The sequence below is a fragment of the Rhamphochromis sp. 'chilingali' genome (genome assembly GCF_963969265.1).
Source record: "Rhamphochromis sp. 'chilingali' genome assembly, chromosome: 21".
Taxonomy (NCBI): Eukaryota; Metazoa; Chordata; class Actinopteri; order Cichliformes; family Cichlidae; genus Rhamphochromis; species Rhamphochromis sp. 'chilingali'.
In genome coordinates, this window is record NC_137949.1 from 14,244,027 (window position 1) to 14,532,384 (window position 288,358).

Genomic DNA, 288,358 nt, shown 5'->3' on the forward strand with positions numbered 1-288,358 from the left:
AGACCACATTCCACACCCCCACCTTACAGAAAGCAGAGAAACAACTGCCGAGGTCACTGTTTTCTTGACATGCTTAATTGTTGAATCATGAAGAGAAGGTTGTAAGCAGGAGACTCTGTGTCTAAAGACAGGGGAGATAGATAGACCACATTCCACACCCCCACCTTACAGAAAGCAGAGAAACAACTGCCGAGGTCATAACTTAGGCGCTGTAACAGAGAAAAAATGTGATGTTTTGGCTTTTACGACTAGCTGGGGGCCACTAGAGACTATAAAAAGCTGAGCAACCCGTCACCATTTTGAGACATGTGCCTGACCCTCTGGTAGCATCTCTCCCGTCCGGACGTTGTAATGCTCTTACTGTTGAATTGTATGGAAATAAATGATTGTTGATTGAGCATTTATACACCGAGTATTGTCCTTCCTTCAGCCCAAAGATTCAAAGAATTGGGAGAATTCAACAACGTTTAGCAAAAGCAGGCAGCATGTCACAGAACTTTCCATAAGTCATCTATTTCTGCCTAGAATTGTAAGCTTTTTTTTTTTTTTATCAGTTTTTATCATTTTTATCAGTATTTTACAGGTTAGTAATTACATTTATTTTGTTTGATCTGTCAGGCTGTTTATGCAAATGAGCCCAACAGGCAAATGGTTTTATTAGACGAAGCATTTGGCCTGGTAGCCTGTCTGCCCCTGGGTGGGTCCGGGATGGGAGTGAGGTTCTGGGGGAGCTCCGTCTCTGGGCTGGGGCCCTGGCCGGGCCTCGGGGCCTTGGGACCTGGTTTGTGTGTTGCCGGGGTTGTGGGCGGGTGGGTGCATGGGGGCCCATCCCTGGTGCAGGGTGCCGCCGGTGCATCGAGCCACCTGGGGGGCTCTTCAACTGGTGGGGGAGATTGTCACACCTTGCAGGAGCTTTCCTCTCCTCAGGAACTCTCTGCAGGAGGGAGAGATACAGGAGAGGTGGAGGAAGATCTCAGCCTGGGCGTCTATTGTCTCATGTAGTCTGGAAGATGAGTGGATGGTGGGGTGGGTGCAATTTTCTCTGTGGTGGGGTTGGGTGGACTGTCCCGGGCTCTGTGGGGCCGGGGGGCGCTGCTGCGCTGGGCCCCGGTCTGGATGGGCCTGGGCCCCCTTTCCCTGGCAGGTCGTGGAGTATGGGAGTGCCTACTGGGGTCAGCGGGGGAGCTGGCCCCAGGGAGGGGTCACCTGCCCCTCCCTTCCTTCCCTCCCCATCTCCAGCTGCCTCCCTCTTCCCGCTCCACCACAACCACCCACACATGCAGGGCCTTGGAGTAGGGGTATGTCACCAGGGTGCAGAGGAGGCTACCCCCCCCTCTGTCCCCTTCTGGCTGCCTCTGCCTCAATTTTATCCCACAACTTAGACATTCACATTACTCACACTCTCATTACACATACATATAGGATCTTGGGGGTGGGCACGATACACGGAGTCCAAATTACCATCAGGGTGTACACCTCACCCCTGGCGTCGTTGCCCACCTCTCAATTTTGAATACACGTAGACATTGAGGGCTAGCAGGAGGGACCATGCGCTTACCTGCTGCTCTCTGGCAGGTAGCTCCATGCCCTCCTGGGTTTTAATTGCACCTTAGAACACACATGCATCAACACTACAATGAGCGGGTGGAGGGAGGTTTGGAGTCTTCTCTCACCTCCGTTCTCTGCGGCCTGCTGGAGCGGGGGGGCTAGGAGGAGGAGTTGGCCGTCCGACTGCGGTCTGGAGTGTGGGGCCTCCCTGCTGCTGCGGGGTCGGGGCGGTCTGCCTCTCCCCACCGCAGGGAAAAGGGTAACACCACCTGGGTCTGGGTGCAGTTCCCCCCTCCAGGGGCAAGGGTACCTAGACCCGGTTCGTAGAGTACGCTTGGGGAGTGTGATCGTGTGTACAGCGTCTCTTTATGTCTGTCTCCATGTTGGTTGAGTGTGGAGTAAGTGCATATGAGAGCATGAGGGTGGGAATGGATGTTTGTGTCTGTGTGTGCCTGTATGTCTGTGTCTATATGTCAGGTTGGGTATCAGACGCCACCTCTCTGGGGACATCTCAGGCCCTCCAAGGTTTGGAGGCCTATCTCCACCCACCACCACTTCCCCTGCCAGTGGCGGACTCCCTCAGGCGTCAGTGCGTTGGTGGTTCTTTGTGTCTGGGGGTGGGCGTCCGGGTACACACCGGCTCACTCCTTGGCGGCCGCTTATCGGGGCCTGGAGCCTGGGGCTCGCTCGGGCCACTTCGGAGGTGGGGTGCCCCCGGCCTCTCGGCCTGGGGCTCGGTCACTCAGGCACAGCTGGCAGCCGGCGGAGCTCACGGGCGCGTCACTGCAACTCCCCCTGGCTTCTGCTCCGCGGCTGCTGAGTGAGCCCTCATCTGGGACTCTCCTCAGCTCTCACTGGAACAGTGGCGCGGCTGCCCCTCTGTTAGTCTTCCTTGGTCTCTTGTGTTCTGGGGGCCTCTGGATGTCTGGAGTTTTGATCTCCTCCATACCTGCTTCATACCCTGGAGGACGGGGCTGTGGCTCCCCACACCCTCTAGCAGATCGTTACATGGAGAAACCTTTGGAATGCAAGCATGCTGATCCACACAGGTATGCACACAGGTGTACACACGAGTATTCACAGACGCGGACTACAGCTTTCTTGGCTGCTGCCTCAAAGCACATTGTGCGCTGTCTATCTTGCGTGCTGCACAATATCGTTTATTATTTAGTATCTACTGATATCTACTGCTAGCTAGTTTATTGTGATGGTGCTGTTTTTTTTATTATGTTTCTCTTTGTTGTTTGCTTTCTCTTCTGTTTTTTTTCTCCATACAGGTGACCCAGGTGTTTGTTTGTTTTTTCTTTCTTCCCCCCCTTCTCACCATCTCTTCTCCCCTTTGGTTTTCTTTCTCTCCCTCTCTTTCTTTCATTCTTTCTCCCTGTCCTATCCCCCAGTCATGTCTGTCCCGTTTGTAGCAACTGAAAATACAGTGGGGCAAAAAAGTATTTAGTCAGCCACCGATTGTGCAAGTTCCCCCACTTAAAATGATGACAGAGGTCAGTAATTTGCACCAGAGGTACACTTCAACTGTGAGAGACAGAATGTGAAAAAAAAAATCCATGAATTCACATGGTAGGATTTATAAAGAATTTATTCGTAAATTAGGGTGGAAAATAAGTATTTGGTCACCTCAAACAAGGAAAATCTCTGACTCTCACAGACCTGTAACGTCTTCTGTAAGAAGCTTTTCTGTCCCCCACTCGTTACCTGTATGAATGGCACCTGTTTGAACTCATCATCTGTATAAAAGACACCTGTCCACAGCCTCAAACAGTCAGGCTCCAAACTCCGCCATGGCCAAGACCAAAGAGCTTTCGAAGGACACCAGGAAAAGTATTGTAGACCTGCACCAGACTGGGAAGAGTGAATCTACAATAGGCAAGCAGCTTGGTGTGAAAAAAACAACTGTGGGAGCAATCATCAGAAAATGGAAGACATACAAGACTACTGATAATCTCCTTCGATCTGGGGGCTCCACGCAAGATCTCATCCCGTGGGGTCAAAATGATCATGAGAACGGTGAGCAAAGATCCCAGAACCACACGGGGGGACCTGGTGAATGACCTGCAGAGAGCTGGGACCAAAGTAACAAAGGTCACCATCAGTAACACACTACAACGGCAGGGAATCAAATCCCGCAGTGCCAGACGTGTTCCGCTGCTGAAGCCAGTGCATGTCCAGGCCCGTCTGAAGTTTGCCAGAGAGCACATGGATGATACAGCAGAGGATTGGGAGAATGTCATGTGGTCAGATGAAACCAAAGTAGAACTTTTTGGTATAAACTCAACTGGTCGTGTTTGGAGGAAGAAGAATACTGAGTTGCATCCCAAGAACACCATACCTACTGTGAAGCATGGGGGTGGAAACATCATGCTATGGGGCTGTTTTTCTGCCAAGGGGACAGGACGACTGATCCGTGTTAAGGACAGAATGAATGGGGCCATGTATTGTGAGCCAAAACCTCCTTCCATCAGTGAGAACTTTGAAGATGAAACGAGGCTGGGTCTTCCAACATGACAATGATCCAAAACACACCGCCCGGGCAACAAAGGAGTGGCTCCGTAAGAAGCATTTGAAAGTCCTGGAGTGGCCTAGCCAGTCTCCAGACCTCAACCCCATAGAAAATCTGTGGCGGGAGTTGAAAGTCCGTGTTGCTCGGCGACAGCCCCAAAACATCACTGCTCTCGAGAAGATCTGCATGGAGGAATGGGCCAGAATACCAGCTACTGTGTGTGCAAACCTGGTAAAGACCTATAGTAAACGTTTGACCTCTGTTATTGCCAACAAAGGTTATGTTACAAAGTATTGAGTTGTATTTTTGTAATTGGCCAAATACTTATTTTCCACCCTGATTTACGAATAAATTCTTTACAAATCCTACCATGTGGATTCATGGATTTTTTTTTTCCACATTCTGTCTCTCACAGTTGAAGTGTACCTCTGGTGCAAATTACTGACCTCTGTCATCATTTTAGGTGGGGGAACTTGCACAATCGGTGGCTGACTAAATACTTTTTTGCCCCACTGTAAAATAAATTCATAATTATAATAAAGGTCAATCAAATGGACCAATATGGCAAGGCCATGATGATCCACTTGGTAAAATAAATCCGCTTGGCATCTTTCTTGGCCTTAAGACAACAATTCTGATGGCTAAAGATCCAAACGGGACACAAAAAAAGAAAAAAAAAAGACGAAGCATTTGGCAAATTGTGGAACATTCAGTCTGCCCTCTGACTGTGACTCGTTGAGTAAAAAAATATTTACCTACTTTCAGTACTTGGCAGTTATTCATTTAGATTCCACCATGTCCGTGATGTCTGCATAATTGTGTAACTCACAAATGAATAATTTCGGTAAGCAGCTGGAAGATCACAGCCTACAAGCCTTCAGCCTGACAAGATGGAGAGTTTGTCTTCAGGCCAGGAAGGTATTTGACAGATAAGAGTTCAGCTCATCAGCCAGCAAAACTCAACAAGACACTCTTTACATTCTGCTAGATGAAACAATAATTTCTCACTTATATACAAATATACAAACAGATATTTAATACTTGACAATACATCTATTAAAGCTGCTACTACTACCACTGTTACAGTTAATACAATAACTGCTAATGCACAGAAGTGGAAACATTTGAGCCCTGTACAAAACAAAGTACCAGATCAGCAGTAGTAGTTTTCCTGCTGCAGGAATTTTATGTGGAAAGCTTCATAGACATAGACAGGAATCCAGACCAGTATGAAGACGAATGTATTGCCTTCAGTATGTAAACTATAACTGTGTCATCGCTGGACTTTCTAAAAGGACGATAATCTCAAACATATATCAAAAATCAATATCTTGATTTTGAATCCAATTTGATTAAAAAGTAGTGACACCATGGAAACCAGAGAATATTAATAGGCTAAATGCTTTTTATTCATAAGAGATGGACAAGAATTTCAAATAAATTAAAGTTTGGGAGAAAATACCAAAAAGATTTATTTTAGGTCATAAAGACAGAACTATGCTCCACAAAACATTGATTTTCGGGTTGAATTCTTTTTACTGCCTTTCTTTTGGGAGAAAACTGGGTTTATTTTTATTGCTTTTAAAAAGCCCAATATTATGGTCTCAAAGTTCTCTCTATAGAGCTATACACAACCTTATCTTTTATCTCTTTAGCTGAAGTGATTTCTCACAATATTTTGCCTTTTGAGGGGTTTAAATATTTTTGAATGCAGTTCATTGTTGGTGTATAGTATAAGCTGTGTATTTATGAAATTACTCAAAGTTATTGAAGCAAATATAAAGAACTGCAGAATATCCACACGCAGTATATACCTTTGCACGTTTGCACTATGTTTTGTGCAAGTTTGTTATTGATTATGCTGCAGGATGGACATGAGACATTTTATTAAATGTTTCATTGTGATCTGTGAACCTTGGTGACCTTTGCAATGCAGCTGAATCTTTTTGTAACATATTGCAAAGCTTACAACCTGCATTATGATCTAATATAAAGTGCTTTAGAGTTTTCCCTCTGAAATACATCCAAAACATAAAAGATGTGCTACTATAATTATGTTTGTAATAACATTTTAACCTTAATCCACAGTAATGCATGTCTCAGCCTGTCTTTTATTTTCCCAAATGCTTTTTGTTTATGAGTCATTAAAATCTTAATAAAACTGAGTTTTACAGACAATAGATAAGAAGCCTAAAAGCTATAAAATACAAGTTTATATTAGAATTCAGACAGTAAGTAAAAGCATCATAAAAACTTGTGTTACAATTCTTAAAACAAGAACTGTCTTTTGTTTAGTTTAAGTTGCTAAATTTGGTGTATTTTTGATTTCCTTGTGGAGCTGATTACCAGAAGACTGCTGAAAGGCATTTCCACATGCCTGGTTTGATCTCTGGGCAACACTGACTGAGCAGTCTCTGCAGATCTGAGGTATCTAGCACGCTTGCACTATACAAAGAAATCGCTGGCATGTTTTGGACCCAGATCTTTGAGACAATAAGAAGGGCCTTAAATTCACTTCTTTATTTGACTGGAAGCTACTGCAAGGATCTAATAAATGGGCTGCTTGTTTGTTTCACACACACAGCTGTCAAACCATTTACATGGGAATAACTGATTACTGAAAGGAATGCTCAAACTGAGCCTTAAGCTCAGCATATAAAATGCTAATATCCACACAAGGCTCCCAAAAATTCCAGACCTGAAATATTACCCATACCCTTAGTTACCTGGATGAGCACTGTGGGTCTATAACTGCAGAATCTGTTAAAAGCACTACAGAGAGCAAAACAGAATCTCAGATGGTGAAGAAAGGAGCAAGTGGGAACAAAGGTGGGTAGGAAAAGATAATGGAGAAAGATGTATGGACTTGAAACAGAGGAAAAGCAAAGGTAGGAAGTGTGAAGGGCAACACGGGTTGCTTCAGGTAAATGTGAATATTGATTTAATTAACACTTAACTGTGTTGACTCTTGCTCACACACACATACACACCCTCTCCATCTCCCGAAACCCTCTCTCTGGTAGAAATTTATCATCAGTGTTCTTGTTTTGGGAAGGTGGTTATTTTGCTCGGAGGAGAAATTACAATGGATTCCCAAATCCATTTTCTCCTATCAATTATTCAGATGTGACCCAGGCTCATTATGCATGGAAATGTACTCAGTGCATTGAGGGGGAGACTGTGTAAGAGTTTAACACCACGTGATCACAGTCGACCGTGTGGGAGTGTATATGTGCACATGCAGATTTTATGTCAAAGATTGTATGTCTTCCAGCAACTGTGCACCTGTGAAGAGTATTAAGTCTCACGTGCATTCATTGAGGAACAGCTGTTGTTGCATGTTTATGTATTTGTATTCAGCTGCCTCTTACAATACCTTCTAGAGCAGTAGTTCCCAAACTACCGTACGCGTACCCTCGGGGGTACGCAAGTGGCTGTAGGGGGTACGCGTGGGTTGGGGTTGGAGTGGGGATCAAAAGTTTTAAAAGCCGAAATTTGCGCTAATGCAGTTTTTTTTGCCTGTCAAATACATGACTATATACCACCCTCTGGTGTTCAGCAAAAAAATAGCTCTGACAAAATACATGGGCGTGATTTGCCCAAATGACTGACACCTAACAGTTGAAGTTGCCTCCAAGCATTCAGTGCAGCGCGAAAATGGACAAGTGGTTAACAAGAAAAAAAGGCCCTACCACAGAGACACCGGCCACAACAACCAATAAGCTCATATCTGAAGATGCATTTTCCAGTGACCGCACAGGTGATTGTTCAACAACAATGTGTTCGTCAGATTTGGATGCTAGCAGTGCTAGCAGGGATGTATCTGTGGTTACTAGCCAAGTGGCTAGCATAGCTGGAGCCAGCCATGTGGAAAGTGATGAAGTGTCTGATGCAGAGCGTCAAAGTGGGAGAAAGCATGACAGCACGGACTGTAACACAACCTCATCAAAGAAGCGCAAATATGATGACAATTATATTTCGCTGGGGTTTACGTGTAGAGCTGGGCGATATATCGAGTTTTTAAAACATATCGATATATTTTTATACGAGATATAAGATGTGACAATAACCTTTATATCGATATAGTCTATGTTACGTTATAATTATAGTTGTGGAGCCGCAAGTTTGCCTCTCTTTCGTCCACTTTTGTCTCTACGCAACGTTACTCCGCCTCGCCTTCACTGAAGACAACTCCCCCTCCTACCCCATCGCTTCACGTGCAGGCAGCGACAAGACGGACACGGCAAATCTCCGTTAACGAGTTACTGCGCATCGCCCCATGCGTGGGGCTGGACGGCGTCAACGTGCTAACGAGCTAAACATGCTAACGAGCTAACCGCGCTAACAGCGCTAACCCTAAAATCCTTTCATTCTCTCAAAAGTTGATAGCGCGCCTTATGTATGAATTCTGGTTGTGCTTGATGGCCGCGAACCGATTTTATGTGGTACACGGCGCTCAGCAATCTGTCCAAAAATGTTTGAGTACGACTTTGGTAAGCTACGGAGCTGCACCGCTTGATAGATTGTCGGCGCATTACGGCTACCGAGGAGCTTCGCGGAGTGATACGTACTGTGCATCAACGTAATATTACCGTATTGTGTGTGTATAAGGACCATAAATGGCACCTGTAAGAGACGTGGTTATGAAGTGGATTTCAAACTCCAGGCTGTCAGTCACGCAGTAAAACTTGGGAACAGAGCAGCTGTGAAATCTGTCTGTCTTTGTTATTACGCTCAGCGTCTTTTAGTTTACATTTTGACTGCACAATTGTGAGCTCTTTGTTTAGCACAAAAACAACCTTGTTTTCTTTTATTTATGGAGCATTATTATTTAATGAATGCTCATAATTTAATTTTGAGTAATTTTTCATGTACATCTGTGCTGTATGTTAATAAAAGTGCCTGTGTGACATCTGGGACACAGCTTTGACTAAGAACTCTCTTTTTGTTCTTACTTTATGGCTTAAAAAAAAAAATCGAGATATATATCTTATATCGCCATCCAGCTAAAAAATATCGAGATATGAATTTTGGGTCATATCGCCCAGCCCTATTTACGTGTATAAATATTGGTGGATTTCCCCGGCCACAGTGTGTTATTTGTGCAAAAGTATTGTCTCAGAACTCAATGAAACCTTCACTTTTGCGCAGACATTTAGAGACAAATCATCCCCATTTGAAAAATAAACCAAGGGAATATTTTGAGCGACAGCTAAAATCACTTTCAACAAGTAAAACCTGCATTCAGGTGCCAGATCTTATGAATAAAAACAGACTACAAGCATCTTACATGGTCAGTTACAGAGTGGCTAAAAGCAACAAACCCCACACTATTGTGGAGGACCTCATTCTCCCTGCTGCTTTAGATATGGTAGGGACAATGTTGGGGGAAAAGGCAAAAAAGACGATACAGTCCATTCCATCATCAAACAATACTGTCTTACGGCGCATCAATGCAATGTCAGAAAATGTTTTACAGCAGCTACTTCTGCGCATACGCCACAGTGAATGTTATGCAATACAGCTAGATGAGTCCACGGATGTGGCTGGCCTGGCGCATCTTCTCGTATATGTGCGCTACATTCATGAAGGAACCATCAAGGAGGACATGCTGTTCTGTAAACCGCTGGAACAAAGGACAACTGCCGCAGATATTTTTCAAAAGCTGGACACATTCATGAACACACATGGACTCGTGTGGGACAGATGTGTTGGCATCTGTACTGATGGCGCACGGGCCATGACTGGGAGACACGGAGGTGTGGTTTCGCGTGTGCAAGCAGTCGCGCCAGATGCCTCCTGGGTACACTGCAGCATCCACCGAGAGGCTCTTGCTGCAAAGGGAATACCTGTCCGTTTGAAACATGTTTTGGACACGAGTGTAAAAATGGTTAACTTTGTGAAAGCCAGGCCGCTGAACTCCCGCTTATTTGCTGCGTTGTGCAATGAGATGGGCAGCGAGCATGAGACATTATTACTCCACACAGAGGTTCGCTGGCTATCTAGAGGGAAAGTGCTGACCCGTTTCTTTGAGTTGAGGGATGAACTTAAAGTTTTCTTCAGTAACCATCCCTTTGAGCTGTCTGAACATTTGCATGATGAAGAGTACCTTACCTGCCTGGCTTATCTGTGTGATATATTTTCTCGTCTGAACGAGCTCAATCTCGGATTACAAGGCGTTTCTGCAACTATATTCAATGTTCAAGATAAAGTTGAGGCCATGATAAAGAAGTTAAACCTTTGGAAGAACTGCTTGGATACAAACAACACTGAAGTCTTTCCTGTGCTGCATGATTTTCTGTGCTCTAATGATCTCACACTATCTAAAAGTGTAAAGCGCGAATGTAACGTGCACCTTGAGGAGCTGGCGGTGCAGTTACGCCGATACTTCCCAGAGACGGACGGCTCAAATGATTGGATACGTCACCCGTTCACCGCCGTGCCTACTTCGTTATCACCGTCTGACCAGGAGAGCCTAATTGAAATCGCCACAGATGGATCTCTAAAAGTTGAACACGCTCAAAAGAACCTGGCGGATTTCTGGATAGGGCTGCGCACTGAACAGCCCGCGCTGGCTAAGCGCGCTGTCAAGACTCTGATGCCTTTCGCCACCACATACTTATGCGAAAAGGGATTTTCTGCTTTAACAAACATGAAAACAAAATACAGAGCAAGACTTTGTGTGGAAAACGATTTAAGACTCAGCCTTTCCCAAATTGAGCCAAACATTGAAGAGCTGTGTGCCTCTGCTCAAGCACATCCATCACATTAAATAAAGTTCTGTTTAATGAAAGTTCATGGCCTTTATGCTCTCGACAAAAAAGTGAATTCTAATAAATCCTTTGATACACTGCTAGTATTAAGTAGTAAAGTTTGTTATTAAAACTCTGTCATTACTAAAAAATATTGATAAATTCATTTGGTGGTGAGAAATAATCGACTGTGCAGTATTTATCTTTATGCATGCGATATTGCAATGTATTTATAGACACTAATTAAGAGTCGTTCGTAGTAGGGGGTATGCGGCTGAGGGTGACATGTCTCAAGGGGTACGTGGCTGGAAAAAGTTTGGGAAGCACTGTTCTAGAGCAACATGTCCTGTTTAATAAGATGCCAGTGACTGATAACGGGAGCAGGTTAAATAATCGGTCAATTACTAATTAATGATTGCCACTTTTTCATAAATTATTACTCTTACAGTGTTCCTTATTGGCATCATATTTTATAACTTCAACGCTTAAAGATGCTAACACAAACCTTTTAAAGCAAATGTTTCTAAACTCAAACTGCTATTTAAAGCACACAAAAAAAAATCCTGTTGTTATGTCCCCTTCCACTTGGAATCCAGCATTCATCTAAAATGCATGCTGGATCCCACCCAGTGTCTCAAAACAGCAGTTAGTTTAATTGGGTTTTCATTTTTGGTAAGTGGACAAAAATCACAGGAGCCAGGTGGTGAGCAAAGATTATGCTGGTGTGGCCAAAACCTCACGGTAGACAATTTACTGCATTCTCGTGGTCTCACTGTGGATTCTTTGACAGAATACTGCTCAGCTGTAGAAATAAGGTTTCATTAACATGTTGATGTTCTAGGTCCAAACTGAAACTGCAAAGCACAGCACGCAAGTAAGACTTTATCAGTCTAAACTGCAAATTTAATAAATTCCCAAAATAAAATTTTAGGCTAGCATACAACAACTGATTTTCTTTTTCTTTTTCTATGAATTACTTACTTATATTTTAATCTATTTCCATCATTACTAAGTTAATAGTTTATCCTCAGTTGTAGCAAGTTTGTAAATTCATATATTTCTGTGAATAACACCACAAGGTTTACAAGACACCATACACCCTACAGTAGGCATGTGAGGCTATATTAAGCTGCCTTCCCCTAATAACCACAAGGTTTGTTGAAAAGCACCCAGAGCCAGATATTGTTTCCATTTGCAGTTCACTTCTTATAACTTTGAGTATGTAGCTAATAAACATATACTGTGTAGCTTGTAGAATGTTCCTCATCAAACGAGAAGCACAATGTTGTTAGTCTGTAAATTAGCACTGATTAGCCACTATGTGTGTCTGTAGTTTGTGTCTGTACTAGAGATGGACCGATCCGATATTACGTATCGGTATCGGTCCGATACTGACCTAAATTACTGGATCGGATATCGGAGAAAAATAAAAAATGTAATCCGATCCATTAAATATCATGAAAGCACCTCACAAAACTTGCAACACGCCGTAACTCACCTCAGAACGTTAGCATGTCGGAGCAGTATGCATCACGTCGGCTGTGGCATGCGGGACCTGCATGCGTCTGGAGAGCATTTGGAGCTTAGCTAACAACCCAGCATTTCATCTCCGACAAAGTTATCCCGAGAGAAGTAAAGCAAGTGTGTAAGTCCATCTCTGAATTTTTGTAAAGCATTCCTGCGTTAAGCTTAACAAGCGACTGCCTCTTCTTGCTGCTACTTCAATCATGAAACTGCTTAATGATCAGCTGATCGGCTATTCTGTCTCGAGTCCGTCTCTCTTCTTTGCTTTTGGCCCACTTTGCACCAGAAAGAGGAAACCAGCGGCTGAACAACAGCAGCACGTTTAAGCTTGATCAGCTGTTGTTAGAATTTATTTATTATTACTTTCTACTCGAGGATCTTTTTCTACGTAGCTGACGGCTGGTAACTGTGCAGGGGCGGATCTAGCAAAGTTTAGCCAGGGGGGCCGATAGGGCATTAACAGGGAAAAGGGGGCACAAAGACATACTTTTCTTTCTTATTCTCATTTAAAATGTCGAGCTTTTAATAAATAATTATCTGACACCCAAAGTTTTAATTTGATGTAAAATGAATAGAAGTCAATTACTGTATATAGTAACTATTAAGTCTAATATACCCTAGTAAGCTATAGTACTTTTTCCTTTGGGAAGGTACCATCTGTGCAGTCTGCAATTTTGTTGAAGAAAGATGTTGAATCTATTTAATATTTCTTGAAAAATAATTAATTTCTGTGCATTTTTTTTCACACTGCATCAAATTGAGGTTGATTACGTCGATTAAGCATCATGAGGTGGAGCGTGAGGGGTGGTTCCCTATTTTTTATTTATTTATTTTTGTTGTTGCTGGGAGTTGGAACCCTATTAGTTAGGTTGCTTAATATTTACGCTACTCTTTAAAATACCAGAATAGGGAGGATGGTGTAGGTTTAAGTTTATTAGATTGATCAGTATTGCTGAACTATGAAATATTTTTTTTGCATATAGGTATAACAGAATAGCTTTAGTGTAGTTGTTGTTTTAAACTTGAGTATGAACTTATACAAAATGCAGCAAGATATTTAACCCTTTAAGACCTACCATAGAACCAAGTCCGCCAGAGCTTATATTATATTTTTACATGCTGTGGAGCCATTTTTGGGAGCATTTCAAGTTGCTATACATCAATACAACCATTATAGCCCAAACTTTAATAATATGTCTGCATTAGGTGCATAGTAATTACATAAATTGCAAAAAAGTGCAATAAACTACAAAAAAATTGAAAATCGTTTTTGTTTTTTTAACATATATTTCTAGTTAGAGAAATTTAAGAGGCTCATTCCTCAAAACTGTAAATACAAAAAAGTTGCACAAACTAGTTTCCCACCACAGGAAATTTATTTTGAGTGTCTTCATAGTTTTATTTTTGAAATACACCAATTTTTATACACTGCAGGAAAAACGAAAATAAATATTATAGTGCAAATTTGCAAAATAACAGCATATGCATCAAAATAAACTATTTCCAGCAGTGCAATATGAGTCCTAAGCATCCCAGAAACGACACAGAAAGTCATAAACTCAAACATAACTTTTTAAAACGCAAGTATAGGCTCATAAGGCCCCGATCGTAAAAAAAACTACATTTCCGCAAAATGACGTCACTTCCGGTTTCGGGCAGGTCATGCGGTCATGTGATAGTTCGCGCTGATGGACGTAGGAAGTGTTACAAACAGCTGATCGGATCGGCACAGCGTGTTTCTGGAATATCATGTTTTTGTTGCTGCAAGTGATTTTTATGCAGTTTTTGCAAAGCTATATGTGGAAGGAAACTGTGACCTAGGACAAGCTGATGGCATAAGATGTAAGTACAACTCCTCTGGTTTCATATGCAAAAAAAATTATTGCGCTAGCTTACGTGGTTGCAGAGCTACCGGGATTTAAAAATAGTTACGCAAAACAGAGCGTGCCCGCTCCGATCGGCTGTAAAGGGTTAAAAGAAAAGTAATGTTTTTCCTTTCCTTTTTTCCAGGACAAAAAAAGCCAAAAACAAAGTCCAACAACTTGTTTGTGCATCTGTAAAGGGTTAAAAAACAGTTTTGTTGATTAAAAAATACACTATATCGGATTCATATCGGTATCGGCAGATATCCAAATTTATGATATCGGTATCGGTATCGGACATAAAAAAGTGGTATCGTGCCATCTCTAGTCTGTACAGTTTATGAATGCAACTTGCATTAACTAGCACTAGCTAATTACGTCACTCCAAACATCCAACTATAGAAACCATTAGGTGGCATCTAATTGGCCATATCCATCCTTAATATACATTGTTTACACATAATTCTACTTATGTTTGAATTTGTGCACTTACATTTTATGTGCTGCTTTTTTAGTAATGCAGTGAGCTCAAAGGAAAGACACCACACAAATCCATGGATTACAGTATGCATGGCGCTCACAGTTAATTTTGTCCTTGCTTTCTGTATATAATTTAGTTATGATAGATTTTGCAGAAAAGCTTTCAGAGCTGTTATTTCCTTCTTGCTGTGATTTGAAAAAAGAAAAAAAGAAAAACAAAATAATATTATGAGGGTCATCTCAAATGTTCTTCTTGTATTTCCATTTAAGACTTCCCAGATTAATTCAGCCCGTCAGGGGTTTTCATTAATATGCTTGAGCCTAGCTGATATGAAAGAAGAAATATTCTTTAGCAGAAAAGCTTGCCCAAAGACATTCAGTCAAAACCCCTAATGCTTTTGAACAGTATCCAAAAGAAGGTCTTAGGTAGCTTAACTTCACAAGTTCAGACATTTTCTCAACCATTACAAGTGTGGATGTAAGTTAAAAACATTTCTGAGGTCAAATGTGCAAAGCGAGACATTTATAAAAATGAATGAAAATGCTTGAAGCTTGATGTTTAAATCCACATGCTCACACAACCAAGGTGTCCATTTACATGATGGCATGTTGGAACATGAGAATCTTTCAATACTTAGTAAGAGGAACAAAGGTCAGTAAAAAGCATGGATTGCATAGTCAAGATGTAATTTGTTCTGCCACAAGAATTTCCCTGTTGTCTTTTCCTTACACTTGTTCAGTTATTCTGTATCTAAACCTTCTATATGCATGAGTACAGAACTTGTTCTTCTAATAGATGGAAACTGATTTAATTGCCATAAAATGGATATGCCTAGTGGAAATTAGAAAAGAAAATACTATAGGAAAAGTCTCATACTGTGATTTTTATTTGGTAGCTTGATGCAAACTTAGACATTTTCATAAATGCTTAATTAAATTTTTACATATTTGCATACATCAACAAAAGGAGTGTTGAGAGAACCTAGTGTTGCCGGTGCAGAATAATAAAGAGGCTGATGAAGTTTATTAAAGATAGAGCAAGTCACAAATACACTTGCCAGACCTGATAGGTTGCTCTGAGTGTGTGCCTGTCTCCATGCTCCAATTATTTCTGTGATGCTAATCAGGCAGCAGCAGCCTGATTAGTATGGTTGTCATGGTAGCACTCCTGGGATCTGACAAGAGTTTCTGGGATGGATTGACAGCATGGCCCTTACTCTGAATGACAATAGCACCAACAACCTCAATGGTGTATTTAAAAGGAGTATGTAGTATAAACATGCTCAAAGTGTAATAAATATGGATAATAAGTTACAGTCATAAAAAAATATAATATTGCATGTAAGTCCTGAAACTGATGTTTTTTGCAACATCATGATTTTTTTTTTTTTTTTTTTAAAAGCTCTTTCTTAGTAATTTTTGAATATCTATTTCTGAAAAAATGACCAAGACATGCATGAATCATATGCCCTTTTTGATTCTTTCCTTTTTTCATGGCAAATAACGTGCGTTTTATCAACATGGCATGCCTAACAGTCACAGCTGTAGGAGAGTTCACAGCTCAGACGCAGAATGAATATGTATAATATGCGTGAAGCTATGATAGGTTGCTGTTTAAGAAAAAAAGCTTCAGTAGAGGATAAAAAACCCCACTTATCTGCAATCAGATAAGTGCAGATACCCTATATTCATATTCATATAGTCACAAAATACAGTGAGATGAATCACCATTTACGTTGTCAGGCACGAGCTGTTTATTGACTAACAGTACTGAACACTAAAGTCAACCATTGCCAGCCTTCAGTTAAATTCTTATCAACTGTCAAAAGCTATAGTGAGTAAAATAAGAAGCTTTTCACCTAGAGAGGATGTATATGTTACTGCTTCCTTCCACTGATAGAAGTAGTCAAATTAAGTAGTCTGACATGTAGTGAGACTGCACGCTGTAGACATGTTGTGTCAGGCAACATATTATCTTACCTTGTGCATTTTCCCTCTGAAGACTGAATTGTTTGACTGCTTATGGGAAAAAGACTTTCCTAGAAAATTGCACGCATGCTTGTTGCCTAAAACAAGGTCAGGAGCATATAAAATAGTAAATGAAATCCATGTCACAAACGTGCAATAAAATACAATGAACCTAAAAATGTGACTTTGTTTCACGGGTACTGAGCCTAAAAATGGTCTTTGTAAGTATTTCAGTGCTCTTTGTAATCAAAGGATGTTAGGCCACAAACATGGTGATGGAAATATAACTGCTACATTTATTATCTTCAATGGCAACATTATGTTGAGTGAAGAAGAAAATGATGTGTGCTGAATGCATTTGTAATTCGGTGAAGATATTGGGGTGGATTTTAGGCTTTTCAGAATATTAAACCCACTGAGACTTTGGTCCTGAATTAGGTGGTGTTTAGGGGCCACGAGGATCCTGTTCTTCACATATCAATAAAAAGACGCAATTATGGTTTGGTTTTATGGCACAGTTGGATAACACAGATACTACTTTTTCATTTGAAAGATGATCTGTCAGGAAGCAGCTGTGTGTAGGCAGGCGAGGACCCAAACGTGCGACTCACAACACATAGGGATAAACTCAAAAGGCACGGCTTTATATAACAGGAACACACGGAGCGATACAAAACTACACTGGGAGACATTAAAGCTGAGGCACAGGGAAGACACGAGGAAATGCACACAAACATAAGGGACCACACAACACCGACACAGAGAAACACAGGGCTTAAATGCACTGGGGCATAACGAGGGGAATGAGACACAGGAGGAGAAGCTGGTTGTAGCTGGGAGTAATTAGACTGGACGAGACAAGGGAAGCAAAACTAGAAGCAATGACACGAGACACAGACCTTCAAAGTAAAACAGGAAATGCACTGACTGAACCCAAGACATGTAAACTTAACAGACTGGGAAGAAAGAACATAGGGACCTGAAACATGGGACAGAAAGGCACAGTAGACACAACACGGAAAATAGGGAAGCCATCACACAAAACATAGAACTAAACCCTTGACAACCATAACTGAAACCTAGAGAAATGACAATAATCAAAACAGTACAACCAAGGACTTAGAACATAAACCATAATATAAAATACAAGACCTCAAAATGCTGGGTCACAAAGACCCAGAACCGTGACATGATCTTTTATGATTTATGCTGATTTATATTTATATGCGGAGATAAAATGAGTCAACTTTCTATGAGGCGCTTTGGTTGGCTGTTGCATCTTACACTAAATAGGTCATTTAAATGTGGAGACATGCAGAAACATGTCTGATATTGTGTAGAAAAAGTCTGTGTGTATAATTTGGTTTAAAAATAACAGTAAGTTCCACTGTATGCATTCATTCACTCTTAGATTTCTTTTCTTTAGATTTTAATACATTGCACTACTGCATTAAATATAATGAAATTTAATTTCTGAGTCTCCCAGTGCTTGAAAATCACACCTTGCTGGGATCTTCTTTAATTGGTTCCAATGATTGAGTTTAATGTGTTATTTTGAAATTAACTACAAAACTAACTAACTTAGTTGGACTCAACTACCAGGTTGGTGTTCCAGCTCCCCACTTCATCAAAGTGCCAGTGTGTTTAAACTGATCTGTGTATTGTCACAGTCAATGAATCTGGTCAGCCGGTCTGCAGCTCTTCGGTTAGCTGATTAGTGTGGTTCAGGATAAATCACTGTCATTGTTGGGAGTCTGCTGGCATTGTAGATGACACATTAATAGAATTAAAGAGTCACACATGCAGAGGCAATAATTCACAGCTTCACTGGATCACTGTTGTATCGATACAGAAGGGTATGGTCCTGGTGTTTTCTAATTTGTGTCTGTGCTTATTAACTGAACATACTCTGGGTGGACATTTCAGTGTTGTTTTACTTAATCATGGGGAAAGAATGCACGCAGCATTGAGCTGTGGAAGAATTATACTTCAATAAGATTGATTTAGGTTTTGAAAATGTGTGCAACAATCTGGAAAAAGTGCAAATATTCCTACTGGCAAAACTACTGTTGATTTGGAGGCTCAGTTTTTCATGCCAGTTTTTGCAAAATTTAACAGAAAAATGGTGGAACAAGTAGGAGAACCAGAGAGGATGCCACAGTCCTTCTGTCCATTTACATTTAGGCTGCCTCAGTGTTAGTATTTAAGACTGACTCCATGATGTCATCATCAGGTCTGTGTGGGAGGACTGGTTAACGCCCAAGTAAAAAAGCAGTACATCAAAATATCAAGAGTACATTAGTATATAGATTTCTAGGTTGGTGCAACCAAAATCAAAAATACCTTTAAGTCCACTGTATGTGAGTATCTCACTACCATGCACACACATAAATATTCAAAATCAATCAGGATTTTGGTATTTCATATAATCCCAGATCGACATGGTAGACCGTATTATTACATCTACTTTCTATGAAAAAGTGAGCAGAATTGTGTTAATGTATTCATTTTAAAATCTATCCTGGAAGAAAGAAATGGGCTTATAGTAACTGGCTGGAAAGCCGGAACGTCTTCTTTCCTCATTTATCAAAGCTGATAAAACTTACAGCACTGCTGCTGGACGCTATGAACTGCCAGAAATCTTCAGTATATCTGTGATGGTGCTTATAAGTCCAAAGGATCATGAAAACATATTAAATCTAAAGTTAAGAAAGTGCTCTTGCATAATGAAATCATTTTTTTCTCACCAGAGTGCACTGCCTCCTACCAACTCTGATATCACATCCAATTTATCCCAAGATAATTGGTATAAAGTCAAAAAGCATCTTAGGATTAAGTATAAAGAGCTCTTCAGGCCAGTTTTGCTATTCATGCTAACCCATTTTGGCCATTTACAGCATTGAATGTGATGCAGATTGGTTAGGGTTAAGGTACAATATCATTCAAGAAATGACACTAAAACCAAATATGCGTAGTGATAAGATGCAACATGCCTGTTAATCATGTGCAATTTCGTAACGCGAGGCTTGAAGCAGTGAAGAAAAGGCCTTGCTTTTTCTAATTTTCTAACTATTACAGCCTTTTAGCTGTGTACTGAAGACATAGTTAGCAAATAGCTATTCAAACTTCCTGTTCTTGAGCAACAGAAGTGGCACCCTGTGTGGTCTTCTGCAGCTGTAGCCCATCTGCTGCCTTCCTAACAGCAGTCTGGCTATTCTTCTCTGGCCTATGGCTTCACACAGGCATTTTCACCAACATAACTGGTGCTCAGAAGATATTTTATCTTTTTCAGATCATTTTCTGCAAATCAAAGTGGTGATTTTGTTTCTGAAATGCCCAGACTAGTCATTGAAGTCATTTAAATCACCTTTACTCCCAATCCTGATTATATTTTTGAACTTTAACAGGTTGTTTTAACCATGTTCAGATCCTAATTGCACTGAGTTGCAACCATGTGATTGGCTGATTAGATATTTGAGACAAATAGCAGTTGTGACCAGTCAATATATACTAATGCTAGTTACCAGAATAATAATCAGTCAGAAGAATATAAATAAGGAAACCTCTCACTGCATAAATATTTAGGAGCAGGCTGCATATATTGTTTTCTAAGCTCATATTCATTACCTTAAATAAATGATAAGGTTTTTTTTTTATGGGTTTCCGTGTGTTATTATTTGTAATTTTTTAATAATATTAAGGGGTTTTGTTCTTACAGTTTAATTGTATGCTTTTATTATTATATTTTTGTTTGACTTGGAAGACACATCACACCTTATCACTATTTTATACACCCGTGAGAGTTCATGTCATGTAAGAACTCCGCCATTGACCAATCAGAGTTAATCTTGCTTGCACCTAAAGACCAATAAGAGGCCCTGGCGGGAAGGATGAGGGGGCAAGTCATGGGGTGGTGAAATGTGACATGGCTGCCAGAGCAACATGTAACAGACAAAAGGACTCTATGATGATGATGATGATGATGATCACCAAAGAGCACTATGGCTGGAAGAGATTACAGTGGTCCTATCTATTCGGACGGTGAGATGCAAACCACGGTTGTCAAGCAGAGAACAGCAATGAGCAGAGTTAATAGCTCTGCCCATCTGAGTTGGCGCAGGAGTGAAGGAGTGGAGAGGAGGACGTGTGAGGATGCTGCCCTGCCTGAGAATTTTAATGGACTTTTATTGGACATTTAGTGGTTTTAATTGATTGGCTGTCATTGCTGGAATTTTTTTATAGGTTTTTTTTTTTAAATTTAAATTCTTCTTGTCCCTGCCTTGGCTCTTCTTCTCTACTGCCTTGGCTCCCCCACTGCTCTTCCTATTTTAGAAAGCTTTTCCCTTCTGATCAAACCACGTTGCATAAAGACCCAAGAATTTCTTAAGGTAACGAAAAGGAAGACAAAATCGAAGGCAAGCATACTCACAAATATGTAACCCTACTGCAAAGCATCACGAGGGAGGAAGCTGCATTTGATAAAAATTGATGGGTTCTAGACTTCAGTCATTTATTGCAAAGGGTTCAAGTATTACAGTTCATTGTTACATTGTATAAGCCATTTAAAAAGTATCGAAAATGACTAATACTTTCATTTAAACTTTGAATAAGAGCTCAAAATCAGCATTTCAGTCAGACCTTTTATTCCTTGGATTAATTGTATATAGCAGTGTAGTCAAGAATATCTCCATCGTTCTATTCACACATATAAGACAGATTAAATATCAAAATAAAAGATCTAGCCACACTGTTACTGCATTGACATGTTGAGTACAAAAAAGCTAACTATTATAATTGGATTTCTGTTGAATTCAAAAAATAAAATAACCAATTGCCTCTTGTTTTAATGTGCACTTGTGAGAGAAAAATTTAATGACTACTTCGGTTTTGAGTCTTTTAAAAGAAATCTTTTTGGAATAAAATGCAGCGAACCCATCAATATGTCACATCGTCTACTATTGCTGGAACTGTCCAGCAGGTTTAAAGCAAAAGCTAAAAAACATTCATGAATTTAAGCTCATTTTAGGCACTTGAGACAGCAAGGGTAGACTTTTCTCTCGCTCACAGCTTCTTCAAATATGCTTTTTCATACATGAAGTAGAGCTGCATAATGTATTTCATGGGTTCAGTAGAAAAGGAAAAGAATGTCACATTGCTTTTAACTGTGATTCACACAGACTAAAAGTGAGTTTTCTGCTGGGGACAAAAAAGTTATACTTAACTTTATTAGATTGATGTTATTTGGTGCAGTCTAAATGTTAATACATTTCCTTGACTGGTGAGTCATATGTCTGCTTTGAAAAGGAATCTATTTATATGTAATGAATCATTTCTTACACTTAAAAAGAAATTCTCATACATGTAAAGTGAACAGTCAAGTAGATTGTTTTTCTAAACTTCAGTAGTTTACCACCTGTAAAGGTATCTGCATCTCAGAAAAGGAGCCCACCTCTCACATGAAATAAGTGCAGCATATATGTCAGTTTCATCCCGTTTTTCTTTGTCACATTCCATCTATGTCTGTGCTGCCATGTCTTGTCCTTGTTAAGATTCCTAACAGGCACCCGGGAGGCGTCAGGAAACAACGAGTCACTAAACGAACAGACAGATTGTTAATTTCCCTCCTCTAGGCACAGACTGCACAGGGTTGAAGTCCAATCCTGTTTGCAGACTGAGCAAAATACTGTCACTTTTATTAGCTTCCTGACCACATCAATCTGTCTCTGTGTTTGTGCCCTGTCTTTCCACCCTCGACTTCCTTCTTACCACTGACATATTTTTCACTCCCTCTATCCCTCTTCTCCTTCACTGATCTTCTGTCTCTGTCTCCCTACTGGGCAAAGTAAGCTAAAAATAAAAAGTGACACATTGTATATTAATAATATATTGAATATGAATTAGACAGGAGGGTTGAGTCACGCTGAGGGATTTTTGAGACTGAAGAAATAGCCAACTAAGAGTTCGTTAAAACACACCCAACCTTTGACCAGAAAACCCAGACCGTGTTGGTAATAGATCAATCATTCCAGCTCTTTGGGAGAACAAACCAATAAACAGTAGATGAAGGAATTGCCTTCATCCACCTTTATCATGATGCAAGACAGCAACTCTAAACAAACTGCTCAGAGACCTGAGGTCTTGCATTGATCTCAAATTCCAAATGGAAGCACAAAAACATGATTTTTTTCCCCTCGACTATTTACATACTTTTTGAGGGCAGTGTACATCTGCTGCAGTGAGGCTTGTATTAACAAGAGCCACTAGCTCCATCAGCAACAGATGGTATGGGGGCTTTGTGTTTAGCCTCTCTTGTTTACATTCTGAAACAGTGGAGAAAAAAAACCTGTGGTTTACTTGAAAAAAAGCTCACTGGACAATAGATGACTGTAGTTGTATATATGAGCAAAACTCAAGTAGTTCTTGCATTTTGAACATTTGAAGTGGAATATAAGTTGAGTACACATTCTACTACCTTTGTATCTTCTACATTATGTCTTTGAAGATGATGCAGACTTATAGCAGCAGTCAAAGGTGACTTGTTTTTGAAGTATGCAACTATTATTTCATAATGTTTTTAATTGCTCAGCAGACAGTAGGAATATTCTAACTTTATACATCAGAGGAGAGAGTCTTTTCCCCCCTCACACTGTCGGTTTTCGTTCCTGTTTGACAAACACTGGGCAGGCTGCCTTTTTATTTCTGGTGGATGGACACTCTACTTAAAGGTCAGACTGATGAAGTGCTGCTGAATTCCCATCTCTGCTGAGGACTTCTGAAAACCCCTTAGAGTACTGTTGGATTCTTGGTCAGATCCTCCACAGAGGCTTTTTGTTCTCAGTTACTCAGTGCAGCTAACTCTGGGAAGAGCGCTAGTGTTTCCAAACTTTTTCCACTTTACTGAGGCCACTATGTCCTTAGAAAATTCCTAAAATTTAGGCTACAGTTGTACTGCAGACTTCTACAAAGAATATTTTGCTATGAAAGTGAGACCTTAAACAAAGGTGTGTTTCCAACACATTAATTATTCACAACACTTAATTTAGGAGAATAACCCGAAAAGTTTAGCAGTCTGCTTATCTCATATCTGCATCTGTGGTCATTTTAGGTAAAGCAGATGCATTACAACTAAATATACAACAGGTCAGGTAAATGTTATTCATCTTCAATTCCTATAACAGACATATCTATGAAGGCTTTATGAATATTTAGAAAATGTCATGTACTGTGTGCAACAGGCAGGAATGGTGCACCAGAAGTGCAGACTCAAGGAGGGGAAAGTGCATTCAAAACAGCTTTATTGCTGTACAAAAAAATAAAATAACTAAACTGAAAATACAAAATAACTTGATAGGCAGGGCAGGCGAACAGAACACACAGCATGGGATGAGAGAGATCGCCACACAGACCAACAGAAATACAGGGCTTGAATACACAGAGGGAGCAATCAGGGAATGGGAGACAGAAGGGAAGCACAGCTGGGAAAAATCAGACCTAACTAGGCAAGGAAAGCAAAACTAGAAACACTGACATGAGACACTGACTTTCAAAGTAAAACAGGAAACAAAACAGAGACGCTGACTTGACAAGAGGATACAGCTGACAGGGGAGACAGAAAAAACATGCAACACACAGAGATAAACCAGAAGATTAAGAACTCTAACATAGAAACCAAAAGACTAGAATTTATAAATAATAACAACAAAGTTCAATAATATAGCAAAACTCCAAACACTAGGTCAATGACCCAGGTACTCTAACAGAAAACTTGTTTGGCCTGATGAACATCATTAAAACTTTCCAGTTGCTGTTCCTCTTTTATAGTTGTTCTTGCTGCTGCTCTGTAGCTTATCGACAGAAAAGGCAATATAAAGCACTCTTACTTCTGCATGTAGATGTCAGTTATTGTGATGTCGACCACCACATGGCAACGGTGATGCTACCTCATTTGGGTTGAGAAGAGACAGTGATTGATGGCCAGGTGTCACGCAGCAAATTGTCCATTTCCACTCACACAGAGATATGCATAAATGCTTGCATGCACCAGTACACACAGAGTAAATGCCCACCCGCATACTTACTCAGCCACGCAAACACTTATTTATCACACACACACACACACACCCTAAACTAAATGAAAAGTACTGTGGCAGTCGTTCTCTGTATATTGCTTCCCATCAGTCACAATGTTACAAGTGGTACAGCTACCTGTAAGACCACACTAGGATATACACATACATTACCTTGCATCAGGTAAACTATAATAAAATGAGCTTGGGAGAAGCAGTGAGAAGATGCTTCAATGTGAGTTTATTCTGATAAGGTATAATTGCTGGTTACATTCTGTAAATTGGGCCAGGAGATGAGCATGGTAATCAATATATATTTAGATCTTAAAGAGATAGCTCCACCACTGCCTTTTTAAGAAAGAATTTAAAACATGTAAGCAAAGCCTAGATTCTGAATTAAATAAAAACAAAACACACTGCTCAGGGGGCTGGACAACATAGGTGTTCCTTAACAGCTCAGTACTCGGACCACAAACTAAGCCCAAAATGACACTGATGCTCACCTCAGTACTAAGGCTGGCCCACTGAGAGAAAGAAGCGCTTCTCCCCAGTTTTTATACTGCAAGGGTGAGTGATTGCTGAGTGGAGCCAGCTGTGCACTGGTTCTACAGGAGAAAGTGGTTGGCACTGGAGTACAGAGAGAGGAAAACAGGACACACCCAGACAGCAGCAATGCTACTGTAGCTTCGTAACACTGTTGTTATAGAGATTTCCAACCTGGTTGGTCTTTATTCGCTTTAATATTTGTTAACTAGTTAGACTAGCAATATGAATTCTAGTGGTTCCTGTAGTCACATGTTTTTGTAACACTTAGTTCTCAGTTGCCAGTCACCCCTGCATGCCTCCCCTATCGCTCTTAACATTTGCCAAATGGTTTTATTCCTGTAGATGATTTTAGCATTTCATTGTGTTTTCTAGTTTTATCTTGCATGAAAATAATTAGCCCCATTTTTTCCAAAAAATTATTTTGGGTAAGTCTTTTTTTTCTGTGGCATTTTATCTATTTTTTCCTTAAATGTTTATTTTCATATTGTTCCTTTAGCTGATTTGACTCATTCATTTGCTCAAACTGTAACATGCAAAGCAGTGGTCTTGCACAAGAAGGTAAACCATGAAACAAAGCACAGAGTGATTTCAAAACATTCAATCTTGACATGTGTATATAGATAGGATGTAGATATAGGCATGGTCATCTGTTTTAGCTTGTGGTAGACAGTAGCAGGGTTATAGCAGGGTACTTTACTGAAAGGTGTGAAGAGCCCACAGCATTTTTGCCAGTTATGTGTGGTCATGTATCTGATTAATCACATCATCTATTCTAAATAAATTTCTCCAGTGCTCTTTGCTGTACGTAACCACATCATATTAAACAGAAATGGTCTACAGGAAGGATGTGACTTCTTTCAGTCTTCAAGGACTTTGAATAAAATGTATTATTTTTTAGATCTTACCTTTTATCAATCAGTAGTTAATAAGGGACTTTTTCATTTCTCTTGGATTGAAATCCCGCTTTACTGACAGTGTACTGTTCAGGTTTCTTTGAATATACGTCAGTTGTGATGTTTACCTTTGTAGATCAAAGCACCTTTGATTCAAATCTCTTTTGAAATCACACCAGTCAGCAAGAGTTAGAGGAACTGGCCTTTCTCATCTCCTTATCTCATCTGCTGTTTTGTGTTTGATTTGCCCATATGCCTTTCTAGCTCTGTTCTTTTTTCCTATCACCTTTAAATAATCCAGTGACCTGTTAATATCACCTGGCAGAGTGAAAATATCATGGCTAATGCGGAGAGCAATAGCAGCTTTAGATTGAGGAGTCCACTTCAGCGCTAATCCAGTCACAAGGGATGGAAAGGGAGAATAGAGAGGGAGACTTAATTTACACCTAGTATGGAAATGTGATTTCAGTCTAGATATGCACTTAGTCTACACTGTAGGTGCAACTCAGTTTTTTCAGACTTGCTTGACAGATTGCCTTTTCACTTTCAAAAATAACTTTTTCTTTTGTATATGAAGGGTACACTTGTGTATGCATACATACTTACAGCAGCTGTTAAGGCGCTGTCCCGTAATCAAGCATTAAAGCATCATGAGATTTTATTTAAATGTTTGTTATAAGTGTGATTTCATTGCAGTTCTTAGACAGTACAAATATGTGGGAAAGAACAAAACAGTTTTGGAAAGTCTTGTGTACCTAGGATCAGATATGCTTAAATTTGTTCCTTAAATTTGACTTAGATTCCTCTCAATTAGGACTCAGAGCTACAAAAATCTGTACTCTTCCGGATGTGAACATACCCATTTCAACATTATGCACTCCACACTGTATATAAATGCCACTTGTTTTGCACATATTCAACTCTGTATATTTTATATATTTTATTATTATTATTATTATTATTATTATTATTATTATTATTATTATTATTATTATTATTTTATTTTATTTTTTTACTATTTAATTTGTAAAAATGTGTATACACACACACACACACACACACACACACACACACACACACACACGTAGGAAAATATTTAGTATACACATCCAGAAATGCATACACTATTATATATTGTACATATATTTATTAGTTTCAGGTTGGCCATTCTTGTATTTTGCTCGTTTGTGTTGTTGTGTTTGCACATCTCTGTTGCTTGTGGGGCTCGCACACAAGAATTTCACTCGCATGTGCTGTGCCAGTGTGCCTGCACATGTGATGTGACAATAAAAAGTGATTTGATTTGATTTGATTTGATTTGACCCCCCAGTTGTCTCTAAATCTTAAGTTGCATTTTTGGCAAAGGCAGATGCAATTTTTCACTAGGAACTACTAAATTAAAAACATATTGTTGTTTATGATGCACACGATTTTCATTTTAAAGGGATATATGGTTTGTTGTTAATATAAAATATGCAGACTATTAAGTGTTTTTATAAAACTTGTTATTGATTAGTACCTTAAAATGGTTACTAAGGACCGCTTTACACACTCAGTCATCCACCCATTCACACACTGGCTACATTGTAGCCACAGCCACCCTGGGGCGCACTGACAGAGGCGAGGCTGCCGAACACTGGCGCCACCGGGCCCTCTGACCACCACCTGTAGGGAATGGGTGAAGTGTCTTGCCCAAGGACACAACGAGCGAGACTGTCCAAGCCGGGGCTCGAACCGGCAACCTTCTGATTACAAGGCGAACTCCCAACTCTTGAGCCACGATCGCCCCTTAAAATCAATGAATAGATTCAGATAGTAACAAAGATTAGTTAATGACAAGTAGATAGGTGAAAGCGTATAGGCTGGTAAGTATGAGAAGCTATGTGCCAACGACGAAAACTATACCAGCATTAATGCTGTTTTTAGACTATGTGGATTATATTTGTGCCTGCCATAAAATCGCTGCCTCTGATAGTATATCGCCTCAGGAGATGGCATTTTTCTAATGCAAACACATCATACTCGACTGACTCACTCAGCTTCAGGCTTCCAGCATTGCATCCGCAGACTGTGTATCTGAAACCTGTATTTTTTTTTTTTAATGGTGAGCATTGGGCAATGACTCTGGTTAAAAGATGTCTGAATTTAGATGTCTGGTACTCACTTGATCTCATGAACTCAGTAAGCATCTTGTGGTCAGATTATAATTTCATTTCTAACTGGACACGTATTATTTTGACTTCTTAGTAACAGTGTGGGTCTACTGTGACTGAGAAGTGGGTTTCGCTTTTCCAGTTAGTTCCACCCCTCGCTCGCCACAACACCAAGATGACGATGGAAGGAAATGCTCATTTTGAGAACATTGAGACATGACTCATATCATGGTGGTTACATCTGTCTTCTTTATGCAGTCGATCATCACCGATCATCTGATATCTAATATTTACCCATATGCAGGTAAGGAGAAGGAAAATGAAAACAACAGGTGTGGAAGAGAAGTGATTTCTCTTTAACATAAATGTTCTTTTATTATTATCTTTTTGCCTATTTCCATTCTTCACAGTCTTAAGATTTTTTTGGTTTTGTTTTCTCAAATTTCAGCACAGCACAGTGAGTGGGATCAGCACACTGCCAGACTGATAGAGGACCTTGTCAGTTGTGGTCAGTGGACTGGAATACTGGAACAGTCTTTTTTTCTTTTTATTTGTCCCTCTTGTATCTTACCTTGTGCTTGGAAGCATGATACTGTATATGCAATAACACTGCTTTCACAGAAAAACATTACTTTTCTTCTTTTTTTTCTCTGCTTCAAGGAACATCATGTGCTTTATTTATAAACTGAGAACACATTAGTCTCTCAAGTCTTTTGTTATCTCTTCTGTCCTGTTTTCATGATTCACAGCGTTGAATTCCAGTTTGTTAGTTTCACGTCTCTCAGTCCAGCTCTTTTGTTGGTGAAGCACACAGTGATCTCAACTGGTACTTTTCAGATTTACTTTCAGCTTTTTTCCTTTTCTGCATTTGTCAAAATGGATTTTTATTTCAGAGGTTTTTAAAAATTATTTCTGTTTTTTTCTCACTTCTCAAATTAATTTTACTAAGTACAGTTCTGAGGTACTCTTGTGCACATATTTCCATTTCTAACTGCTTTGTGACACATAAAGAACAAGGCTTCCTGTAAGGTAATCCTATCCCACAGATGGTCTGCAGACCAGGCAAGCTTTCCATAGCGGCACATAAACAGTTTTCTGCTTGCTGTAGGTTCTGATTAGAAGGTTTCTAGAGTAGCTCAAGAACTGTCTTTGCTAACAGCAGTCCAAGATGTTGTAGTGAGAATTATTTAACAGAGGTATGATAGACACACTGGACAGCAGCCAATTCATACCCAGAAGCACTACAACACAAACCTGACCAGCATGCTAGCTAGCTTGCTAGAAACCAAGAGCACTGAAAAGCTGAGGCTGGTAAACTAGCACACTGATTGAGTATGACGTCATTCTGTCATCGTGTGGTTGTGGATCCATTACTTTGGTGAAATTTCAGAGAGAGATAGCTTTACCTCAAATGTAATCTAATCTAATGTCTCAATGGGAAGGAATATTCATATAGTGCTTTTGCAGTGGCAAATGGAATAGAAGCCAGAAGCTAGAAGCAGAAAAGATTACCTTTGTAGGCAATTTTAAAACATTTACTTGAAAGAGACATTTGCTCTTGGCATGGTAAGTTCTTTTTAGTTTTGTTTTAGTTTACTGGGCTGAGATTTCAAAATCTCACACAGTCTGTTTTGCTAAATATAAAATCTGTTGTTTTGTGTGCAATCCTTTTTTCTGTTGGACTGAATGAGGTACTTGAATTTGCAGTAGTTTGCATCTATCAGACCTGGTCAAACAAAAATTTTATTCATGAAAAAAAATGTTCATTGCAGATTTAAAACTACAACAATGACAAATAACAAGGACATAATGAATTTGTACCTTTCATTCCAGGAAACTGAGATAGTAATTTTCTTCAGTTATAAATGTACCAGTATGTGAAAATATGTCTTCCATGTATCTTCCAGTTTCCACTAGTATAAAAATGTACAAATATTGATTTCAGACTAGTAATTGTATCTTAGAGGCACTTTTTCTAAACCAATTTAAGGGTAACTTATAATCAGTTTAAAGAAGCCATTTAAATAATATCAAGGTGTGAACTGTAGGAATTTAATGTATTTACTAGTCAAGGAAAAATGCTTTAGTGCTAAAAATCTAACCTAGAGATTAATTAATATTTGAACAGAAATGTAAAAATGAAGTAAATGCACAGTTACGTTAACAGATATTCTTTGGGGGAGAAAATGGCAGGTGATATTTTGTCTCTGTGTCACACACTTCATCATAATCTTTCCTAAAAATAGAAACTCTACAATGATGGTGCGGCTTTAAGTTCTGCAGTACACAGCTTCATCTGGTGTATTGATTTTTGTTTTGCTGAGTTTTCAAACTCAGTTTAGGGCTTTGGTGTAGAGCTAGTGAGTCATCACACAGCAGAAAGACACAGGAAAATTACCAATTACATACACTGTTATTGCTTCTTTGGTTTATAAGAGAAACACAATTGTCTTCAAAGGCAACGAGATCCAGTAAATATAGCCCAAACACTGGCAGTAAGGATTAGAAATCAACATGAGTTTAAGAGTTGATGAGTTGCAACACCAGCTTAATACAGTCTAGAGTCTGCAGGTTCTGCTGTGGCACAGCCATGAGTAACTTATCAAGTGTGCTTCAGTCTGCAGAGAGAAAACATTTGAGGTTCGGGCGGCTGCATCCTGTACCTCAAAGGACCAAGTGACAGGATGATGAAGGGTTTTATCCTGTGTGTGTTTACCCTACACAGCCCAGTTCACAGGAGCCTTCATTGGTACAAAGTCATGAACTGTGAGCATGAAAAGGCAGTAGCAAAGCATCACTTTTGAATGCCAGATATATAACCTCTTACCTACCACCAGGTGCCTGTTGACTCACTGGGGTTGAATTTTGCTTTGTCCACATGTTACATTTACAGAAGACACATTTTCAGAAAACTAGAAGATGTAATGTTTCAGATAAAGTCGAGGTGTTTCAAGCAGAGGTGGAAGATAACTCAACCCTAACCCTAAATATGTTTCCAGTAACTGTTAAATGGGGTGTAATGGGAGCTTAGGTTAAAATGTGAAATCAAACTAACAAATCAAGCATAAACAATGACTTGTGTGTGCTGTATGCATTGTATAAACAGAAAGGATGCTGCCACTTGCCTGCACCAAGTTACCTATTACATTATGCAACACATTAGGAGGAAATAAAGAAAAATACATGTCATTTTAACAAAACAGCACCATATTATCATGCCCTTTAATTATTTTAATAAAGTATTCCACTAACCTGGGCCTATTCACATAATTAAAATCACATTGATTTGAATGAGGTGACAAAATGTCTCATGCACCTCTTCATATATAAGTTATATTATATCTACATTTATGTCAGCTTTACAGTTTTCCAGTCTATGACTCTGCACTTTCAAAAGACTCTGCAAGGGAAAAAATGCTTAGCTTTTCTTGCAGATTACAACCTAACATGACATAATGATGCAGGCTGTTACACATTGCACTGCAATAATAATGGATTCATCTTGGTGTATTGTAGGACCAACAATAGCTCTAGTCATTTACCAGCGGGTTATTTTGGCCCAGTCCACGTCTTATTTCTAAATTACTTATGGTCTGGATACAAAAGGATCTCAGAAATATATTTTGTTGTTTGCTGAATGCTGATTTTGACATGACTGCATGATATTTCTTTCAGATTTGGCAGACTTGTCATCATATTTTTATTTACCATTCTGACCACTGAAAAAACAGACTTTTGGGAAACGGGGGGATTTCTTTAAAATCCTTGATCCAACCTTCTTTATTCCATGTAACAAAAGTAGTTACTGTACAAGCTGAGGAATAACTTTAATAACTGGGTTATTTAATGTCATGTTAGATAGTCATGTCTTTGTGTAGCTTTGGCTTGTAAGCAAAAAAATTAAACAGAATAACGGTGTTCATCGTTTGTGAAATCTTAATCAAGTAATCATGTCTGCCGTGAAAAAGACACTACACCGTGGATTCATTACACACTTAAATCTTATCAATGTCATAAACACTGACATTGATAAGATTGGAAGAAAAGAGAGAGATATTATCAAGGAAAACTGACATGAATAAGAGGTAAGACAGAAAGAAAGTAAAGGACACTCAAACATAAAAAAGCAGAAAAAAAAAGCATTTGCTATCTAATCAACGTTTCCTCCAATAAAAGCAGAACTACCACTTCCATCCTCAAATGCTTATTTATGCAGCACACTCTAATTGCTATGTTTTTGGATTCATTTCATAGATCTGGCATTTCAGGCTTCCACTTCAGATTACAGCTGTGAACAGTACCCTGTATTTATGTCAGACAAAATATGCAGAGAGAAAGTGAAAACTTTCAACTCTCAGCAGGTTAGTTGTTGTTAGCTTTAACAAGATTAAGTGTGGAGCTGATTTGATAAAACGAAAGAAAAATCACTAAAATAAGACAAACTGGGAATAAAAGGAGAGCTCTGACAAAACAGTAATTAGAGAAAGCTAGTCTAGACAGAAAGTTATAGCAGACAGAAAATTACACTATTATTGTTATTGAAGGATAGTCGCTGGTTTAAAAACCTCAGAAAGGTCATTCTATCAAATGACAGAAGGCCAGACTGTATTCAACTGTGTGTTCAAGTTTTGTTCACTTTAGGCTTAAAAGCATTGTTGGAAACGTCTTTGTATATATAGTAGTGGGCATTAAAATGACAACTTTTCGATGTCTTTAACCAGCCAGTATTGCAGTAAACACATGTTTTATATATTTGCAACATGGTAATGGGTCTGGCTGAATTTCTATAGAACTTAAGTAAATGTCAGACAGTTCAGATTCAGTGACAGTAAGTGATAGGCTATTCAGGTGTTTCTGCATTATCCTTTTTCATTTATAATATCCTGCACTTTTCCAAAAAGGACTGTTCTCTGTGACCATCTTCAACAAGTAGCATCAAATAGTTTTATCTGTACATGCTACAAAAATGTTGTATGTAATCCAAAATCATGCCCCTAGTTTTTCCTAGTGCAAATGTCACATGGTGCTCTGAATCTTTCCAGTCCTTTAGGCCCTACCATGGCTACACCAACCAATATCACTCATCTCAGAAAATAATCCTAGTCCTACACAGGAGGCACGACTTTAACATCTGCATAGCTGTTGATAATTTAGGCTTGAGTTTACATTGTGCTGACCCACTTATTAAGTAAAGTAAAATTTTATTTATATAGCACCTTTCAAGATAAAATCACAAAGTGCTTTACAGAGGCAGAAAACAGACATTAAAATCTAAAACAAAACAAAATCAACCAAAAGCGAGTTTAAACAGAGGTTTTTAACTGCTTTTTAAAAGACATGACTGAGTCCACAGATCTCAAACTCAAATGGAGCGAGTTCCAGAGTCTGGGAGCCACTGATACAAACGCTCTGTCACCTTTTGTTTTTAATCTTGTATGTGGGACAACCAGCAACCCCTGGTCACAAGACCTCAGGGACCTGCTGGGGTGATAAGAAAGAAGAAGATCACTTAAGTAAGTTGGAGCTACACCGTGCAGGGCCCTATAAGTCATGATTATGATCTTAAATTGGACCCTGAACTTGACAGGGAGCCAATGCAGTTGAATCAGCAGGGGAGTGGCATGGGAGTATTTGTGAGGCTTTGTCAGAAGCCTAGCAGCAGCATTCTGAACACCTTGCAGTCGTTCCAGGGAGGCATTACGTAAGCAAGTAAACAAGGAATTACAATAGTCTAAGCGAGATGAAACAAAAGCATGAATAATCATTGCCAATTCGGAATGTGACACAGTGGGACTCAGCTTAGCGATATTTCTTAAATGGTAAAAACAAGAGCGAACCAAAGATTTGACGTGTGTGTCCAGCGTCAGAGCTGGTTCAAATGTAACACCAAGGTTCCTAATGGAGGGTTTAATATAAGAAGCAAGAGGGCCTAGATTTTTAACCACAAGGGGAACAAATTTCTCAGGAGCAAAGACAATGACTTCCGTTTTATCAGCATTTAGTTGAAGGTAATTACCAGCCAGCCAATCTCTAACGGAATCTAAGCAGGACTGCAGGATTTGGAGCTTAGAAACATCAGGTGGCCTAAAAGAGATATATAGCTGAATATCATCTGCATAACAATGATATGAAATATCAGAGTAAGAGCTAAGAAGTTGCAGAAGAGGGAGTAAATACAACAAAACCAATACTGGTCCCAAGACAGAGCCCTGAGGCACCCCATAGGCAAGAGAGGATCTGAACTTAGAGGTAGCCACAGAGAAAGATTGATTTGACAAATAGGATTTAAACCATTCCAATGCGATACCCGATACACCCACCCAGTGGTTTAATCTATCTAACAAAATAAGATGATCAACAGTATTGTGCCTTTCTCCCATGCTGTGACTATAGGTTCTTCATTTTGGCCTCAACTACTAAGCTAATTTACAAAACATCAATACACAGGCGTAGACATTAAAGAAGTCTTAAGGGCCTGGTCATCTACTCACTTTGCCCATACAGTAATCCATCTATTGTGATACCACAGGCTACTGAGGAATAAACCTTGGTGGCCCTAAATAGTCAAATGTAGTTCTGTGGTTCTTGCATTATAATGGCTACTACAGCAGTCCAACAGTGCTATTTGCTCTGCAGGAACACAAAGATATCTCAACAATTCACTTTTGACAAGGCTTACTGGTGCTTTTTCTTATTTCTACAGTTCCTGCATGTGTTCTGGATAATCTGTTATTGTTGTATATTACACTTTCCTTGACAAACCATCAGTTTGCTTCTTTATCAGCTATCAAACACAAAGTTTACACTATGTTATGGATAGTCATTAAACCGCCAGTGTAAGTGTGCACCCGGATCAAACTATAAATGTACAGCTGAATCTGGACTCCACAGGCGGGTGACATTTGTAACATGCAGAAGTTTATCAGTCTTATGTTTATTTTTTCAAATGTTGCATAAAAATAAAGTAGGCCTTGAGGTATTTCGCTGTGATAGATTGTAAAATCTGCATCTTCTCTTTGATTCTGTAGAAGGGGAAAGATTGTGATCCCAATAATAGTTACCATAGAAAATCTTGGCAGGTGGTACAAAGGTGACAAGGACAAGTACAGGTGAAGAACAGCGAAAGGAAGCAAAGGAGGCCATCAAAAGTATGAAAAATTGTTCAGACAGCCTCGAGTCAAAGGTCCCTTCTTAACATAAGATGAAGATGTGAATTTTCTCATCTGGCAATAGGACATATATACGCACATACTTCTTCCTGGAAGCTGATTTGCTATTGCTGCCTCTCCAGGGTCACTGCTAGTGTCTGTTTCGGTGCTACACCATAATTTAAAGGAAGTGCAATGTTGCTATGCCAACACCAGTCAAGGCCAGAGATAGAGAGGAGGGAGAAGAGACTGATGTGTGATGAATATTGATTCTTTCAGTGTACCATTTGGCCAGTCACTGTTTTCTGATTAAGGGTGATGAAGCACTAAGAACTGAGCAACATGCAGAAACACATTCATCAGTCAGTGTGCACTAGCCTTTTTCATGAAAACCATTTAAATCATTCCAGAATTTTCCAGAAATTTTTAGTATTCTTTATTTAATTTAATCTTACCTAGCATTGCCTCATATCGCTACCTTGTTAAGTTACCATCATCAGTGGGATTTATCTGAGAGGTATACTATATGTAAGATTAATGTGTTAGCAGGTTATATTGAGCCTGTAGCAAGGTTTATGTAACTTATTCTGAACACATAACTTGATCTGGAGATCTGTTCGGTTCACTTGTTCTTTTCTCTCTGGACTGGTCCAGATATGCTGCCAAATCTGTTTTACACAGCTTTATTTATTTATGAATTCACAAGACTGACAGCTTTCTGTAGCACAGATCTCTTGTTTTAGCTGCAGTACCTGCCTTCTGTTTTGCAGTTTTGTTATGTTCTTCATAACTATCAATGACATTTTCCTCCTGACTGAAGTGTTCCACTCATGTGCGATAGACAAGTTAAACCATAAACTGAGCCTGAAACAGAAAGTCTGTGAGTACAAAGAAACTTGATTGTCACTGCCATGATATCCCCAGTCACTGACTGGGTTTTTAAGTTTTCTAGAGCCAGCTAATTCAAATAGAATCTAACTATATGGAATTTGCTTTGTGGTGCACTCCACAAGTTAAACAAAGTTTGAATACAGATTGCAACAAAACTAAATAAGGTTGTTTTAAGCTTTATATAACCTGCTACATGTTACTGCACATTGCAATAAAATGGGTTTTGCTACTGATGACTTACTGACTAATTCAGTGCCTACTGCTACTGCAACAATAAGCAGCAAGCACACAGGTAAGACACACAGGTAAGGCAGCAGCTAATCAGAAAGGTATCAGCAGCCGTAAAACCACTAAGTTCTTGATCCACACCCGTCAGAGCTATATTTTCTTTTTAAATTTTTATGCTGTAGATCACACTATTTAACAGACAAGTCTACATTTTTGGCTGTCTAATCTTGAGAGGTGTTTATCTGATATTCTTCACACTGAAAACTATATTGTAGGGGAATCTAGGAAGTACAGACACATTTGAGGGTTTCTGGAGGGTTGCTGGCCGTTTTTAGCATCTTTACAGCATTTTCCTTGATTTATTACCTCACAATTATGTCTTGGCCCTCTGGGACCTGATAATAATTTTCACAGTTCATATAACCTGGTTTATAATTAACCCTCTAAAAGCAAATATCGTCATCTTTTGTCCCAGATTTAAGAGATCAGAACTTAAAGATTGATTTGGTGACCACACGTAGGTGGCAGTCAGGCAATAGGGTACATTAGCCCCTGTGTCCTGTTATCAGTGGTAAACCCGTCTGCCCCAGGTGAATACAAATACATCAAGGCTGCAAAAACATGATTTCCTTTGGGAAATTCCTGACGGACCCCTCATATCGTTGCAGAGAGTGAGGTGTGAGGGAGGTTTCATGCACTTGCTCTGGTTTGATCTGACCTTGTGTCTGTGAGGAAAATGAGGTCTTCATTTAATAAAGGGACTCTCACTGTCTTGGGTTCTAACACCTACCACTTTAAGCTTCACCGCAGTATCTAAGTGGGTGTACTTTATTGTAGTGCAAGTCAAAGCCTGAGTCATTTCCCCCCTAGAAGCATGGAGTTAAGAGATACAAGATTGTCAGTGTTGATTGAAAAGACCGATCTAACAAAAAGCCTTGGCTGTGGACACAACAATAGACACTACAAGCATTTACAGTCTGCAAAATACTAATGTTTTTGCTATTTATAAGCCTACCTTAGATTTTATACAGAATGTGCATTTTATTTAAGATAGCTGAGCACTCATAAAAAAAAATTAACCCCAGATTAAACTGGTGCAATATGGCCAAGTTTACCCGAGAATACAAACATTAATTGGATGGAAAGGCAAGAAGGACACAATTTTTCAAACCTCAGTTATATAGCAGTTCAGTAGACATAACCCTGCCTTCTGTCCAAATTCTGTTTTATGGAATCATTACAAGTACATTTGTAGCCAAATATTTTATTTATATATATTTTTTTATTTTGTTTATATCATTTGATATTGGATACAGGTGTTGTTGTTTTTTTTTGATAATCCAGGTAATAATCAGAATTACTGTCGTCCTTTATTTTTAATCCTATAATCCTGAAGCCTGCTCACTCAGTCATCCCTGAGGCTGCCTGAAAAGCAAAATTGTGTGACTGAGGACACGCTCCACACACAAACACGCAGGACAAGAATTATGTTTACAGCACTCAAAGCAAATTGAGGGAAACAGGAGGGTAAAAAGAAAATGTCACACACACTTACATGTGCTGGCAAGCATGTCCCTCTAACTGTGTGGGGAGAGTTTGCAAATGGCTTGACACCTACATAAAACACATCAGGACACAAGCATGGGTAACCATGAGCATGTACCACACCCACACATAAAGATGCCTGCACTTAACTTTCTATTCCATAGCTTCAAATAAGAAAATGTGCAAATGTGCACATGACATTTACTCTTTCAGCCAACAAACTCTTTCAACAAATTCAAAATTCCTCTAACACTATTTTTTTATGGATGTTGTAGTTCTACTTCTCCCCCTCTGCTGACTGACAGGACCTTTAAAGCAATGACAGTACTGCCAAGTGTAGCTCTACAGTTACGTTTCCCTTAGTTAAGAAAGGGGTTTGGCGGTCGAAAGCATGACATGACAGGAGAGTACAAAGGTGCTATATATGCTTCTTCATCTGGGTACAGCAGGTTTCTGTTAGCCGTCTCCCTCCCCCAACTCCATCTTATTAATCAGTGGTCCTCATAATCTCAAAAGCTCAAATATTACTATTTAAGCCAGAAACCATATATTTATTTCTAAAGCAAATCACAAGATTAACAGGTTGTGTTTTTGTGTGTATTTGTCTTCTCTTTACAAATTTATAATACTATGGATTTTACAAATTCAGCCAGTGCCTGTGCTATGGGGCATCCAGTCATCCTAAATGCTAACAGCATTTCACTTGACAGCATTTGACCTATGCTAGGAAAAATGCTGATAGGTTAAAACATTGGCCTAAAATGTAGTGACAGTGGAGTTTACATCAAAAAAAGAATGCAAAAAAAAAAAAAAAAAAAAAAAAAAAAAAAAAAGGAAAAGGCAAACATCAAAACTATAAATCAACTCAGAAATTTCATTAGGTGAATTTATTATGAAATACTGAGATAACAGACCTCCCCTACGAATGAAACTGATAGTTTCAATTGCTTTTGAAACTGTCAAAATGTCATGGCTGTTTGAAGGCATGCAGGAATGGTGGACCCAACAGCAGGACTCACAGAGGCAAACATAAACTCAAAAACACTCAGCTTTATTGCTGGGTTGCAGAAAAAAAAACCCCAGAAAAATAACTAAAACTGATCATACAAATAAACTAAACAGGCAGGCAAGCTGGCAGACGGAGCACGCAGTGTAGAATAAGGCAGCGGTCCCCAACCTTTTTTGCGCCATGGACCGGTTCATGCCCGACAATATTTTCACGGACCGGCCTTTAAGGTGTCGCGGATAAATACAACAAAATAAAACTAGTACCGGTACCAAAAAAAAGAAGATTTATTCATAAGACACATGAAAAGACCCAGGAAAACCGAGTAAACGATAAAAACGATAACAAAATAACGCTGAAAACCGATAAAAACCCTGAAAACCATACATTTCACACCTGAGCCTCTACTCTCGTGGCCCGGAACCAAACGACTCACGGACCAGTACCGGTCCGAGGCCCAGGGTTGGGGACCGCTGGAATAAGGGACGACAAAACGATAGCAGGGTAAGGTACAGACACTAAATACAAGAGGTGAACAATACCATAAGAAAACAGTTGGGAGACACGGCTGACACCGATTAAACAAACGAGATGGGAGAGCATGCAAAACTGACACTGACATAAGACAAAGACCTTCAAAGTAAAACAGGAAACTCAACACACATGTAGAGACACAGGCTTTACACAGAGACCTGACTGAACTGGAACAGTGGGAGTACTGAATCAAAACCTACCTACTAGCAAATCTTAACAGAATACATAACCAGAATAAAACAAGAACATAAGATAATATTAATAAACACAAAAAACTGAGTCATCAGACCATGTCTCCAGGACCATGACACGAAATGTGGCACTATGTATAAAACAGCATTTCTTTCTTAAACCAGAAAATATGCATTTTACTTCGCTTCTATTTTGATTGTTTCATTTAAAATCTACTGTGCTGGTGCGCAAAAAGGAATTTACAAGAATTCTATCTCTAACTGCAGAAATGTTAGTTTCTACAGTTTCCAAAAGGGGAGGGGGTGGGGTCAGACAACAAAAAGACTTGCAAAGTAAACAATCTGTTCTAATAATTCTATTTTCAGAAGTCTAGATTAAGTGGGAGTGAAGAGTTGGGCTGCACATGGACAAGGGGGGCATCGCATCAGCAGCAGGTTCAGTATTGGGTCAGTCACTTTAGAATAGGAAGTCCAGAGTGTTTGCTGAGTGTTGGTGATGGCGTCTCTGCCAAGATGGGATTTTTCTGTCTTGTGCCTTCTTCTCTTTGCTATGTTCTGTCTCCCTCTGTTCATTTGCCAATAGTAGTAATTACATTACTATCACTACACTCATGCACACAAAATCACACAGACAAGTACACAAAGCCATTGAAAAGATAGCCTGGTTTAAAGCATCATGCTGGTGTACCTTTCTTTTTTATACAGCTAATAAAGCCTGTAAGGAGTCTAAAGTTGCATTTACCACAAAGCATCAGCTGTCTGCTGGCGGAGGATTAACTTACCTCAGAGGCGTCACAGGCGCCTATTATTTTCAGAAATGCCTAAAAACATCTCAGACACAGTGCTGCACTGAGCTATTACAGCAAAACATGCTGGACAGCATGTGAAATGCAACTTTTACTTACTTTCCCTCACTTATAGTTTTTGCTTTGAGGAAAACTCTTTTTAGGTTTGCCTCATTAGGCGTGCAAAACGGTGACAATGCAAACAGAGCCGAGAATAATGACTGATAGAGATTTAGTGAGTTTCTCTTTCATTTTGGGTAAAAACATAATTCTGGTAGTGTGATCATGGCGTTCAGAAGTGATATCAGAAGAACTGCATTTGTTAGAGGAGCAGCGCAGCATGCCTCTGGGTTGCTTTAAATGGATGCATGCATGTTAATGGCAGCAAAAAAACAAAACAAAAAAAAAAAAACGTAACTCTGGTGATAGCCTTTAAAGATGTAAACACATTCTGTCATAAAACCATTTAGCAAGTAAGTTTGGCAGTTAGCAAAGACCAACACATTTTCCTTTTTCCAAATAAACACATTAATTTCTGATCCCCCCCCCCCCCACACACACACACACACACACACACATACACTAACTGCCCTGCTTTGATCCCATAAATCGCCTCTTTCTCTTCTCTCCCCCCTGTGCTCCAATGCTCACTTCTCCATGTACCAGGAAATATTGGATTGATAAAATAAACAGCCAACTCAACTTACTTTGATCTTTGCAGCTACTCTACTCCTTTTGCCTTCCTACTTTCTTTCTCTGATGCAAATCTTGCTCTTGTTCACCTCCACATGTCAGATTTGCTCTCCCAGCATGCTCTCCCATGCCTTTTTCTTATCCTTCCTTGACCTCAAGTGTATTTTCCAGATGTATCTCTCTCATGTCTACATTGCTGCCTACCACAGCTCCTCAAGAAGTCATTTACTTCTTTCCATGCCTTATCATCTCTTCAGAGAGAAAAGATGACAAACTAACACCTACAGCTAGTGATGGTTTTTTTTTTTTCTGTATTGTACTGTAAAAGACCACGGCGCAAATTCATGCTTTGCAGCATACTTTGACTCACACGGTTGCTGTTCACAGAGCTGCAGCTCTCCCGCTGCCCGCTCAACATTATCACAACAACAACAACGCCAACCACAGGACCCAGTACAATATTTAATTCGGCGGGGCATGATTGCGGATGCCGCGCCGGTGCGTCCGCTTCCTCTGCACGGCCACGCCCCGCCACATGTACATAATGGACAACTTAGCTTTGAGGGTTGTCTGTGAAGGTTCTCAGTCATCCAGGTCATCGTAGTCAAAGGAGCTTGCAAAGAAAAGCGTCTAGACTCCTTTAAGTTACTTGAAGATGTTTCACCTCTCATCCGAGAAGCTTCTTCAGTTCTAAGGTCAAATGGTGGAGAGTCCCAGATATAAACCTAGTGGGAGTAACCCCCCACAGAGGGACAAAAGGAGGGTTGAGGTTTACTTTTGCTCCATCTTGCACAACTTGGTAGTGAGGCTGATAAATGCTTGCCATTGAAGCCAAAGCATGTAACATTATGATTTACTAACTGAAAAATTGCATATTGTAGAGCATCAATTCTGCATCAATGCCTCAATTGTTTTAACAAAATCCAAACCAAACCAGTCTGAAATAAATTTGTAGATCCAACAACAATTCTGTCCCCTTTTCATTTTTGAAATCTGGTATTATTTTGCGTGCTAGGTGTTCTGTGTTATGCTCAGTCAGTGAACCACAGGGTGGTCATTGAATTCAGCATCCAATGTCAAAGCTAATCAAATGCAAAGTGTCCTTTGGCTTTGATGCCTTGACACACTTGGCACAGCAATTTTGGTTGCCAGGAGATAAATATTAAGAGGTTTACATAAAAATCACCATGAATGTCAAGGTAATTTGGGGCTTTTTGCACTATTCCTTTTTCAGGTTTGCACAGAATACATTATACAGCAAACAAGAAGTGTTTGAATTTATTTTGGCTTTTCTCTAATCCACTGTGGATCAAAATCTCAGAAGTTGTACCTCAAGCATACCACTTTTGGTTACCATCAACAAGCTTTTGGCACATTTGTGGCTGGATATCTGACTGTTTTTCTTGGGAGAAATAGAGTTCATTTCAACTGGTTGGTTTCCTGGCACCGACCCAGCTTTTAAACACAGTCCACACATTTCCACAGGGTTGAGTGTGGGGCTTTGGAAAGGCTATTTGAGAAGCTTAATGTTATCTTGTTGTATCCATTCAATACCAGTTTTGATTTGTTTGGGATCACTGTCCTGTAAGAAACCCAAGTTTCAGCTATCTAGCTGTTGAGGTGAAAGTGAAGAATATGGAGGTAGTCCTCCTCCATTATTCCATCCACCTTTTGCAATGTATCAGCACTACTGCAAAACAGCCCGAGAGCATGATTCTACCACCACTGTGCTACACAGCTAGTACAGTGATCTGAAGTTTGACTCCACCCAGCCTTTTCTCCAAAAAGGTATTCGGCACACCCATGTAGGCACCTCCACATTTCAATTACACTTAAAGGGGTTAACTTTGAAGCACGGGTTTCTCTCTTAGCCAGAAACCTCTGAGTCCAATGCCAATGTAAAATGGCTCCACAGTGGACTAAAAACTCAGAGAACTGAAAAATAATAGCAACAAACAACCAAATAGAAAACAACTTGCTTGCTTAGAAATCAAAATTTGCTTCACAGGCCATAGCACAACCAATATTACTTGAGAGAATCTCACAGTTTAGACAAGGTTTTGCAAACAAGGCTCATAGACAGAAGCATGCAGTGCAGACTGCACACTCAACACAAAGCAGCAGCCCCTGGATGAATGTTCTTCAGCCTTTTAAAGACGCAGGTGTGCCCAATCAGTTGCTGATTGGTCTGGCATCCCTCAGCTGGTCCCATAGACTTTCCCTGGAGGTGCAAACCACAGGTTCCCAGGCAGCCAATTGTCTGTGTGGGTTGCCACACTCGAATTTGCATGCAGGAAGGCTGGCTCGCTTCTTCCAAGGCCAGGGGCTGTAACATGTATGTTGAATAATCATTTTATTTGGGAAACAGAAACATTCAAAGAAATCATTAAAAGCATCAAATTGACATGATATCCATGCCCATAATGAGTGAATGAAAACTCCTGATTACAACTGTAAGTTAACTGTTTTGAAAAGCAATAAAGCCCACATTAGGATGCTAGCGTGGTGGCGGTGGAAAAAGCCAGGAAATAGCAGTTTATATCTCATTTGGGACATTTGTGTTTTGAAGTTTTTGGGTTTTTTTTGTTTTTTACTCACTGGTTAGTGATCAGGTTTATCCACTAAAATTTACTTTTAAGATAAGCATATTTATTATAGAACACCAGTCTGTCATTAATAAGTGTCTGAATGTGAGAAGCTAAGTGTGAGAGATCTTGCAATATTGCTAATAACATTTTGTGTCATGGCACTTGTGCCAGATTCACATCCTGTGTACTCTAAAATCTAAGTCTTAACTTCACTTGCCTGAATTCAGAAGCTAAAGTTGGCTTCAAATGCAATGTTGGATGAATATCTTCATGGGCCATGGGGTTGCTGGAGCCTATCCAAGCTATCATAGAGAAAGATGCAGGGTATATGTCTGCAAGAAGCAATTTCTAAAGTAAAAGCATAGACATAATTCTGCTTTCTTGGTCGAAATCTTGCCATGGACTATAAGATACACGAATTAAGCCTTGTAGTGTTTGAGTAGTCGTACTCCATTTTTGTATGTGTACAAAAAGATTTTTAAAAGCTGCATAGATTCTGATGTTTTTATGTGACACATTATCTAATGCCCCTGAGCAACTTCTCTTTGTCAACACATTTCAAAAAAAAAAAAAAAAAAAAAAAAAAATGTGTATTCCTTCTTTCATCCTCTCTACTCAAGATCTCACTTAAAAACAAAAAAACAACATGCATTCATGGATCTTTTCCTCCTTCTCTGTCAGTCTACAAGAACATTCAACATATTCATCCAAAACATATTTCCAGTTAGCAGTTATTCATCCATCTGCAGAGAGAGATAAAAACATGTGCTCACAGTGCAGAGTGGAGTAAATTGGTAAACCATGTCTGCCCTTTTGGGATGGAGGGAATGGGTGAGGAGGAGGACTGAGAGAGGACAAAAAGGAAAATGAAAGCAGAATGGTGAGCTTTGGATTGGACTGGAAGTGGTTTCTTATCTACCCAATCATTTTTGTTCACAACATATTTATCCCACAGTAAAGTATGTTTAACCATGTTTGCTCTCATTTCATCACACAATCATTTTCATCTGTCAAACGCACCCTTCTATTAATTCAGTGTGAAGTTTGAATATAAATTTTGTACCTCAGTTTCTGCTGAGTGCTCACTGAGGGCTGCATGGTTTCAGTCAGCAAGTAGAGGCTAGTTGCTTTTCCTTTCTCATTTTACTTCCAGAGCTACATGTAATTGCATTGTGTACCTAAATTAGTACCACATATTCCCAGCAAGAAAGCACTTTAGCTTACTCCCCAAGTTCTTGAATTGTCTGACTTTGAATTTCCCGTTGTGTCTTTTTCTGAAATGAAAAGAGAATTTGTGTCTCCATATGGGGCCTACTGTGGATTGAAGTCTTTAGGAGGTATTTAGAATTCTGCACTTACACTGTGCTGTAGCTTCTCAACTCAAGATGTAGAGTGGCATGCTGTGCTTTGTTTGTATGCAGTTGTTATGCTGCAGCTTTAACACATGCTGCTTTGACAACACTATGCTTACATGTCAGAAATTATACCTTTTCAGCAGTGCAGCCTGTCTTCTCAACAATTCATCCTCACAGTTAATAAACATGGATTCAAACCTCCTTACATTCTCCCTTCTTCCTCTCACACCTCACTTATCCTTGTACCCTGATGCCATTTCTCCTTTTCAGCGCAGCCCGCCACCCCATACTCCAACCTCTTGGCTTTTTCATCTATGCCTCTTAAAAAAAAAAAAAAAAAAAGAGAGGGGCATCACATGAAAAGGCAGACAGCATGGGATATTCAAATTAGTCTGGCCCCCTTAGGAGAGTGCTGCAGGAGAGTGCACACTTAAGGTGCTTTAGGATGGAAGGGTGGCAAAAATGGATGAAAAAGTAGTGTGAAGGTTGTACAATCACTGCCCTCATCCCTTCATCTGTCTTTCCAGTCCCTTACCACACAAAGCCTTTCATGTGTACTTGGCGCTCAGCTCTGTCTCTGATTTTTAACATTTCGTGGCAAGTGAGCAGGGCTGACATCCCCAGCTCAGCACGGGGCCGCAGGAAGGTGTTTGTTCTCTTACTTCAGCTATTCCTGTTCAGTTTAAAGCTCAGCTGTGTGACTAATTGGTTGGCAAGTCAAATTCATGAAGTAAAAGCAACACAGCGCAAAATGATTGTTTTTGCTTGTTTGTTTTCCTGGACAGGAGAACTTCCACAGCGCACAATCTGGAACTAAAACAGCCTTTTGACTGCAGTGTCATCACTCTCGCAGAGCTTTTTAGGAAGACGTTTTAAGAGTCAGAGGAAAAAAGTTAGGAAGAGCCACTCATGCTACCACTAGAGTGAAATCACCACCAGCATTCAAAAGTAACCAAAACTTTAGCCAGAAAGCATAGGTACTGAGAAGCAGAACCACTCCTTTATTGGGCATGTCGTGCTAATTGCCTATAATTTCCACCTGTTGTCTATTCCATTTGCCCAACAGCATGTGAAATTGATTGTCAATCAGTGTTGCTTCCTAAGTGGACAGTTTGATTTCACAGAAGTGTGACTTACTTGGAGTTACATTGTGTTGTTTAAGTGTTCCCTTTATTTTTTGAGCTGTGTATAATAAAAAAAGTAATTTAGATTCAGGATCACTTACAGCCAACTTGGCTGTAGTTTGTCATTTTTATTGTTTATGCTTGCCGGCTAGTATTGTGCCACTATGATGGTTAAGAGGTGCCTATATTCTGAGGAATTTATGACTGAATTATATCAAGTTTCATTTGAGAGAAGGATACACATTTGTGGATATATATGTGAGTTTATTCCATACAATCCAGAGAAAGTATGCTATCGACGAAACCATACTGTTTCTATTTGAGGGATAACAAAAAAGAAAATCCATAAATGCAGTTGGTACTCAAAAATACAGCCTTGTCTTCTTCAACCACCCCACCTATTCATGTACATGTGGGCTCAGATACAAGTGAGAAAATGAGCTCAAACAAACATAATCACACGAAAAAACAAACCCAGCGCCCCAGGGGCTGAACTTAAAATTACGTGCCTCTTTCTCCCATGCTGCATGAAATTGGATCTGATTCATAGCACTAACTCTTCCCTTTTTCAGAATATCAGCAACTTTCAAACGTGACAACTTCCACAACTCTTTCCTATCTCTGTTGGCGTGCTTTTACTTTTCTTGGCAAACAACCACCCACATCCAGAGGAACCGCATAAAAGACAGAGGAAGAACTTCAGCGAAGCAATTACTGAAGTGAAGTGCCGCATGGCCAGCTTTTGGTCAGTGTAATTAATTAAATGTTTCTTTTTTTCTTGGTTCATGTTGGTTCAGTTCAGAATGATGTCGTTATATTTGTTCAGTAAATGTAATAAATGAATGAGCATAGACAATAAACTACAGTGCAGCAATGCATTGTTTTTATCTTTGTTTACAAGTAATCCAAAATAGAGGTGTGAATAAAACCTACAATCACACAGTAGTAGCTCAATTGGATGCCAAGATGTATTTTAAGGAAGTGGCAAAATTAGACTGTGACTAGTCATGAGAAAGAAAACACTTCTAATTTGTATGCAACATGTATCTGTGGTTGAAGTAGCATCATTTGTGACACTAAATGAATTCAGACAGGAACCTAAATTGATCTGATATTTAACTGAATTCCTTGAAGACGTGACAGAAATTGTAATTAATGCATGTACCCATACCTGGCTTTTAATGTTATGAAGGAGATAGCAGCGCTCAACCTCCAGCAGTGTAACGTTCAACAACCACAGAAAAAGAGGGGACATTTAAGATCGTGCATGTAAGAGTAGCAGCCAATCTTGAGACAGATGAAAACAATGGAAATATTAATATTAATGTTGAGTGTATGTTTTGGATTGTTGCTTTTTGCTTATTGGTCCATGCATGGCTGTCGATGTCACTTTTTCACCTGATTCATTGAGATGAAACTTGCATGCTTGTTATATTTCTACTCATTTATGTTGCAATTTATTTCTTGAGAGTGAATGAGATAAATGGGAGGACAGATTGATGGATGGATTGATTAATTATTTAATTATTGTGATTGATAGCAAATAAAGTAAAGTCGCCATGGTGATGTGTTGTAGAAAATATCAAGTGTTAAAAAAATGCTCTGGGAAAAAATGCCTGGTTAATGTTAGCGGTCAGACAACAGGTCAGGCAGCACTAACTTAAACAACCATTCATTACAACCAAGGTTTGCAGAAGAGAGTCTCTTGATACACATCATGGTTAACCTTAATGCAGATAGGCAAGAGTAGCAAAGGACCACTCCTGTTAACTAAAAAGTGAGGTTGCACTTTGCACAGGTTCGCCAAAACTGGAAAGCAGAAGACTGGATAAACTTTGCCTGGTCTGATGAGTCTCGATTTTTCCTTTGATATTCAGAGGACAGAATTTGATTTAAACAACATGCAAGCATGGCTCCATCCTGCCTTGTATAAATGGTTCAGACTGCTTCTCGTGGTGTCAAGGTACGGGGGATATTTTCTTGGCAAACTGTCGGGCCCCTTGGTACAAACTGAGCATTTTAAATACCACAGCCTACCTGAGTATCATTACTGACCATATCTATCTCTTAATGACCACGGTTTAACCATCTTCTGAAGGTTCGGTGATTGCAGATGGGTCATCTGATGCCATTCACCTTGGCTGTCTCCCAATTCAGGGTCTGCAGCCTTAAAGTACGCAGCCTCAACGATCCTCAAGGGCCGCGTACTCAAAGACCGCTAAGGCCGGAAGTGCGAGGCTTGTGAAATGGGACGGTCTAGCCTCCGTTGCGCTGCCCAGGTTGCCTAGCAACCATGATACTAACAGCTGGAAACGTGTCATACAGCTTTGTTTGACAGAAATGAAGGAGAAAATCTTTTGTTCATTTGTTTGTTTGTTTCTACATGAGCTTTGATCATTCTCTGTAAGATTAAGCTCAGCTATTGAACGGCGTATATATTAAAGTAAAGGCTTTAAAACCAAGTTCGTACAAACGTCACTAATGTCACATAACTTTGCAGACATGTAGCCAACAGTAATGTTTTAATGTTCTTCGTTATTAAACATTTGCACATAAATAAGTGACATAATATTCAGTCCTTAAAGTGTACTCTTCGGCCGCCCCTCATCCGCCGTTTTTTTCTGCAAATTTATCCACACCCATCGCCGCGCTATGCATTCTGGGATATGTTGGGCCACGAAGTCTACACTGCCACAGCCTTAAAATTCAGGGAAATGAAGGACGCATTTCAGGGCCGCACTTCGAGCAACCTTTGAATTGGGACAGCCTTCGGCGCGCCGCTGTGACGTAATTGGCCTTGAAGTCCGTACTTTAAGGCTGCAGACCCTGAATTGGAAGACAGCCCTTGATTCTACATCACATCTGTTGTACAGAGCTTAGATATGTTTTTGGCATGCTGTGCTCTTGAAAAAATATATAATGACAGTCCCACAAACTCAAATATTGGGACAGACAGGTTGGTTAAGTGATGTGTTGAATTTTCAACAACAGGCCACAATTTTATAAGGAAATCTACACCCTAAAGTTGCCCTGAGTTTTTCACATGAGAAAAATATAAATGACAATTCAGTGTCTTGCATTGTTTGAATATTCAAGGTCACCTTGTCTTGAGTCAGATGGGATATTGCTTAACCTTTTGATTATTGTCTTCTTTCCTTGAAAAGATTTTTTTCACCCGCTTCATTTTCTTCTTCACATCAATCTTCTTTTCACCTGTGTCCACGTTGTTAAACAAAATATTTGATGGCTTTGCTTATATTATGCAGAAATACCTCAGAACTGCACATGGCCACACAGTCTCTGCAGTAAATGATGTCGTATCCACTTGCACAACCATTTACGTAAGCTGCGTCATCTCAAGGACCCTTTGTCTATTCTGAAGTGTATCTTTTTCTTGTGTCTTCAAATGTATTCAAGTACAAGTGAATATAAAAGCACTGAAACTATGTCATTAAAAATAAATAAATAAATAATGTAAAAAATGGACGTAATGTCTTGGCAGATGTCTAAAATATTTTTGAAACTGCAACATGTTATAACTAGTGTTCATTTAGAGAACTCATCTTTCTGAAGAATTTGAACATCATGCCCTTAATAACTCTCATGTCTCTGTTCAAAGCAGTACTTAGAGGAGACATCTGTCCTCAGCACAGTGTTAATAGTTTGAAGGAGACAAAAAAATTCAATATTTTTGGAATAAGTTTCTACTAAATATAAAAAAATTAATGAATATCAAGTCAGGGTTAAACTAAGCCCTTATTTTTTTAGATTTTACATCATGGGCCACACTTTGACCTTAAATGGGCTGGACTAACGTGCATGACAAATCTGTTGGAGAAAAAGTCTCTGGCTTGAAAACTTTAGATCACATATGAGAAATGCCAAAACTACATGACCTATATAATTACACTGTGCTAAACAATATTTTTATTGCTTTTTGCAACAGCATACAAAGGTTTGTTTTCCCAGTAATATGTTTCAGTAATAGGAACCCCACCCCACCTCCCACCCCATCAAATAAAAAACACATAAAATATGTACCGTAATTGTCGGGCTATAAGCCGCTACTTTTTGCACAAGCTTTGAACCCTGCGGCTTTTAGTCAGGTGCGGCTTTTCTATGGATTGTCCATGAGCGGATTTGTTTTGTTTGTTCCGCTGTTGTACGGCACTACGTTGCCTGGCGGAAGGATCGGAGTTCAAGAGTGGTATGTTAGTCACATGTCCATCCGCCAGGCAACGTAGTGCCGTACGAAGTAGCGCGAAAAACAAACTTCAAAGTAGCACTACGCGTTCAGCTGGAGGCGTGGATGATGAGCGGCGATAAACTTGCAAAAAGCAAGTTATGCCCAACTCCACCACTGGATTCTGACAGCGTGGGAAAGTGTGAAAACATCCACGATCACCAACGGATTTCGAAGGGCTGGACTGCTGCCTGATGGAGAGGAGGCTCTTCAGAAGGTGTTCGACTCTGACACTGACAATGAGGATTTCTTTGGTTTTGAAAGTGACAACGAAAGAAAGGAGCTGAGAGTGGATGATGAAGCCATCCTGAGCCTGTTCGTTTCCGACACTGGAGGAGAGGACTTTGGTGGTTTTAGTGCGCAGGAAGAAGAGAAAGATGGTGGTGAATGACTGACTTTTCTTCTTGTTAAAGCCGTGTCACTGCACCTGAGCCTAAAAGGTAGTCTGAATCTATTTTTCTGGTGTGCTGTAGGTTATTGTTATGTACTACATTTGTTACTCATTTATGAAGCACAGTACATGTTTTGTACTTGTAATTACCACTACTTGTACACATACCCTAAAAGGTTATGCAAATATGTACCCATAACTTGTTTTTCAAAATATTAATAAAAGGGGTGTGTCTCCAAACAGCCATCTCTTTCCTGACAATTCGATTTGTGCATATTCTCTTACATATGATAAGTCAACATTGAAACACCTGCGGCTTTTAGTCAGGTGCGGCTAATGTATGTACAAAACAGGATTTTCCCCTGCTTTTAGCTTGTGCGGCTAATATTCAGGTGCGCTCTGTAGTCCGGGAAATACGGTATACGTTCGTACAATATGTGACATTTAAACATATTAAAGGAAACAAAAAAGAAAGAAAAAAAAATACACAACAGAAATAGCTACTAAACAATTTTCCCCTCATCCACACTCCTGCAGTTGTCCAATGTTTACTTCTTTAATAAAGTTTTTAAATGGCTTCCAAATCTCATCAAAATATGTTAACTTGTCTTTGAGAAAATACATTATCCTTTCCATTGCCATACACTGTGCCAAAGAATTTATCCAAGCACAAATAGCAGGAGGATCTGATTTTTTCCAATTTAATGCAATCATACGTTTTGCCTGTAATGTACAATAATCCATAAACTCAATTTGATGGGCTCCTAGTTTAAGATTTTTAGAATACACATGTAATAGCAACATTTATACATCTATTTTGTTCATCACTTCCTGCCAAAATGCACGGACAATTCTGCATTCCCATATACAGTGGAAAAATGTTCCACGGGCTTCTCCACATTTAAAACATGTATCTGGAATTCTGCTATTATATTTGTTCAATTTCACCGGTGTTGCATATGTTTGGATGATCCAATTGTATTGTAATAACTTTAGGTTACTATTAATTGATTGTTTTTGTGATTTTAAGCAAATTGACTTCCATGTCTCCTCAGAAATATTAATATTTAGGTCTTTTCTCCAAGCTTCTAACTTAGAAACAGGCAGAGACAATCCAGTTATAGAATGTTAAAATTAAGCCTTTGTTACCACATTTTTTCACCATTAACTCCTCTAACTTACTTAACTGGGTAATGTTGAGAGACTGATTTTGCATGGAAGAAATGAAGCTTCTAATCTGTAAATACTTAAAGAAGTGTTTTTGGGGGATTTTAAATTTTGGAACTAAATCCTCAAATGAAACCATTATTGTCACGGACTGCCGGGGCAGACCGTGTGGAGTGAGTAGAGGACCCAAGAGCAGACAGAGGCCAGGACACAAAACTGGACTTAACAAAAAGCGAGCCTTTATTTAGGGCCGAAAGCTCACGGAAAAAACAACAACAAAGTAACTGAGGGAAAACCTGAACATAGACTGGGATTTAGACTATGACTAAACAACATACAAACTGTGACAAGGGATAGGGGAGATAACACAGACAACGCAACACTGAACACAGCAAGACTGAGGACTAAATACACACATGAGGTGATCAGAGGAAGTGGAGACACATGAGGACACAGCTGACACACATAACCTAATGACAGGACAGGGGAAGTGAAACTAAATGCAATGAACAAAGAACAGAGGACTGTTTCAAAATAAAACAGGAAACATGAGACAGACCAAACAACATGGGCTTGACAACACAAAGGGCAAATGAGACTAAAATCCAGGGGAAGGGGAAATGAGGAGATCCAATAAACAGAACTAAGGCTGAACAACTTAGGGGTTTAAGAGAGATGGATGAGCTTAACCCAAACAATAAATGACAAAACACAAAGACTCAAGTTCTAACTAATGCAAAAACAACAACTTAACATATCCCCATACTAAAAACAGAAATACACAATATATAATGAACACAAAATGCTGGGTCACAGACCCAGCCATGACAATTATTCCATCACAGAAAAGATCACCCACTTTCCTAACACCTTTTTCTGCCCAACCCTGGAACCCTGCGTCCAAATTTCCTGGTACAAATAAGGCATTTCCCCAAATAGGACTAAACTGAGAGAGATTATTCTTAATATTCATCATTTCTTTTATTGTAAACCAAACTTTAATCATATTTCGGACAATGGGATTATTTGTTTCTTTCTTTAATTGTTTTGGCTGCGCAGAGTGGCATTTTAAGAGAATTTGCTTCCATCCCCACCCAAGATGGGGTATTTTGGGATGGAAAATAAAACATTATTGTCCTTAGTTGAACAGCCAGATAGTACCAGTAAAAATTGGGGCATTTCAACCCCCCTGCATCAAAGGGAAGATACAACAAAGACAAGCGAATGTGGGGATGCTTCTTGTTCCAAATAAACTCTCTGACTAATGACGCTAGTTTTGTAAACAATCCAGTAGGAGGAGCCAGTGGGACATTCTGAAACATATGCAAGAGTTTAGGTAATACATTAATTTTAAGAACATTAATCCTTCCAATAATAGATAGTGGTAAACTTGTCCAACGCTCCAAATCTTTGGAAATTTTCTGTAGAATTGTATTATAGTTAAGTACCACCACATCTTTTAGTGAAGGAACTATTTTAATGCCTAGATAAGTGTGTTCAGAATTAACAGTAAAGCCAGATATATTCTGACTTACGTTTTGATTATACCCTTGTTTAAGTAACATTAATGATGATTTTGTTACATTTACTTTATACCCTGAGAAGGCCCCAAACTGATCTATTAAATCCTTTATAGCAGGCACAGAAGTTTTTAGTTGCTTTAAAAATAGCATGACATCATCAGCAAATAAAGCAATTCTATGCTCCTTTCTACCAATCCTAACACCTTGTATTTGTCCACTGGTTCTAACAGCTATTGCCAGAGGTTCAATAGCTAAAAGGAATAAACGTGGAGATAATGGTGAACCCTCCTTTAATGTCAAATGGTACAAAAATTACCTCATTTGTCTGAACCTGAGCAACAGACTGACAGTGTAGTAGCTTGATCCAATGCAGAAATAAATTACCAAACCCAAATCTAACAATGACATCAAAGAAATATGGCCATTCGATTCTATCAAAAGCCTTCTCCGCGGCGAGCGAAAGAATGACTGTATCTTCCTGTTCACTTTGATTATGAAGAATGTTGAGGACTCGTCTTACATTATGAAAACCCTGCCTATGTTTAACAAATCCATTTTGATCATCTCCTATAATAACTGGAAGAGCACTTTCTAATCTTTTGGCGAGAATTATACAGATAATTTAGTGTCTGTGTTAATTAAGCTTATAGGACGCATGTTTTCACACTTGTTATTTAGTTTTCCAGGTTTAGGAAGGAATATTATCAGGGACTCCCTCAATGAAGCAGTAAGATTACCAGTATTAAAACATTCTATATACATATCTAAGAGGGGCTGTGCTAATTTATCTTTAAAGTATTTATAAAGGTCGATTGGAAATCCGTCTGGGCCAGCTGTTTTACCAGCATTTAGAGAGTTTATAGCATCAATAATTTCATGCATACTAATTTGCCTGTCAACATTTTCTTTGTCCTCGTCTGAAATTTTTGGTATACCAGTTTTATCTAGAAATAAAGATTGTATTCGAGTTGCATTGTTGAATTCAGAATTATATAATGTTTCATAAAACACTTTAAATGCATTGTTTATCTCTAATGGGTCTACTATGATATTTCCATTTAAAGTTTCAAGTTTTGTAATTGCCTTTTCAGATTCCTGCTGTTTTATACGCCAAGCCAGGAATTTGCTGGGTTTTTCATTTTGGACATAGAATTGTTGCTTTAATCTCAATAAATTTACAGCTGCTTTTTCGCTTGTCATTTCGTTATATTGCGTTCTCAATAGTAATAATTCTTTTACATTGTCCTCATTATTTTGGCCTGATTGAAAGCTTGTCTCTCCTAACATTTTAATTTTTTCTTCCAGATATTTTATCCTTTGGTTTCTTTCTCTTGTTTTCTTACTAGAATAGCTTATGATTAGCCCTCTTAAGTATGCCTTGAAGGCTTCCCAACTCACACTTGCCGATGTTTGATCTGAATTGTGCTCAAAGTATTCATTAATTTGCTTGCCTAAAAACTCAAGAAACTGTACACTGTCAAACTGGATGTGTGGAAGGAGCAAAAGATGAATAGCAATCGTGTGCCAAAGATCGTGGCACAAACTCCAAAATAAAAAAATCTAACCAAAAAGAAAATAATGGCTCATTGTCACAAAGCTGGTTCGTCATATGTAGGATGAGATTATTATTAAAGATAGAGACTAAAAACACATGTTAAAAGCCAACTGTTTTTTTACCCGCATCAAGTTTTTCTTCCATTATCTTGAATAACACAATATGTTAGGCATGAATGATTTCACCACAAGAAACATTTTAGCTGCAGTTTCCAGAAGGACTTCTGTTCAAGTCTATGCAACAATCCCCTGTACCCCGTGTGTTTGATGCCAAGACCACCCTGACTGGTCCTTTACTTTGCAACATGGCCTGTTTTTCACCATTAGATGTCAGGCTTTATACATAGTCTAAGAATTTGGGATATTGTCCTTCTTTTAGAAGGAAAGCAACTGGATCTTGTACTATGGTGTCCAACAGATGTTCATATTTTTCTAATTAACTCACCTTTTTCCACAGTTTCACTGTTATGTCTCCAAGGCACACTTCTAGCCAACCCCTTATTCCTCCAGATGACTCACACTTCAGCTGGTGCTTGATCAGATGGTCTCCATTAGACTGCTCTTCCATATCCTGTTCCCCAGCTATGGATCACTCTTCACCACAGTTATTTATTCATTTAGCATCTTACTCAGAATATTAACAGAAATATACTGCAAATTCCTCAGATTATTACTTTAATCTTCTTCTCTGTTAAAAAAACCCGATCATTCACTGTATAAAATCTGCTCTTAAATCCCCAAAATATAAAATCAGAAATGAAAGAACCACAGTAGGAGGGTGGAAAGGGAAAGAGAGCTGGGCTTAAAGGGAAAGAAATTGAGGAAGAAGGATACAGGGAGGGATATTCTCCTCCAAAGCCTCTTACCATTAAGCATTCACAGCTTAAGGCAGGCATTTGAAGGTCAATTGAGGAGGTGTGAACCAGGAGATATGCTTTTAAAGTGAGGAAGCTTATGAATGTGTTCCCTGTGTTGGTGGGGTGAGCTCTTCGATTGGCTGCCGATGGGAGAGGTTGGGCTCGATGGGACAGCTCAGGTGAGGTGAGTGACACACCTGTTCTGCAGATTCTAATCAGTCCCTCTCCATATTTCAGTACTGCCTCCTCTGCCGGGCCTCCAGAGGTGGTGCACGTAGCTAGCAAGGAAAAGAGGACTGTTAAGAGTGTGCAGAGTTGGGCTTGTAATAAAGAAGCTCTGTTAATGTGTTTCTCATGTTTGCTGAAAGTGTTTGTGAGAAACCCTAGAACTGGGTTGGCATTCTTTGCTGGCGGTAAACCTACGAATGAGTGAGCTTCGTGTCATATTCCCATTTGTGAATGAACAGGACAGCTGTCCACCAGTAACCGTGGACTTTTTACACAAATTAATCAAGGAGAGTTGTAGGAAGGGGTTTTGTTTCCCCTCTCATCTTCTCCTGTAACTCTCCAGTGGCTCGAGTTCCTGTTTAAACATTTACTCCATGTCTGCTTGCCTCATCAGCTGCTGTAATTTAACACCAGGGAGTGATATGGTGATGGGGGGGAGGGTTTTGGTTTTGAAGACTCTCACTCTAATTAAATTGTGTTATCAGAATAAAACACATAATTTTCATTGATATTAATATTAATATATTAACCTAAATGCCACCCAAAGCGGGAAGAAGAACCACAATAAACACTCAAATTGCTTGTAAAGGTCAGCAATGACTCACCATTAGTTCTGTCAATTCAATTTACTTAATTAAAACAACAGTGTCTGTTAATTGAAGTGAGAACATCAATTGGAAATTGGCTGTCAGAACAGTTTCATGTCAAACAATTTTTTGGTAATTTAATTTAAAAGTGAATCAATTTCCTGCATTGATGTTAACTAATATCGACTTCACCCATACTGAGTGTGGCCCACAGCCTTGTTACTCTTTGTGTTTGTTGATGTGGAAATTCTATTTGGAAATTCTTTGTGTTCTTATTTTGCGCGAGTATATGGCACATTCTGATTGTGGAGTTTACAGGCTACATTATGGAGGTTTTTGTCCGTTTGAAATATTTCTAAAATCGACAAATCTACTAGCACAAAATTGCACAACAGAATGTTTGAGAAAAATCAGCTTTTAGTGTCGAGGTAACACCAGGACTGCCAAGAGATATAATCTCTCCAGTGTGTCCTGCATGGGTCTACCCAAGGCCTCCTCCCAGTGGGAGCCCTTTGTTGTGCTATGGGAGTTAGCCCTTCAAGCAGGATGTCAAAATGTCGTGGTCTGGGTGGTTTTCCACAGCATCAGCTCCTCCCCACTGGGTGGAGTCTTTGTTGTTCCTCACCTGATGGCAATCGGACCAGCAGTATTTATGACCGGCGCACTCAACTGGTCTTCGCCAGATTATCTGCCAACTTTAGTCAGTTCTCGGCCTCACGTCCATTCCTTGGTGACTCATCAGATGTATTAACCGTATCTCTGTTTTTCTCGTCAGCCGCGAAAACCCACTTACCAAGCTCTCCTGGAAACCAGTTTGCTGCCGCCGGTAATCCCTCTCCGTGTCGGAGCTGCCATTCTTTCCTGCCTGCCTCCCTGCATTGCATGCAGTACCCACCTGGACCTCTCCTGCCTCCCCCCTCCACGCAACCCTCACCTGCAAGTTTGTAAGACAGCTCAGTGTACTATCCTTAGATTCACTCGCAGCTCTCTGTGGGATTCCCCTGACTGCTCTCTCCTCTATTTCAGTGCCCTGGCCCGCCACAGTTTCCCCTGCCCAGTACCTGCACTCAGTTATCCCTGCCGTCTAGTTATCATCACAGTATCTTCTCTCGCCTCAGACATCTAGTTTATGTTCATTGATTCTAGTCTGCACTTTCTGTTAGCCTTTGAGCATTGTAAAATAAATATCTCTTTTCGTTACACCTCACCCCTGGCCTCCGGTTTTGAATCTGCACTTGAGTCCCTTCCATTTCCACGGGCCACTGCGCCTGACACAAAATGCCAATTTGCCGACTTTCATTTTTGAGCAGCGTAGTCTCATGTTTGATGTTAAAATACACAACCCAGTAAATGTTGGGGAAAAAATAACTACTGTGCACTGGTCTCATTTGAAGCGCTGCCTTATGGTTCCACAGCTGTGGACTGTTCAACTGAAAATTGTCTGGTTGTAGCTGTAGCCCAACCTCTCATCAGCAGTGATGATTCTTAAATTTGGGTCAGTATGAAAAAGATGATGTTTGATGTCTGGTTTGTCAGCTGTAGTGGGAAACAACACCCAGGCTCCTCTCTAATTTTCTTGCTCTCGTTTTGATCTCCAGTTTTGTAATCAAGTTCTTCTCGTGCCCTAGATTTCCTTTGTGTGCCAGCAAGACAGGCATCTGTTAATTCTACTCACCACCAAATCAACCTCATGCTTGCAAATATAGCAAGCATGACTGCCACTGTTCACCGGCTTCTCTGGCATCAGCGACATATGTCATCACAACCCCATTCACCTGGAATCATCAGCCCTTCAACTCTACTGTCTCTTTTGAGGAAATAATCTGGGTTTAAACGTTTTGTTGTAACACAGAGTCCTGCAAAGTCCACCAGTTTTAGTTCAGAAATATACCCAGTATATGATAATTCAGTAATAATGCTTTTATTACACCTAGGCTGGACTATTGTAATTCATTATTCTCAATTTGCTCGAAAAGCTGCATAGAAAGCCTTCAGTTGATTCAGGATGCTGCAGCAACACTACTGACAGTGAATAGAAAGAAAGGATATTTCTCCCACATCGGCTTCTCTTCATCAGCTGCCTATTAAATTTATTTAAAATCCTGCTCCTCACTTAGTTCTTGAATAATCGGACGCAGTCTTATCCTAAAGACCTTATAGTACCGTATAACTCCAACAGAGCTTTGCTCTCAGACAGCTGGCTTACTCATGGTTCCTAGGGTATTTAAAAGTAGAATGGGAGGCAGAACCTTCAGCTTCCAGGTCCTCAGTTTGGATTTGGGAGACAGACACCCTCACTATTTATAAGATTAGGTCTAAAACATTCCCTTTTGATTAAGGTTATAGTTAGGGATATATTAGGTGACCTTGAACCCTCCCTTAGTTATGCTGTATTAGGCCTAAAATAGAACAGAATAGAATAGAACTGAACTGTAGCCTTCACTGCAACCTTCTGAATCCACGTAATATTAACCCTCCTGTCTTCTGTACACAAGTGAAGATTTTTATGGTTCTTGCCTGTAAGTCAACAAAAATCATTTTCTTTGGCAACTGTGCTGTGCTTCTGTGTGTCCTTGTTACCACATTCAGATTTTGGATGTAGATTTTGTTGAATATCATTCTGGTCCACACATAAGAACTTTTAAAAACTCACCACAGACAGAGATACAACAGAAGGTTTCCTTTGAGTGGGGAGGATAGAAGCTCTTCTGTTATAAGAAGTGCCTGTTACTTTAGAAGAGTGCTCTATATGAGAATCATAAAGCACTGTATGGAGCTGAATTATTGCTCCCTCTCTTATTTCTCACGTGCTACACAACAGTCTGTTTTTCATGTGAGCGCTATGATTGTTTTGTAAGCACTTAAAAACAGGTCACGTGAGCCTTACTCATTGGCACATTGGCAAACTGTCAAAGCCTCACAGGGAGCACTTTTTCCTAAATTGCTTCCCTCTAATAAATGCAGTCAGTGAGAGGTGGGAGGTATGGAAATCAGATTCTGTGCTGTGAATAAACCTCCAGACTACGTCTGTGTGTGTGTGTGTGTGTGTGTGTGTGTGTGTGTGTGTGTGTGTGTGTGTGTGTGTGTGTGTGTGTGTGTGTGTGTGTGTGTGTGTGTGTGTAACTATGCCTGAGGTTTTAAGGTAAACATCGATACATCGAATTATCAAAATATGAATGAAAAGCCGCATCATTCAAACAATTTTCCAATTGAAAAGATAATATAATATATAATAATGATATGAAAAACTGGAGCAATATGCCAGCACAGTATATTTTTTGACATGCTGTATATTCGCTGTAAAGCACACCCATAACATTCCCATTTTCATTTTATCCCTTTTTTATTTTACACAACATAACAACAGTACATGTTGTCTTTTTCTGTACAGAAGCTTTCCGTGAGCTTGTGACCAACACAGGCTGTATTATACCAGTGTCAGTGAAAAGCTCACAAGGTTCTCACGTTGCTTTTTTTCTTTGCTTTTTTTTTAATACTTCGCTTTAAAAAATATCAATTTCATAAGAGGTTCATTAAAGTCTTCATCTGTCTGCAACATTTTGTCTTTATGTGTCCAGAAAAGGTCTGTACTCCGCAGTAGGTAAGAAAGGCTATGTGTGAAATCTCTCTTCCTTAATCCGTCCCCTCATTCGTGGAGCCATGGTGGAGTCCTAAATCCGGTTAGTGAGGGTCTGTTAGTGCAAAAGAAGGCACCGACTGCTATTCTCTTGCCACATTATGGATGCACATCTCTGTGAGCGTGTGAACATTAAGAATGGTGTGCTTTTCCCGTTTTTGTATTTTTTTATTCCTCTTATTTCCTGTATTAATTCCCTTTTTGTGGTATTTTTCAGATAAGGTGATAGTGAATCGGGAAATGACGTGGCGAGTCCATTGTCTTGTTTTTCTTTTGTGCTATAAAGTGGAACCAACGAGACAACTCGAGGACGCTACGAGACAAGGCAAGTTATCCACTCGCTGAATGATTGACTGCAAAATGGATACTGTTGAAGTGGAAACAAAAGCAAAAAACAAAACTGTAAACTGTAAATCAAGTACAAATAACTGTGGAGAAAAGTTATGAAAAGACTGATTATTTTTTTAAAAAGCGCGCACACACACACACACGTTTACCAGAAACACAGTCAACCTCTCACACGTTTAGAAAGAAAATTCAAACAGGAAAACACACAGTAACAACACGCAAAGTTTTTCGTGACACAAGCAGGCTTTTCACACATACGCCTATAAACAAAACTTTGATTCACACTGCACGCATCCACTCACACAAAGGACAAACAATGAATAAACCAAAGTTCATTTTATGGTCGCTGGCTCATTCCAGTTCAAACTGTGCTTTCTAAGATCCAGTCAGAGTCACACCGCCCTTTGTCCGACTCTTCGTCCCCATCTTTTGGGAGTAGCATACCGCTCATTGATTGGCTCCTTTTGTTCCGTATTACGCGCCCTATTTTGGGTGCTCCTCCTCCTCCCTGATGGGCGGAGTGAGTTTTTGAGCCTCCTTCACTGAGTGAGTACCTCCTCCTAGCTCTGCTCCTTCCTCCCTCCTCCACAGGAAGAGTCTGATATCTGGCAGAAGAGGCGGCGGTGCGAGGAGCCCGGCGCAGGATGGGCGTCTCTCTGAATCGCACAGATGGGACTGGGCTCGGTGTGGCGATGGGGCTGAAGAAAGGGGAAGAGGCAAAGGGAGGTGGTGGGGTCTGAGAGAGAGCGGTGGAGTTATTTCGGTTGGTGTTGAGGTTCTCCAGGGCACCGGGGGATGAGGAATGAAGGAGGGCAGAGGAGGCGGTGGAAGTAGAGGAAGGTGGTCGTGTCGAGGAGGCAGTTGGGAGGTTCTCGATCATCCCCTGGCCACTGGAGCAAGCAGAGCCAGGCTTAGTTGGGGCGGGCTTTCGCTTTGGCTTGTGTAGGGAGCCTGTGGTGGCGGTGGGTGATGCAATGCCGGCTTGAGCTCTCTCTTCAACTGTTTTCTCTCGTTCCTCGGCTCCAGCTGTTGGGCTTCTGGCCGACCAAGCCTGGCTGAGAACTGATGTGGCTGTGGAGCAGTCAGGCAGGGAAGACTCAGAGGCCTGAGCTATTGTATCCTTTCTCCCACCTCCCGCTGCTGCAGCACCACTCCTCTTTGTGCCTCCTGAGAGGTCGTCTAATCCGATTGAGCCGTGTTTAGAGGAGCTTGGAGTCACGGTGCAACCCTGAGATTGCTGCCCATTGGTCTGTGAGTGAACGTTGGTCATTGACATTGAAATGCCTTTGCCACCCTCACTAGGGTTGCACACCTGAGGAAAAAACATAGGGAAAAGGGAAAATTAGATCCGATTTTTCTCATCTTGAGTGTCTCCCTTTGAATCCTTTCAAGTAACAAGAAAAACACTTTTTGAGTTATACTTTTATGCATTTTAAGGCACACGTTTAGTCCTTTATGTCTTCACCTGGTTCTTCCCTTTTAAAATTCACGTTGAGTCCAACCTGTTGGTCCCTGTATCAGGACTAAGTTGCTGTTGTAAATAAAACAAAATATGCTATGATATTTAAAAATTTACAGGAGACCTAATACCACTATGACTATAACAGATGTAGCTTTTGCATCAGTTAAGGATACTTTAAAATGCTTCAAAATATCAGTTTATGTAGACAAATCATTGTAATGCTTTTATTTAAGCTCTAATTTACAGTTTTGATTAGAAAGATACAAAGAAGACCAAAAGCTTAAAAAAAAAAATCACTAGATCACTTCGTGACTTTTTCTTGTTACATGATCACCATAACGACAATCATTCAGCTAAATGAAAAGCTCTCTTGCCTCATTCCTGCTGCCTTATGGCTAGACTGGACAAGAGCGACAGAGATAGACCCACCTTATATCGTATCATCAGGATGATAATAAAAACTAGAACCGAGGCCACTATTATCCCTCCGATGATAATGATCATGGTCCCACCCAGGAACTGAGACTGCATAAAATGACATCTCATGTACTCTGACTCGGTGGTGAACTGCACGCAGCCGACCACTCGCGTCGCTGTCAGAGAGGTGATAACGTCATCGTAGATGGCCAGGACACAGAGGTCGTACTGGGTGCCTGCTGCCAGGTTGTTGACTAGGAAGTTCTTGCTTGATGGAGGGATCATTCTGTGGCAGGAAGACAGGGAAGGCAAAATGACAGTTCAACATGTGTGTCAGCAGTTTCTTGGCTTCAAGCTTCTTGAAGCCTTTTTGAGATGGCTAATATAGTCTACCTTAGTGGAAAACAGTAGCCTTCATAGAGAAACAAATAAACTAGTAATTATATTTGACTCAACATCTATTATTTGGATTTCATAACTAATGCTGTGTTTGCCTGCCTAAGGAGTGCAGATAGAAAGTCAATACTAGTTAAATGCTTCTATGCATGGTTCCCGACAAATAAAGAACTAAAGCAGTAGCAATAGTGCCTAAGAGGCAGAATAGCAAGAATCATGAGCAGTTACATACAGCGTTAATTAGCCTAGTCTATTCCCTTTCTGTGGCTGTTTTGGAGATTCAACATTTGTAAGTTGAAGGAAATTAAAATAATTAGCACTTTAAGAGATAGTTTAGGTGCAGTATCACAATTGCAACAAAATGCAACAAGGCTGAGTGGCCTCGCTATATTCAGTTGTTCTATTCTGTGCATGAAATGTTAAAAATAAAGTCGAACTAAACAGGGAGGTTTTCATAAAAATATGAAAAGTACATGAAATAATTGCTGTGGGAGGACATTACTCTTTTTTTTTAATTTCAAATGAACCATCATTCATAACCTTAAACAAATTTCTAACATCAGGTGAACTTCTGTCAGTTCTCTTGTGTACGACTGTAAGAAGATAGGCTCCTCATGTCATCATAGTGAAAACACTGTGCAGAAAATATGCACAATCTAAATAATGAATATACCCACTGCTTTGTTTCTACAAACATGTGACACCATCCTCCAGAGTAATAAAACAGTACAGTGCATTTTTAAAAGAAGACAGGAATGCAGAAAAAAAAATCAAGAGTGACGAAAAGTGAAGTGAATGAAATGACACAGAGTAAACACACTCCGCTCCTTTGGATGCTGAATCCTCAAATAAAGGATAATTAAATGACTTATTATGGCACAGAAGGTTTGAGCCGACAACCTTTGACAGCATGGACCTGCGACGATGCACAAGTATACTTAAACCGTTCAGTCTTTCCTCGTCAGTTCTGACAATAAGGATGAATAAAGAATGAATCATTTTGGATATTCTCTTGGACACTCGGACATTTTGAGTCCAATTTGTTGCTCTTTACTGGACACTTGTCACATTGAGTGGAGGTTTTGCATATTTGCCCTTCAGTTTCTCTAAAATAAAGTCTTGTCAGCGGTCCTGGAATTTGTCATTAAAATGCTAATGAAATTCCTCATTAAATCCAAAGAGGGCAGCTAGTTCAGAAGCCCGTGGTCGAGCGTGCACTGAGAGCAGCAGAGGGCTACTTTGGCCAGGTTAAAGCATCTGGTTTTGAGTTCGAGTTAAGCGAAGGTTAGAAGACTTGTTAAGGTTTAATGGTTAGTATTAAGAGCTCGGGGATGAATTTAATGGCAGGTCATGACTATACCCTCTATGGAATAACAGCACAAGGCTTTAAGTGAATGTGAGTGCATGTGAGGAAGGGTATTCATACAACCCTATGAATACTAATAGGATCATCTGAACAGTGGATGACCATGAGAATTCTACCCTTTGCTTCTCTTAATGGTTTTATCACAATAGTGGTGAACCTTGACTACACGTAAACACACATCCTGAAAATGCCATTAGTTCTATGGTGGGACACATACAAGGATACTGAAGATAGCAGGTTAATGACAGGAATGAAAGTCACTGGTACCTACAAGCTCAAACACAAGCAGCTGCATTTGGATACACATGCATCCACAGACAGGGATTAATTTCTCTATTAACTGCTGTGCTTGCTTTGGGCTTCGTTTGTGTGCAAGAATGTATGTGTGGCTGTGTTTAAAGCAGTAATATCTTTCTATAAAAAGCGTTTGTTTTCATAACTCCTGGTAGGTCTCTGCATTTTAACTTAAACTATAGGCATTTATTGATTATCTTTTGACAGCTCATACCAGCATTTCTTCTTTTAAAAAGTCAAAAATTTGGACAAACCCTCTCATTTAATGGCTTTTATTTATTTTTACTACTTCCTAAATTGTAGATACATAATGAAGAAATCAAATATATGAAGCAAGATACATGATGACACCCAGCTCTACATTTCTTCTAAACCCAATTTATCCCTCTCACCTACCTACAATCATGGTTCTCCTCCAATTTTCTTAAACTAAACAGTAATAAAACAGAAGTTTTAGTTGTTGGTACAGCCTCTATCTTATCCAAATCCCACAGTTTTTCCATTAACACTGAAAGTTCTCCCACCCTCCCCTCAGGTTAAGAGTTTGGGTGTCATACTTGATAATACTCTCTCATTCCAGTCCCACATTAATTACATACTTCCACTTAGGTAATATTAACCGACTCCATCCCTTCCTTACTCCCCATGCTGCTGCCATCCGTGTCCATAGTCGTATTACATCCCGCATTGATTACTGCAATTACCTCTTATTTGGTCTCCCTAAAAGGTCCCTTCATAAACTCCAACTTCTTCAAAATTCTGCAGCTCGGGTCACAACTCGTACTCTGTCAAGGGCTCATATTACGCCAGTTCTTCAGCAGCTTCACTGGTTGCCCATAGAAGCCAAGATAAATTTTAAACTCTTACTTCTCACGTACAAGTGTGTCCATAAATCTGCTCCTTCCTATTTGTGTGACCTGCTCCATATCACCACTGTTTCCCGATCCTCATCTGCTATTCATCTTACCAAGGTTATTATCGTTAACGAAAACTAACGAAATAACGAAAACTAGAAGTGAAAAAACATTTTCGTTAACGGAAATAAAAATAAAAAGAGGAAAACTAACTAAAACTGTAATGAGTGTTCACAAAACTAACTAAAATTAACTGAATTTATAGCAAAAATGTGTTTAGTTTTCGTAGATGTGTGTGTGTCATACAATAGTCAAGGGTGAAAATGAAGTTTAGTTTCCAGATTTTTTTCTTGCTGTCTCATTATGCCAGCAGGTGGCAGTACGTTAGTCGAGTCGTCTGTGTTGCTGCGTCCACGCGCAGAATCATGTCAGGAAAAGTCAGGAGAAAGCGCCAGAGTCCAATTTGGGATTACTTTGAATATGACTGTGTTTTGGATAAAGCAAGTGTCTTGTAGTGGAAAGAGACAAATTATGAGGGACATTTCTAAAGGGGAAAAAAAATCCCACAAACCTTAAAGTGCACTTGAAAAGCTCACACAAGAAGGCTAACCTAGCTTACCTTGAAAAGGTAAGGGAGCACACTCAACCCTCATCCCCAGAAACAGAAGCTAACCCCAGGCAAGGCAGCGTGATGCATCCCGAGACAACAGGACGGGCACATCTACATAACTGTGTGAGTCAATTGCCTTCAAAAAAATGTATCAATTCACTTGAACCAAAATTACGAACACCCGGTGCTGCAAGAGTTAATAGTCTCATTGGGGCCAAGATATACATTTTATAGTTGCCTGGTATCAATGGTTGTTCATCTGCCTTTATTTATTTATTTATTTATTTAAAGAACCCATCGGTGGGAATGTGAGTTGTCTGTCTCTGCGTGTTAGCCCTGCGACAGACAGGCGACCTGTCCAGGGTGCAGGGTATGGTAGCTGGAATAGCAACATACCCAAGGATAAGCAGAAGAGCATGACTGATATGATGAAACTGGGATTTTGTTGCACTTAATTCTTGCAAACACAACTAAAACTATAACTGACACTAATCAAAACTAAACTGAAACTAAGGATTTTCCAAAAAATAAAAACTAAACTAAACTAGCAAACAATTGGTAAAAACTAATTAAAACTGATATAAAATTGAAAATCTGAAGTCAAAACTAAATAAAAATAAAAACTAATGAAAATTGCAAAACTATTAAAACTATTACTGTTCCGTCCGCACGTCTTACCACTATGGGGAACAGAGCCTTCAGTCGTTCTGCTCTTCCAGCCACTCTCTTCCTCCAGCCATAAGAAATATGACTCTCTTCCCGCATTTAAGTCACAGCTCAAAACACATCTGTTCAAACGTATTCGCTTTAGTGCTGATTTTATCTGTTGTCAAGTTCTGCTTTGCAATTATTTATTTAATCACTTATTTTTATGTATTTTATGACTATTGCTTTTATTAATTTTGTTCTTTTGTAAGGTGACCTTGGGTTTTTGAAAGGCGCCCTCAAATAAAATCTATTATTATTATTATTATGTAATTATGTAGCAAAGACAAAATTGATAAATAACTTGTCTTATATTTTATATTTTAGACTCCTCAAAGTAGCCACCCTTTGCTTTTTGACAGCACTGCAAATCCTTGGCCTTCTCTCAGTGCGCTTCAAGATGTAGTCAACTGAAATGGTTTCCATTTCACAGGTGTGCTTTGTCAGGGTTCATTTGTGGAATTTCTTGACTTCTTAATGGGGTTGGGACCATCAGTTGTGTTGTGCAGAAGTCAGGTTGGTACACAGCTGACAGCTGTTAGAATTATATTATGGCAAGAACCAATCAGTTAAGTAAAGAGAAATGGCAGTCCATCATTACTTTAAGAACTCAAGGTAGTCAGTCCAGAAAATAGCTAAAATTTGGAATGAGTTTCCAAGTGAAGTTGCAAAAACCAGCAACTGCTATGACGAAACTGGATTGCTGAGCCAGATATCCTGGCCTCCACAGTCACCTGACCTAAACCCAGTCAAGACGGTTTGGGATGAGATGGACCGCAGAGTGAAGGCAAAAGGGCCAACAAGTGCTCGGCATCTCTGGGAACTCCTTCAAGACTGTTGGAAAACCATTTCAGGTGACGACCTCATAAAGCTCATCGAGAGAATGCCAAGAGTGTGCAAAGCAGTAATCAAAGCAAAGGGTGAGTATTTTGAAGAATCTAAAATATGTTTTGAGTTATGAAAATAAATGTCATGAAAATAAAGAAAAGCCATTAAATGTGAAGGTGTGTCCAAACCTTTGACTGGTAGTGTATATTGCTTTTCAAGGTTATGCGGGTTTAAAAGTCATCAACTTTCAATGCAAAGTAGGAAATTGTGTTTCTAGTTTTATACTATAGAATCTTTCAAAAGTTTCTAGCCCCTATTTATTTGCTTTCAAATAGTCAGACTTCCTTGTAGTATTATTATTTTTATTATTATTTATTTATTATAATGGTTTTGAGGAATATTTCTTCAGGCCTTCTGATGTCTTTCAAAGTTTTGCTTTGGACATTGTTTTTGCTCCAGTCATTTTCAGTCCAGTTCTTGGATCACAAAATCTAGGCTGTTTAAATATAGTTTAAGCATATTTATCATAATCATCAACAGTTTTTGTCCACCTTTGTCTGTTAGAAAAGTAACTTAAAATAGGAAAATAAAATATTGCAGGGGAAATGCTGTTCTTCCTAAACAGTCTGGTGTTTTGTTGCTCCAAAGATGGAAATGTACATTTTCCGCTTTTACAATGGAGGCAGAAAAAATATGATTTTAAATAGTAAAAAAGCATTTTCTACTGTCAAAAACAAACCGGGAAAAGAATAGGGAGGAATAATGCACTGGGCTCGAGTGCTTGTTTGCTTCTTTGCCATACATGAATCTTTCCAAGAAACCATTAGCTGCACGAACCCTCCTTTTTACAGGTACTAAATTAGAATGTTTCTTCATTAAAATATCAGCATTTTCTGGCCAATGAAATAAGGAAAAACTTTTTCATTTTCAGTGTGCAAGCAAAGCTATCACCATTTATAATTTATGTATACAATCAACAATCAAGATGTTGAAAATCTGTTTGAGCTTTACTCAGCACACAAAAGTACATTTTTTCCCCATTTTTATGTGTTTTTTTTTCTTCTTTTTTCTGTTTTTCCCTTACATTCCTTCTTGAGCTGTTAGCAGTGTGAACTCATCCAAAGTGACTCATTCATTGTGGTTAATTTCTTTGTGTCTGAGCTGGATCTTGCTGCCAGTCTTTGAAGCCCTACAGTGGGCAGATGATTGCCTTGGCCGAGACTATTACACTAATCTATCTACTCTGCTCTGCCAAGCCCTCAGCCCAGGGCGCCTCTGTGTGAGTGTGTGTGTGTTTCAGGGTTTCATTACACTTTCATTACACAAGAGAAAATGTCAGCTTGGATGTTTCTCTATGAGTATCCATTTATGTACTTATATGTGTCTGTACATGTATGTAATTATGTGTGTGAGTTCCATTACAGTAATATTCTTTACCACTGCAAGTCTACTATTCCTGCCGTTTGTCACCATACCTGGACTCCTGGACTTCATCACTGAAATGACTATATGATTGTAAACAGAAGCCTGCATGTGCACGGTTGTGGCTTCTGCGTTGTATTAGAGTGCATGTTAATCGAGTTTCACTTCTCTCGCCCCGGTCCAGGTCAAAGCAAGCATCTCAATTTGTTGCTTCCTGCTTTCTGTCTCATGACAAATGCTTCCATCCATGAATGGAACAGTGAACTCTGATACCAGATTGTTCTGTTTCAGACATTTTCACTTGATTAAACATTGGAGAAAGCCTAAAGGCCACAGATATGCAGTCTTTCAGGAGGTTTGAAGGCATGCATGGCAGTGGTGCAACACACAAAACCAGGACCTTCAGGTCAAGCTGGAGTTTTGCAATATGGGCCGAGGACTTCTAATAACTCAGCTGTAGTCTTTGCCCCCAGCAGCACGGTCCAGTTAGATCATATGTGACACCGTGGGTGAACAACACACAATTATTTTCACTGCTTTGTCTAGCTCATTAGTCGTTTTAGATATCTGCAGGGAAATCATTTTCTTTTCCATTTCAGAGAAGAGAGAGAGTTTTCTAGTTTTGCGTATGTGGCATTGCTGGCCATTGAAACAAAAATGAAGTGAAAGCCATAGCACTATATGAGTGAGCCACAGTGGAAATGTCCCTTTAAGACCTCCCTGTTTCTGACCTGCAAAATCCTGCCTTTTTATTTTTTTTTTCCAACTTCAGAGTTTGAGGGTTTTTTTTTAAGTCTGCAAGTGAATGCAAGCTGAGCAACTCTGGCAACAACAAAACAGGCACTGTTTGGGGTCATGCATGGATGATCTGATGTCAGTTTGATGTGAGAAGAGGGGACAACATTGGGCCTGAAGCCTGGATTTTGTGATTTACTTCCTTACATACTTTATTTACTTGTGATTACTTTAAGTTTGAGAGTGACCATGCAAAAAAGTACATTTGAGACAACAAAACAGTGTTTGCACATAAATGACCACCCATGACACCCCAACCACCAAGAGGGAAAATTAATAGAACTGGTCATCTCATTAACAATACTGATGGAGTTCATGTGATATGACGCACTACAACTGAATTCTATTTTAATTTTTCATTATTTGACCTGCTGTATTTAACCACTATCTTCTTTCCTTTCCACAGTAAAACTGCACAGCTGTGTTACTCAAACAGAGAAAGGACCAAAATGTGGGTCACAGATATCTAAGAGTAGGTTGTCCAATTATTTCAGAAAATTGTATGCAGTGCTTCTGGCTAGAGCTTTCCATGTTACTGCAATGGAAGCTAGTCTAGATTAAATAGCCCGAAACATAGAAAACTTTGTCAGATAAGCTCAGAAAAATAGCCTGCAAAAGCAGTTATAGGTTTTAAAAAACTTTTCTTTGCATAGCACTTTTTAAACATGCCTTAGCTTAATTTTATTACATACTTTTTTTGGTTTTGTGCAGTAAAAACGGTTCGCATTGCACAGCAATCACTCACATTAGTCATTACTTTCACAGGCTACTGAAAATAACTTTCTTCAACTTAATTTTCTAAACAATTGAGCAAACAATCTGACAACACAAATACAATCAAACCAGTTACGTATAACAGGTTTATATACACAAAGTGAAGAAGATTAATGGTAGCTCCACATCTGCTCCATTACTGCTAACCTCAAAGCTAATGTAGCTTACACAGCAGATGGCACCATGCCATGCTAATAGGTCCAAGTCTCTCGGGCAGACAGAAAACATTGCAGTAGTGAGCTTTATATCTCTGTGTTACCGTGCATAGTGCCCCTGACACCAGAACTAATGGTTAACAAGCACCTACGCAGCTTGTAGTCATAGGTGGGACAAGGACAGGTGGGCACTCCTAACAACTTGTGCATTTCTTTCCCATTTAACCCTGTATGCATTCAGATTGTCGGCAGCAAAGGAATAAAACAAAAGCTTTGAAAACCATTTCTACAAACAGTGTTAAGAAATTACTTTAATTACAGTCATAATATCACAGTTCCCAAGAAAACACACTGCCACCTCATTTAAATGTCAGAGTGTATCAGCATTATCTAAAAACTATAATTATCCCAACCCTTCAAATTGCTTTCCAGATAATCATCCTTACACACTAAATTAGTGAAAAATGAACGTAGCTTACAGTGTTCGTTCTCACTTGGCTGTAAAAATTTCAATCTGTTCAAAGACGACATTTTAGGGGTCTTGAGAAATCATAATGAATTACTGCTTGCAGTGAGAATCAATAAAAGATTTCACGAGTGAAGGAAGTTTAGTTCTAAAATTAGTTTTATGAATATTAAAAACACTCTTAGGGGTAACGTAACAGAGCGGACCAAACTGAGTTTATTTGTGATCAGAAGTTCCTAATTCAAAAACTGCTCTAGTCGAGATGTTTATAGTAACAGTACATTAAAATATTTCAAATGTGAAAAGGTTCTGCCTACAGTGTCAAACTAACAGAAAACTCTTAATAAACTGTGCAGCTTTTCATTTGCTTATTATAGTTTTGGCATTTTTACAACACATTCCACTATGAGCTAGACTTACCCACTTATGCACATTTCATACAGCACTAATTGTACTCATGCAGTGCTGCAATGTGTATGAGTGATAACATGGCCTCACATATGGATCAGGGTAATTTGGAGATGGAAGCTTGCCAAAAACAAAGGACTTGAGAAGGAACATGCGGACTGAAGAATGGCCTGCTCTAGCTCCTGTGCCGCAGTCACCTGCTACACTTTAATACTGTATTTTGGATGATTTCTCTCATCATCATAATTTCCAAAGAAATTAACGTATAAACAGCCCAGATGAAACAACCGCAAATTACCAAAGAGCATCCAAAGATAGCCTCTAAAACACACCGTAAATCTTTGTGTGACGTCAGTGGGAAGCAAAACATTCACGTTTCTTTGCAAGCTCCTTTGACCAGAAATATGATGGTGAATGAAACCTAAGACTGCTCGACTTCTAAACCAAATGAGGCAGTAGAGCAGGATCGGGTAACACAAGAGTGAATAAATTCATTTATATAAGTAAAGTATACAAAACCACTGACTTCATTTAAAATATGTAGAGTGAGGAAAACAAAATTAGTAACTTATATAAGATAAACAACCTGCAGTGAGACTAAACAATTATTAAATAAATAATGTAAAAAAGTCTTAGCTGAATCTCATTATAGTTATGACTAGATGTCAACGTGTCATGCAGCTAAAGCTGTCCCAGATGTTCAAAAGATGTTTCAGCATTATCTGCTGCAAGCCGTAGACCTCCATCTGCCCAGCTCAGCTCCATTCTTCCAGCTTCGCTGAGTCATCTGCATCTCCTTAATGCTGTGGCTGGCTGCTTCTATATATCCTTCCTGCATAATGTTACTTCTTGAATCTGTTGTTTTGATCTCCCATTAGCTTTTTCATGTTTTTTCTGTTCCTTTCCTTATGCCTCCTTTCCATCCTCCATCTTTGCCATTTACTTTCTTGCTTTTCATCTCTGCTGCCTTCTTTTTTCAGCCTCTTTCTCCCTTTCCTAAATCATTCCTTTTCTGAACAACTTCAGTGTGGTTATTCTTCCAGCTGCCCTCACATTCCCTCCCCTTCTCACACCCCCTTTATTACCACATACCTCCATGTTTATTTTATCATTTTACCCTCTTTTTATCATCCTTTTCTCCCTCCTTCTCTTTTCCCAACTGTTCCACATTTTCAGCCTTTCTCTGCTGCACCAAGGCATATAAATCATTATGTTCCCTTTGTCTACCCCTTGTTTCACTTTTATCATGACTTCTTTCCTTTAGACTCATGCTCACTGCTGTGGTACTTTCCTTGTACTTCTTATGTTAGCTTAAAACCCAATAGACTACTTACAGCAATAAAAGTGTTATGTTAGTCCTGCTATATGTTTATGGCACTATAAAATCAGAACTGGAACATTACGGCAGGATAAAGGCGGATGCTTTTTCATGTCTTAAGCGCAGTTGAGCTAGGTGTTACTGTATACTTGGGCCACAGGGACCACTGGCAAGGGTAAACTACTGTACTTCCTGTTACAGAAAGAGGAGAGAGAGAAACAGAGGGAGTGAATGTAAGCTTGGATTCATCCCCCGCCCCCTGTTGTGTGGTCTCATAAAAAAGCTTTCCACACAACTTGCTTGATGTGTAGTTTTTCTGGCAAATGGCAACCAGCCCCTGTAGTTCGATGGATCTGCTGGACTGGAAAACAACAGCTGAAAAAAAATATCAAAGAACAAATGGCAGCACAGTCCGGGTACACACCGGCTCACTCCCTGGCGGCCGCTTGTCGGGGCCTGGGGCCTGGGGCCCGCTCGGGCCCCCTTTGGAGGTGGGGTGCCCCCGGCCTCTCGGCCTAGGGCTCGGTCACTCAGGCGCAGCTGGGGGCCGGCGGAGCTCACGGGCGCGTCACTGCAACCCCCCCTGGCTTCTGCTCCGCGGCTGCTGAGTGAGCCCTCATCTGGGACTCTCCTCAGCTCTTACTGGAACAGTGGCGCGGCTGCCCCTCTGTTGGTCTTCCATGGTCTTTTGTGTTCTGGGGGCCTCTGGATGTCTGGAGTTTTGATCTCCTCCATACCCGCTTCACACCCTGGAGGACGGGGCTGAGGCCCCCCCACACTCCCTAGCAGATCATTACATGGAGAAACCTTTGGAATGCAAGCATGCTGATCCACACAGGTATGCACACATGGGTATTCACAGACGCGGACTAAAGCTTTCTTGGCTGCTGCCTCAAAGCACACTGTGCGCTGTCTATCTTGCGTGCTGCACAATATTGTTTATTACTTAGTAAATACTGATATCTATGACTAGCTAGTTTATTGTGATGGTGCTTTGTTTTCTCTATTATTATGTTGCTCTTTGTTGTTTGCTGTCTCCTCTGTTTGTTTGTTTGTTTGTTTGTTTGTTTTTTCTCCATACAGGTGACCCAGGAGTTTTTTTTTTTTGTCTCTCTTCCCCCCCCTTCTCACCGTCTCTTCTCCCCTTTGGTTTTCTTTCTTTCTCTCCCCCTCTCTCTCTCATTCATTCCCCCTGTCCTATTTATTAAAAAAAAAAAAAAAAATGACAAAGGATGAACTGAAGCTCTGCCATCACGTAATGTCGCATACTGCTGTTTCTGATGTCATTTAAAAAAAAAAAAAAAAAAAAACAAAAAAAAAAAAAAAAACCAAATGGCAGCACAGTTCACAATAGAGGTTGTGTGCATTTCTATATTACTTAGAGAGTGTCAACGCTGAGTTAATGTCTTTTGATACGCCATAGCCTCAGATTTGGCAGATATTTTGAAGTCTTTATGTCACTGGACCTGTTGTAGCTTTAAATAAATTGCTACTCCAGGGCTTGAGTTTATGGGTGTATACAGTACAGCACAAGTTCTTTTATTTAGTCATTTTCAAAAGTCAGTTTGGTTTCGCTCTTAGCTATGATGTCAATTTTCTCTGTCTCTCTCTCCCTCTCTATAGACAAGTAAATTTCTGTTTTTTCTGCTCTGAGGAACCAAGACTTAACTGGATATACTCACACATAGTTGTTATCTGAGTGGATATTAATGGAGCACTGTGCACGTCGTTTCAAACGATCTAAGTTGTTGTTCTAAACTGTTTTTTAATTAATGGATGTGACTATGTTCAAGTGTCTCTGGAATTTTTTGAAAATGTTTTTTTTTCATAAAGTTTCAAACATCATGTATGCACATCAGGTTCAGTTAGGTTTTACACAAGACTGCTGTGATCGAGTCTAACGTTTTAAAATCGGGAAGACCTTTAATGCAAAATTCATTATCTTTATTTTTGCTTTTGCTCCACTTCACTGGAAAACAGCATTCATCAACATTTCTTTCTATGTTCAGCGCACACGTCTTTAAGAGGCCTTTTACCATCACCATTATAAAATGCTGCTCATTGACTAAACAAGACACCTATTCATCTTATAATTTGCAAATTGATTTTTTTCTCTGATCCAATAATAGATTGTATTCATCCAAACCTTTAATTAAATACAGAAATTGGTTCTTCACTGTGATAAGAATGTGTTACACTTTGTGGCCATTTTGCAGTCGCCTGTATCGACGCTCACTGTGAGCTTCAGCATCATCATCGACGTGGCTCTGACCTCCACGATGAAACCAGTGAGGTGTTAAGGCCAGGGACTACATGTGCTGCTTCTGCTCTAGTCATGAGTAAAAGGTCATCACATTATTTACTCAATACCACTCTTTACTTGATATGACCCTGAAATATCAGGCTGAAATTTGGAAATGAGCTGTGTTGTTGACTCAATTTACTTCCTCTGGCAGTTATTTATACAAATCCAAGTTTAGAGTTATAGAGACCATGACAAGAGATGATGATGAAACTTAACAGCTGCTAAACAATTTAACTACAAATATTTTTTACTGAATCCACAGTTGGTTCTGCATTATAAAGTGGCTTGAATTAAATGGTGTGGCGCTCTTGGTACGCTCGATTAAGACCTTGAGTACCTTGTAAAATAAGGTTGATTCATTTTGCTTTCAGACAAAACAGCTCTCTTAAAAGTTCCCTGAAAAAATGTACCAAATTTATTTTTGGTCACTGTGGTTGATGAACAATGAAGTTTATGGAGGACAATTTGGCATTGATAAAGCTTTGGAAAAAATCACTACAAACTGGGGTCATAGCCAGTAGGAATATCTTGGTTTATGCTTTAATCTTAATTCTGTGATATAAGATATTTGCCAGTATCGGGTATGATGTGATTCTATTTACATACATGCTGATTAAATATCAGACACACTGTAAATACCTAATTAACATGACACACCTTAACTTGCCGCTAACTACTTAATCAAAATTTTGATGAGTACTAGACTAGAAATTCTGCAGCATGAGTTCACAGTGACGCTTCTGTCACCACCTAAACAATAATTAACATTAATTAGCAAAGCTGACCTTGCTTGTTGTTGGCACCATTTATCATGTTACTTAGTAAAAGTGACAGTGAGCGCCAGCAAAAAAACATCCAAGATACTTCTGCCTGAATGTAAGTTATATGTGAAGAATCCAATTTAACAGCAATCTATACCCCGCGAAATAGAGCAGGCCTTTAATTGTGGAAAGCAGCTCAGGCAGATAAAATAGTACAGAAAGGATCAGAATTTGATCAGCTTTATTTCATTGGACACTGGTCCAAATGGACTGAGAAGTGATTAATAATCACAACTCGAGACTTCAAATGTTCTGTAGAACAAGAATTGTCAGATCTTCGACCGATAATTTAGTCATATTTTAAAGACAAACCAAAATGTTATCTTGTTTAATATTTTAATATGCAAAGATTTGCAAGATTTCTTTGAGTTAAAGGAAACTGATATGTATTTTTTCTTTGCAGTTAATTCTTTGCAGTTCTTTGTCCATTAATCAGGACAATAGGTCATTAATCAAATGTTTTTTAGATTGACATATAATGTCAAATTATATTTTGTTGCAGTCCAACTGCCATTTTTGGGATTCCCAATATTCAATGTAACTAAAATGGCTATGGAATAAATCCAGATTATTTTCTTACTCATCTCCAACAAAGCGATGTACCTTCCTGTGAAGAGATACCTTGAGGACAACATTTAGACAATAATGTAGGTGAATATGTTTTATAGAAAATATCCTTAAACAAATAAGCTAACATGCATGTGTTTGAACACAAGCACAGAAGGGGCCTACACACAAATCCCCAGCAGGACACAACTTTAGAAACACTGCTAACCACTCACCATAATGCTACCCACCCTAAATAAAACTAATCATGGTGCACTTCCTTTTCTTCATTATTCCCTTTAGAGGTCACCACAGTGGATTACCTCCCTCCATCTCACCCTATTCCCAGAATCAACATTCTTCACACCAACCCTCTTCTCTTTTCCTCCTGCCTGTAAGCTGCATGTTCACCATCCTTGGTCCTATATATTTACCATCCCTCCTCCACATATGTCTAAACGATTCTCAGCTTTACCTCTGTAACTTTGTCTCCAAATGATACATTATAAACTGTTCCTTTCACTCTTGCTCCTGTCTTTCTGTCACCACTCATCTTCACCCACTCCATGCTATCTCTCTTGTGCACCGTCCGTTGCTTTGGATGGTTGTCTCTAGGTATTTAAACTCAGCTACCTTGACTACCTCTACTCTTTCCAGCATCTTTCCACCTGTCTCATTCACACACATGTATTCTGTTTACTTCTACTGACTTTCATTTATTTTCTTTCCAGAGCATGCTTTCTGAAAACATCATACTCCATGACATTCATAGCAAGTACCCTGAATATACTGTCTAGTGGTAGTCAAGTCTCAGAATTCCATCATTTAAGCACTGTCAGGCCAAGCTGGAAGACGACAGTTTGAGAGATGCATGTTCCAGATTCTAATCTACGTCCCCATATGAAAAAAAAGAGACATACTGTCTATAATCAGACAAACGTGTGGCTATTCATTAGGGCTGGGCCATATTATACCGTTCACGGTAATACCGGTATAATGTTAGGCAACGATAGGAAAATGAAATATCGCGATAGAATGGGAGTAAAACGCGCATGCGCAGTGCCTTTGTTTTCATACGCACATGGCCGATTGTTGAGTGAAACAGATGAACCAGAATTGGTTTGTAAAAATGGTGCAACTTCAGTGATGTGGAACTGGTTTGGTGTTTGTCCGTCAGATACACAACAAAGCACATTTTTTTGCAGAACATGCAAGCAGCCGTTGTTATTGTCATATTTGTCGGACTAAGATGCTCTTAAATCTGGGAGTAATCTGGGTCCTATAAACTCCGTATGCTTCAGGTCAAACAACACTGCAGCATCACTTAGAGTTAAAAATTGTCTAAATTCTTTCATTTTTAATAAAACGATCAGCATTGCTGCTTTACCAGGTGTAACTATAAAGTTTAACTTCCAGGCATCCATGAAAACAAAAGTTATTACATTTAACGGAGTTAGAAGTTAGCAGGAAGCTAGCGGAAGTTAGCTCGCTAGTTTCGCTAGTTACCTAAGCATGATATAGCATGTTCTGACGGAGAGATTTCTGAAAAAAATCAAACGTACAGCTCTGCTATCACTTCCAACATAAATGAAGACAGGAAACTAAACAGCAGTGACGTTTGTAGGGTTACTGAAGTTGGGCTAGCTGGTATATAATGATGTGCTACGTGATCGCTAGCGACACAGCTATGTTAGCATAACATAAACAGTGAAGCTGGAGGACGAACACTAACACTTTTCCACTTATAAAAGTTAACGTGAAGGTTCTTCATGGTTAGAGACAAATGCAATCGCATGGCAGGATGCTGTAAACGGACCAAACTTCAGTCAGGAGAACAACTGAGATAATCCATCCACAATACGAGGTTAGTCATTAATATACTGCAACAACATGGGAATAGAGCAGCTGCCAGAGAATTCAACATTAATGAATCAATGGTACAGAAGTGGAGGAAGCAAGAAGAATGAGTTTAATAAAGTTTGATTTATCTGACTGCTTTGTTTCGCTTAATGTGCTTTATAATCCCGTGCACCTTATGGTCCGAAAAATGCGTACTGCACACTGCAGTTTAATGTTGCAAAGCACCTCTTTTTAACTTCAGTGGATATTATACATGGTTATGCTCAGGATATGTCAGCCCATTTCTACTGGAAATGCCTTTTGGTTAAACTTTCAGCAAGGAATTTGCATTTGCACTGTTACATTTTTATAAAGCTTTAATGTACATAAAAACCAGCTTCTTGTTTAAGTGAAAATAAATGGAAGGTTGTCTTTTTGCGCTAGTAATGTTGTGGAGTTGTATTTTGTCTCGCATCAATTATATTGTCGGTTATATCCCTATCGCAAATTTTCAAATATATATCGTGATAAATATTTTTGGCCATATCGCCCTGCTCTACTATTCATCTTTATTTTTTCTCTCTTAAAGCCATGCAGTTTGCTGGGCTGTCTCTCTAACATTAAAGACAAAGAAATTACTCATGTTAATAAAAACTAGAATGCCAGTGAGATTGCTTCTCTGAAGAGAGGTTTACTATGGACTAGACCGGACTCCGCAATAGAAATACAATCCTTAAGCAGCAGGACTGGTGTTAAAACAGCAGTACTGTATCAGTGAACATCTGCCGGTCTCTCAAGTGTCCTTGAGCAAGGCACCAAATCCCTGTGAGCTCCAGGGGTTCTGTTCTGCAGCTGACCCCAATCTCCCTCAGGAAGAAGTAGTGGGTTTAGGTTTCCCTGCACAAATCGATACAGAATCAAGTATTATAACTCTTACTTTTCAGTTTTGCAGCAACTAGCAGGGTCATATGGTTAACATAAATGAAAGGGTACACTTGTGAAGATTTAAACCGTCACTCACTGCATTCGACTCACTGGGGAGTAAAGCACAGAAATGTCTATTGTGGCATTGAACCTGAAAAGTAAGAGCCCCACCTGACAGTGACAGTGGGGCCATGTTACCTGTGTCTATCATTCTCTTTCCTGCCTACATTCACAATTTTTTTCCTGCCATCTCCCTTCGTGTTCCATTCATCCTTCTCTTTTCTCCCTCTTTTACTATTCTCTTTTTACCACTCTGTCCCTCCTCTCTGTCTTTGATGTGCAGGTAATGAAAAAGCAGAATCAATTGGCTGCTGCTTTGTGCAAGCAGAGGTGTTGAATGGAAATCAATCCGTTACCTAAAGACAAGGGAACTGCAAAATAACACAGACACACCAAAAACTTCCTACTGAAAAAAGGGAGAGTAAGGGGAAGTGGGGAATATGAAAGGACAGGACGAAAGAATAAGCGATCTAACGAAGAGAGGAATGATCAGCGTGGGTCGTGATAGGCTGTCTAATAACTCCCCCTCTGTGGCCCCACAGAAAGCTGCTTGTTTGTAGTACTTAATGTAGTATTTTGAAGTCTCAAGGTGAAAGTCTAAATGCACAGACTCTGTGCTGTGAATCTAAGCGAGAGCAACAGAACAGCTGTAATGTTATCTTAAAAAGACGGACAGCTATAAACCCTACTTGTCCCGTCTCTGTATGTTACACTTTCTAAACGGGGTTTAGCGACAAAGAATTATGAAGAAAGAAGACTTTCCTGGAAACCAAGGTCACGGTCATGATGACCCAATTGGTCATTCCCGGTGTTCCCGTTGACCATTATGCATATTGATGTACGTGTAGGGATTAGTAGCGATAGGAAAGAGATTTCCCTATGGAAGCTTGAGGTGTTTGCTAATTCCCCCCCTAATTTACTGGAGTAAATATTTGGCTCAAATAACAATCATTCCCTGTGAGACTGATCTAATCTGTGTAATCCTGTGCAAACAACAAAAGTCAAGAAAGGCCAGCAGAGCCCTCGCCGTCAAGGCCATCCTGTTTGAGTCAGCAGGCTGGACTGTTTTGTGTTAGTTTGCGAGATTGTCAAACACTCATGTTTCTTTGCTTTCCATCCTCGTCTCATATCCTTGTTAGTCTAACTTGCCCCGATATGAACTTTTTGTCTGTCCTGTAAGGGAGTAAATAAAGACGGATTATCTGTGCATATGCTCTGATAAAAAACAAGCTTATTGTCTTCCACTTTAGGATTAATTATGCAAATTTCAGACAAGGAAGTGTGTAGGTTGAAAAAAAAAAATCCCAGTGAATACATAATCATTTTCATGATCAAACAGAATTGGCAAATACACATTTTTTGTTTGTTTTTTAGGGTATTTTAACCTAGAATTTCCATGGTCATGGCCTCGGTTTGCCCATGTGCATAAATCTCACTTACCTTCAAGCTCATGCAGAGACTTCATAGTGACCTTACAACTCCCACATGTATCCCTTTCACGGCCAGCATTCTTTCTTCGTAGTGCCCCAGTAGCCCACTTGGAGTGGCCTAATAACTCCCTTATAGTCACCTTGCAGTGCCAATATATCAGCCTTGTAGGTATGCCAGTGCCCAGATGCCTTACATTCTCACTTCTCTCCAGCTGTTCCACTTGTATTTCGAGTGAAAACATTTTCCAAGAGGATTATTAAAGTTAGATCTATTCTGATGTAATTTGATCTATGCTGCTCAAGCTTGGCTCATTCTCTCAGTAGGCCACATCATATTCAATTTCTCACTCTGTGTAATGAATGTTATGCAGTGATGCTGTCAAGATTACCTGTAAACCAGTGAGTCATCCTGGCTTCCGTTATACTGTATCTGGAACATCCGAATTCCTGGTATATTCCTCTGGAAGTTGAACTTGATCAGTGCAGTTGATGACGTGGCCTCAGCTGTCACCACCCTCTTATCCACACCACTCTTCACATCACCAGTCACGTTGCTCCCGTTGGCGCCGCCTCGGGTTGACGTGGAAATGTCCGACGATCGCGTGTCAGACTCCTGGATGTTGTTTGTGTTGTTGGAAATGTGCGGGAGTTTGATAATAACCAAATCCACTGTTTGGTGAGCCTCGCCGGCGGGGTTGGAGGAGATACAGGTGAACGAGCCAGTGTCTTGCACCTTACTGATGACAATGTCCAGAGTCCCGTTAGCGTAGACAAGTGTTCTGGAGGAATTAGAGACCAGTTTACCCTCAGGAGAGATCCAGTGAATGGCTGGCTCTGGGTCACCTCTTGCCTTACACCTTAAAAGACAGAAAACCAGTGAATTGAAACTTGAAACAAGACAGCACAGGGACAACAGTACAGTAGAAGCAAATCTTAATGCTTAATGGTTTCTGGAATCCTGCTACTTTTCCTCTGAGACTTGGGTGAAAAGTAAGAGGCTGAAACTTATCTACTATGTTGACAGAGCACATTTGAATTAGAGTACAAATGATAGCCTTTGTACTACAGTTGGTTAGCTAATAATGGAGTAGTATTAGGTTGTAGTAGTATTACTTCTATATTAAAAGGTTTCTGGGTCAATAAAATTATTATAACTCAATGCTGACATTTAAAAATTCCTTGTCTTGGTGTAAAATTAGTAAGTTAAGATACTAAAAAAGTAGTTATTAATTTTTTTTGTGTCATAGTTCATAGCTCTTTTGAGACAGAGATCCAAATAAACAGCCAGAAATGGTATCAACCAGTCAAATTCTATAGCTTAATTCATGTCTCACATGCTATAAACCAAAAAAGAAGAGTCAGAAAAAAACAATGTTCATAATATTCTATTTCATCAAACAAAAAATGGTTTCGCAACAAAGCAGACTCAATTTGAAGGATTCAAATTAGAAACAATCAAAGTGAGGAGCATGTTTGTCAGGGTAATTTAGCTTTCCCCTTTTCTGCAGATAATTACAATTACTGTGAAGTGCTTCAAAAGTTATAGAATAAGAGCTAACAAAAATCACATTTTTAGCTGGAGTCACACTACACATTCTCCACACATGGTTGTTAATGTTAGAAATGAACTAAAAAGGGCTCCTGGGATGTGAAGTTCATTTGAAGTGAAAAAGCGAGAAATGAAAGTGACACAAACACATACATTTAAGCTGTTTCAACCCTAACCCCAGACTTTTTAAAGGGTAAAGATATGCAAATTGCACTGTGTGTGCATTTCTTCAAATTTAATTACTAAAGATTTGTGTTCATTTGTTGACATTTTCTACCAAAGGTTTTTAAAGTTAATTGGTAATTATGTGACAGCGCACCTCAGATGTTGCAGAGGAAAACTTGAGTGGTGAAAAGTGTGTAAAATAATTCCCCCATTTTTTAAAAGCAACAAATAATGGTCACTCTTTTGAGTAACAATATTACTATGATAAAGTAAGTGCTGGGTATAAAAATGTGTTGTCAACACCTAATTACCTAACCATACACTTTCTCCACTTTTTCAATTTCATGAAATAAATTTGTATTGCACAAGATTGTTAGTAGAGAGTATTTCCTTCCCATATGATTGCTGGGTTTTCTCTGAATCTATTATTGTACGATCTACTGTACAATATAAAGCGCCTTGAAGCGACTGTTGTTGTGATTTGGCGCTATATTATATAAATATAACTGAATCGAATTGAATAGAAAAGCTGTTGTTGTCTTGATTTAGTTTTGTCCTGTAAAGTCTTTGGTAATATTTGTGTCTGTCGCTGATGTTTTATGTGTCAGTAAGCAGTGAGGCTTTTCATATTCTTGCATGTTTGTGCAAGTCAGGTGGTTACAGGATGATGGCAAAACTGCACCACATAATAAAAACTTTACTCCCTGATTATTATTGATTTCATAACCACCATATTATGTTTAGATGCAATTCTAGCAAGAACTGATACCTGAGAGCAACTCTCTGGCCTTCAAGGACCCTCATCTCGTGAGAGTATCTGGTGATGAGTGGAGGCTCGCAGAGAAACTCCTCTTCAGGGATGGACCAAAAGTATCGGCCAGACAGGTGCTGGGGTGTGGCACACGTCTCCAGGTCATCCTCCCTGCTCAGCCTTCGCAGCCAAAGTAACTCACAGTTGCAGTGGAGAGGGTTGCCACCGAATGACAGTGCAAAAGAAGAGAGGTGCATCCCTGACATTGCTAGAACCTGGGAGTGCATTAAAAAAATGTAATAATTAGAACAGCAACATTTTTATAGACAATTCCACTACGTTCGGTCGAGTTTGGTCAGTTGAATGTGTGGTTCCTTGCTCCATCATAAACATAAACTACTTAATAATGAGAATTAAGAGAGCTGGAGACTTGTCCTTACATTTGACTCTAGAATACTTTGGTATACAAAGGAGCATGGTCAACTCAATGATTGCAAGGTGCCCAGGACCTGAGGCTGCAAAACAAGTCCAAATAATGGGCTCTCGATTCTATGCATGACAGTTGGTATGGGGTGTCTGTGCAGATAGGCTGTGACTGGTGATCACCAAATGTGGCACTGTGCTTTATGGCCATCAATACTTCTACTCTGGACTCTTCTTTTTAGATAAGAAAGGTTTCCTTCTTTCAAATCTTCCAAACAAACCATACTTTTCACTTTCCTTGTATTTGTACTACTGCAATTTTAACATTTAACATGCTAAATAAGGGCTGCAGAGTCTGAGATGCAGCTGCTGGATTTTTGCAGTTTGTCTGAGCATTGCATGGTCTGATCTTTTGCTGAGATATTCAGTGTGCTCGAGCCCAGCAAAATGCACATACTAACAGTTTTTAGAGGTGGTCACACCTACTTTGATTGCATTTGATTTGCAGCTTTTTTACATTACAGTAAAATAAATTGATTTAATAATTGCACTGAAAAATAGATAAACAGCTTTAGCCTGCTGATTTACAACCTGTTTTTATTTTATTTTGCGTGAATTCCCCAAGGACTTAATTGCCTAAATACGGTGGTATTGTGTGGTAGGCTGTGTTTAATGTTTTTGATTGAATGTGGTGGGAAAGAAAATTCTAAGAATACCTGTGCTCGTTGAAAAAGTGGGTCAGGTGGTAGCTTTTGGAGTTTATTAGAGGTGACATCCAGCCGGTTTAGTTTCTGTAAAAGGGAAAAGGTTCCCTCTGGAATGTATTCCAACATGTTGTGGTCTAAACTCAGCGTGTGGAGGCTTGTCATTCGCTGGATAAATAACAGAATAAAAGAGACATTTATTATTGTTTCTTTCAATGTGGTTAATTTTTCACACATTCGATAATGATAAGGGGAACAGAGCAAGGAAACAAAATGTGTGGTGAAAAAAACCTCTTTTAAAGTTTTAAAGTTGACTATACTTAGTTACCAAGCATTACAGTACTGACATTACCTACTAACACAGGGGTCAGCAACCTTTAACACCCAAAGAGTCATTTGGACCCGATTTCCACGCAAAAGAAAACACTGGGAGCCGCAAATACTTTTTGACATCTAAAATGTACCCAATGCACCCAATATCCTTCGGGGTCAACCTTCAGGATCAATAAAGTTTTATTGAATTGAATTGAATTGAAAAATGAAGATAACACTGTATATATTGTTTTTTACCTTCATGTATGTGTTGCTTATGAAATCCATGAAGTGCTACAGAGAAAGTTACATTTTATTTATGTAATTAACACATTTTGAACTCTTAAAGAAATAAAACAAAAGGAAAGACACCCAGCTGAACTAAAATGATCCATGCAGCAAACAAAAACTGTTGTGAGCCGCCGCCCTTATATCGCCTTTGGGCTTTTGGAGCCTTGACCTGACTTTTAAAAAATAATTTGAAAAAAAGCACTATGCTGCTAAAAAATGAAAAATAGATATTTGCAAAATTCTGCCTAGTATGTATTTTACCTGGTGTGTGGCGGGACGTGGTCTGCAGCGCCGCTGCAGGGGAGGCGAACGCAATCACACCTTGCCGCCTTTACGTCTGTGCTATCTATGCTGTTGTGTTGGTGTGTGTCAGGCTGTGAGCTGCAAAGCTACAGCCGGCTGTATGCGTACAGCAACCGTGTGTGAAAAGTGGTCAATAAAGAGATGCTGAAAAGCATGTTCATGCAAACATCGTCGGGTCTGCTGTGATGTGTTTACAATGGAATTTCTGGTCCTGAACCTCTGCGCACAGCGTCTGCAAATCGGGGCTGTATGAAGTCACTTTCATCTTTACGCAGGACTGTAAGCTGTCATCTGTGAGGGGTGAGCGGTGTTTGTCTTTAACATTGTTCACGGTGGAGAACAGCTGCTGACATAATGTGGATCCGAAGATCCATAATTGGCCTACCTGGGGTTGAAAGTCTCAATAAATGCACGGTGTATCGGCGGGTATACCGGCTTCCGCGAGTGTGACGCTTATTTTGAGCGATGAAAAAATAATAGAATATAATTTTATTTTTATATTTCAATATCACAATAATCTTCCAATTTAGAACTACAAGTTAAAAAAGAACTAACATAAATAAAATATACTTCAGCTAAATACTTCTATTTTATTTTCCCAAACCACGCGGAGCCGCACTATAAGGACTAAAGAGCCGCATGTGACTCCGGAGCCACAGGTTGCCGACCCCAGATCTAACACATCTTGGCTATCAGTGAAACTGCATATACAGTTATTGAACTGTCAACATAATGACCTCTGCTTAGTCCCAAAGCTCATTTAAGTCTAAAATAAATGCACCCACATTTTTTAAGGACTTTGCCTCGGGATGCTTTTTTTTTCCAATGCCCTCCAGCCAAACAAGCTTCAAAGTAGTGTTGCATGTTAAAGAGGTTCTAACCTGGATGGCCTCCCATGGAATAGTGTCGAGGTTATTGTAACTAAGATCCAATTCTTCTAGTGCCAGCAGGTCATTGAATGCTCCCTGGTGAATCATGACCAGTTGGTTGTTGTTCAGAATCAGGTGATGAAGCTTGGACATCCCACTGAATGTATCATTGCCTATCCTCGTCAGTCGGTTGCTGTGGGAAATTGAAGAGAAATAAAACTTCAGAGAAAACGTATAAATAAGATTTCATATTGTAAGACATTATTTTTAGTTCATACCTGTTGAGGTGCAGGGCTCTGAGGTTTTCCAGATCAGCAAAGGCATGAGGTGTGATGTAGGAGATGGTGTTTCTGGATAATGTCAGGTCCACCAAACGTGTCATGTTTGCAAAATCTTTTCTTTTCACACTTTGGGCAAAGATGAGACAAAAATAAAATATCGTTAAAATGAGGTAACTGCCATACTAGTGACCCACATTACACTTATAAAATACAGTCTAGCGAGAGTGGCAACTCATATAACATCATGTACTGCAGTAATGCAGACGTTCTACCAATAGAGTTTCAACAACAGCTATCGAAGGGTTTTAATGTAAATGGTTTAGTCTCATGAGTATCGTTATTATTGATGTGACGATCACCTTGTGACAAAATTGTCAGCCAGTCGTAGCTCCACTGTATGTCTGTCAATGTTGGGTGGGACAAATAGTAGACCTTTCTTGGCACAGAGGGTTGCCAGGTTGGGTGACAGTATTTGACATACGCAGCGTTTTGGGCATATCTGTGCCCGCACAGCCATAGCGACGGCCAGCATTACACACAGTACCAGCCTTTCCATGGTTACCCCCCGTACCTGGAAACAACACCTAAAATAAATGGAAACAAGACAGACCAAGAGAGAGAAAAAGAGATGTTAATGACATTTGAAATGAGATGCATATAACTAAGTGAACTGGTCCCATCAATTGGCCCCAAACTCCTGGTTTGCAGTCACATACACTTGTTACTGCCATCTGGAGGCCATTTGGATCTGTTTGATATTTAGTAGGAAAGAAGGAAAAACTTATGGCAAAAGTAAAATGTTAAAAACAAATGGAACGTGACAAAGAAACTGAGATAAAACATGCTTCCCCATTCAAAAGTCTTTTTAAAAGGAGAAGGATGTACTTCCTCAAGCTTCTCTGTAATAATACATTATCTATCACCAACTGCACATCCTTTGATATCAACTCAAATAACTGAATGCAAAGATGTATATTAAAAGTCAAGTGTAGATATGATGATGAGTGCAGTACGGAGACAGGTGGCTGGGCCTCTAAAAATCATCTGTGGTGGATTTTTTGTGCACGTTAAAGAATAAAGTGATCAGTCATGGTGATCAGAAAAAAACAACAACTTTATAACCAAACATGACTATGACCACCAAACAAGAAGAGGGTTTTATTAGTCTCATTTATTGCTCAGCAGTGTTATTGTGCATGAACATGAGTGAAAAGGCACACATACTCAGTCATCATTAACAAGCCGCAGTGCTTGTAGTTAATTAGAGTGTTAGTGCGAGAGTGCAGGGTGGTCAGGGAGAGAGAGAAAATCCTCATTAATGGCAACCTTGATTTCAGGTTTGAAGGACATGGGAGAATCACCATTAAACAGATCACAGTACAAACAAGCATGCACACGCAAACATCTACGCATTCACAGAAGAACACAACACAGACATAATGAGGGTGAAACAGAAGTTGAGGATTTGTCTCTGTGAACTTTTCTCACACTTTTTATTTGAACACAAATGCAGCAAAACAATAGAAACAACTTGTATGCTGTGTGTTCCATAATAGGTTTGTTAAGATGTTTTAAAGTTACAACTGGGAATGCTCACTCTCTCATAAGATAACCTATTATAAATAACACACCATGGCATATGTATAGGTAAACTGTTTTATTCATGGCCTGCTACTGCTTTATAAATCAAATCCAAACCAAAAAGGGAAAAATATCCCACAAAACAGATTTTTACACTCTGAGAATCCAAGAAGGGTAAAAACATAAACCTCAACCTCAACAATAACGTCTTAGTTTGGTCTGCTTTGAGAGAATTGCCCATAATATGTCATTACTTTGAAGACTGATTTGTTCCAATCAGTGTCTTTGCAGAGAAGCAGCCAGTTAGTGGAAAGGACATGAGTGCAGAATGAAACAGCAGCAGCATTTGGAGCCATTTCAACAAAAAAATGAATTTTAAGCCAGAGTATTTGCAAAGAAAGCACATGGTACGGCCGGTTCATCTAACCAACTTGCGTAGCTGGTGTTCATACCATTACCCGAGTCCCTGTGTAATAAAGGAGCCGCGCAACCGAATGTCTTGTAGAAAGCAACACGTCTCATCAGTCCTTGGATGTCATTCCCATCACTAACAAGCACACAGTGAAGGTGTTAAAATCAAAATGCTTTTTTGTTCAATTTTGCCTCCATCTGTGGTGTGAATTCATCACTGTGGTGTTCCTGCACTGCACTTCCCAGACATAGACTGTTAGTACAACCAACACTGCTCATGCTAACCTCATAGTTCTCTTGTTTATTCCAAACTGGAACCACATTTTGTTTTTGTCAGATGTATTTTTCCTGGAGAAGAATTACAAGATCCTACCACTTCCAGTCTCTCTGTGGTGGCTTTGTTTTTGTGTATCACTGTTTTTTATTCCATTGTTATCATTTTGTTGTCATACTTAGCCTCTTCATGGTTGTTTTGCAGCTCTTATCTTATCTTATCACATCACTTTGAGGATATTTTATTGCTTTTTCCTTTGTTTTTCTTATGTGTGTTACTTAGGTTGTTCTGCATCCCTTCCTCTCTTGTCTTTTGACTGGAAAAGACAAATCTGAGCCAGGTCTTCTTGACCCTTTGCATGCCTGGGTCTGTGTCCATGTTCAGTTCAGTAATCCTTCCATGGCCATTTAATGTTGGGGTGAGTGTCAGGCTCCTGGGCTTTGGAGCACTGGCCACTACATAACCTACCTGGAGATCAAAAGTATTTTTTGTATCCTACTATTTGCTACTTTTAGATTTTCAAACTACTGTAAATGGCACCTGTATGTTAAGACCAGAGTTTAATAAATTATATAGAGTCGTGTAATATTAACACACTACCCAGGACTGATTACAAAACCATTCACCAATCTGTAGTCTAGTTGTGAGGTCCTCTCTCTGTACTTCTTACATCTGTGTGAAATCACTGACATGAAATTTGCTACGATGTCAGAGGTCGTACAAGTCCAGTTTTTCTTTTCCTCTCTGTTTGAGTGCAGCGAAAGAAGACCAGAAAGATGGAGCAGCAGCTAAATAGATCACTGGATGACTCATATGCTCTGGTGCTACAGAAAGAGCAAGAGAGCGAGCGAGAGACAGCTCTTGACCTTTCTGACACGAAAGCAGATATCACCTCATTAATTACTCTGAGAAATGACTGTAATGAGAATGAACGAGTGAGACAGAGAAATGGAAAGGAAACGGGGAGAATTATCAGAGAGAGTGAGGAGGAAAAAAAGAGCGATCAGAGAGCCAGCTAATTAAAATGAGTGCTGAGGTGTGAAAGAAAAAGGGGGAGAGGGACGAATTTCATTTAGAGAGAGGAGACGAGGCAGGATAGATGAAGAGGACGTTGTTCTGTCACGCTTTGTATGCGATATGCAAACCGTAAAGCCATCCGCTACACAGGAGGGATAAGGTTATATGTCACACACATATAAAAGTGAGCATTTCACCAGCACTGAACTTAATTTTCACACAAACTCTTCTTCACTCGCAACCTGATGTAGCTTGAGGTGACATGTAGGACCACTGGGATCAAATGGAATGGTGAATTAACCAAAGGGATTATGGGTAAGGAAGACAAATTAAGCTCTGTTTGCAGCGATGTGTAAAATACGATTCTGTTTCACACATGTGTGTGCTGCTTTATCCACTTCTTTGAAATCCATCCACCCTGTTCCCCCGAAGGTCTCCCATAAAGCCAGTTTCACCCCTGGCTTGCTCACTGATGAACAACCGGCTTCCCCGGACAGCTCAAATGGATTCTCCACACGCTCCATATGCTGAAACTGATCTCGGGCTGCATTCAAATCTCACAGGGATAACCAGAGGCACAACTTGGCAGTTAAGAGTGGTGGCTTGGAAGTATTCGCACATTCAAACTTCTTTGAAGCTGCGGAGAAGCCACCATTGAAGACTTTTTGAGTGTTTTTTTTCCTCCTGATGAGCTTTTCACACATCCAATAAGCGAGTGATACAAATGTGATCATGCACTTTATGGTAAACCATTTAAATGACACTTTAGCAAATTCTATTCTCAACAAACTAATTCAACTCCCCCAACGCTTTACCACGACCACACAGTTATTAATACGCAATATAATAATAATAGCAATTAGCACAAGCATACATGCTGACAACAATTTCAACCGCTTGTATAGGTTATGTCATAGGGTCAAACAAAGGTTCAACAAAGTTTCCCCGCAGAAATCTAAATCAGACCTTAGACTGCCCATCATTTGAAGCTTGCACGTAAAGTAGGAACTAAGCGCCTAGTCTATTTCTCCAGTGACTTACCACAAAACCTGGCTAAATTTGCAAAAGTGATGCACAAAAGATGAAAGTTAAAAACTACCTGCGATTATTTAAAGTGACTCATTAAATAAAACAGCACCTGTTCCGCTGGTATTCATCTCTGAGTGACTGTTGTAAGTCGAGAGCTCGTAGCAACAATCTTTACCACGTGACGTGGATGTAGCATCAGAAGTAGGAAACTACTCTGACAATCCTAAAGTGTCATCCAGTGGTTTTGCAGGGCTCTTTACTGAGGAGTGTAAGGTAGTTTACTACAGCACTTGTTGTGTTGAAATAGATTATTTATGTCAGTGTTAGGAAAACCCTTCATGCGTTTAAGGGTCCTCCCACAGTCTGAGAGGACTGGGCTCTTGTTGGTGAGAGTGACATTTGTTTACTGCGAAGTATTCTTCCTGACAGGAAAAAATACACTGAAGCTTACAACCTCCAGATATTAAAGTGATATAGAAAATTAGATTACCGCAGGGACTACATTTAAGAACATTAAGCATTAGTTCAGGTGCATCTCAATCACCTATTAGGGAAAATAACATGCAAAGCTCAAGCTAATCTATGACATTACAATAAAGCTGTTGATTTTGTATCATTTGCAGATAATGAGTCTCGCATTTTAGTTATCTGTGGCTTATAACTCACCTCATAGTTCTTCAAAAAAGTAAGTGCAAGATGTTATATCACAGGCCTTTCCTGAATGTTTTCGTTCATTTGGAATATCCCTGAGTTATTATACAGTGTCACGACGGGGTGCGCCGGTGTGTGTGTGGAAACAGGACCCAAAAGCAGATGACGATGAGGAGTAGTAAGGTTTTAACAGAAGGTGAAGCTTTATTGCGATGCCGGCAGGAAATAAACCAAGAGACCAAAAACACTAAACTGGCAAGACACTAAGAAACAAAACACTAAAGGTACTAAGACCAAAAAACTATAACTATGACTGAGGTGAGATTAAACAGACGGAAACTATAACCATGACTGCGGTGATGTAAACAGACGAACCGACAATGGCATGGAGAAAACAAAAGGCTTAAATACAGACATGAGGTGATCAGGGGAAGTGGCGACACATGGGGGAAAACAGCTGACAGACATAAACCTAATGACAGGACCAGGAGAGGAAAGCTAAATACAATAAACAAAGAACACATGACATTGCCAGAATAAAACAGGAAATACTAAAACATGACAACACAACTTAACAGACCTAATACGTGATGAATAATTACAGAACCCCAAAACATAGAAAACCAAGAACAATAACTGCCTAAACTAAAGGAAAATAGGAAATAACACAAAACTGATCACATAACAAAATGAGACAAATACAAAGAAAACTCAGAGTGCTGGGTCGGAGACCCAGCCTGTGACAGAGCCCCCCCCTCAAGGGCGGATTCCAGACGCCCGAAAACACCCAGAAAACAAAACCACAACAACCCACCAAGGGCGGGCGGCGGGGGCCCAGGACGGAGGGCCAGAAACAAGGCCACAAAAAACAAAGAAACGAAAACACACAGAGCAAACACAACAATGGCACAAAAAGTCCGAGACCCGACTTCAGGAGGGCGACCATGAACCCGGCAGAACAGGAGCGAATGGCGAAGCGGTTCAGGTGGCCGCCCCGGAGGCCGACAACAAAACAAAAGACAGTTCAAAAGTTCAGGAGGCCGACCAGGAGGCCAACGGTCCAGCAGACCAAAATCCATGAGCTCAGGGGGCCGACCCGGAGGCCAACGGTCCAAGAGCCCAGAAAACAGTTCAGGAGGCCGGCCAGGTAGAAGGCACCGGTGGCGACGGAGCAGATCAGGAGGCCGACCGGGCGGGAGGCAGCGACGGCGACGGAGCAGATCAGGAGGCCGACCGGGCGGGAGGCAGCGACGGCGACCGAGCAGGTCAGGAGGCCGACCGGGCGGGAGGCAGCGACGGCGACCGAGCAGGTCAGGAGGCCGGCCGGGCGGGAGGCACTGGTGGCGTAGCAGTTCAGGGGGCCGTCCATGACGGCGGCGTAGTTCAGAGGGCTGTCCATGACGGCAATGACGTCCAGTCATCGGCCGGACAGAACGTGCAGGACGAGCAGGCCGGACAGGACGAGCAGGCCGGACCGGACGTGCAGGACGAGCAGGCCGGACAGGACGTGCAGGACGAGCAGGCCGGACAGGACGTGCAGGCCGGACAGGACGTGCAGGAGCAGACGAAGCTGAACACTCGGAGGCCGGACCAGGCGGAGCTGCAGAGGCTGAGGCCGGACCAGGCGGAGCCGCAGAGGCTGAGGCCGGACCAGGCGGAGCCGCAGAGGCTGAGGCCGGACCAGGCGGAGCCGCAGAGGCTGAGGCCGGACCAGGCGGAGCCGCAGCAGACGAAGCACAGGCCGGAGCCGCAGCAGACGAAGCACAGGCCGGAGCCGCAGCAGACGAAGCACAGGCCGGAGCCGCAGCAGACGAAGCACAGGCCGGAGCCGCAGCAGACGAAGCAGAAGCTGGACCAGGCGAAGCAGAAGCACAGGCTGAAGCTGGACCAGGCGAAGCAGAAGCACAGGCTGAAGCTGGACCAGGCGAAGCAGAAGCACAGGCTGAAGCTGGGCCAGGCGAAGCACAGGCTGAAGCTGGAACAGGCGTAGCAGAAGCAGAAGGTGGCTGGACGAGCTCCTCGGGCCCGCCAGCAGACGTGGCATGAGGCTGGAGGGGTTCTCCTGAACCCCCAGCAGACGTGGCATGAGGCTGGACGGGCACCTCGGGCCCTCCAGCAGACGAAACTTGAAGCCGGCTGGGTTCAACTGAACCTCCAGCAGACGAAGCACGAAGCTGGCTGGATTCTTCTGAAACTCCAGCAGACGAAGCACGTAGCTGGCTGGATTCTCCTGAACCTCCAGCAAACGAAGCATGAAGCTGGCTGGAGTCTTCTGAACCTCCAGCAGACGAAGCATGAAGCTGGCTGGAGTCTTCTGAACCTCCAGCAGACGAAACATGAGGCTGGCTGGGTTCTCCTGAACCTTCAGCAGACGAAACATGAGGCTGGCTGGGTTCTCCTGAACCTCCAGCAGACGAAACATGAGGCTGGCTGGGTTCTCCTGAACCTCCAGCAGACGAAACATGAAGCTGGCTGGGTTCTCCTGAACCTCCAGCAAACGAAACATGAGGCCGGACGGGCTCCCCGGGCCCTCCGACTGACACTGAAATTGGCTGCACCAGCTGTACCTCCGTCTCCAAACCGGCCTGGATAGCAGTCCCACAGCAGCTTAGCTGAGCCTGATGGCTAGCTTTTCCAGGGCAAACAGTCTCTGTATAGCCGGGCTCATTAACCGGAAAAGTAGTGTCAGTTTCCATAACCTCCGGAGAAAAAACATGAGGTGCCAAGATATAGTCACTCACTTGTGTTTGTGTAATGGAGCGTCGGCGGCGCGCACGCCGCTTTTTCTTAGGAGTGGAAGACGGCGGTGAAATAGGTGGAAGTCCCTGGTAACTCCGAGGTCCCCCGAGAGCCAGTCGAGTTCCCCGGAAAGAGTGCTCGTGCTCCGGAATGAGCCACGGCTTCCACCGGAGCTCCTCCTCCAAGAGAGCGCAGAATATAGACTGGCGCTCGTCGTCGTCCAAGTCTATGGTGTCCGGCGCTTCCTCGCGCTGAACTGTGACAGGAGTATGGCGAAACTGTGATGAGGGCGTGGAAACTGGTGAGCTGAGAGGTGGTGACGCTGCGGCGAATCTCAGCGAACCGACACAAACACACTCAGGTTCCGGAGGCAGCAATGGAGATGACTGATTGTGGGGTTGTTGTGACTGGTGGGTGCTGGAAGCCTTTTCCTGACTCGACAATCCCTGGGCCTGCAGCATCTCCTTTATCTTTGTAAAGGCATCAAGTATGGCAGGTGAGTCCGGGAGCTGGAGAAGGCGGGGATCCCTCTCCATGATAGCTTCAGCAACGCTAATCATTACCTGCTTGCTCTTTAAATCGGGCGCTGTAAGGATGCGGTCGAGGATCACTTGGATCCGAGCAGTCTCCTCCAGACACTCGGTGAGAGCAGCATCCGCTGGGTCCATACTGTTCGGTTCGTTCTGTCACGACGGGGTGCGCCGGTGTGTGTGTGGAAACAGGACCCAAAAGCAGATGACGATGAGGAGTAGTAAGGTTTTAACAGAAGGTGAAGCTTTATTGCGATGCCGGCAGGAAATAAACCAAGAGACCAAAAACACTAAACTGGCAAGACACTAAGAAACAAAACACTAAAGGTACTAAGACCAAAAAACTATAACTATGACTGAGGTGAGATTAAACAGACGGAAACTATAACCATGACTGCGGTGATGTAAACAGACGAACCGACAATGGCATGGAGAAAACAAAAGGCTTAAATACAGACATGAGGTGATCAGGGGAAGTGGCGACACATGGGGGAAAACAGCTGACAGACATAAACCTAATGACAGGACCAGGAGAGGAAAGCTAAATACAATAAACAAAGAACACATGACATTGCCAGAATAAAACAGGAAATACTAAAACATGACAACACAACTTAACAGACCTAATACGTGATGAATAATTACAGAACCCCAAAACATAGAAAACCAAGAACAATAACTGCCTAAACTAAAGGAAAATAGGAAATAACACAAAACTGATCACATAACAAAATGAGACAAATACAAAGAAAACTCAGAGTGCTGGGTCGGAGACCCAGCCTGTGACATACAGTGGGGCAAACAAGTATTTAGTCAGCCACCGATTGTGCAAGTTCCCCCACTTAAAATGATGACAGAGGTCAGTAATTTGCACCAGAGGTACACTTCAACTGTGAGAGACAGAATGTGAAAAAAAAATCCATGAATCCACATGGTAGGATTTGTAAAGAATTTATTCGTAAATCAGGGTGGAAAATAAGTATTTGGTCAATAACAAAAATACAACTCAATACTTTGTAACATAACCTTTGTTGGCAATAACAGAGGTCAAACGTTTACTATAGGTCTTTACCAGGTTTGCACACACAGTAGCTGGTATTCTGGCCCATTCCTCCATGCAGATCTTCTCGAGAGCAGTGATGTTTTGGGGCTGTCGCCGAGCAACACGGACTTTCAACTCCCGTCACTGATTTTCTATGGGGTTGAGGTCTGGAGACTGGCTAGGCCACTCCAGGACTTTCAAATGCTTCTTACGGAGCCACTCCTTTGTTGCCCGGGCGGTGTGTTTTGGATCATTGTCATGTTGGAAGACCCAGCCTAGTTTCATCTTCAAAGTTCTCACTGATGGAAGGAGGTTTTGGCTCACAATACATGGCCCCATTCATTCTGTCCTTAACACGGATCAGTCGTCCTGTCCCCTTGGCAGAAAAACAGCCCCATAGCATGATGGTCTTGTATGTCTTCCATTTTCTGATGATTGCTCCCACAGTTGATTTTTTCACACCAAGCTGCTTGCCTATTGTAGATTCACTCTTCCCAGTCTGGTGCAGGTCTACAATACTTTTCCTGGTGTCCTTCGAAAGCTCTTTGGTCTTGGCCATGGCGGAGTTTGGAGTCTGACTGTTTGAGGCTGTGGACAGGTGTATTTTATACAGATGGTGAGTTCAAACAGGTGCCATTCATACAGGTAACGAGTGGGGGACAGAAAAGCTTCTTACAGAAGACGTTACAGGTCTGTGAGAGCCAGAGATTTTCCATGTTTGAGGTGACCAAATACTTATTTTCCACCCTGATTTACGAATAAATTCTTTACAAATCCTACCATGTGGATTCATGGATTTTTTTTCACATTCTGTCTCTCACAGTTGAAGTGTACCTCTGGTGCAAATTACTGACCTCTGTCATCATTTTAAGTGGGGGAACTTGCACAATCGGTGGCTGACTAAATACTTTTTTGCCCCACTGTAACTGAAGTATCTTATGATGTACCCCAGTTTTAAAAGTTTCCCTTATGGTGTAAGATCAACATCAGATATTATAATGAAATCCTTTCAGTGAATTTGTTGCTGTTACATGTGTTAGTTATCGTAAATCCACTTTATACAACTCGCCTCGTTCCCCCATTCATACAAGCACTTTTTCTATGTTTTTTTCCTTTCTATTAAAGTGCTTTTATCTAACTTTCATACACATTCACACTCTGATGGATGCATCAGTGAGCGACTTGGGTTTAATATCTTGCCCAATATTTGGAGCAGCCAGACATCAAACCACCAACCTTCCAGATTAGTCGATGACCTGCACCACCTCAGACAGCCACCAGGTAAGAACAAGCAAGCATTTTTTCTTTGATCTGGATGAATTCACGTTTTTAATCATTTAAAGTTTTCAAGCTGACTCGAGGATGACAAAAAAGAGAGGTTGACTTCAGAGTTGTTCTGTAGCTTTGTAGCCACATTGCATCAGATTATTGACACAGAAATGATCACATTTAATTTTCTGTTTTTTCAGCACATTAAAGAGAATATAGCCCAGCAGATTCTACCCTACTTTTGAAGTTTCCAACTAAAGTAACAGCCCCAAAATCCAGCAAGACATGTCTTCAGAATGTAATTCAAAATAATAACCTTGAACTCTGTGGATAAAAAACGTGTGAGAATTTTTGTCCTAAACACTAAACGAGAAGGATTTTTCTTTTTTAAAGGTTTTATTTTAGCCTCTTCCAAACTGCAATTCAGCTGCAACCCTACCGAATGGGATGCAACAGAAATAAAGCAAAGCATTGTATCCACTTTAATATTTACTGATGGGCCATGCTTGGAAACTTTCTAAAAGTGGCAGCGGGTCAATAACATAACCTTGTACAGGAATCACCAGGGTGGAAAGGGTTAAAGTGCTCGTAGATATTGCCACTGGGAGCTCATGTGACATGATTGAGAGCTCCAGAGCAGTTAATATGTGGACCCTGTGTTTTCTTTAGCTCGGCACGAGACATGAGCCATACACACTAAATGACAATAAATGCAACTTATTTGTGGTTATTCACGTTAATAATGATGTCAGATCGAATCAAAAAAGATTTGTTGTGTTTTGTGTGTTCTTTTTTGACTTGGAAAAGCATGTTGGAAAAAAGCTCCCACTTCCCTGTTAATTTCACTCATTAATGCAACTAAGCACTTGCAGGAAATGCACCCACCTATTAAAGAAGGATCTGGGTCAATCGAAACAAAATTTAAGCTAAATGCAACAACATCCAGCGCTAGTATTTGCATGCTCACAGACTTTAAGAGAATTAAAGCTTGTAGGTTATACTTGTTGTTGCTGGAAATACCTTTCAGCTTCTGTTTTTCATTTTGTCAATCAAATTAATAGCTTACATGGTCTTCTGTGGCTACAAGCCTGCACCTTTCATGGCTTATACCAGCATCTAATGCATAACAAAATGCACCAATGCCCAGACCACTTAAAGCAAGGGTGTCCAAACTTTTTTCACTGCGGGTCACATACATAAAAATATAGGAGGGGCTGGGCCACCTACTAGAAATTAGGTATATAACCTTAACTTTAGTGTATTAAAGTTAGAAAAATCACTTAAAAGTGATCGAATATGTTATATTGTTGAATATAATTAAAGACAAAACTGCCTTCATCACAGCTTTCCATAAGCACAGCTTCATCAGACAGTTGCAGTTTAATGTTGGCTGACAAGTCTTCAGTGCGTCGCACAACTGTATCTCTGGACATGCTGACGTTGTTGAAGTCCTGCACTTTTTCCGGGCACATTATTTCAGTGACTTTAACGAGGCCGTGTTTTATGAGGTCTCCATCTGAGACAGGCTTGCCATGTCTTGCGATGAGTTGGGCGACCTCATAGCTGGCTATTGGAGCCTTTTCCTGGACAATTTGAGCACGAAAAAAATACTGTTGCTGGCCCCGCAGGAGAGCTACCATTTGCTTTAATTTCTGCTCTCGCTCAGCACCAGTGTAGGATGCATAGGCCTGATGTTTGGTTTCATAATGAGGTCGTACATTATAGTCTTTCATAACTGCCACAGTTTCAGTGCAGATCAAACAGACACACTTCCCCTTGAATTCTTTGAAGAAATATTCACTCTCCCACCGTGTCTGAAATTCTCTGCATTCACTTTCTACCTTTCGCTTCTTTGGTTCTGTTTAGTAACTTGGGGTACATTTCTTCTGTGATTGTCCTTTTAGGTGGAGCAACTGCCTTGATCAACAGCAGCTCCCCATGATGTTAAAACTAAGAAGTGCAATACACTCAAGCAAAAGTTGATGTGCGGCCATATTCTATTCTATTTATAAAATTACTTGTGGGCCAATTAAAAATGGCCCGCGGGTCACAGTTGGCCCGCGGGCCGGAGTTTGGACACCCCTGACTTAACGTAACCTGCTGGCTTTGTGTTCTCTCTCCTGCACCGTTTGCTTTGTTTTTCTGTGCGTCCACTGAAGTAAACCTTATGCTTAAGCTAATGGTTTACTCACTTGAACAACAGGGGTCAGCAGCTGCCTAAATACATCACAATTACTCTTTATTCAATTAGTGCACTGTGAGAACGTAGCGCTGAGTAGGCCTAAACACACACACACAGGAAAATGAATCCCAGCCGCACCAAGACTTAAGTCTAATCTGTATGCATGCTTTGCATTTAAAACAGATACTCGATACCTTCTGTGTACATACAGACACACATTAATTATAATAGTGATAGATTTGCTAAAGATTCCACTTAATAATTTTAAAAAATATCAACCTAACCTAAAAATGTGTTAAAACATTCTTCAATTAACCTTTTCATCTCAGTGGTCAATGTGCAAAAAACAGGCTTTATCAATCACTAAAATACAAACTACCACTACTTGTGGTGATGCATTTATCTGAGAAGCCTGTTGGTACTAGTATGAGATGAGCAGTGAAGCAGGTTTAACACCATAGTTCCCACAAACACTATCCTGAAAAGACTGTTAGAATGCATAACTTGAACAAAGAAAGGCTGTAATATAAATATTTTTTATATACTGTAAAGAAAAAAAAACAATAAGACCAACTTATATCAGGATTGAATGGAGTGCCACCTTTGCAGGTAATATTCAGGTTGACCATTTTAATCCATAATTGTATAGTTAAGCTTAATATTTTGGTATTGGGATAAGGACTAATCTGTGTAACAACAGTCATGGAAACTAGATTATAAATGTTCATAAATAATATGGAGCAGGTACAGTTTTCAACTGCGAGTACCTAAAATTACCTAAAAAACAAAAAAACAAATGCCGCTGGATACTCGTTACTACTGCAACAGTGTTCAAGAAAGGGATGTATGCTTCTGTTTGCAGCAGGTGAACACATTGTGCAATCCATTTTTTATACTTCTGGTCTTTGTGGCATTTAAAAAACGTGAGTTTTGTATATAAATATCTCTCATTCCCAGCTATATGTATTACCAGAACAACTGCTGGTTAGGAAAGGGGTTTACTGAACAGTCTATTTCAGTCTCTCCACCTGACTTTATACTGAATTCATTCTGCACATGCATGTTTTCATTGCATTAAGGATGAAAAATCCTCCTTAAGCCTGCCTCCTGTCCTGCATCACAATCTCCGCTTCATGACAGAATTGGATTTAATGGTTCAAATCAAACCAATCAAAGGCAGATACAGCCAGCTGGATGATTTATAGGAGTACACGAGCTGCCCGAAATTCAAGATGATCACCGCCAAGGTCATTCTGGTAGGAGTGGAACGTGAGAACACACACATGCCCAAAAGCCATAGGCGACACACTGATGTGGAAGCATGTTTAATGCATGCACACAGAAATGTATACTAGATGTACTATCCTGAGACATGTATTGATTTTAGATTCAGTTATAAATGCACTGGCTTCTGTTTTTGTATGACTGAGAACAGAAGAGAAGCAGTAAAAGGAAGAAAGCAGTGAGACAGTAAGATTTGTAACATGAGATCTTGGCGGTTTGGTGCTTTAAGTGCCTGATTCATGGAGAAGCTGTGTAATATCTGGTCTACAATTCTATTTCTGCAACATTGCATCACACCACTATTTTTCAAGAGACAGCAAAGTATCACTGAATGGATGCACCCTCATGTTCACAATACACTTTCTATGCTATAAAATCTGTCAAAATGCACACAGATGCATATATCAAAGCGGCTGAAGACACTGTGTAAAACTGTCTCAGCTCATTATTTTATGAGGTATCAATGACGTTTGGTGACTGTGGTTTAGATTAGAATGCATTCTGTATTAAGATAAAATCTTGAATGAGGCTAACTGGAAACTAACTGGAAAGCTAATTGGATTGTTATATTCAGAACAAAATACTTCAGAAATTGATCCCAGAAGATGAATCCCACTCACATTGGTGATGTCCTGAATTTTTCGAATCTGATATGTTAAACCATCGTTTTACTCATTTATTTCACATGCAGATTAAGATTTTGCATTTGAAATGATAAAGCATCCCATGGATTGCCTTGATGTTCACTGTAGTATACTTAGGTGATCCTTGGATTTAGATGTAGCATCAGGATTGGGCCAAGTATGTACAACATTTTAAAACATAAAAACATCCATAAAAGAAATGAGACTGTCAAAATCCTCAGTTGTACTTTTTGTTGGCAATGTCTGCAATTTAACATTTTGTGATTTAGCACAGTGATTTATTTTTGGGTGTTTTTGTTTTGTCATCCTAACAAAAAATGTTTTTATTCCATCAATTCGCAGGAAACACTTTAAAACCTCTAACATGTGTTAAAATAGTCGTGCATGTTCAAAACAAACAATTTATTTTGAGTACACCCAGTAAAAATCTAGGCTTTCACAATATGAAAACAATAATGGTTCCTAAATGCCCAGAGCTACTGTATGTGTAATGCAGGGTTGGTAAATAATAATTGCTATTTATGGCTGTGAGTATAGCTCGAAGGCCTTTTGGTGATCTTCTGCAAAGCTCTCTTAAGATTAACAAGCTTTGTTTCTGCTGGGCATCATTTTTTCTGAGTGCATGCAACAGGTGAATAAAAGAAGCATTTATGACTCATAGTCACAGGATGAAAAGTGACTGAGTCTCCTTTGAAAAGCATTCCCTTGATTTTGAATAAAGGCAGTTTGGAGACCGTTATGAAGAATTTTCTCGAAAAATATTCTCTGTACTAGTGCAGCACACAGATGAGGGTGCTTTTAGATTAAAATTGTGAATACATATGATAACAGAACGATGTGGATTGAAGCAAAGAAGGGCTCACTTCAATTTCATCAATTCATATTTAATACCTGCTTTCCTGCTCATGGCCATGAGGTCTAGCTCAATTGGAAATTCTTAACCTTGAGAACAAAATTCCTGGTTGTTTAATTTTAACTGAAAAAAAAATGAACAATCCTTCCAAAAATGTAAGGCTTAAAAGACTCATTAATAGCTTCTGCCTAATCAAAACTGCAACAGTGCATAAATAACAGCCTTAGATTAAGGTGTTTACTTTTACGCTGAAATAAAGAGTACCATTTATCTCACTGTCATCTAAATTTTTATATCACATACCACACGCATCCCATACTTGAAGCACAGGTATGTATGTTTCTTTCATTCTATTAATCTATACCACCTTTACAGATGCACCTCATTTTCATATACTCGTACATGTATATATGAGAAGAAATTAGAAGGACACACCTAACATATCTAAACTCTCTTATGTATGTCCCTTTACAGTGACAAGTCCCACCCAATATAGTTAAAATGAGAGCCATTACCAACTTTTGGAAGATTGGCAAACCAAGAGAAGGGAAGCATCTGCTGCCTACAACTATGACTTTCTGTTACATTCAAGCAAGCACACGTTAAAAAAATTAAGGATATTTTAACCTACAAAATGGCACAAAGGAAATATAGACAAAAAAGTGTCGACAATATTGGAGGGAGAGTGGATATTTGAGGATTCAAGAACAAGGGTGATGTGCAGAGCTGTAGTAACTACAGAGGGATAAAGCAGATGAGCCATGACGCGAGGCAAGAGAGGTGACAACAGTGAGCAGCAGCATGGCTTCATGTCGAGAAAGAGCACTACAAATGTGATGTTTGCTTTGAGAGTGTTGTCGGAGAAGTGTAGAGAAGGTCAGAATGAGCTGCACTGTGTCTTTGTAAATGTAGAGAAATCACATGATAGGGTCCCAAAAGACGAACTGTTGCACTGTCATGAGTGGCAGATAAATTGGTGAGGGTTGTGTAGGACTTGTATGAGGATAGTGAGACAGTGATGAGACTTGAAGAGGTGGAGATATGATTTGGAGAGAAGAGGAATGAGTTCAAATACCTGGGGTCAACAATACAACGCAATCAACTATGCGAAGAGACGCAAAGAAGAGAGCGCCCTCCATCCACTCCCCCCACTTAGGAAACCTGCTATGATTTATGGTTTGCAGAAAGTGGCATTAACACAAAGGAAACAGGCAGAGATGGAGATGGAGAGTTAGAAAGGAGTATATCACAGGGACAACTCACGTTGAGCAGTTTGCATATCCTGAACAAAGGGCGGTGAAAATGGAGCTCCCAGGCAGGAGAAAAAAAACCTCAGAGGAGGTTTACAAATGTAATGATAGAGGATAGAGAAGACTGGAGTGACAAAGGTGGATGCTTTGGACTAAAATGGAAGCGAGATTAATTCAAATTAAAACCATGTAGGTTGTTATGGTGTAACATTTATTTCAATATACAAAAACATTTTTAAAAATGTGTCTTTCTCAATATTAATACTGATACATGCTTAATTAGAAAATAGTCGCGTGTCAGTAATACACTTTTATTGCTAAAAAAATTATGTACTGTAAATGTCTTAACCCTGTTTAGACGGTTGGAAGTCAACATGGCAGCAAAGTGAGTGCACACTTACAAGCAAACTGAGCAAAACCAGAAGGAATGATAAACTTAACCAGCAGGGTTATTTTACAAGCAAAATGTTGCGTTGTTTCTGACATAAATAAATGCAAAACAAGTGAATCGACCCCTTCTGCAAAAGGAAGTGGGATTACTGAGATGAATTTGAAGAAGAGGGGGAACGATACACAGAAAGGGTTTATTTTCATAATTAGGTCTCTAGGGTGAAAAAAGTATTAATGGTGAATTGGAAAGGGGCAATGAATATTTTATTTAAGCACTATAAATTGGGTCAGCCTCCTTTATATTAGAATAAATGAAAGATAGAAACTGGCAGTAATTGATTCAAATACAGTACTATGGTAAGTAGGATAACATAAAATGAAGAGAGAAAGACAAAAAAAAGAAAGGGACAGTCTTTTTATTTAAGACATCAAAATGGCTTTAATATAGCTAATAAAAATGCATCCCAGCAAAAATTAAATAACTAGAAAAAAGTACTTAATTATGGGCTGATTTATCATTAGATTTATCTAGAAATTACAAAATATTTCTGACTAATATTCACATATTCTTTAGTATTGATGTAGAATGACTTTATTTTATGGGTTGTTTTGGGGGTATTAAAACTAATCATGAACGCACCACCTACAGGATTTCAGAAAGTTAATAATTAATAAGCAAAATGCAACACAATCATCAGAAACAGAGCAACATTAACATTTGTTTGGAGTTGTATTTCTGGCCTAATCTCTGTTTTGGTCTCCACCATTGGGTGACTGTTTAAGGAGTGAGCTCTTTTTTTCTTTGATCAAGTGCTCTGACACTATAAAAGGAAAATAATTTACTTCCAGATACATATTCACATAACCTAGCCACAAATATATACAAAGTGACATGGTGAATTGGAGTTAGTAGCAAAGTCATATTGTAGCAGTCTTTTGTAGTGTCTGAGAGCACCGTGTGCACAACTAGCGTTTTTAGTTTAGAGAAAATCACAGTCAAAGTTTTGCTCAGTTTTCTTTCTCCATATATTTTTATATAGATAGCTTAAAATGCACAGCAACGCTAACAAAACTGTTTTATTGATCACAGGAATCTTTTCAAGCTTAACACAATGAACACATTTACCCGACTAGCTGCGAACACCATCTTAGTGTTACGTGTTGGGTTCCCAACAATATGCCCCATAAAACAGTCTGCTTCATAGAAGAATAAAACACTTTGTTTTACGGTGTTTAATTTTTGAATTTCTTCTAATGTTTTAAACCGTCCAGCTTCACCTCCTGGTCAGCTGGTCCGGTAGCTGACATGGAATCACTCACAAGTGTCTGCACCAGCTGCAGAGTCTCCTGTCAAAGATGCCTAATGGACACACTTAGTTGAGAAAGCTTTATTGAACGGGACTATTTCCTCTTCCGTTACTCTAGCAACTGAAAGCATTGCAATATGAGGCATAATTTTAAATGAATGCATGGGTGTTATCTGACAGCAGCGTAGGAAACTGATCATTTCATAAGGAATAATAAAATGCAATAAAGCTGCATTTTTCATTACTAAAATGCATTGAAAGGCTGCCTAGAACACTCACACATACGTTGAACCATTCACTCACTTTTAGCAGTCACTTTTTCTCCATCATTATGTGCGTTCAGATTTCATAATTAAGTGGCTATTTGCGTATGTCGGCACTCTAATGCTAGTCTGGAAATGCCTTTTTTTGTGCCAATAAAGTACCTTTGATTTGAATGGATGAAGACAGAGCAGGGAGAGAGAGAGAAAGACAGAAAAAGGTGGGAGGATGACAAACAGTTTCCATCATCATCCTCCAGGCAAGAGGAGGCTGCACGCTTATATAAGAATACACATGCAAAACACACACACATGCATTTGAATGCGCACAACAACATTGTTTTTGTTTGTTTATATGCAGATCAGTAAATGGGGCTGGCCTACAGAGCAAAATGTTGTGGGAGGGCATGGCAAACATATTATGGCATTAGCTTGTAATGACACTTTGTCGGTCTGTGTGTGTGTGGTATCTGAAAATAGCCTGCATGAGAGCACAACGTGGAATGTGGAAGCATTACACTCTGGTCTCACATATCGCATGTGCCTGTCTGTCTCCCATCTTATTTTCTACTGCACTGCACTAGTGCATTTGACAGATAAGATTGCAGAAAATGTGCATGTGTGTATTTCCCTGTGCACATGTGTGCATGTGTGTAAGGCACTTGAAAATGATAATCGAGAAGCAGTCAACTTTAGTCTTCCAAGGAATTAAAGATAAAACAGCAATATTCTTGCTGGAAAACCACAGCTTGCAAATCTAACAGAAAGGATATTTCCTAGAGGAGTAGAAGCTTCTTCTTCCCAAATTCTCCTCCGTCCCAGCACTAGGCCCTCACATCTCAACTATTGACTTTTCTCTGTGTTGGTGCAGAAGCAATCAAACAGCTACAGCCTTTAACAATCCCCAAACCAACAGCGTCTGCAGTTCTGAATGTAACCTTGAACGTCAATTGCTTCATTTTTAAAAAAAAGAATTTCATCTTAAAAGAAGATAATCAGGTTTCAGCTTATTATATTGCAAATATGGATGTGTCTCCATCCTTTAATCACATAGGGAACGAATAATAATAAATATCCAAAGCTACACCACAAAATATGTAATTGGCCAAAAAGTGATTTTATTTCACCCAAGCAGTTCAGATACAGTTAATTGGTTTATGTTGATGAATAATACTTAGTATAATATGTAACTTTATTCTTTTTTTAAGCTTTATTCCATAACAAAATTCCAAAATGGCATCTTACATGTGCAACTCTTAGTATCATATAGTATGCATGTTTCCAAGACTTTGTCAGATCTAGCAAATGAAGCTTTGAGCAAAGCTGCGATTTGGTTTTTAAATAACATCTGTGCAATGATTCGGTGTTATTTGGCAGCATAAACAAGAAAATGTTTAACCACGACTGCAAGCATATTCTACAAATGCTTAAGTGAGTTACACATTCAAGAAAGCAAATCCTCACGCTTGTATGCCTACTGTCAGAACTGTTTGTTTTGTGATTCGGTCATAGTGTGTGGTGTTTTATACTACTTTTTACCTACATGACAAAGTGGGGTAATTAGTAATGGTTACTAATGCTATTATTATTATTTTTTTTAGTTTGACAACACAAAATAAAAATAATCATAATTTAAGTGTTTACTGAATGTCTTATTTGTATTATTTGTGTATAACCCAGTAATTACCAACATTATGTTTTCATTTATAGACATTAGTTACCTTACATCCCTGAGGGAATCAATAATACAATACTGGGATCTCTGTCAATAGTCAAACCAGCTATTGTCAGTCATCAGTGTGAAAGCTGATTGCAAATTATATCTGTCTAAATACCTCAGATTTAGTCACTGAGTTTCAGTTCTCATCTATACTTCTATGTTACCCCTATTATTTAGGCAACATTTAAATAGATAAATAATGCCCTGCCTATATATTTTATACTTATTAGGTTGTTGTCATAGTGACACACCTCGTTTTTTTTTTTAAATTTGATTTCTGTAGCCACACTTTGCTTTCCTGTCATCTTCATGCTGGTCTTATCTTTCACCTTATAACACATTTCTTTCTTTGACATTTTCATGACGTTCTCTTTTGCACATTTTCTGGCATGTAATCCTCGTACAGTAGAAGGTTAATACAAAAAGAATTAAGGGCAACATCCATCACACTAATTTATTCAGTCACTGCCTGATTTTAGGATTTACTTAAGAGTTAAATAGGACTGCACCTTTTGTGCTTTACTTTCTTAAAGGTTCTGCCGTTTAGTCATTTGAATAATGATTTTTTAAGGAAAGCTGAAAGCTGACAATTTAAGTTTTGTTTATGCGCAGTACCTCAGCACAAGCTATTTGGGAAAAAATGCACAAAGTAGAGTTACTTGGTTCGCTAAAAGGTATATAAAATATAAATGAAAATACAGAGCTAAAATACTTCACAGTGAGAGGTTATATAACCAATGGACTACCTAGTTTATCCTGCATCTTGGTGTTATCCAAGTTACTAAATAAAGAATGTTCATATCTCTTTCCCCCCCTGTGAGTGCAGCTGGAGGATGTACCAAAGACACAGTTTAAGTTTGAAAAAGACTATGCTAAATACTGGTCTCCAGCCAGGCCACTGAGATGTTTACTTCATGGAAAAAAGCTCTCTCGCTCTTGTAATTTTTAACTAACATTCTCAATAAGAAATGAGATACAGAGAGCAAAAGAGGAGGGACGGATAGACACAAACAGGTAGGACTGTAGCGTGCAAGCAGTCTGTCGCAGTGGATATTGTATTTGTCTGTGTGGGGGCTGAGGGTGGGATAAATAATTTATAGTCATCCAAACATGAGCACACTCTTACATTATTTACATGCAGTACATTTAACACCCAATCACACAGAAACGCTAAATTTAATGTGCTCTGCATTGGGAAAAAAAGTGAAAGAGATGAAATATTAACAAATGCACGGTAAGTGTACAGCAACAAAGAGAAAGGCACAAGAAGGAAAAACGAAAGGAAGAAAGAAAGATTAAAGGTGAATCTCAGTAAAGACATGGCCAGAGGAAATCCGCCATGTGAGGAAAATATTAAACTTGCACAGACCTTTGTCTCAGTGTTTACCTTGCTCCTTGGTGTCCCATCGTGTCATAGTAATAAAAATAGTAGTAGAGTACTTCAAAGTGAACAGGGGGTGAGAGTACTGTGGTCAGGTCATCTGTGGTTTTTCACTGCTTCTTTTTCCCCAAAGCTGATAGTACACAAGCAACAATTTTTAAATATAATTCCAGAATTGACTTAGCCATACAGAGACCAGCATTAAACAGGCCAGTGGTTAAATCCAGAACAATGTGGTTGTACCAGCCATTTCCCAGGTGTCAGTGTGTGTAAATGTAAAGTAGGTTTTTTAGCTGAAGGGAAAATAAATACACTCTTTGCTCTGAAAATAGCTATCTGCTGTTTGTTGCATTTCCCAAACCACTTCATTTAATTTCATTAAATTTAAAGATTAAAATGGTCTTAATGATGTTACAATTAATATTAAGAGTTATTCATATAGGACTTCTTTGTAACAGTTACAGAAATTACCTATGATTGATAATGCCTTATCTATATCCACCACATTTCATTATACTTTTTATAGATTTTATATTTAGATAATGGATCCCTTTAAATGATATTGGTTGATTAACATTGATATTGCCATAATTTTCTGACGTGCTCTATTTTACTTTTGGACTAAGATGCAAAAGTTGCACGGAAAAATATGAAAAGTGAGTTACAAACATCTTACAACAAGGCCTCAAGTCATAGTCGATATGCATGTATGTATGTGTGTGTGAGAGTGGATGTGCTATGTTGCCTTTAATGTGTGACAGACTTATCAAGAGCCACTGGCTAATCACTTCAGTATCTAGGTTAAATACAGATCAATGGTGTATGTGTGAGTCTCAGTGTGTCTGTTTTCATGTGTGTACATATAAAAATATGCACAAACAATCAACAATTAGACTAAATACAGCTTGTGTTTGTGCGTATGCGTGCTTACATTAGCTGTGGCATAAAAATACATGCACGCCTATTTTTATACCAGGATTTATACACACTTCACAGCATCTGAGAGTGTGACTAATCTAAATTTATCCATCAAAAGCTACTTGTCAGCTCACAGTCATAGAATGATTCAGTGACTGAGGTGAAAGATGATGATGATGTTTGTGTGTGCAAAAAAGACTAAGCTTAAAAATCTCACATCTTTTAGAATATATGTCAGAGACAGCCCCATAATAACTGGAGTTAACTGTTTTGTACTGTTTTTTTTATGAAGCAATCTCTCGTTACGTTTTGCCCACATTAATTAATAAAAAGAAAAATAAGTTGCTTTACCAAGTAGTTATACTTTTATATAAATTGATATAGATCAATTATATGGCCATATGCAATGGCACATACAGCTAAACAGGTTTACTGACCAAAAATAAATCTTTAAAAAATGTTTAAATAAGCATTTTCAGAAGGTTGGTCATGTGTTGTTTTGGTTTTTTTTTTGTCTAAGCATATTTGTTTAGATCTGATTCAACAACATCTGTGTTTACTCACTGCATCTAGCAGCTTTGATTAAGGTGAAGCAAAAAAAAAATATATCATGATTTTCCTGTGGTTTTCTGAATGTCATTCTGGGCAAGAAAAAGTAGATTTGTTATATCTGAAAATTCTCCCAAGCAACTCTTATTCATAGAGCCTAAGGTTATTAATTTTGGACTGACAGTTGGTGAGGTATTACCTATACATCTATATGCCCACAGCAACCCTTATCCATCATTAAGTTGCAATAGCATAAGGTTGACATGAGCTATGTAAGGTACGGTAAGCGATACCATTTGAGAAGTCATAATTTAACTTTTGTCAGCAAATGTATATTTTAGAAGCAGGTATTAAGCATTCTTCCTTCTTTTCATTAACTCAAACTTAGAAAATCTTCCTAGAAAGTCTTTATCTGTAGCTAATCCTGGGCTCGCATGCACACGAGGCAAGCTAAGCAAATCGGTTAGGTCGTTCCTGTCACAAACAGCCTTTTACAGGTTCTTTTGAGGGATTTCAAGCCACTCTCAGGCCACATGAGGGCTAAATGTTCTTAAATTTCTGATCTCTGACCAAATGTCTGAACATCTTACTTTCCCCTTTAGTATGAGTCCTGCCACACAAAGGAGGAGGCTTGGTTTGATCCCCATCCGATTCTTTCAGTCACTAGCAACTGCAAGTGAGAGTTGAAATGAGCCCCTAATGTTCCCTCAATGGTCCAGTAGATCCTCTGCATTACTGTTGATATCACTCCATTTCTTTTTGACTTTTGCTTGAGAATAAGAAACCAAGATACTTGAAGCAGTAAAACTGGTCTGAAAGGCTAGGCAGTGATGATTTATGTAGTGCAGCGAAGAAGGTTAAACATAGGTTCAGCATGTTTTATTTTTTTAACTTCTCCCAAAGGAAGAGCTTGGATTTATGCTTGTGGTCTAGCATAGTGTCTTTGGAGGCTGTGGCACTCAGCGGCTCCACAGTGTGGTTCTACACTGATGCTTCACCTCTGAGACTTCTCAGAAATGCAGATTATTGGCTAAGTGGCCGATTCCAAGGCTTCCAAGGCTGTAGATACTCACACAGAAGTTGCATATGCCACTTAGCAACACACTCTCACCATTCAAGCTAGAGAGGTGTGGAGGTGGTGGGCTGGAAGGTCATGATAGCAAGCAGATTATGTTTCTCTCTCCTAGGCCTTGTGGTTTTACAAGTCCATACAGTAAAAGCAGATCCATTGCAAATGTGCCCAATGAAGTTGTGCCTCTCAGATCTGGAGTTCAGCTCAAGGAGTTCCCTACAGAAAATGGTGGTTGCCTCCAGGCAGCTATGGTTAGCCTTATGCTGGTTGGAAAGCAAAGAGAAATTCAGCAGTGAAAGTGAAGCGAAGCAAGTGATGCGTCTCCAATTGGTGGTGACAGATACATCCTTGGACAGTGTGAAAGACGTACTGAATCAGTGTCCTAAAGCTACGGGAAATGCTTTATCCTTTCTGTCACTTCTGTCCATATATTTAATACATCAAGGTATTGCTAGTATGTACAGAATACAAAAGTATGAGAGTGGGCCGTATAGTTGAAGCATCTCACATCGACATCCTTTATTCTCTAAGCTGTTCGGGTTCCAGCCTGGTGAATGGACACTACTAAAATGTTCACTACTAATGCTCATCGTCAGCATTTTTATCAGCACAGCAGCAGAAGACAGCATCATATTTTTATGACACTGAAAGCTGTTTTTGTCCAGTGTGCATCCTGCCTTTTGCCTTTCTGTCATTTTAGCTCTGGCAAACCCCAAATCCCTTAACCCTGACTAGATGATCATTACATAAACAGATTAAAGAATGCAGCAAAGCAAAATAAAAAGTTAAATTAGGTATTTTTAGCTCATTCCCATCCCTTATTCCTTTTGATTCTTTGGCTGTCTTTCTTCTTCAACCATCTGCCCCATGATAGCTTTGTTAATTGCTGATGTATGTGGAAAATTTAGACAGGAGATGCTCTGCTGCTGCACATGTATGGGTGTAGATGACTTTATTCTTTAGAGAAATGTATTGTGAACTCCCTGAACGGAAAATACACTTCCTACACTTTCTTAATGAAGGAACTGTGTGTGTGTGTGCGTTTGTGTGCTGTAAAACCATGCATATGACAGCAAAAGCTATCAAGTACATCTTGACAGTTAAGTCTACATAGTTTGATGAATGTCAGAGTAAAAAAACAAATCATATAATAACATGAAGCTAATTAAATATGAGACTTCACGCATAATTCACCAAAGCAGAACTGAAAAGCTTCATACGATCTTGCTACTTTCTATATGCATCTAAACGGGCCTTTAAATTCCAGTAGCACTGCCTCCGATCTGTTTACAGTTTGACAATCTGTTGTAGCAGGCATGAGAAATCTGGCCAAGGGGGCTACAGAAAACACAAAAACCAGAACACAAATCAACATAATAAGTAAAGGCAGAATTACAACTGATATTCAGTACAGGCAAGAGACCAAAGAAACCTGAATAACAGATCATTAAAAGAGCAACATCAAAAACAGTCATATTGACCAAGAGAACCTTGTCAGTATGACTGTTTCTGCCCTTTGAGTGCTGTTGAACCTATGAATTTTAGATGACGACTCTTTGGGAAACATATAAACTTGGATTTAACATCAACTTAAGTTGTGTTAAATGGGACTGAAGCACAGAGGGTTTGTACAACTTAACAAACAGACAGACATGTTCATTAATGCAGTTGAGAATGTTCCCCATTTCAGTTAAAGTACGTAAATCTTTTCCAACAAGAGCTGGAATCTCATTTGTGGTTGCATCCGAGTAAGAAGGATTTCTTATTTAAGTGGTTTTTGAAAGGTAGGACCTTTTTAAGGTTGAACGACTTATGAGCTGGCTTCTTCAGGGCAGAAAATTTACATTCTTTACTAACAGATAGTGGCACAGCATTTGTTTTTTTGTATGCAAATTCCAATACCACCACCTTTTTCTGAGGTGGTCACAGTGAAACAGACTGAATCTGTAATTCAATGATTCTGTAAATTAATGCAAAGTCTGTAATTAGGTTTCTAAGCCAAGCTTCAAACAAGAATATCATTAGCTGATGATTTCACTCAAATCTTAACCAAACTGAGTTTAGGAAGAGGACTTTGACATTTAGATGAGCAATACAAAGTTCAGATCTGGTTTAAAATCACAAGGAGTACTCAAAGATTTTTAATCTGGACCAGAGATGGGCTCTACGTATCCAGAGAAAAGCAGCAAGAAAAACAATGAAGCATTTTCTTTTCACTGATTTTAGTAGTAATACAAAAAGATTTCGCCATAGCCCGAAACCCTTACTGTGATCAACCAGTCATTGGAAAAAGGAAGGTCAATAAAATCAGGTAACATGAGATCTCCACTGATGTGTGATCAAGTTTGAAGAGCTTCTGAAAGATTTAAAATTCCAGGTTGTGTGCTTTGAAAGGAAAAAAAAAAGGTTCATTTTGTTTTCCAGGCTGTTCCCGCACCTCACATGGACAGAGAACAGTCAATAAAAGAAAGGAACCATACAGAAATACAAACAGGGAAAGACTGAGAGAGGTAACCTCCAGCCAATGTTAAAGTAGCCAAAACACCTAAGTGCATTTTGCTTTAGCAAGTTTGTAAAGTTTGTTGTTAGACAGTCTGGGGAGAAATCCAAAAATTTTCCAGCTGCTGTATGGAGAAGAGCTTTGGTGAACTATTGTTTGTGTTGTCTCCTCTCAGATTTTTTATGCCATCCATAAGTGATAATGATCTTCTGATTGCTAGCCTCTGGATATTGTTACAGATACAAACCTGAGTATTGTATACCAAACTCAGGCTTGTTTTTTCACAAATCAGTACCACAGAAATGTCTTTTTAACTAGTTTTGGGGATTGTCAGTGCACACCAAAATGCAGACCAGAGTAAAAATGGATAAACACATCATTATGCAGTATGCAAAAGTAAGTTGCAGCTTTAAGTGGAGCACAGGGAAAAAATGGACCTGCTGAAACACCAAAGTTCTCCTTAAATCTCCACAAGAGAACGCGCTTTCATCAATGCAAAATCATGCACTAAGCACTCTTTATATGAAGAATTCAGCATGTTCTTGAATGTATTTCTACATCTAGAGAGAGAGTGAGGTGAAGGATTACTCAAAGAGGCAGAAACAGAGAAAGAGATTTCTAACAAAAAGAAATAGTGAAATAAACAGAAAAAGAAATAGAAAGAAAGACGATGAGAGAAAGACAAAAGAAACCTTGTAATCTCTGGGTGCTCAGCTGAATAAGAAATAAGGGAGAGCGAATGGGACTTAAAGACAATGAAAAGAGATAGGATGCACCAAGCAGGAACAGGAAGGAGAAATATGAGAGGAGAAAAAAAAAAAGAGAGTACACATCAGAGGCCGAAGCTGTAACACAGAGCCAGATATGTTGGTAGAGGCACATTTAGCTCAAGGGAAGGTAGGATTGCTGTCTGCCTGAACACATTGGTTTTAAAAGTAAATGGGGCGTTTGAGTGAAACAGAAATGTGGAGTTTGATGTGCAGAAAGGAAACAGCAAATTTTAAAAGTACACTGGGGAATATAACCAACACTAAGCGTTGTTCTTGTGATGAGAGCATATCCACCCAACAAATTCACAAAGTCAAGTCAAAAATATGCAGTTTTAAAACCTAAGAATCAAGTACTGTGGCCACCATTTTACAAAGGTTTTTGTTGTTGTTGTTTAAAGATTCAGTTAATTATTTAATAATTCTGTTAATTATAATATAATTAATATAATATATTAAAGTATATTATATCCAGTTCAAGGTCAAAGAAGCCTACCCCAACTCTCAGTGTTTTCTGTCCTGGACTGTAGTACCAAGTACAGAAAATCCCCACTTTGGATTTAAAGACCTTTTTGCTGTCAGGGAAAAATTGCTAACCACCAACCTGGAGCTGGATAACCCCACACACCAATAAAAGACTCTTCCGTTTGTTTGATATGTTAGTCCACACCTCTAAGGTGTAGATTAACCAGTGTTGGTCAAATTACTTGAAAATAGTAATTAGTTACTAATTACTTCTCCAGGAAGGTAATCCCATTGCTTTACTGATTACTTATTTTCAAAAGTAATTAGTTACTTTATTACTTAGTTCCATTTAAAAACATGATGCACAGCCTGAATACGTAATAAAGCAACAGACCTTTTAGCCCAATTCTGTTTTTTCTGCATAATCCATCATGTAAAAGTGAATCAAATGGAAAAGTCTTGTTTAAATTTTTTTTTTTTAATTAGTTTTAATCTTTTAATTTTATGCACATTGCATCAAGCAAAAATTAAATTACCGTAATTGTCGGGCTATAAGCCGCTACTTTTTGCACAAGCTTTGAACCCTGCGGCTTTTAGTCAGGTGCGGCTTTTCTATAGATTGTCCATGATTTTTGTCATATCGTAAGACGATTTGTTTTGTTTGTTCCGCTGTTGTACGGCACTACGTTGCCTGGCGGAAGGATCGGGGTTCAAGAGTGGTATGTTGGTCACATGTCCATCCGCCAGGCAACATAGTGCCGTACAAGTAGCGCGAAAAACAAACTTCAAAGTAGCGCTATGCGTTCAGCTGGAGTCGTGGATGATGAGCGGCGATAAACTTGCGAAAAGCAAGTTGTGCTCAACTCTACCGGTGGATTCTGACAGCGTGGAAAAGTGTGCAAACATCCACGATCACCAACGGATTTCGAAGGGCTGGACTGCTGCATGATGAAGAGGAGGACACCGCCACGGCCCTTCAGAGGGTGTTCGACTCCGACACTGACAATGACAATGAGGATTATCTTTGGTTTTGAAAGTGACAACGAAGGAAAGAAGCTGAGAGTGGATGACGAAGCTGAGAGTGGATGACGAAGCCATCCTGAGCCTGTTCGTTTCCGACACTGGAGAAGAGGACTTTGGTGGTTTTAGTGCGCAGGAAGATGGTGGTGAATGACTGACTTTTCTTCTTGTTAAAGCCGTGTCACTGCACCTGAGCCTAAAAGGTAGTCCGAATCTATTTTTCTGGTGTGCTGTAGGTTACTGTTATGTACTACATTTGTTACTCATTTATGAAGCACAGCACATGTGCAAATATGTACCCATAACTTGATTTTCAAAATATTAATAAAAGGGGTGTGTCTCCAAACAGCCATCTCTTTCCTGACAATTCGCTTTGTGCATATTCTCTTACATATGATAAGTCAATATTGAAACACCTGCGGCTTTTGGTCAGGTGCGGCTAATGTATGTACAAAACAGGATTTTCCCCTGATTTTAGCTTGTGCGGCTAATATTCAGGTGCGCTTTGTAGTCCGGGAAATACGGTATATGCAATATATAATTAATATATAATTAAATTGACATTTAAACCTATTTTCTGCATATTCCAGCATATAAAATAAAATAATTTTTAGTTTTTACACTCACTCTTTCAAATAGATGCAAGTAAAACACAGCAAAAAATAAATATAATGAAAGATTCAGCAGCACTAAGCCCTGTCTCTCTTAAATCTCTTTTCATCTGTTTAGCAGGAGTGGGGCAGGTGAAGGTTTGCCCAGTGCTGCAGCAGTCATGTCAGTGTGGGGATCCGGGGGTTTCTCTGTGAATTTCACATTCCTGTGGGGCGTGCTAGGTGCTTGCTCAATGAAATTTAATTTTTCACTGTAGAAAGAAGTTTTCTTCCCACACAGAGTGTACAGCGGACGCTAATGTTTTTGTCACTTCTTTACTGAATCAAACACAAAGGTCAGTATTTCCACGCTTTAAATGCTGTATGGTCGTACTCTCTCCTGCACTCCATATTATCCATTGTTGATCATACGTCATTGTCATGAGGCACTTTTACAAACAAAATCACGGTTTAGTAATGCAGCGTGCTTATGCAAAAGCAACAGTAATGTATTTACTTTTTTGCAATAGTAATCTGTTACTTTACTCATTACTTGATAAAAAGTAATCGTACTACAGACGTTACGTGTAACGCATTACTGCCCATCTCTGAGATTAACTTATACATTTTTATAGTTATTTTTACTTTGTAAAAAATAACCAGGATGAGGACCAGTGTCTGTCCCTAACCTCACTGTCTCTGTCCATCGTTGTCATCCATCATTGGTTTCTAGCCAGCCTGTGGGCTTTCCGTTTAAAATAAATAAGTATGGCTACCCTCACGTCTAGTTTCACATATTCCATTTCCTGCTTCTGCCTACGGTGAACAAGAACAACAGAGAGACAGAGACTTTTAGAAAAGAAGTCAGAAATAATACGAGCGTGTGCGATGTGACGAGGTAGCAATAGAGACAGGAATTCACTTCCTGTACGAAAGATAACAAATCCTGACAGGCATTCTTTGTGAAGAACGGCATTTCTAAATCTCATAAACAAAAAGAAATGGCCTTAATAAAGCAGATACAAAGAGGAAATGAGAAGCTTTTTCTGTTTGATATACATCCTTTAATCTTCGGTATGCAGCCAAACAAACATGTTCCACTTTTAAACATCCAGAAATCACTCCCAAATTAACTCAGTGAACAATATAGGCAGCGTGACTGCTGGCACCTGTCGTGGCAGCTTTATCTTCTTTACGCTTCAAAAAATAAACTCTCTAACATCCAGGTTTCACCTTCCATCGTCCATAAAGAAGCTTTAAGGTGATTAAAGTCATCTTATTCCACATAGTCTAACAGTAAGTGCCTGTTCCAGTCCTTCATTACATCCATATGATTTATTTTTTTGTTTTTTTAATATAGAGATAGCCTTTTTCTTTTGATAACTGATTCATTTAGAACAAAGCACACACTTTAACATGTGTCACAGCTGAGATTTCTTTGATTTTGTTTTCAATTTGCTTGTGTACCTTCAATAAATCATTCCCTTGGTTGGCTATAATGGACATATTCACAAGCTTTTACTGCTTTACGATGTATTGGGAAGATAAATCTTTTCAGTTGTAAAGCTGCATACACAGTGAAAAGGATTTGTTTGTCATGAAGCTGCCTGCTGGTCGCTGTGGACATGCCTTGCTCGGGTCACCTGGGTGACCCTCTAAAGCGTTTACTAGCAGGTCATATGTCAAACGTATTCTTCACTCTTATTGGTAGTCTCTTCAGTCGCTTGCCAGAAAGCTTATCAGGGGTCCGAGTGGCAATTTACTGATCTGCCATTTGACTAGCTGGCAGAATTGGTAGTCTGGTTGTTTGCAGTAACAGGATGGTGGGTGAACAGGTGAAATGAGTCATAGATTAAATAACTGTTTTAATCCAACCTTGATCAGATCCTTATTTTAGACACATACATAAAATCTCAAACTATGTTACATCTATTCACAGTTTATAATTTTCATTTATCTTGTGCAGGAAATGTTCTTGCAATCTCTTTTTTCATTCATTTAAAAGAAAATTACACAGAAACCAGTTTGGAAGTATTCAGCATGACTAACAGCTGCACACAAAACAAAGAGACAGAAATAGGGATTTGTAAACATGACTAATTACCTTAGAGTGTGCGTCCTATGTACCTGCGTCTCCTCTCATGTGTGAATTATACTCCTCCTGTTGTTTTTTTCCTCTTTTATCTCTTCTCCCTGTCCTCTCCCTTTCCCTCCTCACACCTATTATCCCACAGGACCAGAGGCAAGGAAGGCAGGAATAGGTTAGTTGGGTGACCCAGACTATGCCTGGCCCTCAGCTGTTCTCGGCTGCCAAATGTCCCCCTGGGATGAGGGCAGTCCTTCAACTCTCTACTAGAGAGAAGACACATATGCTAAAAGGCCATCACACAGAAAGGTAAGGAGGAGGTTAACAGTAGGAATGCAGTATGATTACACAAAAAGAAAGTGAGGGAAAAATGGAAACATGTGCTGAAGACTTGAAGTGTCAAATGAGAGAAGGAAAAAAGCAAAAGAAAAAAGTAAAAGCATCACATAAAGAGAGCAGAAAGATGTCCATTACAGAAAAAACAAGTGAGGGGGAGAAACGAGAACATGTGACTAAAAGTGTGCCTTACAGGAACATCATTGAAGAAGGTGATGGAAAGGTGAAACCCATCTATCCTTCCAACCTGTCACTTCATTCAGAGCTTCTTATACTTCAGTCATATATTCATTCCCCATTTTATTCCTCCTTCCTCCCCATCCCTCCATCAAGCCAGGTCTCCATTCATCAAAGTGAGCAGGGGACAGGCAGACTCGACTTTGACTTTGATCTGTTTTGCTAAGAAGTCGAGGGCTTCAGTGCAAATGGATACACACACACACACACACACACACACACACACACACACACACACACACACACACACACACACACACACACACACACACACAAGGGTGATCCATCTCTAAGGAAAGCATTCGTTCAAGTCGCTCACAAGAGTCTGCACGGTTGCAGGTTGAATTCCCCAGCTGGCATACAGGCCTCTGAGTGAACTCTAAAGAACTGAAACTGTCACGGCCAGGCGGATCAGCTGCACGCTGATCAGCCCTCTCTGTTTCTCTCTCTCTCTTCCTCTTCTCTCTCGCCGGGGCGGAACTCGCTGTGGGTTCACGCCCTCGGCCCACGCCCTTGGGAGATGAGACACCTGGGTCTCATTAAGGGGAGCAGCATTTAAGCCAGGAGGTGACTGCTGTTCGTCGCTGGATCGTTGTCTACCACGCGTTAGTGAAGTCAAGCTACAGCAAGTTTAGTTAAGAGTGTTTTCCTCTGTGCGTCGTTCTTAACCCTGTCTCCCTGTCTACAGAGCTTCCTGGATTTTTCCAGTGCGATTCCCGTGTGGCAGTGTCGGAGTGTGAACCTGTGATCGTGTCAGTGGATATTCTGAAGAACGCGTGCTTTCCCTTGGACTTCACTGGAGGCCCCTTCTCCCCCCACTCAGCTGTATATAACACCCCCCCCCCCCCCTGCACATTCTTGTATATACACCTGGTGACTTGTAAATAAACCCTTCTTGTGAGCATCAGAACCGGAGTCCTGCGCTTGAGTCCTCCAAACCGTAACAATAACGATCCAGCCATCATGGACTCAGCAGACTCAAATCCCACCCAGCAACCCGTCCTCAACTCTCCAGGCAATTCTGGAACGCCACGAACACATGCTTCGGCACATAAATCAACAACTGGCCGCACTCACGCAAGCCCTTGCTCAACGTCTACCGTCGGTAAGCCCACCCTCACCCCCTCCGTCTGTTTCTCCTCAGCTATCGGCTCCAAATCCATCTGCAGCCGCTCCGCCTGTTTCCCCCACGCCGGCTTCCACAGAACCTCCAGAGCGATCGTTACCAGCGCCGGAGCCTTTCTCGGGTGAGTTCGATAAATGTGGTGGATTTTTGACTCAGATCACACTACAATTCTGTCAGTTACGAAGAACATATGAGACAGATGGGGCCAAAATCGCCTTTATGGTTCAACTGTTACGTGGGCAGGCATTAAACTGGGCGCAAGCTGTGTTAAGAACAGCCCCAGACATTTCTTACGAGGACTTCCTCACCAAATTTAAAAGTGTTTTTGAAAGAGGCACTGGAGCGGAGGGGGCTGCCCACAGACTGTTAAATTTGAAGCAGGGGAGGCGGAGCATGGCGGATTTTTCGGTCGAATTCTGGACCTTGGCCGAAGAAACTGGCTGGGGGCAGTCGGCATTGATAAGTACTCTCTTGAATAATATTTGTGATGAGTTAAAGAGAGAACTGATGATGAGAGATGTTCCTAAGACCCTGTCTGATGTGATTACACTATGTGTGAAGATGGATGAGCACCTACGGGCGCGTCGGGGAACCGGAAACTACATTTCCCAGAGGCCCCCGGGGCGCATGGAGACGGCAGGTGGGGGCGCGCCTAGCGGCAGTCACTCATCGGACAGCATGGAAGAAAGTGAACAGCCCATGCAACTGGGCCGCTCCAGACTGTCGCCCAAGGAGCGGTATCGTCGCTGGAGAGCCGGTGAGTGCTTTTATTGTGGCCGCAAGGGCCATATTGCCATGGATTGCCAGGCGCGGCCAAAAGACAGCGCCCGCCAGTAGTGAGGAGTGTACGGGTGGGCGAGGTCACCTGTTCACAGTCTCCTCCTCGTCTCATGATTGCGGCTAAGCTAACGATTCGTCTCAAGACTCATTCTCTCGACGCTCTGATCGATTCCGGGGCAGAACAGAATTTTATTGATGCCTCGCTGGCGCTAAAATTAGGTTTTAGCACGGAGCCTCTGTCTCATTCACTCAAAGTCACAGCCCTTAGTGGCCAGCGTCTTCCAGACATTACTCATATCACGGAACCGATTTCCCTGACTCTTTCTGGTAATCATGTTGAAACCATACAGTTGTACGTCTTTAAAGCCCCGCTCACACCACTAGTCTTGGACTATCCCTGGCTATGTCAACATAACCCTGTGATTGATTGGAGGAAGGAAAGTATTTCGGGGTGGGGGGAGGAGTGTCACATGTCCTGTTTAAAAGCCGCCACCCCCGCCATGAGCCTACCACCCAATAAAACTATTTCAGAACCGCCTGATCTGTCCTCCATACCGTCTGTTTATCACGACCTGGCGCAAGTGTTTTGTAAAGATAAGGCACGCTCCCTTCCCCCTCACCGGCCGTACGATTGTGGGATTGACCTCCTCCCAGGCGCGCCGCTCCCGACCAGTAGGTTGTATAGCCTGTCTCGACCGGAGCGGGAAAGCATGGAAAACTACATCAATGAGTCACTTGCCGCTGGTCTCATTCGCCCCTCGTCATCGCCTGTTGCCGCTGGTTTCTTTTTTGTCACCAAGAAAGATAAAAGTTTACGGCCCTGTATTGACTATCGCGGCCTCAACGCCATCACAGTTAAAAACAAGTATCCCCTCCCTCTGCTGAATTCCGCGTTCGAGCTTCTCCAGGGTGCCACCGTCTTCACAAGTTGGACCTGCGCAACGCCTACCATCTGGTCAGGATTAGGGAGGGAGACGAGTGGAAGACGGCTTTCAATACTCACCTGGGCCATTTCGAATATCTTGTGATGCCTTTCGGTCTCACCAATGCTCCAGCTGTGTTTCAGGCTCTCGTGAATGACGTGCTTCGAGATTTCATCGACCATTTCGTTTTCATTTACTTGGATGACATCCTCATCTTCTCCCGATCTGTCGCCGACCACCAACGCCATGTCAGGCAAGTCCTTCAGCGTCTCCTTGAAAATCGTCTCTTTGTTAAAGGGGAGAAGTGTGAGTTTCATGTCTCCACTGTTTCCTTCCTGGGCCACGTCATCGATCGGGGTGACCTCAAGACTGATCCCGCAAAAGTTCAAGCCGTTGTTGCCTGGCCGACCCCTTCTAACCGGAGACAGCTTCAAAGCTTTCTGGGGTTCGCGAACTTTTATCGGCGCTTTGTTCGCGACTACAGTAAACTTGCCCTGCCCCTGACCCGTCTTACTTCTCCCAAGGTTCCCTTCTGCTGGGATGAGCTGGCTCAACGAGCATTTGCCCATCTGAAGGACCGCTTTGTCTCAGCGCCCATTCTCGTCCAACCCGATCTCGACTGGCAGTTCATTGTGGAGGTGGACGCCTCGGATGCTGGAGTGGGGGCGGTGCTTTCCCAGCAGCAAGGAGGTAAGCTGCATCCCTGTGCCTACTTTTCACGCCGTCTCACCTCCGCAGAGAGCAACTATGATGTGGGAGATCGAGAGCTACTAGCCATCAAGCTAGCCCCGGAGGAGTGGCGCCATTGGCTAGAGGGCGCTGCCCAGCCATTTGTGGTCTGGACCGATCGCAAGAACCTGGAGTACATTCGATCGGCAAAACACCACAACGCCAGGCAAGCCAGGTGGGCCCTGTTTTTTACTAGATTCCAGTTCACGATCACTTACAGACCCGGTTCCCGTAATGTCAAGCCAGACGCCCTCTCACGCCAATTCGCCGCCTCCGAAGACAATAAATGACATGACAATAAAGTTTACTTTGACTTCAGCAGCAAGCAGGCGCACCGAGGGCTCTCGCGCTCACTTTTCGCGTATAGAATTTCGAAAAAAACATTGGTGCAAATGATAAGACTGTATCATGATGTCTGGTGTTTTCGTGTTTGTTGGTTTGTTTTTATTTTCTTTTATTTTGCGAGTTGGTTATTAGATGCTGCTCCAGCCAGCCAGAGAATCGCCCCCCGCCCCGCCCTCTCCTCCCTGTGCCGCAAGCAGCAGGCGCACCTCGCAAACGGAGGGCGCCCTTACTCCCAGCAAATGGGCGATAGAAAACCGATCAGTGCCTGTACCATTCCCAATATGCGCTGGCATGATGTCGGGGCAGCATGAGTACGAGCAATTTTTTTTTCTGCCGATGCCCGTGATGCCGCCCCCCACCATGATGCCGCCCTGGGCAACCGCCCATGTCGCCTGTATCAAAAATCACTACTGGTTGTAGCAAACAAAACTAAGAGGATTTTTGTCCCCATTCTAAAATTCATTTTTTGGGGAATTTTACTTTTTGCTGACACGTGAAATATTTATACCATTAGAATGTGTCCAACAGGATATATTAACCATACAAAGGACATATTTTTATATCAACTAATTGTGGTTATATAATGGCTATCAATCTAGAACTGTCGGCACAGCATTTTCCTATTAAACTGTTCCTGTACATCTGATAAAATTTTGGCAAGACAACTGTTTCTTTTTGTTCGGGCTTTATGATAGGCCAAATTACTGGCCTTTCAGTTTATATGAGAATGCCAGCAATTTCAAGCTCATGGCAAGAAAAAACATAATATGTATTTTTTTTTAAATTACAAAAATACTTCTTACCTTTAGAGATGTAAATGCTGATGAAACGCCGCAGGATTCACATGTTACCACGGCTACCACAGCTACAGCATCATGGATGAAGGTACAGGTCCAAAATTTTCTGCTGGGTTTTTCTCACTATAGAGGTAAAAAAAAAAAAAGACATCATTACTGGACTTGAAAAATAGTGAATATAAATAGAATTGAGGGTTTCCATGCCATATTTTGCCTTTAAGATCTTTAGTGGCTTTTTTAAGTGTTTTGGCCTACAGTGTAGCTGTGGTGTACAGAGTTCCACACCAATGATTGGCTTCCAAAACAGTCTAATTTTATATAAATTGCTTGGCTGGCCTTTAACTGAGAACTAAAGAGCTGCAATTGTGCACCACTGAACCAGGAGGAAGTGTGCTAAGGTGAGTGCCCGTGTCGCATAGACTGATCCTACCACACAGGAAATGTGCTCTCATACGCTGCTGTGACTGGATATCAATGACTTGAACAACCCAGACCATTGATCCAGAGATATCTCTCTCTCTCTCTCTCTCTCCCTTCCTTCCTTGCTTGCTTTATCCCCTCCCAGTTTCTCTTTAAATTCCTCTCCTCTGTCTTTTATCCTGCTTTTCCATATGGATTTTTTTCCTTTTTTGCCCCTTGCTTCACTCCTTTCCTCTATCCTCCCCCTCCCTCTGTGGCTCTTGCTTTTCAGCTTTCCTCCTTCAAAGGACAGAGGACACAGCTGAAACAAAGGCTGCCTGTATACCAGCTGAGCCAGCAGGATGGAGGGAAGGAGGGAAGGATGAAGGGATGAAAGTGAGGCAAGCAGGAAAGAATGAGGGCAAAGAGTAAGGTGGAAGAAGGTGGAAGGGAGGGGTGTAGGACAGGGCTAAGAAAACGAAGGCACAAGTGTGTGTGTGTGTGTGTGTGTGTGTGTGTGTGTGTGTGTGTGTGTGTGTGTGTGTGTGTGTGTGTTGGGGGAGGGGTGCAGGCTGTGCCAAGAGACAGAGTGATGAAGCAGGGATGGAGGTTTTAAAAAAAAAAAAGGGGGGCAAAAGGTATGTGAAAGAGAAAAGATGAAGGATAGGCGAAGACAGAGACTGATGGAGAGAGATTGCTCTCACATCAAAAGTGTGTATCAGTCTGTATCAGCAATATCTCTCTCACACACACAGACAAACACACTCACACACAAATCTGCCACAAGCGCAAACACATGTACTTCATTTTATCTACCCTTCTCAAATCAACCCATTGGATTGCTATCACAGGTTTCAACACAATTTATTTATTTATCATTGTTGTCTCATTGACATAAATGTTTACTGTACAGATACACCGAAGACAAATATATATTTTTTATTCACAGTTCTTAAGATGACCTTGGAAAGGAAAAGGAAACTTCTGTAGAGAGATAAAGTCTCTTTGTCAGCAAATCTGCCACTGGCAGCAAAAGTGATTGACTTGTGTTAACATGCACAATCGCACAATCCAATGCATGCAAGGCAATGAGCCCTATCTAGTGGGCTCATGGGGAAGGAAAAAAAACGCATGTTTTAGTAAGCACACAGTATCATCTATCTCTGATCCTTTTTTTATACTGTATGTTTTGTTGCTGAATAAAACAAATTACTGAATGATTGATTCAGTGTGTTACTCATCGTCTGTTTCCTCCCCGAAATATTCATTTATTAATCAACTTCTGAATTCTGCTACCCTGAAAATGACCCTGAGGGAGGCACAACTACGAATACAGAGTGGAAAGTGTTCCAATTAATTTGCTTGTGCAGCAGAATCTCATCCAAGGCTCTTATGTAACTTCATACTAAACTTATTAGCGCAGCTACTTACAGACACAAACAGACAAATAAAAGTCATCTATGGAGTCAGGACTTTCTCACCTTACTTTAACCCTTTCCTTACTGACCATCCCAGTCCCCAGCCAATTTAACAGAGAATAATTTAACCCCACTCATGATTATAAACCTGTCATTACGATTTGATTTACAGTTTCAAATGGGTGCAGTTTAAAATTAAAAGTGTAAATAGTGATCGGTATCAAATTCTGCAAAAAAAAAAAAAAAAAAAAAAAAAAAAAACCAAACAAACAAAAAAAAGGTTCCTTCAAAAGGATAGTTTGATATGCAGTTACGACTAACTTCAAAATTCTCTCACTCACCTTTAAAAATTCCAGTGAACAGCATTATACAAACTGTGAATCAATACATTTACTTTAGATTCCAAGCTTGACAAGACAACCAGTCCAGCTCATTGAGCCAGCATCCTGGTGAGACTACATTAACTCCACCTTAGTCTGGAGTTTGCATGGGTGCATTTATCTTTAATGAGGCCTGGATACCCAGGGTGAAGTGCCATAGCAACTTTGTTCAACATGGGTTCCCCATGATGTTAAAAGCTTTGAATGATCCCAAGGTGAAAAGAAGAATTCCAATTTGTCAAGAGAAAAAGGGATCCTAAAAATATTTGCTTTTAATTATTCAATATCTTATGTAACTCCAAACCAGGAAATGCCATAACTAGGCTGAACAGCCACAGGATGTCTTCGGAGTTACAGTTTGTTTATTCTGTATTTTAGAGTTCACAGTATGGGCAGCATAGTGAGATACCACAGACATCAAAGATTTCTTGTAGTCAAAGCCAGGAGGTGTGTACCAGCAAATCACTGCAATATGATGTCATGATGTCATTCACAGTGGAAAAAATGTTAGAAAACGTCTTTATGGTTTCATAGTTGACAACCGTACAGCTTTAAGTATTCATTTGCATATTAGTTTACTTGATTCAGACGTACATCTTTTAGTTACCAGCATGACTCTCATAATTGGATCTTGTTCGTTAAACAATATTATTTCCTGTTATGTTCTGAAATGGGACCGATGATGTTATTTTTCCAACTCCCTTTCTCCTAGAGTAGCTTTGCATGATTCACGGTTCAAAATTCTTCTTTTGTCCTTTACATCAGTCCTTGGTGCAGCCCCTCAGTTCATCCACTATCTTAAAGAAGTTTTAGTTCCTTTCCTAGCCTGCCTTCAAGCAGCTGATTGTTGCAAACAAAAGGTTTGAACAGCTGGATTTCTTTGCTCACTGACATCATACAAACCTACAAGTAGAAAAAATAAAGACTGAGCATTTAGAGCACTCTGTAGCCTGAGCTGTCGGCTCAAAGGAATTAAATGTAAATACCCTGATCTTATTATTGGTAACTGTTTGAATCACTGTATCGTCATCATTGAATCAGTATATAGAATAAATAAAGACGGGCATAATGTTTGTTCAAATAATGTGTTTCGTCATTTAAACACTAACTCCAGCTACACCTGCAACTCCACACTCCACTTACCCATTATGGATGATGTGTGGTAGATGTTTTGGGTCGGATAGACTTCTGTATGCACAGACAGGTTGTGGTCAAATCTTTAAAGTTTGCTTCCAGTGAGTATAACTGTGGAAGCAAAAGTGCCAAGCATAATAAAGCCCTGTTTATGCAAGTTTACTTGTGTGCGTGAGTCTGTGTGTGTGTGTGTGTGTAACGCTTGACTGAGTCCATGGATAGAACCCATTGCCAGCCAAGCCAGCAAGTCACTCTTCTGAATTATTGAAACAGGTCAGTAGGCAAGAGGACAACAGCGTCTGTACGTCTGTGTTTGTGATCGTCTGTCTGTGCACAGCAGTGCACTGCAAATTCAGAGCTTAAGCTTTCTGCTGTCTTCTATAGAGGGAATTAATGGCTGTGCCTTCTATTCACTAAGATTATAAATAGAAAACAAGTCAACATTTTAACAAATGCAAAATGCTGCAAACAGAGGATTAGGTATGTTGAAAATAGTTATACGCCTTGAATACAGAGCTCTATCGGAAAACACTTACCTGGAAAGTAAAAACACCTGGGATGACCTAAAAAGTGCTGATATTTCTCAGTCACATTAAATTCACGAGAAGAAGCTTCAGAGCAGCTGTGCTCTTTTCTGTTCTTGCTGTTGTCCTGTGCTGTTTTTCTGTCCAACCAAACAGCAGCCAAAATAAATAGTGCAGCAGTATAAATACCAAGGGTAACCAATGTTCCTAGATGAGATAAATATAAAGAAGCCAGACAGCACTTCTGATCTGTGCTGCTGTGATACTTAACGCACCAATGGAACAGATGCACAAACAAGTTGTTGGACTTTGTTTTTGGCTTTTTTTGTCCTGGAAAAAAGGAAAGGAAAAACATTACTTTTCTTTTAACCCTTTACAGCCGATCGGAGCGGGCACGCTCTGTTTTGCGTAACTATTTTTAAATCCCGGTAGCTCTGCAACCAAGTAAGCTAGCGCAATAATTTTTTTTGCATATGAAACTGGAGGAGTTGTACTTACATCTTATGCCATCAGCTTGTCCTAGGTCACAGTTTCCTTCCACATATAGCTTTGCAAAAACTGCATAAAAATCACTTGCAGCAACAAAAACATGATATTCCAGAAACACGCTTCGCCGATCCATCAGCTGTTTGTAACACTTCCTACGTCCATCAGCGCGAACTATCACATGACCGCATGACCTGCCCGAAACCGGAAGTGACGTCATTTTGCGGAAATGTAGTTTTTTACGATCGGGGCCTTTTGAGCTTGTGTTTTACTTGTTATGTGTTTTAAAAAGTTATGTTTGACTTTATGACTTTCTGTGTCGTTTCTGGGATGCTTAAGACTCATATTGCACTGCTGGAAATAGTTTATTTTGATGCATATGCTGTTATTTTGCAAATTTGCACTATAATATTTATTTTCGTTTTTCCTGCAGTATATAAAAATTGGTGTATTTCAAAAATAAAACTATGAAGACACTCAAAATAAATTTCCTGTGGTGGGAAACTAGTTTGTGTAACTTTTTTGTATTTACAGTTTTGAGGGATAAGCCTCTTAAATTTCTCTAACTAGAAATATATGTTAAAAAAACAAAAACGATTTTCAATTTTTTTGTAGTTTATTGCACTTTTTTGCAATTTATGTAATTACTATGCACCTAATGCAGACATATTATTAAAGTTTGGGCTATAATGGTTGTATTGATGTATAGCAACTTGAAATGCTCCCAAAAATGGCTCCACAGCATGTAAAAATATAATATAAGCTCTGGCGAACTTGGTTCTATGGTAGGTCTTAAAGGGTTAATAAAATGTGCTCTCATTGGTTTGGGTTTTAGTTAAAACATAGTAAAGGATTGGATTTAAGTAAAAGAAAAAACAAACAAACAAACAATGATCAACACATCGCATGAACCTGATATTTTAACAGAAAGGAATCTGGTGTGCCTGCTGCTGTTTACTTTGGCAAGAAAATACTAAATGTAAATAGATCTAGATAGATAGACAGTAATACACAAATAAAACCATCGAAGTGCAGCTGCTTTGTTCAGAGTTCAGGGATATCAGTACTTCTTACTATTCTTGCCCTGGAAGCTCTTGTTTTATTATTACAATACAGATGCTTTTTGTTTGTTGTTTCTTTGCGTGTATTTATATGCTTTCCTTTCTTCTTTTATTCTCCAATTTACATCTGTATTCTTTGTTGCTGCACACCCCCATGCCCCCTAGGAGACTATAAAGACCATCCTGACTCAGCTTATCTTACAAATGCACCATGTTATCTTTGCACAAGTGCATACTGTGAACTGGAAAATGAGTAAGTCTAATTAGCGCAGTGTTATCTTCGAGTCCAACCCACTCAGTAGTAATAGAGCGCAGTATTGATGCTCCCACACATTTATACGCATTAACTCATCCAGTCACTGTAAAAGCTGGTAGTGTACTACAGAGAGCAGTTGTATAACTGAGGTGTGGTCAGTCACTTGCGGTTACACAACTCAGCAATGATGAGTGTATTTTAGCAAGCAAGCGTATGTGCAGCATGTCTCACTACTGTGATGCTACTTTCACCAGCTGTGAAACTGTGCAAATAAACCACACGCCTGTAGAACAAGCACTCAGCCACAGTTGGGAATTGTTTGTCTTCATTGCTGCTTTTGTGTGTTTCATGTCTGTCTCCAAGTTCAAATGAAGCCAGTGAGCAATTAAGATTTGTATATTCTCAGAGAATATCTCTGGGTTTTAAAAACAGGTAGCTGTTTTGGACTTGACCTGTACAGATGATAATATCTCTAATATCTGCCCAGACTGCAATGGCTTCTTTATATCAACACATTCAACCACTATGGTCACCCCCGAACAATCATAGTAATCATGTTTTGCATGAACTTTGAGATTTAACAACATTTTTCATATTTTCTCAACATTAATGTTGTTGATAAAATCCGGCGTCCTAATTATGATGTCAGAAGACAAATATCACTATCATCCATCCATTTATCCAACTCAGGGTTGTGATTGGGCTGTAAGCTATCCCAGCTGTACTACTACCATTAGGAAAATAAACAATATTAAATTGAGTAATATGGACAATGTGACTGTTGACAAAGATCTGTGAATGTATGGCTGCTGTCACAAATGTCAACCATTTCATTGTGTTTTTGCTTTTTGCGACAATGAGCATATGTGCGCCCAGCTATTGTAATTTGTTATGTGTTGTGTATTCGTTATGTGAAGCCTGTGAAGCCAGCAGGTCCTGCATCTGTGTTTTTATATGTGCAGTAACTGAGTGCAGCAGTAAATGTCTATATAATTTCTGTAGCTCTGGGCCTCTTAAAATGGGGTGTGGCTTCACTTAAGTTTCTGGTTTTCTTTTTCACTGCTAAATTTGAAATCTGATGAATATTCAGAACACCACTCGAAAACAAAACCACAGCTCAGTGTAAAATCGTGGACCCAACATGAGAGGATCTTGTGCATGTGTGGGGAGGTGTGTTTTGTGAGGGGGTTGGGGGTGGGGTGTGGTGCTTTCAGCTGACCAATCTTTCATCCTTGCACCTGTCATTCTTTACCACCTCATCCCTTCATCTCAGTGACTGCTATCCACTCCGCCCTCTGTAACTCTGCCTCTCTCTGTCGATCTGTATATCCATCCATCTCTGCCCACCCAAGTCCCTTGTCCTACCCATCATCCCTTAGTACAGCAGCGTGTACTGAGGGATGATGGTCTACACTTCGCTGTTCTGTCATGGTGGAAAATGTGTTTTCAGCTAAGTAAGATCAAGACTGTGTTTGGATTTCACTGTTTGTGTCAACATTTAAAACTAATTCTGGTCAATGCATGTTATGCCACCTTTCCCTAATGGTATGAGAGTTATGCCATTTCACTAGCTGTTACAGTTGCAAATGCATCCATCAGTTATTTCTAGCAAAACACAATGTATAAGGTACTGAAAAAAATAATGTGGAAAAAGAGGAAAGAAAAAATCATAAAAGACACATTTTGATACATAACAGAAATTGCGCACACTATCCCCCCCTCCATTATTTTTAAACCACAGACAGGCACCAGTCTGTCTTGGGCCCTACAAAGAAATGTCAAGAACCTTTTAGTTTGCACACATAACTGTCGACACAGTTCTCAGCAGGGTCAAAACTGGAGCCTTTTTTTGTTGTGAGGGGTAATTTGTAACCAGTGCACCGCCACACCACCATGGGCGATTTCAAATTTGCCAAGACCATGAACAAAAGTAATAACAGAGCAGAGGTGGGCCACCAGCATTGCAATCAACAAGGCAGAAAGCTCTTTAAAAGACACACAGGGCTGTAACAGTGTGTTGACAACTACTGCAGTGAACCCATGGCTGGGAGTGACCTGGGTGGAACCTCTTGGCTCTGATATAGAAGTGAGAAATCAACTGGAAGCCTTGAAGAGAGAGGGTGTGATCTGGCCAGACAGTGCTGTGAATAAGGATCCAAACACTGCTCAGGCTGGGTGCCACCTGCCACTTTAAGATGGCTGGAAGTGACATCACTGATGAGCTTAAACTTGAGCATGTTACTGTAACTGGAAATTAACCATTGCTGTTGAGTAGGGATAAAAACCTCATCTAGGTACTGTAAAGCAGTGCATTAACTATGTGTGTAGATGATAATGAATGTCATCAGAAGTTTGCTCCAATAACTATTAGAGAAACCATCTATGTATTACCAAAGCACATCATTATGTTTTGGTGAAGAAGAATTACAGAATAGTTAGTAATGATATCTAATAAGTGAAGAGTGAACAGCCCATGATATATGGACCATACCTGCTTATAGTTTGTTTAACACAACATGCACACATATCTCATATTCCACCAGTGGCTCCATAAAAAGACAAACTTACAGGCTGATAATGAAAGAACAGAAGCAGGACAAAGAAAGTGGGCACTCTTTTTACACCTTCAGCATCACTCCTACACAGATGCACATTCAGCACCAATACACACACACACACGTGCAAAAAAGTAGCTCTGAATGCAAGCAGGGTTTCCTAGAAAATCCCATTGCTAGTGACTTATCTCCACTTAAGCTCTTTTCACACTAACACCTGCAGCAAAAAAGACACGCTGCAAAAGGCCACCTTCCTGGTTATAGTGCTTTTCAGCGTCCTCGGAGCACAGCAAAGTGCTGCTACATCTTTTTGTTAAGAAAACTGGAATTTGAAGTGTGTAAGTCTGGACTCCATTTTGGTGTTTTTACTTTGCATACCTTTTTTTTTTTTGCACTGAACAGAACATGTTGGTCAAAGGTTTTGTCGTTAAGGTGTCATTATGAAAAGTTAAGACTGCATGGTTAATGCAGGTTGCTTTTCAAAGAGTCCGTTTTGAGCAAATAATGGATATTGAAGCCTTTTCAGTATGCTTTAGCATCCCACCTGCTTATCTTCATATCATGTCATTATATGTTAGCCGTTACCCTGAATTAGAAAGAGATCACACGCCAGATCACTATCCAAGTTTGATGATTACAGGTGATGAAAGGAAGGTATATTTAGACCTTGGAGTTGTGGAGCTAACTTGTATGTTCTTCAGTATTTTACTGCAAACTATGTACAAGGTTCAAGGTTCTTTATTTGTCACATGCATAGTTATACAAGTATAACACACAGTGAAATGTAGCCTGACACGCTCCTTGACATGTGCAAAAAAATTGGGGGGGGGGGGGGGGGGGTGTAGAGGAAGAACATTATATACATATATATATATATATATATATATATATATATATATATATATATATGTGTAGATCAAAGTAGCACGGAGGGAGGTTAGCCAACTAACGGAGTTGCAGAAAGGTGCGACAAATAAGGTGCCTAAGAAATACAGCAAGCTGTCCATACAAAGACTCACAGCCTTGGCCAGCCGCCTGAGGAGGTACACCAGAGAGATAGAAGGCAGGAGAATAAACCAGCTGTTCTCCACAGAACCAGCAAAGGTGTACTCTCAGTGGCAAGGGAACAATAAGAGAACAGCACCACCAAGGCTGGAGACGGAGAAATACTGGAAGAGCATATGGGAGAAGGACGCAACCCATAACGGCAATGCTCAGTGGCTAGTGGATCTGAGGGCAGACCACAGCGACCTCCCTGAACAGGGTCCAGTAACCATCACAGTGGCAGATATCCAAGAAAGGGTCTCCAGTATGAAGAGTTGGACAGCACCAGGGCCCGACATGGTTCACGCCTACTGGCTAAAGAAGCTGACTGCACTCCACGAGCGTCTGGCAGCACAAATGAACCAACTGCTAGTTAACGAGAGACACCCGGAATGGCTAACCGAAGGTCGGACGGTCCTGATCCCCAAGGACCCCAAGAAGGGACCGGTCCCCTCCAACTACCGACCAATAACCTGCCTCAGTACTACATGGAAGCTCCTGTCAGGCATCATATCGGCTAAGATGAACAGGCACATGGGTCAATACATGAGCGGGACACAGAAAGGGATTGGCAAGAATACCAGAGGCGCAAAACACCAGCTACTGGTAGACAGAACAGTCAGCCGAGACTGCAAGACCAGACTGACCAACCTGTGCACTGCCTGGATTGATTACAAGAAGGCCTATGACTCAATGCCCCACAGCTGGATACTGGAATGCCTAGAATTGTACAAGATCAATGGGACCCTAAGAGCCTTCATCAGGAACTCAATGGGGATGTGGCGTACAACACTAGAGGCCAACTCCAAGCCCATAGCACAAGTCACCATCAAGTGCGGGATCTACCAAGGAGATGCTCTGTCCCCACTGCTGTTCTGCATAGGCCTGAACCCCCTCAGTGAGATCATTAACAAGACTGGCTACGGATACCGACTACGGAACGGAGCAGTTGTCAGCCACCTCCTGTACATGGATGACATCAAGCTGTATGCCAAGAGTGAACGAGACATCGATTCACTGATCCACACTACCAGGCTATACAGCAATGACATTGGAATGTCGTTCGGACTGGAGAAGTGTAGTCGGATGGTAACAAAGAGAGGGAAGATAGTCAGAACTGAGGGGATTGAACTACCAGAAGGCAACATTGCGGACATAGAGGACAGTTACAAGTACTTGGGGATCCCGCAGGCGAATGGGAACCATGAAGAGGCCGCTAGAAAAGCTGCAACCACCAAGTACCTGCAGAGGGTCAGGCAAGTCCTGAGGAGTCAGATGAATGGTAAGAACAAGATCCGGGCCATCAACACGTACGCCCTGCCCGTGATCAGGTACCCTGCTGGGGTAATAGGCTGGCCAAAGGAGGAGATAGAAGCCACTGACATAAAGACAAGAAAGCTCCTTACCATGCATGGAGGGTTTCACCCCAAGTCCAGCACCCTGAGGCTGTACGCTAAGCGGAAGGAAGGGGGCCGGGGACTGGTGAGTGTCAGCACCACAGTCCAGGATGAGACAACGAACATCCAAGAATACATTGGGAAGATGGCCCCAACTGACCGAGTGCTCAGTGAATACCTCAGGCAGCAGAAACCCAAGAAAGAGGAGGGAGACGAGGAACCATCATGGAAGGACAGGCCCCTGCATGGTATGTACCACCGGCAGATAGAGGAGGTGGCTGATATCCAGAAATCCTACCAGTGGCTGGACAAAGCTGGACTGAAAGACAGCACAGAGGCACTAATCATGGCAGCACAAGAACAAGCTCTGAGCACAAGATCCATAGAGGCTGGGGTCTATCACACCAGGCAAGACCCCAGGTGCAGGCTGTGTAAAGATGCCCCAGAGACAATCCAGCACATAACAGCAGGGTGCAAGATGCTAGCAGGCAAGGCATACATGGAACGCCATAACCAAGTGGCCGGCTTAGTGTACAGGAACATCTGTGCCGAGTATAATCTGGAAGACCCGAGGTCAAAATGGGAGATGCCCCCAAGGGTGGTGGAGAATGACCGAGCTAAGATCCTGTGGGACTTCCAGATACAGACGGACAAAATGGTGGTGGCTAACCAACCGGACATAGTGGTGGTAGACAAACAGAAGAAGACGGCCGTAGTGATCGATGTAGCGGTTCCGAATGACAGCAATATCAGGAGGAAGGAACACGAGAAGCTGGAGAAATACCAAGGGCTCAGAGAAGAGCTCGAGAGGATGTGGAGGGTGAAGGTAACGGTGGTCCCCGTGGTAATCGGAGCACTCGGTGCGGTGACTCCCAAGCTAGGCGAGTGGCTCCAGCAGATCCCGAGAATAACATCGGAGATCTCTGTCCAGAAGAGCGCAGTCCTGGGAACAGCTAAGATACTGCGCAGGACCCTCAAGCTCCCAGGCCTCTGGTAGAGGACCCGAGCTTGAAGGATAAACCACCCGCAGGGGCGTGCTGGGTGTTTTATATATAGTATATGCATTGGGTGAATGTGCAGTAGTAGCAGCAAGCAGGTGAATTCTGTACATTAATATGAATAGACATCTGACTATTTTACAGGATGGACAATATAAACATATTTAAAATTAAAGGAATTGAAATGTACATTGTGCCTTGGTTTAGTGTCTGGAAGAGTCCTGTCTCAGTCAATTATAGATGATGTGAGCGGGCGGGTGTGTGTGTTTAGGGCACGGATGACTTGGGGATAGAAGCTCCTCTTGAGTCTCTCTGTCCTTGCCCGGAAGATGCGGAACCTTCTACCAGATTGCAGAAGTTGGAACAGTTTGTTGCCAGGATGGGACGGGTCCTTCAGTATCTGCGCTGCTCTAGTCCGGCATCTCCTGGTGTAGGTGTCCTGAAGCGGGGGGAGAGCAATCCTGCAGCAGCGTTCTGCTGTAAGGATCACTCTCTGGAGAGCTTTTTGGTCCTTCACACAGCTGTTCCCAAACCACGATGTCATGTTCTGTGTGAGGATGCTCTCCACAGCGCCTGTATAGAAAATCCTGAGGATCTTTGGAGAGACCCTGAACTTCCTCAGTTGTCGTAGGTGAGATACAGGCGCTGCCTAGCCTTTTTGGTCTGGACCTGAATGTGGGCAGCCCATGTCAGGTCTGAGGAGATGTGGACACCAAGATACTTGAAGGACTGCACCCTCTCCATTGGAGCTCCATTGATGATAATGGGCTTGTAGTCTCTGTGCTGACCCTTTCTGAAGTCCACCACCAGCTCCTTGGTCTTGCTGACGTTCAGCTGGAGGTGGTTGTCCTGGCACCACGATGCCAGATTCTTCACTTCATCCATGTAAGCCGTCTCATCGTTGTTGGAGATGGCACCCAACACCACTGTGTCGTCAGCAAACTTCACAATGGTGTTGGAGCCATGGGTGGCCACACAGTCTGAAGTGTAGAGGGAGTAGAGCAGTGGCGAGAGGACACATCCCTGAGGTGCTCCTGTGTTGATGGTGATGCTGTTGGAGAAGCACCTGCCCACCCTCACCACCTGAGTTCTGCCAGTGAGGAAGTCCAACACCCATGCACACAGACGGCTGTTAAGTCCTAGATCCCTCAGCTTTGTGAACAGTCTGCAGGGCACTATTGTGTTAAACGCTGAACTGTAATCAACAAACAGCATTCGCACATAGTTACCCTGTTTCTTGTCCACATGGCTGAGAGTGGTGTGTAGGACGTGGGCGATGGCATCCTCTGTGGATCTGTTGGATCTGTAGGCGAACTGCAGCGGATCTGTGGTGTCTGGGATGGAGGAGGAGATGATGTTCTTCAGCAGCCTCTCAAACACCTTCATTACTACCGAGGTCAGTGCAACTGGCCGGTAATCGTTCAGGGATGAGGGTTTGCTGTTCTTGGGCACAGGGATGATGGTGGATCTTTTGAAGCATGTGGGGACCACAGACTTCGCCAGGGACTCGTTGAAGATGTAAGTGAACACACCTGCTAGCTGGTCAGCACAGCAGCGCAGCAGACGGCCGGTGATGCCGTCTGGCACCGCTGCTTTCCTTGTGTTCACTCTCCTCAGTGCCGCTCGGACGTCATGCTCCGCGATGCTGGTCACCGGTCTCTCGCTGATGACGTCACTGTCCTCGGTAGTCAGGCGGTAGATAGCATTAGCCGCCTGGCTAACCTCGAAACGGGCGTAGAACTGATTCAGCTCGTTGGTGAATGCAGAGTCAGCGTTGATCAGCGCAGTGTCCCTGGCTTTGTAGTCCGTAATGGTGCGTAGTCCGTGCCTGGTGGAAGTGGGACTCCACACGTTCCCAGTACCGGCGTTTGGCATCTCTCACCGCGCGCCGCACGCCGTATGAGGCCGCTTTGTAGGCGCTCATATCGCCAGTGGCGAGACCCGCGTTGTAGGAGGCGGTCCTGGCGTTTACTGCAGTGCGGATCGATCTGTCCATCCACGGTTTCTGGTTTGGGAATGTGGTGACTCTCGCAGTGGGGATAATCTCCTCCGCTAGCATATTGATGAAGCATACTGCTACTTCCGTAAACTCGTTGATGTCGACTGCGCATGCTCTGAACATGTCCCAGTCGACGTCGTTGAGTGCGTCCTGTAGCGTAGCTTCTGATTGGGCAGTCCACCATTTTACCTCCCTCGTGGTCACGTCTTCCCTCCGTATGCTTTGTTTATACTGGGGAATGAGAAAGATGGCGTTGTGGTCAGACTTCCCAAAAGTCTGTGAGACAGCTTTGTAGCCCTGCTTGTATGGCGTGTAGCAGTGATCCAAAATTCGATCCCTCTCGTTGGACACGAGACATGCTGGTAAAAGTTTGGCATGACTTGTCTGAGGTTCGCTTTGTTAAAGTCTCCTGCTACAATGAGGGCTGTGCCCGGGTCCTTGTTTTGAAGCGAGCTCAGCACATCATATAATTCGGACAAAGCCATACCTGTGTCCGCTTGGGGTGGGATGTAGACCGCCGTGGCGATGACCGAGGTGAACTCACGGGCAGATAGAAAGGGCGGCACTTAATGCTCAGGAACTCCAGATGTGGCGAGCAGCCGCTGGAGAGAGTAGAAATGCTCCTGGCATCACACCACTTTCTGTTTACCATGAAACACACTCCTCCACCTTTGGTTTTGTTCGACTCTGCCGTTCTGTCCGCGCAGAGCACAAAGAATGAATCCGACGGAGTTACGGCCTGGTCCGGCACGATGGGGGTCAGCCATGTCTCCGTGAAGCACAGAATGTTGCAGTCCCTCATGTACAAACAAAGGAAACAAGTAACATTGACTCATTTCTCATTGACAGCAGCTGTTGTTTACAAGAAGACTACTTCCTGAGTTAAGAGCTTCAAGAATTATGTTTATACAGCTTAGCGAACAGTTCAGTCTTAAATATTTGGTGGCAGGATTCTATTAACACAACCCGCAAATATTGGAGAGTAACTGATAAATCACTAGCAGACATCTCTATCAATGTCTCACGATCCAAAACTCCATGAAATTATTGCATGTGGTACATCACTAGTGGATGCACAGAGATGCACTGTACTGCACTCAAAGAGGCTACACAGCACACAATAATCTGTGGGAGGTGTAAGGTTGATCAATAAGAGTGACTCAACAATTTCTAGGCCAAATGCTGAGACGTCAGCTTTTAGAAACTCATTATCTGAGACGTATTCAGCGTGTTGGAACAATAAACTCTCACCGATGAGAATGAAAAGAAATTCCAAATCCCTGATATTCTTCTCCAATAAGCTACCTCAGTTTAAACAATTGGACACTGGGCTCAATATCTGGATGGATTATTTGCACAAATGTTGATTTCATAGAGGCTGTGGTTTTCCATGCTTTTGCAGAAAGAAGAGATTAGTCAGTTAAATCTCTTGGATTAAAGGTCCTGATTAAAAAGCCTTGCCAATTATTTAAACTATTTATATCAAAATAATAAGTAACTCTAGTCTCTTTATCCCAGTAATCTGCTCTGTGGTAGGCATCAAATCAACTACAAAATCAGACTTGGTAAGGGTTGCTTTTTAAATAATATTGTCCCTACAATTATCAGTTATTTTTCTCACATTTAACTGAATTTCCTGATCTGCTGTTTTTTGATTTTGTTTAAAACAAAGCAAAACAAGACAAATTGGAAGTTTTTAATTTTAATGGAAGATTTTTGTTTGTTTGTCCTATGTTTTGGTACTTAGATAAAAGTCTCAGTGAACTAACTGATAATAAATCAATCCTCCAAGTTGTTGTGATGACTAGCATTCATTCAGGATTTAGCTTGAATTTGAAATCTGGCATGTTCAAATAGAAGTGGAGGGTATCACATCTGTATCAGATACCCGTTTTTGAGTAATTTGTGAATGCTGGTTGCATGCAAATTGTAGGTGGTAACAAATTGTTTAGAAATTTGTCTTACAAACCTCCTGCATAAGTTACCATAATGAATAACAGGAAATCATCTTATACAGTATTTCAAAGTATTTGGCATTTAAATTCACGTCATCCTCTTCACTAAAACAAAAGCAGTTTAAATGAGCCTAGCAGGCTAATTTTCCTGCAGACTGGGAACTTGACCACATGGCCTCTTATATCTCTTTCAGAGAGTGACTTATCTTTGCTCTTCAAACTGAAACAGACTCATTTGAAGCATGGATGAATCAGAAAAGCCCTTGCAGTCAACAAATTTAGTGCAGTCACAACCACATTTCTTTTACCAGGTAGGTTGGGAATTTACCAGTAAATAAGGTTGTGCTGTCAGGAACATTCCCTATGTTAAAACAGTAACGCCAGAAAGCCAACCTGCGAACCCGCCAGCAAGACAAACAGCTGTTGAGTATTTTCATTTCATTCTCTAAGTCAACACAGGCTTAATCTCCCATGGTGAAACAAAGTTTTATTTATTTATTTGATTCAAATTTATTTATTTCATTGGGGATTTATGCCATTTTGATTTCACGAAACAGGTGGTCCAGGCATGTTTAAGAGTAATCCACTCAGAATAATACTGTTATTTGTTCCAGGCCGTTAAGTCCATTGAGCTGCATTTCAGTGATATTTCAGGCTGAATACATTTTCACAGCCCACCAAACAGATGGTTTGTCCACACAAAACAGAGAAACGAGAAAAAGAAAAAAAAACACGGAGCCGAGTGGCATTGTAAACCATAAATGTAGAACATTTTTAAGGCATTCCACAGATGTTTGCATACAGAAAATCAGTGATTAAGTTTTGTTACCTTGAGTCAAATTTTGTGGGTAAAAATAGAGTAACAATAATTTTTCCAAATTAGATTATGAAAATGTTCGATTTGTTAAGAGTTTATTGCAGGAACATGGGAATCAAGAGAAATGTGCAGGGCTGATTTAAGTCACCAGACACATTACAGTTTCTACAATTAGTTTTCCCTGTATGCACATTATTATTAGGCTATGCTGTTGTTAGAAATATTACTAGAAAAATATTACTCTTGACTGCATATGTTAAGATGTACAACAAACAACAATAAGAAAAATGTACACAGCAAAATCCCGAGTGTTAAATTAACACTGGAGAGTGTCTATATGGGTCCACACCTCTGAGTGTTAAATACAACACTGTTGAGTGTTAAATTAACACTTTTGACAGTGTTATATGTTTAAAAGTAACCTAGTCAGTTTTGAAGATTAACAATGGCTAACACTGAGCAGTGCTGATTTTCTAACACTGGAAAATAACTCAAAATGTTAGAAATATTCCAGTGTTAGAAAATCAGCATGGCTTGTTTCATCTGCATGGAGAGCTTCTTTAACTGCATGTTGTCTGTTCACAGCAAAATCTTCCAAATGCAAGTACCACACCTCAGATCAACTCCATGCCTTTTATCTGCTTAATTGATAATGACAAAATCAAGGAATTGCCCATCCTGCCCATGAAATAGCTTTATCAATGAGTCAATTACTTTTGGTTGGTCCCTTTGAAAAAATAAATAAATAAATAAATAAATAAAAGAGTGTGGTGTGTGTATATATATATATATATATATATATATATATATATATATTAGGGGTGCAAGGATATTCGTATCGATATTGAACCGTTCGATACAGTGCTTTCGGTTCGGTACGCATATGTATCGAACAATACAAAATTTGTAATTTATTTTATCAACTTTCCTTCTGACGATGCTGTCTGTGTTGAGCGCTCAGTGAATCTGCGTTCGACTACTCCGCCTAGGCTCGACAGTGCAGCCTAGGCGGAGTAGTCGAATGCAGATTCACTGAGCGCTCAACACAGACAGCATCGTCAGAAGGAAGAGCGCAGGGCAAGCTAGCGAGACAGAAGTTAAGCTCTCCTTGCAACATGAACCTCCTCCACCCTCATTCAGATCTGGCGTTTGGAATTATTTTGGTTTTCATGTGACGTATGACCCTGAAGGTAAGCGAGTCATGGACTAAAGTAAAACAGTATGTTGGATGTGCCATGCAATGCTCAATTACATGGGTGGGAACTAGTGTGTTAGCGCAGTTAGCTCGTTAACGTGTTGGCCGTCTAGCCCCATGCACGGGGCGATCGGCGGTAGCTCGTTAACGGAGATTTGCCGTGTTGTGGCTTTAAGGTCATTTCAACGAGATTAACCTGAAAGCACTAGTGGGAACACAACGAATATGACTGCACATTTACGCCGACATCATCCTAGTGCAAAGACAAGTGGAAGCAGAAAAAAAACAAGCAAGCATGCTACTAACTTTAGCCGAGTCATTTAGACAGCTGTTAGCACCTGATTCTCCTTATATGTTTAATATGCTGCTGAGAATATAGCCCAGAAGAAGCGGATAGTATAGCTTTTATTTTGGAAAGAGACATTTCTCTGTAATAAACTCTCTTTTCCAAAGATGAGTAATTCCTCAATCAGATACAGGGCTCGCAATATCGCTAGCCCGACATCCCGGGGCTAGCGATTTTTTCAGTCGGGCTACCAAAATCTCTCTCTGCCCTGCCCGTCCGGCTATTGTAGGAAGGAAAAATATGTGTCAATGCTTTTGCATTCTTTCAGAAATGTAGCTGGGTAATTATGTCATTGGCATCGGTGAGTCACTGTCAATATGTGACATATTGAAATCGCGTTTGAATTTGCGCTTGTTTTTTTGCTTTCACTTTGCAATCGTGCGAACTGTGTATAGAGAGCGACAGTACTGATCTGTGAGTGATGATAATTTGTGCACCAATTCCTCTGACATCGTCTTATTAATTGTTAGCTTACTATGCAAACATGACAAGTGAAATCTCCCGCAGAAAGCTTAAACATGTGAGAGGTTGATCGCGCAGAGAATCGCTGAGCTTATGTGAGTGCGTGTGTAAAAGCAGCAGGATATATATTTGACTACGATGACCTGGATGACTGAGAACCTTCACAGACAGATATATATTTTAGTTCTGCTGAGCCAAATAAGACAGGTCAGGGTGAAGAAGTGACAGCCAAAGAAAAGCTTACCACAAAACGGAGAAGTTATGACAAATCAGACTATAAGGCAAAAAGAAAGTGCAGCTTTATGGTTTCATGGACAAAAGAATTTCTGTGGCTGCAATATGACGAGCTAAATAACCAGGGCTGCACATAAGTGGTCCGCAGGTGCGCATTCGCTGTCAAAATAAAAAACACGCACAAGGGTTAGGGTTAAATTTAAAAACTGTACTTTTGAGTTAAAATATATATTTATAATTTTAAATTTTAAATTTTAAAAAGGCATGAACATTTTTTTTGTATCGAAAAAATATCGAACCGTGACACCAAAGTATCGAACCGAACCGAACCGTGAATTTTGTGTATCGTTGCACCCCTAATATATATATATATATATATATATACTGCAAATAGTTGGAGAGGAAACAGGGAGAAGACAGTTCACCACAGAGACACAAATGCCTTTGATCTGTAGCCCCATGAAACTGGCCAGCCTATCTTACACCCTTGCAGTGCATGGGTGCATATATAGATGCGTGTGTGTGTGCTTGTGTTATGCATAATTATGTATCCCTCTCTGCAAAATGTCAGTGGACTTCAAAGGACATCAGACAAGTACACAGAACACACACATTGCATATCCCATTATTTTGTGAAATAGCCCAGAATATATTCTTCTGGTGTGTGATGTGAGTGTGTTTCCGTGTGTATCTAGGACAGAATTAGTGTCTGTATTCCAGTTATGTTTCCATCTTTTACCAAAGAGAAAAAAAGTCATTTTCAAGAATGGAAAGTTGGTGCAATGACATACACAGATTCATTACCCCAGGTTTTACATGCTGATGTCATAGTACAAGTTCTATAGGGTATGTCATTTATAATTTGACTAAAGTGGATCAGAATTAACAAACCACGAAATTCTTCCAACTTGCACAGCTTGTCAGGAAGTAGCACACAATCAACAACCAAGCAAAGAAAGAGAGTAGAATGCACATTTGGCAATAGATACAATATATTTGAAGCCGGTTGCTAGGCAGCAAGTCAAGTCCCATGAGAATCACTGAATTCTTTATGTCTCAAAACAGAAATAGACAAAACTGTGAGAAGCAGTCTATAAATCAACAAGAACAATTGCAAAAAAAAGTTATAATTGGATGAGCTGATGTGTGTCAGAAAGGAGGGGCCATAAGCTCTATCCATCCATAGAAAACGGTGAGCACCCACTGAGAGTCATACAGAAAGATTGCCACCAATCTTGTTAATCAAACAATGTTTTTTTGCTGTAATGCAAAGTGTCATTTGTCAGTTTATGAAAGAAAACCACCTTGTGATAGTGTTAAGAGAGGCCATGTTAAACCATGAACATTCATTTTTTTGGAAAAATGGAGTGTTAATTGAACCTTCTGAAACTAAATAAAGGTACCCTTGCCCCCTCCAGGGGCAAGGGTACCTAGACCCGGTTTGTAGAGTACGCTTGGGGAGTGTGATTGTGTGTACAGCGTCTCTTTATGTCTGTCTCCACGTTGGTTGAGTGTGGAGTGAGTGCATATGAGAGCATGAGGGTGGGGCTCGCTCGGGCCCCTTTGGAGGTGGGGTGCCCCCGGCCTCTCGGCCTAGGGCTCGGTCACTCAGGCGCAGCTGGGGGCCGGCGGAGCTCACGGGCGCGTCACTGCAACTCCCCCTGACTTCTGCTCCGCGGCTGCTGGGCGAGCCCTCATCTGGGACTCTCCTCAGCTCTTACTGGGACAGTGGCGCAGCTGCCCCTCTGTTGGTCTTCCATGGTCTCTTGTGTTCTGGGGGCCTCTGGATGTCTGGAGTTTTGATCTCCTCCATACCCGCTTCACACCCTGGAGGACGGGGCTGTGGCCCCCCCACACTCCCTAGCAGATCATTACATGGAGAAACCTTTGGAATGCAAGCATGCTGATCCACACAGGTATGCACACATGGGTATTCACAGACACGGACTAAAGCTTTCTTGGCTGCTGCCTCAAAGCACACTGTGCGCTGTCTATCTTGCGTGCTGCACAATATCGTTTATTATTTAGTAAATATTGATATCTATGACTAGCTAGTTTATTGTGATGGTGCTTTGTTTTCTCTATTATTATGTTGCTCTTTGTTGTTTGCTGTCTCCTCTGTTTGTTTTTTTTGTTTGTTTTTTTTTGTTTTTTTTCTCCATACAGGTGACCCAGGAGTTCTTTTTTTTTTTCTCTCTCTTCCCCCCCCTTCTCACCGTCTCTTCTCCTCTTTGGTTTTCTTTCTTTCTCTCCCCCTCTCTCTCTCATTCATTCCCCCTGTCCTATTTATTAAAAAAAAAAAAAAAAAAAAAAAAAATGACAAAGGATGAACTGAAGCTCTGCCATCACGTAATGTCGCATACTGCTGTTTCTGATGTCATTTAAAAAAAAAAAAAAAAAAAGAAACTAAATAAATAAATATTGATTTGCATCTATGAGTTTTATATTTCATATTTGTGACAACATTTTTTAAAATATTTTTTCCTTAAAAATCATCAGTATGATGCCCTGAAAAACCAAAATAAAAATCACACTGATGATGTAGAAATCTCAAAAATTCACAAAAACTTATGTATCTAATATGATAAACTCTAGAGGCTTTAAAGGGTTAAAACAACCGTAAACGTGCCATTTACACAATCAATAGCTTCCTCCTGTTCATAAATGAGTTTATTGGAAATTTGGGCAACAGATGAAAAAATCTACAGTTGTCAGGCAATTCTAAAGCTGAACTGAGCCTTTAACAGGGATAGACAGTAAACTATCTATTGTTATCTCTACCTGTGGTGTAAAACATAGGGATCCAAATCCAGCCCAACAGTCCAAGCTAGACTACTAGATGGCTTTGTAAGTGTAAAAATTGCAGGGATGTCTTAAATTTTTCAATAAAATACACTCGCCATTCTGGTGAGGTGATGCCAGTGTTTCTTCACTTGAGTGAAAATGTACAGAAAGTATTCATGAATCTTGACAAACTTTTGGAATTATAAAAAATAAAAACTCATTATTAAAACTGTACTCATTAAAAATACATATATTTCAGTATGTTCCTCATCTGTTTTATATAAGGATCTTTCATTAAATTAAATGTAAATTGTACTTCTTTACATTAAACGAAATCTTGGTTATCATGCGATATTATATTCCAGGCTGGGTGTTTGACACCTCTGACATACATTGTTTCATCACTCTGGTTCTTTGATTGTTGATTACTTACACTTTTGTGATCATGAGCTAAATGACATTGCAATTTGAATAAACATAGGGAATAATGTAAGAGATAGTTACAGACAACATAATAACAATATCAAGTCTACAACCCACTTACATTACTAAACATTTAGAATTTATTTATTTTTTTCTAGCCCTTTGAAGTACCTGCCTGCACTTTTGAAGTCAGCGGGGGCTCAGTGTTTTTAGCCTTCTTTTCCGCATTTAAAACACTCAATAGGGATTACATATGATGACTGATTTGGCCAGTCTAATATCTTCCAGTTTGTATCACAGAAGTCTCAGCTGGCAGACTGTGTCTTTGGGCTCATTGTCTTGTTGTACGATGAAGGCCTGGCCAATGAGACTGAAGGATTTGCCAGACAAAATGTGTCAGTACACCTCTGAAATCATCCAACTGCTGCTGCCATCATCAATGAAGACACTGAGCCAGTTGCCAGAGACAGCCACACATGCCAAGGCCATGCCTTCTCCAAGTTTCACTGATGAGTTTGAATTGTTTGGATTCCTATCTTTCTCCACACTTTGGACTTTCTGTTGATTTTGGTCTCATCTGTCAAGAAAACTGGTTCAGAACCCTTCTGGTTTGTCTATATTTTTTGGGAAATTCCAATCAAGCCTTTGGATTTTTTGCTGATGGGAATTTTTCATATTAGAGAAGCATCTGCAGTTACGCCTAAATTATACTTCTGCAATTATATATGTGGAGCTTCAAAAACAGCCTATGCAAGTGTACAACAACATTTTATAATTGCCACATAATTTCCTTGGGGATTATTAAAGTATTCTGATTCTAATGATTCTGATTTTCACCTTTCTTGATTAACTTAACTTAGTAAACCTAGTTGAAGACTTTGAACGCATGGGCCCTGCTTGTTCTATATTCCTAACAAATGCACAGACAACATGAAGCAACAGCCCAATGAAAACAATTTCTATGCATAATGTGCTTTTGATTGCAAATGTGATCCAACAACTGATAGTCTATTTCTCACATACTGACTCATTACTTCAATCTTAACTCAATTCTGTAACTCACAAGCAACAGACCAAATCTCTGAGTTATTGCATATTAGTTTAGAAAAAAACATTTCCTAAACCAAGACCATTGGAAAATGCTTAACTTTAGAGCCAGAAATCCATTCCAAACATTCCAATACTCACAAGTCTCATTAGTAGTTAAAGTGCTTCTGACTGCTTTTCCACTTGCATTTGCATCTCGTTTATAAACCAGCAGGCCCATACATATTAAAATACTCAGAGGGGAAAAATACACCACAGAATTTGCCCATTTAGTCATTATCAACTCTGCACAATTACATTGAGATTTGTGAGCATTTATGAGAAGACATTGCTTTGTTTATGTTCACAAACTGAAAAAAAAACAACTGCCTCATGAGCTGCTATATGGCGTGAAATCAGTTGCATGCTAAATCTGAGTGAGCATCTAGCAAACAAGTTAACTTCCATATGCAACTAACATTGTTAGTTTTTTTTTTTTTCATGGCACCATGGGAAAAATAATATAGCTTTGAATTTGTTCTGAGTCAGTGCATCTCTGTAAAAGTGCTTGAATGGGGAACAAAATGAAACAAATGCATGACAATGACTCATTACATATGAATGACCACACAGAATTATGTTTATTTCATGATAAATGATGCTATTATGCTATAAAAACTGTTATAATTACTGTAAACTGGGGCTTTTTGTTCAGGACTGGAAAGGTTCACTGGGTACTGTACATAATTTCAGTATGGTTCAAGTTCAGTATGGAGTTATTTACACATCACACACACATACAATTCAGCAAAGATCATCATCATGATAACGTGTAAATTCCTGCTGTAGATAATGTGGCCTCATGCTAGCACCTAGCAGCTCAATGTCCTTACTGTGGACCTCTCTTTGATAGTTAAGTGCCCAGTATTACACTATCTGTCATTCACAAACACAGCCAGACCCACTCCTCCTGTTTACTGCTCATCTTGGTTCCATCAGCACAGAGTAAATAAAAAAATAAATAAAAAGATGTCCACGTTTATGTGTGTGTCCAGAGTTAGCCACATTAGGGGGCAATTAACCTAAATTGGAATTTGACCTTCAAAAACGTGTCAGCTACACCTCGTGCTCTTTATTTAGTGGAAAACTGTCATGTTACTGGGTCGTGTGACCCAGTGTTTGAGTTTTTATGTATCTTTTGTATTCATTTGTGTTCTAGTTTAGCTCATCTAGTACATTTCTAGGTTGCGGTTTAGTCCTTTGTTTCTTAGTTGTTTCTATCATCTCCCCCTGTACTGTCTCCCTGGTCCATGCATCTACCTGCCATGCTTCATGTCTGTGTGGTCCTTGTTGTCAAGTTTGTGTCATGTCTATGTCTCCATGTTTCCTGTTTTATTTTGAAAGAGCTTGGTGTTCTTTGTTCATTGTATTTAGTTTCACTTCCCCTGTCCTGTCATTAGGTTCATGTGTGTCAGCTGTTCTTCCTCATGTGTTTCCACTTCCCCTGATCATCCCTGTGCGTATTTAGTCTGTGTTTCATTCAGTCTGTGTCGTGTCGTCTGTTACCATTCCTGTCACTCTAGCTACACGTCATGATTCATAGTTTTTCAGACTCTGTTACTGGTCATGTTCATAGTAATCTGCTCCTGTCATGTTTTCATAGTCTTTCATGTACCAGTCCAGAATTCTGTTCTTAGCTTTTTCATGTTGTGTTCATAGCTCATAGTTACAAGTTCAAGTCAGTCTTAGTTTGTCTTAGCCTAAATGGTTTCCTAGTTTAGGCTCTTTGTTTAGGTCATTGCCTTAGTTTATGTTTGGCTATTTTTGCTTTACTGTTTACCGGCCCTAATAAAGGCTCGCTTTGAGTTTAGTAAAACTCTTTCCTCCTTCGTCTGTCCGCACCTGGGTCCTCGAAACACCCTCCACACGGTCCGCCCCCGCTGACCGTGACAGAAAACTGTATGATATCAACTTCTTTGCTAATCTTTAGTGAACTTTATCGTCTTGCCTCTAACGTAAATGAAGAATGCTGCGTCACTAGTTTTAAGTTTTAATAGCTAACACTAACCGCTAATATGTCTGTTTTGCCAGTGGCCTACTTTCAGGCTTCCACCGTCATGGTTTTCATAAACCTACAACAAATTCTGTGACAGATGACTCTTTAATCCATGCACTAATGTTGCACAATAATACAGGCCAACAGTACCTACATTACATAAGATCATGATGGAAATACCAACCATCTGGTTACAATGACGTTAGTAACTAACAGTCAACTTGTTTCTTACTCCAGCTATTGAATCCAACACAGTATCCCATCTTTCACTATCTTCAGTTGAATTCAATTCAATCCAGATTTATTTATATAGTGCCCAATGGCAATAATAGTTGCCTCAAGACGCTTTATATTTTAAGTTAGAGACCCTACAATAAAAGAATAAGCAAAAGCAATCCAGATATCACAGTATCACATGTCTTAGTGATTTGCAAATGTGAAACCCACATTTACTGGAGAATGTGTAATTATTTTGATGATGCAACAAACTATATATTGATATACAAGGGCATGCGCATGCTGAAGATATTGTGGTTGCAAAGTTGTAGAAAAATATAGTAAATTGACTAAAAGCTGACATCAGCTACCTGACTTCAAACTGAAAATTGCATCATCGCAAATGTAACTAAATGGGTTTACTTGTACTATAAATGTGAAATGCACATTTCCTAGAAAAACCCCCATTTAGTTTTAGGCAACTTATGGATCTCAGATAGCCAGGGAGCTCAGTTTCCATCACTGTTGAGATGATTCACAAAAAGAGGAGTATTACCTTCTATTAATCAAAGATACATGATGGATATGTTAAATAAATTGATGTTTCTTTTTAGAAGGTCCACCATTACTTTTTCCCAAAGCCCCCAAGTCTGTTGTATATTCCTGTGGCCGCACACATGATGTGGGGAAAAAAAATATAAGGATGGCAGATGACCAGACAAGGAAGCAGAAACCTTCCTGAACCAGTGTTGGTATTGAACTGCAGTGCTGTGATTTCCACTTTTTGTCTTCCCAGTGTTTCTCTAGCAAAACTTTACTTTGACCATGCTGGTTCTGTTTTATTGGATTAGGCAGAGCTGGGCTGTCTGCCAGAGACTGATGTAATTACATTGTTAACAGTCATTGTGTCAGGTACTGTGAGCTATACACAGGTTGTAGCCTTTACCTCTTTCACTTTCAGAGATGACATTACACTCGCTCTACCTAGCTCTTACTCTTGTCCTCTCTCAGTCTCGCTCTGTCATGAAGGCAGACACTGAAGTCTTGCCAGGGTGACAGTGACTGTGTCTGTTTTAAGGGAATTGACTTGTAACTTTTTACTTTTTTTTTTTTTTTTTTTTTTAATTTGTGCATCTCTTTGTCCCAGTGACATTAAATTTGCCTTCAACTTTTGCCACTGCTGTCAGCTTGTATTCCATCTTGCTATTACACAACACTTCTCTAACATTTCTTTTCATTTTTTCAGTGGTGTAATAATATTAGTCTGTTACTCTCCAATGGACGATGACCAATTTATGTTTATATTTACTCTGTTACTAACAATGAAAACATTGCAGCTGTTACTGCAGTCATTATTCAACTACAGGGTGGGCCATTTATATGGATACACCGTAATAAAATGGGAATGGTTGGTGATATTAAAGTCCTGTTTGTAGCACATTAGTATATGTGAGTTGGCAAACTCCTCAAGATGGGTGGTGACCATGGCGGCCATTTAGAAGTCGGCCATCTTGGATACAACTTTTGTTTTTTCAATAGGAAGAGGGCCATGTGACACATCAAACTTATTGGTAATGTCACAAGAAAAACAATGGTGTGCTTGGTTTCAACGTAACTTTATTCTTTCATGAGTTATTTACAAGTTTCTCTTTGTTCACAGCCATTGACATGTCGAAGAGGTTAACACGTGAGGAGCGAATCGAAACTGTGTTGATATCTGGTGAACGCAGTAACCGGGTCATTGCAGCAGATTTCAATGCAAGACACCCTACGAGACCACCCATCTCCCATGCTACAGTTAGCAAACTGCTTGCTAAGTTTCTTGAAACTGGTTCAGTGTTGGATTTGCCAAAATGTGGACGCAAGAAAACTGTCACTAATGAAGAAACATCAGTGGCTGTCCTAGCTTCATTCAGCAAGAGCCCACAGCGTAGCACTCGCCGCATGTCACTGGAGAGTAGCATTAGTCGAAAATCCGTTCAGCGGATATTAGCTACTCACAAATGGCACCCTTACAAACTCCAGCTACTGCAGCATCTCAACAAGGATGACCCAGATCGGTGCACAGAATTTGCAGAATGGGCAAAACAAAAATTGGAACAGGACCCTCAGTTCACGCAGAAGATTTTGTTCAGTGATGAGGCAAACTTTTATGTGAATGGTGAAGTTAACAAACAAAACCACTGCTATTGGTCTGACACTAAGCCACATTGGATGGATCCCTCCAAGACTGTTGGACCAACAAAAGTGATGGTTTGGTGTGGTATATGGGGTACAACGGTAGTGAGTCCATTCTTCATCAATGGAAACCTCAAGGACACTGGATATTTGAAATTGCTACATGATGTGTTTCCCTCTTTATGTACTGAAGCTGGCACGTTCCCTGAGTTTTTCCAGCAAGATGGTGCACCACCACATTATGGGTGCCAGGTCCGAGCATTCCTAGATGAACAGTTTCCTGGAAGGTGGATTTGTCGTCGTGGGCCAGTTGAATGGCCCCCAAGGTCTCCCGATCTGACCCCGTTAGACTTTTATCTTTGGGGTCATCTGAAGGCAATTGTCTATGGTGTGAAGATACGAGATGTGCAGCACCTGAAACTACGGATACTGGATGCCTGTGCTGGCATTTCTCCTGCGGTGTTGCTATCAGTGTGTGAAGAGTGGGAGAAGAGGGTTGCACTGACAATCCAACACAATGGGCAGCACATTGAACACATTTTATAAGTGGTCAGAAACTTGTAAATAACTGTATCACATGGCCCTCTTCCTATTAAAAAAAACAAAAGTTGTATCCAAGATGGCCGACTTCTAAATGGCCACCATGGTCACCACCCATCTTGAGGAGTTTGCCCCCTCACATATACTAATGTGCCACAAACAGGACTTTAATATCACCAACCATTCCCATTCTATTATGGTGTATCCATATAAATGGCCCACCCTGTAGATTATATCTGAAATCTTAAAAGAGATATGTTGCTACCAAGGAATCCCTGAATATCAAACTTCAACTGTAGAATGTGGCTGTTTGACTGATTAACAGAATTCTCTTCCATCATTGCTGTTATAGTCTGAATTTACTTTGAATACAGTTGTTTGTTCTCCACGGGCTAACAGAGGTCATCCAAGTGACTCTGCTATACTGAATCCTGACTATCCTCAGCACCATTTACTTAACAGGCAGTGGGAGATTCTGTTTTAGCTCCACTGCCACAAGAATAGATCGTTATCATTTCATGCCACAATACATCACTACACCACTTTGCTTTTAATCATTAGTTATTATAAATCTCCAGATCTCTTTCACAGTGTGACTTTTGCCCTGTCTTCTTTCACTCACCCCCAACCGATTGTAGGTTTCTTCCTGTTAAAACTGATTTTTTTTTCTTCCCATTCTTGCGCTTGGCAGCAGTGAGAAGTGCTTGGGTCATCTGTTTGTTGTGGTTTTCTCTGTATTATTGTCAGTTCTGTACCTTACAAAATAAAACACCTTGAGGCAACTGCTGTTGTGATTTGACATGATATAAATAAAAAGGACCTGAATTGAACAATACCAGGATTTATGTGTTAGATTTAAATTATGAAGCTCCTTATTATATTATTTAGATTTAGATTTATTGAACACTTCACTTGTTTGTGCTATTTTTGTGTAATGTTTTTACATTTTGTATCTGTTATGTATTGTGTTGCATATAGCATATTTATTAAACTCAAAATATAAGTACATATAGGGGTCTATAAATACAAATGTAGAAAAACATACAAAAAGACTATTTATTGGTGTTGAACATAATATATATTATTATACATATATTGTATATTATATAATCAATAATATATAGTGACACCCCTACATGACTTTCAATAGAAGTCTTTTGTAAACATTTGTAACTTACACTTGTAAGTATTTATCCATTTACTCTAGTCCTTTGTCAGTAGTTACAGATATGAGTTTTAAAAGCTTTGGAAAGCAGATTTTGCTGGCTTATCCCATTATTTGTGACAGAATCTCTGAAGCTCTATGAGATCTTTCCATCTTCTGGTCACTCCATAGATCTGCTACAGACCTTAAGCCTAGGATTTTGCCACACAATCCAAGGATAGTCGGAGACTTGCCCTGAAGTCATTCCAGCTTTGCGTCGGAGGTCATTGTAGGATTAAAGGTAATCTGTTGTCTCAGTCAGTAAGTTCTAGAGAAGGTTTTCTTCGCGGGCCTTGCTCTATTTTCATCATTGCCCTCAGTTATAATATTTATATATTTTTGCTGCACAGATGAATCTCAATGGCATGATGCTGCTACCACCATGTTTCAAAGCATGTTTCAATGGATTAGTTAAATCATGAGCAATGCTGCAGTCTGCCAAACATCATACTGAAAATTCTGCCTGAATGGTTTTGTTTTAGACCCATCAAACTGGATAATTATTTTGCTTTTGCTCTAAAAGTTCCCTAAAAACAAAATTTTAAGTCAGAGATTTCAGCAATTTAGAAAAAGAAAAAACATCAAAACATGCTTTTGCAAGTATTATGGGTTGATGTTTGTAAAATTAATGGGGGGGTTTTCAATTCAAATAAAAAAATAAAAAAAACATTTTACAGTAATGTGTGTAAATACATTTGTAAAATGTACTAACAACACTGCATACTTATCTTTGACTCCTGTAGTGTGAAAATGTTTCTGGAAAAAGAACAGCAAACCGTGTCTCTGTTGTGTCACCCCTGCACCCTGATTTATGTGAACTACATCACTTCACACAAAATGAATTGCATTTGTATACCCTGAAAGGCTCCTGTGGTAGTGCTTGCAATTAGGATTATCTAGCAGTAAGATTCCAAATTTAAAACTCGTGCTACTCTGCTCCTGCAGAGCAGCAAGCCATTGGCCATTTAAATTCTCAGTTTGTTGTTCTGTTATTATTGCCTAGTCTACATCACTATGTCAATGAAAACTGCCTCCTTGTCTTTAGCACAGAAAAAACAAACAGATTGTGGTGTTCTTTACTTTTCTGCCGAGCTTCAGATTTTCAGTGTGACCCTCTTTAGTAGGATTGAGCACTTATTGTTCCACTGACCTTTCTGCTTCGTACCACGCTTTCATACTCATTCTAAACATAATACAACCAGAAGCCGATTTTCCTTAAGCTGAAACTAAGGTACAAGATAAGTACACTGCTTATGAGAGTAATATACATCAGTAATATGTCATTACTGATGTTTTCCCACAGAATGTTCAGTAGGCACAGATTTGCAGGGAAAAATATGCATGCATACACAGCAGGATGCAAATATAATGTCACCTTCTCATGTACTCAGAGGTAAAAATGACTGGACCACAACCTTGAATTACATTATTCGTCTGTGTGAACATATTATGTTCATATGTGTGTGCGTATAGGTGATTAATCAGAGAAGTTTGTCAGCCCACAGATGATATATGAGCCCTACAAACATGAACACACAAACGAGAGCAGACGTACACACTTTACATAAACACACACACAAACACACACTGTACACAGCTGTCGTAAATTTCAGAGTAGTAGTTTATGCTGCGCGAATATCTCCTCTTTTGTGCTTTTTCGCTATTTCTACAGCTTTCTACAATACAGAACAACACTGAAGACGTGTGAACTATTAATGATGTAGTACAGACAAAAGTTCCTCAAAGCGCCACCAGTTTACCTTGATATCAAGTTTAACTGAGGACCGAAAAGAAAAAACTCACTAGACCCAAGAAACAAAAGGAATGAAAATTTGACAAGTGGAAATGTTTATCTAAGCCCAGTCGAGGTGGCTTAGGATGAGTTGGATCGTAAAATGAATGAAAAGCAGCATATGCAGGAGCTCTTCAATACATGATGACTGCCGCAGGAAGCCAACAGTGAAAATGGGAAGAGTATGCAAATCTGTTATCAAAGCAAAGCAGATGGCTACTTTGAAAAATCAAAGAATGAAAACATATTTGGCTCACTGTATACTCCCGCATGTGTTGCTGTGTAATTTTCATGTTTTCCTTATTGTTTTACAGCAGAAAAATAAAGACAGCGCTTCAACGAGGAGGTGTGTTGAAACATTTTGTGTACATCCACGACTAACAGGATTTAATTCGTGACACACACTCACACACTTAACCCATTCAGAAAAAGAAAATACACTAGTTAGTATCGGAGTTAGGGCTGCTCAATTAATCAAATTTTAATCACGATTACGATCTGGGCTGTCAACGATCATTAAAAATGACTGAGCCGATTATTAGCCCCTCCCTCGTGCTTTACTCTCGCGCTGCTCCGTGTGGAAAATCGAGTGCACCTCTCTCCATTTCGAACACGCGTCACAACAATTAAGAGGACCCGAGGGAAGCTCGGAAAGCTAAGCAGAAGTTATTTGGAGAGGAGAGTGACTGCCGTCGGTTGAAAAGAGAGGTAAAAAAACTTCAGTGGTGTGGAAACATTATGGGTTCGCGGAGTCAGACGTGGATCAAGTAGACATAATGGGTAAACTTTGCTACAGTGTCATTGCTGCACCACAGAGCAACACTAAAGTTCACTAAACATAGATGTTTACATTTTTCATTTATTTTTTATATTGCAAACATTTGTACTGTTATCAGTATTTGCACACTATTTTATATTATTTTTTAAAGTCATTATTCAATACATTGTTATTGTTAACCCTTTAAATACCTGTAGAACCTGAACCATGTAAGCTAGCGCAATCTTTTTTTTTTGCATATGAAACTTACATCTTATGCCATCAGCTTGTCCTCAGTCACGGTTTCCTTCCACATAAAGCTCTGCAAAAATTGCATAAAAAGCGCTTGCAGGAACAAAAACATAATATTCCAGAAACACGCTTTGCCGATCCAATCAGCTGTTTGTAACACTTCCCACATTGAAAAAGACGTCAACGCGAACTATCGCATGTCCGCCATTTCCCGTCCGAAACCGGAAGTGATGTCATTTTCGCAGAAAATGTAGTTTTTTACTTGTAGGCCTTAAAAGCCTAAACTGGTGTTTTTTATAAGTCATGTTTGACTCTATACTTTTCTGAATAGTTTCTGGGATGCTTAGAACTCGAACTGCACTGCTGGAAATAGTTTATTTTGATGCACATGCTGTTTTCTTTGCAAATTTGCATCATAGGATTGTTTTTTGTTTTTCCTGCAGTGTATATATAAAAATTGCTGTATCTCCAAAATAAAACTATGAAGACACTCAAAATAAATTTCCTGTGGTGGGAAACTATTTTTTGCAACTTTTTTGTATTTAAAGTTTTGAGGGATAAGCCTCTTAAATTTCCCCAAGTAGAAATATATGTAAAAAAACAAAAACGATTTTCTATTTTTTTTGTAGTTTATTGCACTTTATTGCAATTAATGTAATTACTATGGACTTAATGCATACATATTTTTAAAATATGGGCTATAACAGTTGTATTGATGTATAACAACTTGACATGCTCCCAAAAATGGCACTACAGCATGTAAAAAAAACAATAATATAAGCTCTGGTGGACTTGGTTCTATGGTAGGTCTTAAAGGGTTAAATAAAGATCGTCAAATAATCGAGATCTCAATTTCAGTGAAAATAATCGTGATTATCATTTTTGCCATAATCGAGCAACCCTAATCTGAGTTGTAATTAAGTCTCCTTTGTTGGCTTGAGTAATGAGCGATTTAATCCACAGACTGGTGTGATTTTACTATAGCTGGTGTACTTATGCACAATCCACACAATGACTTCAGTCCACTCTGAGCTGTAAATCTCCACACTAAAAGAATTTCCTTGCTACAGTCCCAAAACAGATCACTGTGCATAACTTTTAAAGTGCATCTTAATAAGAGAATGTGACCGTCAATGAAAATAAGCAATCCCCGGCTAAATCTCTTTCTGCCACACCATGTCTTTCTACTAACTGGTTTACCCATGTTACCATTTCTCCTGCGGCAGTTAAACACAGTTGTGCTCTTCCCAGGATTTATCTTTGGAAGATCAAAAGGATTTTCCTCACCTCAAGAAAGTAACAGACAGCCATCTTTCACTCTTATAACAAACCTGCAGTGCTGTAGGAGAGAAGTCCTGTTCAGCCCAGTGTAGGAATGTTTAGCTGATTTAGAGTTTAGAAATGTGTTAACATACAATGTAGAATTATGTGTAGCCTGTTTTAGAGTTGAGAAATGTGTTAACATAGAATCTAGAATTATTATAGAGACACTGACACTGCCCTCAATGTAATAAAGGCCTGATTGTGTCATGAACTTAGGAGTAGAGTATAGGAGACCCTCCCCAGTTGAACTGTGAAAGTAAAACAGAGAGGAGTTAATGCTGAGTGGAAATTCCCCAGAGGATGTTTGGGTGGGGGTCTCAACATTTGTAACTGGATAACTGTGGTCTGGAAGGGAGATGGGTTTTTATGACCTCTAGGGAGTCACCTACCCCCACAGTGTTTAAACTGACACGCACACTCACTGATGTGCACTCACACATACACACAGGTATGCATACACAGTCACACACGAGCACTCACATAGACACGCGGGAACGCGCACATGTAGGAATTCACAGGCTCGCACACACACAAGTGAAAGTATGTAAACATAGTACTTAGTTTTATGACACCTTGTAGAGGGTTTAGAAGGGGGGTCACTGATACAAAACTGCATGTAACAGACAAAGGATTTGAGATCTGCAGAGGGGTCCTGTACATCTCCCGTCTAGAAGGTATAATCAATAAGTGTGATCAATGAGTGTGGATTAATAAAAGTGTTGTGAATTGACTACTGAGTCTCCGGTGTTCTTTCTGGAGGCCTGAGGAATCTACGAACCGGGCAAAACTGTTTAGAGGTAACAGTCAGCCTCCATTGGATTTCTTGTTACCTTTTTTTAGCCGTCGTCAAAAACTCAATATTCAGATACTAATCAATGCTGTTTTTTTTTGTTTTTTATGGGATTTGATCCTCATTTTCAAAAGTGTTGATGCCAACAGTGCCATCTTCACACAGCACCACTGCAGACAGGCAGCCAAGCCACCCAAGCAATTCTTTAGGAAGTAAGGCTCCCATTTCAACATTTAAGTTTTAAAGTTATCATAAATGTCAGCCTGGCCGGTGCATGTTACAATTAACAGTTCAACTATCACCAACTACTCAAAAGCCACATTAGCTGTCTGTTATCATGAAGGTAGCAGCTAGAGGCTATGGTTGGAAATAAAATCATAATATGGGAATTAGGTAGCAAATATTATCAGCCCTGCCCATCTGTTATGTTAATAGACAATTTTAGAGTAACAGGATAACACAATTATTTGTGTCTAAAAAGTGTTATGTTTATCTTAAAGTCCCAGATTGAAGCTGAGAAAGATCTTCCAGCTATTAGGCAGAAACTGTGTCAGGCTGCTGTAGCAACTATTTGATCAGAACAAAATATGATGCAAAGTTACCAAAAGCACAACATTACCTCAAACAACCTTAAAATCTTTTTTGTTTTTTGGTATTATCAAAGAGAATTAAAAAGAGAATTAAAAGCTCTTATACTGTATTTGTTCACTACATCAGGCAAATGAAAAATAGTGTTGTAATCATTGTTAGTATCATTCCAATCTTCATGAAAATATATATAATATATGGACCAACAACAGCTGTGGGCAGAGGACAAACTTGGTCAAAGCCCACTAGAACACAGCTCAGTTTGCTGATGGAAAAGTCTAAACTGCTGGAGCTCACTGCCTCCTTCAGTATCAGCTCTACCAACTCATTTACAAATCTCAAATCTGCTTTTTCACACTTTTGATGTGCTAATATATACAGCTCAGAAAAATCAAGGAAAGACTTGAATCACACATTGGCTCTTGATGAATGAAATATTCAAGATGAAAATCTTTCTTAATATACCGGGGACAATTTATACTTCAGCTGGAATTCTACATTGTAGGTACGAACCAACCTCAAAAACTGTCCAATGTGTAACCTCATGTGCACTTCCCTGGAAATGTAACCACACAGTCTACTGCGATCGGCATGTTCAGTATCACTGGGTCCTGCTATGCACTTCTGACTACTTCATTTTTGAATTAATCAGTGAACAAATAATAATCATTACTTCAGTTTAAGCCATAATAATCTTTTTAAAAGATTACCATAGCAAAGAGTGGGGGCCAAGTAGAGGCAAGAAAATCCCAGGACTTTATTTGTTTCTATTGTGCCAGGCAGCAGATCATTTGGCTTTAGTTGTGAAATTTTTACTGACGTTAGAGATTTTTCTTTTTTTCCCTATTAAAATAGCAGAGACTTTAAAGCAGGGGTCCCCAATCCCAGTCCACGAGGGCCGGTGTCCCTGCAGGTTTTAGATGTCACCCTGGGTCAACACACCTGAATCACATGATTAGTTCATTACCAGGCCTCTGAAGAACTTCAAGACATGTTGAGAAGGTAATTTATCCATTTAAAACAGCTGTGATGGATCAAGGACACATCTAAAACCTGCATGGTTTATCTATTATCATGGTTAATAACACTAAACCATAAGGGTTGTTGCCATTGCACATTGCACTTTATGATGAAAAACCTAGGTTGTTTTATCAGGCTTATATTATATTATCTTGGTGAGTGTATGTGATGTGTTGGTTGTCTGTTTGCTTGTTTGTACGGACACACTGCAAATCAATTTCCCGTTAGGGACAATAAAGTTACCATTGACCATTGACCATTGCAGGGACACCGGAAGGGACTTAAAAAGTCAGAAACCAGCATTTGCAAGCATAGCACAATATATAAAAGAAGTCCCTAATTAATGCTTCAGTCTTATTTATGATCAACCTATCGCTAATAATCGGCTATGTACCACAGGCCTTCAAGCTGGCAGATGCTATGCAGATGACACCCAGCTCTATCTATCCATGAAGCCAGATAACACACACCAATTAGTTAAACTGCAGGAATGTCTTAAAGACATGAAGACCTGGATGGCAGCTAACTTTCTGCTTCTTAATTCAGATAAAACTGAGGTTAATGTACTCGGCCCTGAAAATCTTAGAAATATGGTATCTAACCAGATTCTTACTCTGGATGGCATTACCTTGGCCTCCAGTAACTCTGTGAGGAACCTTGGAGTCATTTTTGACCAGGATATGTCCTTCAATGCACATATTAAACAAATATGTAAGACTGCTTTCTTTCATTTGCGCAACATCTCTAAAGTTAGAAATATCCTGTCTCTCCTGGTTGGTGTGTTGCCGGGGTTGTGGGTGGGTGGGTGCATGGGGGCCCAGCCCTGGAGCAGGGTGCCGCCGGTGCATTGAGCCACCTGGGGGGCTCTTCAACTGGTGGGGGAGATTGTCACATCTTGCAGGAACTTTCCTCTCTTCAGGAACTCTCTCTGCAGGAGGGGGAGATACAGGAGAGGTGGAGGAAGATCTCAGCCTAGGTGTTTATTGTCTTATGTAGTCTGGAAGATGAGTGGATGGTGGGGTGGGTGCAGTTTTCTCTGTGGTGGGGTTGGGTGGACTGTCCCGGGCTCTGTGGGGCCGGGGGGCGCTGCTGCACTGGGCCCCGGTCTGGATGGGCCTGGGCCCCCTTTCCCTGGCGGGTCGCGGAGTATGGGGGTGCCTACTGGGGTCAGCGGGGGAGCTGGCCCCAGGGAGGGGTCACTTGCCCCTCCCTTCCTTCCCTCCCCCCCCCATCTCCAGCTGCCTCCCCCTTCCCGCTCCACCACAACCACCCACACATGCAGGACCTTGGAGTAGGGGTATGTCACCAGGGTGCAGAGGAGGCTACCCCCCCCCCCCCCCTGTCCCCTTCTGGCTGCCTCTTCCTCAATTTTATCCCACAACTTAGACATTCACATCACTCACAGTCTCATTACACATACGTATAGGATCTTGGGGGTGGGCACGACACACGGAATCCAAATTACCATCAGGGTGTACACCTCACCCCTGGCGTCGTTGCCCACCTCTCAATTTTAAATACACGTAGACATTGAGGGCTAGCAGGAGGGACCATGCGCTTACCTGCTGCTCTCTGGCAGGTAGCTCCATGCCCTCCTGGGTTTTAAATGCACCTTAGAACACACATGCATCAACACAACAATGAGCGGGTGGAGGGAGGTTTGGAGTCTTCTCTCACCCCCATTCTCTGCAGCCTGCTGGAGCGGGGGGGGCTAGGAGGAGGAGTTGGCCGTCCGACTGCGGTCTGGAGTGTGGGGCCTCCCTGCTGCTGCGGAGTCGGGGCGGTCTGCCTCCCCCACCGCAGGGAAAAGGGTAACACCACCTGGGTCTGGGTGCAGTTCCCCCCTCCAGGGGCAAGGGTACCTAGACCCGGTTCGTAGAGTACACTTGGGGAGTGTGATCGTGTGTACAGCGTCTCTTTATGTCTGTCTCCATGTTGGTTGAGTGTGGAGTAAGTGCATATGAGAGCATGAGGGTGGGAATGGATGTTTGTATATGTGTGTGCCTGTATGTCTGTGTCTATATGTCAGGTTGGGTGTCAGACGCCACCTCTCTGGGGACATCTCAGGCCCTCCAAGGTTTGGAGGCCTATCTCCCCCTACCACCACTTCCCCTGCCAGTGGCGGACTCCCTCAGACATCGGTGCGTTGGTGGTTCTTTGTGTCCGGGGATGGGCGTCCGCTTATCGGGGCCTGGAGCCTGGGGCTCGCTCGGGCCACGGAGGTGGGGTGCCCCCGGCCTCTCGGCCTGGGGCTCGGTCACTCAGGCATGGCTGGCTGCCGGCGGAGCTCACGGGTGCATCACTGCAACTCCCCCTGGCTTTTACTCCGCGGCTGCTGAGTGAGCCCTCATCTGGGACTCTCCTCAGCTCTTTCTGGGACAGTGGCGCAGCTGCCCCTCTGTTGGTCTTCCTTGGTCTCTTGTGTTCTGGGGGCCTCTGGATGTCTGGAGTTTTGATCTCCTCCATACCTGCTTCATGCCCTGGAGGACGGGGCTGTGGCCCCCCCACACCCTCTAGAAGATCATTACATGAAGGAACCTTTTAAAAAAAACAAGAGCGTCCATGCTCACAGGTGTACACACGGGTGATCACACCCACAAACTACACCCTTTTTGGCTCCTACCTCAAAGCACACTGTGTTCTGTTGATCTTATGTGCTGCACAATAATGTTTAATATTTAGTATTTACTGTCATATTCCCATATATCATTGTGATGTTGTTTATTCTATTACTCTTGTTCTCTTCTGCTTGTTTTCTTTTTTCTTTCTCAGCAGGTGATCCAGGTGATTGATATATGAATTTTTTTTCTTTTTTTTTCTTTTTTCTGCCCGTTCTGTTGGTTTGTGTTTTTTGCCCTTCTCCCCCGTCCCTCTTCTCAGCTGTTTCTCTTTCCCTCTTTCTTTCTCCCCTTCTTTCCCCCAGTCAAGTCTGTCCCGTATTCAGTAAGTGAAAATAAAATAAACAATAAAAGGTGAATCAAATGGACCATTACGGCAAGGCTGGGATGGTCAATTTGGTAAAGTAAATCCGTTGGGCATCTTTCTTTGCCTTTAGACAACAATTCTGATGGCAAAAGAGCCAAACGGGACAGGCAAAAAAAAAAAAAAAAAAAAAAAAAAAATCCTGTCTCAGAGTGACGCTGAAAAACTAGTTCATGCATTTATTACTTCCAGGCTGGACTACTGCAATTCATTATTATCAGGAAGTCCTAAAAACTCCCTGAAAAGCCTGCAGTTAATCCAAAATGCTGCACCAAGTGTCCTGACAGGGACTCGAAAAAGAGAGCATATTTCTGCTGTTGTCATGGTCTCCGCTCCTCGTCAGCTGACAGCCGTCAGGTGCTTTGTTTTTGTTTACCTTTCTCTCTCACCTCTGCTCTCTCTTTCTCTCTCGCCCTCTCCCATTCTCTTTCTCCTGCCGGGGCGGAGCTCAGTATGGGCTCCTGCCCCTGGCCTACACACCTGGAGGTGATCAGCACACCTGTCGGTGATCATGAGAGATTGGAACCCTTCTTAAGAGGGCGAGTCTGCTCTACTCGTCGCTGGATCGTTGAGCCTTCAGCGTCAGTCGTCCTGTATTTTATAAAGTCAGTTTGTGAGCATGTCTGAACCAGGAGACTAATGGTTTTTTTCTGCCTGTGCATAGATTGCCTCTGGACTTGTTCTTCCCCGTGCCTGGCGACTGAACGGGAGCAAGAGAGATAGAGGAAAGGAGAGGAGATGTGTTAGGACTGAATGGAAACCTTCCCTTCCTGGACTCCTGCCTCTTTCATTCCTGGACCCTGGAACCCCGACCCCTTTTTTCCTTTGGCACCATTATGTGTATATATGAATTTCACTGTAGGAAACACTGTAAATAAATGCACCTTTTGAAGATACTAGTGGTCTGCGCGTGAGTCCGATCTATGAAACCTGACAGAACGATCCAGCCACAACATGGACTCAGCAGATCAGAATACCATCGGTCAGGCACTGGCTGCCCAAGAAGCGGCGCTGACTCGCCACGAATAAATGTTACATCAGCTGCGAGGTGAGATCGCTGCACTAACTCAAGCTGTTTCCGGTTTGACTACGCCAGGGGGAGTACAGCCAGGGACCTCCCAGCCGGCTCGCCCTGCCTCGCAGGAGACACTCGTGGCGGCTGCGGCCGGTCCCTCATCGGCAGCCACCCCATCCTCTGACGGTCCTCTGCCTTCGCCTGAGCCCTTTTCGGGGGAGACAGAGAAGTGCCCTGGCTTTCTGGCCCAGTGTTCATTGATTTTCCGCGAACAGCGGCGTTTTCATAACAATGACGGGGCGAAGATTGCGTTTTTGGTACAGATGCTTCGTGACCGGGCTTTGAAATGGGCCCAGGTCGTGTTAAACTCCAACCCGGAGATCTCTTTTGAGAGGTTTGTGATTAACTTTAAGACTGTGTTTAATCAGGGCTCTGGAGTCGAGGCTGAGGCGCTCCGCCTCCTTAACTTTAAGCAAGGTAAACGGAGTATGGCAGATTATTCAATCGACTTTTGGATTTTGGCAGAAGAAACTGGCTGGGGTCCGGATGCGCTCAGGAGCACATTGTTAAATAACATCCGGGAAGATCTGAAAGATGAATTGATTATGCGGGACCTACCCACTGCTTTTAATGAATTGATGTCTTTATGTATTAAGGTGGATGAGCGACTACGAGCTCGTCGGCAAGCACGGAACTCCAGTTCCCAGGAGGCCGCAGGGCCGCGAGGGGCGGAGGCTTCGGCCGATTACCGGTCCTCCCGGACATCAGGGGGCGCCGACGAAGAGGTACAGCCCATGCAAATCGGCAGCTCTCACCTAACCGCTGCAGAACGTCAGCGACGCATCACGGCCGGTGAGTGTTTGTATTGTGGTAATAAGGGACACATGATTGCCTCCTGTCCGTCGCGAGCAAAAGGCCGCGCCCGCCAGTGATGGTAGGAGTACTGGTGGGCGGTTTGAATCAGGATAAATCTCCTCCACGTTTAGCCCTGCCGGCTAAGCTGCTGGTCCACTCCGAGTGTCATTCACTTTCTGTGCTTATTGATTCTGGAGCAGAACAAAATTTCATTGACTCTGAACTAGCTAAACGACTCTGTGTGACTGTGGAGTCACTACCCCATGCCTTACGCGTCACGGCTTTATCAGGGCAGCGCCTCCCCGACATCACACACATCACTGAACCGCTCACCCTCACACTGTCTGGCAATCATTCGGAGGAGATTAGTTTTTTTGTTTTTCACTCCACTCAGACGCCGTTAGTTCTTGGTCATCCCTGGCTCCAGCAACATAATCCCACGATTAATTGGCAGAAAGGAAGCATTACGGGCTGGGGAGAGGAGTGTCATATGACCTGTCTTAAGGCGGCCGTACCGCCTAACCAATCGGTCATCTGTCCAGAGCCACTGCGGTCTTCCAACTTAACAAGTGTGCCGTCTGTTTACCACGATCTCGCTGAAGTGTTTCGGAAGGACCGAGCCCAGTCGCTGCCCCCCCATCGGCCTTACGACTGCGCCATAGACCTACTGCCGGGAGCTCCCTTACCGGCCAGCCGCCTCTATAACCTCTCATTGCCGGAACGGGAGGCTATGGAGAAGTATATCACGGAATCTCTTGCTGCCGGCATCATCCGGGCCTCTTCCTCACCCGTCGCAGCAGGTTTCTTCTTTGTGGAGAAGAAGGATAAGACCCTCCGACCCTGTATTGACTTTCGGGGACTCAATAACATTACGGTCAAAAATAAGTATCCACTGCCTCTACTCACCTCTGCTTTCGAACTTCTCCAGGGCGCCGTCATATTCAGTAAGCTGGACTTGAGAAATGCTTACCATCTGGTTCGGATCCGAGACGGTGATGAATGGAAGACGGCGTTCAATACCCATCTTGGACATTTTGAGTATCTGGTCATGCCGTTTGGCCTTACCAACGCACCTGCAGTGTTCCAGGCTCTGGTCAATGATGTTCTGAGAGACTATATTAACCGATTTGTGTTTGTCTATCTAGACGACATTTTGATCTTCTCTTCCTCCCAGGCTGAACACGAGACCCAGGTCCGGCTGGTACTGCAACGCCTTCTGGAGAACCGGCTGTTCGTTAAAAGTGAGAAATGTGAGTTTCATGTGCCCACGGTTGCCTTCCTAGGGTACATAATTGAGCGTGGAGATCTTCGACCCGATCCTGTGAAAGTTAAGACTGTTGTGGACTGGCCTGAACCAACTAACCGTCGCCAGTTGCAACGCTTTCTTGGTTTTGCTAACTTTTACAGGAGGTTTATACGGGACTTCAGTAGGATTGTTCTACCATTGACCCAGTTGACCTCTCCCAAGCTTGTTTTTCAGTGGAGCGACGCCGCCCGGTCTGCCTTTCAGGAGCTCAAGAAACGGTTTGTCTCGGCGCCCATCCTGGTCCAACCTGACACCACCCTTCAGTTCGTGGTAGAGGTCGACGCATCCGACTCAGGGGTGGGGGCCATCCTTTCCCAACGGAGGGAGGGTAAGATGCACCCTTGTGCCTATTTTTCCCGTCGTCTCACCCCTGCAGAACGAAACTACGATGTGGGCGATCGGGAGTTGTTGGCGATTAAGCTCGCCTTGGAAGAATGGCGGCATTGGCTGGAAGGCACAACTCAACCCTTTGTGGTCTGGACCGACCACAAGAACCTGTCCTACCTTCAAACGGCAAAGCGTCTCAACGCTCGACAGGCCAGATGGGCCCTGTTTTTTACCCGTTTCCATTTCTCAATCACGTACAGACCCGGTTCCCGGAACGTCAAGCCGGATGCTCTCTCCCGTCAGTTCGCTGTTACTGACGAAAAGCCGGACCCTGATTCCATCCTGCCAGCAACCTGTACTATTGGGGCCATCACCTGGGAGATTGAGGCGGCCATCCGGGCGGCTCAGGTAGCCGAACCGGATCCGGGAGGGGGGCCTGCCCACCGACTCTATGTTCCGCGCGCTGTCAGGTCCCAGGTTCTGCAATGGGCTCACACGGCCCGGTTCTTATGCCACCCAGGGATACATCGCACCGTCAAGTTTCTCCAGCGGTACTTCTGGTGGCCTTCACTCGCCCAAGATACTCGGGAATATGTCACGGCCTGTACGGTCTGTGCCCGAAACAAACCCTCGAACCAACTTCCGGCGGGTCAGCTCCATCCGTTATCCACTCCTTCCAGGCCATGGTCTCATATTGCACTGGATTTCATTACCGGGCTACCTCCTTTGGCAGGTAACACTGTCATTCTGACCATCATTGATCGTTTCTCTAAAACGGCTCATTTCATTGCTTTGCCTAAGCTTCCTACAGCGCTGGAGACCGCACGTCTACTTGCCACTCACGTCTTCCGCTTGCATGGAATTCCGGAAGACATAGTGTCTGATCGGGGTCCTCAATTCACCTCCCGGGTCTGGAAAGAGTTCTGCGACTCCCTGGGCGCTAAGGTCAGTCTATCCTCAGGCTATCATCCTCAGAGCAATGGCCAGTCCGAGCGGGCCAACCAAGAACTGGAGACTGCCCTGCGCTGCGTCGCCTCCACCAATCAAACCATCTGGAGTGCGGAGTTGCCGTGGATTGAGTATGCCCATAACAGCTTGACTGCCTCAGCTACCGGCCGGTCGCCCTTCGAGGCGTCCTTGGGATATCAGCCTCCTCTTTTCCCTGCTGTGGAAGGTGAGCACTCTGTACCCTCCATTCAGGCTCATCTGCGCAGGTGCCGCAGAGTTTGGCGGGCGACTCGAGCGGCGTTACTACGCACGAAGGAGACCAATAAACGTATCGCAGACCGGCACCGGACTCCAGCACCCGACTACTCTGTTGGCCAGAAGGTATGGCTTTCTACCCGTTTTGTTCCGGTTCGGACTGAGTCGAAGAAGCTTACGCCCACCTTCATTGGTCCTTTTGAGATCTCTGCTTTGGTCAATCCCGTCTCTGTGAGGTTGATGCTCCCTCGTAATATGAGGATCCATGATGTTTTTCATGTTTCTCAACTCAAACCTGTCCGGTCCAGTCCTCTGTGCCCTCCTTCCAGGCCCCCTCCTCCCGCCCGGCTTGTGGATGGCTTGCCGGCCTACTCCATCACTCGCATCATGGACTCTCGGCGCCGTGGGCGTGGCTGTCAGTATCTGGTTGACTGGGAGGGTTATGGCGTGGAGGAGCGCTCCTGAGTCCCTCGGGCGGCCGTTCTGGATGTGCCCATGCTCCGGGAGTTTCACCGCCTGCATCCGGACAAGCCTGGTGGGTCGCCGGGTGGCTCCCGTTGGGGGGGGGGGTACTGTCATGGTCTCCGCTCCTCGTCAGCTGACAGCCGTCAGGTGCTTTGTTTTTGTTTACCTTTCTCTCTCACCTCTGCTCTCTCTTTCTCTCTCGCCCTCTCCCATTCTCTTTCTCCTGTCGGGGCGGAGCTCAGTATGGGCTCCTGCCCCTGGCCTACACACCTGGAGGTGATCAGCACACCTGTCGGTGATCATGAGAGATTGGAACCCTTCTTAAGAGGGCGAGTCTGCTCTACTCGTCGCTGGATCGTTGAGCCTTCAGCGTCAGTCGTCCTGTATTTTATAAAGTCAGTTTGTGAGCATGTCTGAACCAGGAGACTAATGGTTTTTTTCTGCCTGTGCATAGATTGCCTCTGGACTTGTTCTTCCCCGTGCCTGGCGACTGAACGGGAGCAAGAGAGATAGAGGAAAGGAAAGGAGAGGAGATGTGTTAGGACTGAATGGAAACCTTCCCTTCCTGGACTCCTGCCTCTTTCATTCCTGGACCCTGGAACCCCGACCCCTTTTTTCCTTTGGCACCATTATGTGTATATATGAATTTCACTGTAGGAAACACTGTAAATAAATGCACCTTTTGAAGATACTAGTGGTCTGCGCGTGAGTCCGATCTATGAAACCTGACAGCTGTATTGGCTTCCCTTCATTGGCTTCCTGTTAAATCCAGAATTAAATTCAAAATCCTGCTCCTCACATACAAGGTCTTAAATAACCAGGCCCCATCTTATCTTAATGACCTTGTAGTACCATATCACCCCATTAGAGCACTTTGCTCTCGCACTGCAGGCTTGTTGTTCCTAGAGTATTTAAAAAGTAGAATGGGAGGCAGAGCCTTCAGTTTTCAGGCCCCTCTTCCAGTTTGGATTCGGGAGACAGACACTATCTCTACTTTTAAGATTAGGCTTAAAACGTTCCTTTTTGCTAAAGCATATAGTTAGGGCTGGACCAGGTGACCCTGAATCCTCCCTTAGTTATGCTGCAATAGGCATAGGCTGCTGGGGGATTCCCATGATGCATTGAGTTTTTCCTTTCCAGTCACATTTTCCACGCATTATGCATTAATAGACCTCTCTGCATTGAATCATACCTGTTATTAATCTCTGTCTCTCTTCCACAGCATGTCTTCTATCCTGTCTTCCTTCTCTCACCCCAACTGGTCGCAGCAGATGGCCCCGCCTCTCCCTGAGCCTGGTTCTGCCGGAGGTTTCTTCCTGTTAAAAGGGAGCTTTTCCTTCCCGCTGTCGCCAAAGTGCTTGCTCATAGGGGGTCATATGATTGTTGGGTTTTTCTCTGTATGTATTATTGTAGGGTCTTACAATATAAAGCGCCTTGAGGCGACTGTTGTAGTGATTTGGCGCTATATAAATAAAACTGAATTGAATATCTCTGAGCTAAATGAAAGCAGTATGCCTTGATCTGTTAAAACCAATCTGTCAATTAACATTTAGGATGGTTCAGTATGGGATTCAAAATCATTTATGTTGATAAACATATGGAAGTAGTTTCAGATTTGGCAAAATGTTGTCTGACTGTCTTCAGTTGTAGCAGCTTTGTTCCACAGCAAATTCACTTTAAATTGCTGGAAGAACATGAGAGCCTTCTTATTTTGAGGAAACACTTCTGTCACTCTGTTCTGAATGCAGCTGAGGTACTGAACCCAAAAGTCGATTTGAACATAAATACATTTTCTGACTCCAACTCCATTTCTGTTCCCACCACACACAGTACGTGTGTGTGGCTATGCAGTTTTTTTTCCATGTGTCTTTTCAAAGTCAAAAGCAAGATTGCTTTGCTAAGAAGTGCTAAAAGCTCTTAATGCAATGCTGACAGGTTGTTCGCTGCACTTGTGTGCGTCCAACTTCCTAGCAACTTACTGTCACGCTGCTGCCCACCAAGCATGCCACATGTCACAACCACTTTCCCCTTGAGTCATCAGGCATAGACTTGAACATGCACTTTCAAGCAGTCACTTCCACACTCACACGAAGCTCAAAATCGCCAAATAGTGTTCTGCACTTATTTTATGTCATGCATAGACAGCCGTGCACGCAGGGAGGGATCGTGCGTACTGACTGATTGCTGCAATGTCAAGGAGGAGAGGTGAAGAGATGTAGAGAGACAGAAAAGGACAAAGGTTAGTGTTTTCTTCACATCCTTTTCACTGTGTCATTACTGGGTAATTATGGTGCTAATGACCCTGTAACTCTAACACCTGTCAACTTCACAAACACTCTGTCATATACTCCCCCTTTCCTCCACTGAACTCATCCTTTTCTGTACACAGTGGCGCCTAAATCAGCAAGACTGAAAATACGGGTTAGAGAATGATTTCACGCTCACCAGTTTTAAACAGCTCTACAGTTTAATACCTAGTAAGTAACCTTACGGATCTATCGTGGGTCTACTCAGGGAATAAAAAAACATGATTAAAATTCTCCTAATGTAGACTACAAAAGTGTCATATTTGATATGGAAGAAAATAAATACTGTTAAGAATCCACGGAGCAAGGTACTTAACAGTGTTTGGATACCATTCTCCCAGCAGAATAGTGTAAAAGTTGTTTTAGTGCTATGAATGAATGAAAGTCACAACATTTGCTGGAAAAGAACACCATGGCTCAGCAAAATAACACTTTCCCTGAAAAAAATTATAATAAACATGACAGCACAGGTTGTAGTTGTTGTGAGAAGTAAAGGCTGGGAAAGATGTGTTAGCATTCAGGGAACACAGAGTCCAGTCTGGGGTTCAGGGGTGTCTAGCAACTGAAATCTGAAAACAGGCTAGAAGTATAACAGAAGGAAATACGATGATTTTGAAATAATTCGAGGCTGGTAACTAAAATAAAACTTATCTGTAACAGTGGGTGTTGCCATGATACTGGTCACAACAGTACCTAAATAATGCCAATTGCTGAATAACATGGACACAAGACAACTGGAGGGAAGCAATTTGACGACAGGGCAAGTTTCACCTGTTAATCTGGGAATATCTTAACATACTTCATATGGGATATGTTTAGATATTGCCAGCAGTGTGCAACGCTGAGGACTTTAAACAATAAAACATTTATTTGTTTTGTTTTGAAACTATTATTTTTGTTTCTTCGTGTATAGTTCTACAAAATAGAAAGTAGTAAACATAAAGAAGGAAAATCTTTGAATTTATGTGTGCCCAAATGATTTGATTGTAAGGACCTATGTTATATTAATGCAGCAATAATATTCATAAATAAGCCAAAGCTCTCTGTTCAGCAATAGACCAAAAATGTGATTATTTAATAACATCTGGCATCTGATAAGATATTTAGCAAATATTTGATTTTTCGAGTCAACTCTCAACATTGTTGTGGCCAGACGTCTGGTCAAGAGCAACTGCGAGGCTTGCGGGATGCTCCTGTGACCCAAATCTACAATAATCAAAAGAAACTGTTATTGTTCATCTATGTCTGAGAACTGCAGAACATTGCTTCTACTTTCTTCATAACCACAAAAGAGAGATGAAGGAAAGTGAAGAAGCCTGAAGCTAGCCTAAAATAATTGACTTCAGTGCAACTGGGTGACACAAAGACATTAAAAGAATTGTAAATTATTAAAGTTATTACTTGGAAACATGACTTCAGGAGACAGACATGGACAAAATAGGAATTCTAACACTGCTAGTGCATTTGATCTTGGTAATTCATGTTTCTAGAAAATGTTCTTTTGTTTTCAGTTTGAGTTCAATATTTATAAATGTGGTTTTTGCAATATTTCCACATCTAACCACATTAAATGTAGTTGTTTGATAAGAATGGCAAGAATGAAGTCTTGTTTGGCAAGTTTAGGTTCCACAGGTTTTAAACTTTAATCATGCATAGGGCTAAAAACTAAATAGCTAATAGAAATATGTTGGCACAGTGCTAAATTACTAAAGCACACCTTTTTAGGATAGAAAAGGATTAGTGTCATGGTCAAATACATTGCTGTAAAGGTAAGATTAATGCTAGGAAAGTTAAGGTGGGTTAGAAAATGACTGAATTATAATTGCAGTCATATGACACACATAAAACTCAGAGGCGCTAAGGACCAATCCATCATGATGACCTCCACTAGCTTACTTTACACCTCAACATAAAGTGAGTATAAAAAAGAACAGTTGGCATAAATTGCGAGGTGCAATGTGATTTATAGGCTACTGAGCTCTAAGGGGCATAGTAGCTGAAAAGACAAACAAAACAAGCTTTGATGTATCTGTTAAATGTTAGAAAAGCACTCTGTATTTTGTAAGAGCATTAAGTACTGAGAAATAGAGAACATACACACAATCCACTTAACATTTTCCCATGGTTATAATCACTAAAAGCCTTTGTAAATTAAGCTCCCATCTCTTTATTGAAGAGACTAATGGTTGGGCTAATATAGCTTTGTTTTGTGTGTATGCTGTGTGTCTACGAGTATGATTTGTTTGCCTGAATTTGCATACATACCACCATGCACTGATTCTCCCTATCTCACGTTGAAACATCTCAATTATGGCTCCTTAGTTGTGTGTTGTCCCCTGAGTGTGAGTGCTGGTGTTACACCAGATCTATTATGGCCCCGGTTTGTCAAGGAACACAGAGGCAGGGCTCAGTGCCAAGACTGAGACCTATCAAATGCATCCATGTGTGTGGGTGTTTTTGCTTCACTCAAAGGAAAATTTATTCAGACTAAAACACGGGAATAGTAGGAAGACAATTTGTTGTTTTCTGTCACATTTTCCCCTAAATCACGATGAAATTAACTGCCGGGGCTCAATTAATAATTTATGCAAACAAGGGAGGTAACAAATCGACTTTTGTGTCTATTTAAGTATTTTTGCACGCATGTATGTGTATGCTGAAACGTTGAATGAAAGCAGAGTTACTTCACAGTCTTCATCACTCTGCTTTCTCTTACATGTCTGATGCTTTCTCACTCCGACCAGCTAAAAGTTTGGTAAGGATAACGGCAGGAACACAATTAAACATTTTCTCAATTGAGTCATTACAACCCAAATGAAGAGACTGGTGGCAAAGTTAACCCACAGCCATATTCCCATTAGCAAACAGTCTCTCACACACACACACACACACACACACACACACACACACACACACACACACACAGTAGGAGCATTTAGAGAATTGGCTGTGAGGCTGCTCCCAGCTTGCCCACTGTGAGCTGAATTGAGCTGTACAAACAGCGTTTAGATGGTTATACCCGCGTGAGCATGTGCGTGTGATTGGGGTTATGTGTGTTCATTATGTCTTTGGAAGTGAGACAAATATGATGTGCAGTGTTGAGTGTTTAAGCACCAAGAATGAAGAAGGAATGGGTGAACATAATTATTTAAGATGGAAAAACGAGGAAGGAGGAAAAAGAAGGCAGGGGAAGATACTTTACTTCAGCCACTTGCCCCACTAGTTGGTTAAAAAAAAAAAATTATAATTATACGTGACACTGCCCTCAATAAAATAATGGTTAATTCATTGTGAAATGCCCAATAAAAAAGAGGTGGGTTCCTGGGTTTGAATCTGACGGCCAGCTGGAACCTTTTTTTCCCTCAGGTAGTCCAGCTTCCTCTCACAGTCCAAAGACTCTAAACTGGAGCTAGGTCTAGTTGCCTGTCCCTCTGTGTTAGCCCTCTAATAGATTGCCGACCTGTCCAGGGTGTATCCCACCATTCGCCCAGTGACAGCTATGATGGGCTGTAGCCCCCCCGAGACCCTGACTTGGATAGAAAACTGATGGATGTTCTGTGACAATGGCATCCTTCAAGAGCCAAGTACAGACAACAGGTATGGCATTTCATTAAGTTAAGATTGATAATGCAACTTCATTCATTCATTTGACATTCAGCAAAATTAGGAATGGAATTGTAGAAAGTAATATAGTAACTCTTAAATGAACCCCCTACTAGTCATCATAAATAAAGCAAAATCATAAATCAAACAAGTAGATCTACTGAACAAATACAAACCTGTACATCAGTATGCATTTTTTTGTCTCTGCGGTCTCTACCCTTTTCCTGTCTTCTTTTTCCCCTTAACATCCCTGCATGTTCTTATTTGGCAAATTTTAAAAATCACTTTTGAAAATATATATTTAACATTAATTAGCTACTCCTCACAACTTACTGTGCTTTCTGTCATCCTGCAGTCCCCCTGTCACCTTTGTATTCACCTACTCCTCCTCATGGGTGATGCAGTATGATGCATACTGTTCTAATTTGACCCCTGGAGCTCCTGTTCCGAAGTCTCTCTCTCCATCTGACTGTGCCACCCCATGTGACTTTCCTCCTCTCCTGTGTCACTCAGTCCCTTTTCATCCTTTCACACTTCTCAAATATGACTATCTTGTGTTTCCTGTTTCCTTTTCTCTTGACATTCGCACCTTCCTCCTCAGGGCTTAACGAGCACTGCTCTCTCTCTTTCGCACTTTCTTTTCTCTCATTTCCCCTTGTTGCTCCTTTTGTCCTTCCATTCCTCCTCTCAATTACCTTGTCTGGGCAGCATCTGGCAGCCTGACCCAGTGTGTGGGTATGTGTGTGTTTGGAGCTGTTGTGGACCATGTGCCTTGTCTGTGTTCCACTGGATTCTTGTCATTCCGAACTGAACAGCTGCTAACGGAAAACAAGTAGTTGGCTTCCCCGTAGATTTGGAGACAGATTACTGTAGGAACGCAGTCACATTATTCAGTCAGGACCTTTCCTGTGTCACCCGGGGCCTCAGATGAAACAATTGGCCGCATGTTGGTGAATTATCACAATCGTATCCAATCAGCAACTCTAAAAACTGCAGACGTGTGGATCATGAAACAGACAGCCAAAAATGAAGAAGTCCTACTGATTTTGCATCAGATTTATTAAAGCCCCGTGAGTTATGATTATATTATTATTGTGGATATAATTATGTATCCTTTTCCATTAACTAAATCTCCAGCTGTTCATTCACACATCCAATCTATTTAATCTAAAGCAAGTTTGGCTTGAGCTTACACTTGCTCAGAAAGACTTTTATGTTCCCAATGGAGTGACGTGGATTTGTATCTGTATGTCCTTTTACATAATTTCTCTACTTTTGTCCTACAGATACCTTTGAATCCCGACTGACACAGTATAACTGTGCCACACAGCTAAACTCGATGGATTGTAGCTTTCTGACCAAAACTGCTTCATTCAGTTTCCATTTAAAAACTTGCAACGTGAGTCACTTCCACATATACGTCGTATTTTTAAACTGTAAACTACCACAATATGATTTTCATGTCTGCGTGTGACAGGTGAGAGGGGTGCAGTTAAACTGCATTAACAGAATTTAAAGGGAAGAGATGTGGTGTCCTGTGCCACCTAACATCATAATCCTCTGACATTGCCTCATCCTGCAGCAATGAAAGTGCACCCTGTTTACCATTAACATGATTACCTGTTTGTAGTAGTGTAAGATCTGCCGTCCTCTCTCTGCCAGCTATGGGGCTGATGGATGAAATGGAGAAAGACGATTAGGAAACCTGATATTAAACTTCTTACAGGGTCTCTTAAAACCTCTTAGGCTCTTTCACTCTCTTTTTCTGAATCACTCTCACTTTACCGTCCTGGCTTTCTCTCTCATTCTCCGGGACTATTGAATAAATCATGAAATTCAATCTGACTCTGCAATCACTCCAGTCTGTTGGTTCTCTTTCTTTTTCGCTCTGTGCTACTGCCTCTCATCCTAATTCCAGCAATTGAATAAAGTATGAGATTTTGAAGTCTTTCATGCAATTGTTTATCCTACAATCCTCTCTTATTTCAATCTTTTTTATCTCTCCTCCTTGTGGTAATTACTACAAGAGTACTACAGGACTACTAGTGGTTCTCTTCTAAAACAAAAGGGGAAATAAACCTCATTACTGTCATGTGTTACTCATTATGATGTGTGAATGTTTGCAGCCAGCTATATAAGTTGTAATAGGCCAATGGCCCATTAGCAGTCATGACTGTAGGGGTTTGAGCTGTATCAGTATTCACCTGTCATAATGCATGCCCTGTGGTGAATATGGAAATCTCACTACTAACTTTGTGTAGCCATACTGCTGCTGATGTGGACAAAGCCAGATTGGGGGAAGTGCTGCATGAAGCATAAAGACAAAGAGAAACACACACTTTGCCTGTGGAAATGTACGAATCACAGTTAACTTCATTCACATGTCGATGAATGACTAGGCAGGGGAAATGATGTCAGCTAAATGAAGAAAGTTGAAATAGCGTTCAGTCGCATGTGAGCTTTTTTAACTTTTTGTCTAACTTTTACTGTTTTATCCTATTAAATGCTTGTATATTGACCTATATATGTATCTACACAGGCCAGTATAATTATTTGGCAATGAATCTTGTATTTATGTTTTATAAGCGCAAATGTAACACTGGGCTAACAACCAAGAATATTACACAACAATTAATATTATGTAAAAACAGACTGTAACCTAATTAAATATGTATTTACTCTCCAGCACATAAAATAGGCCAAGTCAGCTGCACCAGAAAAACCACCACAGCACTAAAATACAGGCAACAACTGTGCTAAGCTGATAAGGCAGCTACACTTTGTTGTCACTAGTTTCATTATATTAGATAGAATACCTGAATTGTCTGCTGCTACTGAAGTTACTACAGCCTCACTGCATTAGCAGTAGAACACAAAAGAAGCACCATATTAGATCTGATAAAGCATATCTGGCTGAAAAGCAGCAAAGATTCTACAGCTAAGCTGTTGCTGCCTGTGGATTTACACTGGATAAACTTTTTCCTTAAAGTAAACACCTCACTGATAAGAAAAAGACCCAGATTTCCAAAGCATCTGACTTTTACTGATAAGTACTGCAATGTACCTCAAGAAGGAGTTATTCTATTTATTTAGTTAAAGCCATTTATTAGTTTTACACCTTGTGGTTTTTTGGGAGCAGTTTAGAGGATGATAGCAAGCCGTGTTGTTTAATTTCAAATCTCCTTAGGGCCTTCTTGTCATTACTGGTAATACAGCATAAAATCCTACTGTCCTTGTCAATCCATCAGTCTGTCTCTTTCTTTGTATCACCCACACTCCATCTCCATTTCTCTCTCTATGTCTCTCTCTCATTCTCTCTTTTGTCCTCTTATCTGATTGAGTGAATAATTCATGTCTATTCTTCAAGAAGGCTCTTTGTTCTCCCTCCTGGTGTGTTCTTTTAAAGCATTTGGGAAAGTGTATGTGTGCAGCATTTGTGTGGTTGAACAAAGCTAAACTCTGAGTTTTCCCTTTTATTCACATACATGCATGCTCACACACACAAACACAGAAAACAAACCAAGTCATATTTCCGAAAACATTTTTTTTTGTCAAACAAGAAAGAAATATCAAATGTGAATTCTATATGCTGGTAAATGTGTGGGTGTGCCTTAGTGATGTGCTTGCCGGTGTTGTTCTCTTGCAAATATGGGTATGCACTGCGAGCGTGAAAGCACATAAAAGTGTGAATTTTACTATTATGTCTTCTATAAAGCATGCCTAAGTGAGTGTGTTGTGTATCTGAGTAAACGAGTATTTCTCTCCAAATGGGAGAAACCATCTTAAAATATGGTTTTTATCAGTATTCACCTCAGCATTAGAAAACAATGCCGTTTGGTTATGGAAATGCATTGCAGAACCTGAGAGATCGTTTTAGTTCATCCCTATCTAAACCCTCTGTCCTGCATACTGATGTATGTACTTAAACACACTCAGAGACACTTTTACATTTAAATCATCAGCTGAACTGAGGACAAGAGCCTCACTGCAGTAAATGAATGCATTAAAATTCCTATAACAGTGTTTTTACCTTACAGTGTATGCATGTGTTAGATGTTTAACTTTACAATAACAGCTCATAACCAGTAGTCCGTGGTTGTTGTACTGTCCAAAAAAGGCATTATATAAAAATATTATGCCATTAAACAGCTACATCTAGTTATTCCCTCATTCCACTTGTAGTTGATATAGAAAACCTTTGATTCAGTTTATTAGCATATTTTAAAATGGCAGCATCCAAGTCAGAAACAAGTAAACATGTGCTAAAGTTAACCACAATTTGAAATTATTTAAACCTTTCAATCACATTTTATAAAAGCAATGCAACATAGTGTTAAGACTCCTTTCAGCTACCATGTTAGAAATATGAGGTGTAATCAAAACTCAAAAATCAAACACCTGACCTAATTTAAAACTGGCCATTCTCACATTCAAGATGATCTTGTTGTGCATGTCTAGACAGATCCCATTGAGGCTACTATTTATAGATTGCCCTGGGTGCTTTGCAATGCCACTGTGGACCTCAAACTTGTGCGGTGAACAAACATCAACTTCTGTTTCAAACTGGCCTGAATTTTATTTGAAGTAATCATCACTGCCAATGGACGCTGGATTTCCAGCTACCAGCAAGCACTTTTCAGTCCAACAGTTTCCAAGCCCCAAGGCATTTTTTTCCAGGTGCTGAGCAAAGCACGGACTATAATTGTTTTCTTTAACATTCCAGGGGTTCTGAACCCTCAATTTGTCCCCCAGGCTGGACTGTAATTTCAAAATTCTCCTAAATGTCCTGAGGCATCTGAGAAAGAACACTTGATGGAAACACCCTTCAGTGTGTGCCAGCTTGTGCCAGCACAGAGTGTGTTGACAACACAATCTTAGCTCACCACCTTTTCCACTCTCCAGATTTGCTCCCAGCAACTTGGTCCACTTTGCAGAAATAAAAATTAAGTTCAAGGATGATCATTTTGACACACTGGAAAGGATTTAGCACACATACACTGATATTATTTAGAACCATTCCCAAAACTTTATGGTCGTACGTTACAGTTGCCTATGCATTTATATCAGGTAAATTAAAGCGCATGTCAGTAAAAATGTAAGTATTTTTCAGTTATAACTGTACCAATACAAATTTACTGGTTTAAACATTCGGCAGATGGCCGCCCCTCCCTGAGCCCGGTTCTGCTCGAAGATTCTTCCTGTTAAAAGGGAGCTTTTCCTTCCCACTGTCACCAAAGTGCTTGCTCATAAGGGGTCATATGATCGTTGGGGTTTTCTCTGGTTTTTTTGTATTATTGTAGGGTCTCTACCTTATAATATAAAGCGCCTTGAAACAATTATCATTGTGATTTGGTGCTATATAAATAAAACTGAATTGAATTGAACTAAGAGGAGACACAAATACCTGTTGGGTTGGGTCAGGAAGGGCATCCAGTGTAAACATCTACTAAATTTAAAGAAAAAAAACAAAAGAACACCACATGGAGCTACCGAGTCTGGTGAACCATTGTGAATAAAGGAACAGCTGAAAGCTTTCGGTACATGCCTGGGCCAGCTCTTGCATTACAAATTTCCTCTAGGGCATACAAATTCCTTTTGCAGAGTTTTGGGTTGCAGGTAGGTTGGAGCCTGTCCCAACGTTTTTTTTTTTTCAGGGCTAATACACAGACAGACTCTTCCGCCTACCATAGGGCGAGCAGTGGTTCTCTGGAAGCTATTTGCGCTACTCTTGAACTAATCATTGTAATTCTGTGTAAACGTTGTGGTTATAACAGAATATATAGCAGTTAATTTAGTATAAGTGATTCTTCTCAATCCTACAGATTCTAACTTGAGTGTTGCATTGTTGCTTGATTGAAAGGCACATTATCAACGTTGGCTTTGGGTTATTCTTAGCATTGTGTCACTCGGGTTCTCTTTCTTTGATCAGTTTTGTCTTAACCTTTAAAATGTATTTAATTATAATATAATTTATTCCTTCAAACAGGGTCTAAGGCTCTTTTTGATATTGTGCTTTGCTGAATGTGTAGTCCTGTGAGAGAATATGTCTCCTGGGGTTTATACTTCAGGGTCAAAGTTTGGGCAGCTTCAAAGTGATACAGCCCTGCTTTTGGTTATCGCAGTCATACACTTGTTTTTATTGCTAATTAATCACACATTTCTTGGTGATATCTACTCATCCAACATTGCTTGTTGCTATTTTCACACACATTTATCATCATTGGGTTTGTCAGTTTTTCCTCCAACACAAAGGCAGAAGTGAGGATCCAAAGTTGTGAGAGAAGAGTACATCAAAGACAGAAACACGTCAGGCACATTGGATGAAAATCAAGTAACATTAAATATAGAAACAAATTTTCCTTTGATACTGCCACAGCGAACAGAGATGTCAAGGTCCAAATCGCAGGCTTTAGCAAGAGGAATAGAGGAAAACATCAGCTCTGGATGCCCTTCGGCTTATATAAACCAACTGAAATTTATTTTTTTGTCATCTATACAATAGTCCACAAGTGCGGTAGATGTGTATCCCCTCAAACAGTAAGTAAACAGTCTACTAATTAATGAATGCGGTTGTGAAGTGTTTATGTGTGAATGCCAGCGTGACTGGTTGTCTGTCTGTATGCATCAACCCTGCGAAAGAGTGGCGACCTGTTCAGGGTGTACCCTTCCTCTCACTCCATAACAGCTGGGACAGGCTCCAGCGTACCTGCAACCCAAAACTGGATAAATGGAGGTGGACTTTGCTTTAACTCTGCCCAGCAGCTTCCATACCCTTTCATGGGAAGGATATGTCTCTTTAAATGTTTGTGTCATAACATGAGGTTGTTTTGTTTCTGCTTTCAACTTCTCCTGTATCAAAGACACTGTTTGCCAATGGCCGCCACATGACTTAAATAAATGCAATAGCCCGCATACACGCGACGCTCACCAGGCATACCAACAGGCCCATGGCAATCATCAAGTGTTCTTGTCCACCACACAAAAGGTTGAGTTAATTTCTTTTCTGCTGATTGGAATCACACCACTCCACCCGTCTACAGCCCGAAGACAAAATGAATATTCATGCCAGTTTAGACCCTGGTCATGAATATGTATAACAGTTAACACCAGATATGCAAACAAGCCAGCCAACCCAGATGGCTTGAGATCACGACATAATGATCACACACATTCACACTGAAAGAAGGGAAAAACATAAAAGCATAAAAAAAAAACATCAAAAAGAAGAAAGGGGAAGAGGATTACAAATGCATGAAAAACCTGATTTTGACATCTAGAGGATGTACCACCAAGACTGGGTTAGCATAGCAAACATGTTAGGAACCATGTAAGGAAATGGGTTGGCATTTATAGTTAAGCCCATGCAAGTTTCAAATGACATTGCTACTGGCAATGCTGTCATAGTGATGTTAAATGGGTATATGGTTTAAAGTATTTGCCAACTTACTTTAATATAAGTCAAAGGTAAATCTTTAATTAAAACTTGTTTTTAAGCTGACATCAGACATACTTTTTCACTCCTTTTCATGTGATGACTGTGATCGTATAGGCTGCTTCCTACTGCCACTCATGCAAGGAAATAAAACCTGCCTAGATACTGTTGGCACAATAAGATATTTCCTTTGAGCCAAAGCCTTGCTAACAAGCTTATCTCATCATGCACGCTATGAACATGTGTATGTGCATATGCGTGTGGTCTTGTGAGCACTGGTTACCCGCTACTGTATGTATGACACATCTAATGCTACCACACACACATGCAGGGTAGGATTAAGGCCAACTAGCCTGTTCTCTGTTAGCTCAACATCACCTGAGATCACACACACACACACACACACACACACACACACACACACACACACACACACACACACTTCACTTTTTCCACATAACCCATATGGAAAAGAAATAGAAACAACTTATAAAAGACTTGCATCAGCTTTAGCTTGCTTCATATAGTAAATCATTTAAGGCTTATATGATTTACTCATGAAAGTGGCCACTTTCTCATTACTTTCATATATTGTTTTAGGAAGTATCCAAAACATACAAGTTTCATTTATGTAATTTTTCAAGGGATCTTATATCTGTTTTCACTCTTGTATGTTTTTCATACAAATTTCACAGAAGACAGATACAAGCTTTATAAGATTTATATATATATATATATATATATATATATATATATATATATATATATATATATATATATATATATATATATATATCTTTTCCATATGGGAATACATGAGCCGTATATTCAGTTTGAAAAATCGGGCAGTTTGTTTTAACACCAGAAATGACTGAATGCATTTATGGCTTTGCTTGAAAGCAGGAGTGACATTTTTACATAGCACATTAAAGATCTGTGAAATTAGGCACAACTCATTTGAAAAGCTCAGGTAACTTCTTAGCTTTCTCCAGATTGTGTTACGGCCAAATCAAACAGCTGCAGTAGCATCAGATTTGTTTTACTGTGCAGTCAGAATGAGGTCATGCTGAGCAACAAAGCTCAACTGGGTCACAGGCTGTGACTCACTGTATGTTGCAATATACCTGGACTCATTAAAACTAACCCAGCAAAGTGGCGTCAGCACAGAGCTCTCTCTGACTTCCACTGCTATGCAATTATTACTGTCAAACATTTTGGTTTACTCGGTATATGGAGCAATGAAAGTTTGCAGTTAGTCTTTAACTTAACGGCTTATCCAAATGTAGGCTTATTTGTGAGCGATTTGTGATTCCAGATGAGTATGTTGTGTTTATTACAATAGTTAAAACTGAAACTTCACTGATGCCCTTTAAAAGCTCACTGACAGCCATCTGTAGTGTATAACGTAAATACATTATAAAAGAACCATCCTGGTAGCAGTGAGAAGCCTGTTTTGTTATATTTTCTTTTTTCTGGATTGAGGAAGGTAAGATGTTTTCTTTTCTTTTCATTTCATGAAACCTGAGTTAGTTTTATTTGTTTTGGTCGATCCTCACACTAACAATTAAATCAAATCTCTGTGGACTGCAGCTCTGTCTTGCCACTTGTTATCTTTGGGAGTAAGAAGAGGAGATGTAAATTGTTGTGTTATGCTGAGGTTCTCCCTCAGCAAACCCTAACAAAGGTCAGTATTGCAATGTAGCCATTAGTCAATGTAGGACGGTGCAGACCACGATGTATACTATAACTTTCTTAACTTATTTACCACAAAAAGATAAATGTGCATAAAGCTAAGGAAAAAGTAGCATTCCAAAACTAAAGGTCAGAGCATGAACATTGAATCTGCAACCATGAGCTGCATTTTTCAATGGGATCGGGCCAAAATGGTGTAAGTGTAGAAAATAGGCTTTATCAAAAGTGGTGTGTGTGAAAACACTGTAACATAAAAGCTTGCTTGGCAGGCATGCTAACAATCTACATTCCTTGCATATAAATCAGAAGGAATAAACAACATTGTTGGTACATAGAAGCTTTCTGGTTTCAATTTATAGTCCAAGTAGTACTAATCACGTATATTTGACCTTGCAAGTTGTATGCAAAACCCTTTGTGGGGAACAAAGAAGGACAGTGTTGACACCATGGGCTAAATTGTATGCCAACCATTTAATTTTTACAAGCTTTTATAATTCATGTGAGTCATGAATTATAAGTCATGTAAATAGAGACTGGAAGACAGAACAGAAGGTCTTGGCCTGGATATCACTGACTGCACAGAAGCCTAAAAAGTAGTGAGCACTGCCGTTAGAGCGGAGGTCAAGAGAGTAGTAGATGGGTTTCAGACTGTGGCAACATAACTGTATGTTTGGATTTTCAAGACAGACACACTCTCTGCTTTTAAGATTAGGCTCAAAGCTTTGCTTTTTGATAAAGCTCATAGTTACGGCTTGTCCAGGTGATCCTGAACCATCCTTTAGTTATGCTGCAATAGGCTCAGGCTGCTGGGGGCTTCCCTGGGGGTGCACTGAGCATTTCTTTTTCCCTCCCTGTGTGTTTATACACCACAACTATATTCAATCACTAGTTACTATCAATAGAAGTTAATAGTAAACTATTCATTTTATAGGGTCTTTACCTTAGAATATAAATGATTTTTCACTATATAAATAAAACTGAATTGAAATTGAATTGAACTTAAAGCAGATTACGTTTTGATACATTTTGTTTGGGCTGAATGCAGCCCTGAAGAACTGTGAAGGGGAGAGAATGCTGTTTTGTAAAGCATTTACTTAAAACTACCAAAAAATTAAATTGTAATCTGACACCTTGAGAGTTCGATCAAAATCATCACATAAGGAATTAGACTGCCGGTTGAGATTTTTTTTTCATGAAGGAAAAAGAAAAGCTTAACATTGCTAAACCTTAAGCTTCAGGAATTTTAATTTCCACCTGAAAAACATTTCAACATTCAATCAGTGATCACAATTGTGAGGCCAAAATGAAACCTCGGCGTGCAAAAATTCTCAATTCAACACCTCATTTATTATCAGCCAGATTAGTTGATGCTACCACGCACTGAATGCAGCAGAAATAAAGAACTGGATGTTATACTCACTTTAGTTTGTTTAAGCATAGAAATCATCTAACAATGGTGTTGGGTTACATTTTATTGAGAGACACAGGCCTGGTCTCAGTAAAAGGACCTCCAGGGTAGATAGACCAATGTGAAAATCAGTATTTTACTGTTTTCCACAGTTGAAAATGTCACGTAGCAACTTTATCACCACAGTGCTACAGATGGGAAAGGATAAACCACCAGAGGTCAACCAGAACAAGATTTTCACTTTCTTGCATTTCCAGCAAACACACGACCCTTCCACAACTTTGAATCATTAGATGTTATTCTGGTCTACTACAATAACCACACCCAGTTGTAATCAAGACTGAGATCAAAACCTACCAAGAATTACTCTTAACTCATTCACTGCCAGCCATTGGCAGTGAATGAGTTAAACCCATTGACTCATTCACTGCAATTGACGGCTATAGACGTCAATGGCAGTGAATGAGTTAATGTATGCAAAAAAGTGTGCCCAGTCCATATCTTGTAAATGTGCTGAGTCATTGTGTGGTGATGGTAAATGGCTGTATCAAGCCTCCACTTTAGTTCCCAGAGGACAGCTGCAGCAATGTGGTACATCCTTTTATCAGCCTACTTGCTATGTTTGTGCGTGTGCAAATAGTTGCCTACATAAGTAGATGCTTTGTGTGTGTGTGTGTGTGTGTGTACACACACTTGCAGGAAAGAATGTGTGTTTGTGCTTCATGAATCCACACTCTGCTACTCCCTGCATCTTCTCCATTAATCATGCTTTTTTCAGCCCTTCCTGCACAACAGACACTCCTGATACAGATTGCAAGTCATGATATCAATCTTACAAGGCCTCTCCATCAATTTTAAACTAGCACCTTACTGATTTAATCTGGAAAAAAAGCGAAAATCTATTTTGGGCATTGTGATACAAGTCTGCACATAAGTTAATGTTTGCAAACTATAGTAGTGGATGCTCATACAAGCCACAATGTTGCAGTTCCCTAACATGAATTCCTTTATAATAACATATTTGTTTTAATGTACAAACAGGGCTCTAGAGTGCGACCAATAGTGCGACTAAAAGAAAACTTGTGTGACCAACTGTTCGAGTAAAAAAAAAAAAAAGTCTCTGCAACTCTGAACGTCTCTGTGTGGTCAACAACAGACACATGCCCCTATTGTGGTCTAAACCAATCAGAGATAGTCAGGGGCAGGACCTCTCTGATTGGTCGGGTTCCAGATATTCATGTAGTCCGTCTGTATGTTTTAAAGTGCCGGTGGATAGAGAGAGGTGAGTAGCTTGAATAAAGTGATATCGATTCATTAAATCGTGAATTGACTTTTGAATATAAATGTATTTTGCCAAAAACGCCAGAATCTCAGGTTAAAGCTCACGAAACTATTTCAACAACCACCAAACAGCAAATGAGAGCAGATAAACGGATTCCACACAAAGACGTAGACACAGAGCGCCGACCCGACGCATCAGAATCAGCTTTCTCTTTCTCGGCTTTCTCACCCGACGGCACGTACACGGACACGCCATTGGGGCTGAAAGTCAACAGCTCACTGATTCTGATGCGTCGGGTGAGAGCTGTGTTTGCGTCTTTTTTTGCGCTAGATTCTGAGCTGCAGGTTTTATCTCTCTCCAACCAAAATTCACTTAACCAGCAGCAAAAGAAGCAGCAAACTACGCTTCACATTTGATAAACTTTGTCATGAATTCCCTCTTACTTTTGCTGTCTTGCTTCCACCACGATAAAAATCGCACTTCACGCACAGCTCTCTTTCTCTGTGTGTACTTCAAGAACAGTTTCCCATCTCAAATCTCTGTTTTCTACATTATTCATTCGCTTATTACCCACCAGTCTAACATTATTTACAGCGCTGTCGACCGCTATCTTTTTTTTACTTAAATGACCTCAGAAAGCCTAATTTCTGCTGTTCAATACTGAAGAAATTTATACTTTCTTTATATTGCAGAATATTTTTAAGGTTACCTGCTATAAAAAGCCAGGCCAGGAAAATCTCCTTCCTGTGGGTAATGAGAAAAGTTGAAAAGAACGATTGATAACTTTTTTGTTAAGGCCTAATACGTCTGAAATTCATAGCCAGTGCTCTGACACGGTGCCATCAATCTTTGAACGCTGAAAAAGCACAGTGTATCCAGAAAACACATTATCTGCTGCGATAAATGCACTGCCCAAGTGTCCCCTCTCCCCACTGCCTTTCAGCGGCAGGCAGCAGCAACCAGGTCATCAGAGGAGGCCGAGATTATGATTAGGTTTGGCACTCTTTGGCAATATTGTAGGCAATATTAAAGCACTTTAAGCCCAAGATTGTTACTTAATCATTTACAAATCAATTTTGTCTGCATGGACAGCATTCCCCCCCCCCAAAAAAGTGCACATGTAAAACTGCAATGTTAAGCGATGCGGTTGAAAAATTTGGGTACGCCTAACAAAAAAAATTTAGGTGCACCAGTGCAACCGTGGCAAAAACTTAGTCTAGAGCCCTGACAAATGTTCTTACATACAAAGTGTCTCATCAAGCATTGTGCCACATGTGACATAACTTTATTGGCATAATGAGAAAAAAGATTAAGTACACTTACATTTAAATATCATGTATGGCAAAATATAAAAGGCAGAGCGGTCTACCATTTTCAAGGAGTGGAGATTATTAGCAGTTTTTTAAGTCTGCTGCATTAATGGAAAAAAATTTGTGTTTATTCATATGTAAGCTTTAATGTTACAGTATTAACTGCCAACTAATAAATCACTATAATTCCCATCTGTTATTCCACAAAATGTTATGCAACAGATACAAAGCATGAGAATAGTAAACCCATTCTTAATACCACACAGCTTCCTCATTCTGGAAGCTGTCTAGCCACACTCTACGCCCTTTGGCAACTGTTGTGTCTTAATAACAGGTTAGTGTTTTTAAAATACGTTTGGACATGGTTCACATCTGTTACTCTGCAAGATTAGAATATTCATTGGCCCTCAAAGCTTATGTAACCATAAAACATCTAAATACTGATCCCACTGCTCCTCAGGTCCAAATAATTAAGACCAAGAGCAAAATGCGAAACTTCAGCCACGGCTCCCTGTGTGTAAATTGTCTGTTTTGTACTAAGAGCACAAGTGCAGATAAGGCTATAAAGATAGAAGTATGTTAAAACAACTCTTTTTTTCTGTTTCTGTTTGTGCTTATGTTTGTGAGAAAGCAGAGTGGTAGATAGATCAAGCCATTCTGACTGACGCGCATGAAGGATCTACAGACAGTCTACAGTATGAGGTTCATTATCAGCCAAAGTTTTGACAGCTCTGACACAGTCAGCTTTGTTAGAAAATAATAAGGCTGAGAAACACTTTTTATCAATACTAAATTACACACACACACACACACACACACACACACACACACACACACACACACACACACACAGAGGCGGGGGGAGAGACCATAAAGAGTATCTGCTGATCTATGGATTCATTTGATCTAACCACCAAAAAGAGCAGCTGTAATAGTTTGTTGTCAACAAAAAATCATGGCATTTTAAAATATTTAAGTATTTTGTCTCGGCTCTCTATTTGCTTATTTACATATTCTGTTGAACTGCAGGAGCCCTGCTCCTGTGGTGTTATTTTCATTCTGTAATTTGACTGGCTAGCAGCAGCTGCCCAAAAAAACGTCAACTTTGAGTGCAAGCAGAGCACGCAAGACAAAGTCTTGGATCCATGATTCATTTCAACAACACACAACATCACCTTGTTCAAACTAAGTGAGAGCAAAGACGCATTAAACTGCGTGAATCCTGCCTTACTGTCTTCTACACTAACAACACAAGGTTAAAGAAATATGTATTTTTGAAGATTGCAAAATGGTCAAGTGAACTGTGCAGGGCTAATATGCTTAATCACATTCCTTGAAGGAGATTTAAATCCTACAAAATACTTGCAAAAATGCTTCCACAACTTCAACCTCTATATGTACAGTTTTTTCTAATCTAATGCAAACACACAGCTCAGTCGCTGTCCAAGCAATCTGTTTTAGACTTGCTACACTGTGCCCCAGCTGTTTTTTTTCCCCCCAAAATAATTAACTGCTCAGCATCCTCAAAGTTTTTGGAAAATGCCTCTAACCATATCAATATCCCTTAGCCACACATATCAAGTCATCAGATTTTGAAGTGTTTGTTGCTGGGATGCAGCTTGCTGAGCTCAGGTTACTGCCAAGCAGAAAGAGTAAAGAAATAAATAAAGATATAGCCAGCAACTAGGATTAGCTGGGTGCTATTTATAGTATTTGGTGTAAAAGCTAGCTAAGTGGGATGCAGTGATTTGGAGGTCGTTATTGCTTATAAAGCAGATGGATAAAACCTCAAGTGAAAGCAAAAGCACCCTAAAACATACTATTATGTGCAGGCTTCACATAAGAGTAAAAGAAAACAAATCAGCATGGAACCCTAAACAACAACCAGCACATATGGATGCAAATGAGATTTAACTGTGCATTGAATATAATATTTTCAGCTCTGCACTTTCACAAGAAGCATTTATTTTATTAACTTGGAGTTGGGGAGTTTAATGAGACACAATGTCATAGCTCAAAAGGAAAAAACAACACAATCATGACCTCCATTGTATTGTATTAATAATTACAACTTAAAAAGATGACCTTTTAGTACATTTAACCCAAAGACTTCCCAAGGAATTCAAGTCTGCTAAACAGCAACCTATACTCTGTCGCACTGCAAAATGCACCTATTGCTACGGGCCGGCCTGCTGTGTAGCGTTAATCTGCGTGTGAACAGATGGCATGCACTAACAAGCTAGGCTAAATGTAGCTATAGTTGGCAAGAACCAACACTGATCTCTGACTTCCTGATCCCAAGCCTCTTAATTAAATGCACCATTTAATCTACTCGGTTTTCAGCCCTGCGTCAAAAGAGAGAGAGAGAGAGAGAGAGAGAGAGAGAGAAGCATAAACAAACAAACAAAAACATCAGTTGACCATCACTGAACTCTTTAAAGCCTTTACAACCTGTTTGTAGCCTCAAACAGTCAAACTACTGGAGCACACTGAGCTGTCCGTGGTGCTGAAATGACTACTTGCTTCATGTTAACGTCCATTGTCCTGAAAGGTGTAGCTCCATAATATAGCTTTAAATGTTGTGTAGCACAAGCCATAAAGAAGGCAAGGCATTATTGCATTGTCTTTTGACTGTGCTGTTTTAAGCCATCCACCTTTCTGTACAGTGTAGAAATTGTAGCCCTTTATAGCCCTTGGTATACATGTGAAGAGCAACAAACTATACTTGTTGGCTTCAGTACTTTTACACAAAGTTGTTTAATTTTTTTTTATAATCTAGTTTTAAAAGAAGTGACAGTCAAGTAGTCAATATCTTCTTTGGATGTATTTGTTGTTTCTTCTGTAATTAAGCTTATGAAACTAGTTTTAGCCAGTAGCGAGGAGACTCGCCTAGCTCTAACTGCCTACCCTGCGTCAGAACAATAGAAGCAGATGGCCTAGTCTGATAAATCACATTTTCTTTTCCATCACGAGTAGGGATGGGTACCGGTGTCCGGTGCCATGATGGCACCGGTTCTGACATAAACGGTAGTAACCAGACCGAAAAGCAGCGCACATTTCGGTGCTTTATTTCGGTGCTTTATTTTCCTGAGCTGTGATACACTTCTAGCCAATCATTTTACGTTTCCGAGGATAGTAGGCGGGGCCAGGTACGTACGTTCTGTTAGAGCAGAGCTACAGATTAAAAATGCCCAAGGCGAAGCGGTCGAAAGTCTGGCTGTACTTCACAGCAAAATATGCAAACTCAGCAGCCTGCAACAAGTGCTTTAAGCTGATACTGTGATACTGTCAAAGGAGGTAACACCAAGAATCCGATTAAACAGCTGGCGACGCATAGCGTTTTTTTAAAAAGCCGAGAAATGCGCCGTATTTGATAGCTTGCTGCGAGACCTCACACCGTGTACGTCGGGTGGGTTGCCAGTTATCGGACCCGGAGGAACATCCCCCAAAAACCCGAAGAATAGAGTCCTGCCCCCTAGCCCTGCCAGTGTAGCAGAAATGATGATGGCAGCAGCAGCCGTTCTTCTCTGCATGAGTAGCTTCATGTTGTTCGTGTGTAATTTACGTTGAGTAGGCTAACCACGTTATTACATTAATGCAGGTAAGGTGAACTAGCAAACATCGTCATAGCTACATGCGGCTGTCTTCTTGTTTGATGGCAGATACTCCCTTCACCCTGGCCAAAAAGGCTAAAATGACCAAAGAAAAAGTGGAAAACAGTTAAACATGAGAGGTTTTTGGACAAAGTTTGTGTTTTTCCCATTGATTAAGCACTGCTTCCAGCCAAGAGTGATACCATATATGCCACATAGCTGCAGAAAAGGCACACATTGTTATCTTTTTACAAAAAAAACCAGCTGAACATGAGAGGTTTTTGGACAAAGTTTGTGTTCTCCATTCTTTAAGCACCGGTTCGAGCACCGTTTAAGCACCGGCACCGTTTCAAAAGTACCGATTTGGCACCGGTATCGGATAAAACCTAAACGATACCCATCCCTAATCACGAGGATGGCTGTGTGCATGTGCGTTGCTTACCTGGGGAACACCTGGCGCAAGAATACCCTATGGAAAGAACGCAAAGTGGTAGAGGCAGTGTGATGCTCTGAGCAAAGTTCTGCTGGGAAACCTTGGGTCCTGCCATCCATGTGCATTTTACTTTGATATCTAATTCAACTGAATTCAATTCAATTCTATTCTATTCTATTCTATTTAATTAGCGCCAAATCAAAACAACAGTCGCCTGAAGGCGCTTTATACTGTAAGATAAAGACTCAATACAAAGAAAACAGAGAAAACCCCAACAATCATATGACCCCCTATGAGCAAACATTTTGGCAACAGTGGGAAGGAAAAACTCCCTTTCACCAGGAATAAACATCCACCAGAACCAGGTTCAGGGAGGGGCAGCCATCTGGGGGCGGTTGGGGGTGAGCGGATGAAGACGGGACAAAGACACGTACCACCTACCTAAGCATTGTTGCAGACCATGTACACCATTTCATGGAAAGATTACACCCTGGTGGCTGTGGTCTCATTCAGAAGGATAAAGAGCCCACTCACAAAGTAAAAATGGCTGAGAAATGGAGCACAGCAAAGAGTTTGTGGTGTTGACTCCAAACTACTCAGCTCTCAATCTAATCGAGCATCTGTGGGATGTGCTGGACAAACAAGTCCAATCCATGGAAGTCCCAGGGTCTGTTGCTAACATGTTGGTGCCAGATATGACTGCACATGTTCAGGGGTCTAGTGAAGGAGTGCTCCTGACAGGGCAGGGATGCTTTGGCACATAACGTGTTGTTCCCCAACACATGGGAGACCAACAGAATATTAGGTAGGTAGCCATAGCATTATGCCTGATCGGTCTATGTAAACCAGTGGAAATATAGCATATATCTGATCTTCAAGGTCCAATACAGCATATAGCATTTTATTCATTTTCTGAAATCTCCAACTTTCACAACCAGCTTTGTGAAAAGGGAGGAATATTCATAGTGGTTTTAACTTCCATCTTACTTGATAAGGTAACTGTGAAAGCACTCTTTTAGGGGAATGGCCTAGCAGAGACTTTTCCAACAAGTTTAAAAAAAAATACACCTAAAGTTAGGCCAGCAATGCAGTATTGTATACTGCAAAAGCTGATATTTAGGAATCCACCTTGATGAAAGCATTTACACAGAAAGGGGGATGAGGCTGTGGAGTAATTAACCACTTTAAACACTATTCTTTCAACACAGTGTGAGTAAGTGCTCTCAAATGTTGTCTTTGGCAATGGATTGTGGTCCCTGTTTAAATGCCAAGTGTTTGGTGTTGTTTGTTCACCTTTTGGCTACTCGTTTCATAATTCTATATCAAGCCAGTGTATACTTTTTTCAGGTAAGTGTGTTTTTGGATAACTTAAAAAAAAAAAACACAGTCTGCTGGGGAACTACACATGCTTCTAATTAAACAAAATATAGCATCACCATTTTCTGTGTTTCTGATGTGTATTCTATTGTGAAAAAAGTGGTACTGTCATGAAAGAAACTTTTCATACAAGAAGTTTTTTTTTTATGTAAGACACTGAAGTGACACTCCTGCATGGTACACAAGACATGACAGTTGGGGAGAACATACAAATACAAATTTGTAAAACAGGATTAGCAAAACAAACCATGCACACATTGTCTCAATGCTTTGTTATCGGAGGCTGAGGACTCACAGCCATCTAGAGTTGCACAAACTCAATTCTGTCAGCCGTTCTGTAGGCAGAGGATGGTGAGGTTGGAAATGGCTAATGCTCCATGGGAAATCATTAAGTCCAGGTAATATCTTACTGAACTGACATTAAAAATTACTTCCAAGGTGCTATAGGTCAGAAGATGTTATCAAATATCTGTGTCTCAGTCTTATCCTCTCGTCAATGTCTGGAGAAGAAATTTCATAATATTTTGAAAGGAAAATGCTACAAAGCATCCTGATTTATAAAATGTTCCACACACTTCACTATTGGGACTGGTTCAGAAAGCTACTATACCATAGGACTGTGCATAGGACTGTGTTAACCTTCCTGCCTTCTTGGGACCTTTTTGTGCCACTGCTATGTGTTAAATGGCTGCCATTTCCACTGTGTTCAGTGGAATATAACCAAACTTGCCACAGGATAGTTTTTACCTGTCAATGTTAATATTCCAGTGTGAATTCCTTAAATCAGCCTAAAATGGCTGAGCAGCAGAAATCCCCACACCCATCACCCTGGGGACCATTTTCTGCCCATTGACTTCCATTATAAACGCTATTTTTCAACCCCAAATTATCATCATATGATTTTATTTTTTCTTCTTTTCTTGGATGTCAATGAAGACTCAGGGCCTTGAAGTTTTAATTTTTAAATTGCAAAAAAATGCAAAAAAAATAATGGCAGGTCAAAATGTATGTTGGTGCCAATCTTTGGTCCATCTAAAGGCCTACTTATAATGACAATCACATATTACTTCAACTGGTTTTTTGTGGAAATATTTAGTTTCGTTTTTTGGTTTTTGGGGCTTATAACACAGGGCGCTCATGTAATAACACTGGGATTTGAAGGGTTAAAACAACGAAAATACAATTAAAACTTTACATGAATATTTCAGGGAGAAGTAGTTTTACAAGGTTGGCTAATTTAAAGTGGAATAAAATATGGATATATGGTCTTTTTATGGCGTGGCTGAGAATGGTCCCTAGGGTGATGGGTGTGAGTTTTTTAAAGGATGGCAGGAGGGTTAAGCTAATGCAGTGTTTTGCAGCGTGTGGTCCAGTTTCACAGATGGAGTGCATGTCTGCTGAAGTGTCCTGATAAAAACAGTTCTGCAATATTTGTAATTAGTCTTGTGTTGACAGCAAAAACAGTTATGCATATGCTAAAATGCTTGTGCTGCAACTTGGCAATTCTTTCACTGTATTCAAATTACTGAAAATGAGATTGCATGTGCTGGTTATTTAATTTATGTACTCTATTAGTTTACATAATTAGATGCATTTACTCCGGATAATGAACTTTATCACTAACTTTGTCATGTACATCAGGTTGATGGAGGCAAAATGCTGAAAATGCAGTTTCTAATTTTGAAAATACTCAGTAACAGAATCCACAAGGGTAAACTTAGTTCAGGAGTAAGAGCTTAGGGCTCACAATATCTAATCATCACAGGACCACAAAGGATGCTCTTTAACTTAGGAAGCAGAAAGTCATTTAAAATGAAGATTTAAAAATGCCCACTTAGTGAAGACACACACATTTCTCCAGACAGAAATGCTTTTGGAATTTTGGTTTTCACAGTTTTAAATTGCAGAGACATATCTTTGATAGGTGTCAGCAGAAGCCTGGAGCTGGGGGATTGGTCGTTCAACCAGAAATGACAGACTCAAGAGATTGTAAGCTGATTAAAGGTGATCAGCACGTTGGGAAATAAAACATTAGGGGTTTGTTATTAATCAATTTTTCCTGCGTGATTTCAAATTTGTCTGTTTAATGTTTACAGCGTGTTAATGTTAATGTGTAACAGCCTGGTAATATTTAAGCCTACAAGAATGAATTAATGGTGCTCCTCCTTGGTAGCTAATCGTTTAAAGCTTTTAATTGTAGGATTTATTACATATGCATTCAACGAGAAATAACGAATTGTGCTTTCAGTATACAAAATTTTAGAAGAAGAGCGTTTAAATGAATCTCACAAGCGTGATTTACTAAATTCATGGCTCAGTATTTACTGTGTTGAATCTTTTTTTAAAAACAAGTCTTGTTTTTGCACTTGCTGGTGTTTTCAAAGATGGGGAACAATTGCTGGATAGATGCATAATCAGCACATATGGATGGCTTGAAGCTGTGAGCAAAGTGGCAAAACTTTACTTTTGTTCTGCAGCTCTTCACTAAATCATCGCCCTCATCACCCAAGTACATGAATGTGATTCACAGATTTACAATAACAGTAATTGGATTAATAAATGGATGGGTCAGAATCTGATTGTACTGTAATTGACGCCCTCCTATGGCTAAGTCCTGAGTTCCTCTGGAGCAGACAGATTTACCCAAAGAGCACAAACACTTAACACACAACCTCAAGCAATTTTTAACAGTTTACATTTAAATTCAAAAACAAATCAATTCTTCTTTAGCTGCCCCCTGGTCTTGGTTGAATGCTGGCTATTACATTACTTGCTTATAAATTAGCACATTTTAAGTAGATCACAACTTTGCATTCCCATGTGAGTGGAATCACATTTTTCCAATGCTTCCCACTTAACAAATCTGGCCCATAGGTTAATGTGAATGTCTACTTAATCAGCCTGTACCTAATGCATATGTGTCATTCACAGTAGTAGACTGACAGATACACACACAGACATGGTAACAGTGCTGTAGGCACTGAGCCAGAAATCTGTATTGTGTCACATTCAGTTATCTGTGCTGCACACAGCTCATTATTGCCCAACATGCCTCACATCTGTCATGTCACACAGTCTTCATGCTCACACCATCATACACGCACAGCCAAACGTACACCCAAACACCCTCCCCACCGGCTTCCTAAAGCAGGATGCAGTGTCAGACACATCACAGGTGATTGTGAAGCAGCAGGTGTGTGGAAAAAGGTAGCATGGGGAGGGGTGGGGTGGCTAATGTGGGTGTGAACATTATGTAACTTACGTAAGAAAGAAAGAGACCATATGAGAAGAAAAATAGTACATATCTACTACAAACAAAGACTGTGTGTTGAAGCTGCACTTAAGAAGCTGATGAGATAACTTTACAAATCTATACAAATCTATTCAACAATAATTACAGACCTTGTAATGAGTTTCAATCAGGATCTTAACTAGAGCTACCAATCAGCCAAAGACTAATCCTGCCTTACAGAGAAAGACTATTAATTAAGTAACTTAGTAGCTAACTAGTTAACTGGTAAATTCTATATAGTTATTATTTATGGATTTGCTTTTGTTTCTAAGCAAATGGAGCAGTGAATTTTGTAGTTAAGATCTGAAATGCTAAATTTCTAAACTCAAACAGAAACCACTGAATTGGGTTAACATTCAGGAATTATGTATAATATTCTTCAAACAAACGATTGATGCATTGTAGGCAAATTTGTGGTTAATGTCAGAGTGAAAAAAAACAACAATATTTTGGTGAGATAAAAAAAACAAAACAAAACAAAAAAAACATGGAAATATATGATATGGGAGGCACAGTTCCAACCCACACTCCCTCTGGCTTCCTCCAGCTGCTGTGTTATTTGTATATCAGCCGCTTTCCATAATAATTCACTTAATGGAAGCATATACACAAGAAATGAGGACCCAAATCAAATCGTGAGGCACATCATCGCTGATTGCAGATACATAGCTGAATGCACCTAATTAAACTTGACATGTTCTAATAAAATAAAGAGAACACCGACAGTCTCTGAGAAAAATGCTTAATTATGGGGCATATTAAGGGGCAATAAGACAGACACACTTCAGCGATAAGGTATTATCAGCGAAGATTAATGCAAACAAATGCCACGTGAGACTCCAATACCAATCAGAAAGAATAGCTCTAATTACATAATGAGAAACATCTCAACCAGTTAGGAAACAGTGACTCTGACACAGTCATACTGGCTTTTTAAGAGCTACTTTAAGATCTAATAAAAAGTCTTGACTGGGGGTTTACTTACTTCTGTGGTTTACGACAGAAAAGTAATTTAATAGATTATTTTCCACGCAGTATTTTTGACAACATACTGTAAGATAACAGGATGTCAGCTGCTTGTTTTTTACTGGAAGAAACGAGCTCAGTGAATGTCACCGGTCACTTTGTCTGACAGCTCTGAGCTGTCACTCATGCGTGCCTCAGCTGATAGTTTAGTGAACAACAGACAGAAGAATAGGGTTTTTTTTTTGTTTGGTCCTCCAGACTCTGATGGCATTTTAAGGACATGTTTTTTCACTCGATAATGACCACACACTCATGCACACATAATTTCAGACAGCTGCAGAAGCATTCCAGATGTCACATTGTCAGGCCAGCTCCCTATAAGGCCTCCCTCTCCTCTGCTAATAGGAAATGTTCCCTAACATCTGTGGTCTCCATCCCTCTCCCTCTTTCTCTCACTATCTCCCCTGCTCTCTCTGTCTGTCTCTGAGCAGTAGAATAAATTGAATTAGAGCTCCACCACCCACTCTGCAGGATCCTGCAGCCCTCTGTCAGATAGCTAAACAGAGAGAGGAAAGAGAGAGGGAAAAAGTTGGAGACAGATAAACAGAGGGAAAAAAAGATGGCCTTAATAAAGAATAAATAACAGCCTCACCACCTTGCTTTGGGGTTGTGGTAATGCAAGGTAAAGAATAATGCTTCTGAATCACACCTACGCCTGAGAGAAATTTCATAGACATCACCACACACAAAAGCATAAACCAAGCCTTACAAGCCCATCAGATGCTCATGAAATGCTATAAATTTTACACTGATGTAACCCAGGTAAATCAAACCTCAGCAACTATTCTGAAGTAGCTTTAATAGAAACTCATTCCAAGTCTTTCAAAATGAAAACTCAGTTTGTAACACACATGCAGTGTCATTTATCCAAAACCTAATGGCATGGTAAACCACTCCTTTCAGGCATAAAGAGGAGGCTAAACACAACTAAAATGGACCAAAAATCACCAGTTTCTCTCCTCGCTCATTCACCCACACTCTTTTTCTAGAGCAGGGGATGCATTTGCATAATGCCTCCATATCCACGGGCCATTAGCACCAGCACGAGTGGCTCGTGTGCATAAATTTATTGCCTTGATCAATCAATGCAAGCTACTGTACTGTACTAGTACAAACTGACGAAACTCCAATCCAGCAAAATGCAGAACCGTGGGAAAGACAAAAGAAGAAACCCCACAGACAGGGTAATGATGACATGGGAACAAATTTGGTTAGATTAGTAAAATTTTCTATGACAGGCATAATTAATTAAAAAAAAAATACACATAATTGGTGAATAATTTTCATTCTGCTTTAAATGAACCCCCTGAAAGGACATCTGTGGACAGGATTTTTTTTTTTTTGGAATGACAGCAACAAACAACAGCATATCCCATCATAAACGTTATTTTATTATTAGAGCCACTTTCATTGCAGCCATTTTGTGTGTGTTTTTTCTGTGTTTCATACATTATAATGCAGGAATGAGTCTCAGCCAAGGGATGGAGCACAATGCCAGCTCAAAACTGCTTTCATTTCTTTATACAAATACTTCCTGTGGGCTGGAGGGATATTCAACCTTCCAGCTACACACTGTCAAAAATGATACGTAAAACAAACATTAAACTTAACTGATGGGTTTTGAACTGCAGGCATGGATGACCATGTTTACATGGAGCGCCAGTGGACCACACTCCAGAGCTGAGCAAATATGTGTAAGGCTTGTGGTTTTAGCAGTTTGCTTCTGTTGTGTAAGCATATCTACTATCACCCTGTAGACTTTATATCTTTGTGGATGCCACATTTACAGCAGCCGAGCAGCTTTTGATGGGCCAGCACAGAATCTGCTCTGATGCAGAGTCAAGATCAGCGCAATGGGTTGAAAATGCAAGAAACCTTGAAATTAATCAATAAATGGATACAATTTCTTGTTATTTAGATATTGTACTTTTTATGTTGTGCACACAAACTATACTGGCCTATGCTATTCAGCGGTAGCGCCCCCCCCCCCCCTTTCGCTGTCTCACGCGTGCCCGCGCACGCAAACATACACAAAACATCCCTGTCATTATTTGAAACTGACAGACGGTGGATACTAAAGCTAAATCGTTGTGGTGTTCTAGTTACATTGTGTGTGGGTTTAATTGCTTTACGCACGCGCACAAACACTGATGCATGATTTAATTTTATTTATTTTCAGGTATCAGGTAAAGGTGTGGCGCGTACTGCACAAAAAGGCGTGCTGAAGTGCAGATACCTGCGCGCTTTAATAACCGCTGCATGGACATTTTAGTGGGTTTTCTTCTCGCTGGAGACGCACGTTGCGCGCACGCTCAAGTTGTTCATTCTTTCTGGTTGAGCTCGCGGGCTCGAACGCCCGCGTGCACACACACACACACACACACACACACACACACACACACGGAGAGAGCTGCTCAAAATGTAGGCTTTACCTCCACAGACTCACACAGAGCCTTTGTAACTTACGCCAGGTTTAATTTTGACCTTGCAATGTTCTCAGTGGTGGTTTTCTTTAATGCACTAGCCCCTTCTCTGTGCCCTCCAGCCACCTACCCAATGCTATCAAACTACACCCCCTCTGCCTCCTTCCCGCAGCATATCAGCATCCAGACTAAATGTCAGCGCACGGGAGTCTAGAAATAACTCTTTTACCCCTCAACAGACGACCATTCCCCGGCTCCAGCAGACCCAGGCACAGAGAAGGAAGAGTTGGAGGCATAGGTGGATAGATAGAGAGGGCAAGAGAAAGCCGAGCCTTCATTTTGTGCGTTAAACAAGAAATAAAAGAGTTTAAACTTTACCTCTTTCAAGGATAGGTTTTCTTCGTTCACCGGCTGTCAGCGCGCAATTATTTCTCCAAATCCCATTATTGCGAAGATAGTGGCAATTATAGTTGTAATTCCACACAAATATGCTCCAAATACGAAAATATGCCCCATATACGTATATATCGAAGTAAATGTGCGTAATATCCTTTGGTTGTCTGTAAATTCCGTTTAGGTTTATAGTTCAATCCGATCTTCCGGAGGGGTGCGTCCGTTTTGCATTCTCACAGCGCCCGACGACTACATCCTCCTCTTGTTCTCGCTCCTCTCTCTTTCACACTCTGCCCCGTCTTCTTCTCTCCCGGTTTCATCCCTCCATCCGCTTGGTAAGGGAAGAATCCGATCCGAGAGAAAACTGGAGTGATTCTCTCAGCCCTCCGCCCGTCTCATTCCTCTTCTCTGTCTTCCTTCTTTTTGTCTTCTATTTCTCGCCTGTTCTTCCGCTCCTTCTCCTCCCTCTTTCACCTAGGGCAGGTGAAACAGGGAGAATTCCGCTGCAAGGCAGAAAATATCCCAGGTAGGAAAAAAGGGGTGGAAAACTCAAATTAATCCAGAAAAATTCGCGGGTTAGGGAGAGTTTGTTGGTTATTAAGCACTTAAAATCCAAACCAGTACATTTCCTGGCTTGTTCGACAAGCTTTTAATATCGAATTTGGGATTTTCTTTTTCACCCACTCCCTCCCGTTCTCTTTCTTGCTGTCCTCTCTCTCTCGCTCTCTCTCTCTCTTTCTGTCTCTGAGTCTCTCTTCCCGTCGCTCACCCTCTCTCAACTCTGTGGGTCTCTGCTGCAGTCAGGAGTTAAAGAGAAGAGGAAAATGTATAAAAGGGCAGAAAATGAAGCAGAATAAAAAGAGCAGTAACGTCCCGGCCAAGCTGCCGCCCGGTTACTCGCTCACTGAAAGCTTAACCTGCTTCGCGATCCTCTTCGCAGGTCGCTGCTCTGTTACCGTTAATCCCCGGAGCGTGTCAGGTCCGACAAGTGCCATGTTTCATCTGAGAGGAGAACATCGCTTCCTCATACAGATTTCAAAATAAAAGCAGCGAGTGGCGCTTTTCAAGTACTTTTTTAACCACATGGAACTGGTTTTTAGGATAAGGACAGAATCTGACAGTGTGACTGGATATAGGAACATTTATAAAATTGCACCACTGGTGTTACAGTGGCAGATGGCTGGAATACCATTTGAGGAATCTATCCGCCCATGCAAGTCTGCATGTCATTCAAAATGCATTCCAAAATTTCCCAAATTCCTAAAAGTCTTCACTTTTGAATGGTAATAGAATCCCCACCCCCCACCCCAGGCACCCTCCATACCATGAATGTGAAGTTCAATTTACATCCGCTCTTGATAAAGTAGTCATATAAAAATGTCTGAGGCTGCCCTTAAGTGTCTGATTGTCATTGTCTGCCCATAGAGGATCCCTTTGCTTCCACGATGTTCCTATGTAAACATGAATTCTGCTACCAATCACTTAATGAATCTTCCCAAGGGTTTACACCAGGGGTGTTAAAACTTTTTTCACTGAGGGCCACATACATAAAAATATAGGAGGGGCCGGGTCACTTACTAGAAATTAGGTATATAACCTTAACTTTAGTGTATTAAAGTTAGAAAAATCACTTAAAAGTGATCGAATATGTTATATTGTTGAATATAATTAAAGACAAAACTGCCTTCATCACAGCTTTCCATAAATGGAAATAGAAATTTATTGATTTATCCAGAAAAAGCTTTGGTAGCTCATTCTCAGAACAGCAGCCTCAGATTTCTTCTTAGAAGATTTACAGCACAGAGAAAAAACAATAAAGGGGAAAACGGGACGGGTACATTTCAAGCTTGTTATTTAAGTTATTAGGCTTAGCAACACACCTATTAACGTTCGTTTGAAACGGTTATCAACATTAACAGACTGAACTGGACTTAATAACAGGAGTGTATATAATTTTAGTAAATTATTCTGGTGAGTATCAGCTGTGCTGGGTATGTAAATCGGGCCATCCAGCTGCGGTGCTGATCGTACGCCACTCGTGCCAAAAATCCGGACAAATGTTACTTGATCAAGGAGCAAATCTGCATCAGATGAGAACAGCTGACTACGTGTGCGTGCGCTGTGCATATAAGAAAGTTGTGCGCAAAAGCAGGGTAGTGACAGAATTGATGCGCATTATTGATATTTGAAGCATGTGTACCTGCACATTAACACACGGGTACTGTGGAATATATTTTTTACTCACCTAAAGCGCTCATGCTCTCGTCCACTCCCCGCAAAAGAATTAGCAGCTGTGCGGTGTCTGTGGCATTGGTGCTCTCATCGCATGCGATGGAGTAAAAATCAAAAGCACAGCTTCATCAGACAGTTGCAGTTTAATGTTGGCTGACAAGTCTTCAGTGCGTCGCACAACTGTATCTCTGGACATGCTGACGTTGTTGAAGTCCTGCACTTTTTCCGGGCACATTATTTCGGTGACTTTAACGAGGCCGTGTTTTATGAGGTCTCCATCTGAAACAGGCTTGCCATGTCTTGCGATGAGTTGGGCGACCTCATAGCTGGCTATTGGAGCCTTTTCCTGGACAATTTGAGCACGAAAAAAATACTGTTGCTGACCCCGCAGGAGAGCTACCATTTGCTTTAATTTCTGCTCTCGCTCAGCACCAGTGTAGGATGCATAGGCCTGATGTTTGGTTTCATAATGAGGTCGTACATTATACTCTTTCATAACTGCCACAGTTTCAGTGCAGATCAAACAGACACACTTCCCCTTGAATTCTTTGAAGAAATATTCACTCTCCCACCGTGTCTGAAATTCTCTGCATTCACTTTCTACCTTTCGCTTCTTTGGTTCTGCCATGTTTAGTAACTTGGGGTACATTTCTTCTGTGATTGTCCTTTTTGGTGGAGCAACTGCCTTGATCAACAGTAGTTTCCCCTGGTGTTAAAACTAAGAAGTGCAATACTCTAGTAAAAGTTGAAGTGCGGGCCATATTCTATTCTATTTATAAAATTACTTGTGGGCCAATTAAAAATGGACCGCGGGCCGGAGTAAGTTGTTTGGACACCCCTGGTTTACACAATAAACCAGGCTGTTGTGGAGAACTGCGCCAACAAGCTTATAAAGACATAAATAGATACTGAACAGAACTGAGTTCTGTCCCATTTTCAAATGTTACCCTTGGGAAAATTCATTGCCCACCCTGCTTTAAGGGGACTGCAGACTATGCAATGCAGAGAACTGAGGGTTATCTTTAGCCAACGTGGGCCAATTAACAAACGCATTAAGTCAATTAAACTAAAATAATCTGTTTAATATGGTAAATTAATTTTAACTTGTATTTAAACAAAATGCTATCAATTTAAGAGAGAGCAAAAGAGAGCCTGGTAGGTGTGATTGTTAGTTTCTAACCATAATATTCAACAACGTTAACGCTGATGACCAGAGTACCAGAATACGTTGTGTATGAAATTGTTGCGCTTTTATTCTGAAATAAAACGACTATACTTCCGGAATACTCACCGATAACCCTGTGGTATTTTACAATGCTCAGAACAGGTGCGTGGAAGTTCTTATTTGAAACATTTTTATTCCATGTGTGGAGCGCACGAACATATATTTTTCTCCTCTTTATCAAAATTATTTTTCTTGTCTATGCCTCCCTCTCCCGTGCCAGTTAGTCTTGACGGTGGTCGTCAATCTGTTCTGGCTCAAATATGCATCACCTGTCATGTTGTCATTCAACTCACTTTCTCCTTGTTCCTATGTCTCTATGTGACAGATGGTTGTGGCTTAAAGAAAAGAAAGAAGTGAGTAATCAAGTGACCCCTCTCTGGGTTGATAAGCAGAACACTGAGAAAATAAGGACATGGAGGGGAGAGGTGAAGCTGCTGACAGAGATTAGAGAATTTATACAGTTTGAAGTGGATCTTCTCTGATTTTTATGTACCCACTTCACAGTCGACATGATGTTCTGAGACAAGTGGATATGTAGTCTGAGAACATGATCCAGACTGCAAAGCGTCACATACCTTAAATATATTAAAGCTGTTAAGGCTAGGTTGCAGGGATATCAGATTCAGTGGTTCACAGGGGATCCGCTCAGATGTATGGGGTCTTATCAGCTCTCCATTCCACAAAAGCCAAAATTTAAGATATGGCTTTTCTGCAGGACACTGATAAGAAATGGTGGTGGTCCATGGAATCAGAGACTGGGTGGTCTATGGTTAGGATTGCTGGAGCAGAAAGGAAATAATAAAAAAATAAATAAAAAGCAGTGAGCACTTTCAGTTTTCTGTGTAGCTTTGCCATACAGTCAAGATGTCATTACTGACTAATGGATTCTCTCATTTTGTAATCATTAATGTTTAATTAATCAGTGGGCTAGTCTTTCCAAATCATCAACAGGGTTGCTGGGTTAGGTGCCTTGAAGGCTAATGAGTTTTCATTTAACCTGGCATGTTCCATAATAATTTGTCTACTTAGTCTCTATTGGCCATGCTAAATTTGCATGGTGAATGAGCGATAACCCAAAATGTTGTGCAAATGTATCTTTTTCTATGTGATTTACTTGTTAAAGAGTTGTAAAGCTGTTATGAGTGAACACTGCTGTAGTCTATTAAAAAATGCTGAATTGGAATGTCCTGTTGGTCATATCTGAGGGATTAAATAAGGTCATTTTCCTGTTATGACTCAAATAGCACTTAAGAACTGCTGATGTCAGCTACACTAACTACTTTACATCCCCACAGCTTAATAGAGCTGAATGTTTACCGTTACATGTATGACCTCAGTGCCACAAACTGACTGGCCGTGACAATAAATGGACAAAGTCTAACCTTCAGGCTACTGCTGCTGCCAATCAGTTTATTGATTAGCTCTTAACATATGTTAAAATCAGTGAGACATTGTCAGCTGGCTGATGGGATTGCTCCCTGCTGAAATCACAATCCATTTGTTAGCCAAGAGCCCACAAATGTGTGAAATCAACAATCGATTAACCATTTGAAACCTAATCAGACTCATCTACTACGGCATTTTTAAAATTCATGATAATCTATGCAGTGATGGCATAGATCCCGAAGTGTCACTTTGTTGTGGTTAGGTTAACTTTATGAGTATAATCAAATGAATGCTAACACCTTCAGATAAAATTCCCACTTAGTTTTGTACAAGGATAATATATACACATTTATGGTCCTGACAAACACATCATCGTGACTTTAATCCTTTGGCTGTCCCTCTAGATGGTGGTGATGTTGTTATTTTCATTAATCACCATGGGACATGGTTTATGAGTGAATTTGGATAAAGTAGGACAAATTTTGACAAATGTCCTGTCAAATTATAGACAGTACTTCTTTTCTTTTTTTTAATCTTCTGTCATTTTTATTTGAAACTAAAATCAGTCCTACCTGCAGTTTCATATATAATAAGGAAAGTCACTGACCGATCCTCTTGACACTCTGAGCCAGAAAAGCAGAGACTTCCAGTAGTGCCGATCAGTGCATTGATTGTATGATCATCCGGGGACCATGTTGGAAACAGTGGTAAGACGGAAATAATTGGATGGCTAGATAAAAATCCGCTCACTGAGACTTGGATCAGTGATCACAGAGGTAGACATCCAGTAACCAATTGAAGATAAGGTCTGATGTGGTGTGAGGCAGTGTAAAGCAGCTGTAGTTCAGTGATATTTGTATTATCAGAATCAGAATCAGAATACTTTATTGATCCCCCAGGGATCAATAAAGTATTCTGATTCTGATTCTGATTATTCTGTATCACCTCAGAACATTTACTTTACAGATATAGCCTTTTAGAACAGTCCAAGCTGTTGTAGCTGTCAGCGTAGACTCTTGAGATAATCTCTTAAATTCTCTTCATTTACCAGAATGTGACTTGGTCACACATTATTTTCATAGAACTGGCTGTAACTGAAGCTACAAAAATCCCCAGGACAAGTACTGTTTGTGTCATCCTCGATCCACTGGAGCAAAACCTGGTGATGGGAGCACAAAAGCACTGTAAGTATCAACATAAGCTGCCGAAGCTTTAGCCTTCTGTCACTATGGATCAAGCTATTGATTAGCTGTTATGGCTTTTGCAGATGGCAGCAGGTAATACTGACTGCAATCCGTTTGCACACAGATGAGATGAGTGGTCAAGGGTGTAGGCCTACCTACTCACGAATGACCCAATCTAGGATTTTTTTCTTTTAATCTTTTATATATTTATTTATTTATTAAAAATAAAATAAAAACAATTAGAGCATGCATAATGATCTCACTAGATGCCCTGCTCAAGGCAACAGGAAAAAGGACTTGTACTAATGTACACCAATGGACAAAACTAATCAAACTAAAACTTTCCAATCATTACAACGTATGTACTATACAACATGAATATTAAGCATTTTAACAAAAAGCTACTGTACTGTATATGTTAGCTTTAGTAAAAAAGCAAAACAAAACAAAAAAAAAAACAATAGATCACAAACTGCATGTCTAATTGCACACGGGGAAACACATTTTGTATCTCGGCAGCTTTCAGCTTACTGCTGTTTACGGCTTTTTATAAGACAGAAAACTTTGATCAGTTTAGTTGCTCTTGCAGGAAGTTATTTCCTTCCTGCACATAAAATACTTAAAAGCAGTGGTGGTGTGAGTTTTGTGAGTATGCTTTTCATCCATTGTAAATGACATTCTGTAGGCATACAATGTGCAACACCCAATAAAAGAAAATTTTGGGAGAGTGGTATTTCATCGAGAAAGGATGATTACAGTAGCAGGAAATGGGAGCTGAGGATCACGAGGGGAGAAACTGGCAGATGAATCAAATGAAAGTGTAATGTTCCCGCTTCCTGCAGGTTTGGTATCATCTCTAAGCGCATCTTAAGCTATAGTGGTGCAGGGAAATGGTTCTTAAGCTTAGGAGGACTGATAACACAGATTTTTTGATCGTCTCAGCCCTGGGATGCTTTTGGAATCAGACCGCTGAAATTTTCAGTAATTTGAAAACTTAAACAGTATTTTATCCCTATTATAATTATATAGGTGAATATAGGATATCCTACTATAAAGAAAATAGGATTAGATCCTGTGTTTCTGATCAGTCTTGTAAAGTTACTTATTACCAGGTTATAGCTATGATTGAATCTTGTTTGTAAATGATAAAAGTGCAGCATAACCTTCACATAATACAGTTGATCCAGTGAACATAAATTCACCGTACTGCAGGGGATTTATGTGAAAATTTCAAGCTGGTTGGTATCATGTAATTGGATCATTGTGTGCCAAATTTAGAAAGCGAACACAACCAAAAGCTGGAAGTGTTCCTGTTAAACACCAGAGTTAATTGACACAATGAAGCCTGAATTATACAGGTGAGTGTGTCCACATATTCACTCTATTATACATATCAGGAATATAAGTTACAAGGATAGAATTTTAAACAAATGTTACACTTAAGGATTCATTTTGAAATTCCTCTGCAGGGTCCTGTTGGCCACATTGCTTCATTCAGTTCCGAAGCCATAATGCTTTGATGGTAGTACATAACACTACTAAGAAATAATGTAATTATTTGTGACATTATTAAATGTTCTGATAATTAACTGCAACTTGCAAGAACAAAAAAGAAATATACTTTGACGACTTCAGGCTGCATATTATTAATACAGAAAGCAGACTAATGAGTAATCCCCTGCCTGCCCTTTTTTTATTCTGTTGTGGAACTTGAATTAATGAGAGTTCACCCTCATTAAATTCAGTATAGCTGCTAAAACTGGAGGTAATTTAAGCATCTTGTACAATATGCCAGCGCAGACAGACAGCCCTGCTGTGCAAAGAAGTTAGCAGTCAAAAAAAAAAGGCAGCAGAGCCATTTCAGGCTGTTAGATCAGAGCTTTTCAATACAGTGGATAGTGCTAGAGTCACAACAAGACTGCATTGATGCTCTTATTAAGTGAACGACACCAGTACTTGCCTGAATTTTATTACTTATAATGAGATCAAAAGTAAGTTGTTTTGATATTTACTACATTTTTAAACAAGCCAGAGAGCTTTGATCAAAGAGCTCAACTATTTCAGCACAATGCAGGGACTCAGTCAGCTGGTTCTGCAGTCTTAGATGCCTCAGCATTAGTGAAACAGTGAACCGAACCCCACAAGTAAAAAAACAAACAAAAAAACAACAACCCTATTTTATACAGTTAACATTACTGTGTCCACAGTATGTGGTTTCTTTTTGGTCTATACTTTCACTGACAGTATATTCCAATATACTATGTTATTGCTATTAATTGAAAGGGGATCGTGGCTCAAGAGTTGGGAGTTCGCCTTGTAATCGGAAGGTTGCCGGTTCGAGCCCCAGCTTGGACAGCCTCGGTCGTTGTGTCCTTGGGCAAGACACTTCACCCGTTGCCTACTGGTGGTGGTCAGAGGGCCTGGTGGCGCCAGTGTCCGGCAGCCTCGCCTCTGTCAGTGCGCCCCAGGGTGGCTGTGGCTACAATGTAGCTTACCATCACCAGTGTGTGAATGTGTGCGTGAATGGGTGGATGACTGGATATGTAAAGCGCTTTGGGGTCCTTAGGGACTAGAAAAGCGCTATATAAATACAGGCCATTTACCATTTACCATATAAAAGAATAATTTAAAAAGGAAAACAATTTAGCGTATGTGAGCACAGACCAACCTGCTTAAAAACATGGTGGAAGACAGGTTAATGGGAACTATAATATACAATTAAATAAAACTATTACATGGTTACAAAGAGCACAGTATAGACAGTGCCCTATACAAACAATCTGGAAACATAAATACACACACGTGTATATATGCACACGCATATATACATATACACACATACATATTATATATATGCACACACACATATCTATCCATGTATCTATCTATATATATATATATATAGGTGTGTGTGTGTGTGTGTGTGTGTGTGTGTGTGTGTGTGTAACTAGATTTGATGTATATTATGTAAAATATTATGTGGCTATACAAATATATGTACAACTCTGTGTATATAAGTTTGTGGACAGGCATGCAATGTAGTGACAAGGATTGACAAGAGCTAATATTGCATATGAGAAATATTGCACATAGAAACTACCATGGTGTATTGTACGCTGCAGGTAAGGAAGGAAAGTAGCTTTGCAGGTAAGGAAAGACCTGAATCTCTCTGTTAGGGTTGGGGGAATTTCCGCAGGGCTAGTAAATCTAGTAGTAGGGACTTGCACTAGGGAAAAAAAAGGCTCAGTAATTCTAGTGTTAAGCCTGAAAAAAAATTTCTATGGGTAAGACACTAAGGCAGTAAAGCAGGCTTTTTATACTGTTGAGTCATCTATAGCGTATGGATCTACAGACAGTCTACAGTATGAGGTTCATTATCAGCCAAAGTTTTGACAGCTCTGACACAGTCAGCTTTGTTAGAAAATAATAAGGCTGAGAAACACTTTTTATCCATACTAAATTACACACACACACACACACACACACACACACACACACACACACACACACACACACACACACACACACACACACACACACACACACACTCACACTCTTAAGGAAGCAGACTCTTAGAGTTACCTTATAACCAAAAAATAACCAAATTCCCTAACATACTAAAATCATTGAGCAGTCCAACTGCTTTCCACGGTCCAACCGTATTAAATCCTTTTAGCGGTCCAACTGCATTCAATCATTTTCAGCAGTCCAACTGCTTTAAATCCTCAGTACTGTCATGAGATTCTCATCAAAATCAAAGCAGACATTTACCGGCAACTTTTACTGAATAGACATTTAATTTTATCATCCAATTCAGCACACTTCGGATAAAATCAACAGGCCTGTGCCTACCTCTTTTATAAAGGCGCCTGTCCCCTCAGTTTGGTTGCCAGGTCACGCCTGCCTGTCTGACCACAACGGACCACCGAATTTCACCGTCTACACCTCCAATTCTCTCCCTCCTCAACCACCGGACGAAGCTCCCAAATGTTAAGGTTCAAATATTGAGGAAGGAGAGTACAAACAACCATTGGTCCAGAAGATCTTGGTCAAACAATTGATTTTAATGAATACACGCGTGGGAAGACCACTCTGTATGCAGATAGGGATTGATCTTCAACTTAATCAAAGCATACACAGATTTTTATAGCATCAGGGTTTGAATTAATGATGCCCCTTCATACGTCACAGACAGAATATACATACGTCAAATCAAAACCACAATGACTTTTAACACGGTTTTTAAAAGAACATTGTCTTCTATCTCGTCTGGAACACGAGCCCCACATCCTGCCAGACGCTGTTCCTCTTTCCAGAGACAAACATGACCAACTTCTCACCTATAAATGAGTCTAACTAATGTGTGTGTGTGTATGTGTTGACCTTACATGCTCTCTCATCTCACCCGTTGCACTTCTGACCTTTTACCAGAACCGAGGCTCATCCTTAGATACAATAACTTAACTGAAACTATATGTACTATATTGAATAAATGTTCTAATCGAGAACCTCTACTAAAAACTTAATGAAAGAATATAAAAGTATAACAGACAATTTGAATAACCTAGTAATTCAAATAGCCTCGTCTAGCCTGCTCCTCGGAATAACTTAGACTCTGCTTTCACTTCTGCAAACTCTCTGCAACTTCCTGTCAGCCTGCAACTTAGTCTTTCTGAAAGACACACACACTGTTTAAACCTCTGAATACAATATCAATACTGTAAATTATATTATTAATGCAATAGTAATGATGATGATTATTTACCAATAGCAGTAAAATAATTTCCCTGATCCACACTTTGCACTACTGCAATAAAGCTAGATGCTAACATTACTCTTAACAACACGATAAGAGATGTTGAAAAGTTAAGGAGAACTGCCTGAATGTGTTATTTTATGGAACAGTCCTGAACATTTTGTCCTAACATGACACCATGAAACACTGGAATGTGCGTCTGTGTGCATGTGTCTGTGTGCGCGCATGTGTGTATGCTCCCATCGCGCATGTGTGTATGCTCCCATGTACATGTTCTTTTCATGGTGAAATCTGTGCCATACACTGCCTCGCAATGTTATCTACACAGTTTTAGAAGCCTTATCTGAGTTAGGATAGATGTGTGTTTGTGCACATGTGAGTGAGAAAAGAGTGTGTGTGTGCGCTGGCAAACAGATAAGCCTTCCCTGCAAGCCTCTTATTCATGCTGTACCTAACAATACAAGGCCACAATCACTCTGAAACCATCTTTTACTTGTTTACACTTCACCATGACCAAAGGGAGCTGTGTGTCTGCATGTTTAGAGTGCCTTTGTCTTTACATGCCATACATTACATATGCCAACAGTTGTGTTACTATCTGTGCTTACATGCATGCTCCTTTGACTTTTTTGAGCCTCTGCCGACATATTTGCCTTTTTGTATTGACTTTGTGTTTGCGTACGGGGCTATGTGTCTGTTGCTGCGTGTGCACCCTGACAGATAAGCCTCCCCTGCAAGCCTCTTATTCGTTCAGCACTGAACAACAGCAAGGCTGGCATTACTAATAAACTCTATGCTCTGATATGACCAACGAATTTAGAGTTTCTCAAAGAGGCTCATACGGGCATGGCTGACACATTGTAAGCTCCAAAACATTGGCATGAGAGACATAAGCATGAGAGAGACTAAGTAAAGGGAAGAAAATGTCAGAGAATTAGTCTGAGTCTTTACACCCTCAAGAAAATAATTTCCTATACAGCATAAAGTGAAAACAGGCCATTGATTTCCATTTCTGTCAGAGGCTGCACATGGAAACAATAAAAGAATCCATGACTACTGTGTCCATTTCTGGGGTAATTACCTTGTAAAAGCACTTTAAACAGCAACTTCATATTTCATTAAAAACTGACATAATAATGTTTCGTGACACAATGAATGACACCAAAATGTTCATTTGCCAAAAATGGGTTTGATAATTACAAGAGATAATCAGGAGCTGGTTCTTATTTAGAATAATTTCAAATTGTGTCATTCCTGAGAGTAATTCAGCTTTAATAATTGCTGACTAAATGCCTGAATGTGAAAGCACTACTAATTGTGGAAAGGGATTTTATAAAGTGTTTTTGCATGTTTTCCTAAATCGCAGTGTTTTGAACGCTCATGGCCACTGAAGTAACCAATTTGTATCAATCAAGCAGTAAAAACAGTATATTGTCCAGCCTATGTTTAAGTAAAGCTGGAGAATATCTAGGCTTGGGACTAAATTTTCAGGATGTTTCCTACATATTGCACAGTAACGCCATACAAGCAGGGCTACAAAACTGTCTCACACCCGGCTTTTGGGAAGTCTGACCACAATGCCTCATTCCTCAGTATAAACAAAACATACAGAGGGAAGAAGTAACCATGAGGGAGGTGAAACACTGGTCTGCCCAATCTGAAGCTAAGCTACAAGACGTCCCAGTCTACATCGTTGAGTGCATGTTCAGAGCATGCGCAGTCGACATCAACGAGTTTAGGGGAGTAGCAGTAAGCTTTGTCAACATGCTAGCGGGGAGATCATCCCCACTGCGAGAGTCACCACATTCCCAAACCAGAAAACATGGGTGGACAGATCGATCCGCGTTGCAGTGAACGCCAGGACCGCCACCTACAAAGCGGGTCTCGCCACTGGCGATATGAGCGCCTACAAAGCGGCCTCATTAAGTGCGCGGCGCGTAGTGAGAGATGCCAAATGCTGGTGGTGAAAGCGCGTGGAGTCTCACTTCCACCAGGGTGATACATGAAGCATGTGGCAGGGACTACGCAACATTACGCATTACAAAACCAGGGACACTGCGCCAATCAACGCAGACTGTGCATTCACCAATGACCTGAACCAATTCTACGCCCATTTCGAGATTAGCCAGGCGGCTAATGGTAACTACCGCCTGACAACTGAGGACAGTGACATCATAAGCGAGAGAACTGTGATCAGCATCGCGAAGCACGATGCCCGAGCGGCTCTGAGGAGAGTGAACACAAGGAAAGCGGCGGGTCCAGATGGCAACACCGGCCGTCTGCTGCACTAACCAGCTAGCAGGTGTGTTCACTTCCATCCTCAATGAGTCCCTGGCAAACTCTGTGGTCCCCACATGCTTCAAGAGATCCACCATCATCCCTGTGACCAAGAACAACAAGCCCTCATGCCTGAACGACTACCGGCCAGTTGCACGGACCTCGGTAGTAATGAAGGTAATTAGCTTCCCAAACAGCACAGATCTGCTGCAGTTCGCCTACCAAGCCAACAGATCCACAGAGGAAGCCATCGCCCATGCCCTGCACACCACCCTTAGCCACGTGGACAAGAAACAGGGTAACTATGTGAGACTGCTGTTTGTTGATTAGAGTTCAGCGTTTAACACAGTAGTGCCCGGTAAACTGTTCACAAAGCTGAGGGATCTAGGAACAGCTGTCTGTGTGGATGGGTGTTGGACTTCCTTACTGGCAGAACTCAGGTGGTGAGGGTGGGTAGATGCATCTCTAACAGCATCACCATCAACACGGGAGCACCACAGGGGTGTGTACTCTTGCCACTGCTCTACTCCCTCTATACTTCAGACTGTGTGGCCACCCATGGCTCCAACACCATTGTGGTGTTGGGGGCCATCTCCAACATCGATGAGGCGGCCTACATTGATGAAGTGAAGAATCTGGCATCATTGTGTCCAGGATAACCACCTCCAGCTGAACGTCGGCAAGACCAAGGAGCTAGTGGTGGATTTCAGAAGGAGTCAGCACAGGGACTACAAGCTCATTATTATCAATGGAGCTCCAATGGAGAGGGTGCAGTCCTTCAAGTATCTCAGTGTCCACATCTCCTCAGACCTGACATGGTCTGCCCACATTAAGATACAGTCCAAAAAAGCTAGGCAGCTCCTGTACCACCTCTGACAACTGAGGAAGTTCAGGGTCTTGCCACTGATCCTCAGGACTTTCTATGCAGGCGCTGTGGAGAGGATCCTCACACAGAACATCCATTACTGGTTTGGGAACAGCTGTGTTAAGGACCAAAAGGCTCTTCAGAGAGCGATCCAGACAGCAGAACACTGCTGCAGGATTGCTCTCCCCCTTCAGGACATCTACACCAGGAGATGCTGGACTAGAGCAGCTCAGATACTAAAGGACTCATCCCATCCTGGCAACAAACTGTTCCGACTTTTGTTCCACACAATGCCACTTACTGCACATAATGCCCCCCCAAATATATATTCACTGAATGTACATAATTTTCTGCTTTCCCCTTTTGCACAGTTATGGAGTGTATCAGGATACATTTCACTCCGTGTTGTACTTGTATAACTACAGGGAGTGCAGAATTATTAGGCAAGTTGTATTTTTGAGGAATAATTTTATTATTGAACAACAACCATGTTCTCAATGAACCCAAAAAACTTATTAATATCAAAGATGAATGTTTTTGGAAGTAGTTTGTAGTTTGTTTTTAGTTTTAGCTATTTTAGGGGGATATCTGTGTGTGCAGGTGACTATTACTGTGCATAATTATTAGGCAACTTAACAAAAAACAAATATATACCCATTTCAATTATTTATTTTTACCAGTGAAACCAATATAACATCTCCACATTCACAAATATACATTTCTGACATTCAAAAACAAAACAAAACCAAATCAGCGACCAATATAGCCACCTTTCTTTGCAAGGACACTCAAAAGCCTGCCATCCATGGATTCTGTCAGTGTTTTGATCTGTTCACCATCAACATTGCGTGCAGCAGCAACCACAGCCTCCCAGACACTGTTCAGAGAGGTGTACTGTTTTCCCTCCTTGTAAATCTCACATTTGATGATGGACCACAGGTTCTCAATGGGGTTCAGATCAGGTTAACAAGGTGGCCATGTCATTAGTTTTTCTTCTTTTATACCCTGTCTTGCCAGCCACGCTGTGGAGTACTTGGACGCGTGTGATGGAGCATTGTCCTGCATGAAAATCATGTTTTTCTTGAAGGATGCAGACTTCTTCCTGTACCACTGCTTGAAGAAGGTGTCTTCCAGAAACTGGCAGTAGGACTGGGAGTTGAGCTTGACTCCATCTTCAACCTGAAAAGGCCCCACAAGCTCATCTTTGATGATACCAGCCCAAACCAGTAATCCACCTCCACCTTGCTGGCGTCTGAGTCGGACTGGAGCTCTCTGCCCTTTACCAATCCAGCCACGGGCCCATCCATCTGGCCCATCAAGACTCACTCTCATTTCATCAGTCCATAAAACCTTAGAAAAACCAGTCTTGAGATATTTCTTGGCCCAGTCTTGACGTTTCAGCTTGTGTGTCTTGTTCAGTGGTGGTCATCTTTCAGCCTTTCTTACCTTGGCCATGTCTCTGAGTATTGCACACCTTGTGCTTTTGGGCACTCCAGTGATGTTGCAGCTCTGAAATATGGCCAAACTGGTGGCAAGTGGCATCTTGGCAGCTGCACGCTTGACTTTTCTCAGTTCATGGGCAGTTATTTTGCGCCTTGGTTTTTCCACACGCTTCTTGCGACCCTGTTGACTATTTTGAATGAAACGCTTGATTGTTCGATGATCACGCTTCAGAAGCTTTGCAATTTTGAGACTGCTGCATCCCTCTGCAAGATATCTCACTATTTTTGACTTTTCTGAGCCTGTCAAGTCCTTCTTTTGACCCATTTTGCCAAAGGAAAGGACGTTGCCTAATAATTATGCACACCTGATATAGGGTGTTGATGTAATTAGACCACACCCCTTCTCATTACAGAGATGCACATCACCTAATATGCTTAATTGGTAGTAGGCTTTCGAGCCTATACAGCTTGGAGTAAGACAACATGCATGAAGAGGATGATGTGGACAAAATACTCATTTGCCTAATAATTCTGCACTCCCTGTATGCATGTGACAAATAAAGAATCTTGAATTTGCTAATTCATGTTCTGCAATGTGGTGAGACTATTTCTATCGTTTCATGTGACTTACCTTTGTAAAATTGCATCCAGACAAACCATTAGACTTCTGGAACAATTCCCCTTTGGTCAAACAAGACCAGTGTGGAGATTTTAGCCATAATACACAGCACCACGGTAGCCAGAACTGAAACACCATACCACCACAATCACTTCATACCAACTGTGAAGTACGGTGCTGGAGGGGTGCTGCTGTGGATTTGTATTTCAGCCATAGCACCTGGGCACTTTACATTCATCGTGTTGACTACCAACTCCTCTATACCAAAGTACTCTGGAGTCAAACATGGGCCCATCTGTCCAACAGCTAAAGCTAGGACAAAACTGAGTCATGAAACCGAACAATGATCCCAAGTACAATCCACTATAGAACAGAATGGCCACAAAGGAAAAGAGTCACAGTGGTGCAAATCTCAGCTTACCAGAAATAATGTGGTGGGAACTAAAGAAAGCTGTGAATAAATCAATGCCTGAAAACCGAAATGAACTAAAGCAGCATTTTAAGGAAGAGTGAGCTAAAATTCCTTCAGAAGAATGTGAGTGACTGATAAAGTCATGCAGAAAACATTTACTTCAAGTTGCTTCAAATTATTGGCGATAAAATCTTTTTTACGGGCTAGTGAATCATGGAGTGTATGTAATTATCACACACTGCTTCTGCACTTTGGTTTATATTATATATTTCTTAAATAAATAAATAAATAACGAAAGTGTAATATGTCATTTGTTGCGTATACATTATGTTAAGACATCATCATGTTTACTGCGTCCACACAAGCTTAGAATTAGCAGAGGTTATAGATCATTTTTCCTATTTTTTGATTCGATCCTGTATATCCAGATTAAAACATATGTAATCTATCTCAAACTCAGTACACTCACACAAAAGAGGCACTTGAGCATGACCACGATGCCACAGAATGCTTTCTACATCTTCACTAGACACTGAACAGAAACTCTGAACTATAGAAGAGGCAGTGAGTGGGAGAAGGGGAAAACAGGAGTGGGTGAGTCAGCTGTTGGAGCAAACTATTCAGAACCAAGACATACTAAACAAAATTGTGCAGCCTCTTTACTACATGAATGTCATATATCATTTCTCATTCATGACGGTTCCATGCATCACTATGTTTCTATTTGTTGATCACTGTAAACTGCCTAAGCCTATGTAACACAGAGAAATTTATTCAATAAAATGTATATCCTAATTCTCGATCATTTATTGATATAAAAAAAGAAAAAAAAAACTGCTATGCATACCTGATTTCACTATCCAGTTCTTACATGGCAGATGAAAAGTCCAAGGATTGGCAAAATAACTGAAATGCAAACCCTGTATTACCAGATTTCATAGTAATCTTCACGATGACTCAAAACACATCATTAAATATACCCTGAGAACAATGAATGTCATAATAAAATACATATACAATATCCAAGTTAATCCGTGTGTCCGCCTGCCCGACCATCTGTTTGTCTGTCTACCCATTCATCTATCCCTTACTGTAGATGTTAAATCATGAAAAACTTCTGACCTATAAATTATCATGCTGCATTCTCTAGCAGCCCTTGGTGAATATAAACTTCTTGGTGACACTTTACGAGTAAAAGGAAGTCCAAAGCATAGATGAAGGCTTAAACCTCTGGCTAGAGCTGGAGTTTGTAAAGCAATAGATGGTTATCTTACGTATATTTTAATCCATTGTGCATGAGCTGACAAACCAACATTGCGTTTTCAGAATGACAACACTATAGTGGTAAAGAAAAAAAACAACAAAAAAAAAACCACCCAGTAGTGCAGTATTCAAATAAAACTAATGTAAGCAGGCAGACTTTCCCGAGCTTATGAACTCAATCCACTTGGCCCTCGGTTACTGCACTGTTCTTTTGAAACCATTTAAATTCAGCACAATTTGAACTATTTCTTTGTGAAGCAAACAGGAGCAGCAAATGCCAACACCGCCATTTTTGTGTGCCAAATAAAATATTTTGAACAGCATTTCCTTTTTCTCCCATTTTCCATTTACTTTTGTCATGTGCCTGCATCAGTATGAGCAACTGTTTACATTGGTAATGCAGTGCTGTCAATGTGGCTGCCTGCAAGTGTGTCTTAAGAAAGGGATAGTCTGATGTTATAAAAAGTATATGGTTTATTTTTCATTACATGTTTGTCACTGTGGCTGCTGAGATATGTTTTTGAGTTTATTCATTATTCTTCATAAAATGATGTATTCATATGATGCACATCTGTTCTGTTGCGGGTGTTGATCAATCATTTCAGGGTTCCTTGAAATAAAAAGAAATAAAAATAATCTCTCTCTTTCTGTTCCAGCAACATTCCAGTAGCTAGCACAAAATCTAATGTGGCGTAGAGGAAGCTAATAACAAAGCACAGCGTTTTGCTAATTCACTGAAGCTTATTTGTATGTTTTCAGCAGTTTTAGTCAAGTGAGTTCACACTGTGGAAAAACAGGGACGTCTATCTCACTTCATTCATGTGCAGTAACATTATGTGTTTTCACCAGCTCCATTAATATTTCACTTCATCTCTTATCGGTTCAGCTTTACGTAATGTGACCGTAAACAGCAGCATGATGTAGCCTATGACACTGAGCTTAAGTGAGACTAGTGCACATAAATTAGGTAAATAACTTGAATATGAGCTTTTATTTTTATCCATTTTTGTTCTGTTGTCATTTGGTCTGTTACTAATTTATACCAATTCAGTAAATGCAACCTCTTGGTTGCATTTAATCGCTGCAAGGTTTGAGAAGCAATGTTCAAGTTAAGGTTGCCTTAAAGACAAATGAATAATTCCCAGGCTGCTCCTCACAGAGGGAGCTCATTGATTTATCACTGGTATTGGATCAGCACACAAAACGAGTAGAAGCCCTATGCCAAGGTATCTGTTAGGTATAAACTGGTATAAACTGATTACCTCATTATAACACAATTGACAGCTGGACTTGCCACAGCATCACGCTTTACAGGTACAAACGTTCTGCTATGAGCTTCTGCTGCTAACCACAGTCAAAAAAGTGTACTGTGAAGTAAATGTAATGTATGAATGAACATTTTGGGTAAAGCTTCTCGCGTAAGCTTCTGCCCTGCGACTGTTATCACTGCACTCAGCGGATGAACATTATCTGCAGTGGGATACACAAGGCAGTGATTAAAGGTCTGTCTATATTCATAGCTGAAGTCACAGCAGAAAGAGAGCCAGCGGGGTCATTACAGGATAAAGGCAGATAGTAAATTAAACCTGGAGAACTTCTCTTCTAATCTCTTTCTTGTTCACCATTGCTTTTCTCAACTTGTCCCTCTGACACCTCTGACAGGGATCTTTGTAGCCTCCCCATCTCACTTCTTGTTTATTTCTTTTCTTACACTAAATTTAGGAATTTAGGAAATGTTACTCTTATTAACTTTTAAATGAAAACAAAAAGAAAGTAAACATTTGCACACAAAAGTATGAGAAAATTATAGTGAGTAATTTCTCTCTGTTAGCATTCTTGTATCACAATTTTAAGCTAATGTAGAGATACAGAGATAACTATTAAATGAAATTTGTGGATCCAATGTAAAACAGAGGAATAGTAAAAACATTTTTTAACAGCTGGCCCCTGCATAAATGCCTAAAATCCTAAAATCTTTCCCAAAAATGGATTTAAATTCTTAAATAGATAATTTACATTTGAGTGTACTGTAAAAGAAAATAACACCATGTCCTCTAAGCTGTAACTGTTGGGTTAAATGAAAGGTTCATTTATCCTAATTATTGTTTGAAGTTTGAATTCCTTATAGGGCTTGGAAATTATGGTTTATGGATTTATGATTTCAGAAGCTTCCGTCAAGGTTCACAATTTGTTTACATTGATCTAAACTAAAAGAGTCTAAACTAAAACTTTAATTTCTTCCATGATATGATGATTATTTTGATGGTTCTGACTGAAGAAGGCTCTCTGTGTTTGAGTGCAGAATTACAGTAAACTTCAGTTTACTCTAATCATACATCAGTGTTGCTGTTATGAAGTGATGCACCAGACAATAAGCACCACACAATACCAGCTAAAGGTGCTAAAAGGTGTTACCTAAATGTTTTGTTTTTTTGTTTTTTTTACACTGAGCGTTACTAATAAGGGTGTCAGAACTCATGAGACAGTTCTATAATTGGATCTAAAATATGACTTAGACACAGTATATATTTATACGTTGTTATAATTCATTAGATTGTGATAGACAGGACTGAAGATGAAGAACAGCTAATGATCCACGACCTCACTAACAGTGAGCTTTAAATACAGGGAGATTTAAATTACACTCAGTCACTGCGGTTCATTTCAACAACTACCAGGTTGCAAATGAGACAGTCATTGCAAGTGAGTGCAATAATTACCAAAAATAAAAGATGCCAAAAAAGGGGGTTGTCTTATTCTTTACTATCCTTGTTAAATCTGTAACACACAAGCTGCAGACTGTGTCAGTTAGGATTCTTTGTCTTTGTATCAGCACATATAAAAACAGCTATGACCCCAATCAAAAGTCACAACATTAAAAGGAGATTGATAAAAACAAGGATTTTAGTTAAATGAATATATGTCCTAGTTTAAACGTCTGAGGATCTGTAATCAGTACTTTGTTGCTGGCCATCTAATAGACAAAAGAAAATGAGATTCATCCTCTAGGGATTGGCGATTCCACATTAATCCAATATCTATTAAGATAGTCAGTCTGGATCAAAATGGTAGACTGGCCTACCGACAGCTAACTGATTCACTAACCTTAAAGCTACGCTATGAGAATAGATTAAAAATAGTTCATCCGCAGCCTCAGTCACACAGACCTAGAGACGGGTCGGTGACCCCGAGAAATATCTAGTCGGTAGGGAAAAATGTGTATTTATTCATTCAGCAGAGTGGTACTGATACTTAAAAATATGGAATATTAGAACGTTAACTGGAAACAGAATGTTTAACTTTACAGTATAAGTTCTGCTGTAATGCTAAATCCAACACATTTCAAAAGCAGCAACTTTGACTTTGAAGACAAACGGTGGCTGTTTCCGGTTTGTGTTTCACTCTGTTCGTGATTTCATTTCTGTAGTTTGCATGGATCTCAGGTAACCTGCTAGCAATAATAACACAGGATTTAAGTGAAGACTTTGCAGCACATAATATATGAATGATAATGTTTCCTAAATACTGTATATGTAAGTATTTGTAAATACTTTGTGAACAATAAATAAGTATTCGTGTGGCCCTTAATGTTAAATTATTGTCTGAGTGTACAGAGACAGACAGAAAACACTACTGCCCTCCCAAATAGTGCTCTCTGAGCAAAGCAGATCAATACAATGGAGTTTACTCAGATTAATGGCACCTCCTGACTATGCATTCTGGACTAGGTAAACTTATTGGAAACTGGCCACATCCATCACTATGTATGAGGGTATTTAGGGAGGACAGTGACCTGACAATGTGGAGATTCATTGAATGACAAGCAATGGTATAATGGGCACGATGAACCTAAACCTGAACTAATTTTCACTCAAATCTCCACATCATAGTCTCTATGTGAATCGTTATAAAACACAATATCTCCTCAGGAGGCATATTTATGCACTCATATGGTTTAAAGCCCCTGCGTGACTTTTCACAGGAGGGGGATGGACTCCTGCTCACAGACTTGACTTTAGGGACGAATCCTTAACTTGGAGATGCAACTCACAGAGGTAATAAGAACCATTTATCCTCATTGCCAGCACATCATTGAATCTCTTGCCTAAGGCATTTTGATGACTTGATGCATCTGCACACCAAATTACAGATCTATGCCCTCTGCCAGTGGATGCTGTAGAAGGTGCAAGTCCAAATGCCTCTGTATTATTTATAAGTAAACAGGACTCATGAAAATGATAAAACAAATCCAGAAGACTTTATTTGTAACACAAATAAAAGTTTAACTTTACTTTTTCAGACATATATTTTTGGAATATAGTTTGGGTTAGTGTATTTTTTGAGTATTAATACCAGGCAATCCACAGGAAAATATTGCTCTGGACTTCAATGTGCAGATAGCGATCTGGTCAATTTGATGGCAGATAAAGAACTATGTTTAAAGATGACCTAATCACTAGCACAACACTGATAAAAGGCAGAGATCAGACAGGCCATAGATCTGAACAAAACATACATATAGAACATAATATTCATGCAATTTCAAAAAAATCAATAAAGGTATTGAAAAACTCCACAGACCTGTACCTGCTTCAATTCTCTCTGAAGGTTTGTTGCACTTCCTACTTTCTTTAAGCCAATAATAATGATGTCATACTGAAAGAGATGTCAGATTACCATCCACAATGATGCCTGACATCTTTACATTGCATCACTGGCCTGCAAGGGACACAAGAGCATTCTAATAAAGGTCATTAGCAACTTAAGCCAAACCCTGTGCATTAAAGCTGGGTTTTTCTGTGTCTTGTAAAGACCCATGTGGACAGCTGTGAACACCGTGGATGAAAAGTTGTTCTAATTATACCAGTTTCCCAGTCTGCTTTAAGTAAACATGCATAGTAGTGCCCCTGTAATGGTTGTTTGGTCTCTAATAACAAACATTAAATTCTACTTCAGGTAAAATGTGCAAAAACAAAAAAGCAAAAAAAAAAAAAAAAAAAAAAGAAGCATGGCATGACAAAAGCTGAAAGGACTTTTTGTCAGGATTCAATCGACTCTGAGCCAACATCTCAAGACTAAACTCTAGTGGTAATACATTTAGTATTACATACGTGCTTTATGGCCTTCACAGACCACTAAGGAGCTTCAAGGGTTGCCATTCATGTACTAGAGTTAGTACAGTTATTTGTTTGCATGCAGAAACATTTCCTGGCTGTGCACAGACTTTGTCAAGCCTTGGTGATGCAGGCAGACTACAGCTTAATATTTTCTGGATGATGAAGCGTGTTGTTTTATTTTTATGTGGCCTACCTGCCTCAGTAGAGGTAAAGTAATACTTGAAGTTCTTGGCACTTTATTAAATAAATGTGCTATAGCAAAATATTCATGCATGCTGCTGGACTTGAACTCTTTCACCAGCAGTTCTCAGAATGTGGATACTGAACAGCAGACTATATAAAAGACTTGTAAATAACTGACTGATGATGACTAGCTCTTCATCGATGATGGTCACGAATCATGACAGCAAAGCCTTTCAACTGCAAAGAGAGCACAGCTTCAGTGACAGTTGTCAGTCATGTGACACACAAAGACAAGTGATCCCTTGATGCAGCCATGCTGTCATTTTTTTCTGTCATACAGCACCCAGTAGATATCTATGCCTCGGACACTGTACTGTACATGTGCTCCGACTGACATGCAAATACGGCCAAAGAAACAAAACTTTACCACTTTTAGATTTCTGTAATCACAGTTAGATTTAGATTTTAGTTAGATTTTTTTCTAGTGCTGTCAGCGTTAATCTCTTTAATACGACATTAACGCCATAACCGATTTAAGGCGGCAAATCCCTGTTAGCGAGTTAACGTGGATCGCCCCGTGCGAGGGCTGCACGGCGTCAACGCGTAAGGGCTGTTAGCTCGTTAATGTGTTACTATTTTTTTTGTAGATTTTCTTTATTTTTTAATCTCACTACAGAACATCCCTAATGGGGTTTATGCATTTTTGGTTTGGTTTTATGATTTTATAAATAAATATTTATTATAACTCCATTTCCAAAAAGTGCTGTGTAAAATGTAAATAAAATCTGAATGCATGTAATGATTTGTAAATCTCAAAAACATATTTTATTCGCAATAAAACATTAATACATTTCAGATGTTTAAACTGAGCTAATACGCAAAAAAGAATTTAATTTGATAGCACATCATAAAAGTTGGGACTGCACCCACATATCATCAGAGATGCAGGTATTTCAACAGAATGCTGATAACAAACTGAGTAGTTTCTCTCCTCTTTAAAACAGAGGATGCAGCATCAAAGTTTTCCAAAAAGAATTGAAAATTTCAACTACACTGACCACAAGTGTCCATTTGCCTCAGTCAGTTTTTACTGAACTGTGGTCCAGAAAAGACCACAGTTCATTTTTCATTAGTGTTAAATGAAGTACCTCTGTTTCTTTATTGCTTATTTAGAGTGAAAGACACGAATAAATCCTTTGTAACTTTAGCTTTTGTGGCATACTGATGGGCAGCATGTTTATCCATTATTATTGTTTATTTAGGAGAGAATTTATGCTATTTTTAAGACATGATCTGCTATTGACATGTGTACCTTAGTACCTGAACACCTTGATAGTTTTGACTGAACATCATATTATAGATGTCTAATAATAAAAGGCAATTTTTCAAACAATTCTCTTAGACGACACAGTTTCTCTTTGTGCCATTCTAGTTTTCTTTCAATGTATTCAGACTTATTTAATCTTACAAACCTGACATCAGTTTGTTTTCATCCTTTTCTCTCCTGTGAGATAGCACATGCTGTGGAGGTGCCATTTTTCCAATGACTCACAAAATCCCTCCTGACCTTAAATATCTCTGTTCTAATGTTCCAAAGGTCAAAAATTATAAGTTTTTAAAGGGCATAACTTGTACATAATGATTTGTACTGGCATGATGTAACAGGGCAATCTTGTTGTTATATAAGGTTGCATTCAAACTTTGTATTATCACCTAAGTGAAGTTTTACAAGTTTTGTTTGGGTAAGAAAAAAAAAAAAAAGGTAGTCTATTTTTTTAACTACACAGTCTACACCACTGAGCTGCTTTGCCCAGATATCAGGGTTATTCTCCCATTTTATTTCTCACCCCGTCTTTCTTGCTTACTGACAGTAAATGGATTCAGAGCTACAATTAGCATCAATCTGCCATACAGCTCAAATAAATGACTCCTAATAGACTCCAATGCAAGATGCTGCAACAGACTCCACAATGAGATACACCGATAGAGCCAGCAACCCCCCTGCACACCATGTGCTGCTTGAATTTCAATTATCTTTTACCCATACAGCATCTTGATAGTGTTTTGTTACATAAGTAATACAACACATAAAATCACAGCAACACCATTGTTATCATGATGGAGTAATGCTGAGATGAGAAAGAAGGCCATATGACAAAAAAAGCAGACTTAATGTCTTTGCAAGTGTTTGCATTATCTGTATCAAGTTACACATTTCTCTTGAGGACTAAAAATATGATAATACAGAAAAACATGTAGGAGTAGGAAAATAACATTAGCAGCAGTGTTAGCTCTGGCTTACAGTATATTTGTGTGAAGGTTGATGAATGGCCCACTCAACATAAAAAAAAATAAATAAATCTGTTCTTTACAACCTTCAAAAAATACAAGTGTTTTTTTGATTGAGAATGACAAGCATGTTCTTGTAAGCAATTATCCTTTACTTGGAAAAGCAATGAAGTATTATGTTTATGTCCTTGTCTGACGGCTAAGAGTGCACGCCACTGTTTTATCCTGATATTGGCAATGCTCTGCTTCATTAAATCTACAAAAGTGCTGCTGCAAAGGTCACTTGCATATGCCACACGGTCAACCACATTACAGTGTGACAAATGTGTCGAGCAGTTTTCTAAGAATCCACTGAGTGACACAAGTGAAGTAGCATTCAAAAGACAACCATCATTCAGTAGATTCTGCCAAACTAAACTGTGAAGAGGACAGTAGGGGTCAAGTACACATAGCACAGATAGGAAGCAAACAAACACGTGCGTATTTTTGCTTACTCCTCCATGAGCAAGTTTACTCCTAAAGGTTTTAGAGAAACTAGAAACAAGTGTGCTTTGTTTGTCTTAAAAGCAAGAAATAAAGACTAAATAAATAGTGCTGAAATCCAGCATATACAGCATAAACATCAACCTGACTTTTTTGTGTGGGTTTGTGCGCTTGCCTTCTTCTCAGAGAACCTGAACCAGGCTGTATGATTATGCGTGGGCAAATGATAGATATTGTAAAGTGTTTTTCCTGCTTGGAGTTTATAAAGAATCAGCTCACAGAATTGTGCAGTCCATAACAGCAAGTCTAAATGAAAGCAACAAGACGCTTGGCTTAGAATTTGTAGTATTCTATACATCACATTCAAGTAATTTGCATTTGAAGCGCCGTTTTGTTTTTTGGCTTTCTTTTGAAGTTACCTCTCACTTTATGTCCAGTTTGCAGCAGCAGCAGTTGAAACTGCTCCTGGTAAAACATTGTGGGTTTTTTTTTTTACATTTTGTTTTTTTGAATTGCTGGCCTATTTCCTTTAAAGAGCTTTTTTGAATGAAATGTTTAATCTGCATCATTTTATAAAACAGCTTCGTTTGAGCTTACTGCATAATCCAGAGCAGAATTACATTAACACAAAAAAGTGAAGCTTTCATGTGGTTATTAAGATTTCTATTAAAGAAAAAGTTAGAGAGAAAAGTTCTTAAAAGTTGCTAAATGAACAAGAGTACATGGTGACAGAAAATCTGCACCCCACAGCAAAGCACTTAAAACTCACAGCTCATTAAATCAGTCAAATTGAACCTAGTACCAAACTTTATTAAGAAGCCTATAACTATTTCTGTCAGAGAAGGAAGGGAAAGCCACTGGAGATTTTCAAGCTACAAACCTGAAAAATGGACTACTTTAACTCTAAGTTTTGTATGTTGGGCTTGTATTTGTTTTTCACGAAAATCTATATTATTAACCATAAAGAAAATATTGTTTCATAGAGAAAATGAAAGTAACATACAGAAGTGTAGAGCTGCCTCACAGGCAAAAGAAAAATAAAGCTACATGTAGCAAATGTGTTACTTATTTGCGAATGCAGGCGCACGACACACACAGCTCAGACCTTTATTTCTGTGTTGCAGATGTACAGTAAAGAGCCAAAGACCCACTGGTGTCTCCTGACTCTTACTTTCATAGAACACAACGCATAGACAGGCGTAACACATGAACGGGTTATATCACATTATAACGTGAAAACAACAACAATATAACAATATACTTTTCAGGTTTGAACAACATAATATCACTTTATTACAATATACATAATTATCACATTATAACAAAAACATTTTACGTTCTTACAATATAAATATTATATTGTACGAACGTGATAATTATGTATATTGTAATAATGTGAGATTATGTTGTTCTAACATGAAAAGGATATTGTTAGAACAATAATGCTTTCATGTTATAATGTGATATAACAGCTCTCTGCTTCCATAGTAAGATCTCAAATGAATGCTTTAAAAGTTTTTCATTAAATTCACTCCTTAGATATATACATGTTGTTTTTTGCTTTGAAGTTACATCTACTGTCATCATCAGAAGGTAATCTTTGGTCTTAACTGACCTAAAGCTGAAGAAATTATATGAGGAAAGACTGGATTATAAAAGTATTGACAGCACGTATAATAATGTTGCAGTCTGTCTCTGTGAGCTGAATGAAGAACTCAGAGTTTTGATAAAGACAGCGTCAGTGTGGAAGTTGCATTGGTAGAATTGGTTTTCATATTTGATTCAGGGTCTGCCTGCTGTATAAGCTTGCTCCATGTAGTAACAGCCCATCACAAACTCTGCATGGGGCACATTTCAAGACAATGGCTGATTCTTCATCTCCCCATTCCCTCTTTCTCTTTCTTCTTTCATCTCCTTGAAAGGAGTCATCCCCCCTCACTCCTTCACCCCCTCCCACACACACACACACACACACACACACACGCACGCACGCACACACACCAATTTCCTTTTTTCTGTTGCTGATTAGACTCTCTATTGAGTTGTAACTCTCTCAGCTTTCCACAGGAGGCCTTTATTTTTAATTTAAGATTGACATTACTTTTGGATATGCTGCAGAAAGGAATTTATTACTGCAAAATCAAAAAACGGAAAATCCCTTGAAATTATATTTCGCAAAGGGAATTGACCAGTATATGACATAAAATTAATTCTTATCCACAGAGCTGCGTGAATCTGTTGAACCACACACACACACACACACACACACACAAAAAAAAAAAAAAAAAAAAAAAAAAAAAAATCACAAAAACAAAACAAAGCTTCTCAGCTGTCTTTGTGTGAAGTGAATTTTGTTGCCAGACCTGGTTTAGCCTAGATGAGTCAAAGTAATTTCCCTTCATAGTATAATAATTATGAACGCAATAATACTTGAGTGTTTTTTTTATTCTGATTTGAACTAAATGCCTCATAGATGTGCAACATTGAGTTTTTCTAACAGCTAGAGAGAATGGACCAGTGAAATGTAAGTGGAAATGGCCTTTTTCCAGACCTTCATTTTTTCTCGCTTTTTTCATGTAAACCCAAAAAGATCTAAGCAATGAGCATGGTGAGGGTTCACAAGGCCTTTCTATGATGCTGTTGGATTGTGTTAATAACTGTGTGGAAAGAAAATAAAATCAAGAGCAAAAAGAAACAGTCTTTAGGTAAAGAATTACAAAAAATATCGCCGGGCACAAGCAAACTTGGGTTATATTAAGGATTAAGAGTTTTAAATAAGGATTAATGCTAGTTACACTTTCCATTGATCATTACTAATCATTGAGCGCTCTCTAGGAAACTCAAATGAAGCATCTTAAAAAAAAAAAAAAAAAAAAAAAAGATCAGGCAAGAAATGAGGCACAATGCAAGTCGAGTGGTGGTACATTCAGTATCATGTTATGTACATCTATCCGCTCCTGTAGGATGGTGTTTAAGCAGTTTGTATGAATCCACATCATTTAGAGTTATGAAGCACTTTCCTAAAGATGCGAAAATGGACAGAAGGAAATACTCACACTCGACACAGTGTCAAGCATTATTGACGGTATTATGTTGTGTATAAAATTTCTTTTGAACATTCTGTGTCATGTGCATTGTGGACCTTTTTTTGCATTTTCACACAATATGAATAAAACAAGCCCGTTATAGGTAACTGGGTCAAGCAAGGTCAACATTCTGAGGTCATCAGTACAAATCAATCTTCTATCATTACGCCTGTTGCTCTTTTTTCACCTTTCTCATTGATATCAACTGACAAGTGCCAGCGATGCTTTTGTGGAAACTACATAAAGAATAGCAATCACATCTCCGTGAATGACTGTCCTACTTTGGTAATGCTTAATGACCTCCAAATTAAACTTCACTCCAATTATTGAGGACATTGATGAAGTGTCTGATACAATTATTACAACCAAACTTTTCGCTGCTCTACTTTTTCAGACAAGGATAACGCTGCTTCATTTAGTGAGCTCCAGAGTGAAGAAATAAATATAAGTTTTCATGTTCCTTTGGATGACTAAATGAAAGGAAGTCACTTGTGTTCCTTTTCTTTCCCAATTCTGAATTTACACTGCTTCTTCCCTAACTGAGCCTCAATTACCACTGAACTGAGCAATTCCATAATCCACAACAGCAACATAAGAAAAAGGATGTTTATATTTTAAGGAGACACGGGAAAATTGATATTTCAGTTTCTTCCCCAATACATTCTCGCTATGGTTTGATTAATTATCACATAATTAAGTCAGCTGTTATATTTATACAATTAATTATAGGATATTGTCGTATCTGACTTGAAATATCTGATTCTGAAACAAACAAAAAAAAAGCAGGAAAAAAGAAGGAGGTCATTAAAACTAAAGAATGTGCTGCAGATTTTGAAAAACATCTAAAGCAAGTTTTGGTGCTTAGGAGAATATAAAGAGAAAGTCGGACCACATGGGATTAAATTTTAAATGATCGATAATATTGACTGAAAAATCAATAATGCAAGAACAGCAATATCTCACGAGTTGACCCAATGTTCTGAATACAAATCTGTGCGTCGACAGTTTGGTACTTGTGTCTATGTCCATTTACTTCATGCTTGATTAAAGGTTGCTGCATACTGCTATGCCGTACATACAGAATAAGCAAAAGCCACAGGTACTCTTCATCTATACTTTTGAGTGTGTAGTTGGTGATTGCTATGCTTAATGGTCTGTCTGTGCGGCATTGATGAAAATACTTTATTTTGCACAAGCTAGATTAGTTTTGCAAGAAATGTATGATTGCAGTGTAATTTAACCCAGGTGATAAGGGCTCAATTAATTGTATTATTCATCATCTACTGATTTGTATGTTTGCACAAATAAATCTAAACTGTTTTTAGCAGCTTATAAATATGTCTGCGACCCTGTCAAGAGAATGTCACAGCTTTCTCACTCCAGCATGAGCTTTCTTCCGTAGTGACAGTGAGCAGGAAGGAGCTGGTAAGGAAAATTAATAAAAAGATATTCATTTTAGAAGTAAGGGGCTCTTCTGGGACTAATTTTGAACAGTGACATGATATGATATAATGATTCAAAACAGAAGCAGAAATATGCGGCAACTACAACTACGACAACTGGCATTGGCTTACATCGTTATAGACTTCACTCATAGACTCGCAGACTTCACAAGATTTTGCAACAGAAGAGATAAAGAAAGAGGTTGAGGGAACTTTACTCTTTAACTCCCTCTGTTTCCTTGTTTCGCTTAGACCCAAAGCAAATCTAAGCCAGGAGACCTCTTGTATTCTGGCCAAGAATAGAAAAGGAAAGAGTGATGAACAGAAGAAAATGTGTGTAGAGCTCATAAATCTGATCAAGATGTTGTTTCCATTTGTTACGACCCGGCTCAAAAGCCACAACATAAAAAAGGAGATGAATACCAGAGTATGGGTGAGAAGAGGTTTTATTAGTGATGGCCCGCTTGAAGCTGACGCTCCGGAGCGTGTGTCGAAAAAAACAACACACTGGTTCAGAAGCACTGTGTCGAGGCTTGCTTCGTTTGGCAAAAGTCACGTGACCAGTGACGTCCGAAGCTTCATTACGCACGTAACTGCTTCGGTACCTGATTCAAACGGATATAAGGAAGTGAATCATCCACGGGATTCGTGGAGTGTGTTGATGGTGACAGATAGCGACGAGGTGATCATTCCACTGACAGATATGGAGCCAGCGAGGAAGAGAGGACGTTCTGGCGTGTGGGAATATTTTGAGTTGATTTTGCTCAATTCATTTTATCTGCCGAAGTGAAAAACTTGAAATGTCCAAAATCATGTTTTCATAATGTAAATATCATTACAGCATATGACTTTAGGAACACTTCCATGTGAATTAAAGCTAATGAAGACTACAACAATGTATTTGACACTATACGTACATTACATTGCTACACAGTTTAGAAAATCATTTTGTTTATTGTTTTTAGGTGATAGTCTGCAGGACCCAGGGATACCTGCATATCTACCAGCTTGCAGTGTAGTTCCTGCACTCCACAGCCTCTTCTGTTCCATGCAAGTGGATTTTCTCCAGGGCAGGAGAAACTATTTCTAAGAAAAGAAACAGACTCAGCCAGCGCACAGTAACACTAATCCTCTTTTTAAATGTAAATAACAAAAGGGCTACCTTACATTGATCATGTTTTTACTTTGCAAGTTCTTGATTAGGGGTGGGTTTTGATTATCACTTTTCTGATTACAATCCATGCTAAATTGAATAAAGTGATATTGATTCATTAAAATCCCGTGTCGATTTGTAAATTAACGTTATTATGCCTGAAACGCCAGCATCTCAGGTTAAACCTCACAACATGTCGTCAAACACCATACAGCTAAAACAGTAACTGGGAGCAGGTTTACGGATTCTGCATACAAACGTGAACACAGAGCGCGGACCCGACGCGTCAGAATCAGATTTTGGTGTGTCGTCGGGTCCGCGCTGTGTTTGCCTCTTTTTTTTTTCGCTGGCTTCTGCAGCTGCAGGTTTCATAACTCTCTGTTTACATCTCTAATTAAGTCTCACATGTGTCAGCTTTCTTTTAATAGATACGAAATTATGGATATATACTGATACATGACCAGAATTGTAATATTTCTGACTGAGGCAAAACTTTCCAGATTCCAATCAAATTGAATCGGATCCTGTATCGAATCAAAATGATTCTACAAATCAGTGACGATGCAGCCGTACTCAGCTTCCTAAGCATTTTCCCTTTCCAGTTCACAATCAATCCCACCCCTAGGTCAAAAATATGTATAGGACAATTGGCCTAATCTAATATTTTGTATGAACCTGTCCAGCTGTCCAGTGATTAAACGACAAGTAGATGGAGGCAGGACTTCACAGCAGGGGCATACTCCATAATGTGCTGTGCATTATCATATGTATATTATATATATTGCTCACTTATTGTATTTACCAACATCAAGGAGTTATGAGCAAAGAAAGGCCACACCATAGTGCATGTTTAAATAGGGAAAGTTTATTGATCAAAATGTATTACGCAAATACGCATTACATTTTTTTCAGCCCCCCAATCGAGAAAACAAAACCAATTACATGTTCAAAGCAACGGAACGGTGGCCCAATATCAGAGAGAACTCCACTCTTGAGTGAGCACTGATAATTGAGCAGTCCGTTTTATTTTGCAGATTCAGGCTGCTCTTCAAAATTTTCACCACCAGATGTCACCGGAGAGGACTGTGTTGAAAAGCTTCGAGTAATGAACCGTTTTTCAATACAAGCTTCAGTGCTTCGGAAAGCTTCATTTGGCCATCACTAGGTTTTATCTTAAAATGGAATAGCAGGTTGGCTCAAATGGCTGATGCCACCAAGGCAAAGACAAGTGAGCTCCCCGGACGCTTGCCTCAGGTATGCTTTTATCCACACTTGACTAGGTGTGGCCAATTAGCACCAGCTGAACACACCGAGCAGATTAGAGGCTGCAGAGGGACGTAACACCTCCTCCCTTAAAAGGGTTCCTCTAGGACCCCTAAATTTATTAAAAGCCCCTCTGAAGCCTTCAGGTCCTTGACCCACAAACCTGGAATAAAAGTTAAAGCTAACAGAAGCACAGTGTTCACGTTATAGTTGGCATCTCTAAGCATGGATGGGCATGAGGATTTGAAGTTGCCACACTGAACACACAAAAAGTAACATGTGACCAACACAAAGGAGCACAACAGTCACAAACCCAAAATGATTACCTGGGCCCTATTTCAGGAAGCCGGTTTAGAAAACTCAGAGTGAAAAACGATACTCAGGGTTGAGTAACCCCGAACTGTCCAACTCGGAATATTCGGTTTCAGAAAGGCTGATAACAATCAGTTCAATCAACGCGGAGTTGCGTCAACCCCAAGTTAAGCGAGCGCACGAGGATACATAAAGCCCTGATCAGTGGAGCACAGATCAAGCGAGTCACCATGGAGACGGAGGGAAAGAAGGTGCGGTCGACGTATTTCACAGCGCTTGAGGCCGAAACCCTGATGGTAGCATATGCCGACAACATGCACATCTTGCAGAAAAAAAGTAACACAGCCACAGCTGCAAAAGAAAGGGAGCATGCATGGCAAAACATAGCCGACAGAGTCAATGCGTGAGTGCAAATGTAAACATTGATCTAGGGATCTCCACCCATTTAACACGGTAATGTACTATATCCTATCTATTATCATTGTATACATTTAATGTTGTGATGTGATGTGAGCGCAGGTGCAACCCAACAGGCCCCAAACGTTCCTGGCAGCAAGTAAAAATGAAATACAAAAATATAGTCCAAACAGGTGAGGTGTAATTGTATTACGAGCCATGGTGCTTGGTCTGTTTGTCCCATGCAAATCAATTGCAGTTAGAGGCTACATTCATTGTCTTTCTGTAAGCACTCATTGGAATTATCTGAGCACATTACAAGTACATATTTGCTTACTCTGTATGCTCAAATGTGAGCCGTTATAGCCAACAGAAAAAAAGCGGATGCCCGAAAAACAGGTGGGGGTCCTCCACCACCACCACTCACAGAGGCTGAGCAGTTGGCCCTCAGCCAAAACAGTGGGCGCCCAGTGGCTGAAGGCATCTCTGCGTGGACATCCTCTGAGGCAATAACCCCGCAAGACACAAGTGCCTACATAAGAGGTAAATCCAAAACAATACATGATGTGCATACATCCTTTCTTCACAGTCACCTTTGCAGTGCGACACATTCATTTGATGAACTCCTTACCAAAATGAACTATGTTGTAGTGAAGTTATTGTCCTACTGATTTTGCCTTCCCTCAGTGTCGGTTGTCTTTGAGAGCATAATGACAATGAGGTGTACGGTGATTGGTATGTCTGTTAATTGCCAGTTAGGCCCTAGTAAGTTATGAGTGACCTGTATGAACCCCATATTCTTTCAGTTGATGGTGATGGTGTACTGCAGGGGTGCTCAATCCCAGTCCTCGAGAGCTACTGTCCTGCAGCTTTTAGATGCATCCCTACTCCAACACAGCTGAATCAAATGTTTGATCACCTCTTCAGCATGCCATCAAGTTTGGAGAAGGCCTGATAACAAGCCATTCATTTGATTCAGCTGTGTCGGAACAAGGATGCATCTAAAAGCTGCAGGACAGTAGCTCTCGAGGACTGGGATTGAGCACCCCTGGTGTACTGCATCTGGTGCAGCCCCCTGTTGAGCCAGACCAACATGCAGTTGTGAGTACTCGTAATACTCCACAGACTACATGTGTCAACAGTAGAACAGCAATGTTGTTAATGTCTCCACTACAGGCAAATGATGACGAAACAATGACAACTGTTACAGAGGAGGACGCAACAGAGACACACCATGAGGTTTACATCTTACAGTGGAAAATATAACAACTGAATACAATGTGGTACTATGATAACACCATGGACTTACTATGTCCCTGACAGAGTGATGATGGAAATGAAGAGGAAGAGGGTCCAGCCACTCCTCCAACAAACCTTTCCACAGTAGGATGTTCAGCACTGAGTCACAACCAACCTAAGTAGGCATGTACTATGGATGTCAATGCTATGTCCTGTGTTGCAATAGCTCCCTGTAAAGCAGCTGTACAAGACATATTTGGTCAAGAAAATACAGAAGTGCGACATGGAAATGGTACACCTCAAGCAGCAGATCCAAAAGTCCAAGTTGGAGATTTTACTGCTGGAACAACAGTTAAGGGTGGGTGAAGTGGTCAGAGATGGACGAATTATGTCAGTGTTTGTACAACATACTAATATACCTATTTATACCTTGTGTACAGGACATACAGGGCGACCAATAAAGCCAGTTGACCAAAGAATCTGTGTATTCGTCTTGTAACATGTTGAGGTGACGGGTCACAGGAAATGATTGTGACATACAGTGGGGCAAAAAAGTATTTAGTCAGCCACCGATTGTGCAAGTTCCCCCACCTAAAATGATGACAGAGGTCAGTAATTTGCACCAGAGGTACACTTCAACTGTGAGAGACAGAATGTGAAAAAAAAAAAAAAAAATCCATGAATCCACATGGTAGGATTTGTAAAGAATTTATTCGTAAACCAGGGTGGAAAATAAGTATTTGGTCAATAACAAAAATACAACTCAATACTTTGTAACATAACCTTTGTTGGCAATAACAGAGGTCAAACGTTTACTATAGGTCTTTAGCAGGTTTGCACACACAGTAGCTGGTATTTTGGCCCATTCCTCCATGCAGATCTTCTCGAGAGCAGTGATGTTTTGGGGCTGTCGCTGAGCAACACGGACTTTCAACTCCCGCCACAGATTTTCTATGGGGTTGAGGTCTGGAGACTGGCTAGGCCACTCCAGGACTTTCAAATGCTTCTTACGGAGCCACTCCTTTGTTGCCTGGGCGGTGTGTTTTGGATCATTGTTATTTTGGAAGACCCAGCCTCGTTTCATCTTCAAAGTTCTCACTGATGGAAGGAGGTTTTGGCTCAAAATCTCACGATACGTGGCCCCATTCATTCTGTCCTTAACACGGATCAGTCGTCCTGTCCCCTTGGCAGAAAAACAGCCCCATAGCATGATGTTTCCACCCCCATGCTTCACAGTAGGTATGGTGTTCTTGGGATGCAACTCAGTATTCTTCTTCCTCCAAACACGACGAGTTGAGTTTATACCAAAAAGTTCTACTTTGGTTTCATCTGACCACATGACATTCTCCCAATCCTCTGCTGTATCATCCATGTGCTCTCTGGCAAACTTCAGACGGGCCTGGACATGCACTGGCTTCAGCAGCGGAACACGTCTGGCACTGCGGGATTTGATTCCCTGCCGTTGTAGTGTGTTACTGATGGTGACCTTTGTTACTTTGGTCCCTGCTCTCTGCAGGTCATTCACCAGGTCCCCCCGTGTGGTTCTGGGATCTTTGCTCACCGTTCTCATGATCATTTTGACCCCACGGAATGAGATCTTGCGTGGAGCCCCAGATCGAGGGAGATTATCAGTGGTGTTGTATGTCTTCCATTTTCTGATGATTGCTCCCACAGTTGATTTTTTCACACCCAGCTGCTTGCCTATTGTAGATTCACTCTTCCCAGTCTGGTGCAGGTCTACAATACTTTTCCTGGTGTCCTTCGAAAGCTCTTTGGTCTTGGCCATGGCGGAGTTTGGAGTCTGACTGTTTGAGGCTGTGGACAGGTGTCTTTTATACAGATGATGAGTTCAAACAGGTGCCATTCATACAGGTAACGAGTGGGGGACAGAAAAGCTTCTTACAGAAGACGTTACAGGTCTGTGAGAGCCAGAGATTTTCCTTGTTTGAGGTGACCAAATACTTATTTTCCACCCTAATTTAGGAATAAATTCTTTACAAATCCTACCATGTGAATTCATGGATTTTTTTTTTCACATTCTGTCTCTCACAGTTGAAGTGTACCTCTGGTGCAAATTACTGACCTCTGTCATCATTTTAAGCGGGGGAACTTGCACAATCGGTGGCTGACTAAATACTTTTTTGCCCCACTGTATGGTGTCTCTGACTACTCTTCCATCCTGTATGTTCGTGGGTGGGTCAGGATGTACATCGTGTGGATCACTGCTGATGTCTGGTTCAGATGGACAGTGTTCTCCTCTAATTGTGGCAATGTTGTGAAGAATCACACATGCCACAATAATGTCACATGCCCTTTCTGGGGCGACCCTGAGTCTTTGCAGGCACTGGAACTGGGCCTTGAGCATTCCGATGGTCATTTCAACTCTGGCCCGTGTCCTGCAATGGGCCAGATTATATCGCTGCTGTGGGCCCGGTTCAGGGTCAGGGTAAGGGGTAAGCAAATAGGGTAAACATGGATACCCCCTATCACCAAGCAAGTAGCCAGTGACCTCTCCTAGGACAGAAGGATACACGTCAGTGCAAACGTCCCTGTAGCAATTGGTCTCTGTATATTTCAAAGTATTTTCGACCCACCATGTCCAAATTTGGTGCTCAGTGTACATTCACGGAAAATTCGTGAGTCATGAACAGAGCCTGGCCACTTGGCTTCCACATTTGTGATGATGTTGGCAGCATCACATATGATCTTCACAGTGCAGAGAACACAAATTAGCATCCATTACTATAATGACATCACTTGTTAGTGTGAAATACTACAGGGAACTATGTACCTGTACATTAATGCTGTGGAAAGACTTCCTGTTCACATAGTCTCCTTCATTTACTGAAGGAGCAATGATTGGAATGTGAGTGCCATCTATACAGCCAATCACGCCTGGGAACCCTGAAAATAGCTGCAACATGTAAGTAGTAGTTCATGTATCACCACATCATGGATTAGGTTTTGTTCATCCTGATACCTGCAATTTTGTGGAATCCCTCTTTGATGAATCTTGTGGGTCTGTGACCGGGGAACACCACAAACGAGTGCAGGAGACGTTTCAGTGCAACTGTAACATTGCTGACTGCCCAACAGACGGTAGCCTTGGAAACGTGCTCAGCATCACCAATATTGTACAGAAAGCTCCCGTTTGCAAAAAAAACAAACAAAAAAAACAACAAAAAAAAAAACGGAGTGCAGTACAAATAATATGTAATGAACTGAAAGCATGTCCGCGATGTGTCACATGGGCAATATTAGGCCTGAGGATGTTATCCAAATAAATTATGGATTGTGCTGAAAAACGGTAACGTTCACACAGGAAATCATCAGGGAATGATAATATGTCCAAACGCGCTCTAACCACTCTCTCCCGGCGGAGAGCTCTGCGGAGAATTTGGGCTCCAACATCTACTGGCTCTTCAAGGAAGGGGCACGCCATGTCTGACACTTCCTACAGTCAGGTTTCCGACAAAGAGGCGGAGAAAGTCAGGGTTAGTTGCAGTAAACCTGCTAGGGGGCAGGTTAGCTTCATGGAGTGTGTCGTCATGGTGACTCACTCAGGCTTCATCTGAACTCGCTTTGTGAAACCGAAGACCCAGAGTTTTCGTTCACTCGGGGTATACTTACTCAGAGTTTGCACTAAACCGGCTTCCTGAAATAGGGCCCTGATCTGCTACAACACAAAACCAAAAGTAGCAACAAATAATCACAACTAAGTGATCTGTTGTCTCCACCACACAAACAGTCACATACAAGTGGCCCTATACCACAACAAGTTACTTTAATCCAAAAAGTTCAGTAAATCAAGCACACTAGTGACCAACCACAAAATGGAGAGCTATGGCCACACAATGATCACATCAAGGGTGGCTCAGCACCCCACAGTGTTATTGCCATCACCTGGCCAACAACACTCACAAGTGATCCAACAAAATAGCCATATTCCCCACAACACTAAAGGTCACATCACAAAACACTCACCTCACAAGGATCTCATTAGCATCCATCAACACTGACATATGCACACACATGGTGTACACACAATGCCAACTTAAAAACAGCCTACCTGCCTCAGCTACAGACCATAATCATGAATGGTCTCAAACCTCCTACCAAGTTTGGTGCCACTGATTTACTATGTGCAACTCCCATCCTAAAATGCTAAAAAACAATAAAACTTTACCTGTCTAGTCTTCAGTGGTGTACCGGGCTCGAGGCACCTTTAAACGCAAACTCAAGGATAGGCAGCAGACCGGGGTACAGTCTCCCACCAAACCCTGAAGCGTACCCCCACCCAGGATAACCACCAAACACAATAAACTAAAACAAAAAAGCAAAACAACAAACAAGTGCTTCGATGGAAGGGCAGCACAGCCACCCAGCTGAAACACACTTACTAAAGGGAGTTTGCGCAATTACAGTGACCACCATCACTCACCCACTTAAAAGCAAAACAAAAAACTGATATTCAATCTCCACTAAAATGTCCAAATATCCAGGACGAGCTGCCACTTATGTTACGACCCAGCTCAAAAGACGCAATATAAAAAAGGAGACGAATACCAGAGCATGGGTGAGAAGAGGTTTTATCTTAAAATGGAATAGCAGGTTGGCTCAAATGACTGCTGCCACCAAGGCAAAGACAAGTCAGCTCCCCAGACGCTTGCCTCAGGTATGCTTTTATCCACACCTGACTAGGTGTGGCCAATTAGCACCAGCTGAACACACTGAGCAGATTAGAGGCTGCAGAGGGACGTAACACATTGTTATTCATATAATTGTGTATTAGCACCAGATGGCTTATGTGGCATTGTTACGTTCCCTTGAGGGGTCTAGGCGGTGAGGGGGAAGTAACAAAATGTGTCCGGGTCAGAAAAAGGAGACAGAGGCAAAATGGTTAAATGAAAGAGTTTTATTAAAGTTTCTATTAATATTCAACTAAAAGAGACGGACAAGCCGCTATTACCATTTAAGGAAACACACAAAACTCAAGCGTTGGTCAATAAAGTAAAACGTAAGTCAAAAAGAGAGAGCAGCTCACTAGCTGCAAACACACAGCTTGCAAGCTGCAACAGAACACCCACAGCTCACTAGCAGCAACCATCAAACACACAGCTCACTCGCTGTAACCATTCACATGGCACTCTGCCCCAGAGCTCACCTTTCCCTGGGCTTAAATACTTAATTACTGATGGGAGTCAGCTGTGTAAAAGAGAAAGGGTGGCACCTCAGACAGAAGAGATTGAAGGACACGCCCACACAGGCACCTTCAGGGGGAGGCCCTGCTAGGGCCGTAACAGGCAGTGTGTGTGTGTGTGTGTGTGTGTGTGTGTGTGTGTGTGTGTGTTTTGTGAATGGAGATTAGAAGCTGTGGGTGCTTTTGCACAGGAAGGAAAAAAAAAACACAACTGGAGTAGGTTATTCATGCTTGTATAACTACCCAGGCTTCATTTACAACTTCCAGTGGATGAAAAAATTGAGTTAAGAAAAACAGAAACAAAGGATGAGGAAAAAAAAAAAAGAGAAATAGAAGTGCAGAGGAAATGTGGGGGAGTGCCTGGATGGAAAGAGAATGAGGAAATACCAGCTAGTGACACAGGGAAATACATGGCACCTGTTCCTTCCTAGTGCCTAAAGAAAACTCTTTTGGCACACAAGATGTGAGGTTTTTTGGCTTCCCTGCTGTTTGGAAACAAGGTAATGAATGATACAAGCATGCAGTGTGGTGCTGTGAGCTAAATGCTATAAACAGTGTGACCTAATGACTGAGCCACATACACACTTTGTTCAGCTTAATCTTGTATTACCAAAGTGTCCCCTCAAGACAAAGCACATACAAGACTGGGTGCAAAAACGTTAGTGGAAATCATCTGGAAATGCAACATTTACAAAAAGCACATGCTACAAATTTTCAAAGTGGTAAATGGTAAATGGCCTGTATTTGTATAGCGCTTTTACTAGTCCCCCCTAGGGACCCCAAAGCGCTTTACACACCCAGTCATCCACCCATTCACACACACAAGTGCAATTTACAACTGTTTTTTTTTCATTCATGTAATGTTTTTACTTAAATTATGGTTTATACACTTAGTGCAAATCATGTAGAAATCATTTAGCTCTAAACTTTAAGAATAAGGCATACTGTGAAAAAAAAAAACTCACAGTGGAACACAAGTCAGTAGAATTCATTCAGTTGAAGACAATGAAGGTTAGCAAAAACAAATTCCAATTCATCTAAAAGTTGTTTGGTGGAACAAAGTGGTGCCAAACAATGTCCGCAATAGAAACATGCACAAACAGTGAGTTTACAAAAACAACAACAAAAAAACAAAAAAAACAACAACCAAATACCAGTCAGTTGCACAAAAGACTAACTTGAATAGATCTCAAAGCAAATGCTTTTTCATTTCATTTTTAGTTTTAGGAAAACAACAACAACCTAGCAAAGGGGACACAAGGCAGTGTGCTCCTCATGTCTGTCTATGAGGACAGCAACAGTGGTAAGGTGCAAAATGGACAGATGTAGAAATGAATACATCAGAGGGACAGCTCAGGTTGGGCAGTGTGGAGACAAAGTTAGAGAGGCAGGGCTGACATGGTCTGGATATGTGCAGTGGATGTATTGGGAAAAGGGTGTTGAATATGGAGCTGCCAAGCTGGAGGAAAAGACCATAGAGAAGATTCATAGATGCAGTTAAGGAGGACAAGCAGAGGGTTGGTGTGACAGAAGAGGGTGCTAGGGATAGGGTGAGATGGACGCAGATCTGCTATGGTGACTCCTAAAGGGACCGGCTAAAAAGAGAAGAAGAAGAATGCTTTTAGTGTAGTACCTTCTGCCATCATAAATGCTCTTTATGCTAAAATATTTTCATAGCACCATAAAGAATTCATTTACAGTGCAAAGAACCATCTTGCAGTGCACGCATCAAAAACCATACATTAGGATCATTATAGGTACGTTGGCTAAAAGCATCCAGTAAATTATATGTTTGGCGGAGCAATCACTCTCCTTCACTCTGCATAATATCAGCATAGCAATGAGCAGGTGAATTACATGAGCATCTTTTCTTTCTGCAGTATAAGTAGCAGCGGCGCATTGCAAATTACGCCTATGAAAGAAAAATATGCTGTAATGGGAATATTTAAGTCTCCCTATGGATAACATGGAATACCAGATAGCCACATGATGGTAATTCACTTTGCTTGGATGAGTGTGCTTTGACATCGTTGTCAGGTACCAAGCTATTTTGCCCTCAGGACATGGTAAGATGTTTACATGATACTCACAGACACGAGTCTCATTGACATGCTTCCGTCTCAACACGCGAGTAGATGCTATGCAGTAAATAAATTTGCATCTAGGAAAGAAAAGATTAGCTAGTTTTCCCTGCTCAAATTCAAATCCTGTTGACATACATGTATAAACCTACTCTTCCATACACAGCCTTTCATTACCGCCGGGCAGACAGAAAAACGTTTTAGATTATCAGCTTCATTATTTTGAACACACGAAAGGCAATGTGTGCTGAATAACCTGACTCTAAATTATTCCCTCAGGCCCTTAAGTCAAATTAAACCTGGTCCGATGCATTTGTATGTGGAGCAGTGCAACCGACTCGGTCGGTGTTTGCTTGCTGATTTTAAAATGTAATTAAAACCATTTTAACCTCTGTAAGGTAAATTGTTCCTGATAATCGGGAGAGAAATCCTTGCAGGTTACGTTTGTCAAAACACAACCATGCTGCATGTTAGCGTCTAACCACAGGATTGATCAGAATTCACTCTGTATGATGTTTTTTCCCCTAGAATTAGATTAGCCACGAGTTCTGATGCTGCCAATCACACCAAAATCATAAGTCAGAGTATTCGTGAAAAGTACAAGCTTCTTGAAAAAAAGAAAAGAATAAAATAAAGCACATCTGTGACATTTATCCATCAATTTTATCTTGTCATTTTCTGACAAATTACACTTTGATTAGATTTCTGTTGCAATCACAGTATCAAAAATGCTTCTTCAACTTTCCAAAGAAGAAATTTGAAATGCTGAAAATTAGCTTTTAGCAATTTATGCACAGAATGTTTGGCCCAAGTTAGGTGTGTCCTTAAAGCACAACAGACAAATTGTCTGGTAGTTTCCTGATTTATTATTTTTCTACGAGTGATCTGCAGGGCCCATTTTCACGTGTAATAGGCCACAGTTTGTTTTCTTTCAGAAAATAAATAAGAAATCTTGATGTTGTGTCTATGCATTGAAAATTGAATTTGTGGTTGGACAAAATCAGTCTAGTGACCAGCTAGAAAAAGCTAGTATTTGGGTGTCAAGATGGCATGTGATTGACGTTCAAAGTTTCTCTTTAATGTGTGTAAAAGTTGCATATTTGTATTCATCCCATAGATGGCGCTACTCAGAGGAAATGTTTGATTATTTGAAATAAACATAATAATGTTAAGTTGAAGTATTAATTAGATGTTTGTACACAATTTTACTGGCTAATTTCACATCATGTGGTAGAATTATGTCTTTTTTATGAAGATGCTACCAGTTGCATGTATTATGCATTTAAATCTTTTCATCTTCAAAAAACACTTGATAGATCAATATGCACCAATCTCACGCTGTCATTTCTAATTATATGTGGTAAATTTACAGTACTAATCATTTTTCCCAGACTGCAAGAATTAAAATACAAAATAATATTAAGTGCTATGCTACTGTATTTTATTTTATTTTTTTTTTATTTCCATATCTGGTACAAAATCACATATTTTATAGTCAGTTTCTCAGTCAGTGATTTAAATATATCATTTTTGCATGCGATAACATCCCGATTCGACATGCAGATGTTAATTATTAATTCTAATTGTTAAACATTAACATTTAAATGCAGTTATATTATGATTAACATATGCATTTTAATTATAGTCTCAATCCTACATTTTAAACATGTCATTTAAGATCAAGAATTGATTAATCACTTCGTGGCCAATCACTCATGTGAGAGTCAGAGGATGCACTCTGCAGGTGTGTTTGAGAATGGGTGTGCTGCAGTGTTTGTATGCTTTCAATGTATAGTTGAATTGCTAATTTGAGCAGATGCTGCGTGTGTGCACACATATAGGCAGAGAGGCGAGTGTACTGGCATGCAAGAATTTTGAAACAAGACAAACACACGCAGATGGAGAAAGAAGCAGGAAGATACAGATAATTACACATGCTTATCATGGAGTTTTAACTGTTTATTATCCAGCCTACACCAAACTGAGAGCTACCACACACCTACAAGTCAAGTAGATTCTGTTTGTTTAGTGTAGCTGTGAATCAGAACAGAGTGTAAAGTGTAAAGTCAAATCTTGGATCATTGTGACATCATCAGAGAAATGTTGAAGTTGTTAAAGACTGGCAAGCAGGTCGATTGCTCAAAAACTTTGTTTATATCTAAAATGTTAAAACAGGCTTTAGTCATAGTTCTCATTTGTTTTTCTTCTGTGTTTATATACTACAAAATAGAGGAAAATATGGTGACAGTGGGAGTTTCAGACGAGTGAGAGAATGAGACTCGCTGTTTGCGATAATTAATGCGGTAATTTGCAAATCATGCCGTAAAACTATTGCCGCAAAAGGCAGCAGTACCACAAAATTATTCCACCAGGTGAAAAGTCATCCATTGCAAAATTAAGAGTGTTTTAAACTTCATGTGAACGTCTCCCACACACCAAAGAAAACTAAATAAACCAGCTATGTTACGAGTTTCAGCAAGAGAAACGGCACGGGAGGTTTGAGTCCATGTTATTGTTTATCGAACATGAAGTATATTTGTGGTCTTCTTTTGCCGTTGGTTCAGTGAATTTTGGTCGTGACGTGATGAAACTTAGAGTTTTGGAATCTGTGAGATCTCTGCTTTTAGACAATGTGTCGTTTGCTTGGTTACATAAAGATAAGTGAGTTTGTGGCGTCACTGTGTTTAGGCACATTTTGCAAAATTTTGTAACTGCCATTGTAATTGTTTGTTGCTTTCGCGATGTTTGGTGGTTGTAGAAATTGTTTATATCAGCTTTTAGCTGAGATTTTGAGGTTTCTGTGGATACCACACATATTTACATTAAAACAAAAAACAAAAAAAAAAAAAACACTCAACTTCACTGAGGCTTAAACTGCAGCTCACCCCCTTTGCCCCCAGTACCAGGGGCGCTGGGACTCAAGACATATCGTGATTTAGTCAAACAAACAAAAACAAAAAACAGCAGCTGGTGTATCCTAAACAAGATTTACTTCTTGCTGTTCTCAGTAAGAATGGAATATGTCCAAATTATAATGGATATATACTCTTAGGCTGTTACATAGCCCTTTACAACCAAACAATCTATCTCGATCAGCAGTGTTGGGGAGTAACGGAATACATGTACTGTTACATATTTAAAATACAAAATATGAGTAACTGTATTCCGTTACAGTTACAGTTTAAAAAGGTGGTTATCAGAATACAGTTACTTTGTAATGAAGGGATTATAAGGCTGTCTTTTCCTGTTTCATATGTTATGCTATGCCCTCTCTGTTGTTGGTAATTCCACGCCGTTGGAAACCCGAACAAAACACGCATTAAGAGGCTCTCATGCCTGTGTCTCAATCTCGCGGCCCACGTCACCTCTACTTGCATAATGATGTGATGAAATATTGTTTGAAATTACTATTCAAATACTTATTAAATATGAAGGCAATAGGCAGAGTGTTACAGGCATAGCCTTAAAGAATGTAGCCTTATGGGCAGTGTAGCCCAGTTGTAAGTAAGCTCTTAAGACTCGACTGTTTACTTTGTTCGTGTTTTCCTCCGAAACAATAAGTTCCGCTGGAGCAGCCTTTCAATGCCCCGCTCTGTCTCTTGCTAGCAAAGTTGACCCAGACAACAAAGTAAAGCTAGTTTTCGGCTACGAGCCCGACACGGAACCTGACGTATTAGCCAGAGGTCCCTTTACTACAGTCCAGAGCCACGGACCTGTTCTATATACGCACAGAATAGTTTTCTATACGAGATCTCTGCAAAAAGTGCAGCCTTACCTAATGTCCACCCTACTGTTACTCATTTAATTTTAAGATTTAAAAATCTAGTTGTGTTGGTATGGCGAGTATCCTTCAGTAATAGTAATAAATCACACAGCAATAGTACATTCATGTAGTTGTAAAAAGCATGACAATATATCAAGGAATCCAAAGTATTCAGAATGCGTTACTCTCATTGAGTAATGTAATGGAATACGTTACAAACTACATTTTGGGGCATGTATTCTGTAATCTGTAGTGGAATACATTTTAAAAGTAACCTTCCCAACACTGTCGATTAGTGGCCTGGATGTTAGTGTTCATGCGGGGAAAGAACTAGTGGAAGTCTGATCTGAACCTCCAGCTCCTCTGCAGTCTCCAATGTTGCTATTGGGCACAACCTCAGGGATCTGCCACCACCTTCAGCTGAATCAGCTTCTGCCATAGGGAGTTGTTGTGACCAGACAATCAGCTAATAACCATGCCAAGCATGCCATAACTATTGCCATGGTGGCCAACTCAGTCCTGCAAGGTCCATTAACCCCCTCCTCCACAAGTATTCTCCCTTCTGCTTCCAAAGTAGTGCAGAGATCAGATGCAGTTTAAAGGGTCCTTTGGTTTAGCAATGTGAAAAGCTCTGGTGTAAAGGGCAACGGTCTGGTTTAACTCATGAAGCTGAAGCCTCCACCTGACCTGCTGTTAACACTGCTTCATAAGTAGTAACAGTGACAGGTCCAGGTGAACTGAACAATGGAATCAAGAAAGAAATGCACAAATCAATTTCTCCTTAAGTGAAATAACGAGTGTAAAGATGAACTAAAATAAAAATAAAAATGTAGCAAAGTTATTTTCTGTGCATTCATCTAGGAAGACTGAGTTGTGTTTTTTTAAGCATATAAAATATACAGTGTAGTACTGTTAACATTATGGTTCAATTCAACAGTATTAATCAGATGACCCAATGATATGTACAGGACATTTATTAGGCTTTAATGAGCAGGAAATAACCTCTTTCTAACCTTTTGCCAACCACTGTATCTGGGGGCAGGTGTAGTGTAACAAGTATTTAGTGTAATTGTTGTGAGTTATAATAAATTACCATTTTTCTTCGACAGACATACAAAACAGTAAGAACTGAGGGAAATGTGAGCTGATGGAAAGCAGATTTCATTTTGTCTTCAATCTGACAGACAATACCTAAGCTGTCACAGTGGAAATCTGCATATCATATTCACATTAATATAGCTCTTTAATCGGAAGTATCACAGGGAATTCTGACAATGCCTTTCATTTTATAAAACTGATATGTCATCCCTGAAATCAGTTTTGTTTATGTGTCGATGTGACTCAATAGGCCAGAATAAGCAAATGAGACAATGGAAACAGGAGAAACTGAAAAAAAGGTTACAAGGTTTTGTATCCCTCCCCCATATTGGTTCTCTTTAGGTCAGACCATGAAAATTAAAATAAGATTTGAATGCAAAAACTGGTTGTATATACAATTAAAGGTCAAGGCACTCCTGTCCTTTTATAGCCTCAAACAACCACAACTGCACACTTCAAAAAATCAAAGAAATGCTGTAATGTTCTGATGGAATGCAGTCTGGTATTCCAGTTATCTGTTGGTCGATGATAGTACCTTAGAAGTACTTTAGATTCCTGATCAACAATACGCGGTAATGTTAAATTTGGAGTTAAATTCTTGGTCTATTTATTTCATGGTCTGCAACAATCTCAAAAAGTCGTCTACTTCTCATTAAAGCAGCAACAGAATGTTTTCGATTACATAAGATGTTACGTTTCTCTTTTCACTTTTCTCAATTTTTTTCATCAAATACATATTTAATTATCAATTCTTAAAACTTATATAAACCTAAAGAACATCAACTTTTAAAACAATATTTACATATACATCATTACATAGAGGACAATATAAAATAAAGTGCAATCCCCTCTGCACATCAGTTACCTTTCAATATTTATAGATTCCTCCTTACTCCATAATCGTTCCTTTTGAATATGTAGTTGTAATATGTCACATTCAAATTGTGGACACTGACTTTAAAACAGATTATATTTGGTATATATATTTTACATCATTCATCTTTTTTGGCTTTTGCCAGACTTTGTATGCATGATGACACTGCTCAGACAAGTCTGCAGGCTCTGTTGACATGAGCCTCAGGGTTCTCACAGCTTGTGCCCCCCAGCAAGTGAAGCATTTGATCACATCTTTAGGATGAGCCTGAATTTGCATGGTTTGGAAGAGGTCATGCCCGTTTTGAAGAAATCACATCCTAGTGGCGCTAAGGACTATGCATCCATGGGACTTACATCACACATCATGAAGACCCTGGATAAACTCATTCTGGACAAGCTCCAGGCCACAGTGACAGACCCTCTCCAGTTTGCCTACCAATAATATAGATTCAATAAACTGATCTGCAAGTCCAACTGACTTTATATTCTTGGTATACATTTATATTTTTCAGCTGTGGTAACGCACAAATTTCCCCGGCGTGGGATGATTAAAGTCTTATCTTATCTCATCTTCTAATGCTGTGGGTTTGGTGTGAGAAGTTGACACTGAGTTTTTAAAATGGAGGATTCTGTCCAATGTTTGGATCGTATCAGACAATTGTTCATACCCTCTCCATCTCATGTTGGACAGCCATAGGAGTATATTCAACAAAACAGTCACTCCACCATATACAGTGGGGCAAAAAAGTATTTAGTCAGCCACCGATTGTGCAAGTTCCCCCACCTAAAATGATGACAGAGGTCAGTAATTTGCACCAGAGGTACACTTCAACTGTGAGAGACAGAATGTGAAAAAAAAATCCATGAATCCACATGGTAGGATTTGTAAAGAATTTATTCGTAAATCAGGGTGGAAAATATTTGGTCAATAACAAAAATACAACTCAATACTTTGTAACATAACCTTTGTTGGCAATAACAGAGGTCAAACGTTTACTATAGGTCTTTAGCAGGTTTGCACACACAGTAGCTGGTATTTTGGCCCATTCCTCCATGCAGATCTTCTCGAGAGCAGTGATGTTTTGGGGCTGTCGCCGAGCAACACGGACTTTCAACTCCCGCCACAGATTTTCTATGGGGTTGAGGTCTGGAGACTGGCTAGGCCACTCCAGGACTTTCAAATGCTTCTTACGGAGCCACTCCTTTGCTGCCCGGGCGGTGTGTTTTGGATCATTGTCATGTTGGAAGACCCAGCCTCGTTTCATCTTCAAAGTTCTCACTGATGGAAGGAGGTTTTGGCTCAAAATCTCACGATACATGGCCCCATTCATTCTGTCCTTAACACGGATCAGTCGTCCTGTCCCGTTGGCAGAAAAACAGCCCCATAGCATGATGTTTCCACCCCCATGCTTCACAGTAGGTATGGTGTTCTTGGGATGCAACTCAGTATTCTTCTTCCTCCAAACACGACGAGTTGAGTTTATACCAAAAAGTTCTACTTTGGTTTCATCTGACCACATGACATTCTCCCAATCCTCTGCTGTATCATCCATGTGCTCTCTGGCAAACTTCAGACGGGCCTGGACATGCACTGGCTTCAGCAGCGGAACACGTCTGGCACTGCGGGATTTGATTCCCTGCCGTTGTAGTGTGTTACTGATGGTGACCAGGTCATTCACCAGGTCCCCCCGTGTGGTTCTGGGATCTTTGCTGACCGTTCTCATGATCATTTTGACCCCACGGGATGAGATCTTGCGTGGAGCCCCAGATCGAGGGAGATTATCAGTGGTCTTGTATGTCTTCCATTTTCTGATGATTGCTCCCACAATTGATTTTTTCACACCAAGCTGCTTGCCTATTGTAGATTCACTCTTCCCAGTCTGGTGCAGGTCTACAATACTTTTCCTGGTGTCCTTCGAAAGCTCTTTGGTCTTGGCCATGGCGGAGTTTGGAGTCTGACTGTTTGAGGCTGTGGACAGGTGTCTTTTATACAGATGGTGAGTTCAAACAGGTGCCATTCATACAGGTAACGAGTGGGGGACAGAAAAGCTTCTTACAGAAGACGTTACAGGTCTGTGAGAGCCAGACATTTTCTTTGTTTGAGGTGACCAAATACTTATTTTCCACCCTAATTTACGAATAAATTCTTTACAAATCCTACCATGTGAATTCATGGATTTTTTTTTCACATTCTGTCTCTCACAGTTGAAGTGTACCTCTGGTGCAAATTACTGACCTCTGTCATCATTTTAGGTGGGGGAACTTGCACAATCGGTGGCTGACTAAATACTTTTTTGCCCCACTGTATCTCCTAAGGTTAGTTAACTACAAAGTCACAATATAATAATCATATTATGGGAAAATGACTGAATGAATCACAGATACCGTGTCGAAATAAAAACATTTACTGTATTTGCAACACCAGAAATTCAATTCATATAATATAAAACTACACATGCGTTCTTACTATATATGGTAGCAAAGTACATGATATCTCACTAGTTACTGCAGTTATCATTTGCCCCACTGTAACACCATAAGAAATCTTTTCTGTTTGGGTATTAAGTCATTCGAGAGTCAAATGAGAGAGTCATTTGAGAGCTCTCTATGACACCATGGCTATTTTCACTTGTCACTTGTGCACCTTAGTTCCACTTAGCTCTATATTTTAAAAATATATATTACATTTTCTACCTTTTGTATTTATTTTTAATTTGAGGATCTGTAACAAAACAATCAAAACAATCAAAAAATTTACTATAAAAAACACAACCTAAAAGAAATGAAGATATCCAATTGGAGATAAAATAGCGACTGATTACATTAAATTGAAGCTTACAGGGGACCAATGTAATGATGATATTTTCTAATGTGAAGTTAAAGTGATAATCTATGTATTCACTTTACCGATGAGTGTATTTTTATCTTTAGTTTTTTTAAAACAAATTTTGTTACAGCAGCTCATGAAAATAAATTAATCTAATTAAGGTGGATTAGACATTGATGAGATGCAAGTAGAGATTTATCAAATCATTGTACTAAATAGAGTGAACAAAAAGGCTATTTCCACATTTTCTCAGGCTAACAAATGGATGAGTAGTTATCCAATTTATTGACTTCAGGCAAGCGCGCGCGCGCGCACACACACACACACACACACACACACACACACACACACACACACACACACACACACACACACACACACACACACACACACACACACTTCCCTAAAGCATGAGCATTTCTTTAGAGCTTAATATGATCAAGCAAAACCAGTGAGCCAGTGATGCATTTGATCTGTTGATCAGCAGTCTTTCAAAAGAAAAATATGTGAGGGACTTTCTCTCTCTGTGAAATACAGCATGGTTAAGCTGTTCAGAACATTTCTCAGGTAAAATTGACCAGAGTCTGTTCTTCATAATATCATCAAGAGATATGTCTATATGTAAGAGGGCACCGTGTAGTCCAGTGAATCAGCATTTCAAAGATTTTTTTTAATTTTAAATCACGGATAAATGTGCTTAAAGCTAAGCAGGAGAGGGACCATTAGGGATGGGTATCGAAACCCGGTTCTTGTTGAGAACCGGTTCCCACTGTTTCAATTCCTTGGAATTGTTTGCCATTTTTGCAAACGATTCCCTTATCAATTCCAGTCGCCCCGAATGACGTCACCACGTTGCGGAGCGTCATTTACCTGGCAGGAAACACGGCACCTAAGTGGCTCAAACGCTCAAAAGTTTGATTATAATTTATAAGAATGGATGACCACAGGGCAACTTGCAATACTTGCAAAGTAGATATTTCATTTAAGGGAGGAAACACTACGAATATGCAAAAGCATTTGCTCACAAAATACGCAATAACCTTAAATGAATGTCGTGTTTTTAATTCCAGTTAATGCGGCAGGTAAATAATCAACTAACGGTGCATATTATGTTAACGCAATCTGCCTTATTGCAAAACCTGCCATTACTGTGCGCTGCATTTAGGTGACCATGATGAGACAGACAGAGTCTGGCTGGCGCTCGCTGGCAGTTCTTGCTGCAGTCTACCGGTAGCGTCTCCTTTCAGGCCAGGATAGACGAATGTCACCGAGCAGTGACTAAGTTTGTGGTAAAAGGCTTGCACCCATTTGCCACAGCAGATGCCCCCGATTTTAGGTAAGTGAATGTGTTTAATTGTAGGCAGGGACATTACTGGATATTCTTGTGTAATTGTTACAGAATAATTTATGTTATACTTTGTTATTGCTACACAAGAATATTTATTTTATTATTTTACATTTACAATTTTTTTTTCCTGGGGACCCTGTGACACCCCATTCAAGAGCCATAGGCTGTGGATCTCTTAAGATCTCACTGTTGGGTTTGTAAGGCCATGTTACTCCTAAATTTCTACCTTGTTCAAAGAGAAGATATAAAACAAAGTTCTAAGCTAATCTACCTTAGTTTTCTCCTTTTTTAAAAAGAATTGATAAAGAATCGAATCGTTAAACAGAATCGAAAATGGAATCGGAATTGCAAAAATCTTATCAATACCCATCCCTAGGGACCATGGTGCTTAAAATCACTGCACAGTTTAAAAAACATAATCTATGATGAAAAATATATCTATAAAGTTTTTAGATACAGTATTAAAATGAAAATATAGCATAGCAATGAAAATATAGTAATCACACTTGTCAAGATAAACATCACAAAGTGCTTCATCAGTGCATAAAAAACTGTCTAAAAAGTGAAAAAAAAGAAGACTTGTTTTTATATGTTTTTTTTAAAAGAGGCCATAAAGTCTGCAGATCTCAAGCTCAGCGGGAGAGAGTTCCAAAGTTCAACTGCTGCAAGAGCTCTGTCTCCTTCAGTTTTTAGCCTCATGTGACGCACAGCCAATAGGCTCTGATCACATGACTTCAGGGACATGCTGGGGACGTATGGATGTAAAAGTTCACTGATGTAAGATGTTGCTTGTCCATGCAGAGTTCTAAAGGTCAAAACCAGAATCTTAAAATGGACTCCGAATTCAGTGGGGATCCAGTGCAGCTGGGTCAGCAACAGTGTAATATCAGAGTATTTGGAAGACTTTGTCAGAATACTAGCAGCAGTGTTTGGAAAAACTGCAGGCGTTCCAAGTAGTTTTTATTGGACAAGCAAATATTGAATTACAGTAGTCTAAATGAGATTAAATAAATGCATGAATAACTATTTAAATGTCACAGCCTTAAACAATAGGACTTATAATGGGGCAATATTTCTTAATGGATAAAAAAAACAAGGGTGAACTAGAGATTTGATACATGATTTTGCACATCTAGCCAGGGGACCAAGAGTTTCCCTTGCCTCTGAAAAGGGGCAAAAACGAGGATTTGAGTTTTTTCTAAATTACATTGAACAAGTTGTCCACCATCCAACTTTTAATAGTCTAAGCACCAATTAAGGATCAGCAGCTTAGAAACATCCGGGGGCTTAAAAGAGATATATTGATGAAAGTCATATGCATAGCAGCAATAACAAATGCCACATATAACAGAAATAATAAGGCCCCTAAAACAGAATCCTGTAGCACACCATGAGTAATAGAAGTGAAACATGCAATCCATCTCTTAAAGATTTTCACGATGCAGGTGTTTAATTTCACTCTCCTGTCTGCATGTTTCTCCTGTCTGGCCTCTTATTTCTCGTATGTCAATACCTCTCATTTATTCATGTCTTTGTTTTTGCCACTCACCCTGCTTTTCTCTTTGTTTCCCATGGTCGTTTCCCTCTTGTTTTCCAGAAGGACTCTGAGTATATGGATGACATCTGAAACACTTTATCTTCTCTTTCTTGATATTTTATGCCATAGCAAGATAAGCCAACCACTGTTCTTTTTACGATATTCACAAATAGTTCCAAGCTTGTTCACACAGAATAGATTGCTTAAAGCTTTGTGTTATAAATCAATTTATTAACAAGGCTGAGAATCCTTTCTTTTTTTCCATTGTGGAATTTTAAAAACTGTTACTGGAATATTTACTTCCTCAAATCAAAATAAACTTAATTTAAAGAATATTAAAAATGCTGCAGCAAACATCTGAAAGTTCTGACTTCAGCTCTTCAGTATTCTGTCAAAGCTTAGCTGAGGATGAAACACTGGTCTATCAATAACAACAAACAAATCTAAGATTACAGCTTGAATAGACTCAGTACATAGATCACGATATACATCAATCATGCTGCTTAATAATCTGATTCAAATCCAACACCCCCAAAGAGATAATAAGAAAAAAGATGAAATTTAGATTTGCGTTGACTGAATTAATGCAAGAAATAAAAACAAATGTCTTATTTAAGATGTTTCCCACTTTGGTATGTATTGTTGGAGGGTTTATTGCTGCTTTTTTATTAAGTAGTTTCCATTCTTTTGGCCAGTTGTGTATCTTAAAGATTTGGGTCCTAATATTCACAGTATTGGATAGAATCATGCAAATTTGCTCTTTTGCTAAACTTCTGGGAATTTGTGAAAAGTGGTTGTAAACCAACTTAGATCGCATTTATCATGAAAAATCTTTCTAGCAACTAACACTGTCCCACCTCACATTGCATGACTGACATTTTGGTTTAAAAAGGTGGGTATTTCTTATTTTACATTCTACAAATGTTCTACAAATAGTTTTTCTGTTTCCGGATAATCATACAAACAGTCCTTGAAGAAAGCAGTAACACATATCAGGTATTATGGTTTTATCTAAATGTTCAGTGATTTCCTGAAGCTAGTGGTAATCTGTCATTTTTCATGCATTAAAACAAGTTATGATGAAATTCCTTATAAAATAAATGAATAAAAAAAACAGCCTTATTTTATTGTGGGTATCAAAGTGACTGTGATGTTTTGGATTAATTTCAAATCCCCATGTATTATTCTTTAACATCAAGTTCAAAGCCAGTATGTGTCAAGATTGCAAAGGCTTTAACTGCTAATAAGCTCATTGAGTGTTTAAGGAATGATTACAGGATTGTCCAGCAGGTATCATGCTTCCAGTAATGGGTTTAACTGGACAGTGTGCATGCTCTTGCAGTGTGTTATCTCACTGTGAAACTAATGTGTAATAAATAACAGATCACAGTAAAAACAACAATAATATGTGACTCAGCTACCACGTTGAATACAAACCCCAATAAAATGTTGAGATAACAGTGTTTTTGCCAACTGAGCCACATAGGTGTTTCCCCCAGGGGCATGTTATCCCTTCTGCTGTCATCACTGACTGACTGACAGCAGCAGACTTTAACTCTGTGGTTTTCTAAGAGGTGATCGAAGTACCTTTCTGTTGTATTTTCACTCAGCTCACGGTGATGTACTTAGCATTTGCTGCCCTATGGTCAAGAATTTAAAGGCAGTTGATGCAATCATTGCTTAACACATTTGGTTGTGCTTTAATTTGGGAAATCACATTATATCTTCATTGTTCTGGCTATTATGTTTCTTGGGAATTATCTTTTTCCATTTATTGGGAAAGGAAAAAACATCTTTATTTTAGTTGTGTTTCACTGCCATTTCACAAAATGTACATAATGTTATGAAGCAGTTTGTTTATAGAGAATTATTTTTTGCTGCAAACACATTTTTTTTTTTGCAAAACAAAACAAAACAAAAAAAAGGACTGTACTTTGCTGACAAAAAATTTTTTTTTTTTGACTCATTTCATTATTTGAGTACAAGACATCTGGGTAAAAATACATAGCTAATCTATGCAAAAACTGAAGCATGGTTGGAAAAATATCCACTGTGGTTCAGATCTCTGAATAACATGGTAACACTGCTGATTTGATGGATGATTTCAGCAAGAGAAATATTGAAATGTGCTGCAGATTTTTACATCATTATCAGGCACCATCTGAGCGGGATGGACATGCACAACTCAGTCCTTTAGTATTGTGGAGGTTTATTTGAATGACATTTATGTCCATTAACTGAAGCACCTGATGTTCCAAAACATGCTCATTTTACTAAAATGTGTTCACTTTTTAAATTATGTTTCACTAAACAACATTAATCTATTATCTTAAGGTTCTTTAAACTTGTTAGGTTTACACAGGGTGCAATCTTTGAATAATTCAATAAAAAAACAGAAATGTTGATTGTGTTCTGAGCTTAAACTTTGCACGCTAATGTGAAAACACGATCCTAATCACTCCAAACTTAAGGCATTCAAATTAATGTCCTATAACACTATGTGTAAGAGAACGCTAATGTTTCTCATGTCACTATTTAAAACATACCGACAGACAGACATAGAGTCAATTACATTAGAGTATCAACATTACCTCAATCAGTGAACTCATTTGCAGGGAACTCAGTTCTCAATCTGTTAGTACAAACATTTGATAGATAAACACTGTTGTCAGCAATAGCGCAACACTGTCAATGTGAAATTACATCCTGCTATTGGGGAGGAGTACACCTCACGGTGAGGTGAAGCAAAGAGTTGGGCAAGAGAAAGGTGGTGGCTTGGGAAGTGTGGCTCCGACAAGGCAATTAAACGCACCTTGGGCTTGATGGATTTCTAATTGGAGGCTGATCACATCGGAGGTGTGCTGGATTATAGTGTCTGTAATGAATGGGAGAGACAGAGCATGACAGATTAGTGCTGTTACGCCTCTCCCTGAATTGTGGGGAGAGTGTATATAAAAGGCAGTCAGTGTGTTTCAGGGACTAGTTACAAATGCATTAATCACACAAAAGAGAAAAAGATGTTTTGTACCAGTTTTGGCTAGTAGCTAATTTCCATCTGGAGTCCCTGGATGGATAAAACACTATAAACTGTGGTTAAAATGGGCTGCAGATAGCCCTACGAGAATGTTAGTGTATACTGTATCAGTGTAAAATGTTGTGTATGTGTGTGCGAGTGCATATATCACTAAAATGTTACAACCCCAATTACAAAAATGTTGTGATGCTGCCTGAAATACAAACTAGATTCAATGATTTGCAAATCTCATAGACCCATGTTTTATTCACAAAACATCATAGACGCCACATTAACTGTTTGAGCTGGGAAAGTTTGTTATTTTAAGAAAACATTAGCTCATTTTCAATTCGATGGCAGCAATACTTAAAAAAAAATAATTTAAAAAAAAAACTTGGAGCACAACCATGTTTACCACTTTGGAGCAGCTCATCTTCTTTTATCAACAGCCTGTAAATGTTTGGGGGTAGCACTTTATAATAATGTCACACTCATACTAATAAACATTAGTAAGGTGCAAGTGCTGAATTCATCATTTAGTAATGATAAAAACAAAGTGGAGGAAATGCAAAAGAACAAAAAAAGACTTTTAGAGATGGGAGGATGTGGTCAAATAAGCGCTCTCTCTCTCTCTCTCTCTCTCTCATGTTTCATGCTAATCATCCTGTCCATCACCATTACATCCGCAGTGATGATGGACAGGCTGACAGATGGTGTCAGGCAGGAGTCTCTATGGACTATGATGTTTGCAGGCAACATTGTGACCTCTAGTGAGAGTAGGGAGCAGGTGGAAAAGAGAAGTGGAGGTATGCTCTGGAGAATAGGGGAATGGAAGTCAGCGGAAACAAGATAGAATACATGTGTCCGTCAACGAGAGGGAGAAAGATATAGCCCGGCTGCAACAAAAAAAGAAGAGGACAGAAAAGATTAATAAATGCTCTGAAGGGGGACATGCAGAGTTTTGGTATAACAGAAGAGGGTATTAGGACAGGATTGAGGTGGAGGATCCACCTACCCTTAAAAGGAAAAGCCAAAAGAAGAAGGAAAAGGGAACAACTGTGCAACTGCACAATCCAAGAAGTACAGAAAATAAAATAAATTTGAATCAGTGACTCCATAAGTCGAGTACAAAAGAGAATGACAGGTATATTTTTGTATTTCTGTGTGATGTGTAACAACAGTGGTTGAGTGTGCTTCTGTACAATTTACAGTGTCATCCGCCTGTTGTGCATCAAAAAGAGCATCAGCCAGTTGTTACTAACATGACTGAAGATAACCAAGGGTGCAACAATAGGGATGAACTGGGAAGCGTGCTATGAAGGCGATGATGGAGGTAAAGACAAAAAAAAGAGAGAAAAGGGGCTCAGAGGGAGTAGTCAGCTTCGACTGTTTTGAACAAGCAGACGGAGAGGCGGAGAGGAGGTGGAGAGAAAGAGGGGAGGATGAAAAGGAGACCGAATGAAGTGAGAAAACAGAGGGGGAGACGAGAGACAGTTGGTGTGTATGTGTGTATGTCTGTAAAGTGAAGGGGAAAAAAACAGGAAGAAAGAACAGGCGAGGAACTTTTAATGGCCCTGCTGTTGTCTTTATCAGCACACTGTGACAGCCAGAATCAATTATTAAACAAGACCACGAGCCTTTGGAGGAGAAAAAGAAGACACTATAGTGGCGAGGTGATGAGAGCAGGGCAGAGGGGTGGAGGAAAGATTAGAGCAGAGCGTTGATGTAAAGGGGATGAGGAAAGGAGAACAATGTATGGAAAGGACAGATGAAGGTAAATTAGGAGATCGAGCAAAAGGAGAGGATGAAGGGGAAAAAACAAAGCTAAGGAGAGAAAAAAAGTCAAGAGCAAGATGAGACTTATTTTTTTGTTTTTTGCAGAGAAGCAACTATAATTGAGTGATAGAAGAGTGGATTAAATGAGATGCAAGAGCCGTTGTGCCTTCTTTCATGTTGTAGTCCTCCAGGTCATGCTGTGTGTGTTTCATTGTTTTATAACCAAGCAAAGGAGAACTTGAGCCTCTGGGAATGTTGGTATGGAGGAGCTGGGTTAGTGTTGCACCATGCAACAGAAAATGAGGTTTGTGAGTGTTGTTTTTGAAGGGTGGTAACACAATACACAAAAAACAAAAAATATATGCCAAGATTATGGAATTTTGTGTTCTGCGTTATAGAGAATGGAAAGCAAAATTTAGAAAAATTAAGTACGCCTCTAACGATTTCATTGCTTGTATAACCACTTCTATTAACAACTTGAAATAACGCTTTTCTGTGTTGTGCCATCCATTTAGCCAGAGGTTGTTTGGTTTCCCCGATGTATATATCACATCCATCCTCCTGCACTTAACAGCATGCACTAAATTACTCTGTTCTGATGAACCCGATCCTCGGGGTGGACCTGTTTGTGGAGTAGTGTGTTTTGAGGTTTGAAAGCTCCAGAAACAGGTGTTTTGAGAAAATGTAGCTCAACTGTTCCCTTACCTGACAGATTAGGGATCATTAACGATTTTTGTTTAGGTAACAGTTAACAGTCTTTCTTTTACCCCGGGCCTTTTTGATATGATTTTCTTCTGCTTCAGAAGACCTGCCTCTTCTGAATGTTGTGAAAACCTGCAGGCCAGGACTCCACAGTCTAATTACACCTACAGGGCAGTGACCACTTGTTCAATGATGAGAGCGTAGGGTACACATCCTGGATGGGGAGGAATGCTGTTTGAAAGAGGAGTCAGAAAGACCATCTCTGAAACCAGGAGGGGGCCTATCTTAGATGCTACAGCTTTCACCATCTTACAGTGCTGTGATTACAGCCATTCCCCAACTCTATGTGAATGGTACTCATGGCTATTGAACATTTCTCTCACTGAAAATGCAACATCAGTAATATTTTCTTACCTGGATGATCTAGCATGCATCAAGACATAAGAGTCAGTCTTATTTTGAACTAGTGACCTTAGCATCGAGGATGTGATGCTATTTGTTTATATATCAAGCTTTGTTTTTGTAGAAACCAGACACTACTGATTCCTTGCTAAACAAATCAACAAACACAAGCAACAGCTCAAGAACTAATAAGTACTCCTTCATATTATTTACTTATTTGATGCCTTACTTATATGCAGTAAAGGTACAGCCATCAACAAAAAGCCTCTCATGATACAGAGTTCAAGGGATGTTGAAATAATAATAAAAAAAAATCTAAAGAATCATTATCAATGAATTTAAAGGTCACTGCTGGGGGATTATTAGATTCCTGAGACAAGCGTGTCAGAGCAAAGCAAAAAATGAAACAATCTCCGCACACAAAGAGGTCACAGATTGTGGCTGACCCAGCTTGAGAAGAGTGGAAGAACAAACAAAATAAGAGAGAGGCAATTCATTTCATCTCATTACGGTTATTTAGCCAGAAAATGTTTTTTAGGACACACTGAATGTTGCAAGAGTGGTTCTACAGTGTATTACATACCAGATATAATGGATAGCTGAAGTGTCCCTATTCGTTGTGTAGTTGTTATTCCTTAAACCCTACAGCAGTACAGTACAGTACAGCAGCTGGACCTTTTGCTCTGTTGTTGTCAGTTTTATATAATGACCAGAAAACGACTTCTTCCTGATAGTCATGCGAAAACCAGCCCACCATGGCTACACATAAGTCTTAGCTGGTTTATACTTTCAGGAAATACAAGTGCATACACTAATCCTCAAGCGATCGTCCAGATTTTTAAATTAGTCCTTGTTTGTCATCTTGTCAAATTGTAGCAGCTATCATAATGGTCATAACTTAGTATTTAGTATTTATTTATTTATTGTCATTGTCAAGAACAATGAAATTGCGTTTGGGGCTTCCATACAACCCCAAAAAAAGAAGAAAATAATAAATACCCCTTAAAACCCAAGTGTACATATTTAACCCAGTGTGACTCCAATGCAATAAGACAATCCTTAGCAATAATGTTCGTAGAAATTCAGACAAAGACCTGAGAAACATGACAAAATACAACAATGCAACCCATTCAATATTATTGTACTGTGAGATATGATATCAGATATGATAGTTATCTATTTAAGAAAGAGGGGGGGGGGGGGGGGGGCAGGAGGGGGAAGAGAATAAAGATATGATGCACCAATGCAGACCAGTTCATTGCTATTAAGAAGTTGGATATGGTTATTGTCCACTTACCTTACCTTAATATATTAAATAATTTATAGTAAAGTGTTATTTTTCTATGTGGTACAGCACTGCCAACATATCCACAAAGTTTGTGCTTCATTTAGTGAGAGAAATTTGGAGTTTGTTAATCTGTTAGCTCGCTTCCCAGCCATGCTAGGTTGACTGATAATTTTGCACTGAAGTCTCGTTCTCCAGACTCACTGACTTCACATTTACTTCAGCTGCAGATCCCAGAAAATAACTGGACATATAAAGGTTGAATACTGCAAGAGTCCAGTTTGACCAAAGGACACTGAAAGATCCACTTAAAACAGATGTGACTAGACCAGCTTCAAAGGGATGGAGAATGCACAGTTTAAAGAAAAAAATCTTCAAATGAACCACGGCAGAACGGCAGAGTCGAACAAAACCAAAGGTGGAGGAGTGTGTTTCATGGTAAACAGAAAGTGGTGTGATGCCAGGAGCATTTCTACTCTCTCCAGTGGCTGCTCGCCACATCTGGAGTTCCTGAGCATTAAGTGCCGCTCTTTCTATCTGCCCCGTGAGTTCACCTCGGTCATCGCCACGGCGGTCTACATCCCACCCCAAGCGGACACAGGTATGGCTTTGTCCGAATTACATGATGTGCTGAACTCGCTTCAAAACAAGGACCCGGGTGCAGCCCTCATTGTAGCAGGAGACTTTAACAAAGCGAACCTCAGACAAGTCATGCCAAACTTTTACCAGCATGTCTCGTGTCCAACGAGAGGGATCGAATTTTGGATCACTGCTACACGCCATACAAGCAGGGCTACAAAGCTGTCTCACACCCGGCTTTTGGGAAGTCTGACCACAACGCCATCTTCCTCATTCCCCAGTATAAACAAAGCATACGGAGGGAAGACGTGACCACGAGGGAGGTAAAACGGTGGACTGCCCAATCAGAAGCTACGCTACAGGACGCACTCAACGACGTCGACTGGGACATGTTCAGAGCATGCGCAGTCGACATCAACGAGTTTACGGAAGTAGCAGTATGCTTCGTCAATATGCTAGCGGAGGAGATTATCCCCACTGCGAGAGTCACCACATTCCCAAACCAGAGAACATGGGTGGACAGATCGATCCGCACTGCAGTGAACGCTAGGACCGCCACCTACAAAGCGGGTCTCGCCACTGGCGATATGAGCGCCTACAAAGCGGCCTCATACGGCGTGCGGCGCGCGGTGAGAGATGCCAAACGCCGGTACCGGGAACGTGTGGAGTCCCGCTTCCACCAGGGCGACACACGGAGTATGTGGCACGGACTACGCACCATTACGGACTACAAAGCCAGGGACACTGCGCTGATCAACGCTGACTCTGCATTCACCAACGAGCTGAATCAGTTCTACGCCCGTTTCGAGGTCAGCCAGGCGGCTAATGCTATCTACCGCCTGACTACCGAGGACAGTGACGTCATCAGCGTGAGACCGGTGCCCAGCATCGCGGAGCATGACGTCCGAGCGGCATTGAGGAGAGTGAACACAAGGAAAGCGGCGGGGCCAGACGGCATCACCGGCCGTCTGCTGCGCTGCTGTGCTGACCAGCTAGCAGGTGTGTTCACTTACATCTTCAACGAGTCCCTGGCGAAGTCTGTGGTCCCCACATGCTTCAAAAGATCCACCATCATCCCTGTGCCCAAGAACAGCAAACCCTCATCCCTGAACGATTACCGGCCAGTTGCACTGACCTCGGTAGTAATGAAGGTGTTTGAGAGGCTGCTGAAGAACATCATCTCCTCCTCCATCCTAGACACCACAGATCCACTGCAGTTCGCCTACAGATCCAACAGATCCACAGAGGATGCCATCGCCCACGTCCTACACACCACTCTCAGCCACGTGGACAAGAAACAGGGTAACTATGTGCAAATGCTGTTTGTTGATTACAGTTCAGCGTTTAACACAATAGTGCCCTGCAGACTGTTCACAAAGCTCAGGGATCTGGGACTTAACAGTCGTCTGTGTGCATGGGTGTTGGACTTCCTCACTGGCAGAACTCAGGTGGTGAGGGTGGGTAGATGCGTCTCTAACAGCATCACCATCAACACAGGAGCACCTCAGGGATGTGTCCTCTCGCCACTGCTCTACTCCCTCTACACTTCAGACTGTGTGGCCACCCATGGCTCCAACACCATTGTGAAGTTTGCTGACGACACAGTGGTGTTGGGTGCCATCTCCAACAACGATGAGGCGGCCTACATGGATGAAGTGAAGAATCTGGCATCATGGTGCCAGGACAACCACCTCCAGCTGAACGTCGGCAAGACCAAGGAGCTGGTAGTGGACTTCAGAAGGGGTCAGCACAGAGACTACAAGCCCATTATCATCAATGGAGCTCCAGTGGAGAGGGTGCAGTCCTTCAAGTATCTTGGTGTTCACATCTCCTCAGACCTGACATGGGCTGCCCACATTCAGGTCCAGACCAAAAAGGCTAGGCAGCGCCTGTATCACCTACGACAACTGAGGAAGTTCAGGGTCTCTCCAAAGATCCTCAGGATTTTCTATACAGGTGCTGTGGAGAGCATCCTCACACAGAACATGACATCGTGGTTTGGGAACAGCTGTGTGAAGGACCAAAAAGCTCTCCAGAGAGTGAGCCTTACAGCAGAACGCTGCTGCAGGATTGCTCTCCCCCCGCTTCAGGACACCTACACCAGGAGATGCCGGACTAGAGCAGCACAGATACTGAAGGACCCGTCCCATCCTGGCAACAAACTGTTCCAACTTCTGCAATCTGGTAGAAGGTTCCGCATCTTCCGGGCAAGGACAGAGAGACTCAAGAGGAGCTTCTATCCCCAAGCCATCCGGGCCATAAACACACACACCCGCCCGCTCACATCATCTCACATCATCTATAATTGACTGAGACAGGACTCTCTTCCAGACACTAAACCAAGGAACAATGTACATTTCAAATTCCTTTAATTTTAAATATGTTTATATTGTCTATCCTGTAAAATAGTCAGATGTCTATTCTTATTAATGTACAGAATTCACCTGCTTGCTGCTACTACTGCACATTCACCCAGTGTGTGTGTGTGTGTGTGTGTGTGTGTGTGTGTGTGTGTGTGTGTGTGTGTGTGTGTGTGTGTATATATATATATATATATATATATATATATATATATATATATATATATATATACACTGAACAAAAATATAAACGCAACACTTTTGTTTTTGCTCCCATTCCCCATGGGATGGACGTAGAGACCTAAAATTCATTCCAGATACACAATATAACCATCCCTCCCAAACAGTGGTCACAAATCAGTCCAAATGTGTGGTAGTGGGCACATCTGCCATATTGAAATAATCCATTCCACCTCACAGGTGTGCCACATCAGGATGCTGATCTGACATCATGAGTAGTGCACAGGTGTACCTCAGACTGCCCACAACAAAAGGCCACCCTGGAATGTGCAGTTTTTTGCGCTATTGGGGGTCTGGGGACCCAGAACCGGTCAGTATCTGGTGTGACCACCATTTGCCTCATGCAGTGCAACACATCGTCGCATGGAGTCTATCAGATTGTCAATTGTGGCCTGTGGAATGTTGGTCCACTTGTTAAGGTTCAAAATTGAGGAAGGAGAGTACACACCACCCATGGTCCAGAGGATCTTGGTCCAACAATGATTTTAATGAACACACGTGTGGGAAGACACTCTGTACGCAGACAGCCAGTAGTCCTCGACTCAATCAAAGCATGAACAGATATTTTATAGCATCAGGGTTTGTTTACTGACGCCCCTTCATGCGTCACCGGTACATTTTATACATAGATCAGATCAACACCAGAATGACTTTTCACCTAGAAAATCATCTTCTATTTTCATGGCTTGGTACTTTCCGTTCTTATCTTAAAATGAATTGTTCCTCTTTCTTGCCGAGACAGTTCTGCAAAAGGCACACTCTGCAAACCTGCAACTTCCTGTCAGCCTGCAACTTAGTCTTTCTGAAAGACACACACTGTTCAACCCCTGAATGCAATATAAACTCCAGATTATATTATTAATGCAATGGTAATGATGACAATTATTTAACAATAGCAGTAAAATAATTTCCCTGCTCCACACTCCCTCTCTCGACCTCTGGAACACCAGAGGTCGCAATACATTGTGTCCTCGCTCAGACCCTCTCTGGTGGTCTCGGACCTCGAGATCTCCAGGATCCTCGCCCCTCCTGTGGTCGCCGAGATCTTCTGTAAAGGAAACAAAACACCTTTTCCTGCACCTCCCTAACTTATCCTATCTGGGACTCTTTAATCAAAAGCCTGATCCTAATTATCTTCTTAACTTATTGACTTGTATTTATATATATTCTTCAACGTTACTCATCACCTTAAAACTCTTTAAGCCCTGCTTTTACGTCCGGTTGCTTGCTCTATTTTCCCTTATCTGATCATCAACATCCCGTGCACAAATTGTCGCTGCTGCAAGTTCCTCTACTCCAAAAGAAAACAACCACTTTAATCAATTAAGTTTAAGCATATAAGCAATTACTCCTGTATACATTTCATCATAGCTAAATGCTGCCTTAAAACAATTCCTATGTGTTAACTTCATTTTAACCTCACATTTCCTATGTTATCACCTGTTTTTTGGTATAGCCTTTTTATTTCATTTGCTCCCTTTAATGTAACAATACCTTCTAATTCTAATTTATCAGACTTAACCAAAATATATGCTTTCCTTCCTCTTTGGTCCTTCTTTTAAGTTCAGTTAAAAGCTAAATGAATTTGAGGCCTGTTGCCTGGAATCAATACTGTCATGTGTGTTTCTTAACTCTGTGTCTGTAAGCGTGTGCAATCCTTCATGAACTCATATTATCCTCACAGTAGATTGGCTAATCATAGCGCTAGCCAAAGGCTCGTGACCCTCCAGAGACAAATTTGAGCCACAACTCCTTTAAAAGCACAAAATGCAATATGTATAAAAATCATTTCTACGTAGAAGCTCCCCCTTTATCCTAAAAATACCTCCTATGTAATATCTGTATGTGTAAGCCTACATTATAACCACTACTTCTAGAAATCAAAAAGAACTCAAAGCTGTTCTACCCCTTCAACCCTCACTAATTTTCCCTCTAAGAATTATTCACAGCTTTGAAAAACCGGCATTGTATCTTCTAAACAGGATTCAGTTCTGTCATGGTCCTGGGCCATGTTGGCCCAGTATTCTTGGTTCCTTGTATTTTCGCTCCTTATTTAGGCCAGGTTTTCTGAGGTGTCCTGTTGTGGTGTTCCCTAAGTGTTTTTTCCCTTTGTGACTCTTACCCCCTTGTGCCCCTCTGTGTATTTATGAGCTCTCGTCTCTCTTTGTGTTTATTCCATGTTTCCCCCAGCCTGTTATGTCTGTGTTCTCCCCGTGCTTTCTCTCCTCCTGTCTGAACCTCTGTGTACTTCCTGTTTTACTTTGACAGTCTCTCGTCAGTATGCGTAATGTTGTGTTCACTCCTGCCCTGTCTCGTTATGTTTATCAGTGTCACCTGTGTTCCCCACCTGTGTGTAATCTCCCTGTGTTCTCTGTGTGTATTTAAGTTGTCTCTTCTGATATTCTAGTTCCTGGTTCGTCTATATTGTTTCCCCTCGGTCTCCCTGCGTCTCTTGTGTATTTCCCCGGACCTCCCTGCATCCTCGTTTCTGGTTCGTGTTATTAGCTTACCCAGTTTAGGTTTCCGGTTTCTTGTTTTTCCACCAGTGCTGTTTTGTGCCCACCGTTGTAAATAAATATTCACCTGCACCAGAGCTGCCGCCTTTTGGGTCCTTTTCTACAACTCCACTCGGCTTGCCTCGCAAACCGTGACAAGTTCACTTTTAATCCTTTAACCTTAACTTAAAAATAACAGTTTCAGTTTTACCATATCCAAATGATCAAAAACCCAAAAGGTCCTGAAATGATCCTAAATTATTAAACAATTAAATTAATAAACCCTAAACCCCCCTTTATCTTGATACATTTCATGTGTCAAGATACTATACAGAACTTAAAAATGCTCAGTTTCCCCACTCATGATCCAATCTATGTCATGAAAATAAACTTAAAACAGAACAGTTATCAGTCATGTGTTTCTTCAATTAATGATAACTGAGTTACATCAAAAAATATTTCCCCTTTAGCATTTGGCATCCTCCCAACAATATACTATAATCCCATAATCTAACCCCAGTCAACAAAACAAAACAGAAATTTTCTCCGGTAAAAACAAATTGTTTGTCCACATTAATTCATCCTCCCTCACATTCAGTCACACATTCACTCACATGCAGTCACACCATGTATTTGCTGATAGTGGAGCTTCCCGCACGATCAGATACTCCACCCTCAGCAAAATGAGCTCAGTCATTTTCTATTTTCCATAGGAAAATATTTCTTTATGCTTTTGGACTGGATTGACTCGCATAAAATCCTTTTACAGGGACTTACGACCTTGATCAGTCCCCACAGGTAGCTTTCCTTAGCCAATTGTAATCTGGAAAGCCCCCTTGTATTTGCTCTTCCCGAGAATTTTCAGCGCTGTTGCAGGCCTGCTTAAAACAAAAATGGAAAAAATAGAGCTGATTGTTAGCTCATAAAAACAAAACAAAATCACCTGACAGGTTTTCTTTAAGTGCACCGTTAAAAAATAATGGGCCCAATTTTTTAGACATGTCCATGTTTCCTAAAACTCCCTCTATTAAAAACAAAAACACCAACCCAAACCTAACTGACAAAATCAACCCCTCACCACAACAACCTTAAACACACAAGTCTTGCCACCACATAATTTCACCTCCTCAATACACCGAAAGTCTCATTAAAACCACACAATGTGCAAACAAAAATCACCCCCTTTAACATACTTAAATTCAGCATAAAACCCCCTTACGACAACGTATAATCACTTAACTATAAACTATTTCCTACCCCAATCTGCACTTTTCGTCTGCCATGCTTCCTCGTCTGAAAGTCACTTCCTCAGTCACACACACACACAGGAAGTTCCTTCGTCATATGGCTTCTTATATTCCTCAATTACAAACTCAAATGTATTTTATTAAACCTTCACACCATTGTATCATTCATACAAAATAGCAAGCTGTTCTTCATTGCATATGTTTGTGTTCTTAGCCAGGTTTAATCTGTATCTATGCATTAATTTCCATGAGCTTGTCTTGTCTTCATAAAGTTAATGCATTTCCTGCTTGTGTATGTGAATTTGCATATGTTGCTTTTGCAGTGTGTCAGACTCCTGCACAATTCTCCACTTAAGCCGTCAGTTTCTTTCCCAAATTTGCTAACCCAAATTTTAAGCTCCCACCTTATTAACACCATTCCTGCTCCTTAGCCAGAAGTTAGGGCCCACTTGTCAGGTTTATGGAGACATGGCGCTGTAAACAATTCAACCAGAAACTTGCCTTGGCATGTCCAGTCAAGTTAACCTACAGGTTTCTTCCGACCGCTGCACGTGGAAAATTGATCCAGATCTGTTTCGCCCCTATAGAAACACAACTGAGACATTTTCATTATTTTCATATATACTTAAACTACCCGTTTCCCTCTCTCTGGTCAGAAATCCCAACTTATGTCATGTATATACGTGTAAGCAGGTCTTCATTGCTTTTCCTATGTATTTTGTTAATGTTCAGTAAGTGTAAGCTGCTTTCTTCATTGCCTCTATATGTTATAGTCAGGTTTAATTCATGCATCTTTTCCCTAATTTCTTAATTCAAAACTATCTCACTTCTGATTCTTTCCAGAAATAATTTCACATGTAACACTTTGTCTATGTATGTTTTCTATTCTTGTTTACCTCTTTGTTTGTGACGGTGGACATCTCTAAACCATCATGAGTTCAAGCTTCACTTTCAGTCCAATTACACCCTGTATTCTCACAGTCGAACTCGTCCTGCTTCACCTTTCACTGGTCCCTGACCTCTTCTCTCAGTGTCCTTTTGTTGTCTTGAATTCCAGCAAACACAGTCTGTTTCTTCTCTGTTTCTCTTCAGTATTTTCCTTTTGGATCAAGTCCCAGCCTGGCAAAATACCACATTCAGTGCCTTTAAACAGTCATGTCACACTGTTCTCACCAGCCTGCTGTCCACCGTGCATGTTTCATCACGTGGTTTCTTCTTTCCTGTTGATCCTCTCAGTCATCTCTTTCAAGATTACTCCAAGCATGGCAAATCTGACAATCAATGTCCAGTGCTTTACCACCGTTCATTATCCCACTGTTCAACTGCCCAGCCTGTAATTTACAGTACATGTTTCCACCTCGTGGTTCCTTACATGCTGCTGCTGGTGTCGTCAGTGTGGTTTCCGTTGCACTGTCTTTTGCCTGCTATTAATTCTTCTCAAGTCCACGATGTTCTGTCTGTCTTCATCAGGAGATTAACTGTCCTTTGAGCCTCTTCTCAGGATGGGGACAAGTGGGAGGTCAAGCTGTAAAATTTTAAGCCAAAATCTGGCCTGTTTTCTCCCAATTATGCTACTCTAGTGGTTTTGGCGCCGTACTCAAAATTCCAGGTTGAGAGAAGTCCACCTTTAATTATCTGTAATCTGTGTTAACACACTAAAACATACAATTAATATCCTTTTCATTTCTTTTCTCAAAACCTCCATTCGCTTTATCTGCCTAGAGTTTAACTCATCTGTTTCTCTCTCTGGGTGCTCACTCGTCACCTTATATGGGCATGCAAACTTCCTGTCACCCACACCATTTCCTGTTACACACACACACGCAGCTGCTCTGCTGTTTCTCCAGGCTAATCAAACTTATTTTGTATTTACAATCTACAAACCCTCTGTAATTCTACTAACTTTTGATCTAAAATGTAGCATCATTCACACAATGATTTCATAATCCTCTCACACACACCTTTTAAATAAACTAAACTCTTATAACATCACTCATGCATCTCTTAATTTAAAAACACTTTCCAACTTTAAAACATCCTACTTTACATCACCAAAGAAATACCTCTCTCACCTTTATTCATCATTCAAAACCTTCTAGTCACCGCATTCACACACCTAAAGTGTGACCAGAGTTGAGGAATCAAAAAGAGCAAGTAAAAAACAAACAAACAAAAAATTGAAACCTCCATTAATTCTCACCGCACACACAAGAAATTAAAAATAAAACACACCAGCAACTAATGCTGGAGAAAAGTTACTACTGAAAGTGATGTGTTCGTCTTAAGTATATACAGTGCACTCAATATATTTATATATCTGCATCCAAACTCAGTCAATTACTATACATCCACTACGGCAACTCAAAACTTTATTTATAGTCCTCTAATAAACATAAATGGCATTTTAAACACACACTCTACAATGTTTGCAGCAGTATTTGTAAAACCAACTGTGGCTTAAACAGTTCACTGCTTACTCATTTGCATTTTCACTCACACACACACATCTAAAAATAGCAGCAGGCAGTCAGTGCATTACTGACTCGACACACAGAGATCTCTCACACCAAATTTTCTTCTTCTATATTACAACGACGTCTTATATTTACAACCACTGTCAGATCTGTCAGCTTTAGCGCCTATCCAATTTCGACAAATTTAAAATAACCGCCCAGCGGATAAACTCCCTGAGTTTTTTGCGACCAATTAACCAGTATCAAGACTTTAACTGTTTCTGGCCTCATCTCTAAAATCCCTAACTCAATTTAAAAGCGTCAACCAACCCAAACTTTGAAGTTTTAGGTTAAAGTTACATGCCCGAAGTCCAACTTCTCCTGTCCAAAAAAGCGCAGGTACCGTTCCAAACGGTAAGGAGACTCTAACTCCTAGCTTAATTCCAGGATGCCCTGTACCCCACAGTTAAGCCAAACTGAACTAACCCTGTTCGCCGACAGGTCAATGTCGCGCGTCCACGACAAGGAGGGAGCGTAACCTCCGGGCTCTGCGCTTCCTAGCAGACTCGAACTGCCGTTCTAGAATAATTTATAATACTTTGAAACAACAATCAACACCCAACAAAGTGTATGACTGAGGCAGATCGACCCTGATGGACAATGGGGACTCTAACCCACAAAATGACCAACCAAGGTCTGACCTAATGACCAACCGGGACTTTAACCCACAAAATGACCAAATACCCTACCAAACTACTTGAGACTCTAACTCAATTTCTTTGGGACTTCAACCCAGTATTTAAACTTTTCCTGGCAGACTCTAACTGCTTTAGCAGACTTTACTGCTTTCATTTCTTCTTAGCAGAACTCTAACTGCTTCAACTCATGAAATTTTCATCAAAATCAAAACAGACATCCACCAGTAACTTCAGTGAGTAGACTTAAATTTTATCATGTCCAATTTGGCACACTTTGGAAATAATTCAACAGGTAGTGCCTTACCTTTTGGATAAGCCGGCTTATGCCCACTCACTTCGACCACTGGAATTCATGTCTGCCCGTCAGACCACCTCAGAGACCACCAAATTTCTCCATCTAAACCTCCAATCCTCCCTCCTCAACCACCGGACGAAGCCCCCAAATGTTAAGGTTCAAAATTGAGGAAGGAGAGTACACACCACCCATGGTCCAGAGGATCTTGGTCCAACAATGATTTTAATGAACACACGTGTGGGAAGACACTCTGTACGCAGACAGCCAGTAGTCCTCGACTCAAAGCATGAACAGATATTTTATAGCATCAGGGTTTGTTTACTGACGCCCCTTCATGCGTCACCGGTACATTTTATACATAGATCAGATCAACACCAGAATGACTTTTCACCTAGAAAATCATCTTCTATTTTCATGGCTTGGTACTTTCCGTTCTTATCTTAAAATGAATTGTTCCTCTTTCTTGCCGAGACAGTTCTGCAAAAGGCACACTCTGCAAACCTGCAACTTCCTGTCAGCCTGCAACTTAGTCTTTCTGAAAGACACACACTGTTCAACCCCTGAATGCAATATAAACTCCAGATTATATTATTAATGCAATGGTAATGATGACAATTATTTAACAATAGCAGTAAAATAATTTCCCTGCTCCACACACTCCACTTCAATGGCTGTGCGAGGTTGTTGGATATTCGTGGGAACTGGTACACGCTGTCGTATACGCCGGTCAAGCACATCCCGAACATGCTCAATGGGTGACATGTCCGGTGAGTATGCTGGCCATGCAAGAACTGGGACATTCTCAGCTGCCATCTGCCCTGAACAATGTGAACCATGATTCATCCGTGAAGCGCACACCTCTCCAACGTGCCAGACGCCATCGAATGTGAGCATTTGCCCACACAAGTCTGTTACGGCGACGAGCTGGAGTCAGGTCAAGACCCCGATGAGGACGACGGGCATGCAGTTGAGCGTCCCTGAGACGGTTTCTGACAGTTTGTGCAGAAATTGTTTGGTTGTGCAAACCAATTGTTCCAGCAGCTGTCTGGGTGGCTGGTCTCAGACGATCTTGGAGGTGAACCTGCTGGATGTGGAGGTCCTGGGCTGGTGTGGTTACACGAGGTCTGCGGTTGTGAGGCCGGTTGGATGTGCTGCCATATTCTCTGGAACGCCTGTGGAGACGGCTTATGGTTGAGAAATGAACATTCAATGCACGGGCGACAGATCTGGTTGACATTCCTGCTGTCAGCATGCCAGTTGCACGCTCCCTCATTGCTTGTGGCATCTGTGGCATTTTGCTGTGAGACAAAACTGCACATTCCAGGGTGGCCTTTTGTTGTGGGCAGTCTGAGGTACACCTGTGCACTACTCATGATGTCAGATCAGCATCCTGATGTGGCACACCTGTGAGGTGGGATGGATTATCTCAATATAGCAGATGTGCCCACTACCACACATTTGGACTGATTTGTGACCACTGTTTGGGAGGGATGGTTATATTGTGTATCTGGAATGAATTTTAGGTCTCTACGTCCATCCCATGGGGAATGGGAGCAAAAACAAAAGTGTTGCGTTTATATTTTTGTTCAGTGTATATTAGGGGTGCAATGATACACAAAATTCACGGTTCGGTTCGATACTTTGGTGTCACGGTTCGATATTTTTTCGATACAAAATAAAATGTTCACGCCTTTTTAATTTGTCATTTATTAAAATTATAAATATAGATTTTAACTCAAAAGTACAGTTTTTAAATTTAACCCTAACTCTTGTGCGTGTTTTTTATTTTGACAGCGAATGCGCACCTGCGGACCACTTATGTGCAGCCATGGTTATTTAGCTCGTCATATTGCAGCCACAGAAATGATTTTGTCCATGAAACCATAAAGCTGCACTTTCTTTTTGCCTTATAGTCTGATTTGTCATAACTTCTCCGTTTTGTGGTAAGCTTTTCTTTGGCTGTCACTTCTTCACCCTGACCTGTCTTATTTGGCTCAGCAGAACTAAAATATATATACTGCTGCTTTTACACACGCACTCACATAAGCTCAGCGATTCTCTGCGCGATCAACCTCTCACATGTTTAAGCTGCGGGAGATTTCACTTGTCATGTTTGCATAGTAAGCTAACGATTAATAAGACGATGTCAGAGGAATTGGTGCACAAATTATCATCGTCGCTCTCTATACACAGTTCGCACGATTGCAAAGTGAAAGCAAAAAAACAAGCGCAAATTCAAACGCGATTTCAATATGTCACATATTGACAGTGGCTCACCGATGCCAATGACATAATTACCCAGCTACATTTCTGAAAGAATGCAAAAGCATTGACATATATTTTTCCTTCCTACAATAGCCCGACGGGCAGGGAAGAGATAGATTGTGGTAGCCCGACTGAAAAAATCGCTAGCCCCAGGACGTCGGGCTAGCGATATTGCAAGCCCTGTATCTGATTGAGGAATCACTCATCTTTGGAAAAGAGAGTTTATTACAGAGAAATGTCTCTTTCCAAAATAAAAGCTATACTATCCGCTTCTTCTGGGCTATATTCTCAGCAGCATAAGGAGAATCATGTGCTAACAGCTGTCTAAATGACTCGGCTAAAGTTAGTAGCATGCTTGTTGTTTTTGTCTTTGCACTAGGATGATGTCGGCGTAAATGTGCAGTCATATTCGCTGTGTTCCCACTAGTGCTTTCAGGTTAATCTCGTTGAAATGACCTTAACGCCACAACACGGCAAATCTCCGTTAACGAGCTACCGCCGATCGCCCCGTGCATGGGGCTAGACGGCCAACACGTTAACGAGCTAACTGCGCTAACACACTAGCTCCCACCCATGTAATTGAGCATTGCATGGCACATCCAACATACTGTTTTACTTTAGTCCATGACTCGCTTACCTTCAGGGTCATACGTCACATGAAAACCAAAATAATTCCAAACGCCAGATCTGAATGAGGGTGGGGGAGGTCCATGTTGCAAGAAGAGCTTAACTTCTGTCTTGCTAGCTTGCCCTGCGCTCTTCCTTCTGACGATGCTGTCTGTGTTGAGCGCTCAGTGGATCTGTGCTCGACAGTGCAGCCTAGGCGGAGTAGTCGAACGCAGATTCACTGAGCGCTCAACACAGACAGCATCGTCAGAATGAAAGTTGATAAAATAAATTACAAATGTTGTATTGTTCGATACATATGCGTACCGAACCGAAAGCACTGTATCGAACGGTTCAATATCGATACGAATATCGTTGCACCCCTAATATATATATATATATATATATATATAAATAAATATAATGTTCTTCCTCTACAGCCCCCCCTATTTTTGCACATGTCGAGGAGCGTGTCAGGCTACATTTCACTGTGTGTTATACTTGTATAACTATGCATGTGACAAATAAAGAACCTTGAACCTTGAACCATTGTAATGGTTCATTTTTTTCTTTTGTATACAAAAAGAAGTGACAAAAGCCGGAGAACAACACAGTAGAGTTTCCAGTGGATGAGACATTAGCAAAACAGTTATGAGCTAAAATAAATGACTGAGGAAACCATTTTTGGATCATGCATACAGAATATTGTTATTATATGATCTGTATTGTATTATTATAATCCCTTCCATCTTGGATGGGCAGTTAATTTTCAATAGCATTAACAGACATCATTTAAGCCTGTTATTTTAAAATGCCCTTAACCTTTCCTACTGAAATGTACTATTTTCAACTGAGGTTTTGAAGCACAATTATTCCTTAATGCCATGAGAATAACAATGGACACTGTAAATTACCTTTTGTTTGTAATGGTAACTGTATTCTAAAGAAACAGTGTCTAATTTCACAATGACACAAAGCCATCACAAAGTACTTTCATCATAGGGATGGGGTTTTTTTCCCTCTCAGACAATACTTTTAAAACATACATTTTTGTAAGACAGAACAAACTAATAATTTACTAATACAAACTTAATACTGATAAGCTGGTGTATGGAATAGCTTCAATGAGAGCTTAACTATGAAAAAGCAAAAAATTAATTTGGTGTGCCTTCATTTCTAGCTGGAATAGCTGTTCAGCTCCTACTTAAATCACGTCACATTTACAAATGATATTTTTGATGAATGTTTAAATTATGCAAATATAGGTTTTACTTGCTGAGGCGTGTTTTTTGTATTTATAATCACTTAATATTATTATTATATTTTTAATTCAGTCGTCTTGCTTTAACAAGGTATTAAATAGCTTGTGATTATCATCTGGCATTATCTACTTAGAATAATTTAATCACATTATATAGTGGTAATCTGCCACCAGTCCATCTTAAAAATACTTAAGGTGTTACATTTGTCATGTTTTTTTCTTATGCTGCAAGTGATGTAATTATGATACATTTCTGCCATTTTTAATAATCCAGGAAAGTGCAGGTGCAGAAGACTCTTTGCCTCATTAAACCAATCTGCTTCCAGGTTCTATGATATTCTGACATATAACCAGGGTTAGATTTTCAGCAAAACTCCAATTTTTTTTTTCCTTCCAAGTTCAATCTATTTTTGCAACAGCAAGTAAGTGAAGGCTCAGTTGTGGTTTGGTCTTATCAAAAGTGATGGAATTATGAATGTAGAAAAAAAAAAGTCAAATTTTTACCATCTAGAAAGGCTATAAAATATTTAATGTTCAATCTTTGTTTTTTCTTCAGATTAAGCATGCATAAATTCAATAAGTAAGACCTGCATTTTTCTATCTGCCTGCATTAATTGACTATTTGAAAGGACATTTAACTGGTTGACCTGTTTAATAATTACCATTTAGAGTCTGTCAGTAGTTTAGTGGTCATGTGTTTCCTTGAAAAAGTATCTATGATGAAATAACTAAAGCCAAGATGTTTGGGCTGGACCAACCCAAATTATTTTGAAGAGGGAATTACTTCACATGGTAGCATTTAGCCAACAGGCAAACTTCACACTCCAGGCATGACAGAAAAGTTGGAAACATAAAACTGTCCAAAAACGTTTTGGTGTACTGAAGCATGAAGACTTCCTTTCACTAAGGGGCCGAGTATACCTCTTAAAAACAGCTTTCATCTCCACCAAACTTCACACTTGGCACAATGCAGTCAGACAAGTACCGTAATCCTGGCAACCGCCAAACATAGACTCATCCATCTGATTTCCAGATGGAGAAGGGTAATTCACCACTCAAAAACAAATCTCCACTGCTCTATAGTCCAGATGTGGTGTGCTTTACAGCTCTGCGTCCAATGATTTGCAGTGTGCTTGGATGCAGCGGTTTGGCTCTGAATGGACTGTTCTTGAGCCAATCTGAAGCCCACATGACGTTTGGAGGTCTGAGGTGATTGACTCTGAGAAACTTGGTGACTCTGTAATTTTTGTGTGACCTGCCACCCCTTGACTAAGTTGCTGTCATTCTCAGTCGTTTCCTCTTTGTTATTATAAACTTTTCCACAATCATTAACAGCTGACTGTGGAATATTTTGTAGTGAGGAAATTTCGCGAATGGACTTGTTGCACAGCACCTCTTATTATGGAACCACACTGAAATTCACCGAGCTGAGAGTGACCCATTCTTTCCCAAATGTTTGCTGAAGCAGTCTGCATGCCTAGCTGCTTGGTTTTTTATAGATCTGTGGCAATGGAAGTGATTGGAACACCTGGATTCACAGATTTGGATGGGTGAGTAAATACTATTGGCATTCCATGTATAAATATATGAAAACCAAATAAGAGGTGTTAAATTTGTCTAAATCAAGGACATGAATCAAGGATCCAAAACAAAAACAGGTTTGACTCATACTGACACTGTAATGGCTACATCAGTTAAAACAGGATCAAGGGAGGATGTTGAGTAATGGTAATTCTTAAGTGTCCAAATAATACTAATACTAATACTAAGGAGAGATCGTTTGGAAGACCTGAACATAATATATGTTCAGACAGAGAAATTTGGCAATTGGACTCCGATGACCCATCATGACAGAATGGAATCTCAGCGGTGATAGGATTTAGGACAGGACCCAACAGAATTTAGATGCTGGTGGTGAAGATTAAGACTGAAGCTTGGATGGAGCTCTGAGTGTACTGGGTGCAATTGAGATGGGAAGGGTGTGGGTTGCGGGAATGAGAGTCTGAAAGGGAGAATGAATTGATGCAGAGTGGCATCTAATTGGCTCAAATGTGGACAAAAAGATGACTGGACTAAAGGAATGATGTCAGTATTGACACTGACAGCATGGGAATGTGGTAGTGATGTAAAGAACAGGCTAGCAGCCAAACACCCAGAAAAGGCAGGTGAGTGATTAAAGATCTTTCTTATTAAACATATGCATAAGCTTCAGAGGAGTCTAATTTATGTTTAATTTATTTATTTAGGACAGTGCATGTTAATGAACATAAATGTAAAAAAATTACATGAATGTAAACATACCAGATTATAACCAAGGGCTAACTTCCATCTGTTGTCCATAAAGAAAAAAAAATAAAAAATAGTCAGCTTTTTAGAGTTTATAAACCTTTATCCATAAACCCTATTCTTGATTTTTTCTCAACCCCAAGACTAAATAACTTTTCTTAAAGGTTGCCTTATCTAATTAAAAATCATATTTATTTTACAACAGTGATTGCAATAGGTTTGGAAAGCCATGGCATCCTGCAAACATGGATACCAGATCAGAAAAAGTTTCTCTGTGCATTTTGACAGAGCACTTGTAAATTTGCTGTCAAACTTGCACAAAAAAGAGCATGTTTTTTGAGTACCAGTGATAAATAAAGTGCTTACTTAAAAAAATATAAAGATATTATCAAATGTAGCTGTAACTTTGCTTTAGTGGTTGCTTATTCAGCACTGTGGATGCTGAGGTGAAACTTATAACCAACTGGGAATTTAACTTTAAAGCAGCAGGTGGGACTTAAGGGGTTTTTCATCTAGTGGATATCCCATTTGGGAAAGAATATCTTCATGCTTGTGCCTTTATTAAACCTGGAGGGGAGCAGCTCTGCATTTCAGGAATCACATTGACCAAGAGCAGCTGTTCTTCACCCTGCTCGGTCAATATGTGCAGTGAAGAGAGCAGAATGGTCACGATCACACAGCTTGCCTCCTTTTTTATTGAATCACTTTGCAACAAACACTAAGAGCTATGAGTTAACCGTTAAAAAACCTTAAACAAATTAGAACAAATGTAAAAGACTTAATATTGTATCGTCTAAATCATCATGTATTTGATAACTGATGAATAATTCAATTGTCAACAGAGCTATCTGCTGTTCAGAAAGAAAAATCAATTACAAACTGCTCTGATATTCAAGAACCTCCAGGATATATGTGCCAAGTTTGAAATTAAAAGCAACTTAATATATTGTTCAAATATTGTTGCTTTATTTATACTGGCAGTTAATTCATGTTGCTGTTTTATAAAACATTTGTTTTAAACTGACTTAACTTTAAAATTTAAACGACATTCAATTTGCTATTTTGCAGTAATAACAAATGTGATAGACATTTATTGAAATACAGATTTGTTTGCTGAAGGCCATAATTTGGTACCATGGCCTTCCATTGGCCATGCCCCAACTCTCCACCAAATTTGATGAAAATTGGACAGATAGCTTTTGTCTTATTATTCCAACAAGCATACAAATATAGAGTAAAATAAATATTGGTGAAATGGCCAAACCAGCAAACAACTGTGAGGTAATAAAGTCAAAGAAATGGTACCCATTTGCCACATTGGTGTGCTCAGTCTGAGGCACCACAAAGAAATGGTTCTCAGCTGTTGGGTTGGGTGTAATAAATCAAGCCAGATTGGCTCTGCTGATAGCAATAGCTTGGCTCTATCTGTTGCTCAGTCCAACACTGTGGTGAAAATGTAAATAGCTCAAGCATCATTAAATGGATTGTAGTGAAATGCCTTGCTGATATGTTTTCGCAGAGAGCTTGTGTGTGTGTGTGTGTGTGTGTGTGTGTGTGTGTGTGTGTGTGTGTGTGTGTGTGTGTGAGTGAGAGAGTGGGAGGGGGGGGTAGTTTCTAATTTTTGTATCAAAGTCCCAGAATGCTTACTGACAGCACTCTATTGTGTCATTAGAAATTTGCCTTTGACATGACTTTTTTTTTTTGGGGGGTGGTGAGGCTTGTATTAGTTCACTAGTATGTTGACTAGATGAATAAGTAAATATAGCTGTCCAGGATAACAATGCCCATTTTATATTTGCAGCTAGACTCTTTATAGAACTTTAATGTCTCCATTATTGGGGGGAAAAGGTCACTATTTGTCAAAGGAAAGTTAACGTAGCTAAAGCTAAATTAGACCTTAGAAAACTAAATTTCTGAGAGAATAACAAGGTAACTCACAGTATGTCTGTGAAGGTTCTCAGTCATCTAGGTCATTGTAGTCAAAGGAGCTTGCAAAGAAAGGCGTCTGGACTTGAAGTTGCTTGAAGACGTTTCACCTCTCATCCGAGAAGCTTCTTCAGTTCTAAGGTCAAATGGTGGAGAGTCCCAGATTTAAACCTAGTGGTAGTATCCCCCTACATTGGGACAAAAGGACCCCCTGATGATCGCCTGAGCCAAGGTGTGAAAATGGGTGTGGGTCCCAATCAGCCAGGGTTTCGGGTGAGCTCATGGTGAAACCTGGCCCCACCTTATCATGCGAATTCCTGAGGTCAGATGGTAACTCACACTTAAACTTTTTAATCTAGCAGGCCAGAGGCCATTAACTTTAGATCTACATAGATATAAATCTCAGTGTTTGCCGTATTCTACTGATTTAACTCACTTTATCTTCTCCCTACCGCCGTATCTCAACCAGGCAGCGAACCTATTTTCAATACATTTGCATGTCAACAGGCTTGTTTAATCCATGCTTGAAAAACCTTGAAAATGGTATTTGACATCAATGCAAATAATTCAGTTTACCACTGTTGCCCTGGCTCAACCCCAGATTCACAACAGGAACACACAAACACACGGCATGTGAAGCCTGAGGAAATGCCAAATGCCAAAGTGTGCCATGTCTCAGTACCCAACAGAACACGCTGCAGTCCTTTTAACGCTTGTTGACTCTTACATAAACACTGCGCTTTGACTTTCATATGAGCATTTTACATAAAAGTTGTTGAATTGAATATGAAGAGTGGGACCAGGCTTTGCTGCTTGTCCTGGCAGTCAGCACTGAGGCAAACACATGCATACGCACAAATCTGGATTCAAAGGAGAAGCATAAATGAACTCCAGTTACAACTGGGAGGCACAACAATATATAAAAAATGAAACAGGTTGAGCAGCCCACACACATGCACACAGCGCTCATGCAGAACAATTTTTGGAGGCACAAGTCACCAGACCCACATTGCAAGTCATGTGAACTCACATGGAACACAAAGTAAAATCCCAGAAAAGTTATTTTTAGATAAACTTTTTATGTTATTGTATTGTCTAAGTCATTCACAAGGCAGTAATCTTCCATGATCTCAGAAGGATTCCTTCATTTATTCATAAATGGTGAAGCGGTTTCTTATTTATGATGTGGTCACAAAGCTGAGGAAAGGATATTGGAACAATGGCTTTATTACTTATGTGTGAGAGCTGGAAATCCAGTAAGTACCAACTTTGCTGGACGCTAACAAAGACAGGGAGGTTCTGTATGTGTTTGTGTTTTCAGCATTGCTTATTCACACAGGAACACAGGGTTTTAAAGGCACGAATGCCAAAACTATATTTGTATTTTTAATCTTCTGCTTAAGAGACCTGAACATGGATGCATGCACAAACCCATGCGGCATGTCTTTTAAGCGAAAAGCACAGATAAACTGATATTTATTGTCCTAGCTAAAATGTTTTGGTGTTGTTGTGTTTATATTTATATATATCTATACAGATACAGATATAGATATAATTTTCAGAAGCATAACAGACTCAGAAGTCCAACTGTGCTTGATGTTGTGAATACTACCATGTATTACTGCATTATCATAAAACAACAAAAGAAGCAGGTTGTAGTGGTAAAAACAAAAGATCACATTTTTTTCCCTCCAGCCCACAGGTTTTTATTTAATCCTGCAAACAATACCAGAGCACAGTTGTTTGTTTGGTTTGAGCCCAGAACAATATGATAAAAACATACCAATAAGCCAAAAAAAACAAAAGCACTGACAGGGACGTAAACGACTGATCATGTTGTTTCCCTGCAATATTTGACTGGGAATATGTGACAGTTTAATTTCAAAACACTTGTAATAGGAAACGTGGCTGATGACTGAAACAGCCAGGTAAGGTACAGCTAGAAAAAAACGGAGGTTTCAAAAGAAATTATGCTTTCATTTACCGTATATACAGCAGAGTCCAAGCTGTTCTGCAGAACCAAAAAATGAACAAGACTGAGGGCAGGAAACAGTGATTTTACTTTGAAAATGGTAGGTGTCCAGCGTGCAATCAGCTCAGAACTGTAAGAAACCAATGGGGTGCTGGTATACTCATCTACAGCCTGAAGAAGTCTGCTCAAACACTGTCTTCATGTAAAACTTGCAGCCAAATAGTCAATCATGCAGGATAAGGTTAACATTGGGCTCAAAACATAACAGCTGAGCTACAGAAGAATCCTAGCAGGTAATTCTGGAGTGATGCTTTAATTATAAGGCATTAAATATTATTGAAGAACAGAATACTACAAAATGTTTAGCGGTAACTAAATAATTACTGTACATAAGCACTGAGAGATACAGAATTTCCTACAAAACTGATAATAACTTCCTTATGTCTACAGGGATTTTCATGAGATTTACTTTACGAATTGTAATAGAAGTGTAGAAATTTTAAACTTACTAATTTACTGCTATCATTGTGAGAATTGAATATGATACTTCAACTTTGAATTTACGTGGTTTTAAGTCCTAAGATTCTGACGTATGATTATCTCCATAATCATCTCTATAATCATATATAATGATTTATTTATATCATATATAAATAAGTATTCGCTTCAGATTTAGAAAGATTAAGGTAGGACAGATTTGTTAAAAATGGGTGCAACATTGTTGTGCTCAGTTTGTTTTAGATCACCCACTATAGTACAGTTGACCCCCACCTATTCATGGTTCATTATTTGAGAATTCAGTATTTGCGGATTTTTCTGTGGAAAGTCTAACGTGGGCTGTATTCAGTGGTTAAGAGGAGGTGGCAGAAACACTCAGAAGGACAGTCAAAAACTTGTCATTTTAATTTTTTTAAATTTATTTTTTTATTTTTTTATTATGACTGTATTGTCCCCTCCACCAGGCGTGCCATTCTTCAGCTGTCTTTGACACACAACAGTGGTAAATATGATGCTTTCACTCTCATTCTCTTTAACAACCTCAAATATTTGTTTTCATCTATACATCCACCAATTTCCTCACATACTTGCGTCATCATTCAGAGTCGCAATAGGCTGGAGCATATCTCAACGGATGGCTGGGAAAGTGTCGTGTTAATACTGGACATGTTGTCAGTGCATCACTAACAACCAGTTTAACTAATCAAGTTAAACTAACATACATTTGGGTGAAAGTAAAAACTATGTCTACCACATGCTGGGCTAATACATGAGAGAAAGTATAGACAGAGAGGAGTGCAAGAAGAATGGAGAGATTATGTGCTGGATGGATAAATAAGGGGACATACAGTTTATAGAGGGAATGGATGGATTATAGGATAGATCAAGTATACCTATGACCTTTGCAAGAACTGAAACTAAATAAATGGTTTGAGAGAAGCACTGATGAAAAGATATTGTAATAAGATTTAAATGGGATTACATACTGTATAATCTGACCTGTTTACCAAAACCTGCCTACATTACCTACTTTACAGATGAATAGATCTCCATTTCTGCATGCAGTCTATGATGCATGAATTAAAACATAGGTGTCAAACTCTGGCCCGCAGCCTAATTACATTTGGCCCGCGAAGCCAAATTCAAATTCAAATTCAAATTTTATTTGTCACGTACACAGTCATACACAGTACGATATGTAGTGAAATGCTTGGACAACTGCTCGTGACCTAAAGAAAACAAAAAAGGAAAAGGCTATGAATAAGATAGGAAATAAATATGAAAAATTAAAAAGGGTAAATTTAACTAGGAAGGAATAAAATATAAATTAAGGTTAAAAATGAAATAACTGTACAACACAAATTAGAATGAAGGGTAAATTTAACTGGGAAGAATAAGATAAAATATATAAATTAAAGTTGAAAATAAAATAACTGTACAACAAAATACACAATATAGAACTATATAAGAATGTATGAAGAAATCTAAATATAAATAAATATATACACAATAACAGCAGCTGTACAAGTATTAACTGGAAATGAAGAATATAGTGACCAGTGTTGTGCAAAAACAAAGTCCAGAAAGTCCAGTGTGTGTGTAAGAACCATATGTGTGGGTCAGTACTGTGTGGTGGTGTGATTGAGCCATACCAAATTACTATTAGAGCTGGCCTACTGGTATTATACAGCTAATATATATATTGCTTAATATTAAGCTTTGCTTGTTCCATATTCAGTTTTTCAGCAAAACGTGTTTGAGTTCATAAGAAAAGATTCATTCTTATATCTGGAGGAATAAATATTTTTCAATAAATATTAATGTTAGCCCGCGACTTTGTTCCAGTTTTGAATTTTGGCCCACTGTGTATTTGAGTTTGACACCCCTGAATTAAAACATAATTTTCACATGTTTTTTTTTTTCATAAATTCCTTAGAGTCAGAATTTCTGGTTTTCTGGTTGACACAACATCATTCGTGTATTCAATATATCTAATTTTCCTTTTCTATTAAATGTAAATCTAAAGGTTTATAGTAGAATTTAAAATTATTTGCATGGTCGGTCTAATAGCACATCACCTTAAACTTGTGAAATTGCTATGAATGTTATCATTCGCTCATAATCCTGTAAACAACAGCAACTGAGAAGCGCTTGTCTTTGTGCTGCTACTAGCCACAATATTTGAACACTGGAGATACTCTGTAAAAATCCCATGAGTTCCTTCCTTATCTTCTTTTTATCCTCTACTTTTACACCAAATTAATTAATTCAAATCATCTGCTCTTTTAGCTTTTTGAAGCTAGATATCTTTAATTTCCTCCGTATTTTAGTGCAGCTGGTTTCTGTTGAATGCTAGGATATTTCACCTTAATTTCCATTTGTCTGGTGGTTGAAGCCGCTAGGCTTATATTTAACATAAAACCATGTGCTAATCAAAAGAATAAACAGGAAAAGAGGAATCTGACATGTTGGAATCATTAATGGATGAATGGGATGACTGACTTCTGTTTAGTCAAATTTATGCACAATTATGCTGTGTTTTTGGACTACAAAGATATAACCTTCTATAATCAACCAATGAAATAAAAATACATTTTTATTCTTTTTCATCTAGTATTTCAAGAACCTTACTGATTTTATATTAGCTTTGACAAAAGCCGACAAGGAAAAAAAAAATACATGTTACAGGCTATAGGGCTTTGTCACAAAATTAGAGTAAGATATGGTTTTTAACTTATTTCATTCAAATGGAAGAAATAGCATGCATCTCTTCCACCAACTCCCAGCTTTCACTACAGATCACACTGTTATCTGCAAACATCATAGTCCATTGACCTCATCTGTCAACCATCATGATTGATACAAGAATAGACTCAGATGCCAATATAATTCCACCCGCACCTTGAAACCACACCTCACTGCAGTCCTTCTTCCCAGCACCCCCTCAGGATTCTCTTCTAGTCCTGACATTCTGATACAATACCACAGTTACTTATTCATGTTCTTGAAAATTGATACTAGAGTACTTTCCACCTTCTTAGCACACTCTCTTCGCTTGTTAGAACAATTCCATCTCATCCTTCATTGAATTCTTTCCTGTTCTTCTCCATTTGATCACCAAGTCTCTTTGTCTTCTTTTCTCTGTCCAGAGTACAGATACCTTATTGGAAATTCTCTGACCAGTTCAGCTACACTTTCCAAATCATCTGTTAACTGTTCACTATTGCACGGAGCCTCAAATTCTGCCCTACCTCTGCACACCATTCTTTGGCTTCCACCATTTAATCATTGCCTTTGCAAAGTCCTTCCAAAACTTTCTAGATACATTTTTGCAGCCTGCGATCTCTTTCAGAGTGAAAGAGAGCTCATTTCCCCAGTATTGGCTTCTGTTTGTTGTTAATAAATTATTTAACAGTGAAATTATAAGTAATTTGATTCTGTTAAATATAGATTAAGCTTAAAATCCTTCTCACATACAGGGAGTGCAGAATTATTAGGCAAATGAGTATTTTGTCCACATCATCCTCTTCATGCATGTTGTCTTACTCCAAGCTGTATAGGCTCGAAAGCCTACTACCAATTAAGCATATTAGGTGATGTGCATCTCTGTAATGAGAAGGGGTGTGGTCTAATGACATCAACACCCTATATCAGGTGTGCATAATTATTAGGCAACGTCCTTTCCTTTGGCAAAATGGGTCAAAAGAAGGACTTGACAGGCTCAGAAAAGTCAAAAATAGTGAGATATCTTGCAGAGGGATGCAGCAGTCTCAAAATTGCAAAGCTTCTGAAGCGTGATCATCGAACAATCAAGCGTTTCGTTCAAAATAGTCAACAGGGTCGCAAGAAGCGTGTGGAAAAACCAAGGCGCAAAATAACTGCCCATGAACTGAGAAAAGTCAAGCGTGCAGCTGCCAAGATGCCACTTGCCACCAGTTTGGCCATATTTCAGAGCTGCAACATCACTAATAATAATAATAATGGATTGGATTTATATAGCGCTTTTCAAGGCACCCAAAGCGCTTTACAATGCCACTATTCATTCACTCTCGCATTCACACACTGGTGGAGGCAAGCTACAGTTGTAGCCACAGCTGCCCTGGGGCAGACTGACAGAAGCGAGGCTGCCATATCGCGCCATCGGCCCCTCTGGCCAACACCAGTAGGCGGTAGGGTAAAGTGTCTTGCCCAAGGACACAACGACCAGGACAGAGAGCCCGGGGATCGAACCGGCGACCTTCCGGTTACAGATACGCTTCCCAACCCCCATAGCCACGGAGTGCCCAAAAGCACAAGGTGTGCAATACTCAGAGACATGGCCAAGGTAAGAAAGGCTGAAAGACGACCACCACTGAACTAGACACACAAGCTGAAACGTCAAGACTGGGCCAAGAAATATCTCAAGACTGATTTTTCTAAGGTTTTATGGACTGATGAAATGAGAGTGAGTCTTGATGGGCCAGATGGATGGGCCCGTGGCTGGATTGTTAAAGGGCAGAGAGCTCCAGTCCGACTCAGTTGCCAGCAAGGTGGAGGTGGAGTACTGGTTTGGGCTGGTATCATCAAAGATGAGCTTGTGGGGCCTTTTCAGGTTGAGGATGGAGTCAAGCTCAACTCCCAGTCCTACTGCCAGTTTCTGGAAGACACCTTCTTCAAGCAGTGGTACAGGAAGAAGTCTGCATCCTTCAAGAAAAACATGATTTTCATGCAGGACAATGCTCCATCACACACGTCCAAGTACTCCACAGCGTGGCTGGCAAGACAGGGTATAAAAGAAGAAAAACTAATGACATGGCCACCTCGTTCACCTGATCTGAACCCCATTTCTGACCACACACAGTGGTCGGAAAGATAGAAAATACTTCAACAAGTGCTGGGAGCATGGAAAACTGTTCCAGCTGTTCAAAAAACAAGGATACGAGGATGCTTAAATCTTCACAATTTACAAACAAAAAAAGACTGTGCACTGTGCAGACTGTGGAAACCATTGTGAAATTTACCTTCTTGCTGTTGCTGCTAAATTGCTACTGTAGCCAAAATCCTCAGTCACCTTCAGAAATATATATTACAAGAATTTTTTCCTGAAAGCCAGTGTGGCTTCCAGTCTTTCATCCACTGTGGACATGATCGTTATACTAGTACGACTGCAAGAACAGTGCATTGAATAACATTTTTGTTGATTTTATAAACGCTTTGGATGCAGTAGTCAGAGCGCTGTACGGTTCCCCGGATATCTTTGAATCAGCAGACAAATCCGAGCAACTGGTGCTTTTAGTTATCAGTAAGCATCAGCCCAGACACGTGTCCACTGAAATTGCTGGACCGCAAATAAAAAATCTCTTAAACCCATGTTTTCTTAACAATAAAATATAGAAATCCTATATCAGACAAGAACAGGACAAAATTCCTCTCCAAACGTCTCCTCAGTTCCAGAACATTTACAGGCTGTTGTTAAAAAAAAGAGGGTATGATACACCGTGGTAAACATAGCCCTGATCCAATTCTCTTAAGATGCTTTGCTGCCATTAAACTCAAAATAATCTATTTTTACTCTTATGATATTATTTCTATCTTCTGTTGTGGTTTTATAGTTTCATTTGGTCTACATTTTATACAGTGCAAAGCTTTTGTGGAAATGGGGTTGTTTACATATTTGTGTCTGTGTGTGGTTCTTTGAAGTTATAATTTACAGCTTTTGTCAAAGAGAAATATTGTTTTAGGAATAATTGGGGGTTTGGGACACTATTGTACTGTTGGTTAATTGTCATATAGAGAATGGACTATCCTGGGGTTTTGTGTAAAATCTATGCGTGCCATATTTTAGTTGACTTGTGAGGGCCAACAGACCTGAATAAAAATGAGCAAAACAAAATCAGATAGGTTAATATTTAATTATTTCAGGGTTCAATGTTATATTTTCACATTATTAAGAGGCAGTATAACAATGCCTGTTACCTAAAAGCAAAGCTCCAAGGTGATATATAATTGTAATATCAAAATGTTCCCATGAGCAAAATGGTTTTAAGTATTCTCTTTTGCAGGATCAATGAAAGAAATGGTTGTGCAAGTTATGAAAAATATTCAGAAACTTTTGTGTTTTAAGGAGTTTCTTTCACATATGATCCAGTTCTTATATTTAGAACTGTGCTTTTGCATTGTTAGAATGCATAATTGTTGTGACTGCTAATGCTTTAAGACCTCCATAAATATTCAGTGGGTTAAAGGTTGCTTGACACTAGAAGAGTGTCTGTATAAGTCAGCACTCCAACTAACCTTAGATTAGCAAGCAGCATGTTTGGCATTACTGCCAGAAGTTTGGAACTACAACTGCTGCTATGTCTCAGCCCACTCCAAGTTTGATCTTTTCTCCGTCCTGAGAAGATTATTAATGTCACTACTTTCAAGTCGGTTAACTTAAACAATCCTCATGAGTATATAAGATCTATCCTAAAAACCCCTCTTAACCCAATATGAACAAAACCAACATATGAGAGATGTGTACTGCAATTGCAGTCTGTACTGCTAAGTGAGAGAGAAATCTTAATGGCCATCAACTTCTGTTGCTGAAGCCACATGGTTCCTCTTTGTATGAACTGCTAGAGCATGTGACTGATAACACAAGCAGAGCTACAGACAAACCAAAACTATTAGCCATATGTTGTTATACATACAGAACAATGTGCAATCAGATAAACTGCTCTGGCTACACTTCAGAGAATAAACAGTAAAACTTACATGTATGTTTCTGTCTGAACAAAACACTATTACAGCACGTAAATCAGGAGGCTGCTACTGATATGTTTATCTGCATGATTTTGCATATCATTTACAATCATAACAAAACACCCACACAATGTCTGCACTGGCGCATCAAAACATAAATTGAATGGGAGCCGGCGCTAAGGTCAAGCACCTGCATCAGGCTTCCTAGTTGGCGAGTGTTATCATGTTTTTGTTTTTTTGGTAAAACTAAGGTAACTGAGGTAACTGAGGTATTCCTTTTCAGATATTATATGCATAGTTTAGTTCTTTGGAAAAAAAAAATCAGTAAACCACGCAGCTGAAAATGGTTGACTGTTCTTATATAAGAGCTGTAGACAAATTACTTAGATTACTGTCAGAATGTTTTGATGCTTTACATTAGCTCATTACAGAAAATACATTTTAAAGAACAGGCAATTGTCTTGTACAGTCATCTTTTTGTCCATCCATCCATTCATTCAGTTTCTTCTGCTTATCCAATTCATGGTTTATCCCAGCTGCCATGGAGTAAGAGGCAGCCTACACCCTCTACAGGTCACCAGTCTGTTGCAGGGCTAATATAGAAAGAGACAGACAACCATTTGCACTCACATTCTTACCTGCGGGCAATTCAGAATCTCTATTTAACCTAATCCCAGATGTCTTTGGACTGTGGGAGGAAGTAGAGTACTCAGCGAGAGCTTACACAGACAAAAGGAGAACATGCAAATTCCAGAAGCCTCAA

At 40.4% G+C, this 288,358-nt stretch overlaps 1 protein-coding gene across 5 annotated transcripts; it reads right to left on the reverse strand.

Moving 5' to 3' along the window:
• Window positions 1-60,269: 60,269 nt before the first annotated feature.
• lrfn5a (leucine rich repeat and fibronectin type III domain containing 5a) lies at window positions 60,270-202,052 on the reverse strand (the record flags this gene model as incomplete). Of its 5 annotated transcripts, none has more annotated exons than XM_080871198.1 (11): window positions 199,145-200,142; window positions 123,834-123,950; window positions 118,573-118,688; window positions 87,133-87,357; window positions 86,771-86,899; window positions 86,505-86,685; window positions 84,730-84,885; window positions 83,609-83,865; window positions 81,515-81,982; window positions 62,822-63,095; window positions 60,270-62,242 (listed from the first exon to the last, which is right to left on the reverse strand). In XM_080871198.1, exons 4-11 carry the CDS (start codon window positions 87,327-87,329, stop codon window positions 61,292-61,294), a joined length of 2,613 nt encoding a protein of 870 aa, XP_080727324.1. In that variant the 5' UTR covers window positions 87,330-87,357; window positions 118,573-118,688; window positions 123,834-123,950; window positions 199,145-200,142. The 5 variants fall into 5 exon arrangements, with proteins under 5 accessions (XP_080727324.1, XP_080727322.1, XP_080727323.1 ...); XM_080871196.1 differs by lacking the exon at window positions 118,573-118,688 and adding an exon at window positions 175,119-175,168; XM_080871197.1 differs by lacking the exons at window positions 118,573-118,688; window positions 199,145-200,142 and adding an exon at window positions 201,405-202,052.
• Between the last annotated feature and the right edge of the window lie 86,306 nt (window positions 202,053-288,358).